This window comes from Suncus etruscus, chromosome 6 (assembly GCF_024139225.1).
Source record: "Suncus etruscus isolate mSunEtr1 chromosome 6, mSunEtr1.pri.cur, whole genome shotgun sequence".
Lineage (NCBI taxonomy): Eukaryota > Metazoa > Chordata > Mammalia > Eulipotyphla > Soricidae > Suncus > Suncus etruscus.
Genome location: NC_064853.1, coordinates 23,377,620 through 23,665,977, shown reverse-complemented (window position 1 = coordinate 23,665,977; position 288,358 = coordinate 23,377,620). Strand labels below are relative to the sequence as shown.

The window sequence follows — 288,358 nt, the reverse complement described above, 5'->3', positions numbered from 1 at the left end:
AGGAAAGGCTCAAATTGCTGAGAGCAGTTGGTTCCTGGCTGACAACACAAGAGAAATTAGGGAGGTGGACAGGTCCTCTGTTCTGGTACCCATGGCCTGGACTCTACCAGCCACTGTGGAGGCCAGAGCTAGGCCATACCTTGAACTTTGCTTGTGGACATCGTGAGTGACAGCACCCAAATGGAGCAACCCAAGGGTGGCCATATTTGGTCATATTTGCTCTGCTAGGGAAGAAACCATCTGTGCAGATACTTTAGCCCTGTGTATTATGTTATTGTTACTCCTACCATTATGATGCTTATGAGAAGGATTATGCATTTGGGGTCACAGCCAGGGATGTGGGTGGTTACTCATGGCTCAGTTCTTGGAGGTTGTTCTTAGGGGTTCTGGGGGACCATGGTGGTACTAGAGATTGAATCTGGATCTTCTATATGCAAAGTTCATGCTTAGGAAGTTGAACTCTCTGTCTCTCTGTCTCTCTCTCTCTCTCTGTCTCTCCCCTTATACCTTATTTATAAGTGAGGGGGTTCAGAGAGGTAGGACTACAACCTTCCTCAAAAAAATAAAGAGTCAAATAAAAATGAAAAACTTGCAAGTCTCTGAACATGGCAGTCACTCTATTCTTGTCTTTCTCCCAACCCGGGATGGACCTGGATTTGATTCCTAGCATCCCATATGGTCCCTCGAGCCTGAAATCGAGGAACAATTTCTGAGCACAGAGTCAGAAGTAACCCCTGAGTGCTGCTGGGTGTCGCCCAAAAAGAAAAAAGAAAGGACCTGGAGCAGGGGGGTTGAGGGTGGGTGGAAAGGAGATAAACAGCGGGTAGGAGTTTGCCTTGCACACAACCAGTTTCAATCTCTGCACTACACATGGTTCCCTGGGCTCTGCCAGGGTGATCCCTGAGCATAGAGCCAGGAATAAGTCCTGAGCACTTCTGGATGTGACCCTCTAAAAAAGTTCCTCATGGAGCCAGAGATTAAGGCCAGAGAAAGCTGATGCTCAGGGATGGCAGAGTTCTTCCAAGACAAGTTGTTTAAGAGACCTGACCCTGGGCAGATGACTCAGCTCCAAGTATCCTGGATCTGGGGCAGGGGAACCCGAGGCAGGGGACAGAGATATCCAGTTGGGTGCGGAATCTTTGGCCAGGGCTGAGAGGAATCTGGGCCCTCTCCTGGGCTTGCTGAAGCCTCAGCAAAAGACAAAAACAAAACCCAGGGCTCTAAGACAACACAACAGGCCATAAGCAACAGGTGCTGTGCATGCTGCAGTCCTTGTCCCTGCCAGGGCAATGCTTAGTACCATGAGACACACCAGGCACTACTGGGTGTGTCTCCCTATCCCACCCCCTAAAAAGACAAAAGACCAAGTCTCTGCTGTTGTGGAATCAGGGTCTGTCCCACCTACATATCATGTGACTTTCTGGTCAGTTTGGGTGTACCTAGAGCCCTGCTGGGCACTTGAGAAGGTCCAGGAAAGCCAGGACAGGCTCTGCGCTGCCCTCACAGTTCACTGGTGTGTGTGTGTGTGTGTGTGTGTGTGTGTGTGTGTGTGTGTGTGTCTTGGACATATGAAGTCCAGAGAGCCAGAGAATGCCAAATAAATACATAAAAGCCAATCTCAATAGCAGGGAGCTTTGCAAACATGCAAGGGAGTAACTTTTCCTCTGTAGGTCTCTGAGCTCAGCAGAAACATCTGGCTGGTGTCCTGTCTAAATGGCTTGCCTGGGTGCGATCAGCAAGGGCGGGACTGGAGGGCAGTTCCTGGGTGAGTCAGGAGCACTGTAGGGCAGGCGTTCTGTGGGTGGGGGGAAGCACCGCCCCGATCCCCTACACCTCAAGAGAGCCAAGAAGCAAGTGGAGCCTCCAGAGCAGGGGTCTTCAAACTATGGCCTGCGGGCCACATATTGTATTTATTCCCATTTTGTTTCTTCACTTCTAAATAAGATATATGCAGTGTGCATAGAAATATGTTCATAATTTTTGTTTTTACTATAATCTGGCCCTCCAACAGTCTGAAGGACAGTGAACTGGCCCCCTGTTTTAAAAGTTTGAGGACCCCTGCTCCAGAGACTCCCCAAGCAGCGCACAGGACCCTCCAGGAAGACGCCGATCCCGGGAGAGGCAGGGCAGGCTGCCCCCACGAACCCTAATCTGGGCGCAGGAGCCCCATTACCTTCTGCCAAGCCTTCTGCCAAGTAGCGAGGAATGACGGTGGGAGTCCTGATGATCCCGGGCTGGGCGCGACCGTTCGTGGCCTTCACCTAGCACCCTATTTGCGTTGCAGCTGCCGCCTGGCTGAACACCCAGGTTTGGAGTAAAGCCAGGCTCTGCCCTTTTCTGCAGCAGGTGGAAGGCGGCAGAAGCGGGCCCAGCTGTCGGGTTGGTGGTAAGCGGCAGGAGAGACTCTGGAATAAACCGGGGGAGCCTGACCTTAATTGAAGCTTCTGCTGGGACTCCGGACTGCCACCAGGGCCACCCCTAACGCCTGGGACCGCACCCCCGTCCGACGACCACCATGGCTCTATCTGCTCTGGGCTCTGTGCGCCTGACCCTGGTCTGACCATCCGCCCTCCATTCTTCCATGGCTGTGCCCAAGGTGCGTATCTCCTCTCAACGTCCCTCCCCTAACCAAGGTGGGGCACCCCGATCTTCTTAACTCTTACACGTCTCTGGAGGGTCTTGCTGAGTCTCAGTTTACCCCTTGGTTACATGGTATAAGAATCGTTGCTTGTTGAGATGATTGTCCTTACTTGCAGGGGGCATACCCGGCAGCCCTCAAAGGTGCTCTGGGGATCATCAGTGTGCTGGGAGTTTTACCCAGGATTGTGGCTGCCACACCTACTAAAACCACTGTGTTACCTTATGGATTATTTCCTGCATTTATTCTCTTCTTGTTGTTGTTTTGGGGTCACATCCAGCGGCGCTCAGGAGTTACTCCTGGAATAGTATGCAGCCGTCAGGAGAGATGAAGTTATAAAATTTTCCTATACATGGATATACATGGAATCTATTATGCTGAGTGAAATAAGTCAGAGAGAGAGAGAGAGAGAGAGAGAGAGAGAGAGAGAAAGAGAGAGAGAGAGAAAATAGTATCACTAACTCATCTACGGGTTTTAAGAAAAATAAAAGACATTGTTGTAATAATGCCCAGAGACAACAGCGATGAGGGCTAGAAGAACTGACTATGGCATGAGAGAGATGAGAGTTATTGATGGTGGGAATTTTGCACTGGTGAAGGGAGATTTTTTTTTTATAACTGAAACCCAACTACAATCATGTGTGTAATTATGGTGCTGAAAGATGAAAGAAAGAAAGAAAGAAAGAAAGAAAGAGAAAGAAAGAAAGAAAGAAAGAAAGAAAAGAGAGAAAGAAAGAAAAAGGAGGAAGAAAGGAGGAAGGAAGGAAGGGAGAAAGGAAGGAAGAAACAGAGAAAGGAAGAAAGAACCCCCATAGAATCTCTGGGAGCGGCCTTGGGCCCTCAGAGCACCCCTTGTGAGGCTGAAACTCAGAGTGATGGTTTTCAGCCTCTGGCCCTCAAACTGCTGCTGAGCAGCAGAATTTCCCATCAGTCTACCGAAAAGGGGTGCCTGCTGCTGGGTATGTCCTAGGCCGGTGTCCACAGGAGTCACAGGTGGGAATCACAGGTGGGAGTCACAGGTTTGAAGACGAAGGTGGGCGCTCACAGGTGAGAATCACAGATGTGGAGTCAAAGGTAGGAATCACAGGTGCAGAGTCTCAGGTGGGAGTAACAGGTGTGGAGGTTAGTTTTCTCACCAGGTACCTGCACTGAATGCTGAGGTGCCATCTGGCTGGAGTATTTTCTGTATAGCGAAGGCCAGGACGCACTTTGCTTAGGTACTTTTCCATCACCCTCTTTCACACCTGGGCATATCACCCTCTCCTAGTGGTGGGAGTGTCAGTTCCTTGTGGCAGGGGATGGGCCATGAGGTGGGGCTCCACAGACTTCTGGTAACCCCGGAAAAGTGCATGAATTAAGCACCAGAACATAAGGCCTCTGATGCCTGGATGGAGACCTCAGGGCGTCTGACTGGCCTTGGAGCATCCTTGACAGCTGCATGGCCTGTGATGTCTGCTGTGGGCTCCAGAGAGCTTGTCCCATCTTACAGAGGAGAGGATGGAGACAGGACTGAGAAAGCACCCATGCCCCCTCACACTCACTCTTTTCTCCTCCTTTTAGAGGTGCAACAGGGCGAACGTGGCCTCCACCCTTCAGTACTGCATGACGCTCAGCGGCGCCGTGATGCTCGTGGCCGGGACTCTTTGCTTCGCTTGGTGGAGTGAGGGGGATACCAGGGCCCAACTCAGGCTGCCATCCTCACCTGTAGGGGCCCCTGTGCCTGAGCCCTCCAGCTCCCTGTTCAGGTCTATCAGCTTCTGCTGCTGTGGGGTCGGTGGCCTGCTCTTGCTCAGTGGCCTGCTGTGGTCTGTGAAGGCCAGCCCCCAGGCGCCATCTCGCTGGGACCCGTACCACCTCTCCCGAGACCTGTACTACCTCACCGTGGAGAAAGAGAATGACAGGTGAGCTGGGCAGATTCGGGTGGGTGGGACCCCATCACAGACATTTGCTCAGAAAATTCTGAGAAGTAACCCCAGAAAACTTCCTTTTGGGAAGGTTGGGCCACATCCAGTGGCATTCAGGGCTTACTCCTGGCTCTGCGCTCAGAAATTGCCCCTGGGAGGCTTGGTGGATCCGATTGAATGCCAGGAATCAAACCCAGGTCAGTCCTGGGTCAGCTGCGTGCAAGGAAAATACTCTATCACTGTGTTATCACTCCAGCCCAGAACCTCTCTTTGGACCAAGCCTGGTCTCTGCCTCTAGAATTTGGAGGCTGCTGAATTAGTCTGCAGGCTCCCATAAAGGATGACTGACAAACCAGAGTCTGCAGAGCTGTAAGAGGAAGTGGACTTGGTCTTATGGAGACACAGGGACACCCAGGAAGACATCGTAGAGGAAATGGCAGCTAGACCCCATGTAGGAGACATTAGTGTAGGTTTGAAGCCCTGCTGGGACACTCCCCTATTTCTTTCTGACTGGGTAGTCAACATGCCACAGCCCCACTGAGTCTTAGCCTGAAATGAAATAGAATGGGAATGGTCAGAACCATAGTAGGGGCTGGAAAGATAGCGCCCAGCACACCACTGGGGTGGCCCAGGCAATCTCTGGAACAAACAACCGCGCAGCACCGCAGCCTGAGGCCCTCACAGTGACCGCAAGCCAAGACTCTCAGAAGGCTTCTGAGCACCACTTGGGAGACTGAAAGCTTTTTTGGGGGGACAGAGATTTGAACTACACCCAGCGGAGCTCAGGGCTAACTCATGGTGGGCTCAGGGGACCAAATGGACTGCCAGAGAGTGAACCCAGGGGCTGGAATGATAGCACAGCTGTAGGGAGTTAGCCTTGCATATGGCTGATCCAGGATGGACCTGGGTTAGATCCCTGGCATCCCTAGTCTGCCAGGAGCAATTTCTGAGTACAGAGCCAGGAGTAACCCCTGAGCACTGCTGGGTATGGTCTCAAAACAAACAAAACAAATCAAAACAAAATAGAGTGAGCCCAAGTCTGTTGTATGCAAGGCAAATGCCCTACCCACTGTGCTATCGCTCTGACCCTAAAGCTTTTTTTCTCAATGTGGCTGAGAGAGATGGACCAATGATTAAGGTGCTTTCTCCCACATAGTCAACCTAGGCTCAATTCTTGGCACCACATGTGGTCCCCTGAGCACTGTGATCCCCTGACCACTTGTGATCCCTGAGCTCAGAGCCAAGAGTAAGCCCTGAGCAGCTCCCGGTGCAAAATAAATAAATAAGAATCACAAGAGCAGGCATCTAGTATTTACTCACCTGCTAATAAGCCAGGTCCAGGTGCCTTTGCTCCATTCCCTAACTGGGTGGAAACGAGGAGTGGAAAGGATGTATGGAAGGGAGGTAATGTATTGAGGTGAAGCCTGTCCTGGGACCCCAACTCCTCCCATTAGACAGTACAGATGAACATCACAGGTTGCTGAATAGAAGAATATCACAGGTTATTTCTAGAGATGTGATTCCAAGGCCTCTTCTTCCTGGGGCAGGCCTGTGTGTGAGTAAGGGAAGGGCAGTTAGAAGGAAAAACAGCCAGGGTTTGGGGAAACCTCGCCAGCCCAGCTCCTCCCAGTCTCTTGGTGAGACACCTGTCATCTGAAGCCAAGCCCTGCCTGAGCCTGTGCCTGGAGTGTGTTATCTGTATACACACCTGTGTTGGCCCAACAGGGCCCATGGTTGTGACTGTGGCTGCCAGGTGTGTCTCTGGGCTTTGTGAATCTGCAGAACACACACAGCAGACCTGGAGACTCTTGTGGATTCCAGAACTGGGTAATGAAGGTGGAAGGGTAGGTGTAGGGAGCTGACATTTCCTTCTTCTGGACCCTTCTGACCCATTCCATACACTTGTGAGCTCACCCTCAAGCTTTCTGGGAAGACCACTCAGTCTTCCTGCCTCCCAATGTGTTGACCTTCTGGAGAAATTCAGGCAAAGGCCTCCATGGATGATGGCTTGAGTAGGTCCAATCCCATGCTGCTGCTTTTGAGCCCCCTTGCCTGTGTAAACTGAGCACCTACTGTGAGCTGGGCATGAAAGTTGATAGCAATCAAGACAACAACTGATGTTGTAGGAAGGGGGCTCTTGTTCTGAGTGTGAGCCCCTAGATGAGGGGTTGGCACAGGGGGCCTCTTTGGAGTTCCCCATCACCCCGTGAGCTCAGCAGAGAGCACGTGGGCCTGGCAGACATCTGCATGGATGGCCTGCACTTCCTTTGCCTTTGCTGTGCTGTGTCTCTGGGCTCCTGACCTGGGCTTTCATGAATCTTCTGGCAGCAGCTGGCTATGGCTGTGTTTCTCTTAGGAATGGCGAGCAAGGTGCGAGACCAGGAAGTGTGTCCCTGAGCTCATGCACAGCTTGGCTTTTGCTCCTTTGACTGTTACTATGCTTTTGTTTCTGATGCAGTCTCAGATCCTGCACTGGTCTGAGGATGAGCCCGTTTTACAGATGAGAAAACTGAGGTGTGCCTCAGAGTCTGGAAGGAAGGTGCTAGGAGGAGTTTGTTATCTTGGCTTTGCACAGAAGGAGAGCTGGGATTCTCTCTCTCTCTCTCTCTCTCTCTCTCTCTCTCTCTCTCTTTTTCTTTTCATTTTTGGGCCACACCCAGTGATGCTAAGGGATTACTCTTGCCTCTGTTCTCAGAAATTACTCCGGGTAGGCTTGGGGGACCATATGGGATTCCAGAGGTTAAACCTGGGTCAGCTGTGTGCAAAACAAATGCCCTACCTACTGTACTACCACTCGGCCCCCTGGATGGTCTCTTTTAAAAAATTGAGGGGTAACTCCCAGTGCAGTCCTATAGGTCACCCCTATGGTGCTCAGAGGGAATGTGCAGTGCTGGGCATCAACCCCAAACCCAGTTTCCTACATGCACAGCACACACTTGGTTCCTTGAAATATCATCATGGGCTTCCCCCACTTTTTTTTTCCTTTACTGGCAATTATTCCTGCCTTGGTGCTCTGGGCACCTCATGTAGTTCTGGGGATCAAAGTGGTACTCTGATTTACAAAGCTTGGGCTCCAGTTCTTTGACCTGCTTTCCCAGCTGTCCCCCACTAACATGACTAATTGTGTGATTAATCCATCATAGAAAGGGGAAGTCTAAGTACTGGGTGAATAGAAACTAGCTTTCCTGTTTCCTGATAAAGGGCGATGGGAGTTTGGCCTGAAGCCCAGGTCTGTCAACCCCACCAGGTTCCCAAGAGTGGGATGGACGTTGGATGGACACCCAGCAATGGTGGAACTTCCCGGGGACCCAGCAGAGACGTCCATGTAGAAGAGCCCTAAAGGAGCCTCCTGAGTCAGCCACTGTCTTTTAGAGCTCAGAGAAGGGGAGAGGGGTGCTGGCAGCAGGTGTGGCAAGGTTACCTGCCCTCTGAGCAAACTTCCGCTAAGCTGCTTCTCCTGGCTCTGGAGCTTGCCTACCAGCTGTCACCTGCTGCCTATGGGACTGATTCCTGATTGCTGACAGTGGGTGTCTGCAGAGGTGTGGCTGAGCAGAGGGCAGGGGAGCTTTCTCATCCCATGGCACTCAGCCTGAAGATTGACTTTCCCTTTGCAAATGGAAAGCAGGTGTGTGTGTGTGTGTGTGTGTGTGTGTGTGTGTGTGTGTGTGTATGTGTGTATGTGTGCGTGTGTGCGCGTGTACATAGCACCCCCTGAGAAGCAGCCCTTGGCCTGCCTATGTCACCTGCTAAGGCCAAGTCCTCCCTGGACTGGGTCCCCAAAGGGTGGTTTTCTGGAAGAATTTTGAGGAGCTCTAATCAGGCACTCAAATTTGTCCCTGGCTGACCCCTCTCATTAAGGCATGTTCTCAGGGGTTCGGGGGCAGGGGTGGGGGTCAGCTCAAGGCCCTTCTGACAGGCCTGTCCTGTGACTCTTCTGGCCCTTCAGCTAATTGTGAGTTGTACTGGCTTGAGGCTGATAGGATAAGTTACCCCACAGATGTGGGGATTCAAGTAAGGGGCGGTCATGGAGCTTCCTGGAGCCAAGTCAGTCTTTCCTCTGTCTCTGTCTTCTAGGTCCTTGGGTTTAGACAGACAGACAGACGACAGACAAACAGAGAACAGACTGACCCACTCTCTGAGGCTCTGAGCAGATGTTTACGGGCAAGAGACAGTCCTTCTGAGCCTAGGGGGTACCTGCCTGCAGCACCCTGTGGGCCAGTGTCCCTATACCTCATACTGCTGAGGTTAGGTGTCAGGCTCCACTTTGAGCACTTTTGAACCCCTCCCAGATGTCCCCTTCCTACCTGCTGAGGGTCTTCCACAGGTAAGGTAAGGGAGGCCACAGAGCCCTGAAGGGGACCACTTCATCCTGTGATCATGCTCTGCCCACACTCACACCCCATCCTCTGCTCCCAGCACCTTCAGAGTCAGCTTGCAGTGACCCCTGGGAACAGAAGCTATAACCCAAGGATGGGACAAGCACTGTCTTCTTGCAGTTGACCCCCAGGGCCCCGAGGGCTGAGGGCCAAGTTGTTTTTTATTTGCCTTGGGTGTTTGGATGTCAACTTAGCTTGAGGACCCCCATGGTGTCTCCCTCTCATACCTCTGCAGGCTGTTTCACAGTGGGAGGTGGATGCAGGACAGCACAGAGGCAGGTATAGTTCTCTGGGTAGGTGATGAGCCTACTGTCTCTGGAGGTATGTAAGCGAAAGTGAGCATCTGACAGACTCTATGGATTACTAAGGCATCCAGACAGGTTGAATGGATCTCTCAGCCCTGAGCCTACACATAAGGAATAGTGTGATCAGGGATTCTGCCCCAGGCCCACCTGGTACTGATTCCCCCAAACATCTGCCCTCTGCCCTGGATGCTCAATGTCAGTTCCTGCCTTGAAGAAGCAGAGATGGGGTGAAGTAAGGATGATATGAAGAGGGGGAGAGCCCTGGGATCTTGGGCAAGGAGGGTCCCCTTCATGCAAAGAGAGGGATGGTTAAGCAGGGACAGGTAAGGGCAAAAGTGACCCTCCCAGGGGATGGCCATGGGTACACGTGCATTGACTGTGTCTGAACCTCAATTGTGTTTCTGGGACATTGGGAGCCCTCAAGGTTTAGGCCAAGTCATGCAGCTTATTTGGAGGTAGGAAGCACTCCCAAGTGAGAAGCATCCCAATCATCCCAGCAATGCTCTAGGAGCATTGGCACCAGAGAGTGCCAACACAAATCCGGGTCAGGTGCCTTAACCATGACACTATTTCCTCTGGGCATAAATCCAACCCCTCTAGCTGGCCTGATCTAGCCCCTCTCACTCCACTAGGCATGCTGGGTGTTCACTCTGGCCCCTGCTGACAGTGTCTTTTCTCCCCTCCCTGTAGGATGCCAGAGCTGGACACCATCCCCACGTATGAGGAGGCTGTGCATTACCCACTGACTGAGGGGTCCCAAGTTTCACCCCTGTACCTCACGTCAGAAGCTCTGTTTGGGAACCAGCCCCCAAGCCCTCCACCTAGCTACCAGAGCACACTTGCTACAGAGGACATGGATGATGGGGTCCTCACTGCTGGCTGCTGCAGAGCACAGCAGGGGGCTTAGCGACCCCCAGCCTCAAGTAAGAAGCAAATGACAGACATATAGTGTCCAGTGCAGAGCTGGTGTTCAGGGCATGCTCAGCTGCTGTTGGCCACTGCAACAGGCTCCAGCCTCGATTTATAATAAGAGCATTTGGAGCAATGGGTGTGATTCTGCAGTGGGGGTTTCTCTCACATGTATGAGGTCCCAGGTTCTTGCAAAACAACAACAACAAAAATCATTGAAAAAATGAAGATATGAGACTGGAGTGAAAGTACAGCCTTACATTAGGTCAGCCCAGGTTCAATTCCCAGCATCCCATATGATTCCCTGAGCCCACCAGGAGTAGTTCCTGAGTTTAGAGCCAGAAGTAACTGCTGAACACTGCCAAGGTATGGCCAGAAAGCAAAAGAGAAAAAGAAGAATGAAAACATTTTATTATCTCCCATGATTCTGCAGGTGGCTGTCACCCCAGGTTGGTTGGGGCAGGGGATTTCAGTGTTACAGGTGTCTTGCCCTCTTCTTGGTGCTGGCAGAGGAGAAAACAGTGTCCACAGGCAAAACCAGAATTGGGGGTACACAGAAAAGAACCGAAGCCTGAACCCACTTCAGACCATCTTGTTTCAACCCCAGCCTATTCTAGCTGAAGGACTGACCTCAGACCACTGAACCAGTTTCTGCCTCAGTTTCCTCATCTAGAAAATGGGTATCAGTCACTGCCATGAGATTGTTCTGTCTCAGAGAACTGTGTTGGAGGAATTTACAAGCTTCAACAAGCTAATCATTTCATTGGTTAATACAAACAGTTCATCCTTCACCATATAAACAATTGTCCTCTATCTATTTGTACACAAATCACATCATTTCATAGAATAGATGTCTTAACTTATCTCTGACTAATCTGACTCAACTTTGTCAAGGAGGTCTTATCTGGTGGAACATACTGGACCCACCTAGTTTCTCTATCTCAACAGAACAGGTAGGGTCCTGACTTTTACAGGGTACATTCTACAGTTTTATCTCTGGGCTGACTCCCTCTGACTATGGGGAAAGGTGGAGTGGAAAAATACTGTAAGTATGCAGCAAAAGGGGCTTTACTGAGGGGCTTAGGACCACTTTGGTCCTAGGCCCAGCGGGCTTTGGTTCTAGATTATTCCCTTGTCTTAGGATCATAGAGAGAAATCATCCTTCCTGGTTCAAGGTTCTAAGGGGTTCTACCTTAAACCTGCAGCTTGTCATGGCTATACTTAGGCTCACAGCAAATCCAGGTTTACAACAATTAACTTCCTTAAGCAAGCAGAATACAGAAACCAAAGTAATGTTATCTCTAAGCAAAGGCACATCATATTCTAACATCAACATTTATGGTTGTTTCACCTCAGGTAATACTTATACCTCAGTAGAGGAGAAAAATCAGAAATCACAAACAAATCACATAAATCCAAGTTTAGGGGAGGGGAGGGATCCTGGGATGGCAGTTTGGACCACAAATCCTCCTTCCACAGTCTGGGTAAGAGTCTAAGTACAGTCCATAAACAAATCAGGTTTTGATTCTTGCCAGCCTTCCTGCAACCATTGCTGTTTGTGGTACATCCGGATGATATTCGTTTGTTCTGCTCTGGTTCCGGAAGTTAAGTCAGCTAAATATACTGAGTCCTTACAATTCTGCACTGTGAGGAGAGAAGATATTCTGTAACTTAAATAGCTGTTAGTCTGGGACTCTTTCCTGCTCTGAATCCAATAGAAATTCCACATACACCTGGTATTAACTTTTTTACCCTTAACATTTCTAGGAGAAGACACAATCTTCCCTTCTTGTCTTATTTCCCTAGCAGCCTTCCTGTTGCATATTTTTCTTAGAGATATCCCCACCTTGGGAGTGATTAAAAGGAAATGTGGTTGAAGGTCCATCTTCTGTAACTTCTTCAAGCTGGCAAGGGACTGTAGGCCTGACTTATAATAAGGAGTGAAATCTTATGTATGAGGCAATTGACAGGTGCCCTGGTCCTCTCTATCCTTGGTAAGACAGAGATCCCTCTGTAATAATAACACAGAAATTAGACAACAGAAATCAAAACACTATAGCATTATACCTGAACATTTTTGGCATCTGTGAGGTCACTCTGCCAGTTTTCCTCAGGATATGCTCCCTAGTGTTACAGATGTTACAGAGGAGACCCAGCATAATAACTGGGTTCAGTAACAGCAATAAACACATCTCTGAGTTACTTATCTTGCTGTTACTTCTCCTTACTTCTATTCAGGTTATATTTTCTCTGGTAGAGATTAATGATTGCTTTCAGTTCCTTCCACATCATTACCCAAGAGGAGTGAGCTCTAAGTTAAGCCCACTAGAATGCACTTAATTCAATCAGTTATAGAAAAAAATAGTTTCTCAACCAAGATGCCCTTCAACAGATGAATGGCTAAAGAAACTGTGGTATATATACACAATGGAATATTATGCAGCCATTAGGAGAGATGAAGTCATGAAATTTTCCTATACAATGATGCACATAGAATCTACTATGCTGAGTGCAATAAGTCAGACAGAGAGAGATAGACACAGAATAGTCTCACTCATCTATGGGTTTTAAGAAATATTAAGGACATAATTGTGATAATCCCCAGAGAAAATAGGGATGAGGACCAGAAGGACCTGCTCACAATATGAAGCTCACCACAAGGTGTATAGGTGCAGTTAGGGAAATAACTACACTAACATCTATCATGACAATCTTAATGAGTGAGAGAAGTAGAATGCCTGTCTCAAATACAGGCAAGGGGTGGAAAGGAGGGAGGGGGCATTGGTTGTGGGAATGTTGCACTGGTGAAGGAAATGCTTGAAGTGCTTAATGTCATTGGGAAAGAATGTTCTAGTTAACTGTGTGTGTGTGTGTGTGTGTGTGTGTGTTTGTGTGTGTGCCCTTGTTGAAATGAGGCCTAGCAATCTAGGGTTCTTCTGTTTTGTTCTCAGAGAATCTGACTATGTGGAGAGCCTGGCTATGCCCTGTTGATGTAATAGCAGTTGGGCTTGGTTATGCTCAGTGTATATGCCCCTGAACCTGTCCCCAGTCTCGCTGGCTATTACAAAAGAAACTTGGACAACTGGGAAGTGGTCCAGGGAAGTTACCAGAAAAGCCCAGCACTTTCCACAGGAGGCCAGAGATAAAGCTTTAGCGAGTTGCTGCCTGCTTTATATCTCCCCTTCCTTTTCTATTTTCTCTCGAACCTGGATCATAGGCCTTGCCTGGTTCCCTCTGGCCAGTAAATTTCTACCTATCTCCTTCTCTAAAACCCTGGGCAGTGGCAGACTTCATATTCCAAGCAGGAACAAAAAGGATACTTGGATTATTGTCCTGCCCCCATCTTTTTTATTCATTACTGAGAGGAAGGTGATGGATTCTGAATACCTGGGTAAGATCTAGGAATAACTTTGCTTTCCTGCAAAGAGCAAGGTTCACCCTCCTAGAGCTCTCCAGCCTCATTCCTAACTGGCAGAGGTGAATAGGGTAAAAGCAGATTCTCTTCTGGAGACTCCCTCCTCTCTCTTCCCCAACTTCACCTAAGTTCCCAGGAGGACCTCACTTCAAATCTACCCCTCCCAGGAAAAGAAAATAAAACTATTTCCTCATCCTTGGAGATTTTGTGACTTATTAAGTTCTTCTAAAGCAGGCTCAGAGTATCTTTTGCTTTTATATTGGGCCACAACCAGAGGTGTTCAGGGATTACTCCTCACTTTGCATTCATGATTCGGTCCCATCTGGCTTGAGGGTTCAAGTGACTCTTACCTCTTTGACATCTCTCTTGCCCCCAGACTCAGAGTAGAAGGTGCCATGGCAGGGCCCTAGTCTCCTCTGAACTTCAGAGCTGGCTATTCAGTAGTTTAGGGGAGAAAACAATCTTCTATAGGAAGAGTAATTGGGTGTCTTTAGGAATGAGAAATGCAGACGTTCTCAGAGTACCAATGAGAGATTGAATGTGTGGAATCAGGTCTTTTTCTGCAGATGTGAATGTTCATTCTTTTAGGCTCCTTCAGGTTCTCTCCTGATATACAGTAATCTTATAACCAAACTAAAAGCAGAAATTTGTGGGGATAAGTCATGCCTGAGGACCCTCCTGGGGCAGTTTTACTCAAAGAGAGAGAATGCTCTCAAACCAGTGCAAATCAGTGTCTTTAAAATCGAAACACGGGGGCCAGAACGATGCATAGCAGTAGGGCATTTGCCTTGCATGCAGACCTCAGGAACAGACTCGGGTCTGGTACCCAGCATCCTATATAGTTCCTGGAGTCTGCCATGAGCGATTTCTGAGTGCCTTGAGCAACCCCTGACTGCAACAGGGTTTGGCCTAAATAACAAACAAACAAAAAAATGGAAAATATTTTACATTTGATTCTATAAATCTATAGATAATGCCTAAACTCTCAATCATGCCCTTTCTTGCTAATTTAGTAGGAAAGAGAAAACCTTTTTACATGTTTGTCTCCATATTCTTTTGGTCAAACATGTTCCTGCTACAAAGACAAATACTTTGAACAGGAGAATAGCTTAGAGCATTTCAATGTACATTTCATTTTCTACTCCTAGAAATATTCATAGCAGTTTTTCAGGCATGTGTATTTTTTGAGCTCTGTGGACCCCAGTTATGACTATCTCAAGTAATCTTTATAGAAGTTTCAGAGACAGGACAAACATGTCACCTTTTTGTAGATGACACACCAATTTTAGATATTTTGTTTGGCTATCCTAACTTGCCTCACAGAATGTCAGTGTTAGATCTGAGTCCATGTTTCATTCCACAGGGAAGAGAGGAGAGGAACATCACTGCATTGAGGCATAGGAGTTCATTGCTAGCATGCTGGGTGCCCCTATTTAGGCAAGGACCCCTTATTGTGCTCTCAGGTTTCTTTGATTGGGTTACAGAGGTTTCAAACCATCACGGTTAACTCTTAAGTTGATTGACTTTTATCTAGCGTGTTTCCTTTGATGGTCTGGTGCTTGCTCTTTCCTCCGTCTGAACTGGACTTGGGGCAACTACAGATTGTGCAAGAGAATCACAGGAGACAGGGCCGAGGATATTGTGTGTGTGTGTGTGTGTGTGTGTGTTTGTGTGTGTATGTGTGTGTGTTTGCTCATGCGGGTGCACATGTGGATGGTGGCTCAGAAGCCAGAGGATACAGGCCTGGCTCCTAAACACACCCCAAAAAGAGTGCCCACAATCAAAGACACTGAAATATGAGATCAGACATGATAAATCAAGGACATGTAGACATGTGCCAGTGAGTGAGCAGCAATTCAACATGATTCTGAATCACTTACTGAAGTTCATGGTGCTCTGCAGAGAAGAGCTCAAGTCCACACACATGACCTTTAGACAAGCCAGGAAGTAGGTAAAGGGGCCAGGTAGAACATGGAAACATGCACAAATTTCCCAGGAACGAGGACCCTGTGGATAAATCCTGGTGTCTAGGCACCACCCAGAGTCTCATTGTACTTGGTCAGTTCTGTGTTGCCAAATTGAGGGTGAACCGTCCTATGGTAGGTTTGGTTCAATTATGCAAATATATTGGGCCGAGTGAGTCTAGAAACTGGCCGTGCCCACTTGGGTCACTGAGTTGACAGTGCTCTCCTGTGCTCCCTGTCCCCCTATTTGGATTCTCTTAACTCCCACCATTCTTCATTTCCAAGTCTTCACTATTTCTGTTCTTCAAAGTATTCCAAGATAACATATTAACACTTTACAAAAGCCAGTGATCACGGTTCCTCATAGCAGATTTCAAAATGGTCTCAGAAGAGCACATTCCTTCCTGCACTTGCCAGAGGCAACTAGAAGTTTGTGGGTGGGTGGTGGGAATGACCCCTGGATCAATGTTTGGGGCCAAGGCTGAAAAAGCTGCCTGGCTTCTGAAGGGTTCTGTCGATATCAGTTGAGTGACCCATTGTGTTGAGTACTGGCTGGTCCCAAGATGAACCTCTTACTCTCAAATCCCCAGCCACCCACATCAATCTTGGAACTTTCTGTAGCAACCCATCAGAACCCAGGGCCCCTAGAAATCACTAACTTCTGCATCTCCTCTCCTGGCTGCTCCTGGCCCTCCAGAACATTTTTGTTTTTGTTTTTGGCCATATCTAGCAGTGCTCAGGAGTAACTCCTTCTCCTGTGCTCAGAAATCATCCCTGAATGTCTCCAGGGAACATATGGGATTTCAGGAATCAAATCCAGTTTATCCTGGGTTGGCTGCCTATAAGGCCAATTCCCTACCACTGTGCTATTTCTCCAGGCCTTGCCCTTCCCACCTTGATGGAGACTAGGCTTGTTCCTGCCTTGTTCCTGACTTTGCAGCGAGACCTTGGACTGGTCTTCTCTCTCTCTCTCTCTCTCTCTCTCTCTCTCTCTCTCTCTCTCTCTCTCTCTCTCTCTCTCTCAAGTTCCCAGTGGAATTCACAGAAAATAAACTTGAGGATTTCTGGCAGTGAGAAGTGTATTGGGAAATCAGGGAGGTGGAGGAACTGAGGGAGGGGCATTGACAAAACTCCTCTTCTGCTGCTGACACTACAACCACTGCTGCTGACAGGTGTCTTTTGTGACAAGATAGCCTGATAGTGATGAGGCTCTGAGGTTTAGTGCCCACAGGGAGGCTCAGTGCTCATTTGCCTCTGGTCAACTGGGCCATTCAGATGGAGAATTTTTTCTTTAGTCTGAATGTCATTTTTTTTGCCTTGTATATTTACAATTTTACGACCTGGGTGACAGATGGAATCTCCCCCATTTTTTGTGCAGTGGTCAGTTTTTTTGCAATACTGCCCTTTATGATGAGGACGCCATCTAGACCACTATGTGAAGGGCCTAGAAACATCCAGAAGGTAAGACCATAGGGAACCCAAGTAAACATGATTTTTTCTTCTGTGCTGTTATTATGTGTACTTTTCTGAAGCAATTGAACACATTCCTGTAATGGGAGAAATGATGGTCTGCTATTCTCAGAAACAAATAAACCTTACATTTCTGAGGTCTAGCCAGGCTAGGCAAAGCAGGGGAAGGGTTAACTCAAAAATTTCTAGGGGATTTTTATAGAAGTAGGGTCCTTAGAATTTTCACAGAATGATCCCAAAAGTAGTTACCAGTAATAAAGAATAGAGAACTTAGAGTTGGGCGGTGTGTGGGGGAGGTCAGGCCCCTGACCCTGTTGATCCTGGGACCTTTCCCTGGCAAGAGTGACCCTTTGCAGACAATTGAGGTCACTGAGGAGAGTCTCTGAGCCGTTTCTTCTTGACAGAGCTAGGTAGTATACATGTGTCCCTGAGACACAGAGAGAGAAGGGATTTCTGCAGGGTCACTTCTAAAGACTTCCTGTGTTTCTTCTGTGGAAAGAACTAGAAGGGAAGAAAGCCAGAACTGCTTGGTGAATGAAGATCCATGTGGTTGTTCCCCAACACTGAGCATACCTAGCCACTCTAGACTGAGAGAAGTGAACAATCATTCCCAGTATGTTTTATTCTTCCCTTTCAGAGTTCAAGAAAGCCATGCCACTGGAGGAAGAGAAAACCCCAAGATGTAGTGAAAGGTGAGCTGCTGCCAGAGCCAGTTCCTAAGGGTGCCGCCTCCCCCTGCCTCTGGGTCTTGGCATCTGTTGCCAAGATCATCAGAGTCAGCGATAACCCTAAGGAAATACAGACCTTGGAAGGCTCCTGAGAGAAGGAACCTCAGTAATCCCTTACTGCCAGGCTCAGAAGCAGACTAAGAGAGGGCTGCCAAGGAGTTCCCAGGGTGGGTGTGGCTCAAGTGGAACAAAGACCTGGCTAAAGATATGGGACTTTCAATGAAAGTGGGAATTTGAGTGGGAGTTGATTAGTTTTGTTCTTATTCTCTAGGAGGTGCCCCCAATCCACTGGGCGGGGGGCTAGCTACAAATGTCTCAGGGACCATTTTTGTAGAAGGTGTTTTAAGTGACAGACACCCACACTGTCAACAAGCAGCAGGGACATGGCACTTAGATCTCTGAGTCAAGTCCCCCTTTATCGTCCCATGGAAGACACGGCAGGTTGTATTCTGGGAATTTCTTGGCACTTTTCTTCATCCATGACTCAGTGTCCTGATTTTGTAGCCTGCAGGTTTTGTCTGCGAGAACTGGATGAGATTGGGAACCTCCTAATAATTCTTAAAAGGTAATACATTTTCCTCTCCTCTATGTGTCCTTCCTGAGTTCAAGGGGGTCAAAAGATCCAAGGGATAAAGGCAGCCTAGGACTGTCCTGGAGAGAGGGTCTGGGAAGAGTGTGGCACAGCCTTGAGTGAGGCCATCAGGCCCATTGTGAAGTGGTGAAGTCAGTGGTGACCAAAGAAGGGTCCATAGGAGGCAGGGATCTGTACCCCCCAAACCCCCACCTAAGGGACCCAGATGGCCCTCACTGACACTGTTGCCTTCAATCTCCCACAGACTCTTAAGGGAACTAAGAAAACGTCAAAATATTCCTGGTCATGACCCATTCTGGTCCTATCAACACTCTCAAGAAGATTCACCCACAGTCATGTCTCCACCATCATCCTCTCCATCTCCTCCCAAGTTCCTAAAACCTCGGACCTCTACCTGCTACTCCAGCTCCACATTCTCAATTTCTGATTCTTTGCCTCTGAGCAGGTCCGAATTTTCTTTTCCCCAGCAATGCTTCTCACCACCACCACCACCACCACCATCATTATCCCCGTCAATGCCCAGCTGTGACTACCTAGAATGGGATTCCTACCCTCCCTCTTCCCCAGGATTCTCTGAAAGTAACACCTCCATTTCTAGCCTTGTCCGACGTGACTGTAACACCTGGCAATTGGCCACCATCGACCATGGCTCGTCTCAAAGCTCACATGTCTCTGTGCCGGCTTCCATCAGAATTCTTTCAGGCGTGGGGCAGGCAAACAATTCTGTGCCAACCATTTGTTGGTATCAGATGAGTAGCAAGACCCTGTTCTTCCAGTTTCCATCAGCTTCCAGTTATCGTTCGTCATCAAACTTCAAGTGCTGCAGAGAGCTCTGAACTCCACTTCCAAAAGGAGCACTGTGCTCTGCAATAGGGCACATATGGGAGGAGATAATCACCTTTCTGCAACCTTGCTGCAAATGAAGGATGCACCTATCACAAAGGCTCCTCCTTTTATTAGTGGCTTCTAAAGGACACAGGGCTTCTCCGTGACCCAATAAATCTCATGTTATCATGAGACACACTGGCCTCTGTCTCTGCTTTTCTGGGGATGGGAAGGATGAGCATTGACTCATGCCAAGTTTCTACCTGCATTGACTCAAAAGGCTTGAGATCAAGGAGAGAGGCTATTACCCCTTCCCTGGTCAAAACATTTCACTTGCTCCTAGCCCCTTCGTTAACAGTGCCCCTTCAAAAAGCAAGCTCCTATCAACTTTAACAAAATCTTAGAGCACCTGCAGTCACTGATTCAGTTGTCTTGTTAAAATTGATTATCTTTAGATTTTGCAGAGGCTGGAAATCCCAGTAGGTTCCATCAGTGAATCTTCATGAAAGTTGCGACATCTGCCTCCTATATTTTGAGCATGCCCCATAGCTGTAAAGTCCTTCTCCCCACTGTGGAAGGAGTTTATACAGGGATGGAGAGTCGAGATGCTGAGAATCATGTCTCCCTAGAAGAAAACATGGCTCTCTGAGGAATGGAACAAATTGTGACTACCATGTCTCTCTAAAATACATGTCACTAAGTGGGAGGGTAGAGGAGATAGCACATTGGATTGAGGGTGTCTATCCACGGTGCAGAAACCAAGCCAAAGTCTTCCTCACTCTTCTACAGATTTACAGACAGGGAGTTCTTAGTGTTCCAGTGTCTAGTGCACACCTCAGGCCTGCAGCCCATCCCTCTTCTTTATATCCAAAAAAGTCACTGACAACTACTCAGGAGGGCCAGAGTCTCAGAGAAAGGAGGCCTGGAGTAGCAAAGGTTGATGCCTTTCATTCATACCTTAACCAAGGCCACATGCTACTGAAATCTTCAGGTATGGCTCCCAGAAGAAAAATGGGGGAGTGGTCTGGAATCAGGGATTCCACTTTCCCTAAATTTCAGTTCCAGGAACCCAGAGTTCAGAAGCAGAAACAGCTTATCTATGGGTAACATTGGTCATGGTATATCTGAAAGACCCAATTGACTAGTCCTTCATACCACTGCGGCCATTTGCTAACAGCTCTCTTAATTTTCTGCAATTTCACAGAGTAATGGGGGATGGGATGCTTTCTATGGTCTCTTACTAATGTCACTCACACTCATTCACACACAAATATACATACTAAAACTATACATCTGTGAGTCATCATTGCCCTGTTTCTGGTTCCGTTCCAGGAATTGCTCAAAGTGCTTATTGTCATTGGGAAACAATGGTCTAGGTAACTCTCTCTCTCTCTCTCTTTCTCTCTCTCTCTCTCTCTCTCTCTCTCTCTCTCTCTCTCTCTCTCTCTCTCTCTCTCTCTCTCTCTCTGTTAGTGTTCCCTTGTGTGAAATGAGGCTAGCAATCTGAGTGAGGTTTCTGTGATTCCCCACATTCTAGGGTCCTTCTGTTCTTTCCCAGAGAATCTGATTCTGTGGAGAGCCTGGCTATGCTCTGTTGATGTAATGGCTGTTGGGTTTAGATATGCCTCACGAATATGCCATTGGACATGTCCCCTGTAATGCCGGCTATTAAAACAGAAACTTTGAAAACTGGGGGGGGGGGGGGTTGGCCCAGGGTGGTTATCAGAGCAGTTCAGGACTTGCCACAGGAGCCCAAAGATAAAGCAGCAGTGAGTTGCTCCCTGTTCTGTATTTACCCTTCATTGCCAGGGGTCTCAAACTCGAGGCCCGCAGGCTGTTTGCGGCCCTCCGTACAACATTTTGTGGCCCTGCCCTAGAGGAAACTTTTTTTGTTTTGTTTTGTTTTGTTTTAGTTGTTTGGGTCACACCCCCCAATGTTCAAGGCTTACTACTGACTTTGCACTCAAGGATCACCCTGACTTTGCCTCCTGCGGCCCCCAGGAAAATTGAGTTTGAGACCCTGATTTGAAACCTTGATTCTATAGGCCTTCCTTGGCTCCCTCTGGCCAGTGAATTTTTGTTTATCTCTCTCTCCAGTACCCTGGCAGTGGCAGACTTCAGATTCCAAGCAGATACAAAAAAGATACTTGTATCTCTCTCTCCCTCCCCATCTCTCTTTTTCCTCTCTCCCTCTCTCTTTCATTCTTTACTGAGAGGAAGTTGATGGAATCCAAATGCCTGGGTAAGGTCTTGTACTAACTTTGCTTTCCTGCAATGAGCAAGGTTCACCATCCTAGAGCTCTCCAGCCTCATCCCTAATTAGCAAAGGTGAATAGGGGGAAAGTCTCTTCTAGGGACTTCCTCTTCTCTCTTCCCCAACTTCTCCTAAGTTCCCAGGTAAACCCCCATCCCAACTCTATCCCTCCCACCTCAACATCATGGAAAGAAAACAAAAACATTTCCTCATCCCTGAGATTTTGTGACTGATTAAGTTCTTGTAAAGCAGGCTCGAGTATCTTTTGTTTTTGTGTTGGGGCCATAGCCAGGGGTGTTCAGGGATTACTCCTCACTTTGCACTCATGACCACTCCTGACAGGCTTGAGGAATCAAGTGACTTACTTGCTTTACTATCTTTCCCACGCAGACTCAGAGTAGAAGGTGCCATGGCAGGGCCCTAGTCTCCTCTGAGCTTCAGAGCTGGCTATTGAGTAGTTTAAGGGAAAAGCGACCTGGTTAAGAAAGGGGAGGGAGTGTGAGAACAATCTTCTATAGGAAGAGCAAGTGGGTTTCTTTAGGAATGAGAAATGCAGAGGCTCTCAGAGAACCAATGAGAGTTTCAAATGTGTTTAATCATGGCTGTTACGGCAGATATGAGTATTTGTAAAAAGACGCTCTTTGGGAGTTGGGTTGAGGTTTGTTATCCCAAAGTACCTAAAAGAGAAAGGGATTTCCTGTACCCCCTATCCAAGGAGTATAGAAGAAGATGGTACATTGACAACTCTCAGCAATAAGTAATCCACAGAGATTATTGAGGAAATAGCTGGCAGGGAAATTTATGCTTCAACTGTTCACCCACAAACCAGTTGCTCCAACAAACAGAACCAAAAGCCTAGAAGACAGCCCCAGCCCAGTTTTCTTGCCTTCAATTTATTGAAATCCAAATTCAAGCCCCTCCTCTAGGGAATGAAAAAATACAGTAACTGATGATATAAAAACAAATTAGAAATGGCGATTATTTCAAAGGCCTCAATTTACTTAATATTCCTCCCCCTCTTTGTTTTTGGGCCACACCTGGTGACACTCAGGGGTTACTCTTGACTATGTGCTCAGAAATCGCCTCTGGCTTGGGGCAAATGGGATGCTGGGGGATTGAACCGTGATCCTTCCTAGGTTAGCACATGCAAGGCAAATGGCCTACTGCCTGCGCCACTGCTCCAGCCCCAGTATATTTCCCCTTTTTAACTCTCTCTCTCTCTCTCTCTCTCTCTCTCTCTCTCTCTCTCTCTCTCTCTATATATATATATATATATATATATATATATATATATATATAAAATTAGCAATAGGCCCCAAAAACGACAAGGGAAAAATATCAAAAGAATAGCAATAATTTGCATAGGTGTATCAAAAAAAGAAAAATATAAAGAAAAAAACTTTAGGCATAATAACAGGGTATTCCTACCCTAAAACATGATTCAAGGAACCAACTACAAGCTCCAGAATAATTCATAATCCCCATTGTACATTATGTGAAGTTCTCATTAAGTCTTCCTTTGTAGACCAGACAAAGTCAGAGTTGTTTTTTTAAAATCTTTAAGCACCATGATTATAAGCATGATTGTAGTTTCAGAGATTGGGTTTCAGAGACACAGAGTGGCTAAATAGATTACATACTGAATCCAACCTTCCACTGAATACAAGAAACATACCTGAATAGTCAGACAAACATAGATTCAAAAACAAAGGCTAGAAGAAAATTATTCAAGCAAACAACATTCTTAAAAAAGCTGGAGTGGGGGGCCCGGAGAGATAGCACAGCGGCGTTTGCCTTGCAAGCAGCCGATCCAGGACCAAAGGTGGTTGGTTTGAATCCCGGTGTCCCATATGGTCCCCCGTGCCTGCCAGGAGCGATTTCTGAGCAGACAGCCAGGAGTAACCCCTGAGCATCGCCGGGTGTGGCCCAAAAACCAAAAAAAAAAAAAAAAAAAAAGATGGAGTGGGGGCCAGAGAGATAGCACAGCAGTAAGACATTTGCCTTAGACGCAGAACCCTGGCATCCCATATGGTCCCCTGAGCCTGCCAGAAGCGATTTCTGAGCATAGAGCCAGGAGTAACTCCTGAGCACTGCCGGGTATGACCCAAATACGAAACAACAACAAAACAAAACAAAAGCTGGAGTGGCCATACTAATATCAGATGACCCAAACTTTAGACTCAGAAAAGTTGTAAGGGACAAAGATGGATGTTTTGTACTAATCAAGGGATATATACAACAGGAAGAAATCATACGCACCCAATCTGCAAAATATTTAATACAATTGTTGACAAATCTGAAAGAATAGCAACACAATAATAGTAGGAGACCTCAACACTGTCCTGTCACCCCTTGATAGGTCAACCAGGCTGTAACCCAACAAGAATATGTTAGCTCTGAAAAGAGAAATGAAAGAAAGTAGACTAGTATATATATATATATATATATATACTAGTCTACTATATATATAGTATATATATAGTATATATAGTATATATATATATATACTAGTCTACTATATATATAGTATATATATAGTATATATAGTATATATATATATGCCACTCCATATACAGAAAACTGGATATACATTCTTCTCCAATGCACATGGGTCATTCTCCAGGATAGACATGCTGTCCCATAAAACATATCTTCATAATATCAAGAGGATAGAAATCATGCAGACTACATTCACTGATCAGAAGGCACTGAAATAGAAGTGAGCTAAAAAGGGACACAGAAGAAAACTTTAACACCTGGAAATTAAACAGCTTACTACTGAACAAGCAGTGGATCAGAGATGAAATCAAAGAGGAAATAAAAACATTCCTGGAGACAATGACAACGAAGACACAAATTATCAGAATTTATGGGATACAGCAAAAGCGGTACTGAGAGGAAAATTTATAGCTCTGCAAGCACATATCAGGTAGGAGGAAGGTGCCTACAAGAATAGCTTAATGACACAGCTTATAAAATTAGAAAATGATCAACCAATGGAATTAAAAATAGGTAGGCAGAAGGAAATAACAAAGCTTAGAGCAGAAATCAATAAAGTGGAAATCCAAAAACCATTCCAAAAGATCAATGAAAGCAAAAGTTGGTTCTTTGAAAAAATAAACAAGATTGATAAACCACTGGCAAAACTCACAAAGAAAGGGAGAGGGAGAAACTTGATAAATAGGATTAGAAATGAAAAGGGGAGAACACTAAAGATATTGCAGAGATTCAAAGGGTAATCAGAGACTACTTTGAGAACTCTATGCCATGAAACATGAGAACCTGAAAGAAATGGATAAATTCTTGGATTCGTATAACCTTCCAGGGTTGAATAAGGATAAGAGAGTATATTTAAACAGCCCCATACTATTAAGGAAATTAAAATGGTGATCAAAAATCATCCCCAAAACAAGCCCAGGCCAAGATGAGTTCTCTAATGAATTCTTTCAAACCTTTCAAGAGGAAATTCTACCAAACATTTTCAGGCTTTTTCATAAAATTGAAGAAACAGGGAACACTTCTTTTTTTTTAATTTTTAATTTTTAATTATGAGAACAAAGATGCAAAGAAAGAGGACAAGGTAAAGTTACAGTGGAAGGACAATCACCAATAAACAGAATTCTCAGAAGTCCCCTTGCTATCTTTTTTTTTTTTATTTTTATTGTGATCATAATGGGTTATATATTGTTCACAGTAGTATTTTAGGTACATAATAACATTGAATCAGGGGAATACCCATCACCAAATTTGTCCTCCCCCCATCCCAGTTCCCTTTCTGCAACCCATATACCCCACCATCACCCCCCGGGCTGCTAGAGTAGGTGGTCCCCTCTTTGCTAGCTTACTATTAGTGATCATATATCTGTTTGGTCTGGTACCCTCCCTTGTTTCCCTCTCTATTTAAGAGGCTGAGCTAGATAAATCGAGTTATGTGGTTTTGTTTGAAGGAAAGAAAAGCAATATAATGGGGTACAAAATAAGGAAAAGAAAAAACAAACAAACAAACAAAAACATCAAAAAAAGACAAACAAAAAAAAGAAGTCAAATATGCTGAAAATGGGCGGAAACCTTCTAGAGGCTTTCAACCTCAGTTTGAAAGAGGACATGAAAAAGGTAATTGAAACACCACAACAATACAGAAAGAAATATCAAATTAAATATCCAGTGAGCACTATAGCAATAAAGACAAACACCACACAATAGTCTCGGTTCTGAAATCAAATCATGCCAGAGGGCAAAAAGAAAAAAGATAAGATGAAATAAAATGAAATAAAATAAAATTGGAGATATCAACTTTAATATCTACACCAAAATAAAGACGTCAAAAAATCGATCAATCAATCAATCAATAAATGTGTGGAATGATGATTATTTTGTGTTTTTTTTTCTTTTTCCCCCTGCATAGGCACATTAAGTATTGGGGATATTATAGAGGAAATTCCCTTGGCCTAGGAGTTACAGGGTTTTCCACCCCTTAAGTATACTGTCATGGGGTTAACTGTAGACTCCTTGTATGTACTCTCCCCTCTGTGCATTTGTGGTGTATGGAAGATTTCTGCTTCATCTTGGATGGTAAAATCAGACCTCTCTCTATGTAGAGATCTTGGTGACTGTGCAGCTCAAGGAATGAAACAGGGAACACTTCTAAATAGTTTCTATGAAGCTAACATCACCTTGATACCAAAATCAGACAGAGATGCTACCAAAAAAGAACATTACAGACCAATATCCCTGATGACTACAGATGCAAAGATCCTCAACAAAATTCTGGCAAATAGAATTCAATGCCTTATCAAGAAGGTCATTCACCATAATCAAGTAGGTTTCATCCCAATAATGCAAGGGTGGTTTAACATCCATAAATCAATCAAAATAATACACCATATCAACAAAAATAAAAATCATAGGATCATATCAATAGATACAGAGAAAGCATTCAATATGGTCCAACACCCATTCTTGATAAAAACCCTCATCAAGATGGGAATGAAAGGAACTTTTTTCAATATAGTCAATGCCATCGACCATAAGCCAATGGCAAATATTATTCTCAATAGAGATAAACTAAAAGCATTTAGTTTAGACAAGGCTGCCCTCTCTCACCACTCCTATTTGACATATACTGGAAGTACTTACCCGAGGGAGAGGGCACAGGGAGAGCTGCGGTAGATCCTAGCTTCCCGTTATCTACCGAATCCTTTCTTGATCTGGAGACTAGCTCTAGCCGGCATGGGGTCTGGGGAGACTCCAGGTCGAAGGCCTTCTCCCTTGCTTGGAGGTGCTGGGAGCCTTGGTAGGCTCCCAGCCGTCCCTCTCCTGCCCCCCAGCCTCCAGGCCTTCCCTGGGAGCCAGCCCAGGTGGCCAGGAAAGGTGGGTCTAAATTGGGGGGTGCTGAGAGCTGCTCATTTTTACTAAGGCAGTCTCTGGCAATTTCTTACCAGTCTACATGTTCAAAACTGCGTGGGGGCACACAGTATATGTTAATGATATATCCTATACTTAAGTTATGTTTTGTGTATGTAGAATGTCCGTCTGGTATTCTGCCCTTTCGCACACCCCTGTAAAGCTCATTTTCACTCCTTAACTCTATCTCCCCCAAGCATCAGTACCCCCCATTTACCCTTTTTAACTTCAGTACTGCACAGTCCTAATCATACACCAAAGTGGTGCACTGGATTTAACAACCCCTATCTAGTTCAAAAGACATAAAATGGACACATATGGCTTTTGAATATTTTATGTCTATTTTCTTTGACAGCTATAACTCTTACTAAATATTCTCTTATACAGTGAAGATTTTCCCCACTTTTTATCTTTTCTTCTCTCTGTGAGCTATTCAATAAGAAATTTTGGGTGAACAAGTCCCTCAGTTTAATGCTTATTTTTAACCATGTCATGGGGATTTTTGGACTTGTTCTTGCAGCTCCCATATGGGCCTATAATGCCATGTGGCATTGTTCCTTGTTTGCATAGGCACATTAAAATGGGAAAATACTATACATACAAATAAGTTCTTATCTAATAGAAGTAGGAACACAGAAATCTTGTAGAGCAATGGATCCTTACACCCTGAACATTGACATAATGACCTGGCACAGGCCTCAGAAGAATGGGCATTCTCCATTCACCCCTGAACCAGGGAAGCTAACTGCGAAACATCCAAGGTCATTTATAACATCATCTGGAAGAAATCCTCTACCAGGGAAGACCCTACCACTGCTCTGACATTGACCTGCTCAAAAGAGACTTCCCTCAACACTAAGAAGACTTGACAACAATGACCTGCTTACAGGACAGGGCTCTCTACATTTCCCTTTTATTGTGAGGTGAAACTAGAGGACACTCTACACCATTCTGACTTCAATTTAGGATATGCAGATTCCAGGATCTTTACTACAGAAACATGATACCAACAACAGAGACTGTGAAAAATAAAAGTGTATTGGCACTACAGACAATGACTTGGATTGGACAAACTAGTTTGCCTGGAGCCTAGAGTTGGTCTTCTGCCAGGAAACTTCAGGGTAGGGTCTCCTTGTATTTAGGCCAAGTCCCTAGTCCATGTCCCTCTTATTTTGGTGGGCCTATGCAAACAATAACTGCAACTCTAACACCGTTTTTACGGTGCTCCGTTGACTCTAATCCTTAAAAACAACCCACTTAAACTTTTGAGGTTAACTTAAACTAATATGCATGTGCAAGGAAATGTAAGAAAATACTATGCCTTCTGGGGTTTGGCAGGCCTTCGCCATGCCAGAGGCCTTCTTACCAGGCCTAGGTGAGGGTGCGGGACTTGGGTGACCCCATCACTCCTCTACCGCCTTGCTCCAGATCTCCAGGGCTTTCCTGGGCCACATGCCTGGGAAAGTCACTGGTAATCTCTTACCAGTCTATATTTTCAAAACCATGTGCTGGCTAGTGCCCCCCACACATCAATATACATTAATAGTACTCACTACCATTGAATTATGTTTTTATGCATGCAGAATGTCCATTTTGTACTCTGCTCTTTCGCACACCTCTACAAAAATCATTTGTCTCTTCAACTCTCTCATCCCGTATCATCATTATGCCATGTTACCCTTTTTTTTTATTGTTGTATTAAACTGAAGGCTTTTATTCTGTTTTATTTTGTTTTGTTTGCTTTTGAGGTCAAGCAAGTTTGCTTAAATTCCAGATACAATACATACCGTAGATTAAATTTGCAATTTTTAACTAACACAATTTTACTCGTAATTATATTCACTATATAAAATGTTTGCTTTACCTACTCAATTTTTTTTTAATTTTTTAATATATATAATTTTTATTTTGATCATAGTGTCTTACATATTGTTGACAATAACATTATAGGTGCATATTTACATAAAATCAGGGGGGATTCCCATCACCAATTTGTCCTCCCTACACCTCCGTTTTTGTCCTACCTCCCATTTCCTCTTCCCTCACCCCCAGAGCGGCTAGAATATGTGTTCCCCTCTGTATCCAACCCACTACTTAGTAGCCTTGCCCCTGTTTGGTCTTGATGCCTCCCTTATCTCCCCCTCTAACTGTAGGCAGGACTAGCTAGTTCAAGTTGCATGATTTTGCCTGAAAAAGAGAAGATAAATAAACTGGGGTAAGAGTCTAATACTCCAAAGATGGATGGAATCCTTCTAGAGGCTTTCATCATCGATTTGGGAGATGAAGGAGAAAGAGAAGTTGAAACACTCCACCAGTACCAAAAAAAGAGTCAATTATCCAGTGGGGACTCCAGTTATATCGATAAGCACCACAAAAAAAACAGACAAAAAACAGAACAAAACAAAACAAAACAAACAACCAAAAACCAAACAAACAAACCAAAAACATGCCATGGTCTTGAAATAAGAAACATGGCATAGCACATAACGAAAGAAGAGAAAAGAAGAGAAAAAAAAATAAGAATAATTGGGGACCACGATTTCAGTAGTCACACCCAAACAGAGAAATCGACCAAAATAGATAGGTATATAAAAATAATAATAACAATCATAAATGAAGGGAAAAATATATATGAAATAACCAAAGTTTTGTGGTTTTTGTATTTTTGTTTTTTCCCCTCCTGCCCTGGCACAGTAAATATTGGGGTCATTCGGAAAGGAATTCACTTGGCCTAAGAAATATGGGGTTTCTCCGTCCTTGGAGTATACTGTCATGGGATCAGCTCTAGACTTTGCTCAGGATCATTTATTCTCCCGGTGGTGTTTTTTTGGTGTGTGGAAGACTTCTGCTCTGTCCAGGGTGATATAATCAGAGCTCTGTGTGTAGAGGTCTCAGTATCTGCACAGATCCTGAGGTGGGACTTATGATGAAGTCAGTCTTTGTGGTTCTAGAGGTTCTGTTGCCTCAGTGTCGTTTTAATCCATCTTCTGTGGTTGGTGATCTTGGTCTTTGCACTGAACCTAGGATGGCACCTAGGATAGCGTCTTTCTTTGTGCTTCCAGAAGCCCCATTCTGTTGCAGTTGTCTCTGTCAGACCTTTGGGACTAGGGATCATGATTATTGTGCAAGTCATAGTGCAAACCCTGAACTAGGGCTTTTATATTGGGCCCAAGGTGTATACTGTCTGGTCGTGGTTCTAGTAGCCAGTCATCTGTAAGTCACGATCTTGGCTTTTGGACCTACCAAAGGGTGCCGCGTCTTCTGGTTTTGTCTTGTCGTTAGCTGGTCAGGTATGCTAATCTGCTCTCAGGTCAAGTTGTTCGCATTTTCCTCATTGTCAGGATATCATGTTAGAGCTGGCCCTTGTTGTTGACCCCACAGTATTTAGGCTGGCTCAGATGGAGTTTGTTTCCTGTAGCTGTTGTGAAGAGCTGTGCCGATTCTATGTCTGGGATCCAGATTTCAAGGCTGGATGAATGGTATCTAATCACCTGAGGTCTAAGCTGATTCCACATGACATATTTTCAAGGTAGGAGATATCCCTGTATTGTAAACAACTATGAGTTCCTATCTCTAGTAGATAAGAGCTCTTTTTGTTTTATATATATATATATATATATATATATATATATATATATATATATATATATATGATTTCCCCTTTATTTAGTGTGTCTTTGCAGGGGGAAGTGGTGCTACATTATATTGTCGGTGTAGCTGGGGGTGGACAGAGGGGATAACAGACACAGGTCACATACCCAAAAATGATAAAAATAAAAATTAAAATTAAAAAAAAAAGAAAAGAAATAAATAAAAATGTATGTGCTCGCAAATGTATATGTAGGACCAAAAAATAAATAAATAAATTTAAGAAAAGGAAAAAAAATGAGTTAGCGAAGGTTTTAAAGGGCCAAAGTGGTGCAAAAGACTACCTTATATTTGGGGGAGAGCAGGTAACGAGGTGGTGTTTACAGGTCCTATGCCTATGTTGGAAGTACAGTTTTTCCCATTGTCTTTTGGGTTTTTCTTGTAATGTGTGGGTTCCCAGGCATCTTCCTATCACACCCCCTGACCTTCTTCAGGTTGGTAAAAATTTGCGGCAGGGAGGTCTTGGAAGAGTTCTTGCATTGGGGATACTTTTGGATCTAGGTCCAGATTCAGGTAACAGTCCACATTAGGCGGAGTTGATAGGGAGGGCCTCGTAGCATGAGTCCGCAGGGGAGTTGGCTGTCTTTTCTTGCCCGGGACGAGGTGTGGGTTTGACTGGGTGTCCCTTTTCTTGGGTGCTGGGTACTGGTTCGTTGGGGTAGGAGGTCGATCTTGTTGCCTAATCGATTAAGGACTGAGGGTGAAGTGTTTTAATATAGAGGGAGGTCTGGATGGGATTGAGGGGTGGAGGGATAGTTGGATTTCCAGAGGGGGGAAAGGTAAGGTGAATGGAAGGGGTAGGGAGGGAGAAAAGAGAAAAATACATTAGAAAGAAAGGGAGAAGAGAAAAGATAGAAAGTAAAGAAAAGAATAGAAGAGAAAAAAATCAAAAAGCAAGTGGTGAGAAGAGAGGAGAGAATAACAAGGGCATGCTAGTTTGCTTGAATGTGTTCAGTGAATAGAGCATGTAGTTTGAGTCTGTTCGTCGCTGTTACTGCTTCGGTGGTCTGACTGGTCACGTGCTTGAAACCCTAAAAGAAGGTAAATCTAGAGATAAAGTGTATGTTAAAGAGATTTCTCAAAAAAAAAAAAAAGAGTTTTCTTGGGGCCATCTCGTAGTGCAAACTAGGTATGGTATCTCGTGTGGTATCCCGAGCTGCCATCTTAGCTTGTCCGCCCTTTGTATCCAAGAACGCCTGTGGACAGAGAAGCTGAGAGGTTATTTTACATATAGTAAGATAGAGGCATTAATACATAGTGTTATGGGATGTTTCCATTGGAGTCAGTGGTTTGCCTTGGTATTCTTTACCTGTATTCCTGTATACGATCTCTACAGGATTATTATGAGCCATTGTTGTAGAAGGTTGATTACGTACCTGTTCTCTCTATGCTGCTGTTCTGGTGTTGCTGTTTTCTTTGTGGTATAATGTGTAGTCGAAAGTTTGTGTTGTTAGTTTTTCATGTGTTTTGGGCATTGTTCCCAGGTATATGTTGACTATTACAGTGTTTGGAGTTTCTATCCTGTTAGACCCTGTTATTTGATTGTTAAGTATTAGTTGTGATTAAGATGTATGTTCTATGTGCTTCAGAATAGTGCTACCATTCTGTGTTTATCTTTTGTCTTCTGACTTACTTCGTTTAACATAACATGATCTAGGTCCATCCACGTTGCTGCAAAATCTGTGATTGTATCGTTTCTGACTGCCATGTAATATTCCATTGTGTATAGATACCACATCTTAATGATCCATTCATCTGTTGTTGGACATCGCGGTTGGTTCCAAGATTTGGCTATTATACTGAGTGCTGCGATAAATAGTGGGGTGCACACGTATTTTGGAATGAATGTTCTTCCACCTTGGGGGTATATACCTAGAAGTGCAATTGCTGGGTCAAAAGGGAGCTCAATTCTGAGTTCTTTGAGCACTCTCCAGACTGTTCTCCATAGATGTTGGACTAGGGGGCATTCCCACCAGCAGTGGATGAGAGTTCCCTTCATACCACATCCCCGCCAACAAAGATTGTTCTCAGTATTTTTGATGTGAGCCATCCTCACTGGTGTAAGGTGGTATCTCATTGTTTTTTTTTTTTTTTTTTTTTTTTTGGTTTTTGGGCCACACCCGGTGACGCTCAGGGGTTACTCCTGGCTATGCGCTCAGAAGTCGCTCCTGGCTTGGGGGACCATATGGGACGCCGGGGGATCGAACCGCGGTCCGTCTCCTAGGCTAGCGCAGGTAAGGCAGGCACCTTACCTCGAGCGCCACCGCCCGGCCCCGGTATCTCATTGTTGTCTTGATTTGGATCTCTATGATGATGAGTGAAGGTGAGCATGTTTTCATGTGTTTGTTAGCCATCCTTCTGTCTTCCTCAGAGAAGTGTCTATTCATTTCTTCTCCCCATTTTTTATGGCTTTATTTGGTTTTGAGGGGCTCAGTTTTCTGAGTGCTTTGTAAGTTCTAGATATCAGCCCTTTATCTGATATGTCTAGTGAAAAGATTTTTCCCATTCTGTTAACTGTCTTCTTGCATAAAGTAAGGTTTCTTTTGCCATGCAGAAGCTTTTTAGTTTGATGTAGTCCCATTTGTTTATGTTTGCTGCTAAGGTTCTTGCCATTGGTGTTCCATTCTCGAAGACCTTTTTGATATATAGGTCTTCAAGTGTTCTCCCTATTTTATTCTCGATAAATTTTATAGATTCGGGTCTGATTTCAAGGTCTTTGATCCATTTTGAGTTGACTTTTGTATAAGGAGTGAGGTATGGGTTGATTTTCACTTTTGTACATGTGGTTTTCTGCAGGGTCCAGAAGCCCCCCAGGGGGGCCCGGCCAGCAGGAATTAGCTGGGGAAGCTTCTCAGACGACTGCACTCCTATTTTGCTGAGTGAAGGCACAACCACACCTGTAAGAAATCTGAGAGAGGTTAATAATAAAGACCCAAGGCAGCGTCTCACTGTTCAAGGGTACCTTTATTGGCTACAGTTCCTTCTTATATAGTGAAGGAGAAGGGGGCAGTACAAAGGTGATGTCAGTCATACTTTTGGCGCGAAGGCCCATACAAGGCAAGGATATATTTCAGGTTTCAAGGAACAAAGAAACTTAGGCATTCTCTAAATAAGGAAGTGGGCAGTGGGTCTAGGGGGGCTGGATGACCTTCAAGTTATGATGAACGTGCTGTTTCCATGGAAATTTCTAGTGACCTTCCAGCTGCATTCCTAATTGCTTAACTATCAGGAGGTGGTGCGAGATGTGCCTGCCTCAGTGATCTTGAACAGACAATGTAGCATACACTTATTGATAATAGCCTAGTTCACTCCGGAATGTGGTCTTAAGGAGTGAGGCCTAGTTTCTGATAACGGTACCAGGCAGCTTTTGCTCTCCTCCGGGCTAGAGCTAATTATATCTTGCAGCTGCATGCCTTTCTCTTTAGCTCAAAAAATTCACAGCAAGACTGCAAAATGGCTTTTAGGTGAAAAGCTGGGCTATGGCAGAAAGAACAGCAAAATGGCCTCAAACAAGTCAGTCCCCAACAGTTTTCCAGTTGTGCCAACACCATTTGTTGAATAGGCTTTCTTTGTTCCATTTCAGATTATTGCCTCTTTTATCAAATATTAGTTGGCTGTATATCTGGGGGTTTATGTCTGGGAATTCTGTTCTAACCCACTGGTCTGAGGTCCTGTCTCTGTTCCAGTACCATGCAGTTTTGATTACTATGGCTTTATAGTATAGTTTCAAGTTAGGTAAGGAGATACTACCCAGCTTCTTGTTTTTGAGTATGTGTTTGGCTATCCTGGCTCTTTTGTGGTTCCAGATGAATTTTGTGATTGATTGTTCTATTTCTTTAAAGAATTGTGTCTGGATTTGGATAGGGATTGCATTAAATCTATATAGAAGTTTGGGTAGGATAGTCATTTTGACTATGTTAATTCTACCTATCCATGAGCATGGGATGTTCTTCCATTTCTTTAGATCGTCTTCAATTTCTTTCTGAAGCGTTTTGAAGTTTCCCTGGTATAGGTCTTTCACTTCTCTTGTAAGGTTGATTCCTAGATACTTGATATTTTTTGATACTATCTTAAATGGAATTGTATTTTTAATCTCTCTCTCCTCATCTTCATTGTTTGTATATAGAAACGCAACTGTCTTTTGTGTATTGACTTTGTATCCAGCCACTTTGCTGTATTGGCTGATTGTTTCTAGGAGTTTTACTGTGGACTCTTTAGGGTTTTCGATGTATATCATCATATCGTCGGCAAATAGAAATAGCTTGTGTTCCTCTTTCCCTATTTGAATTCCTTTGATTCCCTTCTCTTGTCGGATTGCTATTGCTAGGACTTCTAAGGTTATATTGAATAAGAGTGGAGAGAGTGGACAGCCTTGTCTAGTTCCTGACCTTAGTGGGAATGCTTCTAGTTTCTCGCCATTAAGTATAATGTTGGCTGTAGGCTTTTCATATATAGCTGTAACTATCTTGAGGAAAGTTCCTTCTAACCCTATTTTGCTGAGTGTCTTTAACATGAAAGGATGTTGGATTTTGTCAAACGCCTTCTCTGCATCGATTGATATGATCAAGTGGTTTTTGTCTTTCATGTTGTTGATGTGATGTATCAGATTGATTGATTTGCGTATGTTGAACCAACCTTGCATTCCTGGTATGAATCCCACTTGGTCGTGATGTATGATCTTTTTGATGAAGTGTTGGATTAGGTTTGCTAAGATTTTGTTAAGTATCTTTGCATCTATGTTCATTAGTGAGATTGGTCTGTAGTTTTCTTTTTTGGTGGTGTCTTTGCCTTCTTTGGGAATGAGTGTGATATTAGCCTCATAAAAGGAGTTGGGGAGGATTCCTGTTTTTTCTATGGTTTGGAAAAGCCTATGGAAAAGTGGTAGTAAGTCTTCTTGAAATGTTTGATAGAATTCACCTGTAAATCCATCTGGGCCTGGGCTTTTGTTCTTAGGGAGTTTTTTAATTACATCTTCAATTTCCTCTGAGGTGATTGGTCTGTTTAGTCTTTCTAGATCCTCCTTTTTCAGTCTTGGAAGAGGGTGTTTGTCCAAAAATCTGTCGATTTCTACTGGGTTCTCTAACCTAGTTGAGTATAGTTGTTCATAATATGATCTCATGATGTGTTGTATTTCTTGGGGTTCTGTTGTAATCTCTCCCCTTTCATTTGTGATCCTACTGATTTGGGTGTTTTCCCTTTTTTTTTTTTTTGGTGAGTTTTGCCAATGGTTTGTCTATCCTGTTTATTTTTTCGAAAAACCAACTCCTGGTCTCATTGATTTTTTGTATTGTTTTCTTGGTTTCGATGTTGTTTATTTCTGCTCTGGTTTTTATTATTTCTTGCCTTCTGTTTGTGGTTGGATTTCTCTGTTGCTGTTGTTCCAGTTCTTTGAGGTGATCTTTTAAACTGTTGGTTTTGTTATTTTCCTGTTTCTTGACATAGGCCTGTATTGCTATGAGTTTCCCCCTAATTACTGCTTTTGCTGTGTCCCATAAATTTTGACATGTTGTCTCTTCATTGTCATTTGTCTCAAGGAATCTTTTTATTTCTTCCTTGAGTTGTTCTTTGATCCAGCTGTTGTTGAGCAGCATGTTGTTTAATCTCCAGGTATTAGTTTTTCTCCATTGCTTCTTCTTGACAACAATTTTAACCTCTGTTGCATAGTGATCTGAGAGGGTACTTCTTATAATCCTTACCTTTGTGGTTTTATATAGGTTGGCTTTGTATCCTAAGACATGGTCTATTCTGGAGAAGGTACCATGTGGGCTTGAGAAGAATGTGTATTCTGCTTTTTGGGGATGGAGGGCTCTATATAAGTCTATTAGCCCCAAATCTTCTAATTTTTCATTTAGAGCTCTTATTTCTTTGCTATTTTTCTGTTTGGTGGATCTGTCCAGTGGTGAAAGTGGAGTATTGAGGTCCCCTACTATTATCACATTTCCCTTCATGTGTTTCTCCAGGTTTACGAGCAGTTGCCTCACATATTTTGCTGACTCTAGATTAGGTGCATAGATATTGACCAGGGTTAGTGTTTCTTGATCCAATGTTCCCCTGATCAGTAAGTAGTGACCCTCTTTGTCTCTGATCACTTTCTTGAGGTTGAATGCAATTTGGTCTGATATAAGAATGGCTGTCCCTGCTCTTTTTTGTTTTCCATTGGCCTGAATAATTACTTTCCATCCTTTTATTCTAAGCCTATGCTTATCCTGTAGCTGTAGGTGTGTTTCTTGCAGACAGCAGAAGTCCGGTTTATTTTTCCTAATCCAGTTCTCTACTATGCGTCTTTTAATTGGAGAGTTTAGGCCATTAACATTTAGGGAGATTATTGAGAGAGAGAGGACTGTTGTGCCATTGTATTGTGTGGAGTGGTTGTTGTTACAATCGGGGGTTTGGATTGTGTAATTCATCTCTGAGTAAGTCGCTTAGGATCGGCTTGGTTTGCACAAATAGTTCAAGTTCGTTCGTGTTTGAGAATGTTTTTATTCTGCCCTCCCATATGAATGATAGTTTTGCTGGGTATTGGACCCTGGGTTGGAAATTTCTTTCATTCAGTCGTGTAAATATGTCATTCCACTGTCTTCTTGCTTGAATTATTTCAAATGGGAGATCCGGTTTGATTCTTATGTCCTTTCCTTTGTACTTGAGGTTTTTTTTCTCCCTTATTGCTTTCAGGAGTTCCTCTTTCTCTTTGTTTTTTGCCATTTGGATTATTATGTGTCTTGGTGTTGGCTTATTAGGGTCTATTTTATTAGGAACCCTCTTGACTTCCTGGATTTGTCCTGAAGTGTCTTTCCAGAGGCTGGGGAAGTTCTCTGTTATTATCTCCCTGACTACCTGTTCTTCCCCCTTCCCTATTTCCTCCCCTTCTGGTATACCCACAATTCTTAGATTGTTTCTTTTGTCTTTGTTCATTAGATATTGGATTTTTCCTTCCAGTGCTTTGCCTTTTATTTCTTTGTTGGTTTCTTGATCTTTTTTTGATTGTAGTTTTCCTTCGAGTTCTTCGATGTGCTTCTCCAACTCTGTGTTTCTGCTCGTAAGGCTTGTTACTTTGTCTTTTAAGTCCTTCACTTCTTTTTGTATGGTCTCTCTCATGTTCTTTGACATTTCTTCTTTAATTTGGCTGATTCGTTCTTCCATGGATTTCTTATATTCGGTAGCTAGGGTTTCTTTCATTACTGTTAGTAATTCCTGCATTTCCTTCCTCATTACCGGTTTTAAGTCTTCTTCCCCTGGATCTGTGTGATTTGGTGGACTTGGGAACTTGCTAGGATTTGTCATGGTGTCTCCAGTTATTAGGGATCTCCTTGATTTGCGCATGGTTCTTTGTATTTAATGGTGTGTTTTGGAGTGCTGTGGCTTCTATTTTCGGCCTGCTTGGTCCCCTTCCTGAAGGTGGTTCTAGAGGGGCCTGTTGGGTGAGCTTGTTGAACCTAGCTCTTTCTCCTCCCCTTTGCTGCCTAGGGGTCCACCTTCCCTGTGGGTCTTGTCCCTTTTCTGCTTTTTAGTTCTGTCAGCGGTGCAGTTCCGCTCCTGGCCACAATGGTTGCTGGCGCTGTTGAGCCTAGTTCTCTATCCCCCCTCCTCTCTCCGAGAGTCAATGGAGCTCCACCCCCTCCAAGCCTCGGTTGAACGAGTTCCTTCCGCCCAACCCAGAGCTCTCGTCCTTGGGGAGTCCCTGGTCCACTCAAGGGCCCTAGGGGATGGACTGTTCTAGGTCACCTGAGGGGCCAGACGGCTGGCCCTATCTCCCTGGTCTATTCGGGTTGTTCAAGTTGCCCTTCCAGGTGCCCACCCAGAGGAAGGGCTTCCCTCAAGCCACTCTCCTCAGCGCTTGTGGTTCCTGGGGAAGGGGCTTGGCCTGGCAGCCGCGGGGGACCGGGCCTTACCTGGCCGTTTCCGCGCCTCCCGGTTTCGCGGGGAAGGGGCTTGGCCTGGCAGCCGTGGAGGCATGGGCCTTATCTGGCCGTTTCCCTGCCTCCCGGTTTCGCAGGGAAGGGGCTTGGCCTGGCAGCCGCGGGGGAACGGGCCTTACCTGGCCGTTTCCGCGCCTCCCAGTTTTGCAGGGAAGGGGCTTGGCCTGGCAGCCGCGGGGGAACAGGCCTTATCTGGCCGTTTCCCTGCCTCCCGGTTTCGCGGGGAAGGGGCTCGGCCTGGCAGCCGCGGGGGACCGGGCCTTACCTGGCCGTTTCCGCGCCTCCCGGTTTCGCGGGGAAGGGGCTTGGCCTCCATGTTACCCTTTTTAACTTAGGTACTGTAGAGTCCTAAGTCACAGACCAAAGTGGTGCCCTGGATTTAACACCCCCAACCTATTCCAAAAGGTATAAAAAGGACATGTATATCTTTTCAACATTTTATGTGTGTTTTCTTTGATGGCTATAACTCTTGCTGAATATTTTCTTATGCAGTGATGATTACCCACCCTCCGTTTTTTTATCTTTTCTTCTCTTTGTGAACTCTTCAATAGGGGATTTGGTGAAAGAGTCCTTCAGTTTAATGCTTATGCTTGAACCAAGTCATGGGTATTGTTGGATGTGTTCTTATGCCCCCATATATGCTGATATGCCATGTGGCTTTATTTCTTGTTTGCATAGGCACATTAAATCGGGAAAATACTATACATACAAATAAGTTCTTATCTAATAGAGATGGGAACACACAAATCTTGTAGTGCAATGTGACTTTACACCCTGAACATTGACATAAAGACCTGGCACAGGCCTCAGAAGAATGGGCATTCTCCATCCACCCCTGATCTAGGGAAGACATCTACAAAACATCCAAGGTTGTCTATAATATCACCTGGAGGGAATCCTCTACCAGGGAAGACCCTACTGTTGCTCTGACATGGACCTACTCAAAAGAGACTTCCCTTAACACTGAGAAGACTTAACAACAACAATGACCTGCTTATGGGACAGGGCTTTTTGTATTGCCCCTTAATTGTGAGGTGAAACTAGAGGATGCTCCACACCAACCTGACTTCAATGTAGGATGTGCATATTCCAGGATCTTTAATACAGAAACCTGATGCCAACAATAGAGCCTGCGTGAAAAATAAAACTGTATTGGCACTACAGACAATGACTTGGATTGAATAAACTAGTTTGCCTGGAGCATAGAATTGGTCTTTTTTTTTTTGTTTGTTTGTTTTGGTTTTGGTTTTTGGGCCACACCTGTTTGACACTCAGGGGGTTACTCCTAGCTATGTGCTCAAAAATCGCCGCTGGCTTGGGGGGACCATATGGGACACCGGGAGATCAAACTGTGGTCCGTCCTACGTTAGCGCTTGCAAGGCAGACACCTTACCTCTAGCGCCACCTTCCCGGCCCCTAGAATTGGTCTTATGCCAGGAAACTTCAGGGGTAGGGTGTTCTTGTATTTAGACCAAGGCTTTTCCTTTCCAAGTCCCCCATATTTTGATGGGCCTATGCAAACAATATTTGCCACTCTAACACCGTTTTACTGTGCTCTTTTGACTCTAACCCAGGGGTCCTCAAACTTTTAAAACAGGGGGCCAGTTCACTGTCCTTCAGACTGTTGGAGGGCCAGATTATAGTAAAAACAAAAATTATGAACAAATTTCTATGCACACTGCATATATCTTATTTAGAAGTGAAGAAACAAAATGGGAATAAATACAATATGTGGCCTGCGGGACGTAGTTTGAAGACCCCTGCCTAACCCTTAAAAAAAACCTTAGGGGCCGGGAAGGTGGCACTAGAGGTAAGGTGTCTGCCTTGCAAGAGCTAGCGTAGGACGACCGCGGTTCGATCCCCCAGCGTCTCATATGGTCCCCCCAAGCCAGGAGCGATTTCTGAGCGAATAGCCAGGAGTAACCCCTGAGCGTCAAATGGGTGTGGCCCAAAAACCAAAAAAACAAAACAAAACAAAACCTTAAACTTTTGATGTTAACTTAAACTAATATACATGTGCATGAAAATATAAAAAATACTGTGCCTTCAATGTTTAAGGAGTCACATAAATCTCATGGCTTTAGATTGCTTTGTGTACTGCTAGGAAATGTTATAATGTACTACAATCGGGGGACTTGTGGACAAAGTAATTGTACATGGGTTCTGCCTTATTTTTCTTAATATTCTTTGACTATAAGCTCAATATTTAGGCGTCAGCAAGGTGATTTCTTTTGAGAACTCTGTTTATGGGCGATTGTCCTTCCACTGTAATTTTACCTTCTCCTCTTTGCATAATTGTTCTCATAATTAAAAATAAAAAATTAAAAAAATGTAAAAAAAAAGAAAGAAAATACTATGCCTTCAATGTTTAAGGAGTTACATAGTTTTATGGCCTTAGATTGCTTTGTGTACTGCTAAGAAATGTTATAATGTACTACAATCTGGGGACTTGAGGAACAAAGTAATTGTACATGGGTTCTATTTTATTTTTCTTAATGTTCTTTGGCTGAAAGTTCAAAATTAAGGTATCAGCAAGGGGTTTTCTTCTAAGAATTCTGTTTATGGGTGATTGTCCTTCCACTGTAACTTTACCTTTTCCTCTTTCTTTGCATCTTTGTTCTCATAATTAAAAATAAATTTATTTAAAAGAAAAGCCCCAAAGACTCTGCCATAAAGCTTCTAGAAACGATAGATTCATATAGCAAAGTGGCAGGCTACAAAAGTCAATGACCTTCTTATACACCAATAATGATAGAGATGAAATGGACATTTAAAAAAAAACAACCTCTTTGACATTAGTGTCACACAAACTCAAATATCTTGGAGTCAACTTAACTAAAGAGATGAAGGACCTATACAAATAAAACTTAAATGCCTGCTTCAAAAATTAAGAGAGGACAAAAGGAAATGGAGACACATACCCTGTTCATGGATGGCAGGATCAATTTCATTAAAATGGCAATACTTCTCAAAGCATTATACAGATTTAATGCAATCCCTCTAAAGCTACCATAACATTCTTCAAAGAAATGGATCAAACATTCCTGAAATTAATTTGGAACAATAAACATGAATAGCTAAAGCAATCCTTGGGAAAAGAAATATGGGAGGCATGACTATCCTCACTTTTAAACTGTATTAGAAAGCAATAGTTATCAAAACAGCATGATATTAAAATAAAGACAGATCCTCAGATCAGTGGAATAGATTTGAGTTTTCAGAGAATGTTCCCCAGGCATACAATAAACTTATATTTGATAAAAGTGCAAGAAATCCTAAATGGAGCAAGGAAAGCCCCTTCAACAAATGGTGTTGGCACAACTGGTTAGCCACTTTCAAAAAAGCGAAATCTAACCCCCATTTAACACCATGCACAAAGTTCAAATCCAAATGGATTAAAGACCTTGATATCAGGCCTGAAACCATAAGGTAAAACACTCCATGAAATTGAGACTAAGGAGGAAACAGCACTCTCCAAACAAGTGGAAGCAGAGATAAACAGATGGGATTATGTTAAATTGAGAAGCTTCCGCACCTCAAAGGAACTAGTACCTAGGATACAAAGCCATGCACATAATGGGAGAAACTATTCACCCAATACCCATCAGACAAGGGGCTAATATCAAAAATATACAAGGTACTGACAGAACTTAATAAGAAAAAAAACATATAGCCCCATCAAAAAATGGGGAGAAGAAATGAACAGACACTTTGTCAAAGAAGAACTACAAATGGCCAAAAGGCACATGAAAAAATGTTCCACACCACTAATCATCAGGGAGATGCAAATCAAAACAACAATGAAGTACCATCTCACACCACAGAGACTGGCATACATCACAAAGAACAAAAACAATTAGTGCTGGTGGGGATGTGGAGAGAAAGGAACTCTTATTTACTGCTGGTGGGAATGCTATCTCATCCAGCCTTTATGAAAAACAATATGGAGTTTGCTCAAGAAACTGGGAATTGAGCTCCCATATGATCCAGCTATACCACTCCTAAGGATATACCCTAAGAACACGAAATTACAATTCAAAAATCCCTTCCTCACACCTATATTCATTGCAGCACTATTTACAATAGCCAGACTCTGGAAACAACCAAGTTGTTCTTCAACAGATGAATGGCTAAAGAAACTGTGGTACATATACATAATGGAATATTATGCAGCCATCAGGAGAGATGAAGTCATGAAATTTTCCTGTATGTGAATGTCATGGAATCTACTATGCTGAGTGAAATAAGTCAGAGGGAGAGAGATAGACGCAGAATAGTCTCACTCACCTATGGGTTTTAAGAAAAATAAAAGACATGTTTGCAATAATTCTCAGAGACAAAATAAAGGAGGGCTGGAAGTTCCAGCTCACGACATGAAGCTCACCACATAGTGATGAATGCAACTGGAGAAATAACTACATTGAGAACTATCATTACAAAGTAAATAAATGAGGGAAGTAGAAATCTGTGTAGAGTACAGGTGGGGGTGGGGTGGGGAGGAGGGAGATTTGGGACATTGGTGCTGGGAATGTTGCACTGGTAAAGAGGGGTGTTTTTTTTTTTTTTTTTTTTTTTTTGGTTTTTGGATCACACCCGGTGGTGCTCAGGGGTTACTCCTGGCTGTCTGCTCAGAAATAGCTCCTGGCAGGCACAGGGGACCATATGGGACACCAGGATTCGAACCAACCACCTTTAGTCCTGGATCGGCTGCTTGCAAGGCAAACACCGCTGTGCTATCTCTCTGGGCCCAAGAGGGGTGTTCTTTACATGACTGAAACCCAACTACAATCATATTTGTAATCAAGGTGTTTAAATAAAGATATTAATAAAAAATGTTGAATAACACTGAAAAGTAGTCTACATTAAAAAGTATCGTTTCATCAGAACTATACATCCAGTTTCTATCCTGCAAATCAAGCTTAGATGAAATATATGAAGAGTATGAAACGTAAATTTGAATATACGAATATACCATAATATTATGACATGAATCAACATAAATAAATGTAGAAGTTCCTTTTTGAGAGATTCCTATAAAGAAAAAAATTATTATAGAAGTTACAAATAAATGATATCAAGGAAAACATGACAAAAATTTTCTAGAAGAATCTCTGGAATAAAATCTTTTCTTCAATCATATCTGTGGAAAAAGTCCACAGTATTAACAGTATTAGAGTATTAACAGAAACTACAAAGGAAGAGTAACAATTAGCTGAAAAAGAGTAAAATCATTAATTCTAAGTTTTTTGAAATGTAAAAATGAATGTAAGCTGCAGAAGATTTTTATTGAAGTATCAGAGACTCTCTTAATCTTCCTGTCATCAAAATTAATCCAATGTTGCCTTAAAGCATGTTTACAATATGATATACAATGGTCAAAATAAATTTCACCATAATGGTTTGAAATTGATGGTAGATTGTGTTTTTCAGTTCTGTCTTTAGACTCAGGGGTGAATTTTGATATATTGAAATCTTCTAAGAAAAATCCACGTAAGTTTTAAATTTTTTAATTGCTTTCCATCAAAAGTAAAGCGTTTCAAATGTATTATCAGCACTGGAGGTAATTTCCATATATATGTTATCTTCAAAAACATCCCTTTTAGTGTTGCAGAAGTTGCAATAAACTTTATAACCCTCTCTCAATTTTCTTCTTTTGAAAAACTCATTAAGACAGTCTGGTAGAGTGCATTTATCTTTCGCTATTACTGGTAGTGATAAATTAACAAAAATCTCATAAATCTCTGATTTTTTTGTGGCATGTGAGGCATTTCAATCTATATTTTAACTCTCCTTGAAAAAAATCATGAATGGCCCGGAGAGATAGCACAGAGGCATTTGCCTTGCAAGCAGCAGATCCAGGACCAAAAGTGGTTGGTTCGAATCCCGGTGTCCCATATGGTCCCCCGTGCCTGCCAAGAGCTATTTCTGAGCAGACAGCCAGGAGTAACCCCTGAGCACCGCCGGGTGTGGCCCCAAAACCAAAAAAAAAAAAAAAGAAAAGAAAAAGATCATGAATAACAAACTCATGAGAATGTCTGTGTTTTTGCCTGGATTGCTTAGAAATTTCATTGTCCAGGGGCTGGAGCAGTGTAGTAGTGGTAGGGTGTTTGTCTTGCATGCGGCATGGTTCGACTCCCCCCCCCACCCCCATGTCCCATATAATCCCCCAAGCCAGGAGCGATTTCTGAGCGCATAGCCTCGAGTAACCCTGAGAGTCACAGAGTGTGGCCCAAAAACAAAAACAAAAAATTTTGTGTTCATATGATGACCAGCATTTTCTGTCGCAGAATAATCTTTTTTTTATTAACTTTAATAAAACCATCCACCTATGAGAAACATCAATAATTTACGTGGATCTTGTTGATTATGTCCAGCAAACTGGTCATTAGTTGCCCAATAACTATTTTGAAGCTTTTGGGGTTAATATACCTGTGAGATCCATTTCCCATATTTTTGATGATCTTGCTAAATTCTTCTGCTAATTTACCTTTATGTCTCAAAAGGATTATTTCTGTTAATGTCTTTTTTATAATAATCTTTATAAAAATACAGAGTCATGTTTGGAATATTATATAGACATTGTGCTATTGAATTCAAGTAGCATGAGTTTCCCACATGTTGAAGTTAAAGCAAGTTCCTGACTTCCTTGTTGTGTCCTGGGGTGTATGGGCTGATCACCATTAACAGTCTCATTCAAGCTGTAAGATATGAGTTTATTTTATTTTATTTTATTTATTTATTGGTTTTTTTGGGCCACACCTGTTTGATGCTCAGGGGTTACTCCTGGCTAAGCGCTCAGAAATCGCCCCTGGCTTGGGGGGACCATATGGGACCCAGGGGATCGAACCGCGGTTCTTCCTTGGCTAGCACTTGCAAGGCAGACACCTTACCTCCAGCGCCACCTTGCCAGCCCTGAAATATGAGTCCTTAAGTCTTTGTTACCTGTTGTGGAGGTTTCTGCAGGTTCTGGAGGTTTGATACTATTGTTGGTCTCTTGAGTTATTTTACTGATCTAAAGGGGGTTTTGCAGTCATATGTGTCTGAGCCTTTTCACCTGTGATTGCCCTGTTTCTGACAAAGTGAAGTGGGACCCAGAATTTTTGACAGAGTTGTCATCTGTGAAAACATAAGCATATTCTTCCCCCCTAATGAGATGTCCAGCAATTCATTTATCATCACCTTAATCCAGACAGGGAAATGAATTGTTCCCTTTTCTGAATGTCCTCTTTAAAATGCCTTTCAGCTACAGTGTAAGGTTCTCCTTGTGGTAGATTCAGGTAGCTTATGTAAATAATGTCAAAGATAAAATGTCAATTGGTGGCAAGCCTCTTTTTCTATATTTTGGTAATTGAGTTTTTAAAGTTCTGAGTGTTCTTTCCATATGGCTTGTCCAGAATAGTTATGGGGTATTCCTCTTAAATGCTTAATGGAAAATTCCTTACAAAAGAATTCAAAAGTGTTGCTGCAGTAAAAAGGTACAAACTGATTTAGCCCTCTGTGACAATATGGGTATTGCCCATATAAAATGGGAATATGTATCCACCACAACATGAAATCAGGCCCACATGAGGCCTAATTATGGCTCTCTGATTCTTTGGTCCCTTGCACACCATAACTTGAATACAACAGACAGGACTTTAACAACCTGCCCGCTCCCTCTATGGGATTTCCTGGAGTGGCCAATTTTGTGACCAATTGTTTTGAGAGATTACGATAACATCTGCCCAGGTGTTCAATAAACTGCAAAAGTTTTTTTTCTTCTAATTGCAACGTTACCATTGGTTTTTTCCTTATTGAGTCTTGCAAGCAGAGCTATTAATGGATTTTGAAGGGCTCCCGATTGGTACTTCCAAAACCCCCGATTCTTTTTTTTTTTTTTTTTTTTTTATGATTTCCCTGGCATGCCATTTGGTAGAAGGAGAAATTGTGCAACCCCTCCCTCTTTCTTAAAAGTCCAAGTGTTCGGTATCATAATCAAAACAATTATTTCTCCCATTGAATCTGAATCAATTAAATCTGTAACAACCGTAATTCCCTTAATATTTAAACTTTCCTTTCCCAATATCAAACCTATTGTATTTGGGGGGTATAGGACCCATTATACCCATTTTTAACATAAAAGGGCATTGGCCTGGAGTAATAGCAATGTCTTCCTTACACAATATATCCAGAAGTTCGCTACCAGAGGTCCTTGGGTCAGATCTTTTACGGTACAGAATTTCCTTGCACTGATCTAGGAAGCATCACTGTTGGCAAAGAAAGTCCCTGATTTGACCGAGGGCCATGACAGCCCCCCCCTTCCAGTTTCTCTGTACTAGGTTTTGTGTCCCTGGGGAGCAGAATTTAAAAAGAATCAACAATTTCTCTTGAAGTGGCCTGGTCTTCCATATTGGAAAAAGTTTCTTTGCCATCTGAGGTTCTCATTTAGTTCCCTCCCTCCATAATTGCCATCATGATTCCTATAAGACATACAATTTCTCGCCCAGTGCCAGTCCCTCCCTGGGGAAAATCCCAGGCTTACTGAACTCATATTGCCTTCTCTGGAGAAAGGCAGTGGTACCAATCGTCAGAGCTATAGCCTGCACAGGGTTTGTGGAGGTAGGGGTTTGGTTTATATCTGTAAAAATTTTGGCAAATTTGGGGTTGAGCGCTGGGAGTGACTCCTAGATCAGTGCTTGGGTCAAGGTTGAGAAAACCGAATGACTTCTGAAGGGCTCTGTTGATATTTGTTGAGTGACTCACTGTGTTGAGCACTGATTGGTGCCAGGACTTCTATCCCATACTCTCCATCCCATCAGGCCCCTTGTGAAGTCATCAATTCAGTGAGCTCCAAACAAGGGTCCATAGAAGGCAAGCATTTGTACCCCCCAGCCCCAAACTAAGGGACCTAGATGTTTCTCACCGAGACTGTTGCCTCTAATCTCCCACAGAATCTTAAGGAAAGAGAAAAAACATAAAAGATGCCTGGTTATGACTTGCCCTGGTCATATCGAGACTCTGAAGATTTATCCACAGTCATCTCTCCATCATCATCCTCTCCTTCTCCTTCCACGTTCCTCCAACTTCTGACCTTTACCTGCTCCTCCAGCTCCACATTCTCCTCAATTTCTGATACTTCGCCTCTGAGCAGTTCCGGATCTTCTTTTCCTCAGCAATACTTCCCACTACCACCATCACCACCTTCGTCAACTCCCACCTTTGACTACCTAGAACCAGATCCCTACCCTCTCTCTATCCAACCTTCTCTGAACACAACCCCTCCGTTTCTAGCCTTGTTGGACAGGATTGTAACACCTGCAGGTTAGGGTTAGGCCACCATTGACCATGGCTCCTCTTCAGGCTCACGAGTCTCTGTGCCAGGTTCTGTTAAAGTCCTTTCGGGCGTGGGGCAGGCCAACAGTCCTGTGACAAATGTATGTTGGTATCAGATGTGTAGCAAGACCGTGATCCTCCAGTATCCACCAACTTCCCTGTCGCGGAAAAAACAGAATTCCTGCCTGTCACCAAATTTCAAGTGGTGCAGAGAGCCCATGTAACCCAACTTCCAAAAGATGTACTGAGCTCTGTAATTGCAAACTTTTGGAAGGAGAAAATCACCTTTCACAACCACAGCCTCCCACATAATTAAACGAAGAGAGGTTCATCCCACAAAGGCTCCTCATTCTTTTCCTTGGGGTTTCTGTAGGATACAGGACTTCTCCTTGACCCAATCAATCTCATGTTGTCATGAAACACTTTGGCCTATGTCTGTGCCTTACTGGGAATGGGAGGGATGAGCATTCACTTACACCAAGAGCCTACTTATATTGACTCGAAAGGATTTAGGTCACTTGCTCCTTGCTCTTTAATTAACAGTGCCCCTTCAGAAAGCAAGTGAGACAGTAACTACTGTCAACTGTAACAAAATCTAAGAGCACCTGCAATAGCCTATTCAGTTGTAAAGTTGATCAACTCTAGGTTTTGCAGAGGCTGAAAATCCCCTTAGGTTCCATCAGAAAATGTGCATGGGAGTTGCAACATCTTCCTCCTCTGTTTTGGGCAATGCATGCCTCATAGGCTGGATGGTCCTTCTCAATCCAAATCTATCACTAACACTCTGCTAGGCAAGTTAGGACGTCCAAAAATGAAAATGATGTTGGTGTGTCATGTACAAAGAAAGTGACGTGCTTGCCCTGTGTCTGGAACTTCGATTACTTGGGACCAAGGCCCAAGTGTTGGCGCAAGCTGTTATGCAGGTTATGTATAGGGAGGGAGAGGCAAGATGCTGAGAATCATGACGCCCTAGAAGAAAACATGGCTCTCTGAGAAATGGAACAGAAGTGTGAGTACTATGTCTTTCATGAGACACATGTTTCTAGGTGGGAGGGTAGAAGAGATACCAAATTGATTGTGGGTGCCTATCCATGGTGCAGAAACTAAGCCAAAATCTTCCAAACTCTCCTACAGATTTACAGGCAGGGAATTCTTAGTTTGTCAGTGTCTAGTGCACACCCCAAAATCTGCAGCCTTCCATTCTTTAAATCCAGAAAAGTCATTGACAACTACTCAGGAAAAGAGGCCTAGTGTAGCCAAGGTTGATGCCTTTCATGTGTACCTTCACCAAGGCCACATGCTACTGGGGTCCCCAGATATGGCTCCCAGAAGAAAAATGGAGGAGTGGTCTGGAACCAGGGATTCCATTTTCCTGAAATTTAAGTTCCAGGAACCAGGGTTCAGAAGCAGAAGCATCTTACCTATGAATAACATTGGTCATGAAGGATCTGAAGGACCCAATGGACTATTCCTTCCTACCACTGTGGCCATTTGCTAACAGCTCTCTTAATTTTTTCCAATATCACAGAGTACAGGGAGATGGGACTACTTTCTCTGATGACTTACAAATGTCCCTCCACCCATTCACACAAAAATACACAAACTAGTCATCAGTGAGTTGACATTCCTCAGGTCCTGATTCTTTTCTAGGAAGTACAAGTACTTAATATTTCTGGGATAGAATGTTCTAGCTGTGTGTGTGTGTGTGTGTGTGTGTGTGTGTGTGTGTGTGTGTGTCCATGCGCTCGCATGCTCCTTTCTGTGAAATGAGACCTAGCACTCTGACCTGAGGCTTCTGTGAGTCCCTACTGTCTAGGATGCTTCTAGACTTTCCCAGAATATCTGACTCGGTGGAGAACCTGGCTGTGCCCTGTTGAGATACTGGCAGTTGGACCTGGACATGCCCCATGGATTGACCCCTGGAACAAGTCCCCTGACACGTCTTTTATCAAAAGGGAAACTTGGACAGCTACGGGATGGTCCAGGGTAGTTACCAGTGCAGTGCAGGACTTTTCACAAAAGGTCAGAGATAAAGCATCTGTATGATGCTGCCTGCTCTGTATCTCCCCTTCCTTTTCAGTTCTCTCTGGAACCTGTATTTATAGGATTTTCCTAGCCTCCTCTGGCCAGTGAATTTCTATCTCTCTCTTATTCTTTAAAAACCGGGCAGTGGCAGACATCAGATTCTGAGCAGGAACAAGAATAATACTTGGATTATACTTCTATCTTCTCTCTCTCTCTCTTTCTCTCTCTCCCACTCTCTATTCTATTCTGAGAGGAAGGGGAAGGGGATGTTTACAAATACTTGGGTAAGGTCTAGGACTAACTTTGCTGTCTTGCAAAGAGCAAGGTTTACCATCCTAGAGCTTTCAAGCCTCATCTCTAATTGGCAGAGGTGAATAAGGCAAAAGCAGATTCTCTTCTGGAGACTTCCTACTCTCTCTTCCGCAAATTCACCTAAGCTCTGAGGACCCCACCTCAACTCTTCCCCTGCCACACCAACATCAGAAGAAGAAAACAAAAATATTTCCTCATCCTCTGAGATTTTGTGACTGATGTAAAGCATCAACATTTGACATCCATTTAAAGTAGGCTCAGAGTATCTTTTGCTTTAGGATTGGGGCCACTTTCAGGGGTGTTCAGGGATTACTCCTCACTTTGCACTCATGGTTCACTCCCACTGGCTTGAGGGCTCAAGTGGCTCTTATCTCTTTGACTATCTCTCTTGACCCCAGACTCAGAGTAGATGGTGCCAAGGCAGACCCTAGTCTCCTCTGAGCCTCAGAGGGGCTATTGAGCAGTTCAAGGGAAAGATGACTTGGCCAAATCAGAGGAAGGGGTTTGAGAACAATCATCTATAAGAAGAGCAAATGGGTTTCTTTATAAATGAGAAGTGGAGATATTCTCAGTGAGCCAATGAGAGGTTGGAATATGTGTAATCATGTCTGTTTCTGCAGACATGAGCATTCATTCTTTCAGGCTCATTCAGGTTCTTTCCTGGTACACAGTAATCTTATAACCAAACTAAAAGCAGAAATTTGTCATGCCTGAAGCCCACCTGGAATAGATTACTCACAGAGGGAGAATGCTACAAAACCACTGCAAATTATTGTTTTCCAAATGGAAAACAGGGACCAGATTCACAGTGTAGAGTACTTGCTTGCCTTGTATGCAGACTTCCTGTGATAGACCCAAGGTTGGATCCCAGCCTCTCATATGGTCCTTGTAGTCTGCCAGGAGCAATTTCTGAGCATAGAGACAGGAGCAACCATGAGCATTGCCTGGGGTGTCCTAAAATACAAACAAAACATTGGAAAAACGTTTTATATTTGAATCTATAAACAATACCCAAACCCTCAATCATGTCCTTCCTTCCTAATTTAGTAGGAAAGATAAAACCTTTTTACATGTTTATCTCCATATTCTATTTTCTGCTACAGAGACAGATACATACTTTGAACAGGAAAATAGCTTAGAGCACTTCAAAGTATATTTTATTGTATACCTGAAATATAACTATTATCAGGCATGTGTATTTTTTGTTTTATGGACCCCAATAATGACTATCCAAGTAATTTGTTGTTGTTGTTGTTGTTTGGTTCTTGGGCTACACCTGATGATGCTCAGGGGTTACTCCTGGGTATGCTCTCAGAAATCACTCCTGGCTTGGGGGACCATATGGGACACTGGGGATAGAACTGTGGTTCATCCTAGGCTAGCGTGTGCAAGGCAGACAACCTACAGCTTGCGCCAACACTTGGGCCTTGGTCCCAAGTAATCTTTAAAGAAGTTCCAGACACAGGGCAAGCATGTCACCTTCTTTGTACACCAACATCATTTTCATTTTTGGACGTCCTAACTTGCCTAGTAGAGTGTCAGTGATAGATTTGGATTGAGATCCTTCCCACAGAGGATGAGAGGAGGTGAACAACACTGCAATGAGGCATAAGATTCATTGCCAGCATACTAGGGTCGCCACTATTTAGTCCCGGACCACTGTTTAGTCCAGGACCTTTACTGAGCGTTCAGGTTTCTTTGATTGGCTTACAGAGGCTTCATTGCATCATAGTTAACCTTTGAGTTGATTGGCTCTTGTCTAGGTTGTTTTCTTTGATGGCCTGGTGCTTGCTCTTCCCTCTAACTGAGATTGGATTTGGGGCAACATCAGACTGTGTGAGAGTATCTCTGGAGACAGGGCAGGTACAGAGGTGTGTGTGTGTGTGTGTGTGTGTGTGTTTATGCACTAACACATGATGGTGGTGGCTCTGAAGCCAGAGGACCCACAGTCTGGCTCCTGGGCCACACCCCATAAACAATGCCCATACAGTCAGAAACACCAAGATCAGACACAATCCATCAAGGATGTGTAGACGTGTCAGTGAGTGAGCAGCAAACTCAGCATGATTCTGAGCCACATAATGAAGTTCATGATGCATACAAAGGGTCTGAGTATGAGCTCTGTAGAGAAGAGCCTATGACATAGGTCCACACACATGACTTCAGACAAGTGAGGAAATGGTTAGTGGAGTCAAGTGGAACATGGAACATGCACAAATGTTCCGGGATTGAGGACCCTGGTGTGTGCATTTTTTTGGGGGGGTTGGGTGGGGAGGGTCACACCCAGCAGTGCTCAGGGGTTACTCCTGGCTCTATGCTCAGAAATCGCTCCTGGCAGGCTTGGGGGACCATATGGAACACCGGGATTCAAACCACTGTCCTTCTGCATGCAACACAAACACCTTACCTCCATGCTCTCTCTCTGGCCCCAGTGTGTGCATTCTTATATTGAGGCTCCACCTAATGTCTTATTGTACATGGTCAGTTCTGGCTAGCCAAGGTGAGGGTAAACTGTCCCAGAGGTGGGAGTGATTCTATTATGCAAATATATTGGGTTGAAACAATAAAAAAGTTGTTGGCATCTATTGGACCACTGAGCTGCAGCGCCCATCTCTGAATCCCTAGCTCTCCCGTTCTTTATTCTCTTAACTCCCACCATGCTTCAATTTCAAATCTTCATTATTTCTGCCCTTCAAGGTTTTTCAAGTTAATAACTTAGTTACACTTTGCAAAAGCCAATGGTCAAGGGCCTGAGCTATATAGCACAGCAGTAGGGTGTTTGCCTTTCAAGCTGACAACCTGAACGGACTTGGGTTCTATCCCTGAATCCCATATGGTCCCCTGAGGCAGCCCAGAGCCATTTCTGTATGCAGAGCCAGTAGTAACTCCTAATCACTGCTGGGTGTGGCCCCCCCAAAAATAGCCCATAATCATATTGCTCATAGCAGATTTCAAAGTGGTCTCTTCAGAAGATCACATTCTTTTTTTTATAATTTTTATTGTAATATATTTTTTTATTGTCACCAACATGAATCTTTCACAGTAATATTTAAGGTACATAGTGACATTGAATCAGGGGCATTCCCACCATCAGTGTTGCCCTCCCTTCATCCCTGTTTCCAGCATCCCCTTCCTTTGCCCCCAACTGCTAGTATAACTGGTCCCTTCTGTGTATAGCTTGTTGAAGATTGTATCGATTTTGTCGTCGTTGACTTTGGATTTGGTGTTTAAGACTGATCATTTTTTATTTCTAGTCAATGTTCATATGACAGTTTGATTCTGGTACCATCCGTTGTATCTCCACAATTTATGAGGAAGAACAAGATGATTCAAAGTATGCGGTTCTGTTTGAAAAAAAGAAAAGAGAAAATGAAAAAAGAGAAAAACCAAAATCCCAAAAGCAAAACAAACAAACAAACAAAAAACACTCGGGAGGAGTTAATCTAGAGGTTATAAATGTCAATTTAAAATGAAGAAAGGGGAAAAAAGAAAAACATAACAAAAAAAAACCCCAAAATCCCACAAATACCAAAAACAAATAAACTAAAAAGAAACAAAAATCAAACCCAATACCAGCAACTACAAAAAAAGCACCACAGCAACAAATACAACCACCAAACAATAACCACGAGACTGAAAGGGAAAAAAAAGATAGAAAGAAAAGAAAACAGGAAGGAGGACTGGTGTGGCAAAGTTTTTCTTTGTTTTTGTTTTTTTCATAGGCACAGTAAATATCGAGGAAATTATAAAGGATATTCACTTGGCCTACAAGATACAGGTTTTCTCCACCCTTCAAGCATATTGTCATGGAAATAACTACAGGCTCAGTACATACTCCTTTACACACCCCAAGGAATTTTTTAAGGTGCCAGAAAACTTTCCGCTCAGTTGTGGCTGATAGAATCAGGCCTCTTCTTTCCTGCACTTCCCAGAAGCAACTCAAATTTGAGGTTAAAGGTTGGGTGTGACTCCTGAATTGGTCAAGGCTGAGAAAGTCACTTGGCTCCTGAAGGGCTCTGTTGCTATCTGTTGTTCCTTGCCCTCCTCAATTTTTGCTTGTTTTGGGGCCACACCTAGCAGTGCTCAGTGGTTACTTTTGGCTCTGTGCTCAGAAATCACCACTGAAAGTCTTAAGGGACCATAGGAATTCCAGGAATAGAACCAGGGTCAATCCCCGGTTGGCTATGCGTAAGGCAAACGCCCTACCACTGTGCTATCTCTCCAGCCCCTGCCCTTCCCACCTTGATAGAGAAGTAGCCTTGTTCCTGCTTCTTTCTGACTTTGCAGTGAGGCTTTTGTGGGAATCCTCTCCCTGAACTTATTTATCCCACCTTGCAGAAGCAAAGCAGCAGCAGCAGCAGCATTAAAGTGTGTCAGTCATCAAGGAAGCCTGGAGAAGCAGCTTGCAAGGGAGACAGAGGCAGTGAGAGCCAGAGAAGTAGCTGCTAGGAAAAAGCTTAGCATAGAACCATGTGAGGAAATGTACTTGGTGGTTAGGATGGTGAAATAAAGCTGGCTGACTGCTGGAACTTCATCTGACTGCTTTGTGAATCTCTCTGCTCTCATCATGCAACATTCAGACCGGCCAGGCCATAAGGGCTACAGGAGCCAAGTCTAGCCTACAAAGGTATCACCATCCTCCATCAACTCTAGGGCTTTTTAATATATATTAAAAACAACAACCTTGGACTGGGTTCTCCTCTCTCTCTCTCTCTCTCTCTCTCTCTCTCTCTCTCTCTCTCTCTCTCCTCTCCCCTCTCCCCTCTCCCCTCTCCCTCTCTCTCCCTCTCTCTCCCTCTCTCTCCCCCCCCCCCTCTCTCTCTCTCTCACTCACATCATTTTCCTATAAGGCCACAGGGACTTCTCTGCAATGAGGCAGAGAATTCACCCGACTCTATAAATTAAGTTTTCATACCTGCCAGTTGTCTTGCATTCACCACTGTCAGCTGGTACATTAGGATGATTTTCATTCTGCCCCAGTTCTTCAAGTTGCGTCAGCTGAATATGCAGGGGAAATATGCAGGTGTCCTTAGGATTCTGCACCATAGGGAGACAGATGATTTCTGTATTTTTTTTGTCCACATGGGAAAACATTTTGCTTTATTTTAGGTTTCTCAATATTTTATTCTAAACACTGTTAACCTTAGAACTTAATTCCCTGAAGAGAACCTACCATCTTTGGCCTTTTCTTGCTTTCCCTACTCCTGCAAAATATAAAGGAATTCTACTCTATCAGTCAGTACAGAGCAAGAAAACTTGTCAAATTGCTAAACTATTTCTGTGATCTTTTATATTGTCATCAACAGCACTGCAAAAACATCTGTCCATGTATAAAATTGTACACATTTGACAAATAAATAAATAGAGGTTTGGCACTTTAGAGAGAAGATAGGACTTGATAAGGCTGACCCAGTAAAAGAAATAGACTGAGTCTCCCGTTTCTAGTCCATAAATATTTTGACACACTTCAGCAAATGGAGGATGGCAAATGACTTTCTGTTCTCTACATAGATATCTTTCCATTACAAATGTGGCAATCATGATTACCTTCATTAAAATAAAATAGAAAATTGGTAAATGTTTAAGATTCACTGAGTACACTTAAAGGGGATTTCTATATTTCTTTTATATGTTTTTGTAGAAGCATTTCCTTAATATTTATAATTCTTAGTGTCTATTTCCATATGTAAAGGTAGCTTCCTCTATCCTTGCTGAGGGTCTTCTTTTTATTCATATCTTTATTTAGACACTTGATTACAAATATGATTGTAGTTGGGTTTCAGTCATGTAAAGAACACCTCCATTCATCAGTGCAACATTCCCATTACCAATGGCCCAAATCTCCCTCCTCCCCATCCCACCCCCACCTGTACTCTGGACAGGCTTTCTACTTCCCTCATTCACATTGTTATGTTAGTTCTCAGTGTAGTTATTTTTCTCTGCACTAACCACACTTTGTGGTGAGCTTCATGTCATGAGCTGGACATTCCAGCCCTCCTCTCTTTGTCTCTGAGGATTATTACAAAAATGTCTTATTTTTCTTAAAACCCATAGATGAGGGAGACTATTCACAAAGATTGGAATCAAGCAGTTCTGGTGGGTATGTGGAGAGAAAGGAACTCTTTGTCACTGCTGGTGGGAATGCCGTCTAGTCCAATCCTCATGGAAAGCGATATGGAGATTCCTCCAAAAACTGAAAATTGAGTTCCCATATGATCCAGCTTTACCACTCCTAGGGATATACCCTAGGAACACAAAAATACAATAGAAAAATCCCTTCCTCACACCTATATTTATTGCAGCACTATTTGCAATAGCCAGACTCTGGAAACAACCAAGATGTCCTTCAACAGATGAATGGCTAAAGAAACTGTGGTACATATACACAATGGAATATTATGCAGCTGTCAGGAGAGATGAAGTCATAAAATTTCCCTATACATGAAATGTACATGGAATCTATTATGCTGAGTGAAATAAATTAGAGGGAGAGAGACAGACACAGAATAGGTTCCTGTATATTAAATAACTGTTAGTACGGGTCTCTTTCCTGCTTTGGATCTAAGAGAACACCTGTTCCTGGTGTTCTTTTACAGTTAAATGTTCTACGAATTGCCATAGTCTTTTCTGCTTGTACTAACTCCCTGACAGTCTTCCTTTTGCATATTTTTCTTAGATATTTCACCACCTTAGGACCTTAAGAGTTATAAGGGAATGTGGTTGATGGTCCATATTCTGCAACTTCAAGCTGGCAAGGGACTGTAGTCCCAAGTTATATTAAGAAAGAGTGAATGAAGTCTCATGTAAGAGGCAATTGAGAGGTGATCTGGAGCAGTAAATGGTCCTCTCTATCCTTGGGAGAACAGAGCTCCCTCTGTAACTATGACACAGCAGTTAAACAACAGAAATTGGCCTCTATAGTCTGTCTCCCTGGTGAGCAGAGGACTAGCTCAGTACCAATTATTACTGGACCTTCTCCTTTTATTTAACCTCAACCCTTTACCCTCTGTTTCCCTAAAAAGAGGGCTCTACTCTTAAGTTGGAAAAGTATATTTCAAAGACTTAGAATTTGAATACGTTTTCTAATTTACTTCCATCATTGTTTTTTTTTTCCATCGCTTTTTTAAAACACCATGGTCCATGGTAGCAAAGTTGTTGTGATTGAGATGTATGAATTAGAATTAGTAAACCTTAACATAGAAGTTCCTTTGGGTGAAAATAGTGGAGCCATCATTTTCAACTTTGATGAACTACATCAGCTACCTGGGATACTGCAAGGAAAAAATGTATGATATGGGAAAGTTGGAGAAAGACAGAGGGCATTCTCAGGGAAAAGATTCCTGTGAATTAAAAAATGAAAGGTGAGGAAATTTGCTAATTTTACAGACATATGAAGTGGGTATACTGCAAGGAGGCATTACACATATACTAAAGATTCAAAAGTTCCCAGTGGAATTCACAGAAAATACATTTGAGAATTTCTGGAAGTGAGAAGTGTATTGGGAAGTCAGGGAGATGGAGGAGCTGAGGGAGGGGGCATTGACAAAACTCTTCCTCTCCTCCAACCACTGCTGCTGATAGGTGTCTTTTGTGACAAGATAACCTAGTAGTGATGAGGCTCTGAGGTTTAATGCCCAGAAGAGGACCTGCTCATTTGTCTCTGGTCAACTGTGCTGTAGAATCAAATAATTAATGATGGAGCTGGATGGCGATGGATGGTGAAGGATGGAGGCCTTTGTCCTTAGGCCCCGGCCATGTGGCTTCATCCCCCATCAACTGGCGGGTCTGGGGTCCAGGAAAGCGACGGGTATTAAACTCACTCACAGGCAGGCATCAGGAAGCATCAACTTTATTCATGCCCTATTCACCAACCACATGTGTGTGGCCTATCTTTTTTTTTTTTTTTTTTTTTGGGCCACACCCATTTGACGCTCAGGGGTTACTCCTGGCTATGCGCTCAGAAGTCACTCCTGGCTTGGGGGACCATATGGGACACCGGGGGATCGAACTGCGGTCCGTCCTAGGCTAGTGCTGGCAAGGCAGACACCTTACCTTTAGCGCCACCACCCGGCCCTATCTTATAATCTTTCAAGCATTGCTATTCTTAGCCCTGCATCTTAACTCCTTTCAGCCATCTTTCCTTTCACCTCCATGCTGTTCAAAGACCAAAAGGGCAAAGACCCTAATCCTCTGGGTCAAAGGCTTTATATAACCTTCCAAGACCACGTCCCGGAATGGGAGGGGTCTTGCAGGTAAGGTTACACCTAATATCTGGTTCCCAAGACCCCTCCCAGAAAAGGGCGGATCTCAGGTAAGTACACCTAAATCAAGGGTGGAGTTACATCTCCCCCTTCTCTGAAATATAAAGAACCTTTTGTAATCTTGACTCCACCTTTAGCCAAAGGTGGGTAATATTTTCATGCAGCAACGTAATAAAGTGAGAATTAACATACCAGCCCTTTTCAAAAACATAACATTTCTGCAAAATATACTATACACCTGTAACTTAAAATTTTCTTAATGCTTTTCTACCAAGCACTATTCCGGAACTTTCATGTTCCTATACTTTTAAACTATATTGGGGGAACTTTCTGTTCCTATTAACCTTCCCTACACACAAGTACTACAGCATAAATGCATAACATACATTTTAAAAATAGGCTAAGTACATTAAAATACACACAGTAAAACATTTTGCAATTGAAAATATTAGCTATGGAAAACAAAACAGTTAAATTATAAAGAAAATGACTTAATGAAGACAAAGATGCAGGCGGTTAGAAATCAGATCTTTAAATGGGCTAAACTGCTAATACTCCTTTTTTTTCTTTTTTAAACCACTAACTAAAACTTATCCCATCACCAACTATGAGTAAAATATATGACTACCGCTTAGTTCCTACACCTAAAACCGTAAGTCCAGATGCTGGTTTGTCCCACGCTGATCTTACCACGTGGCTTCTTTAAACTTTCTGCAGGCCGATTCACTCGCGCCATTTCACCTTTGTGATCTGGAGGGTGGATTCCAGGCTTGCCACTTTTCTGGAGCTGGAGCAGAGCTGAGTCGAGCCGAGCAGCAGGCTTTGCCGCTTCTGGGTTGAATTTTTTTGCCGCTTTTTTGCCACAGGGCCGGGAGTTCTTGGCTGATTGCAGGTGCCTTTTCTCCCCTCCGGGCGGCACTTTGCAACCAAGTTCTCGGCCACAGCTTTTTTGCAGAAACTAAGCCAAAGTCTTTCTTACTCTCCTACAGATGTTCAGGCAGGGAATTCATAATGTTCCAGTGTCTAGTGCACACCCTAGAATCTATAGCCCATGCCCGTTCTATAAATCCAGAAAAGTCACTGACAACTACTCAGGAAAGCCAGAGTCTCAGAGAAAGGAGGTCTGGTGAAGCCAAGGCTAATGCCTTTCATGTGTACCTCCACCAAATCCACATGCTTCTGGTATGGCTACCAGAAGAATAATGGGGGAGTAGTCTGAAATCAAGGATTTAATTTTTCCTAAATTCCAGATCCAGGAACCAGAGTTCAGAACCAGAAACTTCTTTCTTATGAAGAACATTGGTCATGAAGATTCTGGAGAACCCAACTGACTAGTCTTTCTACCACTGTGGCCATTTGCTAACAGGTCTCTTAATTTTCTCTAACATCACAGAGTACTGGAAGATGGGACTGCTTTCTTTCCTGACTTACTAATGTCCCTTCACCCCATTCACCCCAAAATACACAACTACTCATCAGTAAGTCGTCATCCCTGAAGTCCTGGTTCTTTTCTAGGAAGTACTTGAAGTGCTTAATATTTCTGGGATAGAATGTTCTAGGTGTGTGTGTGTGTGTGTGTGTGTGTGTGTGTGTGTCCATGCGCTCATATGCTCCTTTCTGTGAAATGAGACCTAGCACTCTGACCTGAGGCTTCTGTGAGTCCCTACTGTCTAGAATGCTTCTAGACTTTCCCAGAATATCTGACTTGGTGGATAACCTGGCTGTGCCCTGTTGAAATACTGGCAGTTGGACATGGACATGCCCCATGGACTGACCCCTGGAACAAGTCCCCTGACATGTCTTTCATCAAAAGGGAAACTTGGACAGCTGCAGGATGGCCCAGGGTAGTTAACAGTGCAGTGCAGGACTTTCCAGAAAAGGCCAGAGATAAAGCATCAGCAAGATGCTGCCTGCTTTGTATCTCCCCTTCCTTTTCAATTCTCTCTGGAACCTGCATCTATAGGACTTATTCAGCCTCCTCTGGCCAATGAATTTCTATCTCTCCCTCAGTTTCTTAAAAACTGGGCAGTGGCAGATTTCAGATTCTGAGCAGAAACAATACTGATACTTGTGTTATACTTCTATCTTCTCTATTTCTCTGTCTCTCTATCCCTCTCTCTCTCTCTCCTATTCTGAGTGAAAGGGGATGATTACAAATATGTGGGTAAGCTCTAGGATGAACTTGGCTTTCCTGCAAAGAGCAAGGTTCACCACCATTCTAGAGCTTTCAAACCTTATCCCTAATTAGCAGAGGTGAATAGGGCAAAAGCAGATTCTTTTGGAGACTCACTCCTCTCTCTTCCCCAAATTCACCTGTTACTATGAGGACCCCTCCTCAACTCTACCCCTGCCACACCAACATCAGAAGAAGAAAACTAAAACATTTTCTCAACCTCTGAGATTTTGTGACTGATGTAAAGCATCAAGAATTGATGTCCATTTAAAGCAGGCTAAGAGTATCTTTTGCTTTAATATTGGGGCCATATCCAGGGGTTTTCAGGGATTACTACTCACTTTGCACTCATGGTTCACTCCCGACTGGCTTGAGGGATCAAGTGGCTCTTACCTCTTTTATTATCTCTCTCATCCCCAGACTCAGTGTAAAAGGTGCCATGGTAGGGCCTAGTCTCCTCTGCTTCTCAGAGCTGGCTATTGAGCAGTTCAAGGGAAAGGCGACCTGGCCAAGTCAGAGGAGGGGGTTTGAGAACAATCGACTATAGGAAGAGCAAATGGGTTTCTTTAGAAATTAGAAGAGCAGATATTCTCAGTGAACCAAACAGAAGTTTGAATGTGCTTAATCATACCTGTTTTTGCAGACATGAGTATTCATTGTTTCAGGCTCCTTCAGGTTCTATCCTGTACACAGTCATCTCATAACCAAACTAAAAGCAGGTATTTGTGGAATAGGTTCATGCCTGAAGCCCACCTGGAGTAGATATACTCACAGAGGGAGAATGCAAATCAACTGCAAATCAGTGCCTTCCAAATGCAAAACAGGGACCAGAGCAATGCACAGTGGTAGGGCATTTGCCTTGCATTCAGACTTCCTGTGATAGACCTTAGTTTGGTCCCCAAACTTAGCATCCCATTTGGTCCCCAGAGTCTGCCAGGAGCGATTTCTGAACATAGAGCCAGGAGCACCTCCTGAGCACTGCCTGAGTGGCCCAAAATACAAACAAAAATGGAAAAACATTATATATTTGAATCTATAAACAATATCCAAACCCTCAATTATGTCCTTGCTGTTGTCTAATGAAAGTGCCACTGGTTTCTTAGATATATCACGCAATAATAATAAAATGAGGCCTCTAGCTCTGTGTCCAGTCCCTCTCAGCCCACCAACCGTTCCACCGCCCTCCAGCCAACCTGTCAACTGCCCTAACCGACCCCAGCTCCGAGCTCCGCCCATTTTTTATTTATCTCTCAACAGCGCCCCTCCAGGTCGCAGGTGGAGCAACAGGCAGACCTTTCATCTCTAACATTCATTCCCCCTTCTTTCTACAGCGACAATAACCTCAAGTAACACAACATCAATTCCTAAAAGCAAAAATTGAAATGGAGGACATTCATTACAATAGTCAAAAGAAGGTCAGTATCAAATATAAATTCAAAGGATTACAATCATAAGAAAAATACTAAAGGTGAACACTAATTTTAGAAGGTATTGTTAAATGACACTTCAGTAGGGACATGTGCCTACGAATCCTGGCACTAGATCTTCTAGCAAATGACCCTCTATTGTCCATGGAAGACATGGCAGGTTGTGTTCTGGGAATTCCCTGGCCCGTTGTCTATCACTCAATCTACTAATTTTTGTAGCATGAAGGTTATATATGCAGAAAATAGATGAGAGGGGCCCGGAGAGATAGCACAGCGGTGTTTGCCTTGCAAGCAGCCGATCTAGGACCAAAGGTGGTTGGTTAGAATCCCGGTGTCCCATATGGTCCCCCGTGCCTGCCAGGAGCTATTTCTGAGCAGACAGGAGTAACCAGGAGTAACCCCTGAGCAATGCTGGGTGTGGCCCAAAAACAAAAAAACAAAACAAAAAAAAATAGATGAGAGGAGGAACCTACTCCTTCAAAGGTAATAAATCCTCCTCTCATCTATATATCCTTTCAGAGTTTAAGGGGTCAAAAGATGCAAGGAACCTAGGCAGCCTAGGACTGTTCTGGAGAAAGAGGGTATAGGGAGAATATGGCACTGCCTTGAATGAGGCCATCAGACCCATTGTGAAGTGATCAAGTCAGTGCGGGCCCAAAAAAGGGTTTATAGAGGCCGGGATCTGTATCACTCGCCCCAAACTAAGAAACATAGATGTCTCTTATTGAGACTGTTGCCTCTAATCTCCCATAGAATCTTAAAGAAAGAGAAAAATCAAAAGATGCCTGGTTCATGACTTGCCCTGGTCATATCGAGACTCTGAAGATTCATTCACAGTCATCTCTCCATCATCATCCTCTCTTTCTCTTTTCATGTTCCTCCAACTTCTGACCTCGACTGCTCCTTCAGCTTCACATTCTCCTCAATTTCTGATACTTTGCCTCTGAGCACTTCCGGATCTTCTTTTCCCCAGCAATGCTTCTCACCGCCACCATCACCACCTCCGTCAACTCCCACATTTGAGTTCCTAGAACCGGATCCTTATCCTCCTTCTACTCCAGCCTTCTCTGGAGTTTCTAGCCTTGTCGGACAGGACTGTAACACCTGCCAATTGGCCACCATTGACTATGGCTCCTCTTCAGGCTCATGAGTCTCTGTGCCAGGTTCCGTTAAAATCCTTTCAGGTGTGGGGCAGACCAACAGTCTTGTGACAACTGTTCATTGGCATCAGAGAAGTAGCAAGACCGTGATTCTCCAGTATCCACCAACTTTCCAGTCGAGGAAAAAGCAGAGTTCCTGTCTGTCACCAGACTTCAAGTGGTGCAGAGAGCCCCTGAACCCCAACTTCCAAAAGATTTACTGAGCTGCAATTGCAAACTTTTGGGAGGAGGTAATCACCTCTCACAACCACAGCCTAATGCATCATCGAATTGCATCAAATTAAGAGATTTACATCTCACTATGGCTCCTCATTCTTTTCCTTGGAGCTTCTGTAGGACACAGGACTTCTCCTTGACCCAATAAATCTTATGTTGTCATGAGACACACTGGCCTCTGTCTTTGCCTTTCTGGGAATGGGAAGGATGAGCTTTCACTCATGCCAAGGGCCTGCCTGCATTGACTACAAAGACTTGATATCAAGGAGAGATTCTTACCCCTTCCCTGGTCAAAACGTTTCACTTGCTCCTTGCCTCTTAATTACCAGTGCCACTTTAGAAAGCAAGGAAGACAGTAGCTCCTGCCAACTCTAACAACATCTAAGAGCACTGCTGTAACCGATTCAGTTTTCTTGTAAAATTGATCAACCCTAGGTATAGCAGAGGCTGAAAATCCCCTTAGGTTCCATCAGAGAACATCTGCCTCCTCTGTTTTGGGCAATGCATGCCCTATAGGCTGGATGGTCCTTCTCCTCACAATGGGAAGGAGGTTATTTAGGGAGGCAGAGAAAAGATGCTGAGAATCATGACTCCCCAGAAGAAAACATGGCTCTCTGAGATATGGAACAGTAGTGTGACTACCATGTCTCTCACGAGACGTATGTTACTAGGGGTGAGGGTAGAACAGATGGCAAAGTAAATTCAGGGTGCCTATCCATAGTGCAGAAACTAAGCCAAAATCATCCTCTCTCTCCTACAGATTTACAGACGGAATTCTTGGGATTCCAGTGTCTAGTGCACACCCCAGAATCTGCAGCCCATCTCTATTCTTTAAATCCAGAAAAGTCACTGACAAATAAATATGCAGGAGGGCCAGAGTCTCAGAGAAAAGAGGCCAGGTGTAGCCAAGGTTGATGCCTTCCATGTGTACCTTCACCAAAGCCACATGCTACTGGGGTCCCCAGGCATGCACTTTCAGAAGAAAAATGGGGAGGTGGTCTGGAACCATGGATTATATTTTCCATAAATCCCAGTTCCAGTGATCAAAGTTCAGAAACAAAAGCAGCTCACCTATGAAGAACATTGGTCATGAAGGATCTGAAGGATCTAATTGACTAGTCCTTCCTACCACTACTGCCATTTGCTAACAGCTCTCTTCATTTTCTTGAACATCAAAGAATACTGGGAGATGGGACTACTTTCTCTAGTGACTTAATGTTCCTCCACCAATTCACACAAAAACACACAAACTAGTCATCAGTGAATCGTCATTCTTCAGGTTCTGATTCTTTTCTAGGAAATACTTGAAGTGCTTAATATCACTGGAAAAAATGTCCTAGGTAACTGTGTGTGTGTTTGAGTGTGTGTGTGCGCACGCACTTCAGCCCTTCTGTGAAAAGAGACCTAGCAATCTAACCTGTGACTTTTGTGAGTTTCTACTGTCCAGGATGCTTCTAGTCTTTCCCAAAATATCTGACTCAGTGGAGAACCTGGTTGTGCCTGTTGATATGCTGGAAGTTGGACTTGGACATGATCCATGGAGTTACCCCTTGAACAAGTCCACTGATGTGTCTTTTATCAAAAGGGAACTTGGATAGCTGTGGGATGGCCCAGGTTAATTACCAGTGAAGTACAAGACTTTCCACAAAAGGCCATATATAATACATCAGCAAGATGCTGCCTGCTTTATATCTCCCCTCCCTTTTCTATTCTCTATGGAACCTGTATCTATAGGACTTACCCAGCCTCCTCTGGCCAGGGAATTTCTATCTCCCTCTTACTTCATACTTCAGATCCTGAGCAGGAACAATAATTCTTGGATTATACTTCTATCTTCACACACTCTCTCTCCCTCCCTCTCTCTATTCTGTTCTGAGAGGAAGGGGATATTTACAGATATTTGGGTAAGTAAAGTCTAGGACTAACTTGCTTTCCTGAAAAGACCTAGTTGCACCCTCCTAGAGTTTTCAAGCCTCATCTCTAATTGGCAGAGGTGAATAGGGCAAAAGCAGACTCTCTTCTGGAGAGTCCCTCCTCTCTCTTCCTCATATTCATCTGTTACTATGAGAACTCCTCCCCAACTTTACCCCTGCCATACCAACATCGAAGAAAACAAAAACATTTCCTCATCCTCTGAGATTTTGTGACTGATGTAAAGCATGAAGAATTAATGTCCATTTAAAGCAGGCTCAGAGTATCTTTTTCTCTAGTATTGGGGCCACATCCAGGGGTGTTCAGGGATTACTCCTCACTTTGCACTCATGGTTCACTCCCGACTGGCTTGAGGGCTCAAGTGGCTCTTACCTCTTTTACTATCTCTCTCATCTCCATACTCAGTGTAAAAGGTGCTATGGCAGGGCCCTAGTCTCCTCTGAGCCTCAAAGCTGGCTATTGAGTTCAAGGGAAAGGTGTCCTGACCAAGTCAAAGGAGGGGTTTTGAGAAAATCGTCTATATGAAGAGCAAGTGGATTTCTTTAGAAATGAGAAGAGCAGATATTCTCAGTGAACCAATAAGAGGGTTGAATGTGTTAATAATTATGTCTGTTCCTGCAGACATGAGCATTCCTTCTTTCAGGCTCCTTCAAGGTTCTCTCCTGGTACACAGTCATCTCATAACAAACTAAAAGAAGATATTTGTGGGTAAGTCATGCCTGAAGCCCACCTGGAGTAGATCTGCTCGCAGAGGGAGAATTCTACAAAACCACTGCAAATCATTGTCTTCCAAATGCAAAACAGGGACCAAAGCAATGCACAGTGGTAGGGCGTTTGCCTTGCATTCAGACTTCCTGTAATAGACCTGAGTTTGGTCCCCAAACTTAGCATCCCATATGGTTCCCGAAGTCTTCCAGGAGCTATTTTTGAGCATAGTGCCAGGAGCACCCCTTGAGCACTGCCTGGGTGGCCCAAAATACAAACAAAAATGGAAAAATATTTTATATTTGAATCTATAAACAACACGCAAACCCTCAACCATGTCCTTTCTGTTGTCTGATGAAAGTGCCACTGGCTTCTTAGATATATCACGCAATAATAATAAAATGAGGCCACCAGCTCTGTGTCCACTAACCGCTCCACCACCCCTCCAGCCAGCCAGCCAGTCAACTGCCCTAACGACCCCAGCTCCAAGCTCCGCCCACTATTTCTCTCTCAACAGCGCCCCTACAGGTGTAGAAAAGCAGACCTTTCATCTCTAACATTCATTCCCCCTTCTTTCTACAGCAACAATAACCTCAAGTAACACATCAATTCCTAAAAGTAAAAATTGAAATGGAGAACAACATTCATTACAATAGTCAAAAGAAGGTCAGTATCAAAATATAAATTCAAAGGATTACAGTCATAAGAAAAATACTAAAGGTGAATTTTCTACAGAGTCCAATGCCAATCTGTAACAATGCGGTGTCTGAAACTCTGAAAAGTCCTACCAAAAACACTTGAGGAGTCTGGAAAAGCGGGTTGCAGCTTGGTACAGGAGACAGAACTCCAAAATCCAAGGATTTCTTCCTCAAGCCTAAACCATGAGGCTTGGAGTTGTGAGTGAAGGAGATGATTTGCACAAAGGAAGGAATTCCTAAAAATTGAATGTTAAGGACTAGGGGGAGAGAGGGAAGAAATAGCCGGCAGACTGTTTAGATGAATAATTTCAAATTAACAGAATATTTGTTTTCAAAAGTAGTGCAGAGCAGATCTGAAAGAGAATTTCATGTACAATACAAACATGAAAAACACTATTGAACGGTTATTATACTAGTCAATCATAGTATAGAAGCACTGTGAAGGAATTCCACCTAAAAAGTATCATTATGCCAAAATTAATGTATTCACATCCATCTTGAAACCTATATTGAGGAAAATAAAGCAGATAAATTAGAATAAAAGAATGAAAGTCGTTAAATGAATATACCTAAATAAATCATTACATAACAACATTAATATGATGAGAAATTTTTCTTTCAGGTGAACTTAAGTAACAAATTGTAAAATTTTATGATTAACTGTGATGTAGAGCAATAATAAAATTAAGACATAAATTCACCATACAAGCAACTAAAATAATTTCCAATCCTTCTCAGTGATCATAACTGTGAAAAGAACCAGAGAGCATTAATAGCAACTGAAAAGGAAGTGAAATGATTATCTGGCATTCATTGTAGATTTGGGAAAAGTATAAAACAGGATTATGCTGCTATGGATTTTACCAATGTATTAGGGACTTTTTTGATCTTCTTGTCATCAAAATTGACCCAGTGTTGTCTTGCAGCAATTTTACAGTATGATGTACAGTGTCCATCCATAGTGAACTTTATTTACCATAAAGGTTTGATACTGATGATAAATTGTATTTCTCAATCTTGCTTTTAATCTCTGGAGTGAATTCTACTACATTAAGGTCTTCTAAAGGAAAATCCACCTAAGTGTGTAGTTTTATAATTTGTTTGCCATTAAAAGCAAAACATTTTAAATGTATTATTAGTACTGGTGGCAGTTTCCATATATATGTTTTTTTTTTTTTTTAAATTTCCTTCTAGAGTTGCAGTTATTTCAATGAACTTTGTTGTTGTCTCTTAACTCTTCTTCCTTGAAAAATTCAAAGAAGCATTCCTGTAATGTCCATTTATCTGTAGACGTGACAGCCAGGGACAAATGAACAAATATCTCATAAGCGTCAGACTTTTGGTGACATGTGAGGCACTGAGGTAGAGATTTGAACTGTCCTTGAAAGAGATCATAAATAATAGACTCATGAGCCTTTTGGTGTTCTTGCCCAGATTGTTCCTAATTTTCATTGTTCATAAAGTGTTTAGCTTTATCTGTCATCAAATTGTCATTAAGCAAATCCTGGTGTAGGCCCTCTATGAGAAACATCAATAGTTCGTGTGGATCCTGCTGATTGTATCCAGCAAACTGGTCATTAAGTAAGCCAATTGTTAATTTGAAGCTAATAATAGATATATATTTAATAGAATATATATTGATGATATCCTCTAGGCTCACTGATGAGAGATAATGAAGAGTGGGCGGAGCTCGGGGCTCTGGGTCGGTTGGGGCAGTTGACTGGCAGGCTGGAGGGAGGGGGTAGAGGGTGATAGGCGGAGAGGGACTGGACACCTAGCTGGTGGCCCCCTTTTTTTTTTATTATTGCTAGCTATATCTAAGAAACCAGTAGCTTGCTTTAAGACTTTCCTAGGACAACAGCAGTCCTTACTTGCTTATTTAGTAGGAAAGATAAAACCTTTTTACACATTTATCTCTGTATTCTATTTTTCCTGCTACAGGGACAGAGAAATATTTTGAACAGGAGAATAGCTTAGAGCACTTTAATGTACATTTTATTGTATATTCCTAGATATGTTTGTAACTATTACTCAGGCATGCATATTTTTAGTGCTTTGTGGACCCCAGTAATGACTATCCCAAGTAATCTTTGGTTGTAGTTGTTTTGGTTTTTGGGCTACACCTTGTGATTCTCTGGGGTTACTTCTGGCTATGCACTCAGAAATTGCTCCTGGCTTGGGGGACCATATGGGACGCCGGGTATTGAACTATAATCCACCCTAGGCTAGCATGTGCAAGGCAGATGTCCTACAGCTTGCGTTACCATTCGTGCCCGGGTTCTAAGTAATCTTTATGGAATTTCCAGACACAGGGTAAATATATTACCTTCTTTGTAGATGACACACTAATTTACCTTTAATGTCTCATTGGATTTTTCCTGTTAATATCTTTTTTTATAATGATCTTGATAAAAAATATTGAGTCAAGTCTGCAATATCATACAGGCATTGCAATGCTGTGTTCATGTAGCAAGAATTTCCCATATTTTGGAGCCCAGATAAGACAGATTCCTGTCTTTTCTTTTGTATCCTGGAATATAAGGGATCATCACTATTTTCAGTCTCACTCAAGTTATGGGGTCTGAATGTTAAATCCTTGTTACCTGTCGAGTAGGCATCAGCAATGTTACTGTTGTCAGAGTCTTGAGTATTTTGTATTTGATCTGAAGGGGAATTTATAGGCCCAGCCATCTGAACCTGAGTATTTGTGCTAACCTGGTTTCTGACAAGGCGTAATAGGACCCAACATTTCTTGGGAGGATTGTCATCTGTACAAATGCAGACATAATCTCTGTCTCTCAGGAGAAGATATCCAGCTATCCATTTTCACCCTTTTTTTTTTTTTTTTTTTTTTTTTTTAGAAATAACCTTTTATCAGTGCACAGAGATAGGCGCTGTCAGTCCTTGGGGGAGGGTGTTTTAGAGGGTGATGGGATGTCTTGGGTCATGGCTTCCACATACCAGGTGGGCAGGAACACATGGGGTGCACCTCGATATTCAGACACTGTGACTGGACCTCCGGGCTCCCATGAGAAGAGGTAGACGAGCCTGGGATCATCCTCGACCACTGTGTCTGGGCAAAAGTAAGGAAGGCAGTACAGAAGTTCATGCACACGGAGGGGTTCCAGCCATCACGGTCATTCCTGACGTATTCAAACATCTGCATGGTAGGAAAGGTCTTGAGGGAACAGATAAGCCCCTCTGGGTTTCGGAAGCCAGCAACAACATTTGGGACTCCAGGGGGAAGGATTGAGCCCACCACTTTAGGAGCTTGTGCCTATAGAAGTTCCTCCATTGGCCAAGGCTGTGCATCTCCTTGGAGGTCTTGAGCTCCACATAGCAGGTAGGGGGTTGTGAGGAGGGGGCCCGGGGATCTGTGCAGTCAACTTCTCCAGAGAAGAGCAGAGGGTGGCTTCCCAGGCAGCTGCGGAACACTGAGCAGAAGGCCACGTTGGTGTTCACCTCCCCCGTGGGGTCTGGACAGCTGTCTGGTTTGTCTGAACACATGTACTGCTCAAACTTGTATCCCATGTATTTAAGCTCACGGAGATGGGCAGGTTGGGAATGTCTCTGAGCCCGAGCGGCTGGGGTTTCCACCTCACTCAGGTATAGTGTCCCCTGGAACCGGGAGGCTGCTAGCTGCCAGCCCTCCTGCAGCTCATATGGAGTGGTCAACAGTTTTGTCAGGTGCCCTCGCCAAGTCACGGTGGCTCCTGCCAGCCAGCCTGGACCCCCCTCCAGCTGTCCGCGGTGATCCAGGAGCCATTGTAGCAGGTGGTCCAGCCGCTCTTGGATCTCCTCATCCCGAGGCTGGTATCTATCAGGGTATCCATCTCTGAGGTCAAAGTTAGGGCCTTGACTGTTGGTGGGGGGTGGGCAGTAGTAGCGCAAAGCTCGAGCATCTCCATGATACTGGCGCTGGGCATCCAGAGAGAAGCAGGCCAGTTCAGAGGGCCGCCGGTAGAAAGGGAAGGGCCCAGAGTAGAGGGCAGGGTTTGTGGGTAGCGAGGTTGCTTTGTGGAGGTGTTTGTTCCGAGTCTCAGCAACATCTATCTCTAACGTCTCTGTTTTTCTCTTGGACCCTCTGGGCTCCATGAGGTCCTTCGCCTTTGGCGCTAGGATGTCACGCACGACCTGCGGGCTAGGAGAGGCTTGTGAAGGGATGCAAGACAATTTTCGGTCGATCGCGCAATCCATTTTCACCCTTCTTAATCCAAATATGTGTATGAATCGTTTCTTGTCTCTGAATATCTTCTATAAAATGTCTTTCCCTGCTGTGTAACTTTCCCCTTGGAGTAAATTTAAGTAATTTAGTGTGCTAAGAGTACATGATAACAAATCAGTTGGTGATAAACTTCTTTTTTCTATTATTTTGTAACTGAGTTTTTAAGGTTCTGTGAGTTCTTTCCACATGGTCTATCCGCAATTATGAGGAATCCCCATTCAGATGTTTTCTCTGCCATTCTTTGCAAAAGAATTCAAAAGGTTTGCTGATATAGGTGGGTCCATTATCAGCTTTTATAGACTATGGAATACTCATCACAGAAAAACACTGTAAATAGTGTAAAAGAAAACTACAAACAGCCTTAGACTTTTGAGAAGACATAGGGATTGCCCATATAAATTGAGAATAAGTATCCACCACAACATGGAGATAAGGTTTTCTTGAAAATAAATCTGTTTGAGTTACATCCATTTGCCAAAGTTCGTTAGTTCGTAAACCTCTTGGGTTTGCGCCTGCTATGTGAGTTTTCTTTGTTAATAGTGCACAAATGTAACTGTTCCTATAATGTCTCTGGCTTGTCTCCCTGGTATTTGGTAACTCACATGTAAACGGTGTGCATTTGTATGTAGGGCTGAATGTTCTTCTAAGGGTGATTTAAATATAGGCATTGCTAACAAGTCAGCAGTTTTATTTCCTTGAGCCATCAGTCCTTTCATATATAACAATACCTGTAACTTAAATAGCTATTAGTATGGGGTTCTTTTTGGCTCTGGATCTAAGAGAAATGCCCCCTGTTTCTGGTGTTAATTCTTTTACCCTTAAATGATCTAGGAAAAGCCATAATCTTCTCTCTCATCCTGTTTCCCTCGCAGCTTTCATTTTTCATATTTTCCTTAGAGATTTCGCCACCTTAGGACCTTAGGAGTTATTATAAGGGACTGTGATTGAAGGACCATCTTCTTTAACTTTTTCAAGCTGGCAAGGAACTGAGTCCCGAATTATAATAAGAAGGAGTGAAATTTCATGTAGGAGGCAATTGACAGGTGATCTGGAGCAGTAAATGATCCTCTCTATCCTTGGGAGAACAGAGCTCCTTCTGTAACTATGAGACAGCAGTTAAAAAACAGAAATTAACCTCTATAGTCTCCCTGGTGAGTAGAAGACTTGCCCAGTACCAATTATTACTGAATCTGCACCTTTCATTTAACCTCAACCCTTTCCACCGCATTTCCTTAAAAGAGGGCTCTACTCTTAAGTTGGAAAAGTCTATTTCTAATACTTAAAAGTTTGATTTCTTTTCTAATTGACTTCCCCCAATTTTTAAACACCATATTATCAAAGTTGTCTGTGGTTGAGATGTATAAATTAGAATTATAAACCTTAACATAGAAGTCCCTTTGGGGCCTGGAGAGATAGCACAGCGGCATTTGCCTTGCAAGCAGCTGATCCAGGACCAAAGGTGGTTGGTTCGAATCCCGGTGTCCCATATGGCCCCCGTGCCTGCCAGGAGCTATTTCTGAGCAGACAGCAGGAGTAACCCCTGAGCAATGCCGGGTGTGGCCCAAAAACCAAAAAAAAAAAAAAAAAAAGAAGTCCCTTTGGGTGGAAACAGTGGAGCCAGCATTTTTCAACTTTGAAAAATACAGAGCTACATATACATAAATAATTAAAACATATTTTGTAATAAAAATCCACATAAGCATATGATGATCCTACATCAGCTACCTGGAATACTGCAAGGAAAATTGATATGGGAAAGTTGAAGAAAGACATAGGACATTTTGAGGGAAAAGACTCCTGTGAATTTAAAATGAAAAGAAAAGTGAGGACATTTGCTAATTTTACAAACATATGAAGTGAGTATATTGCAAGTAGGCAGTACACATATTCAGGAGATTCAAAAGTTCACAGTGGAATTCACATAAAATAAACGAGGATTTCTGGCCGTGAGAAGTGGTATTGAGAAGCCAGGGAGGTGGAGGAGTTGAGGGTGGAGCATTGACAAAACTTCTCCTACAACCACTGCTGCTGACAGGTGTCTTTTGTGACAAGATGACCTGATAGTGGTTTAGTGCCCACACCAAGCCCAGTGCTCATTTGCCTCTGGGCAACTGTGCCATTCAGCTGGAGTATTTTCTCTTTAGTCTGAATGGCATTTATTTTGCTTTGTATATTTGCAATTTCACTTCATGGGTGACTGATGAAATCTTTCTGATCATTTGTGCAGTGGCCGGTTTCTTTGCTCTCCTGCTCTTTATGCAGAGGAAGCCATCTAGACCACCACCTGACAGGCCTAGAAACATCCAGAAGGTAAGATCATAGGGAACTCTAGATAAGATGATCTTTTCTTTTCTGCTGTTATCATGTCTGCTTTTCTGCAGCAACTGAAGACAATTCTGCAATAGGAGAAATGATGGTCTGCTGCTCTCAGGAACAAATAAATCTTATAGTTCTGAGGACTAGCAAGGCTAGGTAAAGCAAGGGGTAGGTTACTTGAGATTTTTTAAGGAGATTTAGAAAAATAGGGCCCTTAGAATCTTCAGGGAGTGATGCCAAATGTAGTTTCCAGTAATAAAGAATAGATAACATAGAGTTAGGAGGTGTGTGGGATGCCAGGCCCTGATCCTGGTGATTCTGGGAACTTCCCCTGCAAGTGTGTGACCCTTTGTAGTCAACAGAGATCACTTAAGAGAGTCTCTGAGCAGATTTTTCTCTGGCAGAGCTATGTAGCCAAAGCCTGAATATACGTATGTCCCTGAGCCACAGAGAGGGAAGGGATTTCTGGAGGGTGACTTCTAGAGGCTTCCTGTGTTTCTTCTGTGGAAAGGACTAGGAAGGAAGAAAGCTAGAACTACTTGGTGAACCAAGACTCATGTGGATATTCCCCCACACTGAGCATACATAGCCACTCTAGACTAAGAGAAGTGAACAATCATTCCCAGCATTTGTTTTATTCTGCCCTTTCAGCATTTAAGAAAATCCTGCCACTGGAGGAAGAGAAAAATCCAAGAAATAATGAAAGATGAGCTGCTGCCAGAGCCAGTACCTAGTGGTGTCTCTTCCCCTCGGCTTTGGGTCTTCTCATCTGTTGCCAAGGTCATCAGAGTCAGTGACATCCCTCATGAAACAAAGACCTTGGAATGCTCCTGAGAGAAGGAACCTCAGTAATTCCTTATTTCCAGGCTCAGAAGCAGGCTAAGAGATGGCTGGCAAGGAGTTCCTGGGGGTGGGTGTGACTCAAGTGGACCAAGGACCTGCTAAATATATGGGACTTTCAATGAAAGTGGGAATTTGGGTGGGAGTTGATTAGGTTTGTTCATATTTCTTGAGGAGGTGGCCCAATCCACTGACCCCAGTTCCCTAGCGACCAAGATCTCCGGGAACACTATTTGAGAAGTAGTTGTTAAGTGAAAGATACCCACACTGAACAAGTAGCAGGGACATGTGCCTCAGAATACTGGTACTTGATCTCCCAGTCAATCACCCTTTATTGTTCATGGAGGACATGGCAGGTTGGGATCTGGGAATTTCCTGCTGTAGATGTGCTGCGTCTCAGCAATTCTCGTGGGTCATAGTCCTTTCACAGGAGGAAAACGGGTAACACGAGTGGCCAAATATGAAATATGAAATAAATGAAACCATACAGAGAATGTGGGGTCAACAAGTTTCTGGCAGGAGTGCAACAAGTTTAATTTTTTGAGCAGGGGAATTTATAGGGGTAAAATTAGCCACAGCTGAAAAATAATTGTAATCACAAAGCCTAGTATAACAGTAACAATACCTAAACTATGGGTGTGACTAAAAATTCTAAGCTACAAGAGAGAAGGTCACAACTCAAGGTAACTCCTTGCAAGCTTACTTTAAATGCAAAATTTAAAGGATTAGGAGGAAGTAGGAAATATCTAGAAACTTGATCTTTCTAGGCTGGACTCTATAGTTTGAGGTTAAGTGAAGGGAGGAACCAAATCCCCAAGAAAGAGCTTTCCTATTTCTAAAGGAGGGTCAAGATCTGCATTCTGGTTATGCCCTTGATTTCCAGAAACTGCAGTTGCAAAGAGAAAAATTGCCTTTGCTTTTAGGGCTGGCTATATCCAGAAAAAGGGGTACTCAAATAAACTTTGGTGCTGGAATTTCTGAGCCAAATGATTTGATAGAGGCTATAATTTTGCCTGATGTGTACAAAGGAGAGATAGTCAAATACTGGCTGAAAATGTAATGCCAGGTGTCTCTTTGGAAATTCCTCAACCATCCACGCAGGGGGAAAAGGCATCCACAGCGGGCCTTTCGAGGAACCCCATGGGGGTTAAATTAGTTCTACCCACCAGGAGAATCTGAGGATACATCTGGTGGGCTGAGCCCCCCTAAAAGCTTAGGTATGCCCTGGCAATTTCCTGGCCCTTTTCTTCATCCATGACTCAGTCTCCTGATTTTGTAACTAGCAGGTTATGTCTGTGGGAACTATATGAGATGAGGAACATACTCCTAATTCTTCAAAGGTAATAAATCCTCTTCTCCTTTATGTGTCCTTTCAGAGTTTAAGAGGTCAAAAGATCCAAGGGACCTAGACATCCTAGGACTGTTCTGGATAGAGGGTATGGGGAGAGTGTAGCACAGCCTTGAATGAGGCCATTGGGCCAATTGTGAAGGGATCAATTCAGTGCGCTAAAACAAGGGTACATAGGAGCAGGGATCTGTATAGCCAGGCCCCAAAGTAAGGGACCCAGATGGCTGTTAACAACACTGTTGCCTTTAATCTCGAAACGTATCTTAAGGAAAGAAAAAATAAAAAGATGCCTGGTCATGACTCACCCTGGTCATATAGAGACTCTGAAGATGATTCATCCACAGACATATCTCCATCATCATCTCCTCCTCCTTCCATGTTCCTCCAACTTTTGATCTCGACCAGCTCCTCCAGCACCACATTCTCCTCAATTTTTGATACTTCACCTCTGAGCAGTTCCGGATCTTCTTTTCCCCAGCAATGCTCTCACCACCATCATCACCACCTCCGTCAACTCCCACATTTGAGTTCCTAGAAGCGGATCCTTACCCTCCTTCTACTCCAGCCTTCTCTGAACACCACCACCCGCCCCCTGTTTCTAGCCTTGTCGGACAGGACTGTAACACCTGCCAATTGGCCACCATGGATGGTGGCTCCTATCCAGCTCAGGGGTCTCTGTGCCAGGTTCTGTTAAAAGTCCTTTCAGGTGTGGGGCAGGCCAACATTCCTGTGACAACTGTTTGTTGGTATCAGATGAGTAGCATTTTTCTCTGTCGAGGAAAAAGCAGAGTTCCTGTCTGTCACCAAACTTCAAGTTGAGCATAGAGCCCTTGAAACCTAACTTCCAAAAGATGTACTGAGTTCTGAAATTGCAAACTTCTGGGAGGAGATAGTCACCTTTCACAACCACAGCCTACCACATCATCAAAGTGCATCAAATGAAAAGATGTGTATCTCACAAAGGCTACTCATTCTTTTCTTTGTGACTTCTGTAGGACAGAGGAATTCTCCTTGACCCAATAAATCTCATGTTTTCATGAGATACACTGGCCTCTGTCTCTGCCTTTCTGGGGATGGTAAGGATGAGCATTTATTCATGCCAAGTGCCTGCTTGCATTGTCTCGGCAGGCTTGAGGTCAAGGAGAGAGGTTCTTATCCCTTCTCTGGTCAAAACGTTTCACTTGCTCCTTGCCCCTTACTTAATAGTACCCCTTCAGAAAGCAAGCAAGACAGTAGCTCGTCAACTGTAACAAAATCTAAGAGCACCTGCAGTAGCCGATTCAGTTATCTTGTAAAATAGAGCAACTCTAGATTTTGCAGTGGCTAAAAAGCCCCTTAGGTTCCAACAGAGAAGTTGCATGGAAGTTGCAACAACTGCCTCCTCTGTTTTGGGCAATGCATGCCCCATTGGCTGGAAGGATCTTCTCCCCACAGTGGAAAAGAGGTTATACATTGAGGGAGAGTCAAGATGCTGAGAATCATGACTCTCCAGAAGAACACATGGCTCTCTGAGAAATGCAATAGAATAGAATAGACTACCATGTCTCTCATGCATGTTACTAGGGGCAAGGGTAGAACAGATGGCAAAGTAGATTCAGGGTGCCTATCCATAGTTCAGAAACTAAGCCAAAATCATTCTCACACTCCTACAGATTTACAGACAGGGAATTCTTGGTGTTCCAGTATCTAGTGCACACCCCAGAATCCGCAGCCCATCCTCATTCTTTAAACCCAGAAATGTCAATGACAACTACTCAGGAGAGACAGCATTTCAGAGAAAGTAGACCTGGAATAACAGGTTGAATGCCTTTCATGTGTACCTTCAACAAGGACACATGCTACTGGGATCACCAGGTATGGCTCCCAGAAGAAAAATGGGGGTGGTGGTGGTCTGGAATCAGGGATTCCATTTTCCCAAAATTCCAGATCCAGGAATCAGAGTTCAGAAACAGAGGCATCTTACCTATGAATAATATTGGTCATGAAGAATCTGAAGGGCCCAACTGACTAGCCCTTCCTACCAATGTGGCCATTTGCTAACAGTTGTCTTAATTTCTCCAGCATCACAGAGTACTGGAAGATGGGACAACTTTCTCTGGTGACTTACAAATGTCCCTCTATCCATTCACACAAAAATACACAAACTAGTCATCAGTGAGTCATCATTCCTCAAGTTCTGGTTCTTTTCTAGGAAGTACTTGAAGTGCTTAATATCACAGGGAAAGAATGTTCTAGGGGTGTGTGTGTGTGTGTGTGTGTGTGTGCCCTTCTGTGAAATGAGACCTAGTAATTCGACCTGAGGCTTCTGTGAATCCCTACTGTCTAGGATGCTTCTATTCTTTCCCAGAATATTTGACTTGGTGGAGAACCTGGCTATGCCCTGTTGAAATACTGGCAGTTGGTCTTGGGCATGTCCCATAGACTTACCCCTTGAACAAGTCCCCTGACATGTCTTTTACCAAAAGGGAAACTTGGACAGCTGCTGGATGGCCCAGGTTAATTACCAGTGCAGCACAGAACTTTCTAGAAAAGGCCAGAGATAAAGTATCAGCAAGAAGCTGCCTACTCTGTATCTACCCTTCCTTTTCTATTCTCTCTTGAAATTGTATCTATAGGATTTACCCAGCCTCCTCTGGCCAGTTAATTTCTCTCTCTCTCTCTCTCTCTCTCTCTCTCTCTCTCTCTCTCTCTCTCTCTCTCTCTCTCTCTCTCTCTCTCTCTCTCATTTTCTTAAAACTGGGCAGTGGCAGAGCTCAGATTCCGAGGAAGAACAAGAATAATAATTGGATTATACTTCTGTCTTATCTTTCTCTTTCTCTGTCTCTCTATGTCTCTGTCTCTCTGTCTGTCTGTCTGTCTGTCTCTCTCATTCTCTCACTCTCATGCTCTTTTCTATTCTGAGTGGAAGGGTGTTGTGTATGTAAGTAAACATTTTATGGGATTATTATGTTACTGACCCTACCTTGATCGGTGATTGTGCCCTACCCTAGGGTGTGACCTGGCATTCTGCCCCCACCCTGGGGTGGTACCTGATTCTGCTTCCACCATTGGGTGGTATCTGATCCCACCATTGTGTGATACCTGATTCTGGGGGATAAAAACAAGGGTATGTGAAAGGTGAGGGGCTTTTTTGCTGGAACTGAGGCTGAGACTTTGGACTTCAGTCTTGTCCACCGAATAAAGCTAATATTTCCACAAGCCGGACTGTCTGCAAGCTGTTTACCCGCCGTTTCACCTCAGAACCATCAGCTGGACAGGGTGGCAGACTCATGCTCCGAGCTGGAGGGGAAAGACCTCATCTCCATCCCTCCATCAGTCAACCTCTTCAGGGGCTGACTTGCAACAGAAGGGGATGATTACAAATACTTGGGTAATTTCTAGGACTAATTTTGCTTTCTTGCAAAGAGCAAGTTTCACCATCCTAGAGCTCTTAAACCTCATTCCTAATTGGCAGAGGTGAATAGTGCAAAAGCAGTTTCTTTTCTGGACACTCCCTCCTCTCTATTCCCCAAATTCATCTAAGTTAGTATGAAGACCCTACCCCAACTCTACCCCTGCCACACCAACACCAGAAGAAGTAAACAAAAAACAATTCCTCATCCTCTGAGATCTTATGACTGATGTAAAGCATCAAGATTTGATATCCATTTAAAGTAGGCTCAGAGTATCTTTTGTTTTAGTATTGAGGCCACTTTCAGGGGTTTTCAGGGATTACTCCTCACTTTGCACTCATGGTTCATTCCCTACTGGCTTGAGGGCTCAAGTGGCTTTAGCTCTTTGACTATCTCTCTTGCCCCCAGACTCAAAGTAGAAGTTGCCATGGTAGGGCCTAGTCTCCTCTGAGCCTCAGAGCTGGCTATTGAGCAGTTCAAGGGAAAGGCGACCTGGCCAAGTCAGAGGAGGGGGTTTGAGAACAATCTTCTACAGGATCAGCAAGTGGGTTTCTTTAGGAATAAGAAGAGCAGATATTCTCATTGAACCAATGGGAGGTTTGAATGTGTGGAATCATGTCTGTTCCTACAGACATGTGTATTCATTCTTTCAGGCTCCTTCAGGTTCTCTCATAGTAGAAAGTAAAATCATAACCAAACTAAAAGCATAAATTTGTGGGTTAAGTCATGCCTGAATCCCACCTAGGCAGATCTCCTTGCAGAGGGAGAATGCTACAAAATGACTACAAATCATTGTCTTCCAAGTGGAAAACATGGACCAGAGCAATACACAGTGATAGGGTGTTTGCCTTGCATGCAGACTTCCCGTGAGAGATCAGTTTGGTTTCTAGTATCCCATATGGTCCCTGGAATCTGCCAGGAGCAATTTCTGAGCATATAGCCAGGAACAACCCAGAGCACTGCCTGGTATGACCAAAATACAAATAAAAATGGAAAAACATATCATATTTGAATCTATAAACAATACCCAAACCCTCAATCATATCCTTACTTGCTAATTTAGTAGGAATTATAAAACCTTTTTACATGTTTATCTCCTTATTTTTTTGTTCCTGCTACAGATACAGAGAAATACTTTGAACAGGAGAATAGCTTAGAACACTTCAATGCACATTTTATTGTGTACTGCTAAATATGTTTATAACTATTATTCAGGCATGGGTATTTTTTGTGCTTTGTGGACCCCAGTAATGACTATCCCAAGCAATCTTTTATTGTCGTTGTTGTTTGGTTTTTGGGCTACACCTGGTGATGCTTATGGTTTACTCCTGGCTATTCAGTCAGAAATCGCTCCTGACTTGGGGGACCATATGGGATGTCAACTGCAGTCTGTCCTACTCTACTGTGTGCAAAGCAGATGCCCTACAGCTTGCACTACTGCTCACGCTCCGGTCTCAAGTAATCTTTATAGAAGTTCCAGACACAGGGCAAACATGTCACCTTCTTTGTAGATGACACACCAACTTTAGTTTCTTGTTTGTCCTAACTTCCTAGCAGAGTGTGAGTGATTGAGATCCATCCCACAGGGAAGAGAGATGAACATCACTCCAATAAAGCATAGGATTCATTGCCAGCATACTGGGGTCGCCACTGTTAAGGCAAGGACCCCTTACTGAGCTTTCAGGTTCCTTTGAGTTCATTGGCTTTTATCTAGGGTGTTTCCTTTCATGGCCTGGTGCTTGCTCTTCCCTCTGTCTGGGATTGGACTTGGGGCAACTTCAGACTCTGTGAGAGAATCTTGGGAGACAAGACAAATGGGTGTGTGTGTTTGTGTGTGTGTGTGTGTGTGTGTGTGTGTTTATGCATGAACACATGAAGAGAGGGAGTTCTGAAGCCAGAAGACCCATGGCCTGGCTTCTGGGCCACACCCCAAAAAGAGTACCCACACAGTCAGAGACACGGAGATCAGACACAATCCATCAAGGACGTGTAGACTTGTGTCAATGAGTGAGCAGCAGATTCAGCGTGATTCTGAGCCACTTACTGAAGTTCCAGGTGCATACTAAGAATCTGAGTGTGAGCTCTGCAGAGAAGAACCTGTGTCCACACACATGACTTCAGACAAGTGAGGAAGTGGTTAATGGAGTCAGGTGGAACAAGAGTATGCACAAATTTTCCAGGATTGAGGACCCTGGTGGGTGCTTCCTGGTGTCAAGGCTCCACCCAGAGACTCATTGTATTTTGTCAGTTCTGGCTTGCCAAGCTGAGGTTGAACTGTTCCAGAGGTGAGAATTATGTAAATATATTGGGTTGAAACAATAAAAAGTTGGTGGCACCCACTTGCACCACTGAGCTGGCAGTGCCCATCTCTTACTCCCTGGCTTCCCCTTCGTTTATTCTCTTAACTCCCACCATGCTTCAATTCCAAATATTCATTTTCTGCCCTTCAAGCTGTTCCAAGTTAATAACATATTAACACTTTGCAAAAGTCAAATGATCAAGTTGCTCAAAGCAGATTTCAAAGTGATCTCTTCAGAAGATTACATTCTTTCCTGAACTTCCCAGAGGCAATTAGAAGTTTGGGGGTGGGGAGCGAGTCTCGGGCCCCTCTGTCTGTTGCTCTGTTGCGGGTCTGTGCATGGAGAGCACGGGGCTGCGCTGGGGTGCACTCCTGGGCACTTGGCTCCCCGCCTTTGAGTCAGCAAACTCCGCTGCCCTCCTGCGCGCGGTGCCGCCAGCCCAGCGCTGAGCCTGGAGCCCGCAACCGCAGCTTCATCTTGTCCTGTGCTGAAGATGTTTCCAGAAGAACAAAAAAAGAAGAGTTCGTAAGCATCTGGGTTCGAGATCTGAGGATTCAAAAGGAGGACTACTGGCATTCTTACATTGTCTATAAAATATGCATCCATACCAACAGCACGTGTTTCACAATGAAAACATCCTATGTACAACTTCCAGAACTTCCATCTAAAAACCTGTTTTTCAACACAAATCATCGCCAACATGTAGACTAGTGTCGACAGGGTTTGGAAGACTTTCTCAAAAAGGTCCTCCAGAATGCACTTCTGCTGTCAGACAGCAGCCTTCACCTCTTCCTGCAGAGCCACCTAAACTCAGAGGACATCAAGGCAGACAAAGTACTCAGTAGAAGAAGCCATTCACAAGTTGGCTCTGATGAATAGACGTTTCCCTGAAGAAGACGAAGAAGGGAAAAAAAGAAAATGATGTAGATCATGACTCAGTTCACACGGATGTAAAAACAACACAGCTCCACAGAAATCCTGAAAAAGAATCCTAATGTTATCCCTTAGGAATAGTAAAATTACGTCCAGTCATAGAGGAGCAAGCTTGCAGCTAAAGCTATTCATACCTAAAGCTCACCGTCGTGATATTGAGCGTTCCAATTTGTAAAAACCTTGTGCTGTTTATTAGTGGCTTTGTTTGTTCGTTTGTTTTGGTGGTGGTTGTTACTTTTTTGGTTAAGCTTCTGTGAAAAAAAAAAAAAGCTAAAAACCTGTGAATGCAATACTATTCCCGATAAAAGAACATTATTGATAAAATAAGATTCTGCTTGGATTAGAAACATTTGCTGTGTTGGAAAAAGAAAATGGAGATAGCTTAATTGAATTGTAAAAGAGAGGAAAATCAGGAGCATTTCAAATTTAGCTCCAGCATTCCTCCTTGTATCAGTGAGCAGTATTATTGTCAACATAGCCTGTATGATCTTAACCACCATGAAGACTGGCAGCCTAGACCAGCCCGCCTTTCAGAAACGAGGCTGGTATTTTGTGGGTACTTCCCCTATGCTGGGAAAATATGATTTTTGGGCTTCTGGAGTCTGTTAAGAAGGTTTAACCTTTCCCATTATCTCTTCATGCTCAGTTGGAAAATGTACCTTTATGACTCAGGCATGTTCAAAGGATGTATACATCTTAGGAAACACACACACACACACACACACACACACACACACACACACACACACTCACTTACACACACACACAGATACTCCTAAGAATTTTGCTCGTATTTGTAGTATATAATGTCGGAAATACATTTTCATTGTCCAAAATCAGCTTAGACACGTGGCTCCTGGAAACAAAGCATTTGTTTTCATTATCAGCTGATCATTAGAATTATGGATCAATGATTTATTTTCTGACCTTGTGCAGTTATCACCAGTGATGTTGAGTATCAGTGCTGGTTACTTGTTTACTTGTGTTAAAAGTAGGATGCTATAATAATAATTCAATTTTACCAAAAGATTTTAAAAGGCTATTAACTTAATAACTTCAGACTTATTTATTTTGTAAAAGCCTTTTCTCTTTTCTGCCTGAAAATTGGTATAACTTTCATAGAATTTTTTGTGAGTGGCTCAAAGACTTAAAGAAATGTCTTAGAGAAATTATTTTGTACTTCAGATTTCAGTTTGAGGCAGCATTTTTTGGAGATAATTATCCATTTTCCTTCCTATGATATGAATCAAAGTACCTCTGAAACAAGAGGTAATTTTGCATATCTGAGATAACTTGTTGCTTTTAATTAAATGTTACCTCTTTTTTTTTTCGGGCCACACCCGTTAGATGCTCAGGGGTTACTCCTGGCTACGCGCTCAGAAATTGCCCTTGGCTTGGGGGGACCATATGGGACGCCGGGGGATCGAACCGTGATCCTTTGCTTGGCTAGCACTTGCAAGGCAGACACCTTACCTCTAGTGCCACCTCGCCGGCCCCAAATGTTACCTCTTTTAACTGAGAGTTTAAATGTTACTCTAGTGTTTAAAAGTCTTTGGACTGCTTATAACTAAGAATAAAAAAAAAAATTAAATTTAGGTTTAGAATTAGTTTCTTAATTTCTCCTGGTATTTTTGTTTGGTCTAAGCCATTATTAAAACTTCTGTTGGGGCCGGGAAGGTGGCGCTAGAGGTAAGGTGTCTGCCTTACAAGCGCTAGCCAAGGAATGGACCACGGTTCGATCTCCCGGCGTCCCATATGGTCCCCCCAAGCCAGGGGCGATTTCTGAGCACATTGCCAGGAGTAACCCCTGAGCGTCAAACGGGTGTGGCCCAAAAACCAAAAAAAAAAAAAAAACAGAAAAAAAAATATAAAGGTCTTTGTTTGGGGCCGGGCGGTGGCGCTAGAGGTAAGGTGCCTGCCTTGCCTGCGCTAGCCTTGGATGGACCGAGGTTCGATCCGCCGGTGTCCCATATGGTCCCCCAAGCCAGGAGCGACTTCTGAGCACATAGCCAGGAGTAACCCCTGAGCATCACCGGGTGTGGCCCAAAAACCAAAAACAAAAACAAAAACAACAAAAAAAACAAACTTCTGTAAATATTTTGATTTCATATATCTTGGATCCTTTGAATTTATCATCTGGGAGTTATGATTGTAATAAGGGAAGGAGTTAGCAGTTTCTTTTGATCTTCCCAACGTGTCAAGTTTGCCATCCTGTCATTGAAGGACCATGCCCTGTATCTGAAGTCATCCTTTTTTCTGTGCCATTGCAATTTTGAAAACCATGTTGTGCCACCAATTGTCATGCTATTCTTTGATGGTGTAATGTAGCTAGCAAAATTGATGTTGAGTAGTGCCTAAATTTTCATAAACGTCACTATATGATCATTTTCACATTAAACAGAAAAAATTGAGGAAAAAAAAAAGAAATTTGGGGGTGGGAGGTGGGAGTGATTCCTGGATCAGTGCCTGGGACAAGGCTGAGAAAGTCACCTGGCCTCTGGAGGGCTCTGTTGACATCTGTTGAGTGACCCATTACTGGTTGGTTCTACCCCCCCATTCCCTCAGTCACCCACATCAATCTTGGAACTTTCTGGAATGGCCCATTAGAAGCTAGAGCACCTAACACTCACTCCCTTGTCTACCTCCTCCCCTGGCTGCCCTTTGCCCTTCCCACCTTGATGGCGAAGTAGGCTTAAATCCTGCCTTGTCTCTGACTTTGCAGTGAGACCTACAGGTGGTCACACACAGGCACACAGACACCACACACACACACACACACACACACACACACACACGCACATGTATGCTCACACCATTTTCCTATAAATCCACAGGGACGTTTTTACAGTGAGGCAGGAAATTTACCAGACTCTATAATGCCTAAAGGGTTTCTGGGATCCCCAGCTTCTCCAATCCCTTTTCTGAGGCATTACCAGGCAGGTGCATTATTGAGGTGCAGGTGTGACTCAGAGGCATCCCTTTTGCCTACAGGAGCAGAGACAGGAGAAAAGCTTTCTGCTACTCTGCTCTCATGTGGGGCCCAACCAAAGCCCTTGCACTCCCATGGGGCAATGACTTTCTCTAAATCCCCAGGTCCCCAGATGTGGCAGGATCCCTGCTACCTTGGTGGTCTTGCTGTAAACTGGGGACCCTCAGAGCCCAGGAAGCTGGTCTGCCCTCAAACTCAGTGTGTTTCCTAATCTCTTCTCCTGAACCCCAATCTTGTGTAGACCTCAAAGCTGGCCTGGTCTTCCTTTTTTGGAGCCTTCTTCTCTTATGCTCTGGGGTAACTGCCGACTCCACCCCCAGAATTCTCAGCTTCACATCAGATGGAAATTCCCAGTCAAAATTCTTTTTGCTCTCCAATCCCTAACTATTTTTTTTTTTTTTGGTCACACCTGGCAGTGTTTGGTGCTTACTCCTGGTTCTGTGCTTAAATGCTTGGGGGACTCTGTGGGATGCTGGGGATCGAACACAGGCAAGTAAGTGGCTTCCCTGCTATACCAGGTCTACAGCTGAAGAATCTGTAGTTTCTTCCTAAGAATCTTCCTGACTTTTTCTCCCCAGATTCCTGCGACCAAACCCCCATTCTACCCCACTCCCTAACACTGTCCAAATTCATTGCAGAGCTGAGTAATTGTCATCTGTTACCCCATCCCCCATTCTTCCTGTAACCTTACCTGCTAATAAGACCTGCCCTTTTCTGGAAGGGGTCTTTGGTAGGTAACAGAAGGTTTGGCCTGAAGGGCAGTGGGAAATTTTAGAGGATTTGGAGGATGGATTGAGAGAGAAGCAAAAGGAGGAGAGATGACTGAGAGACAAGGTACAATGCAGGGCTGAATAGGGATCCAGCGTAAAAGGTTATGATAGCCACACACACATGTTGGCCAGGGCCTGAATAAAGTTGATGTGTCCTGGAACCTGACTGCCTGTGAGTTTTCTCCCCGCCGCTATCCTGAACCTGCAGACCACTGACTGAAGGGGGTTGCAGACACGTGGTCCGGGCTGGAGGAGAAAGGCCCCTCTTTCCATCCACCTCCATCCAGCCCAATCCAAGGGCTATTTTATGCAACAGTCATCCAATCATATGTGAGACTGAGGAAGTGGCTCAGCAGTAGAGCACTTGCTGCTTGGTCCCATCCTCTGCACCCCTGAAAAAAACCCAAAATAAAATAAATTAAAACCAGGCCCTTGTTTGTCCCCTGCAACATCCCCCAGAGCAGCCACTTTCCGTCATCCAGAACCTTGGGTCCATGTCTTTGGTTGTATCTGTCAGTGCCTGGACCGGTTTGTGAGCAGATGCTGGTCCGTAGCTCTGGAAAGACTTTAGAAGCTGCTTCTGAGGTGAATCTGGCCCTGAATTATATCTGACTCCTTAGTCCACCCAAGGCATTAGCTGTCTCTCCCAGATCTCAGCGCACCTTCTGCTCCCATCAAGGATGCAAGGACATTGCTCTCAGCCCCTGAGATACTATCATGAGCACTGCAGTGCCCCCAAAGCTTGAAGTAAGTGTGTGTGTGTGTGTGTGTGTGTGTGTGTGTGTGTGTACAGACAAGAAAGCGGCTAAATCACATGTGGAAGTAGAGGAAGAGAGACTAGAGAGGAAAAAATACTGCCTGGGGACAGCTGTGGTGATGATGTGTGGCTGAACTGGTCTTTGCAAGAGAAATTATGAAGGAAGGCAAGAGAGGGAGGAATGGTAGCAGGCACAAAGGCCCTGGGGTGCCCATGCCCATGGATTCAACATGGAGCAAGGCTGGCTGGAGAGAAATCAGGACTGGAGGGCCGAGAATTGAGGGGAGAGACACATGACCCAGGCCTGGTGGAACATTTTGTTCTTTGCCTTTTAATCTGGTTAGAAAGAGTCACTCCAGGGTTTCAAGCAGAGGAGTGATGGCATAAGAGCTGGCATTTAGGATGGAAAGAGACTTCAGGGGACAAGGGTAGAAGCAGAGACAGAGGTTTTGGGGGTTCAGACAAGGGTGATGAGCTTGGTAAAGGTGATGGGACTGAATGCTCACATCCCTGAGGCAGGTGTAGGTGTGAGAGATGAGGAGGAAGTGGGGGATGATGGTGGTGGGCAGAAATCCAGATAGAGAGACCTGGCTCTGCAGTCTGGGGACAGGGGAGCAGCATGCAACCAGGGACAGCTGTGTCCACAGCACTGAGTCTCTGCTCACCTCTCCCTGTGCTTTTGACTGAGGTAAATCCAACTCCCATCCAGACTCCTTCCCTGAACCTGTCCCTTCACTATATCCCACCCTCAACCGACATCCCTGTGCCCACCAGCAGTTGTGCCTGCCTCAGAGCCTTTACCACACCGAGCCTCCAAAAGCTAGGCACAGGCAGTCATGCTCACATTCAAGTCCACGCAGGCCCACACAGCTCAGTGTCCTGCAGATGGTAGAGACTGGGGACCAAGTTGGGATTCGTTTGCAAAGTTTCCATGAGCCTCCGTTTTTGCATTTATCCCATATATTTTATCCCATATATATTATCCCATATATTTTATCCCATATATATTATCCCATATATTTTATTCCATACATATTATTTCATATATTTTTATCCCATATATATTATCCCATAGGTGTGATCTATTTCTTGCTGCCCTTCATTGGGAGCCTGGGTTTCCTCTGGCAGAAAATTCATGTTAGCACGCCCTCTGCTGGAAGACAGACTTCTTTTTTTTTTTATCTTTTTATTTTATTTTATTTTTTTTTATTGTAAGAATTTATTCAGGAGACAAAATTGATTAACATAATGAGGTAAGCTAACATAACATAATATAGTGACATAACATAACATATAATATAATTGATATAATAATAATACATGTAAGTCAAAGAAAGGTTCTGATTAAAAACATATTTTTTTCTATAATGGCTTACATATCTTTCACAGTAGTATTTTAGATTCATATTAACATTGAGTCAGGGGAATACCCTTCACCAACTATGTCCTCCCCCCATTCCAGTTCCCTTTCTACAACTCATATACCCCACCATCACCCCCCGGGCTGCTAGAGTAGGTGGTCCCCTCTTTGTCTGGCTTACTATTAGTGATCTCATATCTGTTTGGTCCTGGAACCCTCGTTTCCCCTTCTATTTAAGAGGCAGAGCTAGAAAAATCGAGGTATGTGGTTTTGTTTGAAGGCAAGAAAAGCAATAGAATGGGGTACAAAATAAGAGGAAATAAAAAAGAAGTCAAAAGTCAAATACGCTGAAAATGGGCTGAGTCTCTCTAGAGGCTTCCAACCTCAGTTTGAGAGAGGATATGAAAAAGGTAATTGAAATGCCACAACAATACAGAAAAAATTATCAAATTAAATAACCGGTGAGCACTACAGCAATAAAGATAGGCACCACACAATAGTCTCGGTTCTGAAATCAACTCATGCTCGAATGCAAAAAGAAAGAGAAAGACAAGACAAAATAAAATAAAATAATATTGGAGACATCAACCGTAATCTCCACACCAAAATAAAGACGTCAAAAAATCGATCAATCGATAAATAAACATGTGGAAAAATGATTGTTTTGTGCTTTTTTTTCCCCCCTCCTTTTTTTTTTATCCCCCTGCATAGGCACAGTAACTATTGGGGTTATTGTAGAGGGAATTCCCTTGATCTAGGAGACACAGGGTTTCTCCACCCCTGAAGAATACTGTCATGGGATTAACTCTAGACTCCTTGCATGATCATTTACTCTCCCCTTGTTGCTTTCGTAGTGTGCGGAAGACTTCTGCTTTGTCTTGGATGGTAAAATCAGTCCTCTGTTTCTAGAGGTCTTTGTGGCTGTGCAGCTCCGCACTTGGCTGCGGAGGAAGGAGAGGGCTGGAGGCCGCCAAGGGAGCACGGAGCAGGGAGCAGGGTGATAGGAACTTCCAGGATGCCCGAATGCGCTCCCATTAAACCTCACCATTAGAGCAATTTCATGGCACCGTCTAGTCCCAGAGCTTCTGATTTTTATCCCTTCTCCATCTATTTTTTGTTGTCTGAGAGAAGAGGGAAAGGGAAGCTGGGTCCTACACAGGGAAGAGGGAGCAGAGCTCAGCCTGTTCTCCACTTGGGTCCACCTCTGGTGCTCCTGAGTTCCATCTTCCCTGCCCCTCTGCAGAGCTGAACACCTGTTCCATAGCCACTAGAGGACGCCACAATCCCTGCAGGGCCAAGAGACTGGAGTGAGGGAGTACAAGTCAGATGAAGGGAGCATTATCTAGCAGGCCAGACTTGGGTCCTTTGGGCCTCTCTCCTTTTCTGGAACATTCATCCTTTTCCTGTGTTTTCCCCGCAGGATCCTGACCTGCTAATAAACAGATTTCAAAGTGTCTCCCCCTCACTCCTCACCGCTTAAATATCAAACACTCTGGTGGGAACTTAAGATTTTTTTCTTTTATTTAAGAACTGTGATTTACAAAGTTATAGATCCGTTTTAGACCAATCCCACCACCAGCATCAATTTCCCTCCATCAGTGACCCCACGTTCTTCCATCCCCACTCCAGCATGCCACCTTGACAGGCATGTTTTAAAGTTTCCATTTCCAGTATTGCTGACTCTGGTCTGGATAAGACTATGCTGCTCCCCTACATTACTGAAGCCCCCCAGGCCCTCTTGACCTCATCTTGTCCTTTCTCTCATTGATTTCTTTTCTTTTCTTTCCTTTTGCTTTTGTTTTTGGGTCATACTTGGTGGCACTCAAGGGGTTACTCCTGGCTCTATACTCAGAACTCACTCCTGGCAGGCAGGGAAGATCATATGGGATGCCGGTTTCGAACCAAAGTTGGTCCTGGGTTGGTCACTTGCAAGGCAAACGCCTTACCACTGTGTTATCTCTCAGGCCCCTCTCCCATTGATTTCTTTCCTTCTCTGTCCTTCTCCTTCCTGTTCTCTGGGGTAGGATCTAGGCACATCTCTTTAGGACACTGCCTTCCCTCGGCCACTTGTTCTCTGCCACACAGGTAAGTGAGATTGTCCTGCTGGTTCTTTTGCTCACTTCCCAAGTCACGGTGTCCTCTGGTTTCATCCAGGTGGCTGCTAATTCCGGGATTTCACCTGGTGGTAACTTTGCTTTTTGTTTGTTTTGGTTTGGGGGCACACCCAGCATTGCTCAGGGCTGACTCCTGGCTCTACTCTCAGGAATCACTCCTGGAAGCAAGGGGGACCATATATATGGAGATAGTCCCCCAAGCATATGGGGGTCAAACCCAGGTTGGCCATATGCAAGGCAAATGTCCTACCTGCTGTACAAATCACTCCTGACTCTGGTGCAAACTTTAAAACTTCAAACTTTTGAGTGCAGAGCAGAGCTGCTGACCCAAATTTATGGGACCAAATTTGGATGTCATAGACACTCTCAGCTCTCACCTGGACCTCTTAACAACCTCTCCCTGGAGGGGACCCCCTAAGCTCTCTTTTGGGGCTCCATTCAAAGACTCTCCTTTTCCTAGAGCCCTGAGAGAAATCTTATTCTCCCCATCAGCTTGTCCTCAGGACAGAAATCCCATGAGCTGCTGCTCTCGGTGTAAGACATCTAGGAGGCCGTGGGGGGGGGGGGGGGTGGAGGGCTGAGTCTTCAAGCGTACAGCCCTGGGTCCCATCTCCAATGCTGCCATATACAATCTCTTCCCAAATACACTGCAGTTGGATGTGTGTGAGGCCCACATTCAAAGGGGAGCCAGCAGATCTCCAAGAGGCTGAATCAAGCTGGGATGGTGGCTCAAAGCCCAGCGGGCCCCTATGTCACCATTGTGACTTGTAAGGGGGGGGGGGGGTGTCTAGAGATCCCTGCCTCTCAGAGCTCATACCTGTAAGGGTTCGAGCAGTGCCAAGCTCGCAGCTGTAATTTGCTTCCTCAGCCCTGAATGGGTGATGACCTTGAGAGTCTAGAATTCTTCAGAATTTCAAACTGCCTGCCCGAACCCTGGAATTCTGCAGCCACATTCCGACGTCTCTAGCAGCAGCTTCTCCCCAGCTTTCCTGGAGCTGGCAGGTGTGGGGCCTCCTGTCCATGTAGCTCAGCCCCCACAGGCAAATGAGCTGATGTCAAAACCTTAGCCGTGGCCTCCCTCTCTTCATCCCTCCCTCCCTCCCTCACACTCTGGAGGAGCCAGAGGGAAGGTGAGAGGCGGTGAAGGTGGAGTGAGGTGGGGCCCAGGACCAGTGGAGCTGAACTGCAGTGCCCACAGGGGAACCTGTGTGCCAGGGACTCCTTCCAGGGAGTCCCGGATCCAGTCATCCCAGGCGCCGACCTCTGCCTGTCTCCCCAGACTTACCTGGTGTGAGCCGGTGCAGGCGGGTGCTGGGGAAGGCCATGGCCGATGAGAAGACTTTCCGCATCGGCTTCATCGTGCTGGGCTTCTTCCTGCTGGCCCTCGGCACCTTTCTGATGAGCCACGATCGGCCTCAGGTCTATGGCACCTTCTACGCCATGGGCAGTGTGATGGTCATCGGGGGTGTCGTCTGGAGCATGTGCCAGTGCTACCCCAAGGTAGGTGTGAGGGCAGGTTGGCTCTGAGAGCTTCAAGCAGCGGTTCCCCACTCTGTGCTTGTTTGCCTTTCAGCCCTGCTTGTCTTCTCTTTGCCTCCTGATTCATCTATCCATCCCACCATGGCTTTTATTGCTCTATCCATCTCTCCATCTCATCTTTCCAGCCCTCCTCCTATCTACCTTTCTCTCCCTCTATTCATTCCTCCATCTAGTCATCTCAGGATCCATCTACCCATCTATTCTTCCATCTACCCATTATTCCATTCTCCTATCCCTTAATCTATCCATTCTTTATCCTACCATCTGCCATCCCTCCATTTTTCTATCTTCTATTCTATTAGCTGTCCTTTTCTCTATTTATTTATCCCTCCATCTATTCATCTTTTACCCCTCCATCCCTCTATCCATCCATCACTCCTTCCATCCCTCCCTCTACCCATCCTTCCTCTATCCATCCCTCCATACCTTCTTTATTCATCCCCCTAATCATCCTCCCCACCCCTCCACCCCCATCTTTCCACTCCTTTGTTCTTCCAATGATTTATCCCACCACCAATCATCCCTCTCATTCTCTATCCATCTGTCCACCACCCCCAGCTTTCCATTTTTTGATCCTGTCCTCCATTCCACCATCTGCCAATGTTCCATTTCATCTCTCGCTCTCCATCCACTCTGCCCCATTCCTTCTATCATGAGTTGACCAGAACCTTCTGGGCTTTCAACCCTGGACTGGGCCATAGTGGAAGACACAACAAAGCGAGTTTCTGAGCCATTTGCCTGAAGCCACAGTCCCTGAGTGCTGCCACCCATTGGCACACCCACCCTCTGGTGCTCTGGCACCTTCCACTCCAGTGTCTGGTGGGGAGCCCAAGACTCAGAGGGGGTGTCACAGCCTCCAGTGTAGAGCTGAGGATCACAGGCCAAATATGTGTCTCCTAAAACCTCATCTCTCTGTAGGGGGCTCCCTGGACCCCAGGCTGGTGAGAGCTAAGCAGGACTGAGTTTTTCTGGGCTGCTTTTGAACAGAAAGCATGTGGCTTCAGTCCTAGGTTCTAGTTCCAGCTCTGGCAGGAATGCTCTTTTTGTCCTCTGAGCCTTTGTCCCAGCCTCTGTTTCTTTCATTTGCAAAATGGGGATCTATACCCTGGTTTCTCCTTGTTATGTCAAGATCAGCATGGGAATGGACATGGGGTGCTTTGTAAGCTGCAAAGGGGCAAGGAAGCCACCCTGATTGCCACTGATTCTTTTATGGCCTGTCCATATCAGGGCTGGTCATTTTTCAGTGCCCAGAGAGGGTGAGGAACTTTTTTTAAAGTTACACAGCTGGTCAGAGGCAGAAGAGGAGCATAGATTCCAATGTGATCTGTGCCTGGGAGACTTTCTGGGGCCCTCTTTCTCTGAGCCTCAGTTTCTTCATTTGCACAAAGTACAGGTGGAAGAGGGGGTCAGAAAGAGCAGGAGATCCAATAACATCGATGCAGCCCCCTTTGCCCCCACACCTGGGATCCCTCACTTGCTTGAGGGACCATGAAGCAGCTCTTAGGGGCCAGGGCCCTGCCCCCAATTTCCAGTCCTGGCCCCTCAGCTGACTCTCCCAAGCTGTCATGAATCTTGACAGCCTGGCGGTCCCAGCTGGTTCACAGCTACTTCCCAGCAGTTTACAGTCAACTTGCCTCTGTGTCTGCAGTGCCTGGAGCAGAGGTTGGGGGAGAAGTCACTGGCTCTACCTCTACTCAGAACAACTAGGGGACACTGGGGTATGTGGGCAGGGTCCTTCCTGTCTGCCACCCTTTTTCCAGGGGAGCCTGCAGTCAGGGGACAGAGGGTGCAGTGTGGGGTGCGGGGAGGGGAGGGAGCCATAGCATTAATGAGTAACTGTTGAGAGAGCCCAGCAGTCAGGTGCTGGAAGCCTCGGCCTCCCTCACCCCCACTTCTGTGACCTTGGCAGGGGGAGCCTCACCCGCCTCTGTGTGTTCAGCTGAAGGGGAGGAACCAAGGGGTCTTGCCAGAGGGGTCAGGGACCTGAGTGAAGGCTCAGGCTGGGCTCTGGGTGGGGGATCTGGTGGGAGGAGGGGCTGGGCTGATTGTGTGTTTCAGGAACACAGAGTTAGAGGCACATGACAGGGACAGACCCCCCAAATCTCATCAGGTCCCGCTGCTTCCGTGGACTTTTGTGGCAATACCAGTACTTAGGAATCCCGATATCGGGGCATGACAAGTGGGAATCTTTTAGAAAGAGCTCATTGAGATCAGAGTCATGATGCCCACACACCCAGAGGGAGGCAGCACTAGTGTCTGATATTCTTTGAAGGGCCGGGGACTCAGCCAGACATGAAGCAAGATTTGGAGCTAGGAGTTTTCTGGTAGTAAAGATATGGAAGAACAGAGTGAATAAAGCCAGGAGGTGAAAGAGTGAGGCAGAGGTGAGGTAGAATTGGTGGAATTACTGGTGTTCTGAGGGGGAAGGAACAGGGCAGTGGGGCCTGCCGGGAGACTCCTTGTCCCTGGCCCAGGACATTGCTGGGCCTGAGACTGCAGGAAGGGTCTGTCCCAGTTCATGGAATGTAGAGATTCCCAGGCAATCACTCCCAATTTCTGAAATAGACTTGGTCAGGTTGGGGCCACCTTAGGCTCAGTCTTGTGGGAAGCTGTCAGAGAGGCCGACCTAGCACTGAGAAGAGCAGGGAATGGAGAAGGGGAGGATGGTCAGGGAAAGTAGCCCTGGGGTGCCCATTGGCCCCATTCCACTGGATCCAGAATCAAGCCCTTGGGTGGATGATAAATCTGCCATCCCTGGGACCTCCTCAACTCTGTTCCTGCATTTAGGAACATCCCAACCTTCTGTGCCACAGCCAACTTGCAGAGAACTAGAGAAAGTCCTCAGATCCTGAAGTCATTTTTTTTTTTTTGCAAGGGGGGGGGGTGTCATACCCTGCATCGCTCAGGGGTTATTCCTGGCTCTATGCTCAGAAATCATTCCTAGCAGGCTCGGGGGACCATATGGGATGCAAGAATTCATGCAAGGCAAACACCCTACCTTCATGCTATCTCTCCGACCCCAGATCCTGAAGTGTTAATAGGTTCATGATCCCTCCTTGCCTCCTTCCTTCCTGTTCCCCTCTCTTCTAAGGAATCATGTCCTAAGACGCTCCGTTCTTTCCTTCTGGCCTTTCACCACAGATGCTGATGTTGAAATGGATAGAGATGATACTGATAGTTGATACTGATGGTTGATGCTAATGGTTGATACTAATGGCAATACTCATAGTTGGTCCATATTGATGGTTGATACTGATGGTGATACTGATGATGGTGGCCGTGAAGGGTCATGGTGATTGATGATATTGATGGTGATGATACTGAGGGCACTATAGATGGTGAGGGTGAGATTATAGGATTATATTGGTGATGGTGATCAATTTGATGATATTGATGGTGAAGATGCTGAGAGTGATATAGATCAGTGTTTTTCAGCCTTTTTGTGCAAAGGCACACTTTTTTCATAAAAAGAAATCATGGGGCACACCACCATTAGACAGTGTTCAAAAAGGAGGGCTGGAGAGATAGCATGGAGGTAAAGCATTTGCCTTGCATGCAGAAGGTTGGTGGCTCAAATCCCGGCATCCCATATGGTCCCCCGAGCCTGCCAGGAGCGATTTCTGAGCGTAGAGCCAGGAGGAACCCCTGAGTGCTGCCGGGTGTGACCCCCCCAAAAAAGGTAAAAAAATGTTATTGATTATTGATTATATTTAAAGTAATTCTCTTGAATAGGAATCAAATACACACAAAGAAATTATTTTATAATTACTTTATTATGAAATAATAAAGTACTTTATAATTGTTCATATTTCTGTTTACTTACTCAGTGTGCAGTGTGAAACCTGGGCCTGTTTGGCTGAACACAAAGCTGATATTCTGGCAGGAATCGAAGAAAGACACACACGTAGCTCTTCGTCAACAGCTCTATCTCTATTTTAGTTTTTATAGCAATCAGGCTTAGCCGCATATTACGAATGAAATTGGAATTTTTTCCATGGCACACCAGACAATATCTCACGGCACACTAGTGTGCCGTGGCACCAGTGGTTGAAAAACGCTGTTAGGTGATGTGGATAATATTATTGGTGATTAATATGATAATAGGGATGGTGTGGTGAATATGATGGAGGTAATGGGGGGAAAGATGCTGACAAAAATGCTGCTGGTGAGAATGGTGGGGAGGAGGTCTTTGGACTAAGTTAGACAGAGGAGAAGTTGAGAACTGTGAAACAAGGTCTGTATGTGAAGGCATTTATGGTGGTGGTTAGTTCTTCCTAGATATCAGGGGTGTTTAGCCTTCACAGGAGGCCCAAGTCGACTAGAACTGAGGTACAGATGATCCCCAGGGGGAAGGTGGACACAGGAAGAATGCAATAGGATCTTGTCAAGCTTGTCTCTCACGGGGCCGGAGAGATAGCATAGAGGTAGGGCGTTTGTCTTGCACACAGCCGACCCAGGTCAGACGGTGGTTCGAATTTTGGCATCCCATATGGTCCCCTGCACCTGCCATGAGCGATTCCTGAGTGCAGAGTCAGGAGTAACCCCTGAGCACCGCCGGGTGTGACCTCTGCAAAAAAACAAAAAATAAAACAAAACAAGTTTGACTTTCACATCTGGCTTGGCGAGCTGCTTCGCCTCATTGGTGCTCAGAACCACCAGTGCCATATTAAGGATTTAGAAGAGCTGGGGATCAAACTCAGGGCCACACACACACACACACACACACACACACACACACACACACACACACACACACACACACACACCAGACATGAACTCCAACCTTTAGTGCTTTCTCCCTATTCTGGATCTGCTTCCTGTCTCTGGTAAAAGCTATTCCCTATGATCACATTAGCCAGGGGTGTCAGATGGTCTTTTCTTCTTTTTATAAAAAAAAACTTTTAAATTGTTTCTGGGTCACACTTGGTGGTGCTCAGGGCTTACTCCTGACTCTGAACCCAGGGATTGCTCTTAAGGGGATTGGGGAAACCATATGGGATGCTAGAGAGTAAACCCAGGTCAATCACAGGTTGCCCTCTGTAGTCTGGGGCTGGGTTTTGAGATGCAGGTGGGGTTCATTTGCTGCTCTAGGGGTGCAACTCCCTAGGTCTGTGCAGGCATCTGCAGGGTAGCCTCTTTTGCCCTGTAGGTCGCCTTCATACCAGCTGATTCTGATTTCCAAGGTGCCTTGGCTCCAAAGGCACTGGGTCTCCTGGAGAACGGGCTTGGGGAGATGAAGAGGTGAGTGCTGGGGTCCTGAGAGTGGGGGAGGTAAACCTCACAGGCCTAGAGGGGCTGTGTCTGACCCAGCACCAAACTTGCCTCCCTACTTCACCCCTACACACACTCAGCTTTGGACTCGGTTTTTCCTGTTTCCCCACTGAGTAAACTGAGGCCCAGTGACATCCCATCTCAGCCTCATGGGCAGGGCTCACATAACCTCTGTACTGGGGTTCCTTTTGCTTCTTGCTTCTCAGGGCGCTGAGAGTGGCCAGCCCCTGCACAGAAGCTCTATGCTCGTTGGAACTCAGGAACCATCCTTGGTCATGAGCCGGTTACAGTCGTGACCCCCAAAGCCTTTTCTCTGAACAGAGGCTCGAAGCAGCTGGGCCTGGAGCCAGCCCTTGGTACAAGCTGTTCAGAGATTCCTGTTTTCTTCCTTCCTTCCCTAGCCCCCAAGCTCCCTATGTGCGGCTGTGGGAAGATGCCGCCTATGACCAGAGTCTGCCTGACTTCAGCCACATGCAGATGAAGCTTGGGAGCTATCGTGAGACCCCCCAGGCCCTGCTGGATCCCAAGGGGGGAGCTGATGGAGAAGGTCCTCAGGATGCCCAGGCCCCAAGGGAGGGCAATGTGGTGGTGCACAGAGGCCTAGAGGAAGAGCAGGGAGAGAGCACCCCAACACAGAGTCAGCCCTGGTGAGTGTGCCCATCAGGAGTGGGGGCAGCCTGGAGTGCAGAGGGGGCAGAAGCAACATGTGAGTGTGAAGTGGGCAGAGGGTAGAAGGGGGCCTTGTGAGCTGCAGGGCTGGGCTTTAGTCCCAGCTGCTCTGTCCATCTATCTCTGACCCTCCTGAATCTCATTTTCCCCATAAGCGAGGAATCACTCCCTCTGCCCACAAGGGTGGTCCTGAGGATAGGGGTGGGTGAGCAAGCATCTCAGCACCCATAGACTGTGCCCTCTACGTGCCGGACATCAGCATCCATAAATGGGGCACCTGATTTCAAGCCCAGATGGTGCCTGATGTACTTTGTGGTCACCCCAAAGCATGGTCCCCCACTGCCCTGACTCCTCCCTGAGTCCCACCTCCTGTGGGGCCAGCCCCATAGCCCAGAGGGGCTGGTGAGGTGACAAGGACCCCAGTGACCTTGAGTGATTGGGGTGGACTGGCTGGGACATAGGGGATGAAGTCTATTCTGGATGCTGTCAGCCTGGGACACCCATTGAGGAGCAGGAAACTAAGATCCAGCCAAGTTGACTCAGTCCTACTTTCACCTTCAGCCCCCCAGGTCAACCAGAGGGTCTTGCGCCCTTGGCTTCCCTCCAAGATGACCTGGATGTGGGGACCAGCGAAGACAGCACCCCCAGTTCATCTCCACCAGGAGAATTGGAGCCTCAGGTCACCCCTGCTGACCCCTGGGCCTGCAGGTGCCCACTGCACCCCTTCCACGACTTTGCCCTGATCGATGCCCCCGGGGTGGAGGATGCACCAGCAGAAGGGCAGTGTCGGGGAGCAGCCTTGCCTGGCTCGTGGCCACGACCCCACGGGGTGAAGGAGGAGCCGCAGCAGGAGGAGCCGGAGCAGGAGGAGGAGGACCTGTACTATGGGCTTCCCGACGGTCCTGGGGACCTGGGCACGGAGCTGGACATGGATCCTGATGCCCAGGGCTGACACACAGCTGTGCTGTGCCCATGAGGTTGGGCCTCCTTGTTCCTCCTGCAGATGGGAGCATCTGCACGTTCCCAGACTGAGACTGAAAGCTGCAAGGCAGGTCTGTTCCCGGCTCTGCTCTCGCCAGCACTGATTTCCATTTTTTTTATTTTGGGTGGAGGCAGAAGCAAGGGGGCTTGGAGCCACACCGGCGGTGCTCAGGGATACTCCTGTCTCTGCACTCAGGGATCAGCTCTGCTGGGGCTCAGGGGAATCTTTGGGGTGCAGGGGATTGAATCCAAATCCAGGTCAGCCATGTGTAAGGCTGTACTCAGACTCCAGCCCAGGCGTGATTTTCTCTGGTCCAGATGTGAAGGTCGGATTCCATCTGTGCCCAAGGTCAGCTCCAGCCTGGCCCTAGTTACCATTACTGTGTCTTCTAGAGCTGACTTCTGGCGACCTCCTTCCCCTCCCCTGTCCCTGGGTCTCTTAGTTTCTTCTTAGGCAGTAGGGGCTGTTCTGCCCTTATTGAGATTTAACTGCAACCTTATTCCTTGGTCCCTCAGCCCTCCTCTCCCTCACCCCCAAGTCTCTTCTCCCCTGCACTGCCTTTCCTTCTATTCTTGTCCATCCATGAAAGCCCTCTCTGGGGTGACACTGCCCTCCCATCTGTCTCTCTGTCTGTGTTTGTCTGTCTATCCTGTTTCTTGCCCAGCCTGGAGTCCCTCTTGGAGTTGGGGGTTCCCAAGGATTTACAGCCACTTTGGCAGATGGTGTCTCCTGTCCCATACTTCCCAACTTTGATACTCTCTGTCCTTCCTTTCAGACCAGGACCCTTGGCCCTACAAGCATCTCATCTCAATGGTCCCCTGTCCTGGCTTCATACAACTTGACTCAGGTGGTGCTTGCGATGTGCCAGACACCTGGGGAGCCTGCCATACTCCTGAGCTTCTCTCTGTGCATTAGAAACAGGGAGTAGGGTGGAAACAGGTACAGGCAGAGAACTCTGAAGTTACCCCACCAGAGACGTCAAGGTGACAGCTGTAGGGACGCTGTGCTCAGGCTGCCTGCTGTTACTTCCTCCCTTGATGCTGATCCCTGCCACACCCCTTGGTGCCCCACCCCAAGTGGCAGAGCCTCTTGGAACACCAGTTCCATGGAGCCCAAGCTCAGCCCCTGGGATGCGTGAAAGGGGTCACCCTGACCTGGTGGGGTGGGGTTGGAGTCTCAGCCGATGCAAAAGTACCCAGCCCTTCTTTGTGTCCCTGATGTCCCGACATGCCCCCATCACCCCTGTATGCAGCGGCCCCTTGCAAGGGGGAGGCCTGCAGAGGAGCAGTGAGGGAAGAGCATAGAGTCTGTGTGAGCCACTACAGGCCTCGGGATGATGAGGTTTGTTTGTGTGAGACAGCTAGGTGTATGCACTCCATGTCAGGACTGCAAGGCATCCCTGTCTTAGCAGAAGACCTCCGGCTGCCAGGCTCCTCTGGGAGCTGGGTTGAGGGGTGTTTGTTCTGGCTCCCTTCTGGGGGATGGCTTCTGCCTCTGCCATACTAAGGTGCTTATTTGGGGAGCATCCTGGGGGGGTCCAAGGCTCTGCTCACTTCCCCTGTGACCCTGCTTATGTGTAGGAGGTGGGTGCTGAACCTCATCTTTGATTTGCAGGGTTCGGAGTGGGGTGTTGGATGCGTGGAACCTGCTAAGGACCCGCAGGCCGAGCTGCCTGGTGCCCCCTCCACTTCACAGCAGTGGATGACCACTGAAGTGGAAGGAAAAAGCCCTGAGAGTGAGGGACTCTTACAGTTGTGACAGGACTCCAGAGGTTGGGGTTCTGCTGGCTTAGGGATCTCCCCAGAAGACAGGCTCTGGTGCAGGGACCATGGACATGGTCCAAGCGGGGCCCATTTCTCGCCTCTCAGGTGACTGGCAGAGATGAGCTGGTCCCCAGCCTGACCGCCTCTGTCCTCTGTCTGAGACCACAGCCCATGCAGCGGGGCCCATGCTGACTCCTTGCTGCCGATCCCACTCAGTCACTTGTGGGGCTCTGTGAGGTCCCTTCTGGGTCAACTGGAGATAGTAGGGAGCAGGTGTGCAGAAGTTTTCTCCAGGAAGAAGGGGCTGCAGCCTCCTCAAGGTTTGGGGAGCAAGGGTGCCTTTCCTTTGGCTCTCATTGTTCTAGCCAAGACTAGGCCGCCAACTGGTTCTGAACCACCCAGAGCCCTGGCTTGGGCCCCCTGCATCTCCTTTATGAACTGAATTCCCTGGGGTTCCCCCTGCTTGGTTGGTCACTGTGGGAGCCTGCAGTCTCCCAGCCTGGGGGTCTGCAGACTCAGCCTGGGCCACCCCAGGATTCTGGCTCTAGCCCCAGGCTCCAGAGGGGGGTACCCATCAGTAGTCCTGCACACCCACCTGGCAAGGTGGCAGGATTCTGGAAGTTTCCACTCTCAGGAGGCTCAGCCTGCTGAGCTAGTCCCTGCTTTGAGGGGGAGGAGAGTAGCCTCTGGTCACAATCCTGGGCTCTTGGACCATTTGCTATGACCATAGGCATGTCACGGCTTCCCTGGACGCTGTCTCCTTACTCTGGATGACTAGATTCCACTAATAGCCTCTGTTCTGTGCCAGGTGCCCCATGCCCTGGGGACACTGAGCTGCCAACCATAGGATGCTGGATGCAGCACCTTGCTGTGTGACTTGGGCAAGTCACCACCCCTCTCTGAGTCCTAGACTCCCACTGCTCAGCATGGAGAATGAAGCCTGCATCTCTGGCTGCAGTGTAGGAGAAGCACTAGACTGGTGGCATGTGGGAGGAGTGCCAAGCTCTGCCCCTGCCTTCCCTCTCTGACTTTAGTTTTTGCCCTTGAACGGGGGGTATGAGCCCTACTGTAGACAGGACAAAGGGTGCAGGGAGTTCACGGGGTGCAGATACCTGAGGAGCCCACAGCAGGGGGAGAGGGCAGGTCAGGCCCACATGGAGTGCCAGCTGCAGGCCAGGATGGGAGAGTGCTGAGCAGGGAATACTGTAGGGCACATTGAGAGTTTCACTAGGGGAGAATGAGGTGGGCGGCAGCTTGGACATAGGTTGAGAGCCCCGGGCCATACCCCCAGGTCAAGGCTGGAAGCTAGAGACAGGAACATGTAAGGAACTGAGGCTGAGACAGGCTGTGAATACCAGCCTGGTTCACAGAGAAACCTCCGTTGGTTGGCTGGCAAGGACAATGCCAGTTTCCATGGCAGGAAGACTCTAAGAGTCCCAGAGATGAGCGATGCCAGCCAGTGGAGGGGGACCCAAACCAGACAGATCAGGGAAGAAGTTCCCACGAGGAAGAGTTGAGCCACCCCAGGAATGCTCAGAGGCACACACAGTACAAGCGACCTGTGTCCTCCACAACAGAGGCAGCATTTTGTGAAGACCAAGATTGCAGGTGGTGTTGACAGAATGTAGAGGAAGGGGCAGATGGAGGGGGGCAGAAATAGCACCAGCCTCTGTGGGGGCCGATCTGATAAAGCGAGAGAAGAGGTCCAAGGGCAAGGTGAGCCTTGGATGGTGGGGCTCTCCTGGAGAAAGAGCAGCCTCCATCGTGGTGGTTCCATGAAAAAGAAAGATGAGGGGATCAGCAGAAGGGGATGGAAACAGCCTCGCAGCTCTACTCAGGGATGGTGCGACTCTTGAAGGGTGTGAAGAGACAAAATCAAAACACATGCTGGGCCTTACCCCTGTCCCTCGGGCCTGGACCTCAGTCCAGCTCTTCTCAGGGGTAGCAGAGATGCCAGTCAAGATTCCCCACTTAGAAGTATTGGTGTCTCTGGGAGAGTTGGGAATGATGTGGTGTACAAGGACTAAACCCAGGGCTCAGCAAGCAACACAGGCTCCAGCCTTTCAAGTCTTCTTCCGCCATATTTGTGCATTTCTGTGATCACTTCCCGTGATTCCAGGAGAGCTGTTCTCTGAAAGGCTCTTCACCGCATGTTCTGTCATTGTTGGTCCTCAGTCTCATTCAGCTCCTGCAGCCCTGAGGGCTCTCCAGTGATACCCTTAGACTTGTTTATCTCTTTTCTATATATTTTCAACTGTAGGACAGAGCATATGACAGAGATCCTTAAAAGTGTTGTCAGTGTCCAATTCAGTGAATCAGGGTCTCTCTGCAGAGGAAGCATCACTAGGAATCCAGGAAAGTTCTTATCTTCCCAAACTCAAACTCTCCACCTTAGAACTAGAACCACCTCCACCTCCCCCATCTTCCAGCAACCACCCTTCTATGAACTTCCTTTAAAACAACAAAACCTCCCACCTATTCTTTGGACCATATATTCCTTGACGTGGGAAGATGTTCAAGACAGTTCAAGACTGGAGCGATGGTACAATGAGGAGAGCACTTGGCTTTCACAAAGCTGACCTGGGTTCCATCCCTGGCATCTCATGTGGTGCATTTAGCTCTGCCAAGTATGATTCCTGAATGCAGAGCCAGGAGTAATCCCTGAGCACTGCTGGGTGTGGCCCAAAACCAATTATATAAAAAATTAGGGTTAAGATATGATACATTATGTAGCAGAAAGCAGTCAATGTTGTTACTGCCCTCCCATCTTAATTTTGTTTGGAGGTTTCACATCCCAATTCCCAGTGGTCACTTGCGACCATCTTATTCTTTTTTTAAAAAAATACTTCTAAAAATTAAATCATAATATACACAGCTACAAAGTTGTTCAAGATTCAGTTTCAGTCATACAACGTCCAACACCAATATTGTATTCTTCAACAAAAGTTCTGGTCAGTGAAGCCTGAAAAGTTGTTGGGGGTCACTTCTGCAAAAAAAAAAGTTTGCTTTCTTAATGATCAAGGCAGGCACGATTAACTTTGCTAACATTGAATACAGATGCAGCAGCTGGTGCCGCAGCAGCTATTTTACCACCATAAGGGAAACGATTAAATCACAGAGACTGTGGGCTTGTGGTTGGTGAGCCAAAGTCAGAAACCCCCATCTTCTATGGAAAACACTGTGCACTTGCTTTAACTCCTGTGGAAATGACTGTACTTATTGCTGAACTTCCAGCAGAAAAGAATATGATTCCTTATATCTCAGTGTGCATGGAGAATGTCAACAATTAAAATGATTATCTTTAATGGGATTCTCTTTCATTGAAAGTTTATAAATATCAGTGTGAAAATAACTTATGTTCAGTTGTTTCACAAAGGGCTAGAAGGGGCCCAGATTCGGTCCCTTACATGGATCCTACAAGCACGGTTGGGGAGAGACTTCCATGTAACCTCGGGGCACTGCTGAGGGTGGCTCCCAAATGAATTAACAAACTGCTGGGTTTCCAGGAAGTTCTCATACCTCCTGAGGATACCCACAGTGTGTGCTGGGGAACATTCCAACACCGAGAGGGCAGCTACACCAGCCCATGAAGCGTTCAACCAGACAGAGCGTGAATCCAGATTTTGGAGGGGACTGGACAGGTGTTGAGGTCACTGGGGAGCCTGCAATAGAGGCCTCGTGTTGGAGGAGAGGCCAGGCAGGCAGGGGTCAGTGTCTCTGGATGCTGATTTGTGCCCTCCTGTACCTCTTGCCATCCCCACCATCTTCATTTCTCCTGATGGACTTGGAGGCCAGACTCTGGTTGCTGACCCCAGGGATGTGTCTTATCTAGCCATACAGGCAGGCTGCCCACAGTATGGAGGAGGCCCCAGGGAAGGGGGTGCTGGGCTGAGGGTCACAGGCAGGGCTTAGGTGGGGCTCAGGTGAGGCTCAGGCGAGGCCCCACCTGGACTGTCCACAAACACAGGCTCAGACCCAGCAGGCTGTTATCTTTTCCCTCAACAAACCAGGGATTATCTTCTGAAAGTGACTCTGGGGAGATCGAGGAGGCTCATGGGACTGGAACCAGGAGCACTGGCACAGGTTCTATTGGGGCTGGGAGGACACAGTCCATCAGGGTGCCTGTGCACATCTCACCATTGGGGACATAGCTGAGCTGGAGCCCGAGTCCTCCATTCCTGGTCATTCCCTGTCCTCTCACTAGTCCCCTCTCATGTCCCCTTGTCCAGTCCTATTGTCCCTTCCTGGGGGACAGGCCAGATGGAGCAGCCATGCCAGCCTCTCTTGCTCTACACCAGGGATAGGACAATGGTGCCAGCTGCCAAGCCTGTCCCAGTTCTCCCCATACACTGGGTGTGGGGTTGTTAAAGTATTGGGGTATCAGGGGTTGTTGGCTATTAGTGTGTTGGAGTGTCAGGGTGTCCGGGTGCCTATTCATCTCACCCCTTTCCCTGGGATGTACGGTTGACCTTCCCTGCCTGGGTTTTTGTTGTTGGTTTCATTGTTTGGTTTCTGGATCACCCCTGCTGTGTTCAGGACTTCCTGGGGGGTGTCCATGGGTCTTTTTGAGGTGGCAGGGATTAGGCCTAGGTGAGCCACTGCTTGACAATTGCTTTAGGGCTGTCCTATCTCTCTGGCCCCAGAGTTTCCCTTTCTGGGGAGGGAGAGCAAGATCTGAAACCTTATCCCTTGTGGGGTCTACCTAGGCCTCAGTTTCCCAACCCTACATAGGACCACCAGCTTCACCTGCCTCTTCTGGGGCTGATGTGTATGCCCATGCAATCATGTGTGTGTGTCCACGTTTGTGTGTGTGTGTGTGTGTATGTGTGTGTGTGTGTGTGTCTGTGTGTGTCTGTGTACATGCACAGGGAGGGTTAACCTGACCATCACCTTCTGGACTCCTAGCTTTACCTGCAGCTGCCTTGCCTGTACCACTAATGTCCTCACCCCTGATGCCAACCCACAGGGGATGGAAAGGTTTTGTCCTGGGGGCGAGGGCTCTGGAACTTTCCCCCTGGCCCCAGGGCATGGCTGCTTCCCTTTCATCCTTGACTTGGGGACCCTGGATGCAGCCCTGGGGATGTTTGGTTCCACATCACCAATGAGTGACACAGTTGGGTATTTGTGTGTAGGAGGGACTGTCACCTGCCCCCTCACAGCCTTGTCTCTGCCCCTCCCTCCACACCTGGCTAATGTGCTGAGTCCCTTTGTGCATGTGATGAAACTAAAAAATACTTTTCAAACCTTTTCTTTCCTCTGGTCTCATCTCCCTTGCTGAACCACTCCACTGAAAATGGGAAAGGGATCACACCTGTGTTTTAGGGGGCAGCGCCAGAATCAGAAGTGTAGTTTAGGTGCAGGACCTATCCTGGCCTGCCTGTTCTGGAAGGTAGCTGCAGGATATGTAAATTATCAAATGAAGGAGGCATTTCCAGAAGGAATATATGGTTAGGTCAGTCCCCCAATAGCTGGGAAACAGTTGGGCCATGTGGACCACTTTGGGGACTCAAACTGTGCTTCCCTGCTTTGGGCTGCCTCTGAAGCCCTCAGCAAAGAAGCTGCAACAACGAAGGTGGAAGGCAGGTGCATGGGGAATGTTGGGGAAATTCTCTATGTGTGAGAAACCAAGAAGATAGTGCTGTGTGTTGGGAGAACACACAGCAGAGCCTGTGCTGAAAACACTGGGCCTGAACAAAGACCCTTGTCTTGTGTATAGAGCATTTGATGGGGGCATCTTCCTGCCACTGGGGATGGAACAGAAGCACTGATTCCCAAGCACATAATTTGCAAAGCAGGGTTGGAGCCAAATAAAGGGCACTTGGCACATTATGAGGACGTACAGGTTACCAGCCGCACAGCCAGAGTCAGGTCATCCACACAGCCCTAATGTAGCCTTGGTTATGTCAGAGTGCCCAGTTTCGGCTGCCCCTGGCAGTTCCTGCTCTGAGTTAGCCTGTGTGAAATGTGACAGGTCTGTTTCACTTATCCCCATGGTCTCTAGTGATCCCCATCACTGGAGGAAGAGGCACTTCTCCTGGGGCTCTTTGGCACCCAGTTCTGATGCAAGGGTGCCTCGGTCATTCCTAGAGAAAACAATTGAGGGTTGAGCAGGCTGAGGGCCAGTGTCATTCCCAGGGGTCCTCGGGGGGTCCATATGTGGTACCAAGGATTAAACATGGGGTTGACCCCATGCCAACTGACCATGCCAGGCCAGTGCCCTGCCCACTACACTGTCCTTCTGACCTGACCACACTCTTTAAAGGGCCACCCCAAGGCTGCCCCCTTTCTGGACACTGTCTTTCCCCTCACCCTCATTTGCTGGGAACAAGGCTGGGATTGGGGTCATCTATCCGGTTCTTGAATAAGCTCAAGAGCTGAACAGGACCCACGCTGGGAAACTACGGGGAGGGGTAGACATGTGTATATGACCAGAGGCCAGCAGACTTGGGTGGACAGATAGGCCTATGAGAGGGGAAGAGTTTGTTTCTAGGCGGGACTGTAATGGCATAGACTCCCCTTCACATAGATCCCCCTTTCAGGTCTGTGGAAGTCAGAGTAGAAAGAGATGGGCGTTCTGGGGGTGTGAGGACCCATTGGAGTGCTGGGGAAGGCCACACCCCACCTGGAGGATTGGATAGCATAGGCAAAGGCTCCTGGAGGGAGTAAGCCTGGAGAAGACCTCGTGGGGTAGGGGAAGCATTTCAGGAGCTCAGGTGGGGACCCTCTATTGCTTAGAACCTCCCAGTAGGTACACACACACACACACACACACACACACACACACACACACACACACACACACACACACACACACACACACATCCCACCACCACCAGTATGGTTTCTCCTTGGGAAATGTTAAAAAAAAAAAAAAAGGCTGGACAGTACAAGTACTTGCATGAAGTCAGCCATGGTTTGATCCCTGGAGCCCTGTATGGTTCCCTGAGCACTGAGCCAGGAGTAAACCCTGAATACTGCTAGGTGTGCTCCAAAAACAAAAGAGGAAGAAAGGAAGGAAGGAAGAATGAATGGAAGTGAGGAAGAAAGGAAGAAAAGAAGGAAGGGAGCAAAAAAGGAGGAAGGAAGGGAGGACAAAAGGAAGGATGGAAGTGAGGAAGGAAGGGAGGAAGAAAGGAAGGAAGAAAGGATTTAAGTGAGAAAGGAGGAAGGAAAGAAAAGAAGAAAGTATTTAAGTGAGAAAGGGAGGAAGAAAGGAAAGAAGGAAGGGAGAAAGAAAAGAAGGAAAGATGGAGGTGAGAAAGGAAGTGAGGAAGGAAAAAAGGAAGGAAGGATGGAAGTGAGGAAAGAAGAAAGAAAGGAAGGAAAGGAAAAAAAGGGAGGAAGGGAGGAAGAAAGGAAGGAAGGAAAAAAAGAAGAAAGGAGGGGCTGGAGAGATAGCATGGAGGTTAGGGCATTTGACTTGTATGCAGAAGGACGGTGGTTCAAATCCCGGCATCCCATATGGTCCTCCGAGCCTGCCAGGAGCGATTTCTGAGGTAGAGCCAGGAGTAACCCCTGAGCGCTGCTGGGTGTGACCCAAAAACAAAAACAATAAAAACAATAAAAACAAAAAAACAAAAAGAAAGAAAGAAAGAGAGAGAAAGAAAGGAAGGAAGAAAGGAAGGAAGGAAGGAAGGAAGGAAGGAAGAAAGAAAGAAAGAAAGAAAGAAAGAAAGAAAGAAAGAAAGAAAGAAAGAAAGAAAGAAAGAAAGAAAGAAAAGAAGAAAGGATAAAAGTAAGGAAGAAAGGGAGAAAAAGGAAGGAAGAAAAGTTTGTAAGGGAGGAAGGAAAGATGAAAGTGAGGTAGGAAGAAAGGGAGGCAGGAAGGGAGGAAGAATGGAAGTGAGGAAGGAAGAGATAGGATAGAGGAAGGAAGGAAAGAAGGGAGGAAGGGAGAAAGAATTAGCCTCTTTTTTGGTTTGTTTTTTGTTTGTTTGGGGAGCCACACCTGGCGGCGCTCAGGGGTTACTCCTGGCTCTGTACTCAGAAATCCCTTCTGGCTTAGGGGACCATATGGGATACCAGGGGATCCAACCCCTGTCAGTCCTGGGTCAACCGCGTGTAAGGCAAGCACTCTACCGCTGTGCCCCACAATTAGCCTCTTGTCCTGGTGTCCCATCACTGCTGACTACTTGTCACCTATCTAGCAAGAGCACAAATCCCAGCTGCCTCCCCAGGAAGCCCGCCTGGGTCCAGGCCCATCCACCATCTCCTTCCCAGGTGGCTTGTCTCTTGCACCACCTCTCCTCACCGAGGCCTAGGCTCTCTGCCCGCCTCCCAGTGGGTCCAGGGAACAGGCAGGCCTGAATCTTCCTGGGCAAATTCAGGCTGACGCCCCACGCAGGGTTCTGCCTCCCAGATACGCTGCTGCCTGGCGCCCTCTGTTGGGTCATCTGGGCAGAGCCTCGGCTCTGCAGCTTCTGGGAATTAGTTCTGGAGAATTTCTGGGCGAGTGTCCTCCCCAGCCCTCACCCCTGCCCAACCCCTCATTCTCCAGTTTCTCCCTCTCTTTGCCTGAAACCCTGATCCAGCAACCTTCTGCCCTCCTTCCCTCCGCCTTCTTCTCCCTTTTCCGAGGCCACGTGGAGAGTGGAAAAGAACCCCCTATTCTTCAGCAAACACCCCCCAATGCCTTCAGAGACTCAGAGCTCCAGAGTTGAAGCTGCCAGGACCCCATGCTGGAGCCTTAACGCCTGGCTTAAGGTGAGAGCTCAGCTGTGCTCCCCAAATTTTCTCACCCCCCTGTCCTTCCTCTGATCACCTCCCTCTCCTTTCCCAGCCCATTCCCAAGTCTCCCGCAAACACACTCTCCTGCCTTTCCACCTTGGCTTTTGCTCTCTGAGCTCCCAGGGACCCACAGCTGAGTCTTCCCCGCCTTTTCTCCTTCCACTCCCCTGCCCCTTGCTATGACTCAGGGCAACACCCGTCATCTTATAAGCACTGATGCTCAATGGGCAGTTCTGAGGCTTCTAGCTGCCACTTACCCCATCTACTTCCCACCTGCAGGGGCCCTGCCCCAGCTGAGGTGTTTCCCATCTATTGCTTAAGATGCATTCCAGGGCCTTCTATGTGCAAAGATGATGCTCTATCACTGAGCCACTTTTCAGGCCCCTCTACTTGTTTAGTTTTTATTTGGTGGGGGTCAGGGGTTCAGGAAAAGGGACAGAGGAGCCAGCTGAGGATATGTGGATATTGGCCAAAGGAGGCCAAGTAAGAGGCAGAAGTGGCCCTCAGCCATGTGGCAGATAAGGATGTGGTATAGTCTCTGTGGTGTGAACCGTGTCTGTGGGCCCAGATCTATCCAGACTCACTGAGAACTGGCCTCTGGCTAAGTAGTGGAGGACTCTCACAGCAGGGCTGCTGTCTGGGCCAAGATCTCACCTAGCACCAGCTCGGACTGATGTTCTGAGACTAATGATGGTCTTTAGCTCTTGGCTGCTGGACTGGCAGAGGGAACTTCAACATCTTGTGATAGGGTTTGAGGGATGTGCTGGATGTCCCGCTGGTCTGCCTTGTGGCCCTGGGCATAGTTCACATAAGCTGGGCCCATGGAAGCTACAGGCTCTGTGAGTGACCTGGAGACCTTGGAAATTGTTTATTATTTCTTTATCTCAATGATAGTGGACAGGCTTGGGCTGAGGAAGATGAATTTCCCTGCAGTGGCCGGTGAATGGGGCTGGAAAGTATTTCTGACTGAAGACCCATTTGTAGAGTGCACTAGAGTAGATAGAAGGAGATTTTTAATTAAACATTTTGTTTTTGTTTTTTGAACTACATCTGACTCTGTGCTCAAAACTCACTCCTGGCAAGCTCGGGGACCATATGGGATGCCGGGGATTGAGTCTGGGTCAGCCACATACATGGCAAATGCCCCACTCGCTATGCTATAGCTCCGACCCCTGATTTTTTTTTGGGGGGGGGGCACACCTGGCAATGCTCAGGGGTTACTCCTGGCTCCGCACTCAGAAACCGCTGAGGATTAAACCTCGGTTGGCTGTATGGAAAGTAAGTACTCTACCCACTTTATTATTGTTCAGGCCTGAGTGAAAGAGTTTGTAAGGGGCTTCTAGATGACATGTCATGACAGCTGAGGGAAACAGGGATCCTCTCCTTCCTTTGGGAGGAATTGGCCCCACACTTTATGGGGTGCATGGTTCTCACTGACAGGAATGCTTCCCTGATCTCTGGCCAATACTTGTGTAATTTCTTGGTACTTCCCAGTACCCCATCCTGCAGGGAGAGCTAAGCACAGCCTAGCAGTGTGTGTGTGTGTGTGTGTGTGTGTGTGTGTGTGTGTGTGTGTGTGTGTAATCAGTTCCTGTCCTACCGAGGGCGGATAAGGAGGTTGAAGCTGTGAGACCCTGCACCTTCTTTTGAGATCTTGCTTTTCGTTTTTGGATGTGTGTGTGTGTGTGTGTGTGTGTGTGTGTGTGTGTGTGTGTGTGATCAGTCCCTGTCCTACCGAGGGCAGATAAGGAGGTTGAAGCTGTGAGACCCTGCACCTTCTTTTGAGAGCTTGCTTTTCGTTTTTGGATCCCAAACAGTGCTCGGGGCCTCTCCTGGTAATATTTGGTTAGGCCAGTTGGTTCAGTACTCAGCCCAGCGATATGGAGTTGGTCGTACCAATTTTGCTGGGCCTTCAGAGTTACATCTGGACACGCTTGGGAACACGTGGCTTTGGGATCTGGATCCAGTCTGTGCTCCAACCCTTCTAAACATTTCCTTGGCCTCCAAGGTCTTGCTCTTTCTCTAGAAGAATCTCCACGTGCACTCCCAGATCCCCATTAGGACTCACCTCCTGGAAGTCAGATCATGCCCATTCCTGAAGCAGAGGTTGGTGGAGCAATCTTGGGAGTCCATGTGTGGCCTGTGTGCACTGATGGGCCTGCAGAGCCTATGCTTCAGTTCGGTGGCATCATGAGGCCCAGGCCCCCATGCACTTTCCCAACTGCAGCCACCCCACATTAGGGGAAGAAACGAAGTGTCCCAGTGCTTGCAGTCAGTGTTGAGGCTGTGGGTGCATATTTGGCTCCTGCAAAATTCCCCAAATTTCTGTGTCTTTTCAGACACCTCTGGAACTGTCCTTTCTTTAGAAGAGACATGCCCAGATGGTGCCCGATAGTACTGTCCATTGCCTCCCCTCCGTGAACTGGGTTTTGTAGCACCAGCTCAGGCACCGTGTTTACAATAGCACCAAGCTGCAGCAGAACCACCTGAGGGAGCACTAAGGACAGAGCAGGCCCCTAAACTCACTCTTGGGCAAAAGGTATTGGCCGTGCCACTTGTCAGGTTGAGGGTTGGGGGTGGTGTGGTATTGCATCCCTCCTCTGCTTTGCCTACATGCAGGCCTTTGATTTGGCCCTGCAAAAGGGCCTGTTTTGCTGGCTTATCAAAGAACACTGCATTCTCTAAATTGAGTATATAACATGAGGTTTGTAGAATTTTGGGGGAACCACACCCAGCAGTACTCAGGAGTTATTCTCAACTTTGTTCTTAGAAGTGATCCCTGCCAGTGATAGAGGAACCCTATATGTGGTTCAGGGGATTGAACCAGGGTTTGCTGCAAGCAAAGTAAGTGCCTAATCCTGTTTTTTTTTTTTTTTTTTTTTTTTTTTGAGACACACCTGATAGTTACTCATAGGCAGTGCTGAGATTTGAACTATTGCTAAGGTTGCAGCTGCATGGTAGGAAAGTGCCTCTTTCATATTCTCTGGTCCCATATGGTGACCCTCAAAGACTGTCATGGACAAGGCAGATAGATGCTCAAGGGATTGGAAAACATGAAAACATGCGGAGGCCGTGTTCAATAACTGGTGCCCCAAACTAAAATAAAACTCATGCTTCTTGTCTGAATGTGGTGCCCCGGGTGCTGTGGCTGAAGGCCCAGCTGTGACCCTATGGAGTCTGCTCAGCACTGTGTCTGGGAAGGCTGCTGTGGACCCAGGAAGGTTGCTATGTTTGGGAGGGATGTAATGTGTCCTGCAGTTTCCAGGCCCTCAAGCACTTAGGGATCATCCTAAAAGCTTGTCCCCTCAGAGCTTCAGGCACTGTCCCCTTTGGACACCCAATGACCTTTGTTCCTGCCAGTATCTGGGCTGTGTGTGCACGCAGTAGCAAAATGGACATCAGCCTTAGAAGTGAAGTCAGCAGCACCACTCAGGGAGCCACCCAGAAACTAGTCTGCATGTGTCCACAGGGATCTATGGGCCCTTGATGCTAGAAAACGCATGTGGGAATCTAGCTAGGGCACTTTGACTGCTGTACCAGGCTGGACAACTGTGCCCACATGGCAGTCAAGGGCCAGTTTGTCAACTGTCAGTTGGTGGCCTGCCCGACAGGTTGACAAGTAGGGTACTGAGATGGAGGCAGGGGTGTCTAACAGGTGGCATCAGCTGCCAGAGCAAGCAGTGCTGACACTGGGGACCCCAAAGTGAGCAGGCCACTTCTTACTTGCCCCACAGAAGCAGAGAATCATCTCATGCCGGCGCCCCGCATGTTCTGATGCCTGGGTAAGAATATGGGGGAGACTGCATTTTTGAAAAATTTATTTTATATCCTTAGAAGCTAAGATCTCTGCCAACACATTGACAGAGTCTGGAGCTAAGGTTTCCCCTAGATTTTGTTCCTTTCTTTCCAAACAAGGCTGTGTCCACAGAGGTAGCAGAGGGGAGTATCTGGTGACCACACACACATATCTCAGTGCTGGGAAATGGGATGGGGTGGATAGGGAGGAATGAGAACAAGGAGTTGGGGTCCCGGTGCTCTGGGTCCTGCTGTGATTGGTCCGAGCTGCCGGCAACTGTGTGTGAACTCCCAGGAAGTCAGGGCCTGGCACAGCCATTTCCTTTCCCAGTACGCAGACTTGGCTGTTCTAGAAGGCCCATGGAGGTGGCTTTGAGTGGCACACCAGTACTATTAGTCACGAGATTTCTACTCAATTTTAAAAGATTTATAAAAACATCTTCACCCCAAAAATTGGCAGTAGAAGAAACAACTCTTGCAAGGCCCATTGTTATTGCACTTGGACTGCAACGAAAGTCATCAGTCATCAGCAGGTTCACAGGCTGCGGTGGCAGAAAATCCAGTGGTTCCCAGCAAAGGAAAGTGATGCTCGCCGCAGTGATGAAGGAAGCAAAGTTACTCAGAGCATCAGGCAGAGCTGGCAGCACCGGGTGCTCCTGCTGTGGCTTGCCCCGAGGACTGCAGGGACCAGGGGTTTGAGGGAAGGTCCGTTTCCACAGGAAATAAGGGGGCTCGAGGTGGCCGTCTCACACCGGAATGGGGGCTCCTGAGTGTGCAATCGCCAGTGATGATCACCTCCTGTCTCATCACCAGCACACATGATCCTGCCGTGAAGATGGGAGTGGGGGCACTGGGCAGACAAGGGGTGTCCGTGTATGCAAGACTGGTTTCAAGTATCACATTCCAAACCACAGGAATAAGAGCCATATACAATGGGCCAATAGTTTTTGAGGGATACAAGTATTGGAAGGAGTCCCAGATGGAGTCCATCTGTGGGTGTAGAGGGGGGCGGGCATGGAACAAACACAGCTGGAGAAGGGGCACCTTGTCATGTGCCCGCATAAAATGCAAAAGCAACCAAAAAGGCACTTGGGAGCCGGCCATGCCTCTCAGGCACCATGTCTGACAGCGGTGGCCTGGCACTCCCTAAGGCTTCCTTAGCTCTGTGCAAGGTGGATGGAACGTCAGGCCAAGCACGCAGCTACAGCAAAACAGGGCTGACAGACATAGGGCAACTCAACATGAAACATATGGAATACATGCACTATGTTGGCACGTGCCCACCCCTGCACCCAAGGTCTGGCATCTACCCTGAGGAGTGTATTACGGGGGAAAACAGAAGGAATAAATGGATTGTGTGGTTCAACTGCTTTCTAGAACTTTCTGGGAGAATAAATCTTGCCCCTAACTTTTTGGTATTACCTAGTTACGTAAAGAGAAAGCCAGCCTTGGATTCCTTCTGTGTTAAAGTCACCAGAAAACTCACAGCAGTGACTCCCAATCACTGAAATTCATACGAGATTTGCCACATTGAAGACTGTTGAAATTATGTTCCAAGTAAAGATAAATGATTGCAGATCACAGGCTTTAAGACTACAGTTTATTCAATATGTCTCCAAGCATTAAAAGATGATTTGATGAAGGTCAAACTTAGTGAAGTGGTTTCTTAAAGTGCTTTTATTTTGTTGTTCTATAAAATGTGTTGGGAGCAACTTCGTTTCTTTAGGAACTGACGTCCAAGAATGCACCCCTGAACTCTGAAGAACACAGTGGCTTCGTTTTTTTTCTTTTAAATGGCTCTTTTCAGTCTTATATAATATCAGAAAAATACCTAAAAAGAGCTCAGTAATTTCCCACTGATCTGGTTAACATTCACCCAGATCCAAGTTTGTGCCCAGGCTTTTCACCTAGACCCTCTGAGATTCTATACAAAGGGAGGACATATTAAATACAAAGGTCTGCATAAACGAAATCCTTTGACTACTATTTTACCAATGAAAAGGAGTTTGACCAACGAATCTTTACATCATCTGAAGTCTGATATTCTTAGGCAATGTTACAGAAATATTAAAAATTTCCCCACATATCGAAAAGGCAGCTTGTTTTTTTTCTTTTTTTCCTTTTTTTTTTTTTAAATATAAAACAAAGGGATTTCTTTTGTAGCATCAGAGAAATGCAAACAGCTTTACCCTAACTCTTGTAGGTTCATGACAAGTCCTGCCACCAACTTTCCTCCCTAAAACCTCCACGGAAATGTGATCATGTCAGGATTGTGTCCCGCAACAGCGGGCCCCAGGCCAGAGTTCCGCTGCCCAGTGTGCCTAGCTCGCAGAGCCCACACACACACCCCAACCCCTGAAAGCAACCCCTGGCTCTTGGGCTCTCACGGGCCAAGTCTGCAGAGTTGGCTGTGTGATGCGTGGTGGGCGTGAGGAGAGAATTTCCAACAGGGTGCAGGGCGCTCGAGACTGTGACACCGATCCCCCCTCAGGGGTGATTGGTTTGTTTCTAGGGGTCCACGGTCGTCCAGGTCAGCATCCTCCAACTCGCCCGATCATCATGGGGGATTCGGAGCCCTCGCCTGAGGATGAGAGGGGAAAGAGAATACTGGCAGTGAGCTCCCTAGGAGACGTTCTCTCAGCTCCACTGACAGCACTCTCAGAGACAGACCTTCACGAGGAGCTTGGGGCTGACGCTGCCCGAAAAATTCCTCATCATGGGAGGACTCACCAACAGTCACCTGCTCCAGTGCCCACCCTGTAGGGACCACTCCTGGGCTGAATGTGCCATGGCAGAGGACACCAGCTCTGCTTAGCACTAAGCCTAATTCTCTGCCCTGGCTGCTCCCCTCCGGCTGAGCCTGGACTGAGCTGGGTGGATATGGGATGGAGGGACGAACAGGGCAAGTCTGAGGAGGGGTTGAGAACAGCACGGCAGAGTGGCAGAAGGGCCTGTTTCCAGGCTGTAGCAGGGCAGGGCTGCAGAGAACTTGCCTGTACCTGAAGGTGGAGAGATTGGGGGGGGGGGGGAATAGAAGGCTGTTGAAGTCTTGATGGCCAGAGGAGAAGCAAAAAGAGGGGTTGGGGGAGGCCTGTCCTACACTGATGCAGATCATCAGGGAACTTGTGATGGTGGGGCCTTGGGCATGCTCATGTGGCACAGAGCAGGCAATACTCAGAGGTGCAGGGGTAGAGGTGTGCCACTGAGCTGTGGGCCTGGGACGACAGCCATCTCCAAGGAGGAGTGAGACTCTCAGAGTGAGGCTATCTCTTCCTGGGTACATGCCCGGGTGGTACCCACCTGCTGTAAATGCCTCTCCCCATTCTCGTTGGCAGGGCTGCTCTCGGACCCGTTGCTGCTTCCTGACTGCTCCTTCTCATTCAGCAAAGCAGTGGCATATGCCAGCGTGTCCTGCAGGGGATTAGAACACAGGAAAGGTGAGGGGGCACAGTGGAAACACACTTTGCACTTAGCGGGAGAACTGGGGAGTCTGAGTGCAGCAGGGGGACCCTCTGCAGGACTTTCCTTCCAGTAAAGAATCTGCAAATGACACCAATGTGCTAGCTGCTCCCCTACCGAAAAAAGTAAAGTTTCTCTTGCCATCTTCTCTACCTTCATTCTAAGGACTCATCAGAGAAGTCCTTCTCTGGTGCTGAGAAGCTCACAAGCCAAAGTCAACATGTACCTGAGCAGAAATGGTTCGCTGAAATGTTTTTCCAGTTGATGTTTCGTTCGAGATGTTACTCTGGGGTGTCCAATAGTGTTCTGACATCTGAAATGAAAGGTCACACATGCCACTGCAAGTCCCCAATTCCTCCTATAAGTCTCTGAACAGCCTGAATTTCCCCAGATCTATCTGATAAAGATAAAAAGAGATGTCACTTTCCTTTCCTTTTTTAAACTTTATTGATTGATTAGATTCATTGGTTTCTAGGCCACACCAACCGGCGCCAGGGGTTATTCCTGGTTCTGCAATCAGAAATCGCCTCTGGCATGCTGGGGAACCATATGGGATGCCAGGAATCGAACCGGGTTCTTCCTGGGTCTGCCGCATGCAAGGCAAATGTTCTACCGCTGTGCTCTCTCCAGTCCCCTGCTACTTTCCTTTTTTTTTTTTTTTTTGGTTTTGGGCCACACCTGGCAATGCTCAGGGGTTACTCCTGGCTGTCTGCTCAGAAATAGCTCCTGGCATGGGGGACCATATGGGACAACAGGATTCGAACCAACCACCTTAGGTCCTGGATCGGCTGCTTGCAAGGCAAATGCCGCTGTGCTATTTCTCCAGGCCTGCTACTTTCCTTTTCAACAGCTCATAGAATCCCATTTCTTAGCACTGAGGACCCCTTCCTTTTTACCAGTATGTAAACACAGATGTTAAGACACAGTTTCAACATACAAAATTAGGAATCAACTGTATTTAATTATATATAAAGTCCCCAATTACTCTAAAGCTCAATATCTGAATACATGAATAAACATTCACATTTGGATGAAACTGTGCAGTTAGCAATGTCAAAGTGAGCAAAATTCGAGATTCATACCTTCTTCTGCAGCCACATGAACAGCCCAGCTCCAGTGATGGGAATTCTCCTTGAAGTATTTCTTAGCAGCAGGACACCTGGGTTTGGAAGGGAGGTTGAAGGGGCCACGCACTTCTCTGTAAGCCTGAAAGTATCTTTCTATTTTGAAAATACACAGCGCTACTTGGATAAAAATTCAATTGTCCTGAGTTACTGTGGACAGGGAATAATTCATTCACCTTAGACTTCAAAAGATAATAACAAATTAATCTATGGTGAAAAAGAACCTCCTCTGCTTTCCTTTCTGTGCCTATTTTCTGAACCAGAAAGTTGTGCTCTGTGTTGAGAGGCTGTGCTGGTGATGACACTGGCCCTGACGTGTCTAACATGGTGTGTGGAAGCTGGGAATGCTGGGCACCATGGCTCAGCTGGCATCATGCACACACCCATGGCACCACCATCCATAGGCGAATACTTCTGCTGCCAACATCAAGCACAGCACAGTTCGTGGACACCTGAGGCAGGAGGATGCCCATCATCACACGTATCTTCCGGAAAACTCAGGCTACGTGGGAATATGGACTTTGACTGATACTATGTTGAGGACTCTCAAATCAAATAGAACACACCCGGGCGTGCTCAGGGAAGATTCTTGACTCTGTGCTCTAGATCACCCCCTGGTTGTGTTCAGAGGAGTACATACAGTACCGGAGATCACAGTGGGGTCAGCCACTTTGCAAGGTTGGTGCCTTACCCTCTGTGATCTCTCTCTCTCTGGCCCAGATTGCTCATTTCTACTTCAGTGCAGGGTAAAGGATGGAAAACCTGACACCCAAGAATCAGAAAAACTTGAAGCACAATAAAGCCAAGCCAAATAAGAAGGCTTGGTGCCAGAGCTGGTGATGGCAGCGCCGTCTGCTCAGCACCCTGAATTAGCAGCCAGGCATGCTGACCTGCCCTTGTACACGCAGAGGACAGGAAGAACCAAACCATTAAGGTGTCCTTCAACATTCACCCCTTTGCTTCCTGAGGCCCAGGGAAGTGGCTCTGAGGCAGAGCACTTGGCATCATGTGTAAGGCCTGGAGTTCTATGTCTGGTGCCACATCGCTCGCTAAGCAATACTGAGAGAATCTTCTAGAGAAGAGCGGGGAACAGTCCCTAAGCACCCTGGGGAGTCACTGCTGAGTAGGGGCAGTTTCTGTTAGAAAAATGAAAAAAGTTCTAGAGACATGGTGTGATGAGTATGTGGCCGTGGGGATGCAGCCTCTCCCTGAGCTGGAATCCTGAAAACAGTGAATAGTATGTGTCATGTATTTTCCTAGAATTTTTCCATTATAGTCAGTGAGGCTACCTTAAGGAAAACAGCTGCAAATGAAGGTGTGTGTGCTCCTGGGGTATTCATCTGCCTCCACCCCTTCCTTTCTGTGCAGAGCCTTCTAGTTCAGCATTTCCCATTGAATTCTTTGGTTCTGGGACCACACAAAGTGGTGTTCAGGGACTACTCCCACCTTGGGGCTCAGGGTTGTTCCTGGCAGAGGCTTGTGGGATTTAACCGAGGCCTCCCACATGTGAACCTTGTGTTCAGCCCTTTCAGCCATCTCTTAAGCCCAGATGGCCCAATCTATGACTATTTCCAGTCCTGCTGGTCTCTTATGACCGTGTGACTAGGCTCCTGCAACAGCCAAGTAAGAAAGCCCTGAGCCAGTCTAAACTCTGAAACAGGTGGATTTTCTCCATCATATCTGACATGTAAGTCAAACACTGTTCCCCTTCCCTTTTTTCTAAAGTCAAAACTTACTTTTGAGCAAGAGTTACAAGAAATTTGACACACTGGTAGCAGCGGCTGCTGTCCACATGATTGCTGTGATGCATCAGAGCTGTGGAGATAAGTGGGAGCGTTAAATTGGATGTGCTCATTGGGAAGAGCTCAGAGGACTGATAGCTCTCCTGTGTTTGCTCTGGCTCTCTCTCCAAGCTCTGACATTTTTCATCTTTTTATTATACTTTTGTTTTGCATAATTACCAAGCAAAGATGAAACTGAGAAGTAGTAGCTCTTTGGTTACAAAAATATACAAATGAGTTGGCTGAGCAGGTTAACAAGCTCACCAAAGCAAGACTGCGCTGACTCAGTAGGATCCTCCAGATTCTAATGGGAAAAACCAGCTGAATCATGTCCAAGACTTGCATACGGTGGTGAAAATTCAGCTTTTGGAACTGAGAGCTTTCGCACTAAAACGTGCACAGGCTGAGTGGAGAACAGTGTCACAGAACGCCTGAAACATGTCTGGCCTATAGAGGAAGCTGACACCCTGATACAGCTCTGTGAACCCCCTCACTGACCTAAATCCAGAGTCTGAGGGAGATGGGTCAGGCTGGGAGAGACCTGTGGAGTTTCCCGCAAGTAACTCCTGACTTGGGCCGGGCTGCATACTTGCCTAGTAATCCATTTTCTGTCTCAAACACAAATTTGACTCGCTCAACTTGAATGGGATCTTCAATGACCTGTGAGAGGAAAGAAATGAAGTTAAAGAGACAAACTAAAGCCCAAATCCTGGATTATATAGGTTGGTACCTTTAAAAAAAACCATATCCAGGAGATAATTTAGTTCCTGATGAACTAACAATTATGCTGGCAATGTCACATATGTCAAATATGTACATGATCTCTGAGCTCTGCTGGGTGTCGTCTGAAAACCAAAGAAAAAGAAAAGCCTGGAGAGGTGGGTAGGAAGCTCATCTTGCATGAGGCCAACTGGCCCTCAGTGGTACCAAAAGCGGGTGTGGCATATTACCCTCTGCCAGAAACAATAACGTAGACAAGACTGTGTAAAAGTTTTGCTACAATACAGGCCATGGGCTGAGGTGAAGGTGCCCTGCTACACAGGCAGGATCTGTCTTCCTCTCTGGGCATTCCTAGCTCCTGGCACTAATGTGAGCACAGTGCAGGGAGAGCTATGGGTCTGATGCCATGTCATTCTTGGATTACTGTCGCACTCCATCATCAATTTCCAATTCCCATCTTGGTGCTTCTTAGTCTGCTCTTCAAAATAATGCTAGGGACTCTCAGACATAAATCAGGAAGCTGTCCATTCCCCTGCTTAAAATCATTCATGGTGTTGTCTCAGAGGTCATGTTCAGTGAGGCCAAAAGGAGGAACCTGAGCCAAGTGCTTATTGGCAAGGAATTGGGCACTACAAGGCAGCAATGCCATAAGGACTCTGCAACCTCATCAAAGGGCTTTGGAGCTACCACTGCAGGGACAGGGCCTGCAGGAAGTGAGACAAATAAGGTCAGAGGCTGGAATGCAGAAATTAAGCATATAAAGATTCGGGCCAACCAGACAGTCACGTGGGCAGAAAGCACCCTCAGGCCTCCACATGAACCCAATAGGCCGACAGAGAAATCTGCACACCTCTTCGGCAGCGCTGAAGGTCCTGCTTGAGCCACTTCTCCAGACCTGAGTTCGGCTGCCATTACAGCTGGTCAAGACACAATCCATTGAGTGTACCAGGAGCTCGGTTGGCAGAGGGTGAGGGCTCTGGGCCAGTGGCCTGGTTGGGACCCTAGCTTTGTTGTTTACTGCAGAGAAACCTTGGCCTCAACAGTTCACTGTGCTAATTCCCAGGTTCCAATGAAACTGTTTTCTACTGGTGTGAACTTCATTCAATTGCCATTTTCCATGCCTCCAATATCAGGGTGTATCCTTCAGTCTATTCATTTTTGTTCCCTGGCTGCCTTCTTTTGACAGACCCCAGTGCTAGTCCACGGCATCTCTTTTCTGCATATACTTGTGCCAGCTGTACACCTCTGAGACTCTCAGAAAGGTCTGTGCTCAGGGGAGGCCCCTCTCCACAACGGAGGCCTGTTACTTTGCCTGGCTTTCTGCCGACTGCTTGTGTCCAGACACACGTGTGACTTCCAGGGAGAGTCACTGTGGCACACTTTTACATCAGTGAGGCATCAAAGAATGATCTGAGGAGGGGACTCAGTGCAAATCAGACGAAAGGAAGATAAAAGGACACAGAAAACAAGGGCTATAAACACACACATGCTCAAGTGACCTCCAGCGTTCATGACTTACCAGTATCTCATGGAGGAGCTGGAATGTGTTCTTTAACTCATGGGGTGGAGCAGTTTCTAACTGGTTCTGAAACATTTTTAAAAAGAGAAAAACATTCCAGTGACTCCAGTTGAAAGCACACAGGGAGAGGCCACCAATAATGCTCAGTTCAGCCCAAGTCATGCTACTATCTGGCTGACCTTGGGCAAGTCAATGGCTCACCCCAAACCTCACTCAATTTGGGAAGTGGGAAAAACTAGAAGTCCTTGTAAGTTGGCCTTCCAGCTGCAACACTTAATACCTGACTCTAAAATTAGGAGCTAGGGGAGAATTCTGGGTCACTAAATAACAGCCGCACATTTCTTTTCTGTTTTAGTTCTACACACCCCTACTGCCTCTCAGAATATTCTGGTTAGGTATGAGAATGTCCGAAGTAAACAGGCTATGAATGTGGTATTAGACAAGGGAGCTTATCTAATAGAACGGGCTGTCAGGAACCTGGGTGAAGAGAACCAGGCTCATCCGATGCTTCTAAGGTACACTGGGCACTAAGCAAGCACCTCACATGTCACTGAATCCATGGTCTGGGAGTTCAATGGTGCTTTTTCCCTCTGTGTGAAGAAAATGGCTGGTGGTGGATGAATCAGTGAAAGGTAGAGAATGAAAGGACATCACCTCTCACAGAGGTTTCTATGGAAGGGTCAAGGGCACCCTTCTCCATAGGTACTTCTCACTGAACCTTCATTACTGTGACCTGTGAACATGATTGCTATTACCACCAGGGTGCAGGCAACAGAGTGTTGCCAAATTTCTATGAGAAAATGTGAATGAATATGTCAGTTCATGGGTAGAGGCCTGGAGAGGCTCACACCAAAGTACTACCAAACAACCTGTCTCTGTGGTGTTGATGTATTTAAGGGAATTAATTAGTCCATGTACCTTGGGGAGGAGCCGCAGGGGTGTGACACGGGATAGAGAGTGGTGGATAGAGTCGACTTGATTTGCATCTTAGTTTTTTGAATATCATATATTATTTGTGTAACTTGAAATGAAAATAAAACATATATGTAGGCTTAAAGATATTCCTAGCAAGGCCCAGAAAGGCAGTAGCTGGCAAGGCTGAGGCCTATGCCTGGGGCCAGGCTGTTGCATCAGTTGCCCACTCTGTCCTTTACTAGTTCCTGAATCTGCTCCTGCCACGGGTGGGTCCACCTTGAGCTTTCTCCTAAGGTTCTGAGACAGCACTTCCAAAGCAGCCTTATGATTTCCCAGACTCCAGCTCCTGGAGCTTCCCCTGCAAAGTCCCTCTTGCCCTTCCTTTCCTTGACAGGCTTTGGGCCAGGACCCACAAATTCTCCTGCAGAGCCTGCTTGTGGGCCACCTTTAGCTCACTGTTCTGGCTGTGCTCTTTCACTCACTCACTCACTCACTCACTCACTCACTCACTCACTCACTCACTCACTCACTCACTCCCTGCCTCCTCAAGCTTCCTCTTACCACAGGCCTCACTTTCAAATGTACAAAGAATATTTGTGCCCCAAATGTATCTAATAATTAGCTCAAAGGATGGATGAAGAACGGGTGAGTTAGGTGTGAGATATGGTGCCTGTGCTTGGTACATAGTGATCGTGATGACGGCACTGGCCAATTTCAACATCAACTACATTACTGTTTCCCAGGAAAACACTCTGAAACCAGAAAGCCATTTTGTTGTTTGTTTGGTATTTTGGGGGCCACACCTGGAGTTGCTCAGGGGTGTTACTCCTGGCTCTGAGCTCAGAAATTACTCCTGGCAGGGTTGGGGACCATATGGGATACTGGAGATCGAATCTGGGTAGGCCATGTTCAAGGCAAATGTCCAACTCGCTGTGCTATCACTCCAGCCCCAGAAATCCATTTGCTACTGTTAATAATAAAGATGACTCATCAGAGAGTGAACCTAACCTAGGGGTGAGTGAGGGGGGAGGAAGACAAGGGTGGTAGTGTGAGGTGTGTGTCAGAGATGACTCCAGGGGCTCTGCTCTTCAAGTGGGAGCCTTGGATTTCCTCCTCAGCACCACAAAGTCCTTAGTATCAGGTACAAAATGACCCTCCCCACATAGAACCCCAAGCAAATACAGACAACTAGTAAAAGAAGGGCAGACAAGATGTGGTAACAAAGGAGATAAAAGAGCACACTCACAGACAGGGGAAAATACTAGGAATAATGTCTAACGAGGGAAAGAAACAGAATTAACAATTTAACATGAAATATCAATTATGCAAAAAATGTGAATAGGAAACAAAAGGGAAACAAACATAAGAGAAAGTTTAGGATGATTATACACTAAGGGGGATTTGGAGGTGTTAATTTACCGAAGGTGAGTTCAGACAAGGGCAAATGGGAAGGTTCTCATCACAAACAAGGACGCAGAGGGGTACCTTGATGAAGTGCAGCATGGTGAAGGAGAAGTGCTCGTTGCAGAAGCAGCTGTACACCACCATCTCCATGAGTGCCAGCAACGAGCCCGGCAGCTCACGAAGTGCAAACATGACCTGGGGAGGAGAGGACAGGTCTGTATTCTTGAGGCATATTCACAGGCAAGCAAGGCTTCTGGTTCTAACGAGAAAGATCAGTTTCCCAAAGCAGGCAAGGCTGCCCCAACCCACCCCTTCCCAGGGGTTCTGGCACAGTGGTCGGAGGCCAAAGTATTTGCCTCTGTGCCCTTTCTGCTCATTTTCTTAAAGATCTCAAGAGGAGCGCTAAGTGATTTTTGTTCTGAAAAGGGGGTAGCTGGTCAAAGAAGTTTGGGAACCTCTATTCAAGATCAGACACTGACTTGAAACCATCAGGGGTAACCCTGGGCAGGTTTCAGGGGTGTCAGTCTGTCTGATGAAATGTGCACCTTTCCTTCAAAGAGGGAGTTTCAGCAGAATTTCAAAGTGACTGCCCCCCCCCAATTAAAATTCTTACCTATGACATTTTTTTAAAAAAATAAAACTTTAACCGAAAAGAAAAGTCAGAGATATGGTGCACAGCACAACTGAGGTAATATAAATTCCAGTAAGATGCAGTGTTTGCTGGGGCTGGAGAGAGCAGTTCAGGGTTTGAGGCACTTACTTGCCTAGTTGCTAGCAGCTGACCATGGCACCACATGGGTCCCCAAGCACCACCGGGAATGACCCCCTGAGCAGAAAAACTGGGAATGACTCCCTGAGCAGAAAGCCAGCAAGCAGCCCTTGAATGCTGCTGGGGGCAGCCCCCAATAAAGACATATTGTTTGTAGATGCATATTTACAGAAATCAGTTACTACAGAAGGGTGGAGAGACAATTCTCAAAGGGGGAGGGGATCAGGGGACTTCTTGGGCCAAAAAGCATAGCCACAGTAGCAGGCTGAGAGCAGCCCACCTACAGTCCTGAGGAGCAAGGGGCATGTGTGCTTCAGAACTGTGAGATTCCAGAACCGAGGAAACATACAAGTGATCCGGAACCAGAACCTCTGGTAACAAACTTTAACAGTCACAATGGTGAGTGCTTTGGAGGCGAGGAGCCAAGATGGAGCCAGAGGTCCAATTCTTGGTCAGAGAGAAGTAAACCATCTCTTTCACTGATTAACATACACCCAGGAAAAGTTAATTGTAAGGAATCATTTCTTCTCTTAACAAAATTCTGATGTAACTCGTCAGTTACATGCAAAAAATATAATAACCAAAGGCCTTTTTCCTCAAGCAGCAAACATTGACCGTGACAGATAACAGCTTCAAAAGAACACGTACATACCTCTAACAGGTAAGGCTTCCCTTCAGACAAGAACAACAAAGCTTCTACTTCCTCATGGAGGGGCAGCAGGGGGCTCGAGGGAGCAATGCTAATAGGTGGCCGTTGTTTAAAGACACCAGGAGCTTTAGGAGACCAAGAAGTAAAACCCACTTACCAGATGTTCCTTCAAGAAACACATCTCTACCCGTCTACCCATTACAATAATGCAATCTCTCAAGAGTCACACCCAGATGCTGAGCACTTGACTGCCCCTCTCCTGGGGCTGAGGGGAAGCCAGGTGAACAGATGGGAACAAAAGTTTACCTACTTCTTTCAGTGTCTGAGCTGTTTGTGCAAGTGTTAAATTTCTAGGTTCCTAGTGTTCTTAACCTAAGACCATCTTTCCAATGATGAGAATTACAAGCAGCATACAAAAACCACCACCAACAAAAAATCCCCCCAAAACAAAACAACATGTCTAAAATTCCTCTAAAGAAAAACACAGGACAAGACTCTTTGTTTCTCAAAATGGATCTCAAAGAAAGGTCATGCCACAGCCTGCCCACATGCAAGGGTACCAGGCACGCAAGAGCTCAGTCAAGTTTCCCTGATAAACTTCCCTGGACGAGGGAAATGCTTTGTGAGGAGTCAACATGGAGAAAGCAAACTACTTCCCAACTACTCGCCAGTTCCCAGCTCCCCCAGAGCCGTCCACAGAGTCATAAACATCTTCAGACAGGGAACTATGCTGAGACTTTTCTAGATCCTGTCTTTAGACCATCTTGCCTGTAAAGTTGGGAGAGAGAGGGCTCAAAAATCCTTCCCAGCCCTAAGGGTTCAAGGTCTGCACTTGACACGGCTGTTGTGTCCACATGCCAGCTGCGAGGTGAAGAGGCACTAGACCTTTCTGTGGAGCCTTCTGGGTTCCTCATCAGCATGAGGGATGCCACTCCCAGACTGGTTGAGGGGCTTCCGGATGGCAAAGCAGAGCACTGTGGAAAGGCACCAGAAGCCCAGGGAAGTGGGGTGCTTTGTGACCAGCTCTGCTGTGTGAATACTGTTTTTGCAGAGGTGGCTGTGGCAATGCCCAGATCAGTGAGAAAGCGAGGGCACAAGTTTGAGCACTGAGCCAAGAATAGGTAGTGCTACCAACTATACCTTTGTTCACATAATAAAGATCAAGGACACTTCACATCTGGATTCCCTTTACACTAATAAATTCTTTGAACTCTTACTTACTCATCCATACTATATCTACAGGTTGATTTTGGATGGACCCCACTCTGAGGGGTCAGAACAAGTGGCCTATTAAGTTCATACAGCTAAGACTAACCAATCTGGCTACTTCCTAACAATTATGAGCTCTGAGTTAGTGTTTAAATCTGATGTGTTTTTAATGCTTATATCTTATGCCCCTTACCATCCCCCCATATCATGATTAGTTTTTTCCTGTGAAACAAGGTGAAGATTAACATGAATAAAACAAGATAAAAGTGTATATGAATATAATTCTATATATGTGAATTTTTGGATGGAGTAATTCAATGTGTAATGTGTATTCAGGATTTGATGTCCAAGTTTTCTACTTTTTAATTACATTGAAACTTCAATACACATTTCACTGTGAACTTGTCCATTTCATCTTGCTTTGCAATTCTCATCATTTGTTTACACGCATAAAAATGGATTACTTTTTCATACTTGAGGTGTACTTGTGAGCAGTGTGTTTCTTTTAATTTTTTTTTTGTTTTTGTTTTTTGGGTCACACTCAGCGGCACTCAGGGTTACTCCTGGCTCTGCACTCAGAAATTGCTCCAGGCAGGTTCGGAGGACCATACAGGATGCGGGGATTCCAATCACCATCCATTCTGGATAGGCTGCTTGCAAGGCAAACTCATTACCGCTGTGCTATCTCTCCGGCTCCTGTTTCTTCTATTTTTACTGAAAACTACCACCGAATAATATATAAGCTTCAAGTTCTGTCTCCATAGAGTTATTATAAACACCCTTTATATATCTCTTTATTTTGTTTTTGGGCCACACCTGGTGGCACTTAAGAGGTTATTCATTGCTCTGCACTCAGGAATTATTCCTGGCAGGCTTGGGGGACCATATGGGATGCCAAGGATTAAACCCAGGTTGCCATGGCCAAAGGCAAATGCCCTAACCACTGTGCAATTGCTCAGCCCCACCTTTTATCTCTTGGGATTGTTTCGTTTTTGGGCCATGCTCAGGGGTTACTCCTGGCTATGTGCTCAGAAATTGCTCCTGGCTTGGGAGACCATATGGGTTGCTGAGAGATTGAACCAAGGCCTGTCCTAGGCTAGCGTGTGCAAGGCACCATGACTCTGCCCCCCTTGGGGGGGGGGGGGCTGTTTTATCTTTTTTATCTCTGGTCTCCAGGCACACAGTAAGAACCAGGCCCAATTCTGTTACTGAAAGCCTGTACCCTTCACCCTTCATTCATTGTGTGTGTGTCTGTGTGTGTGACACATTCCTCACATTAGCGAGATTGTATGCTACTTGATTTCCTCTTGACTTATTTCACTTGGCAGATGCCCTTTGGCATATGGAAGAACAAGGAATCTACAATCTGACAGACCTCTGAGTAGTTTCTCCATCTTGGCTGAAAAATGCTGCAGTGAACACGGGGATGCAAGCAGTTCTGTGAGCTAGTGTTTTCATCTGTTTCTGATAAACACCCCTCAGTGAAACTTGCTGGATTATAGAGTGTCTCTGTATTTTCCATTCTGAGAAAGATATACACTATTTTCCATAGCAGCTGTATCAAATGACGTGTGGATTCTAGTCTTTCTGACCAGAGCATACTAGCAAGTGTGAGCTTCAACAGGAAGGAGAACCACCATTCTAAGGGTTTCTCCAATATTAGAACAGGCAAACGAGACCCAAGTGATTCTAAGCACCAGCAACGCACTCCCATGCACTACCCAAGGGGGCAGGGGGTGTACTCTCTCCACTGTTTTAACAGTGAGGATAGTCTGAGCTTACCCACGTTCCTTTGGGAAGAGACATCTGAGAGCAAAACGAGCAAAGCCACCGTGTTGTGAAGATTCCCAAACTCGCGTGCCTGTGCTGAGCTCCAGCGACGGATCTGCGGATAGAGATGAAGGGCTTGTTTGTGACTTTAAACACAAGAGGGAGAGCGAGGGAAGGATGGACCAAGTCCGCATGACTGAGCCAGGTTTTACAGCAAAGGAGATTATGAAGTCTGAGGCTAGCTGAGGAGAATATTTCTCTGAGGCGCACCAACTCAACGTCTACAAGTCTGTGGATATATTCAGCAGGATCTGGGGGCTTTTACTCCAGGGCAGTTACCCTAGAAAACTGCCCATCCTTTAGTCAATGGGACAACTGTGAGGTGGGAGACAGGCCCTGTCAGCTGCTCAGTTCTGAGTGCTTGTGGGCAGGTCAAGTCATTCTTCCCTGTGACCCTGACTGACATCTTTGGTTAATGCAGAAACAACATTACGTGTTCTGTCTCCTCCAGTGGTAAGGATCACAGACCACATGATATATCAAAAGGGAACATAACTGGAGCTGGAGTGATAGCACAGAGGGTAGGGCGTTTGCTTTGCATGCTTCCAACTAAGGTTTGATCCCTGGTGTCCTATATAGGCCCTGGAGCTTGCCAGGAGTAGCTCCCGAGTGCTGCTGAGAAAGGGCAAATAAAAAAAAAAAAGTGAACATGACTTTATGGCTACATTTTCCTGAAGAGTGAACAAAATTTTACTATGTATTTATTTGGGTCTCCCAAATAGTACTTAGGACTGTACTACTGGCAATCTTGGCCAACCAGTCTCGCAGGTCAATGCCCAAGGATACGGTGCTGCCCAGGTCCTGCAATATATACCAGGGTGCATGGAACCACAACGGCAATGCTAAGGAGGCGAGGCGATACTGGGGGTTATAGCCAGCTAGGAACACGCTACAACAGGCAGTCTGACCCCTTTATCAACTCTGGGTCCCGATCAATGATTGAAGTCAGTAGATTTAATGCCAGCGTCTAATGAGTGTTGGGATAGAAGAGCAAGAAGTGGAAACCAGGCACTAATCTCCACATGGCATACAGATGATGAACTACTGTGGCACAGTGAAGCTGCCGTGTCTGCCTCACAGAACGAGCTTAACTTCCTTCTGCAATGTGCCATCAACCAGGAAGGAGATCTGAGTCCTGCACTGAAGAGGCTGAAGCTGTGTCAGACAATGGGGCGAACACTGAACTTGAGCAGCTGTGCAGGCACCAGACAGGTACACACACTATGAATAACTGAAGTCACTACCACAGGTCCATGTTTTAAATCTATCAAAAGATATACAGCAGATAGGAAAGACACAAATCTAGGAACTTCATACCAGAGTCATTAATAGGCTAAAAAATTCTACTGGCGAGGAGTACAGTGGGTTGTGCACGTGTGTGCGGCTGACCTGGGTTTAACCCCTGGCGCTCCATATGCAAAGCCAAGAATAAATAAACCCTGAACACACTACGTGAGAGTTTGCAAGTGTGGCCCCGAAACAAAACAGAAACACTCCAAAATGACCAGAGTGCATGATTTACACACAGGTGGCCCAGATTCAAGCCTTTGGCACCGATTGTTCTCCAAGCGACTGCTGAGTGCTACCCGACCCATCAAGAAAGCAGGGAGATGCCCTTCAGCACATGGGGTGTCGAGCCCATCACCCCCCCCCCCCCCACAAAAGATGCTCCATTCTTACTACAGAATCCAACCTCCCCTTTCCTTTTATGTGTATCCTCCCTGCAGTGCAACTGTTTGTTGTACAGCCACGTTTCTGGTTCTTGGTTTTGTTCCCAGTATTCCACTAACAATTGCCTCCATGAACAGTCTCACTTCTCAGATCCTGGAGAGTGAGCAGGGAAGAGGAGCTCAAAGTCACAAATGCCCCATCAACATCGACCTTTCCTCTAAAAGACACTGGTATGCCTGCATGGGCTGGGGCTCTAGTTAGCCATCTGCTGGAATCATTAAATTCCTGTGAGGAAGCTGTTAGAAAGAACTGGGACAACAATGCTGTGTCAAGTCCACAGAGAACCAGCATCAAAGTTTTATAAAAACAAAAATACTGGGAGCAAGAGAGATGGCCCAGAGAGCTGGAGCACAGACTTGCATGCGAAAGGCTGTGGTTTGATCCTTGGCAGCACACAGCCTCCCCAAATAGAGGGCAGGGAGGAGGGGCTGTGGCTACTGACACCATCGAAGAGAGGGGGGGAGAGAAGAAAAGAAAAAGAGAAAGAGAGAGAGAGAGAGAAAAAGAGAGAGAGAGAGAGAGAGAGAGAGAAAGAGAGAGGAGAGAGAGAGAGAGGAGAGAGAGAGGAGAGAGAGCGCAGCCACAAGTATGTGTACCTGGTTGTCTGCCGCGTGGTGCCCAGGAGGAAGCTGATCAAGTGCCGCCAAGGCTGAATGCCTCAGCAGCAGGTCTTGCAGCCCGGATACCTTGCTGTCACAAACAGTGAGAAAAGGCACATTTCATTCCCGCCCTCACAAGCATTTTGCCTAGTTGGCTGAGAACAGGATCAGCTACACAGAGACAGGTTTCGTTTAAAATGGAATGTAGAAAACCCGAGTTTTACAAGACTCACTGGTGCACGGAAGTGAGTAACAGTGTGATCAGCCAGCGAGGTCTGAGCACAGAGCCCTCATGCACAGTGAGTTAAGACAAACCCTCATCCATGAATTCTCTTGGGCCACATAGCACACAAGTTAAGATCCTTTAAGAAGTATTGAGAAAAGTGTACCTTCTGGGTCCTTAGGACCAGTTTGAAGTTTTCTCCTATAAAACCTCCTTTAGATTGGGCTGGAGCAATAATACAATGGGTGGGACACTTGTATGTGGATTACCTGGATTTTGATCCCCAGCACCCCTCATGGTCTCCTAGGCCCTGCCAGGAGTGATCCCTGAACACACAGCCAGGAGTAAGCCCTGGCTACAGCTGAGTGCGGCTCTCCCAACCAAATCAAACAAAAATTTCCTTTGCACTATGAACCTGCAGTATTAGAAAATATTAGAAGAAATTTACCTTTTGTACAAAAGTGTTGAACAGGAAAAAGTACTGAGCACAGTTTTTACAATTTTCTGAACATCTTTGTCCAACAGAGCAAGAAGTACCTCCAGTAATTGATGAAGGCTTTTTAACTGGCATAAAGAAAGAGGAAATTACATAAAGAAAAGGAACAGAACACTGACATCTGTAACAGGATTATTTGAAGTATAGTACCGTAGTAACAAAAGGAAAAAAAAAAATCTGATACAATTCAGTCTCTGATTCAGATGAATTTATGCTTTGGAGAGCAAAAAAGAATTATCAGTTTGTCCTCAGGATACTGCAGATACAATGGGAAGAAAAGTCTCAACTTGTTTCTTCACTTTTCAGAGGCTACTACCAATTGGGCCCATTTACTCCAGTGTCAATTTCCCTCAGTCTTAAAAATGGGTGTTCGTGGGGCGTGGGGCTGGAGGCGACATGTCGGGCACCCCTCCCTCCACTCTGCTACTTCTTCACATAATCACAGATGCAAAGAATAGGAACACAGACACAGGCCAGAGGGGCTAGAGACCAAGCCATGGAGCAAATGAGAGCGAACAGCCTGGACAGATGACACGGAATACCAACTCGACTGGGAACTTACTTGGAAGGCCCGCTGACGCCTCATGGAAAGCTTTGAAAAACAGTTTTATTTGTTTAGAAGCCATTTTGGTTATCACATTGCTTCTTTCTTTCCCTCCCACCCAGACTGTCTGTGGACAAATCCCTAGAATCTGATCTGTCACCCTGAAGACCAGCCTTAAGACCGGGCTTCCTACCTTTTGTCAGCTTATTTTCTTTGAAAAAGGTGTCCAGACTTTTGAAATATTCCCATCCATTCTGTCACACCCAAACAAAGATAGAGATCTCAGCACTTTTTTTTAGCACTTGACATTAGAAAGTGGGTGAGGGGAAGTAGACATGAAGTACATGGAATTTGTGGAGGCACATGGCTTGATGCTATGTGTTCTGCCACTCCCTTCCTGCACCTGCAAGATGGGGTAGGATGGGTGGGCCTTATCCCATCACAGGGAGGATATACTAACTCTACTGTTTCCTTTGCTAGGGTATGACAAGATCCTTAAGTGAAATCTTTAGGGAACTTGCAACAAGGAAACTTTGGGATTGCTCTGAGCAGCTTCCACTGGCTTGTTTTACGGTCTCTGCACACAGGTAGAGATTTTGCTTGGAAAACTGATTCTATCACTGAAGTTGATGCAAAAACCACTGCCTTAGAGTAAGCCTCCACTTCCTTCTGATTCTTGGGGACTAGACAGCCTTCTTCTAGATCCTTCCTAACAGGGTACACTAGACCTCCCTGTTCATTTGTGGGCCAAGCCTGTTCCAATTGCCGTATGTGGGGTCAGGCATGGTAGGGAGATCTAGTGGTTGGTAGGCAAGGCATCCACCTAAACTGACATCATCTTCCTTAATGACTGTGCTGGGAGTTGCAAAGCCAATACCTGATTCTGAATCAGCAATTTCTAGAATTTTCATTTTCTTCACTGAGACACAACTGCCTCCAGCCAAAGTTTATAAGGAGCCAATATGTTCTGAAAATAGTATTTTTCAAAGTTTTCCATGTTGTGTCAGCTGTTTGAAACAGCAAACTGGGGAAGTAATGGTTGTATTCTGGGACTTATTAATAGATTCAATGATTAGACTTAGAATCGAATGCCATTTCTTTCCTAAGGCTTCAAATCTTTGGGGAACCAGGCCCAAGGATGGTAATAAGTATCGTGGTTTTAGCATCTGAGGAATGGGTACTTGAAAATCATACTGCAGAAAATAACAGAAGAGAAAAATTCAGAGCAGGAACAAAGACCAGGGGTATGATGGAGACCCAAGAAGAAAATGGCTTTGCCCACGCCTGGGAGGAAGAGGCACTGCCTGGTTGGGTGCAGGTAGGTGGGTCCCATGAGCCAAAAGAGACAGCTAGGGGTGGGGGACGGGACCCCAAATATCTGGAGGGTTCACCTAGCATTTCCAGACTCATGGTAGTCCAATTCAGAAAGCCGAGATGCACAATCCTGAGAGAAGACTCATAAGAGAATTCTCCAGGGATCTGGAAGCAGACGCAAACCCATCTCAGCTCCTTGCTACTCAAGTTTCTAGACCACCCAGGTGGAAAGACCAGAATGGTCCTTTCCTGACATTTGTGAGGAAATCAGTTCGTAGACGGTAGGTTTTTAAGTAGGACAAGTACTAATCTTCCTCTTAGGCTTCCCTTAAATATGTGCAGTTTAAAAAACAACATGGTAACATACAAAATGTAAGGGAAATAATTGTAAAAATAGTGAGACGGACCTTCTCCTGATAAAACAAGGCACTGTCGAGGGTTTTCTCCAGAATCGTAGCCACGGCGACTCGGACTTCCCTCACGCTGCACTCCAGCAAGAAAATCCTACAATGAAGGAAAAACTGGGTGTGGTGTTTAGATCTGAATCCTGAGAACTAAGCTCCCTGCTGTGGCAGGAATCCTCTGTCCTGGTCTGCTGAGAATTCTGGCTGTGCTTCTCAGGGGCAGGACATGGTCACTGCAAGACCACCCTAGCATGAAAAGCACCTTCCACCCATGCAAAGAGGAGCATAAGAGGGTACAAAGGAGCTGTGAGGTACCTTTTGTGCCCCGGACACCCCTGCCATTTCTTAAAACTGGACACATGATGAAGTTCTGGGTACCCCAAGCCTCCACCCAATACTTCACTTACATTCCTGTTCTCTCATCCCTATTCCCCACTCGCAATGCACGGCCCTCCCAGAAGCAATTGGGGCCAATCAAGTTTTTCCCTTTCTTCCTTCCCTCTTTCCTGCCAAAGATGATAATAAGGGTGATGAGTTATGCAGTGCCAAGTACTTTGAGAATTTTATTTGCATCATGTTACAGATATCTGATCTAAAGCTATCATTCCCAGAGTAGCATGAGCCATGAGGGCACACTTCAGTGTGGCAGAGGGCATGGTCCAGTAAACCATCTGCTCTCTGGAGCTGGGTGGCAGGCACCACCAGGCAAAGAAGTGACCCCCAGGTTTGCACACAGGTTTGTAGCTTCTATTCAACACATTATAGAAGTCCAGTCACCAAGAACAGAAAACCTCATCAGCTGCTAATACCACCATTCCCATAACCTGTCACCCGGTCTTATGGATTCCTGTGGGTGGAGTGCTTGTATTTCTTCCCCCCCCACCCCCGGTCTCCATAGGGCCCAAAACGCCAGGCTCTCTTCCCAATGGGAGAAGAGGGCAGGGCTCTCAGTACAGTACTTTTGGTCCTTCTACGCAATGAGTCAACAAGTCCTATCTTGCTTAAGGGGCACCACACTGATAGGCGCAGTTTCAAACCCACCCAGATTCTAAATTCTGATGTTAAGAAAGTTAGAAGGATAGCCAGCACTGCTGTTTAGCTCTGGGGGTGTGCTGGGACTCAGAACTCTTTTGGCAATGATCTATTGGGGGTGCTTAACACATATATCAGTTATCAGGAAAATGTAAACAAATCTAAAATTTGCGGAGTCCCCTCAGTCCAAGGACTAGGGCCCAACCCCTCACTTTGCAAATGACCTGCTGGACAAAGAGGGTAAGGTAGAACAATCAAGGATACAAAGTATCTTAGTAGGCACAGAAACAAAAAGAAAGTGTGAAGCTGTTGGATATCCAATTTCAAACTGGACATTCTTGAGGCCCAAGGGTTTCAGTGTGTGGACTGGTCTCAGTTGATGTAGAAGATGCCTGTCAAGCTATTCAGAAATGGCCTGTGAGCGATGTGGAGGAACTGGTGAACAGTCCAAGGTAGGCACAGAACAGACCCTGCCACTGCCCATCTGCTATGGGGTTCAGAATTCCCACCATGAAAAATGGTGGAGGGAGGGAGCGTGTCCTTGGTGTAAGTAACAAGAGTCTCTTTAGACCCATCTACAAGGGATATTCACATTGATTTTTTACAATTTAAGCTATATTTAAAATTTGTCCTTCCAAAATACATCAGTACAAGGTACCAGGGGTTAAGCTTGGCAGAAAAATGCACACCTTAGTGGGGCCATGGGTCCGAGCACCGAGACCACAGAAGAACAAGAACGTTTCCACTCAGGGCTAATGTAAGATAGTACAATTTCTTACCTTACAGTCACTAAGAGGCCATTACAAAATATATTCTAGTTCTAACAACAACCCAAGTTATGATCAAAGTTCCAACTAAATGCAAAGAAGTAAAAGAATATTATCCAAAAATATGAAATGACATCAACTGACAGTGATGAGTAGCAAAGTCATCTCAAGAATGAGACAAAATGCCAATACTTCCACATTAGACAGAACTGAGACCAGCTAATCCACTGCAATTTTTGACCGGCAGGAATATCAATGAACTAAAACCAAAGAAGTTACAAAGCTTCTCTTGGATATAATCAAATGAACTAAACCCTCACCAAGTTCCTTGCAAACAGAGGATGAGTGTGACATTAACATAATAACTAATATTTAACTTAGGTGTCCTTTTGCGGGGAAGTCTGCTTTGGAATTAAGCTGGACCAATAGCTAAGAGGGCACATCTAGAGCAAACTCAGAAAGGACAGATAGTAACTGTTCATTGGTTGTCTTTTTATAATGATGTGGGTGGATCCTGTATTCACATTGAGTGCACACTATCTGCGAAGCTCTCTCTGTACAATAGGGAACCCAGGAGGCACAGCTTTGGCCTCCAGAGATCGGGGGGTCGGGGAAGCAGAGGGCCACCATGAAGATAGGGTGCGTGAACCTGAACCTGATCCTATCACTGAGTAATCCCTAACACTGCCATTTGACCTTCAGAGCACCATAACCAAAGAGGCAACCCCCACGAGCATCACCAAGTGTGCGCAATCCCTGTGAGCACTGTAAGGGGATACGGGCAGCCCCAGCCACCTCGGGGAGTCAGGCACTGGCTGAGTTCCCTTAGGAAAATCAACATCCCCATGGGTGAGAGAAGTTAGTGAGGAATAAAAATTAAGATGAAAACATTTTGAATTTTTATCAATCTCCCCAAATAAATTATAGGCATCTTTGTAAATATACAAATATAAGCAATAAACTTTTAGATTAGAAAACAAAACAGTATCTCAGCCAGCACCCACAAAGGCAGACAACACTTATCACTGTGCAGTGGTCTCAGACTGTCCAGCTCTTCCCCTTCTTACCAAGGCCCAGCTTCTGAGGAGAAGGAACTGGTGACTGAAACCCTTGGGAGCCTGAGCCCCAGCAAGGAGCTCGGGGCTGCTTGCACGCAATTTCTTGGCTGTTAGCACATATTGAACGCTTGTTCCAGTTTAGTGCAACAGTTGATTTAAAGTGGACTCCAGTTAGAAAACTAATTTCAAGTAGAAACAAAGGGCGATATAGAATTTCAGTTCCTCATCACACAACTTTCTTTCCTTGAAAAGATCTTGAAACTTACTTGATCAATTCTCGTCCTTCAGAACTAATAAAATATTCAACCAGCCACTGACAAGCATCAAAACTTTTGGACAGCAATGCTTCAATGGTAGCGATCCACTCTTCAGTGTCAACCCTTCAGAAACAAAGGCAGTAAGGTGAGGAGGACGAACCCAGTGTACCCCATAGAGTCTAAGGCTGCCAGGTTTGTACTGGGGAGGCTAAGTGACCTCAGGACTCTTGACCACCAGGGACGCTGCTGGCCAGTGCTTTGTGTTTTTGGTCCTTGTGATCTGAATTAATTGTGTCTCCCTCCCCTGAATTAATAGAATGCACAAGTAGTTTAAATCTTAAAACTTTTATCTTCTGGGGCCAGAGAGATAGCATGGAGGTAGCGCATTTGCCTTGTATTCAGAAGGATGGTGGTTCGAATCCCGGCATCCCATATGGTCCCCAGAGCATGCCAGGAGCGATTTCTGAGCATAGAGCCAGGAGTAATCCCTAAGCGCTGATGGGTGTGATCCAAAATCCAACCCCCTCCAAAAAAAAAAAAAAAATCAACACAGGGGCTAGAAAGATAGCATGGAGGCAAGGCCTTGCATGCAGAAGGACGGTGGTTCAAATCCTGGCATTCCATATGGTCCCCCAAGCCTGCCAGGAGCAATTTCTGAGCATAGAGCCAAAAGTAACCCCTGAGCACTGCCGGGTGTGACCCAAAAACTAAAAACAAACAAACAAACAAAAAAAAAAACAAAAAAAAATCTTTTATCTTCTGCATTTTCTTAAAAAAGAGCTGTGGCTTTTTCAGAGGGGGGGGGGAAGCCTGACCTGAAACATTATTTTTCTTCATTAACTGATGTTTACAAAATGTACCTTTTTAGAATAGGTTAGCAAATCAACACTTTCACACTTTTCTCCTATAGCCACTAACATCCTATTTTATTGGATAAAGTATTTTGGAGACCTGAGAGCTTAGTGATCAGCGATAATATATTTTACACACATTTGAACTAGCATCTATTTTTGGTTTCTAGGCTGTGCTCAGGGTTATTCCTAGCTCTGCATCCAGGAATTACTACTGGATTTTTTTTTTCTTTTGGTTTTTGGGTCACACCCGGCAGCGCTCAGGGGTTACTCCTGGCTCTACGTTCAGAAATCGCTCCTGGTAGGCTCGGGGGTCCATATGGGATGCCGGGATTTGAACCACCGACCTTCTTCATGCAAGGCAAATGCCCTACCTCCATGCTATCTCTCCAGCCCCACTCCTGAATGGTTTGAGGACCTTATGGGATGCTGTGGATTGAACCTGGGTCAGCCTCATACAAAGCACATGCCCTATCCACTATTGCTTCAATCCTAAGAACCAGAATTCTATCCCTGGCATTATATGTTGCACTCTCCAACCTCTCACTTTTCAGCACCACCCAGTGTGGCTTTGAAAGCCTCCAGCACTGTCAGGTCTGAGCAGCACCACATGGCCAGGGTTCAGAATTGTTGTATCATGAGAGGTTCCTCAGGTGCCCTTGAGCACTGCCTGAGAGGCCACCATACACATACAGGGTATGACAGCTATGTTAGTCATGATCTCACACTACCCTGCCACTCCTACACCTCCAAATGATAGATGCAAGCAAAAAGAAAAACTGGGTTGGAGAGATAGCACAGTGAGTAGGGCATTTGCCTTGCAAGTCACCAACTCAGGGTTGATCCCGGTATCCCATACAGTCCTCGAGCCTGCCAGGATTGATTTCTGAGCATAAAGCCAGGAGTAACCCGAGTGCCCGGATAGGACCCAAAAAGGCAACATAAAACAAAACAAAAAAAAGTAAAACATATGCATAATTTGAGCACTTTCACAAATAAAAAATTTCCTTAGTTAATCCAATGCTCAGCAGTAATAGCATTTTGTCTCTTTGAGTAAAGATAGATTTGATTATTATGCATACAAATTAAGTTGTCACTGATTTGTTTTCTTCTCAGGTTTCCTGTCTGCAAACCCCCCCAACTCTCAGGTCGTGGAGAGAGAGTACAGGGAATAAGGTGCTTGCCTTTCATGCAGCCAACCTGGGCTTGATCCCCAGAACTGGATATCTGAGCACCTCCGGAGTGATCTCTGATCACAGAGTCAGGGGTAAGCCTGAGTAAGCCAGGTGTGGCCCATCAACCCCTCCCCACCGCCAAAATAAAACCCCCAACTCTCTGATGAGGGAAGTCAGTGAAAGAGAAAAAGAGAAAGGAAGGATAAAGTAGCAAACTGGTCTCCTGATAAATCATTCTTCTTGCAGTTTCTTTCTTCAGGTTCACACACAAGCCAGCATGCTGCCCTTAGCGATCCACTCAGAACCTGCAACTTAGCTGGCAGCTAGCAGGTTCTGAGGAGAAAGACCATCTTTGAGGAGGGCTGGAGAGAGTACAGCAGGTAAGGCACTGCTTTGCAGGGGCAAACTGTGGTTCAATTCCCAACATTCCATATGATTTGCCAAGCATTGTCGTCCAGTGTGGCAAAACACAGACCCATCATGGGGAACATGGCAGTCAGTGTTTGCAGGCGCAGTGGGGCATATGCTCTCTTGGTCACACCTTTGTGACATCCCACTATCAAACCAAATTCCCTTTTCTGGCACTCAGAAAGCAAAATAAGAGCAAGCTAGGTCTCAGCTCAAACAGTTACTTCAGGTCCAGGTGCAACATTTTTTTCCCTCATTTCTGAGGAAAGTGTGCTCCAAGACTCGATTCAGATATTCTCAGTTCCCTAGAACAATTCCTGTTATTCTATATATTTTCCTCTCTCCTCTGAGAATTCTAACGTCTTCAATACTTTCCCGATTCTCCTATCTGTGTAAGATTTTGCTCAATTTCCAAAGACATGGCTTTTGTACCCTGCCTCAGAGCACAAATACCTTTTTATTCCCCCAAAGAGGCATCTTTTTTTTAATGTATTCTTGGGGGTCACACACACTTGGCAGTGTACAGGAATCTTTCCTGGAGGGGCTCAGGGATCAAACCCAGGCCAGCTGAGTGCAAGGGAAGCACCCTATCTGCTGTTGTGGTGCTGGTTTTATCTTTCTTACTAGATTAGAAATCCCATAAAGATAATAAATCCTAACTTAATGAGATATTTCAGTATTTGCCTTTACACTGTTTTGAAAAGTTGGAATTTCCAAGCTTATTATAACTGAATTAACCAGCGCCTTTTTGTTGCAACGGATGATTTTTTTTTTTTTTTTTTTTGGTTTTTAGGCCACACCCGGTAACACTCAGGGGTTACTCCTGGCTATGCGCTCAGAAGTCGCTCCTGGCTTGGGGGACCATATGGGACACCGGGGGATCGAACCGTGGTCCGTCCAAGGCTAGCGCAGGCAAGGCAGGCACCTTACCTCTTGCGCCACCTCCCGGCCCCGGATGACTTATTTTTAATGTTTTACTTCTTACCTGAGTTTTTTCTTTGTCCGGAGGTAAGTTTGAAACAGGAACTGAATGGCAAGCTGCAAGCTCACCTTGGCCATGCCAGGGTAATACGGGTGCTTTAGTTTTGTCTGGGGGAGAGGGAGCAAAGAGAGACTCTTTGAATGACACACAATAAACACCAGAAGAAACAACTAGCTGGATCATCATAGGAAATATTCCATTTAATTTAAAGACTCAGTTTTTCATAAAGCCCCTTCAGAAACTGCCCTCAGACTAGAGTTCTAAGAGGTACCTACACCATGAAGGCTTCTCCCCTTTTTGTGAAAAGAAAGGAAGGATTTGAAAATTAACTTTTAGTCTCATAAAATCTGATTATGAGCTAGAAGAAAAAGGTACTTCCACAAAATCTAATTTCTGATTTCATGGTTAATATCAAAACTTAAGGCTACTTAACCTCAAGTGATTCGAGACACTTTATTATTTATTTATTTAAACATACTAGGTGGTGCTAACAACTTACTCCTACTCTGTGCTCAGGGATTGAACCCAGGCCAGCTGACCTTGTGCAACGTAAAATCATTCCTCCCCATTATCCTCTCTCTAGAGTCCATCCGAGACGCTTTAGAAACTCAGATGCACTGAGAGCCAAAATGTGAAACCACAACTCATTCACAACCCCCAACCCAGATGCTGCCTGACTTCAGCATCAACTGGGAAGCGACAGGGCAGGGCTGTCTGATGTCAATCATGAATGTGGACATCTGGGGCCAGGAGGAGGCTTCTAGAGTGTCACTAAAAGTTATTCATCTGTGGTCTTTATTTCCCCACGCACGACTGATCAGTACTTACAGCATTCAGTGATGCTAATGACAAAACAAAACTGAAATAATCACTACTGTATACATCTCTGTTCTTCATGAACTTGAGGTTTTCATCTCTCACCATCTGCAAAAGAAGATCACCAAATGTTTTCAGGAAATGAAAGATATTAAATATGTGGAAATTTTTCTGGTAACATATTAGATAAGGTGAAAAGAATCTGTCAGGGATTTGAGCCAAATACAATGGTGCCCAGGAACACCAGGGATCAAACTGGGGTCTGCCACATGCAAGGCAAACACCTTAACCTGTTCTATACAACTCTCTAAATGTATTTTATATTAGGTATCACTGATGATAAAGACCCTCTATCAAAGTTTGAATTAAAAAGAAGAGAGATAGTAAATCTTTCAAATTTAAGCTGGCTGTGGGCTAGGAAGATGGCTCGAAAGGTGGGAGCACATGTCTAGATGGCAAAGCCCCCTCAGCAACCACTGGGTGCAGGCCTGATGGCCATGGGGACGTACTCTTTCCTCTCTCTCTCTCTCTCTCTCTTTTTTTTTTGGTTTTTGGGCCACACCTGGTAACGCTCAGGGGTTACTCCTGGCTATGCGCTCATAAGTTGCTCCTGGCTTGGGGGACCATATGGGACACCGGGGGATCGAACCGCGGTCCGTTCAAGGCTAGCGCAGGCAAGGCAGGCACCTTACCCCTAGCGCCACCGCCTGGCCCCATCTTCCCTCTCTTAATGAAAGTCTCCAGCCTCAAATTTTTTGGTTTTGGTCACAATGCTTTTGTACTTCGCATACAAAGTCAAAACTGGGCAGTTAATGAATTTAAATCCTAGCTCTGATACTGATGAATCATTTCTCTTTTGTGAGCCTCAGTTTTTCCACCTGAAAAGGGGGAATAAAACCCACAGCCATGCTAAAGAAATGGCTCATCAGGTTGAGCACCTGCTTTTACATGCAAGAGTTCTGGGATCCATTCCTGGCACTGCTAGGTGTGGCCCTACGATAAAACAAAAAAATCCCTGCTACTCCACAGAAGTATTTTAGGACTTGTTGCAGTGGTCCTCAAACTATGACCCGTGGGCCACATATTGTATTTATATCTGTTTTGTTTCTTCATTGCAAAATAAGATATATGCAGTGTGCATAAGAATTCGTTCATAAGTTTTGTTTTTACTATAGTCAGACCCTCCAATGGTCTGAGGGACAGTGAACTGGCCCCCTGTTTAAAAAGTTTGAGGACCCCTGGTTAAAGCATAGACCATGTAATACATATTCAGTAATTAATAATCATCACTGTTATACTGTTTTACACAAAGTTATGAAGCTTAACTTATTTTTCTTCAGATCCATAAATCAACATGTTTCTGCATTGCTCACTCCCCTTTTAGGGCTCTCCTGTGGCCACCCAGTCAGCATAGTATGGTCAATGGTCAGGAGCCAGGTGGGTCAGAGGACACAGCGTGAAGTGTGTCTCCACCCACCGAAAGTTTGCAGGATGCCTCTAGCCCTTCCCAAGAGCCTGATGCTGATCTGGTTCTTGCTCCCCTCAGACTCTTTCTTTGGTTCTTACCTGGTATATTCGGACAGGCATTTTTTCAACGAAGAGGCCTTTCTTCTCTCCCTTCTTAACCAGTTTGGTGAGGATAGAGAGTCGGTCACTGTTAGGCCTATGGGGTCGTGGAGACGACTGAGGGGAAATTTCTGGAGATGATGGTGCTGACCTAAGAGACATGACCAGAAACCTGTCTGTTTGCGGCACCTTTTGTCTCAATGGCTGTGCCACCCTCACGACTCCAGAAATGAGGCTTTGACATGTGACAGTGATTCTTCTGGTTTTCATATTTGGCATAGAAAAACAAACAAACAAAAAACAAAAAAACAACCACCCAACAAACCCTGCATGGCTCAGAAAGATGCTGGGAAGAGTAAAATTGTGGTTGGCATGTGAGAGACACAGGTTTCAGGCCAGGAACTCAAGGTCCTCCCCTCATACTGTTTGAGCAACCCCAATCTTTGCTGGGTGTGGCTCCCAAGAGCACCCAAGTAAACAAAACCAAGTCTTCCTGGTGAATGCTGGTGCAGATTTGTGCTTGGGATATAACCCTATCCAAGAAATTCTAGGACTAGAGATAACATGCAACCCGGAATAAAATCCCTTATACGCATGTTTCTAAACACTGTTTCTGCTAAGAAAGCAACATGTCTGGTGTGAAAAAAAAGGACTGAAGGAACATTATAGAACTTCTCTCTAGCTACAGATCACTTTAAGTCAGACAAAATAATACAGGAAAAGAGCCCAAAATGCATTTACAAACCACAGCAACCCACATGGATGAGCACTCACAGTGAAAGATCCTCGGCTTCCTGCCGCACTACGCTGACCCGACTTTTCTTTGGTAACACGGGGGAGTTTTGATCAGACACCCTTTGGTAGAAGAGCATGTAGGCATTCCAGTATCTCCGGCGAACATCAGTATAGGGGTTGGCTTTACAACAAGACATGGAGAAAGAAGTGTTGGTCAGTAAGGGTGGTTTCACTTGCCTTAATAGCCTAAAAAAAGTATCAAAATGATACTGGCTCAAGTGTTGAACATGGACATAGTATGTGTGAGCCTGAATTGAGTCCCTGATCCACGGGACATGCTCTCTCCCTGCAATAATGATGGGTAAGGCTCCAGGTACTATCACAGCATGAGCAGATCTTGGTGGGAATGGACCCAGGACTCTGAGCACTGCATGGATAATGATCCTCAGTACTATTGTATTGTTGGATAGGAACTGAACAATCCTGCCCGGATAGTTGAACAGCAGGTCCCCCAACATACGTAACACATAATAAAACAATGTAAAAATTTAAAAAAAGCATTAAGTTTTGTGACACAGGACAGGGTTATAACTGATCCCACTAACAATTTCTGTGTATAATAGGTAAAACTATAGTCAGAAGATAAAGATTACATCCATGAGATGCAAGAAATCTTGGTACGGTATCAAATGAAAACCCAAAGCTTCTCACACATCTCCCACTGAAGTTGTAGGAAAGTACTGGAACATTTTTTGACAAGTAACACAGACCTGTGCTTTCGGGCTACCAAAGTCTACGTATATAGCTTCAAAATATAGGTGCTAGAGATATATTCTGTAATTAACCATACATCTTTATAGCTGAAAAAAATGTCAAAGTTTTAATAAGCTACTTCTTTGAAATGAGTTTTAAGGTTGAAGTTTGCATACTAATTTCTCTTTGACATTATTTCTTCCTTCTAAAAAGTCAGTCATCTCTAGACTGTTGTACAGAATTATTTGCCAATTTTTAAAAAAATCTAATTTTTTCTATTGTTATGGTTTAGTGCGCTGAGGTTCTAAAACCTGAGCCATATTCTAAGCCCCTTAAATAGTTAGGGGGTGGAAAAAGTGAAGGAGGCCCTCAGTGATTAAGGTGTTTGCAAGTTTAAGGCTGGGAATTTCTTTTTTGCAGGAGGAGCATGCCCAGTGTTGCTGTGCGGTAGAGCATGAGACTCTTAATCTCAGGGTCGTGGGTTCGAGCCCCACGTTGGGCGCCAAAATGCGGGGTCCTGAAGCCCCCCAGGGGGGCCCGGCCAGCAGGAATTAGCTGGGAAGGCTTCACAGACAACCGCACTCCTATTTTGCTGGGTAGAAGAACAACCACACCTGTAAAAATCTGAGAGAGGTTAATAATAAAGACCCAAGGCAGCGTCTCACTACTCAAAGGCAACTTTATTTGACTACAGCTCCTTCTTATATAGTGAAGGAGAAGGGGGCAGTACAAAGGTGATGTCAGTCATACTTTTGGCGCGAAGGCCCATACAAGGCAAGGATATATTTCAGGTTTCAAGGAACAAAGAAAGTAAAGCATTCTCCAAATAAGGAAATGGGCAGTGGGCTAGGAGGCAGGATTACCTGCAAGTCATGATGAACGTGCTGTTTCCATGGAAATTTCTAGTGACCTTCTAGCTACATTCCTAATTGCTTAACTATCAGGAGGTGGTGCAAGATGTGCTTGCCTCAGTGATCTTGAACAGACAATGTAGCATACACTTATTGATAATAGCCTAGTTCACTCCGGAATGTGGTCTTAAGGAGTGAGGCCTAGTTTCTGATAACGGTACCGGACAGTGTTGCTCTCCTCCGGGCTAGAGTTAATTATATCCTGCAGCTGCACATTCCTTTCTCTTTAGCTCAAAAACTCACAGCAAGACTGCATGTAGCCTTTAGGTAAAAGGCTGGACTATGGCAGAAAGAACAGCAAAATGGCCTCAAACAAGTCACAGTCCCCAACATTGCTGTGTCCAGGGATCATTCCTGGCAGGGCAAAGGGACCATATGTGATGATGGGGATAGAAATTGGGTCAGCTGCATACAAAGCCAGCACATTCCCCACTGTACTATCTCTCTTGGCATGAAGCTAAGAGTTTAATCCCTGGTATACCACAGACAAATCTGATAGCTCTATTTTGTGCCAGCTGTGATGTTCAGCTATGCCACAGCCAGGGGTATCAGACTTTCACCATAGGTTGTGACACCAGAGAGTACAATAACCAAAATACTTGAGTAACACAATGGGAGCGCCTGACCCCATGAGCAGGTGTGCAAGCAAGCTGGCAACCTGATGTATACCTCAGTGAGCACCATGGGGTGTGCAGGCAGCACAGCTATGTGTTATCGATGTCGCGGACTGCAGTATCAGAGCTGAGGGGGGATGAGGAAGACAAAACCCTGTATCCCCTGTAAGCAGCCTGAACATAGTCACCAATTAGTTTTCATGGATCTAGCTAGAGTAGCGAACAGAATCAAGACATCTTTTTCCCCCGTTCTAGAAGAAACCACTCCTTAGTCCAAATATTAACATTCTGCAGTTTTGCAATGTGGATCAGTGATAAACTTCCATGGATGTCAATCAAAATAATTAAGGGTCCGGAGTGGTGGCGCAAGTGATAGGGCGTCTGCCTTGCCTGTGCTAACCTAGTATGGACCCCAATGTCCCATATGGTTCCCCAAACCAGGAGCGATTTCTGAGCGCATAGCCAGGAGTAACTCCTGAGCATCACTGGGTGTGGCCCCAAAACAAAACAAAATAAAACTTAAAATATATATATGCTTCTGGGAACTACCCAGTTGTGTTCAGAGCCTCCTAGCAGCTCAGTGCTTGGGAGACCCATGTGGTGCTGGGAATCAAAGCAAACACTCAGCCCACTGAGCTATCTCTGCACCCTCTAAAGACATCCCTATCATTTCCAAGTCATGCTGTACCTAGGAAGTTTTCCAGATTTTCTTAACCTCCTAATATCTGGAGAAACCTGCAAACAATGACTCACAGAGGCTGCCACACCTGGAGACATGGGCAGATTTCACCAACAGGAAAATACAGACAATGGGTTAGAGGTTTGTGCAGGAGTCTTCTTCCAAGCACGAGAGTCGGGGAAGCTGTTTCCCAGCCCCCTGCCCTTCCAGAATGAAAGGGGTGTGGATGGGATAAATGGGCTGAGGATGGGGCTCTACCGATTGTGACTTTAAGTTAAGAATAGTGTTATCAGCAGAAAACTGAAGTAGAGAAGCAAAGGGAATGGAAAGTATCCATAGGAATACTCACTTTGATCATAAACTTTTGGTCTATATTCTCCTCCAAAGCATTCATATTCCAGTGTCTCATCATTGAGGTCATATTCTTCTATAACGGTGTCATTAAATTTATACCATTTTCCCTTCCCACATCCCCTAGAGCACAGAGAAAAAGTAAATGTTATAATGTTAAAAAAAACCCCAAACAAACGAACAACCACAGGTCCAGCATTGATCTCTACCAACTTACGAAAAAAGCAGGGAATTACCATCTGATAAAAGCTAGAAAATTTAGTCACAGCCATTTGTTTCAAAGCAACAGGTCAAACCACAAGGGTCTAAGAAGCCACAAACCCCGGATGAAATGAGCATCTCTGGAGTGTGCTGCCCAGTGGTTGAGAAGCCAGGGATGGGGTACAATGGCGATGTGGAGGGCAGCAGAGTGAGGAGTACGGGTATGTGCAGGCCTCTTACCGCCTGTCCTTGATGAAGGAGTAGTAGTGGCCGGCGTGTGCCTGTCCACTGTGCACAATAACGCCCACAAGCTCGTAGTTTTCTGTGAGGGCGACTTTCTTCCGTGGGGATCCACCACATCCTTGGTCCAAATTTCGTCCATTTTCACCAACCTCTGAGGATGAATCTTGGCGAGCCATTCCCGAAACGGTGTAAGGCTCCATATTTAGCATCCAGGGAAACTATTTTAAAGCAAAATTGTCATATTAATACTGACTAGTAAGCAATACTCAATGGTGTCAAGACACAACTAAGGGAGTTGGATGGTGTCTTCCCTACTTAGGCTAAGTACAAGCCTGGGAATGGCCCATAGGCCGGAAAAGACCAAGGGGTCTCCAGTGTGAGCATTATGAGTGTTTTATTTATGGAGGCTCTGGAGAAACAAGGGCTATTGTTTCTCAATTTGTCTAATGTATTTACATCAGGGACTGTGTATTCCTCAGATACTAAAGCTGAAAATATAAGAGACAGTGAAAGAGGGGAGGAAATCATGGCTATAAGAAATCCATGGAAAAATAAAGTTACCCTTATTTGCTCATCGTATTTGATGGAGCGTCCACTCTCCCAGTCAAATCCAAATCTCATCAGGTGAATCACCAAGACACTAGGTAAAGACTTAATACAGGTCCTTTTCACTGTTATTCTCTATGGGAAAACAACACCTAATTACCTCCATGGAGCAAATAAAGAAGCACAGTCATTAATACAAAGGTCAGAGTTTCAACAGACCAGTTCCACCATTTGGACAAGTGCTGGCATCATGGCTGAAACAGGAGCTTGCCAGTGATCTGACCAAGCAACCTGAATGCCAAGTACATGGATAATAAGCTTTCTTGCTTTCCAAAAGAGTCAGTGAATACCTTTTCTTTACACTTTTCACAGTAATATGCATTACTTCCTTCTAGAACTTCTCCTCTAACAAACTGGTCCAGCGAGATCTCCAAACTCTGACAAGATGTGACTCCTAGATTGAGAGCCATGAATGCTTCCTCACGCTCATACCTGATTAGGAAATATGAGAAAAACCAGGATCAACAATGAAGTGAAAAACCTTGGTATGGGGACCGGAGCAAAAGCAAGCGGTAGGGCATTTGCCTTGCATGAGGCTGACCCAGGATGGACCTGGGTTCGATCGATCCCTGGCATATGGACCCCCAAGAGTAACCCGAGTGTCACTGGGTGTGGCCCAAAAACCAAAATGAAAAAAACCAACCCCCCCCCCCCAAACAAAAAACCCTGATATGACCACGGTTCCTGAGCTGGAGCACAGAACTATACTTGGAACACACCTCTTCCCTTGTCCTGGAACAGTCCAGCGCTCAAGAAAAACACCAAGTTATACAAGTTCAGTTGCTTCAAGTTTTAACAAAGAATTTTTATAAATGGAAACCAAAGAACATGATCCAACAAACATACAGACATGTCCATGAGTCTCAACAAATATAAGATTCAGCGCACAGCAAAAGCATCACTCAAAAACAAAAGCATCACTTAAAAAATGAAAGTGGGGTCCGGGCGGTGGTGCTAAAGGTAAGGTGCCTGCCTTGCCTGCGCTAGCCTTGGACGGACCGCGGTTCGATCCCCCGGCATCCCATATGGTCCCCCAAGCCAGGAGCAACTTCTGAGCACATAGCCAGGAGTAACCCCTGTGCATTACCGGGTGTGGCCCAAAAACCAAAAAAAAAAAAAAAAAAAAAAAAAAAATGAAAGTGGTCATTTCCTTTGTCCACTGACGTTGTCACTGACCTGTGAGGACAGTCTTTACAAATCTTCTGATCAGAATAGATTCCCTGAAAAGTATTCTTAAAAATCTGCTCTCTCCCCATTTTCTGTGGAAATAAAAAGTCAAAATATTAATGGATGACCTCAGAACTTGTAAGTTATAGAGCCAGAATTTTATTTGCAGGAACCTAAGCTAAAGCACAGATTTCACTTTCGCCACCCAAATATCTTGGTAGTTCCAGACACTGAACTATCACCCAGTGGCTGAAATTCTCTTGGGAGGTTTATCGAGATGGAGAGTCTGTTCAGAACCTTGGCTGTGGGTTGTCCTTCTGCCCTTCAGCCCCAGGGGTAGGCCAGGAATGCTACCCCAGGAATGATTTTCTACCCAAGCCACCAGCTGCCACGTTAGCAGATTCTCCACAAACCCTCATCCTCTTCTGTTCCTTATAAAAGAGAGCTGTCGGGGCCCGGAAGGTGGCGCTAAAGGTAAGGTGTCTGCCTTGCAAGCACTAGCATAGGACGAACCGAGGTTCGATCCCCCAGCGTCCCACATGTTCCCCCCAAGCCAGGGGCGATTTCTGAGCACTTAGCCAGGTATAACCCCTGAGTGTCAAACGATTGTGGCCCAAAAACCAAAAAAAAAAAGAGAGCTGTCAAGTGTTCCTACAGCTGAGAGGTGCGGCAAAGGTAGGCACGATGGTTGGTGTCTATATCTCAAATATAACCTAGCTCAGCAGTCTGATCATGGAGACTCCACTTGGTGGAGGCAGAAAGATCTGTGTTTCAACAGCATCCCCTAACTTTCACTCTGCTCTGCGCCCAACAGAGAGCTTAGTGTGAGGCTGTGTTGAGAGGGCAGGCGGTGCCCAGAGGACAGGCCAATGATCATGCTAATCACTAAAAAATGACCAAGTTTACACTTGTAGCAAGGGTTCAATGAATTAAGGGAAAAAGGACTTTGTGATTTTAGTGATCTGTGTGTTTGTACATCAAACCTGGAAGCCAGGAAGGACAGTTGGGACAGTGCAGATTTCTGGCTCAACAGTGCCATTGCAATCCTGCAGCCTGTATGTGAGCACAGATGCTGCCTTCGTTACCTTAAGATACTCGTCCATCTGATCAATGAGACTTGTGAAGAACTCATAGGCATCCTGCTGCTCTCGCACGTAAAGTTCTTTGTTCCACATCTTAAAAATCTATTCAATAATGAGTGAATATGTTGTTAAAAGCAGCAATTAAAAAAAATAAAAACAGGAGACACCTAAGTACTAAAACCTTTAAAAATGCCAAATTCACTCTTAGAAGCAGGAGCTTTTGCTGTAATGTGATTAGCTTGGCTCAGCCACTCCTTTCCCCTGGCTGTACAAGTAAGTATTACATGAGGACTAAAGCTATGGAACACAGAGTTTTTTTTCTTTCAAAAAAACCACCAAGACCCAGAGCAATAGCACACCCGGTAGGGTGTTGGCTTTGCATGTGGCTGGCCAAGGTTTGATCCCTTGCATCCAATATGGCCATATGACCCCCAAGATGGCCAGGAGTGATTTTTGAGTGCAGAGCTAGGAGTAAACCCTGAACATTGTTGGGTGTGGCCCCAAAACCAAAACCAAAAAAACCCCAATCTCCTTCCCCCGCAAAAAAACTCAAAACCCATGGGGGAAGACAAGTTAATCCCATGAAACTCAATAGTAAAGAAATGGTTTGTTTTTGTTTTGGACACAGTGGTGCTCAGAGTTGTTCCTGACTCTGCTCAGGGATCATTCCTGGTGGGGATCAGGGAGCCATATGGGGTCCCAGGGATCAGATCAGGATAGGCTTTGTGCAAAGTCAGCTAGCACATTACCCACACTGTACAATATTTTGGGTCTCTAGGATAAATCAGTGTTAAAATTTTTAAAATAAATCATTAAAATAAATAATCAGTCACCTTATTTATTAAAATAATTAATTCTAACAATTAAAATCATTCATTAAATAATTATTCAAAACATTTATTAATTTACTTCGATAGTGAATTAGCATCGATTTAGAGGAATGATTTTCATAAATATTTCAAAGAGTTTGGCACAAGAATCATGATAAATATTCAAATTAGGATAAGTGGGCCAAAAGCAACAGAGTCTTGAGAAATGACCTACAGAACTGAGCCAAGGGTGGGCATAGGGATAATGGTGGAGTGTGGTATTAGAACACTTGTATGCCTAAAACTCTGCTGATTACCATAAAAAACTGCAGTCACCCTCCACAGATCTAATGTCTACATCTAAAGAGTTACTGGGTAGAGTACCTTCCAAAAGTTCTCAGGTACGTAATACTGCAGCTTGCTTTCCATCAGATGTCCAAAGAGAGACTGCACTTGATAAAACACACTGTCATCTGGATTGTCTGTGTCGTCATCTACTGAAAGTAATGACTAAAGAAAATGAAATAAGTCAGGAGTCATTCATTACCTGCCTTACAGAAAAGCTTGACCGAAGCACCTACATTTGATTTTTAGAAAGCTACATATATTAGGACATGGTCTCAATTCTGTGTGTTCAATGATTTAATATGCTTTAATTAAGATAATATTAATTAACATACTTTAATACATCCTAAATTTAGAACAAATCATCTCTTTGCTATAGAAAAAAACTGAATACAATAACATAGTAATAACAGTATCTCTATAAGAAGTTAAGTATATGACAATGAATATGCTGGCAACTACCGGCCACTGTCACAAAATACTATTATATTACTATAAAATGATAAAATGATTATAACCTAAATCCTAAAAATGTTCCAAAAAAGAAACTCATTATGTCACATTCATCTGTAAAGAGGCAGCATATTACCACAGCAGATTCGGAAAAATGTGCCAGTAGGGACAATATGTTGATAGAGATTTCAGAAATCCCCAACAGGGTCCCAGATATGGCAAGGCTGGGGAGCACAAACCTTGGCACCATACACATTAACAAAAGAAGAAATGCTGAATCAAATCTAATTCCTGTGAGTCTAAAGTGCAACAGAGAAAAACAGATTGATTTTCAGGTAACTTCTACATCATCACAGAAGAGGAAAGAGAGGAGCTTACCTCCGGGAGACCAGGCTGCATGTACAGCTGCTGGAAGACAGCATTCATGTAACACGTAGCACCACCATTCCTCAGCCCCACAAACCCTGAGCTGGATCTACTGTCCACGGGGGGAAGGTACTAGAAGAGAAGAGCAGAAATGGCAGAGTGAGGTTTCTCTGCCTCTAGTATATTTCCATGAAGCTGGATAAGATATTTGAGAGGATGAGCGGAGCAAAACTTACATTCATGAAGTGTGTCTGCTGCGCTGGTCTAAATGGAAAACACTACCATTCTCAGGGTTAGAGGGATAGTGCTTGCCTTGTATATGGCCAAATGGGGTTCAATTCTGGTATCCTCAATAATCCCCTGAATCACCCACCAGGAGTGATTCCTGAGTACAGAGTCAGGAGTAAACCTCAGAGGGTTTACAGCTGGGTGTCTCAAAACCAGCCAATCAACCAAACCCCTCCCCCCCCCCCCTAAGCCCCACTAATATTCTCAATTAAAAATATTTAGATTGCGGAGGCCAGAGAGACAGCTCAGCAGGTAGGGTGTTTGCCTTGCATGTGGCCTACTTGGGTTCATTCCCTAGAATTCCATATGGTTCCCTGCACCTGCCTGGAGTAACTCCTAAGAGCTGCTGGGTATGAACTATCCCTCTACCCAAAAAAAACCTAGATTGTTTATTTACACATTTATATATATTACAAAATGCCCAGCATAAACACAAACACATGTTTATGTTAAGCCATTACATAGTCATGTATCTCATTCTTTGGTTATCATTCAACACAAACTAAATGCCTACTTGGTGCTAGGCACTGGGATAGGTATGGAGACAACAGAATTGAACCTGGCCCTTTATGTCTAGGAGTGTATCATCTAGGAGGGAGTAAGGTATCAATCAAGTAAACTGATGAATATATTTATAAGCTGGCATTTAATATTCTAAAATAATAAATTTCTATGAAGTATTTGTATTTGGGCCAACTGGACAAAGGAAGGCTTCTATTAATCCCTCCTCTTTTTCTTTTGGGCCACCTGGCATTCAGAGGCCACTCCTGGTGGTTCTCAAGGCACCATAGACAATGCTGAGATCTATCCAGGTCACCCAGGTACAAGGCAAGTACCCTAACAGCTGTACAATCTCTTCAACTTCTCCCTTCCTTTTTGAGACAATGACTGATCTTCTGTTAGAATTCTTCTAACAAACATACAATCAAACAGGTAAATAGCATTACATACTACTCAAACATGTTTTCTGTGAGAATATAGAAAGGTGTGCTATAAGAAAAAATTATAATTAATAAAAGCTAATATTATACAAAGAAATATTTTCTTCATTATGATGGTGTGCTCTCTAAGCACAGAAAATAGTTACTGCATAGAATAAACATTATAGATTAAATGTTTTGGAATCCAAGGTCTCTAGTTTTTTTTTTTTTTTGTGGTTTTTGGGTCACACCCGGCAGTGCTCAGGGGTTATTTCTGGCTCCATGCTCAGAAATTGCTCCTGGCAGGCACAGAGGACCATATGGGGCGCCGGGATTCGAACTGATGACCTCCTGCATGAAAGGCAAACGCCTTACCTCCATGCTATCTCTCCGGCCCCGCAAGGTCTCTAGTTTATGGATCACATTTCACTTTGGAGCTACTTCAAGATAGTTTGTACAGAGGGAAAGGTGCTTGCCTTGCATGAGGCTGAGCTTGGTTCGATCCCAGGTACCACATATGGTTCCTTGGAAACTGCTAGGAGTGCCCCTGAGTGCAGAGTCAGGTAAGCCGAGCTCTGCTGGTGAGACCCAAAAACTGAAAGAGAAGAAAAAAATTTATTTCTTCTGCAGAATAATTGTCCCACCAAAAAATGCCTCTTATATAGAGGCAGGCAGGTGGGAGGGAGGGAAACACGGGCATTAGTGGAGATGTAGACACTGGTGAAGGGATTGGTGGAATATGAATAACTTTGTGATTTACTGTGGCTTAATAAAAAAAATTAAAAGTTTATTCTTTGAAGAAAAATTCTATTCTAAGGATGTCGCTTCTGGTGGTGAAGTGCTTATCAATAGTGCATTCAGGACATTTAGCTATCTACAACCTGTCACCTGGCATTGAAACTGTCTGCTTATAGGTCTGTCTCTCCATTCTAGGATGCCTTCCCTGATAGCTGGGACCACACCTTTGCCTTTGAGCTCCAGAGGTCTAACATTCTCACCCAGTCTTTGCTAGAGTTAAGTTGAGCACAGGCTGAACCAGGACAGTATTCATGTGTTTGTAGCTCTAGTATGGCACTGGGAAGAGCAGTTACTCAAAAACAAAGATGGAAATGTTATTTTTCATTAGATATAATTAAAGAAATTGAAAAGATTTCTTTTTAAATTTCATTTTGATATTTGGAGCCACACCCAGTGATGCTTAGGGCCTACTCTCATGGCTTGGTGCTGGAGGGTTATTTCCAGCAGTGCTAGGACCACAAGTGGTGCTGGGGCACTGAACCTGGGGCCTCGTATACAAAGCATGCACTCCAGCTTTTTGAACTCTCTCAGGCCCCCCAATATTTCCTCTTTAACATGTTACAGGGTATCATTCCATTGTACACACAAATCAATGTGAATATTTTGTTATAAAGATAATGCAACCAATTTTAAGACAAGACGTTTAAGAGATCATGTTAAATAAGTACACAGAAGTCTATAGCACACGTACATCAAACTCCTTGGTAAGAGCAGGGTCAGGCTGATGGTGCATAGAAAGCAGTTCTTTTGTGATAATTTGCAGGTTGGAAGGGGAGCTATCAGCCAACATCACAAGAACTTCATAGGCTGCCAATCGGCTATTCACTGTACTGCACCTGAAAACAAAACACACAAGTCAAGGTCACCTGTGTGTGATCTACTTCAAATACTCCTTAAGCTAAGTCAATAATTAACATGAAAGTACTAGAGCTACAATTCCACAAAAACGGTTAAGGCAGGTCTGAAGTAGAATTCTAGCAACTGAATGGCAAGTATTGACAGAACTCAGAAAGATGAGCTTTGAATACAGGGGAAATGAACATGCGTATGAGATACATATAATCTTGGCCTTAGAATACTCTGGAAACCTAAGTATCTAAATGGGAAAAATTAAAAAGGCATTAATCACAGCAGATGTCCATAAGAAACACCTTTTTTTTTTTTTTGGCCACACCCAACTCAGGGTTTATTCTTGGCTCTGTGCTCAGAGATCACTGGAAGACTTGCGGGATCATATGAGATGGCAGGGATTGAACTTGTGTGTGTGTGTGTGTGTGTGTGTGTGTGTGTGTGTGTGTGTGCGCGCGTAAGGTAAATGCTTTGCCCATCATACTGTCTCTCTGGCCTCATCCATAAACATTTTACATGTGCCTGCAGATTAAATAATGTTCAAGGTAACTGAGTTTCTGTCTTGCAAAAAAAAATGGCACAGAGGTACCTAAAAAAATAAGAGAGAGAGAAGAAAAATGTATGCCCCAGAAACAAAAAGGGGAGAGGGCATCGGAGAGGGTGAGAGGAAATCTGGGGACACTGGTGGCAGGAAATGTGCACTGTTGAAGTTATGACTAACTCAGTTATGAACAACTTTGTAACCATGGTATTTAAATATAAAAAATATCGGTACACTCACACTTAATATAAATAAAGTGGCACAGAGATACACAGCGTTCTGTAGGAAACGTGAAGCTTCCTGTGCTGCCTCACCCTGCAGAAGAGGTCTATGAGGGTTGGGTAGGGGGACGGACGGACAATGATTTGTTCTGGTCTCTGTCTGAGCCAGCCTTCTGAAATCGCAGGCAAGGAACCACAGAAGACAGGACATTAAAGGGAGTGTCTACAGAACTGTGGTCTTCGACCTTTCTACACCTAAACACCAGCACTGGTCTCAGACTGTTGGCTGAAACTCACTGGTGTAGGAACTACGCTCAGGAGGGGAGTGGGGCCTTGCTGATCAGTACTTTGTCTCCAAGGAAATTGGCCTGACCTTGCCTGACAAGGATACATTAAGAAGAACCATCATGGACATGGCATACACAGGCCACATGGAAGTTAGGGATAAAGTCATTTACTTCTGAGGAGCTTCTGTGTGTGCTTTAATTCCTCTCTGACTTTAAGGATTAGGTGGGAAAGGCTGTATTTTGGTTTAGGTTATGCTATTTTGGTTTAGGAATACTATTCAGAACATTGAAAGTGGATGAAACAAAATGTTTCCATTTCTATTCAAGGCACAATATATAATTGTTAACAAAAAATTCCTGTTGATATAAGTATTATATCCTTTTTTAAAGGAACCATAAACAAAAATTTGAAGAAAATTGCTCGAGGTCTTCTCTGCTCACTGACACTGGGAACACAGCAGTGTTGCCGCTGCTTTAATAAGATTTCCCTGAAGCTAGAACCAAAACTTCCAAGACTGAGGCAGGAAGTCCCAGACTGAGTGACTTCTTTGAAAGAGATACTGCTAGCAAAGGCTCTCTACACAGAAAAAGTCATATGCAATAAAAATCCCATAAAGTATTTTATTTAATTTTTTTGGTTTTTGAGCCATACCCGGTGATGCTCGGGGGTTACTCCTGGCTATGCGCTCAGAAGTCGCTCCTGGTTTGGGGGACCATATGGGACACCGGAGGATCGAACCTCGGTCCATCCAAGCTAGCACAGGCAAGGCAGACACTTTACCTCTAGCGCCATTAAGGCTGTCCCCATCTCAATAAATAAAGAAACATATGGAATATATAAACATGTACCACAAAGCTGAGAATTAATTCCAGAGCCTCAAACATACTGGGCATATGCTGCTGAATTATATATCCTTGATACTTTATAGGATTAAATTTATTTTCAAATTACATATGAACACCCCAGTCTTATCAGTTTTACTAAGCTAGAAAAAAACAGAATTAGGCAAAAGATGGCTCTTTTTCAGTTTCTCTCCCTCTCTTCCTCGTGTGTGTGTGTGTGTGTGTGTGTGTGTTTGTGTGTGTTTCTGTATGTGTGTGGAGCACAGCAAGCGGTGCTCCTATCTCTGTGCTCAGCAATTGCACCTGGCAGGCACAGGAGTTCATATAGGATGGTGGGGTGTAGAACCTGTGTCGGCCACATACAAAGCCCTACCTGCTGTACTACTGCTCCAGCCCTATCTTTACCCAAACTAGAGCCTCACTTATACAAGGAAGTGCTCTACCATAAATCACATCCTTAGGAAAAAACACTAAAGTAAGGCCAATATTACAAAGAGATCTTGGAAATTTCTACCTAATCTAAAACAGAACTTGATTCTGCAGTTACCACTCCAGTGGTCAGAGTGATAGTACAAATAAACTTTGAATAGTAATTTTTACTTGGTGTTAAATTTTGCAAGCCAGTTATTCAGGACAATGCAAAATTCTCTGTGGTTTAATGACACAGAAAATACATTGTTGAGGGCCAGAGTGATAGTACAGCGGAGAGGGCATTTGCCTTTTACGAGGTTGTTTCAGGTTCATTCCCTGGCATCTGAGAATTGCCAGATATGACCCAAAACCAAAAAAAGAATAAAAGGTAGTTTCCTTTCCTTGGATGTGGCGAACCCTGGTTCTATTTCCAGTATCACATATGGTCCCCACCAAGCACCACCAAGAACAGTCCCTGAGCATTCCTGGATGTTGCCCAAAACAAAATAACACAATTATTATCACTAGTAGTTTTAGTTATCAGGACACAGTAAACCTACAGGTTTCATGCACTAAAGCCCCTACATAATTCTCTTAGAAAAAAAAAAAAACACTTTTAAGAGATTTAGATAGAACCTATTTACTTTTGCCTAGGATATAATCTGTGGCTGGAGATAGTACAGGGGTCAAGGTACTTGACTTGTGTCCAGTTGACTTGTTTGATCTTCAGCATTTCATATTGTCAGAAGTGGTCCCTGAGCACAGAGACTAAACCCTAAGTCCTGTCATGTGACCCAAAAACTTTCCCTGCAAAACCATAACAATGCTTAGGACATCCCTCTCACAAATTCAATTTCCTTGGAATATGTTACAACTTATATTAGCCACATTAATATTCTTCCAGTCTGATTATAACAAATGTACCAACACAATTGGCTTAGCACTTACTGTATGCCAGGCAAGTTTTATGCCATGCTACTTTATGCTCATTTCTTAATAGAGTGGATAATATCTTACAAGCTACATATACCCACAAGGTGGAAGACAAACTGCAAGTTAAGAAAATCTTTTGTGGAGACTAAAGTTTCAAATTAGGATTTTTACCAAAACTGAACACAACGTGCATTTTCCATACTTTGGATGAAAGTCCTGTTGGCTGATGGCGGCACTGCCAGCTGGAGAATGACTATTTAAAATGATTCTAGAAGCTCGGAAAAGGAAGTCATCTAACAATGGTTTAATGAGTGATGAACCTGGAACAGAGCAGAACATTCACGTTGAGGATAAATATACAGTTAGACTCAAAGACCCTGTCTTGAATGTTTATGTCAATGCTTCAGGCATCTGGCTATGTCTGATGCTTTAACTCTGTGCCTCACTCTAGGGCAAAAATCACAGGGATGGGCAAGACAGAAATGGAATATAAAAATACTATAAAAAATACAGTTCCTCATTCCCAGGATCCAAGCCTCTACCAGAGAAGACCTACCACTGCTTTGGCATTGACTGACTCCAAAGAGTACTCCCAACACCCAGGTGACTCAGCAACAGTCTGCTGAAACTAGAGGATACTCCACATCAGCCTGACATCAACAAAAGAAATGCACAGAATCCAAAGTCTTTAAATATAAAAGTCTGATACCAACTATAGCTAAAGTGTGAAAAAGTTTCACCGGGACCTTGAGAATGACTGGAGTTGGATAGACTGGTATGCCTGGAACCCAGAATCTGTCTTTTGCCAATAAACTTCTGGGGTGAGGCCTTTTTGTAATCAGGTCAAGGATTTTTTTCCCATTTTTTCCATTTTTCTGGACCTATGCAAACATTGGCGATTGCCACTATCACACCTTTACTATACTTTTTTACTCTTATCCTTTAAGGAAAAAAATACAACTTACTGAACTTAAAAACAAATTACTGTAGTAGAAGAATGCCTGTCTCGAAAACAGGCAGGGGATGGGAAGGGGGGAGAGGTAATGTTGCACTGGTAAAGGGGGGTGTTCTGGTTATGACTGTAACCCAAATATGATCATTTACTTAAATAAAAATATATTTAATAAAAAATAAATTAATTAATTAAAAATATATAGTTCTTGCCTTTTTGAACTTATAACTAAAGGTCCAATTTTCACTTGAGAAATACAAGTGCCAAGAATACCACATGACAGGATCATTTCAGCAAATAATTCTTTCTCTGGGCATTGTAGAGAATTGCTTTATTCAGGGAAAAAACTAAATAAATTATAGGACTAGAAAGTACAAGGGCAAGTTGCTTGCCTTGCACAGGGTCAACCCAGGTTTGATTTCCAGTGTCCCTTATGGTACCCTGAGTACCACCAGAAGTCGTTGTTGTGCAGAGCCAGGAGCATTGTTTCTGAGCATTGCTCGGTGTGGTCTCCAAACAAAACAAAAAAATGAATTATGTTGAACTTGCTGAAATATATGTAAATTTCAAACTTATAAAAATACAGCGAAAGGGGCCGGGCGGTGGTGCTAAAGGCAAGGTGCCTGCCTTGCCAGCGCTAGCCTTGGACGGACAGCGGTTCAATCCCCCGGTGTCCCATATGGTCCCCCAAGCCAGGAGCAACTTCTGAGCGCATAGCCAGGAGTAACCCCTGAGCGTTACCGGGTGTGGCCCCCCCCCCAAAAAAAAATACAGCGAAAAGTATGTATTTCCACTTTCCTATTAAAACTCATTTATGTGCCTTATTTCTGTTCAAAATCACTTTTTCTATCTTCAGCTGACAAAAATTTTTTTATAAAGCTTAGTCTGTAATAAAAATAATGTTTTAATCTTATTTTCTAAATCCATTAATACTAATTATATGATGAAACTGTGCACACTACCTTATTTCATGTAACCCACCATTTGGGGGTAGACCTGGGACATATCTCCCCAGAAATGACAGATATATAGAAGGTACATCAAAACCATGATACCCAAACTATAATAAAAATTATATAAAAAGAAAAATAGAATACAATAGAATACATACTATTAGAATACATCTTAAAGTTCATAAAGGCAAAACACAGAAAAATATACTTTGAATAGTAATTTTTACTTGGTGTTAAATTTTGCAAGCCAGTTATTCAGGACACTGCAAAATCCTCTGTGGTTTAATGACACAGAAAATACATTGTTGAGGGACGGAGTGATAGTACAGCGGACAGGGCATCTGCCTTGTACGGGGTTATTTCAGGTTCATTCCCTGGCATCTGATAACTGCCGGGTATGACCCAAAACCAAAAAGAGATTAAAAGGAAAATACATCTTCAATTTGTTAGACATGAAATTCCAGAGAGCCTCCTACTGTCTGCAGAATCTACTTCATATGGAACAGAGAACACTGATCTTGCTTTTCTGAACCCACATGATACTGAGGCAATAACTGAGAGCTGAGATTCTGCAAGGAGATAAAACAGTAATTACCCAGCATTTCCTTTTCAGCCCCGCAGAGAGAAAGTAGGGTCTTAATGAGCCGTAAGTGTCCCGCCAGCAAGATGTTGTCTGCTTCACTGGTCTCACATTCTGCTGTGCGATTAGGTTCAAAGTTATCCAGCCAAGTAATTTCATCTTCAAGCATGGTAGCTGGGCTAATTCTTAACTGCTCCATTTCAGAAGCTAAGGGAGGGGTAAAAAATAAGAAAAAGAAAACATAGAATATGTCAAAAAAAGAAGGATCTCCTTTCACGGAATTCAAATCTGAATGAGAGTAAGTCAAGCTCTACTCTTTTACCTTAGAGCACAAAAGTTGCAGAGGCCGAAGCCTACGGAAGCATGTGCATCTGGCCTTCCTTTCCCCACCATCTGAACCCCAAACCACCTGTTCCAAAAATGAAGTGAAAGGAACGGAGGGGTACAGGAGTGCAGGTTCCCAGTATAGTAGCTGGAGCCCAGCTTTCTGACAGAAGATCTACTCTGCAGAACCCCTTAGTCCACTTTCCCCTGCAAAGAGTGGCAACACAGAATTGTGCAGAAACAGCTGGGAGAGGTGAGGCAGGCAAGGGACACTGCAGGGGCAGTGAGAACTGAACTGATGCCATCCAGGCTCCTGCTTCTACCTCCCATTCACAGTGCTCTGACTTCTGAATTGATCAAATCCAGCCAACACTAACACTTCAGAGTTAAGTAAAGGACCCTCCCCAAAATACTCCCCTAAATACAAGGCCCCTGGGGAGCTCATTTATTGCCCCTAGTGGACAGGGAGACCAGCAAGAGTGACTTGCTCATGCATTCTGGAGTTGTGTGAAGTTGAGTGTCTGGTAATCTGAGTCCACACCACAGTGCTCCTGCTTTTCCTGTCATCCACTATTCTACATTAACAGTCCTATGCCCAAGTCCAAACATATACTTATATCTCAGACTCCATCACCGTTAGTTTCACTGCAATGCTCACGACAGGCATCATGTCCCTCAGTTTGTGGGAGATAGATATTTCAGGAACCAATAAAGGCATTGTTCTGAGATTTGCTACTGAGGCTCATTAGTCACTGTGTTCTCAGGTGCCCATTACATGGAAGAGCCTCCTCTGAAATGTCTTTAGATCAGTGCTGGGAAGACAATATTCTGTTTCCTCTGGGGTACTGAGAACAGCAGAATATTTCCTTTTTCCCTTTGTTCTCCACAAACCTCACAACAAACTCTGTGTGGGCCTTTATAGCCTGCACATATGCAAGGTGGTTTTTAGTTTAAAACCTCCTGGCCTTGACATTCTTTTCTGATTAACAGTCTTGCTGATCCTGGTTTTTTTTTTTTTTTTTTTTTTTTTTAAATTTCTTATAAGTTAAAGTAAGTTCTTTGTGTAAAGAGTGGAGAAATGAACAAATCTTTATTTAAATCTAAAACTACACAGAACATTCCAATCTGGGGCCCGGAGAATTATGCACAGCGGCGTTTGCCTTGCAAGCAGCCGATCCAAGGACCAAAGGTGGTTGGTTCGAATCCTGGTGTCCCATATGGTCCCCCGTGCCTGCCAGGAGCTATTTCTGAGCAGACAGCCAGGAGTAACCCATGAGCACCGCCGGGTGTGACCCAAAAACCAAAAAAAAAAAAAAAAAAAAAAAAAAAGAACATTCCAATCTGCATTTGCTTTAAGAGTACATACAAATGATTAAAATTAAACATACTGACAATAGAATTTCTAACAATATTTCAAATACCCAATGCTAAACATCTGATTTCTATCATTACTGCTTCTATGCCATCAACATAATTTCTTTTTTTTCTTTCCTTTTTGGGTCACATTTAGCAATATTCAGGGGTTGCTCCTGGCCTTACTCAGAAATTACTACTGGTGGCGCTCGGGACCATATTGAATGCCGGAGATTGAACTCAGGTTAGCCATGTACAAAGTACAAAGAACCCACCCTATCTTTTGTACTATCTCTCTAGCCCCAACTAGCAAAATAAGTCTGAGATTCTAGAAAGTTTAATCACAATTAAAATATGAGCTCTGATAATTTCTCCTAGTTAGAAGGAGAAGCGATCCCTAATGCATGGGCTTACATGCTATTTCAAGAAAATAAATTTTAAGTTCAAATAATACAATTTCACTTACATAGAAGATTCATTTATATTTCATTTAATTTACATTCAGTTTAGAAATGTCCATCAGGCTTTATCCAGATGGCTTTCTCTCTGTCCCTTCTCCCAATATATATCAAAGTAAGGTAGGTACTTACTTGTTAGGTCATCTAATAATTGGCACCTCAGATCAAAATATTCCATACACTGAGATAACAGTCTAAAAAGACAAATAAGTTTGTTATTAAAAACAGGCTGATTTAAAATACAAAGCATTTTCTTGTAAGAATACTTCCACAAGGGCCCAGAGAGATAGCACAGCGGCGTTTGCCTTGCAAGCAGTGATCCAGGAGCAAAGGTGGTTGGTTCGAATCCTGGTGTCCCATATGGTCCCCCGTGCCTGCCAGGAGTTATTTCTGAGCAGACAACCAAGAGTAACCTCTGAACATCGCCGGGTGTGGTCCAAAAACAAAACAAAACAAAACAAACAAAAAACAAAAAAACAAACAAAAAAAACACCACACACACACACACACACACACACACACAAAAACAAGAATACTTCCACAAACCAAATGAGCAAAAAGAGAAATTTTTTCTAAACAAAGTTTTTTGTTTCGGCCACAACTGGCTGTGCTCAGGGCTTATTCCTGGCTCTGCATTCAGGGATCAGTTCTGGTGATGCTCCAAGAACCATATGGAGTATCAGGGATTGAAAACAGATTGGCAATGTAAGCATCCTGACAATGCAATATATCTCCAGCCCCCAAATTACTACTTCTATATTCATACAAGTTCAACATTTTATCAGGAAGGATATTAATGGTTTCAGTAAACTGATAAAGTAAAGGAAAAGTTGGGTGACCTGAAACTTACTAAATCTATGCATTTTATGATGAAGTATAAATAGCCTCATAATACACTGATTTGATATTATTTGTTCAAGTATATTTGTACAAGTTTAAGTATATTTGTTCAAATCTGTACATCTGTTCAAGTTTGCTCATTCATTTAAGTACAATCTAATGCTCTGTGCCTAGAACTTTTATGCAACAGTGAACAAAGAACAAAGGAGAGAGCAATAGGCAAACAAAATTCACAAGTGCCATTACTGTTAAGAAAACAGGGCCAGGGCTGTGGCTTAAATAGCAGAGTTGAAACCATAGAATCAACCTCAGCACTATACTGCCAAACCCCTCACTTATCTCTACCCCCTGCACATTGTACTGGGTAGGATAGTATCATTATAGTATCACTGAGTAGGACAGTATCACACTGTATTAGGTATGACAGTGGCCTGGGCATCCTCTTTCCTACCCATAGCACTACTGAGTCTGACCTCTGCAATGCCTGTCAGTGCTTAGGGGTTCCCAGCAGAGCTGAAGATGATGCACGTAGTGCTAAGGGTCAAGCCTGTGTCTCCTCACGCATGCTTTATATGCAGAGCCCCCACACTGAATGGTCCCCTGAACACCAGCAGGAATGACCATGAAGTATGTAAAGCATGTGCTCAGCCCATTTAGCTACCTCTACGGGTTACTTAGTGACTTATTAAAGGATATGAGTATCAGTTTAAGGTGATGAAAAAATTTTGGGATAGGCAAATTTTTGGTGTGTAACAATCTGAATTAACTTAATATGTACACTGTACAGCTGGAAATAGAGAAAAATCTTTATCGAAATTTCACCACTATTAAAAAAATATCGTACATACCTTTGATTGACTCCCCTCATGATACTGGTTGGGGACCAGAGAGGCAGCTGGGCTGTGAGAATCACACCTAGGAGAAACTGATTTGGCTTCTGCACATCTGGATGAGCTGAAGTGTCTGTCTGACTAAGAGTATACAGCTGATCGCAGGCAACACGGCGAATCTGCAATGACATTAGCAGGAGTAAAGGATGAACATCCTCCAAGAGCTACATGATTTTCCTCCAGAGTCCACTCCTGAATGGGTACCAGCATCTCAAGCATTAATGACCAAGTCGCCAGTCAAGCAAATAGGGCCAAGTTCAAACAAAGAAGCAAAGTGAGTTCTGAGAAATTGATTTCCCAAATCTATTCTACTATACTATTCTAATCAACAGGAATAAGCTTTAAGGTAACTGACAATAAAGAGATACTCTTTCAGGCATTTCAAAGCTAAAGTTTTCAGCAATATGGAAGAAAATCAGAACAAGACTATTGAATCTAGTGCCTGGCTTGAAGCTGTTGTTCTTGTCTTTGGCCATGTTGATGCTAACAGACACCAGCTGCCTTAGTCAGCAACAGGTGTAAACACAGAATGTAGTAATTGAACAAACTTGAATAGGACCCCAGTTTCGTAAGTTTTGGTCGACTATGGCAAAAGTATAAGGAAAAGTGGGCAGACTGTTCTATGGTCACTTGGCTTTCAAAGCAGTTTGGGATCCCTTTGCCCGGATCCTGAGAAGACTGTCATTCCTCCTAAACACCTCCCATGACCAGGTATCCCAAGGACCCAGATGGAGTAGGAGCATAGGTGCTTCTATAAGAACATAAACATTCCTTACCTCAGCACTGGGTGAGCCAAGTAGAATATCAATGATGAAGTCAGCCACGCAGGGCAAGTTATAGAAAGATGCTAATGATAAAAGAACTGAAGTTAGGACGAGTATTTTTCAAATTTCAAAAATTCTAATTTTTAAATAAATTTTTAATTGAATCACTATAATATATCGTTACAAAGTTGTTCAAGATTGAGCTTTAGTCATACAATATATAACACCCATCTCTTTATCAGTGCACATTTTCCACCACCAATGTTCTAGTTTCCCTCCAACCCCTCTACCATTCTCCATCCCCACCTGCCTCTATGGCACTGCCCCCCCCTTTCTCTCTCCCCATTTTAGTCACTGTGGTATGGAATATTATTCCTAAAGGGGTATCTTCTATGGTACTTTACTTCCTTTCAGCACCTAGTTCTTATCTGATTTTCTAAGCTGGACTATAGTATAAATGTATTTAGCCTTCCTTTCATGGTACAGAAATAGTCTCAATATAGACAGCTGCCCACAGTCTGGGATCTCTTTAAGGTATTTTGGAATTGGACATTACATGGTTGATCTTACATTGACCTTACATATAGAAATATCAACAATGGTATCTCTATATCCCTACACAGTATAAGGCCTCTCGTATACCATTTCCAGAAGAAATAAATCCTAGCTTAAAAACCACCTCTTTAGGGCCCGGAGAGATAGCACAGCGGCATTTGCCTTGCAAGCAGCTGACCCAGGACCAAAGGTGGTTGGTTCGAATCCCAGTGTCCCATATGGTCCCCCGTGCCTGCCAGGAGCTATTTCTGAGCAGACAGCCAGGAGTAACCCCTGAGCAATGCCGGGTGTGTCCCAAAAACCAAAAAAACAAAACAAAACAAAACAAAAAAAACAACTACCTCTTTGTTAACTATACAATGTGCCTTAAAATAAACCTTATAGAGGATAAGAAAGCATAGAGCAAGTTTTAAGTTTTTCCATCCTAAGTTTGGAAAAAGTAAGTTTTTCCATATTTAAAAATATCTGTACATGAATTAAAAAAATCTTGCTTAAGAGTATGTTATATGTTCAAAAGCTGTTTATAATGATACCTGTCATAAAATCAACTGTAGAAAGCATTCCTACTCAAATAATTTTTGTTCGATCAATGTCTAAATATTTCAAAATGTTTATATTGTATGATTTGTCTGGATTCTCAAAAAAATATGTGAAGATCACCCATTCTACATAACTGGCAGTCTGAATCAGTAATAACTGGGGAGAGTGGGGCTCTCTGATATGTTGGAATGATCTGAGAAATGGGAGCTGCTAAGACTTAGTTTTGACCAATTTATTTATTCTGGTCCAACTGCACACTAACCAGTGCTAGGGCAGAGAGAAGTCAGGAGGTATCAAGCAGACAGAAGGTTTTGGAGTCTACAACCTTGTTGGGGGTGAGAAGGTTGACAGCACACATGACCTAGTCTACCTGGTAAATGAGGCAGGCAGTAATGGGGCAAAGGGAGGGCTGTGATTCCTTTAAAAAGGTGGTTTAATCTGCTCTAAAGGTGATGTTAAGCAGAGACTTAAGAGGACAGAGCAAGAAACAGCCTATGACTAGACTCTGTGTGTGTTTTAGATGAGAGAGAGAGAGAGAGGAGAGAGAGGAGAAAGAGGAGAGAGAGGAGAGAGGAGAAGAGAGGAGGAGGGAGAGGGAGAGAGGGAGAGGGGGGAGAGAGGGAGAGAGAGGGAGAGAGAGGGAGAGATAGGGAGAGAGAGGTAGAGAGAGCGAGTGAATGCGCGGGGGAGAGAGAGAGAGAGAGAGAGAGAGAGAGAGAGAGAGAGAGAGAGAGAGAGAGAGAGAAAGAAAACAGGGCCAAGGCAGGACAAGCCCACAGTATGGGAGGTGGGGAGAGTAGGATGCTGAGATACTATAGCTGAGATACTATAGCACAATGCGGAAGCTAGAATAGATGAAGGCATGAGGTGCCAAGGCAATGGGCTGTGTGGGCCCTGAAAACCTCTAGAAAGGTCTGATTCCCTCAGTGTGGACTGAGAAGCCATGAATATCCAATGTAACTTAGCTTCCACTCTGGCTACTGTACGGAGGGTAGACTGCAAGGGAAAAGGCAGGGGGAGCAGTGAGGGTGTCCTGCTGTACTTCTGGGCAGAGATGGTGGCTGCTCTAAGGCAAGGATGGTGAAAACAGAACCAAGGGCAGAAACTAAGAGTCAGAAGGAGGCATAAGCAGGGTGTGAAAATGAATCAAGAACACCAGGGCTTGGTCCAGAGAAGCTGCATGATGCTACCATTACTTAAGTTGGGCAATCTTGGGTGACGTGAACCAGATCAGCAAAGTTCTAGACAGTTTGAGGTGTCTGTTTCACATACAGTCACAGATCCTGATCTAGATGTTCTGATCAGCAAACATGAGCTGAAGGCTTGAGAAGAGTCTGAGTGTGGCCAGAGAAAAAATGAGGATGATGGATAGAGCTATAGGCTGTTCTAAAGTTAGGACGATGACTCAGGAGCTGTAACTGGCCTATTCCAATTAAACAAATAGAACAAATCTGAATTTCATAGTTTTTAACAGCAGAATCATTATCAGTTAAGAAGTTGATACAGAATTCTAATTTGGGAACTGATGAACTAGTAAACTGGTGTTGTCTTAATTCCCAAGCAGGATATTAAGCTCCTGCAGGCAGATATACCGCCCTGTGGGAACTTGTTTAAAACATGCTCAACAATGTTTGTTCAGAATTGAACTATCCTTGAGTGGCTCAGCAGTTTTCATACTGATGCCACATGCCAACTTTTCTTAATTTCATTTCTATTAGTATGACCAATGTGTGAAAAACAACAGGGTAATTTTCTGCATTTCCATTCCCCGAAAGGATCATGGGCAAGCCTCTGGCATACCGAGCTGCTGGCTCCGGAGCTGAAGGCAGGTGACGAGCAGGGACAGTGCTTCCCCTGCGATGAGCGAGTCTTTGGTTGACACGGACTGCTGGCGCACACAGATGCCTGCGTGCAGCGCCACTGGGTCGCCTTCACTCCCAGAGCTGCAGGTGCTTCCTGAAAACAGGCAGGAAGAATTCACTGTGCATCTTATCATGTACAAACACTGATTTCCAAACCCTCTTCCTCCAATTTTTTTTGGGTTTTGGGCCATACTCAGTGTTACTCAAGGCTTACTCCTGGCTCTATGCTCAAGAATAACTCCAGGTGGGGAGGGGTGAGGGACCACACTGGGTGTTGAAGATTGAACTCTCAGGTTGGCAGCGTTCAAGGCAAGAGCCCTACCCCCTGTATTATCACTCCAGCCCTAAATGGCTTAATTCTTAAATATAATATGATACACAGAGAGCATTGTGCACAAATCTTCAGCACAGAACTTGATGAGTTTATAATCAAATTCAAAAGGAAGAGTCTTCGGGCCGGAGAGATAGCATGGAGGTAAGGCGTTTGCCTTTCATGCAGAAGGTTGGTGGTTTGAATCCCGGCATCCCATATGGTCCCCCGAGCCTGCCAGGGGTGATTTCTGGGTGTAGAGCCAGGAGTAACTCCTGAGCACTGCCGGGTGTGACCCAAAAACCAAAAGGAAGAGTCTTTGTGACTCACAGATATCTCTTCATAGATGATTGTTAGAACTCTCTTGTCCAAGGTTCTAATTACTTGCCCTTTTAAATCATTACCTGAACTGCTGAGTCTGTTTCGAATTCCAGCAGGAAACAGAGAATTGCTTTCTTTAATTGGCTGGCTACTCCCAACAAGATCCAGTCGTCCAGCGGCTGCAGCCCATGACAATCTCATGAAGCAAGCCACAGTGGCAGTGAAATCACTTACTTCCATAGTCTAGAGAATCAGAGAAAAGAGTGGTAGCAAAAAAGTGAGACTGAACACATTCCCCTAACTTCTAGAACTTTCTTACTGGTCTCAGTTTTGTGATAATCTTTTACCCTCCAAGGTTAGCCAGAAAAACTGTCTTTTTTCATGCTGTTATAGTGTTCACAGACTTTCAATATTCTGTTACTTCTAAATCAGGGACGAGGGGACAGAGAGAGTACAGCAGATAGGACACTTGCTTTGCACAAGGCAAATCCAAGGTCAATCCCCAAGATTACATATGGTACACCAAGTTCCAGGAAGAGTGACTTTGAGTATAGAGTTAGGACTAAGCCCTGACCACTGTGACCCAAAAAGCCAAAAATCCTACAAAAACTACTACTATCTTCATGCTTCTGATTTTTGTTCTGGGGCCACATCCAGCAGCTCTGGGGACTGAAATTAGGTTCTCCTGCATGCTGTGCACTCAGTCTGTTAAACCATCTCTCCAGCCCCAAGCTAGCTTTTAATTTTCTGTTTCAATTTTATTATTCTCTACCCAGTTTTACAAACTTCCTGTTTCCCTATGTGAGCTACAATGTGCAGCCCCTATAAGTTCAACCTGGGTTTGTCTAACTTGGTTCAAAAGTTCCCTTTAAGTGAAACACTGTTTCCCTTCAAGTCCTCATACTTAGTATGTAATGGGTGCCTTTAACACTGCTAGCGGTTTGTTCTTCAAAGGCTTTGCTCGAATGCCACCTACATACAGTCATTCATGACAGCCACAGGTAAAGTAATTCTGCTTCAGAATATTGTGCAAGTGGGCATTATAGTAGTGTCTGCACTAGTGATCTCTCCTGCTCACCAGAAGTGCTGTGCTGGCAATACTCCTGTCAGATTTTTGATGGCAGTTGGGAGGATGCATTCAGTGCAGCTCAATAGTGCTCAATAGGACCATACCCAATAGAGTTGGAGGCTGTGAAATGCTTGGGATCAATCCTAGAAACCCTTAAATGTATAGGGCATGTATATGCTCCCATCACTTCAATGACATCTGTTCTCAAAAAAAGGGCACCTAAATGTCCGCAGCCAGTGCTTCCGCATGGGAGACAGTCAGCCCCTGCCACACTCGCAGGCTGCGTACCTGGATGGCCACTCGCGCAGCCGGGATGATCTCCTCCACACGGATGGAAGACCTGTCTGACACCGAGAGCTGCCGGTAGGAGGACTTCTCTGGGGTGCCACATAGGGACATCTGTCTGCTTGACTGACGGCTGACGTTCCGGAAGGGGCGGGAGGAAAGGGCTTCAATGCCATCTTTGGTGAGGTCTTCATCTAGCAACGTGGGCATTGTTTGGCCAACTAGTAAAAACCTTCAAAAGGAAAGAATACACTAGAACCATTCCAGTTCATTTCACAGTTATTTTCAATGAGACTGGAGAGAAAAATAGAAGTCAAGTATTGCTGGTGAGACTGAGGTAAGACATTCACCTACCGTGCAAGTTGCAGGCAGATGGAATATACACCCTGCCGGGTCTCATAGTCCACTTCAGAGGGGATGGAATCTCTTTGCATGACATTCACAACCAAACTGCAAAGGAGAGAATACAAGATGCTGAAAATTTCTACTTCTCCTGACACATAGAAGTTTTCTCTGTCAGTAATCTAATTGTTTTAAATGTCACCAATTGTAAGACCCCTACATACATATAAGAGCCACTGATGATTGCTTTTATACCTACAGCCTTTCTAGATCACTGGAAATCAAATAAAAAGGCTAGTCAAAAAGGTCAGACAGTCCAAACAGTTTGCAGGAATTGGATTAGTAAGTTCACTGATCAACTGCTATCTTGGACCTCATAGGCTTATAATTAAAAAATGTACTAAAATTGCTATGCTCAATATTAATTTGTTTTCTATATCTACTGCAAACTCTATTTTTTTTTATTTTTTATTTTTTTTGGTTTTTGGGCCACACCCGGCGGTGCCCAGGGGTACTCCTGGCTGTCTGCTCAGAAATAGCTCCTGGCAGGCACGGGGGACCATATGGGACACCGGGATTCGAACCAACCACCTTTGGTCCTGGATCGGCTGCTTGCAAGGCAAACACCGCTGAGCTATCTCTCCAGGCCCTACTGCAAACTTTATTAACATAAAAACTTCCTAACTGCTTTCTGGCTGGTTCTCCTCCAAGCTTCACCTCCGGCGGGTCTTTCTGAGTGGTCACCCACTAAGAGACACTGCCCAAGAGTGAATGAACACTACACCCTCTCCACCCCCTTCCTGGTCTGATCCATAACATGTCTCAGCACCAGACACGCTTTCCTTGATTTCTTGGTTTACTGGTGGTCTCCCATCTTAGGCTTCTTAAAGACTCCTCCAATCAGAGACTATTCTCCACTTCACCCAAACCATCTGCCTCACATGTAACCAGACTCATTTCTCTTGATTTCTTTCATCTTTTTCCATGACTAAAAGATTCAGCACCCACCCACACCCCAGCTAGAAAAAAATCATAGGGTCATTTTATGAATGTCCACGTCAGATCAATTTTACACCACAGAAACCCACAATGCCATTCTACAAGTGCCCTCTCTGTGGAAGCAGTCACCTCTTCCTGAAACTGCTATCTAACTCCCTGTGGTTCTCCCGCCTTTAGGTGCTTCTGCTTCTATTCCCTCTCCCCCTCCACTAAAGCCAGAAATTTAAGATAATTCTGGGCAAAAAACCTGTTTCTTCAATATTGATAAGGTTCACTGGGATCAAAGTGATAGTACAGCAGGGAAGGCATTTATCCTGCACACAGTCAACCTAGGTTTGATCCTTGCCATCCCATATGGTCCCAAGTCTACCAGGAATGGTCCCTGAATGCAGAGCCAGGAGTAACCTTGTAAAACTGGTGGGTGTGATCCAGAAACAAAACAAACAAAAAAAGATGCACAATATTCTGCTGAAATTCCTTTGACTTTTCTTGTTTATCCCCTTTAACCTTGGCTTGAGCCTCATGCCCATATCTACCTGCATTCACTAATCCCTATCCTTCCTTGGGAATTGGGGGGCTTGTCTTCTCTTATTTACTGAGAAAAAAATGAATCATTAAATGCTACTTTCTGGGCAGCAGTTCCTAAGCAATTGCTGCAAGCAAATTTACCCATTTCCTTTCCTATGAACAAAGCATTTGCCACCCTCCCAATTCAGCATGCTGGAGGATGGAGAAAAGTACAGTGAATAAGGTACTTAGTGCCTTGCATACAGCCAACCCCAATTTGATCCCCAACACCATATATGGTTTTCCAAGCACTATCAGGACTGATCCCTGAATACCACTGGGTATGGCACAAAGATCCCACTGCCCAAAAAAACACACTTCAACTTTGCCACATACATTTTAGTAACAGTGCTTGCTAGTCACAAAAGCGAGATCATTCTTTAGCTATCTCAGATTCCCTGGCACTAGTGCCTTGCAAATACAGGATACTAGTAATCAAAGTCACTTTCTCACAGCACTCAAACTAATGGAGGGATTCACATACACAGAAGGACCTCCTCCTCCTCCTCCTCTTGGGGTGAAGAGGGAGCTGCTCAACTTATAAAATACAAAAAAATGAACAAAAACATATGGAAATTCTTACCTCAAACCACCTGCTTTGAGAAAGTTCTCACAGAAGGACTTTGCACAGTTTCTTGCCATGTCATCATCAGCTGTTGGCATGAGTTTGGAGCTCAGAACCTTGGAAAGAGACAAACACAATTAATTTCAGCACGGATTACATTTTTATTGAGTAAAACTGTCTGACCATTGGGGTCTGAATCTCTTTAAATGTTGCATGTTAATCCCTTTCCATATTAGGAGATTGATGTTTCACAATGAAACAACACCATTTAAAAAAGAGTGTGTGTGTGTGTAGGGGCCAGAGCGATAGCGCAGCAGTAGGGTGTTGGCCTTGCACATGGCTGATCCAGGATGGACCTCGGTTTGATCCCGTGTGTGTGTGTGTGTGTGTGTGTGTGTGTGTGTGTATGGACCTCGGTTTGATCCCGTGTGTGTGTGTGTGTGTGTGTGTGTGTGTGTGTGTGTGTGTGTGTGTGTGTGTAGGGGCCAGAGCGATAGCGCAGCAGTAGGGTGTTTGCCTTGCACGTGGCTGATCCAGGATGGACCTCAGTTCAATCCCCAGTGTCCTACCCCTCAGGTGATTTCTGAGTGCAAAGCCAGGAGTAACCCCTGAGCATCACTAGGTGTTTCCGTTCTTGTTTCTCTGTGGCAGGTACTGAACTCAGGACCTTTTGCTTAAATATAATGTTCCAACTATACTAGGTCTAAAAAGTTATGATATATCTGATAATAAAGAAACACACACAAAAAAAATTTCTGGTTCATAAAGAACCAGTGAATGATAACACTTTTGCTAAACACTTACCTGTAAACTCATCTGCTTGCTAGATTTTATCAAGACAATGAATGAATTGCAAAGCTGTAACATTTTCCCACTTCTGTTAACCCAGCACTCAACAGAGAGTCATTAAACTACTTAATGACACCGGCAAAAAAACAAAAACAAAAACAAAAACAAAAAAAAAATTAATTTGAAGTTTGGCAACATGCATTAGATTTTTAATTCACTTGTTAAATTGAATTACTTTATTTTTACCATCGTTAATAAAATTTAAAATGTAAATATTTCCAGGATGATTAAGTTGAATATACTTAAGAAACATAAGTATTGTATGTGACAATACATGAGAGATCTTTTCTACTTTTTCCTGATAGTTAACATTTTCTTTCTTGACTATTTATCTAAATTTTACATTTTATGATTCTATGTAAAATAAAAGAATATTTCAGAACCTTAAATTAGTCAGGAGCTAAAATGTATAATCTTTCAAAGAATATGTATGCTTGCATAATATAACATATTGCCAAATATTATGTTTAAATGGTTTAAAGAACTGGAGGGATCTTGTACTGAAAAGTGAGGTATCAAAGTAATTTTTTTGGAAAAATAAAGTTAGTTAAAGCATAGTGAAAAAAAAAAAAGATCTTACTAAGATATTGTTAATAAAAATAAATGTTTAGTTATATGAGGTAAACATTTTATCTATATTATAATGAGGTTTTAGTTGTGATATGAATGCTCATTGTTAGGTATATTTCAAGGTATGTTTCTGATCACATTAAACATTAAACATGCAGAATAAAAAAAATAAATAAATAAAGTTTATATTCAAACTCATTTCAGAAGACACATTATGAGATATAGACTTTTTATTTTTGTTTTCTGTTTGTGTGTTTGTTCTGCACTAGGACTACCCTGTCAGTGCTTAGGAGACACCATATGGAGACAAGGGTCTAACCGGGGTTTATTTAGCAGGCCTTGCATGCACTCTAGCCCTTGAGCTTTCCTCCTAGCCCCACCATTTGTTTTAGAAGTTATTCTGCAGGTCTAAAATAAACAAAGATGTGATTAAGAAAATATATTGTGGGGGCCATTGAGGTGGCGCTAGAGGTAAGGTATCTGCCTTGCAAGCGCTAGCCAAGGAAGTACCGCGGTTCAATCCCCCGGTGTCCCATATGGTCCCCCAAGCCAGGGGCAATTTCTGAGTGCTTAGCCAGGATTAACCCCTGAGCATCAAACGGGACAGGTGTGGCCCAAAAAAAAAACAAAAACAAAAACAAACAAACAAAAAAATATATATTGTGCAAAACCCAAAATATTTCAATAAGTAACAAATAAGTAACAAGTACTATATACTTATTATATAAGTATAAAAATAAATAAGTCAATAAGTAAATAAATCAGTAAAATGTACTAGTTTTCCTTAAAAATTAATTTTTAACAGACTATCCAATAATAATAGACAGCTGCTTCTTTATTCCTGATATCTGATTCTGAAAACCCAAACATGGTAGATAGATACAGGACTTACTTCTAAGTTGTAGAGCACTCTGAAAGTGGACATTCCTGGAGCAAAAGAGCGAAACAGACTTTCTAAGATGGAACTAGCACTGGGCTGGTGCTGTTGCTTGGAAGCCAGGGAAGGTGATTTTGAAGACTGAGAACTTGTTTCAGACAGCAATGTTTTCTAAAAGAACAACAAAAAAAATGTAAGTCTCAAAAGCACAGAGAAACTTAACCTATACACATCCTAACACTAATGAAATTTCTTTCAACTAACCATATAAAACTACAATGCTGAAATTAACAGGGCATCAAATCCACGATGAGCCCCTGTCAGAACTAAAGAGGGCCTCTCTAATCTTCCAAGAATTCCTTTGAGAATGTAATTTAACCTCTGAGCACCGCCGGGTGTGGCCCAAAAGCCAAAAAAAAAAAAAAAAAAAAAAAGAGAGAGAACGTAATTTAAGCAACACTTTCAAGGACATCACCATTTACGTTCTATAAGTCTGTACTTTCAAATACTGATGATGAAATATTGAAGGATTGAGAAAGTATAGCTTTGAAAATTTAAAAACTAGTACTAGTGATATATTTTATTACAGTTTTTTCTAATATTAATATGGAAATCATACATGTTTTTGAGCTGATCTAAATTAAAATATAAAATAACTTACTAGTTATAACAATTTTATCTTTAATTTATTCTAAGAATATAAAAAAGATTATACATAGAACTATATCAATATATATATCTTAAATTCTAGGATGCTTTGGGGTTTTTCTGGAGAGGCCACTCCTGGCAGTGCTTGGTGAACCTATGAGGTCCTGACGATGACCCCGGGATTCGTTCGTTGCATGCAAGGTAAGTGCTTAACCCAGGAACCAATAAATATCAAATATTCAATATCCCAAGAATTACACAAAATGAACTTTACATAGCAAATGAAAAAATTCAAATGTAATTCATACATGGAAGCAACTCCAACATATGCAACCATCATATTCAGAAAGGTATCGTAATTAAGGCCAGAACGATAATACAGAAGGCAGGGCATTTGTTTTATACAAGGCTGACCCTGAATTTGATCCTCAGCATCCCATATGGTTCCCCGAGCACCACCAGGAGCAATTCCTGAAATGCAGAGCCAGGAGTGACTTTTGAGCATCTCTAGGTGTGGCCAAAATGAAAACCAAATAACAAGAAAGCTTTATCAGGGAAAAAGGTACTCAGGGGATCAGAACTGAAACCCAAATAGCTAGTGCTGTTGCTTGGAAGCCAGGGAAGGGGATTTTAAAGACTGAGAACTTATTTTAGACACCAATGTTTTTTAAAAGAACAATAAAAAAACAAACAAACAAACAAAAAAAAACAACAAAAAAATGTAGGTCTCAACCTGCACCTTTCTGAACTAAACTTTCTAACTCCAAACAACAGAGTTGATGCCATTAAATGTTACTCTAGCCTAAAAATTTGAATCCACTGGCAACTATTTAGAGAAACTGAAATACAATTGAAGGTGTGATTTCTATTTATGGAAAAAAGTATTGTTCAGAAAAAAAAGTGTTATGGGCAAAAGGCTAACAGAAAGCCTCCATGAATTATATACTATGTCTTCATTAAAGCACACACTATGAAATTTCTGTGTTTGTTAACTTAGTCTCAGGTGCACCTACCTTTCTTCCAAGTGAATCAAGTTGATCCAGAGCTTCCTGAATGGCCGGGTCAGTGGGTATCAAGAGCAAAAGCTTCCGAACTCGCAGAGTTATTCTGAAATTTTGCAAAGTAAAAATTACACAAGCCACAGAATAGTAAGGGATATAAAGTAGTTAGCTGGTTCCCTAATGATAAAGGTGCTCTTGCAAGATTCACCCCTAGTTCCACATACCTGGGTTCTTCTAGGTTGGCAAGCTGGTAGAGCATGTCGAAGACATTACACACAAGTGCCATCACCACCCCAGGGAGTGATTTCTCCTAGGTAAAAGGCAAATGAGATATACAATTTCATTGGACAGTGTTCCCTTTTTTTGTTTTGTTTTGTTTTTTGTTTCTTGGGCCACACCCGGTGTTGCTCAGGGGTTACTCCTGGCTGTCTGCTCAGAAATAGCTCCTGGCAGGCACGGGGGACCATATGGGACACCGGGATTCGAACCAACCACCTTTGGTCCTGGATCGGCTGCTTGCAAGGCAAACACCACTGTGCTATCTCTCCGGGCCCCAGTGTTCCCTTTTTTTAATGAAAAGTAGCAACAGTAACAGCAAAGCTGTGGGCAGAGCCACACCGGTAGAGGGAGGGACTGCTGCTGCACTCCCCAGTGCTGTGGCCTGGCCCTCCTGGCCCCTGGGGGCTTGAGGGCAGGGTCAGTAGCATAAAGACAGGGTAGAACGAGCTGAAAGAAGAACAAAGGGCCTCTAGCAGGAAAGACCAATTTTCCTTGGGAGCCAGTGAGTCGAGATGCTCATACACAGTAAACTCGTCACCTGCACCCCATCAAAAATGGGGAGAAAAATGAACAGACACTTTGTAAAAGAAGAAATGCAAATGGCCAAAAGGCACATGAAAAGATGCTCCACATCACTAATCATCAGGGAGATGAGAATCAAAACAACTATGAGGTACCATCTCACGCCACTGAGACTGGCACACATCACAAAGAAGAAAAACAAGCAGTGCTGGCGGGGATGTGGAGAGAAAGGAATTCTTATCCACTGCTGGTGGGAATGCCGTCTAGCCCAACCTTTATGGGAAAGCGATATGGAGATTCCTCCAAAAACTGGAAATTGAGCTTCCATATGATCCAGCTATACCACTCCTAGGAATATACCCTCGGAACACAAAAATACAATACAAAAATCCCTTCCTTACACCTATAATCATTGCAGCACTATTTACCATAGCAAGACTCTGGAAACAACCAAGATGCCCTTCAACAGATGAATGGCTAAAGAAACTGTGGTACATGTACACAATGGAATATTATGTAGCCATCAGGAGAGATGAAGTCATAAAATTTTCCTGTACATGGATGTACATGAAATCTATTAAGCTGAGTGAAATAAGTCAAAGAGAGAGAGAAAGACGCAGAATGGTCTCACTCATCTATGGGTTTTAAGAAAAATGAAAGATATTCTGCAATAATTTTCAGAGACAAAAGAGATGAGGGCTGGAAGATGCAGCTCATGACATGAAGCTCATCACAAAGAGTGATGAGTGTTGTTAGAGAAATAACTACATTGAGAACTATCCTAAAAATGTGAATGAATGAGGGAAGTAGAAAGCCTGTCTTGAGTACAGGTGTGGGTGGGATGGGGAGGAGGGAGATTTGGGACATTGGTGGTGGGAATCTTGTACTGGTGAACGGGGCGTTCTTTACATGACTGAAATCATACAACTAAAATCATATTTATAATCATGGTGTTTAAATAAAGATTAAAAAAACTTGTCACCTGCATTTGGGTTTATGTTCAAACATGACACAAAGGTGAGATTCAGCTGGGATTAGAGTACGATTTTTGGTCATGAAACATAAGAAACCAGACCTTGCTATAGAATATATTTACATATGGGGTGATATTTTAACATGTTCAGGATAAACATGAGATAGTCAAAAAATGGCTAAACTGTGTTGCTTTTGCTGCTACTTAAAAGTCATAATTCCAATAGAGTGGAAGTTATTTTTTTCATATATTTTTGTGGACTTTTTTTTTAAAGACCACAACCGGTGATGTTTGGGGCTTACTCCTGGCTCTGCTGGCTCAGGGGAATATATGGGGAGCAGGGGATGGAAGCCAGATCAGACATGTGCAAGTCAAATACCCTACTCTCTATACCAGGGGCCCTCAAACTTTTTAAACAGGGGGCCAGTTCACTGTCCCTCAGACCATTAGAGGGTCTAACTAAAGTAAAAACAAAACTTATGAACGAATTCTTATGCACACTGCATATATCTTATTTTGCAATGAAGAAACAAAACAGATACAAATACAATATATGGCCCGCGGGCCATAGTTTGAGGACCACTGCTCTATACTATCCCTCCAGCCCCACGGTCTTTTTTTTTTTTTTTTTTTTAATTCTTGCCATATGTTAAGTCTAAATAAATATACAAAGATCTTACATTTTGAAATAATTAAAATATATATTCAGGAAAAATAATCCCTCAATCATTTAAATATTGTTATAGGAGGTCTTATGTTAGATATTTTAAGACTATAGAGGCTTAAAGAAAAGAGAAGTCCTTTAAAATATTACTTTCTTTTTTATAAGAGCCCTCCTATTGGAATTGGGGGCAGGGGAGGGTTGCAGATGGCTATTCCAGTTAATGTAGATGTGGCAGTTCGGGGGGGCTCAGGCTCAGCAATCCAGTTTTGTTCAAGACCCGCTGATCTTGGAGGCACCAGGGCTGTCCAGGTGCCATGTAGAGCTGGAGACTGAATTAGAGGTTTGGGCATGAGGCATGAACATTATTAATCCAGCCCAAGAGTACAAAAGTATCAATAGTTTTGTACCTGGAAAGTAAAATTTAGTTCTTGACCCAGAGAATGTTCGAAATAAATCGATCAATGGCTCCCTGGACTCATTTAGAAAACACTGATGGAACATCTATTGTGCTCTAAGCACACTGATTTTATATACGGGGGGTACAACAGTGAACAAAACAGGCAGTAGTCTATTCTCAGAGAGTTCCCATTTTACTAAGAAGGGAAGTGTTGTGGCCGGAGAGATAGCACAGCCTTGCAAACAGCCAATCCAGGACCTAAGGTGGTTGGTTCGAATCCCGGTGTCCCATATGGTCCCCCGTGCCTGCCAGGAGCTACTTCTGAGCAGACAGCCAGGAGTGACCCCTGAGCACTGCCGGGTGTGGCCCAAAAACCAAAAAAAAAAAAAAAAAAAAAAAAAAAAGAAGGGAAGTGTTGAACTATATTAATCACAAGAGAAAAAAAAATAAAGGGAGAAAGGGAAATAAGAAGTACAGGGTAGGAAAGGGGTTGAAAATTTAAGACAAGTTTGCCAACAAAGGCTTACCAAGAAGACAAAACTGAGTATAAGCTGGAGAAAGTGATAGAGAACCAGCTGGACATGGGGGAAGAACACTGCTGGGTTCGGGCAGAGCACAGGCATAAGTTACCTACTATGCTGGAGGCAGCTGAGTACTGGGAGGAAGGTTAGAGACAATGCTAGAGAAAAGCAGGGCCTATGTGAGTAGCTGGAAGCCTGGGGGCAAAGGGGGCTCTCCATTATAGCCTCTGGTTCTGTGAGATGGGAGCAAGGGGGTATGCAACACAGTCTGCCTACTTTGAAAAGGACCCTGGGCTGCAGGGAGCGAGAGAGAAACTGCACCAGTATCAGGCAGGAGCAGAAGCCCAGGGAGAAATGTTTTCTACTAAAACATTCCAGAGGAGAATGGCAGCTACTGGGCTGCTGTGGGGGCTACAGAGCAGAGAAGTGAGACTCTGGGAGGAGGTCAAAAGAAAGCCAGGGACTTGCTGACGGTTATGGGTAGTTAAGAAAGGAAGCTCCAGAAATGTAGTATGAGAATCTAGAAGAGGGGAAGGAGTTATCTGAAGATGGGAAAGTTTATGATATGAAGAGGTCTCAGGTAAGAAGGTGGTAGAAAGGGCTATCAAGGTCTGCTTTAGACCCTGGTGTCTGTTTCACATTTAATTTTGATTAAGCAGCTGAATCTATGTACTTGGACTTGAAACTAAGATAAAATTTGGGGCATTATCAACATTCACCTAATAGACAAAGCTTTACAGCTGGGCAAGACACCAAGGGGAAAGAGCACTGACAGAGAAGAAGTGAAAGGACAGAGTCAAAGAAGGCTCTGGTGGAACCGAGGAGTAAAAGAGGCCCAGGAGAATGGAGCAGTCTGAGAGATGTTAGGAGAAAGGAGCAAGCAGTATTTCCAGGGGAAGGATTCAGGGCACTAAGTCTGTTATGGTGTCAAGGTGTCAGCAATGAGAGATGGAGAGAGGGTAAAGGTAGGAGATTGGGGTGGTGACAGATGACCTTGGCAAAAGCCTGACTCTCCAAAAGGGGTCAAGAGATGACAGTAAAGACAAGTCTGACAAAGCTTTGTGATCTGGGAAGGAAAGAACAAAGGGACTGAGGGTGAGGTTGGGGTTAGGGCTTTCCACCCTCTTCAGATGAAGAAAAAACAGCATGGCTGACTGTAATTGGGACTAATCAATGAAGAGAGGGAATCAGCATGTGGTGCCCAGGCAGAATGGCTCAGGGATCTGGAAGGTTTGGGGGTTCCGAAGGACAAACGATCCCTCATGTCCCAGGTGAAGCCTGATATTTCTCAGGGACAAGAGTTCGAAAGAGTCAGAATATGTCTGAGACAAAAGGACAAATTCAGAGGGGCGGAGAGCAAAATGGAAATGATCTTCCAGCTCCTGTGTGTTCAGCTGGACTTGGCCATCCTGTACCTGCTCCATGGCATATGACGAGCTAAAGACCCCACTGCTACTGCTGCTGGAGCTGGTGGAAGAATCTGCTGAGCTCCCGGATGGGGTCCCGCTGCCTGAAGTCTTCACTGTAAGGACTTGCTCATCAGAGAAACCCAGTTGGTGGAGCAGCTTTTGATCTTTGTTCACTGTCAGCTGCAAAAAGCAATTTCTGTTACTGAGGAGGAAAGGACTATTTTTTAAGTAAAAATGCCATACACTATGGAAGTGGACCTACCAGACTATCATTGGTGAATATCTGTATGTTCTCCACAGGGGAGTAGAGCTGTTTGGCAATCTTCCACCGGACACTCCCAATGGTCTCGTTACTGTGAGCCTAGAAAATAAAAGCAAACCACGATGTCAGGAAACAGTGTTCACTCAGACAACTGTCAGCAAGAGTCTAATGTACCATGTCCTGGACTATTTTAGAAGCTCCCAACACAGCACAGAGCCCAGAAAACAATCCCAGGGCTGGTGAGACTTTTTTCCCAGCTTTAATTAAAGTTTATCCCAACTCCAAAGTTCTGCCACCACACCTGAAGGCAAACTCAAGTCCTCTCCATAGACATACCATAGACTCTTTTTTTTGCTTTCCTCATTTTTTTGGCCCACACCCAGTGACACTCAGGGGTTACTACTGGCTGTGCGCTCAGAAATAGCTCCTGGCTTGGGGGACCATATGGGATGCCAGGGGATCGAATCATGGTCCGTCCTGGGTCAATTGCATGCAAGGCAAACACGCTACCGCTGCACCACCACTCGGGCCCCAGTCTCTTTTCCTTTCTTACGTGCTCTGGTCTACAGACCAGCCACCTAGTCTGTCACCAAACAGGCCAACTCCTAGCTTAACTCTGTCCCCACTGTGGATGTCATGTTCCACAGAAAGTCTCTGTCATTTGAGTCTTTATTCATATGACACCACCAGAGAGTCCTTCCCTATACATTTTTATCTATTGCTTATTTGGGGTGGGACACACACACACACACACACACACACACACACACACACACACACACACACACACACACACACACACACACACACACACACACACACCAGTGCTTAGGGCTTACACCTGGCTCTATATTCAGGGATCACTTTTAGTGGGACATGGGGACCATCTAATCTGTGTCTCTGACCATCTTTATCTAAAACCATATTTAATACCCATCACCATCTGCCAATTTACCCCATGTCATTCTTATTTTATTAAATTAAAAAAAAATGTTTTGCTTATTTCCTTTTAGGGCCATACCTAGCAATGCTCAGGGGTGACTCTTGGTCCTGTATTCAGAAACTATTTCTGGTGGCACTCAGTGGACCACATGGATGCTGGGGATTGAACCTGAGTTGGCAAGGCAAGCATTTTACCTGCTGTACTTATTCCTTTATTTTTTGTTTGGGACACACCCGTTGGCATGCAGGGGTTATTCCTGGCAAGCTTGGTAGACCATATGGGATGTCGGGGATCAAACCTAGGTTGGCCATGTACAAGGCAAATCCCGCCCCCTCTTGTACTTTATTTTTTGTAACATTTATCACCACAGACTACATATTTACTTAACTGCTTATGTTTCACCAATTTCCATTCATTTCAAAATTAACTAATATATTTTAAATGTTTGCATTATTATTACAAAATGGCTTCTTAAAACAGCCACTCAAAAACAGCTATCTCAATCAGTAATATTCTTAAAAGATAGCTCTGTTATGCTACAGAGCTCACATAAACCTACCTCTACAGTGAAGGTATCTTTGGTAGACTCGTAAGTAACATTAAGAGTTAAAAGATGTCCATGAAATGAGGCACCATGAGGTAGAATAGTTCGTGGAACAGAGTAAAAATCCTTGAAAAGAACATGTCCAAAAAAAAAAAAAAAAAGTCAGACATGTCAGATAACAGCAACATATTGAGACACCTCAAACATGTCCTCCTAGCTAGCATGGGGGTCTCCGATGAGCTGGGGTGGTGTTCGGGAGAGGCTCACCTCGATAGTGATCACATAGCGTTCTGCCAGCAGCAGCAGTCTCTCAATGATCACAAGCTTGGTGGATCTATGGAATGAAAAACAAGGTTTTTAACGGAGTTAAAGTGAACTGCTGACTGGAGCCCAATTGAAGTCTGTTTCACCAAAATCACAAACCAGTTAGCATTCACTGGTCAAAGACAAAAATCTAATTCCCTTTTGTCTCAGGGGAAGGTGGTGCACCCAGGACACAGCTGTGAGCACAGATGGAATAAGGGAGGAGCAGCTGGCCCTGTCTACTTCTTTTCCCCTTTCTCCTTTTAAACAATTTTTCCATAAATAGAGAACTTGGACCCTAGGCATATTTGGCTGTCAATTCTCCAAGAAAGAACAATCAGTGAGTTGACTCTCATCATCTTACAACTAAAATGTGCCATATAATTCTGTTATAAATAGATGGAATCCGACAGAGTTCTGAATTCCCTAAAAATTAGAAGATAATGCATCCCAGGGAGTGTACTATCAATGAGAGGTGCTTTGTATTTCAATTGAACTAAGAATGAGGAGGTGGGAGGAATAATCCTTCATCTGTTTTAAGTAAACGTTTCCAAAACCTACAATGTGCAATGTAAGATGTCACTGATGTGGGCTAACCAGTTATGAAAAACTCACAAAAGTGTTGGAGTTGCACCAATCTGAAGTTTCTACATATTCACTTATTCTCCTTTGAAAACACTAAAACGTGTTTAACTGGATATTCATTCAGAGCTTTAACATTTTTATAACAATATTATATGGAAATAAAGTTGGCATTAAAAATTACTTCAAGTGCTATAGAGATAATATAGGGCACACTACTTGCCTTGAATACAGTCAATTATAACTAGATCCTGGCACCACATATGGTACTCCAAGCACTACGGGTCACTAACAGAGCCAGGAACAGTCCCTGAGCACAGCCAGGTGTCACTTAAATTGGCCATCCTACCCTCTCCCCAAATTTCACCCCCCCCCCGGAAATAAAAGAAACATTTTAACTGATTTCATTTAGATGTACAATTTTAATCCATTATCTTCTACTTCAGTTTTGCTTATGCAGTTGATGCTCCTGATCTGAGTATTTCAAGGGAAATACTATGTGTATTCAATAAATATGACAAATTTACTCTTATCCATATATATACTTTTAATACTGTTATTCTATCCTAAGAACAGGTCAGTTACGTTATAAGGAATAAAGTAAAGTATAAGGAATAAAGTAAAAAAAAAAAAAAAACTAAACAGACTTAGCCCCCAGCAAGAGGCATGGGGCCAGAGCAATATTTGGATGGTAAAGACCAGAAAAATCTCCCAAAGGGACAGATTTGTGGCTGTATGCTGGGGACTACACACTTACCCAGGATATAAAATAAATGAAGAAATCATTTTGCAATCCCCATTAGGGAAAAAAGAAGCCAAGTAAGGCAGAGACCCCATCTGGCAACGAGGCCAGCCAGCAGTTTCATGTGGGCTGTGTGTGTATGTGGTACTGCTCAGGTTCTATGGGCCTGGGATTTATTTGTCACCCTGGCAGAGCTTGAGGGTCTCCTGGGCAGCTCCAGTGGTACTTGAGGAACCATAAGCGGTACGAGAGACTGAACTAGGGCAGGCCACATACAAGGCAAGCATCTTAATCCATGAATTAGCTACCCAGCCCCACAAATTTTTATTTATTTATTTTTGATTTTTTGTGCCACACCCAGCATCGCTCAGGGGTTACTCCTGGCCCTGCAATTAGAAATCACTCCTGGTAGGCTTGGAGGACCTATATGGAATGCTGGGGATGGAACCCAGGTCAACTGTGTATAAGACAAATGTCCTATCTGCTGTGCTATCGTTCCAACCCCATTTTTATTTTTTGGCCACACCTGTTTGATGTTCAGGGGTTACTCCTGGCTAAGCGCTCAGAAATTGCCCCTGGCTTGGGGGGACCATACGGGACACCAGGGGATTGAACAGTGGTCCTTCCTTGGCTAGCGCTTGCAAGGCAGACACCTGACCTCTAGCGCCACCTCGCCGCCCCCCCAACCCCATTTTTAAAGGATGTGAGAGTGGAAAGAGAAATCTGATGTGACAGAAAGCTTTCTCTTGTCCACAATTATGTTCAAGATTGGCTCCTTTTGGTCAAAATAAGTCAAAGCAAGACTACAGTAGGTAGGGCTCTTGTCTTGCACTGTGCTATCACTTTGGCCCCAGCCCACCAATTATTTTTCGATCAAAAAATCTACAAAACAATTGTTTTAAATTATAGTTAACATGAGGATAAACTGCCAAATACTTTTAAAACTAGAGCTTATGTGCTACATGAGCATCTGGGGTCACTTCTCTGACCACTCACCTATATGGAGACTGTACTGAGGTCGCCACCGTGGGCATAGCTGTTGCAGTGAGCATCTTGGTTGCTCTGGTCACGGCATGCGTCAGTGTAGGGCCACCGAGGGCTGAGCTGGCTGCCTACAAGATAATCAGTTTGGGTCATGATTTCTTTTTTTTTTTTTTTTGGTTTTTGGGCCACACCCGGGGTTGCTCAGGGGTTACTCCTGGCTATCTGCTCAGAAATAGCTCCTGGCAGGCACGGGGGACCATATGGGACACCGGGAATCGAACCAACCACCTTTGGTCCTCGATCGGCTGCTTGCAAGGCAAACACCGCTGTGCTATCTCTCCGGGCCCCGGGTCATGATTTCTTGTGGTGGAAATCTGTGTGAGTGTCCTGACCACGGCTCATTACAGACCTACACTGAGGTGGGAATAGATGAAGCTGTGGCAATGAAAAAGGTCTCCATACAGGTTCAAATGCTCCTGGGGAGAAGACAACCATTCCACATAGTGTCTTTTGTAGAAGTTATTGGATTGAGCGTTTTTGAGGGAATGGCTTGAGGCCCCATTATAGATTCTAGCACATAATACCAGAAGGTCTAAAACAGTGACATTTGGGGGTGGCAGGCATTTTATGCTTTTGAAAGACTTGTTACTATATATTAAACTTAAAACAAGCACAAATTAATAGAAACACAAGCTTTTCCTGCCTGAAACAACACACTGGAAATAAAGTCTGGGGAGCACGTATGAATCATATGAAGGGTCCTGATTCTAACAGAGGAAGACAACCATCGTGGTCTACTTGTGTAGTTTCCTTTTCCTTCTGTGGCCGTTTGAGAAGCACTAATGACAGTAAGCAAGTGAAACAGGAGAGGATGGGAAACGATCCAGTTCATGTATAAAAGAACTAGTGCCTGTCCCCTTCCCACAAAAAAACCTATCAGAATTGTGGGGTGTGCAGATAACCTAGCGGACAGAGGAGGGAAAGAGACAATGGGAGAAGAGTTACACAGGAGCATGTCTGTGGGTGGCACTGGTGCAAGTGTCTGTGGTTCAGTCCACAAAGTTTTCAGTGGAGCCCAACCATACAACAGCAATGCTATATACGCAGCCTCAAATTGTACAATAATAAAAATATGAAAAAAAATTATTTTAAAATAGATATTGTGCTACTCACTTCTAATCTTGTGTAGCAATCAGCAATGAATTTCTTATGTAATGATACAGAATCCTACAAGAGGGATAAAAATTAAAGTCAGTTGGTCATTCAGCTGGACTCATTACTGAGAACAAACATTAAAATAAATAACTTGGTGCATGTGAACTTGACAATAAAAATATTATATGATTTCCCACTTCACTATTTCTTTTCTTAGATACCCACCTTTTTCAACCTAGGATTCAAATTAATGTAACTATAGTTTATGATTAATTGAATAGCTTCATTAGCAATTTCTTCATCAGGTGATTCCATGGCTATTTTCCAAATGAAATCCATACCGATCAATTCCAGCTTTTCTACGTACTGTTCAAAAGGAAAGGGAAATTAAAGAATTTAGTCCAAAAGGTTGTTTGCAAGCAAATATTATATACAATAAATTAATATTGAGCTTGTCATTTTCCATCTGGCTTATATAATTCTAAAATGCATTATTAAATCAATTTAAATAAAATCAATTTAAAAAAAAATCTAAAAAAAAATCATCCAAAAACAAAGTTCCACAATTCTGTATAGTATTTTCTGAACACCATACTTTTTCGGGAAAAGTTATATGCTAATTAAATCATAAATAAATGCCAACTTAATACTATTATAGTAGTTATTTAATGTACAATAAGAGTGATTATGCATTTTTTGGAGGTTGTGTGCAGAGGCTACTCCCAGTACGAGTGCTAGGGTTATTCTCAGTGTGCTTAGGGGACCTTGCAGTGCAAGGGATGATCAGAGCTGGCTCCTGCATGTGCTCCAGACCTCAACATCAATTATTCAGTCCTCAATAAAATTATCTGACTTCAAAAACTTAAATTACATAGTACAATATGGTGAAATACAAATCACAGAACTGTCATTATGTCATAAGGCCTATCTCTTGAATTCAATATGAATAAGGTTGCCCAATTCAAGCTGTAAAACTAAGTACTGTACAAATGTGGCACTTTAACCAACAAGCAGGCAATGGGGACCCTGGGCAGCAGAAATGGGAACCAGAAGCCATTGAAAGGTTTTCCCTCCAGAGATGCAGGAAGCCAGGCTGTACATCTGCCCAGCTCTGATGCTGAGGCTACAACTACCAGAATTGGCACTAACTACTAGATGTTTTCTCAAGAGAGAGTTAACTCAAGCTAGAAGGGGTCACTGCTCCTGGAGACTCAATCTGGTCTTTCTCAAAGATCTATTAGAAATAGCAGATTAAAGGTGGTGTGATAGTATACAGAAGGCAGGGCCTTTGCCTAGCACAAGGCCGACCCAAGTTCAATCCCAAGAATCTCATATGGTCCCTTAAGCCCACAGACAGTTATTCCTGAGTTCAGAGGCAGGAGTAACCTCTGAGCACCCCTGGATGTGGCCAAAAAACCTCAAACAAACAAAAAAGGATTCAGTGCTTACTGAACCTAGAAATATTATTACCCATAAAGAACATTCAAATGAAACCTCAAAGTGTTACTTTTTGCCCTTTTTTTTTTTTGGCAGGGGGCACTCACACTGTGCTCAGGGGGTACTCCCAGTTCTGCATTCAGAAATCAACCTGGCAGGCTTAAAGGACCATGGTGGGGTGTATGCAAAGCAAGTGTCCTACTCATAGTACTATTCGTCTAGCCCAGTGGTCCTCAAACTTTTTAAACAGGGGGCCAGTTCACTATTCCTCAGACAGTTGGAGGGCTGAACTATAGTAAAAACAAAAATTACTAACAAATTCCTATGCACACTGCATATAACTTACTTTAAAGTGAAGAAACAAAACAGGAACAAATACATTATGTGGCCCATGGGCCGTAGTTTGAGGATCACTGCTGCAGCCCCTAGTCTTTCTTTTTAAAGATGCCTAAAAACACATAAAAACCAGCTGCATACATCTATCTTACAGATCTGTATTTTCTTGTTGCAGTCTGTTCTGAATCCTTTATTCCAAATTTTCCTGTTGTGATTCTAGAATAAAGGTAGTTGCTGTCCTAGGTACATATGACCTTCTGGATCTGAAAGCTGGAGGTTTAGATTCACTACCCTACTCTGAATTCACAGTCACAGTCAACTGGTGGACAGCCAGACAGAAAGAAGAGTTTTGCATGGTCTTCTCTGAGAGAAGCTGTGGAAAGTGCAGAAGGTGGCAGGCAAGGTAAGGCTCATTCTGTTTTGGTTTTTGCTTTGTTTTGCTCATGCTGCCAGGGAAAGAATCCTGGGGTTCACATATGCAGGGCAGGCCCTCTAGCATTGAGTCACACACTGCTCTAAGGAGATGCTCAGTCTTTTAAAAAAAGTTTTCTTTCAATGACAACACATTTTCCTGTTGTTTTTCAGACTGTCTGCAATTTAAAAATAATGTACTTACCAACTGAGCTCCTTGTCTTTTTAAACGGTGATCACAGAGGTTCACGTTTTCAAAAAAAGTCTTAAATAAGTTAAAACCTGAAATTATAGAATGTCAGATAAATTCATGCAAACTAACAAATAATCAACAAAAGCCTTTAAGTGTTTTACGAGCCAAAACTATAAAATTCTTAAGACAAAACAAAGCTCAATTTTTCAAGACTTCGTATATGAAGCCCAAAGCACAAACCACCAGAAAGAAAACTGATAATTAAACTTTAACAAAATTCAAGACTTTTGTGCTTCAAAGGAGTCTAAAGAATATGAAGACAAGTCATAAAATGGGGCAAAGCATTTGCAAAATATATGCTTGATAAGGAGCTAGTATAGAAAATAGGGGGAATTCTTACAACCCAACAATTAAAAAACAAAATATATAAAGACATTTCTTCAAAGAGTATACATAAGAGAGCAATTTTATACCCAAGATGATTCAAGCTTTTGTCAAAATAAAAAATTGCACTTGAGTGTTTTTAGGAGCATTGTGACAATTGCCAAAAGTGGTAATCCCCCCAAATGTTCATCAGTTAAAGAATGCATAAACGCAATATGATCAAGTCCTACAATGGAACTACACTCAGTCACAGGACTTTCGAAATGAAGCACTGATCGTGTCACAACTTAGGTGAACTTTAAAGTTATTATAATAATAAAAGCTGTCAGACATTAAAAGGTCATATCCTGGGCTGGCTGGAGAGATAGTATAGCAGGTAGGGTGTGTGCCTTGCACGAGGCCAACTTCGCTTTGATCCTAAGCAACCCATGTGGTTCTCCAAAGTAGCACCAGGAATAATTCCTCAGTGCAGAACCAGGTCTAACCTTTGAGCACTACTGGAAATAGTTGGAGAAAAAAAAAAGAGAGAGAGAGAGAAAGAGAAAAAGGAAGAGGAAGAGGAAGGGAACAAAAGAAAAGAAAAGAAAGCTACATCCTGATTTGATTTTCATGAAACAGTATAAACCAGTAGCAGAACCTTTGCTTTTTTATTTAATATTACATATGATTCTCTATATATGAAATTCACATTAAGCTAATCCAGGGAGACAGAAACAGGGAAGTAATTGGAGGGTAATGAGGAGTTAACTGCTAAAGGGCAGAGGGTTTCTTTTTGGAGCGATGATAATGTTCTGGGTTAACAAAATAGTTGTGAATACACTAAAAACTAGTTTTTAAGAAATTAGTTTTATAGTATATGAATTACATCTCAAAATAAAATCTTCTAAAAAAGCAAAATGAAACAATTAAAAAAAGGTATTTCTTTTTTTTCTGTTTGTTTTTACCTTAGCTGATTCCATTTTACTTTATTGAGTGTATATAGACTTATGTGCATGTGTGGTGCTGAGGATCAAATCCAGAGTATCTCATAGGCAAAGCAAATGCTCTATAACTAAGCTATGTTCTGGCACCAATAAATCTTCTTTTGTATTAGTTAGCTTTATTGAAGACACTTGGCTATCAAGACATAATTTCAATACTCATAAAAGTTAAAAAAGAAAAATCTACCTAGGGGCCGGAGCAATAGTATAACTGTTTGGGTGGTTGTCTTACACATGGCAAACCTTGGTTTGATTCTTGGGATCCTGTATGATTCCCTGAGCCTATCAGAAGTAATTTCTGTGTGAAGAGCCAGGAGTAAGACCTAAAATTCTGCCAGGTATGGCCCCAAAACAAAAACAAGCAAATCTACTTAAGTATATAAACACACATATAGATGTGCCCTAGAATCCACAAGGAAATCTCTGGAAGGATATGCCAAACTGGCTGGTTATTCCTGAGAAGTAGAAAGGAAAAGCAGAAATAAAATTTCTTAAAGAATCAAAACAGAGATATTTAGATTTTGCTCCTACCATTCATCGTGATTTCATATGACTCCAATTTAAGAATTTTCTCCTTGAAAAGCTGCTGCTGAACATCACTCTCGAGATCATGTTGCCCTTTTGTAAACCATTCAAAACACATCTGTGGGGAAAGACAAGTATTAACCATTACCAAATCCACTTCAAATCAAATGCAGAAATTACTGTTAATTTTTCCAAAACTGTATTGCCAAACTCCCCAAATTGAAATGCTTGGAACACCGGAAATAAACAAAGCAGTGACCATTGCTCTTTTCCCCAGATAAGGAAAATTTCCATCTAGATTTTCTACTAACATTAGTAATGAGCCCTACTGGGTGCCATCAGCCAGCCCTGGGATACGTTTCATGCCTCCCACATCTAACGAAAGCAATTTAAACTCATCTTTGGACTGAGATCAGAGCAATGTTTCACTCTCAGTGAAACTCAAAGCACGGATTGTGCTGGTTTCACCTATTTACAGCTGCTCAAACTGTGTCTAGGCGTTTTGTTTGTTTGTTTGTTTGTTTTTTGTTTTGCTGAAATTCAAAGTTTTCTGTTGATAACTCAAAATTAGTTCCACAGCAGGAAAAACAAGCTAAATGATATACCTGGAATTCTCTAGCAGCATTGACTTGGCAGAAGTGGCATTTTATCAAAAATGTTACCAAACATCTCACGCATTTGTCCTTTTTACATAAAGACACCACACACATTTTTTATACCTCAGCTGCTAGTTCATATTAGTATTAATGATTTTAGAAAATTAAGTTTTTAGAATTGAAACACCATGTAACACTGATATGTACACTCTAAGAATTTGAGTTGCACTTCTCTTTATAGACATCATAATAAGTTGAGTAATATTTTTTTACACTCACATACACATTTTGAGTGCCATTCTCTTTATCTACAGTTGCTATCTTACCTCTCTATCTAATTCACAAACATCCTGACCAGTCACAAGACATTCCCAAATTTCCTTGGCACGATTCCAACCCAGATATAAGGTAGCTTCTTGCAAAAAAAATGCCAGAAATTTCAGATGGGCTTCTAAATACTGGAAAAAAAATGCTTATTAGTTAATTCTAGAAATTAATATTTAATAAACAAGATTTAAATAAAACCTTAAAACTAACAAAATGGGTATGCCTAATTCTTTGTTATATAATTTGAAGAAAAATATTAATGTGAGAAATGTTTTTAAGATGAAAGCACAATGTAGCAAAAACAATATATTTATTACAAATTTAGTTGATTTCCACAATATCAAAGTAAAATACAATAAACTTAAAACAGGTGAGTTAAGAGAATTTTATAGTTTTTTTTTTTTTTTTAGAAACGTTACAAGTGAATCAAGTTATAGAGGAAAAAGCTATTACTCACAGAGATAATTATTTTGGATTAGAGCATTCATTTACTTTATCACAGGTGTGATCAGTTGGGTGATTTACTGAAAGATTTATCCCAAAAGGACAACTTTCTAAAGTTTCATTTACAGCAACTTACAACCAATACATAAAACGGTCCCATCGTTACTGATACATCTCATGCTACCTGGTCAGGATCACATACCACAAGTATTAGTTTACAGGTCAAAGTGCAAAAAGACCAAACGGCTGCTGTGAATGAATGAATGAATGAATGAATGAATGAATGAATGAATGAACAGAGGCAGTGTCAGATACCTCCCGATAGGTGTATCGGCCATCCACCAGTGTGGAGCCAGTGAGGCCTCCAGGTCCAGCCACAGCTGCTGCAAGCCGATGACAGGCGATCAAACTTCCTGTCACCAATTTCACGATTTCAAAGTTTTTCTTCAAGTCTTGAATAATGCTCTTGGCAAAAAAAAAAAAAAAAAGAAAGAAAGAAAAAGTAAGGAAAATGACATGAGAATCTGCAGGGTCTTGGTCAGTTTAACACAAGCTCTTTTTCTGTTTTGTCAGTTTCTATAGAGAAGAAATAAATTGAACCAAGCCACAAAGGACATTCATCAGGAAACCAACCTCTCTGTCAAAACTTTTCCTTCTAAAAGATACACAGACACTCTTATTTAAAAGAAGTCTTTCAAAAGAATTTACTTTTCTTATACATTAAAGTCTTTTTGCTTGTTTTTTTTTCCTTTTTTGGGTGGACCATATCCACCTATGCTCAAGGCTTACTCCTGGCTCTGCACTCAAGAGGCACAAGGCAGGTGCTTGCAAGGAAGTACTTTACCCACTATACTATCTACCTGGCCTAAGGAAAATCTTCTTTCTGCAATATAAAAAAATACATATAAACTGATTCAATAACTATAAAATGTAATAGTGACTGTAAAGCCCAATAACTTTATTCTTATTACATAATGATCAAAGATACTATACTCTTACCTTGTCCTGTTTTTGGTAGGTTTGCTTTATGAATGAGCGGGTGATTTCATGGAGCTGACGCAAAGCTGGTACCACCCATACAAACTGGGGATTGTTCAGTTGAGATGACTAGAGTTGAAAAGAAGATGCATTAATTAAATTTAGAAGTAAATGACTAACTGAATTAACTATAAAATATTTCCAAGTCAATCAGGCTTTATTGTTACACATTTTATTCTTGTTCTCTTCACACTGCTCATTTATAGTTTATCTGCATGCATTCTTAATTGTCTCCAACTTCTTTATTCTGCATGCAATTTCCTAAGGCCAAGAACTGCAAACAGGAGTGGATGTGAAGTGACAGTCAATGTATAAGGGGTGCATTAGCAAAAAACAGACAAGGAATTAGCAACTTCAGAGGAGAGATTTAAGAAGTGCAGACTGCTAGAACTAGTATAATAAAATTAACCGATGGCAAAAGCTTTACTTGAAAGTTACTGAACCATCTATTAAGTAAAATGGTATAAAACGTAACTGTCATTTTTTTTCTTTAGTTTTTAGACAGCACCCAGAAGTGTTCAGGGTTTCTTAGCCGGATTTGGAGATAATGTAGTGTATTGGGAATCTAACCCAGGTTAGATACAAGCACCCTACCTGCTGTACTATTATATCCTGATTAAAACAATTTTATAAGATAATTTCATATTAGTAATTATTATAGTATATTAATTTATACTTAATATTTTAGACACTTTCAAATATTTTACTAGATATGACATTCCAGATAACATACATATCTGAAAAGTCGTGTGATATTCTTTTTTTCTGTTTGTTTTTTTTGGCCACACCCAGTGACGCTCAGGGGTTACTCCTGGCTATGCATTCAGAAATCGCTCCTGGCTTAGGGGATCATATGGGATGCCGGGGGATTGATTTGCGGTCTGTCCTAGGCTAGCACGTGCAAGGCAGACGCCTTATGGCTTGCACCACTGCTCTGATGTGATGGTCTTTTTTTAAAAAATAACCACATTTTAATAAGTAGAATCTTCTGCACTGTGGCTTTTCACTGACAAATCTCTAAGAACATTAATACTATTAATCATATGATGTCTCTAAAACACTGAGTACAGGTAAAAGTCCCTAGCATTTACTGACAAAGAGTGAATTCAATTACTAGTATTATTATTATTATTCTGGTTTTTGAGCTATCCCCAGGAGTAGGTACTTTGGTGTCACTCCTGGTGGTGTGGTGGGGACCACGTGGTTCCAGAAATACCTTGGATTTCCAACATGCTCTGTCACATCACTGGTTGAATTTTATTATTTTAAATCTTTCTTCCTTAGGTTCTTCTGTAAGATGATGACTCATACTGAATAGAATTGCATATATTTTTGTGTGTATGTGTCTTAGAAATATCTGTGTGTGTTCATGGGGGGGGGGGTCAAGTAGAAATATCTGTGTATGACTTTTAAAAGTGTGGGGGGGCAGGGGTGTCTGCCTTGCTCTTCAGACATACCCAGTGATGTTTAGGGGACCATCTGGTGCTGAGGACTGAAGCTGGATTTCTTGCACCACTGCCTTTTGAATTATCTCCCCAGCTCAGAAAAATACTTACTTTTATTTTAATTTTTTAAAAAGCACCACTGAATATGTAAACGTAAGAATTATTGCCAAAAATAATGCAAATTTTCCTAGAAATTAGTCAATCAACCAGCAAATACCATTATTTCCTAGATTCTAAGATATAGATTTTATAAATTTTAACATTTCTGAAATTGATACTTCTCCTAATAGGTTCAAAGGAAGGTACTGACCCCTGGGCATAGGAGTAAGTAAGGGCATGACATCACTGTCCTTCCCTGAGTATGCACAACTTAGTTTTCTATAAAAGGTTGGTCCTAATAAATCTACCTGTCATTTTTGTTACTCTTTTAGATAATACCCAGAAAGAATGGCTGTTTTATTCAACTTCAGATAACTGACTTGTTACCTCACACTATCAAAAAATAAAAATCACAGTAGGATCCAACACTGACTAGCCTGCAGGTCTTTCGATGTGTGCATCAACTAAAAGAAAGAAAAACTGCCATTGCTCTCAGACAAACTTGGTGTGAGAGACCTTATACCCTGGGAAGAGCAACACCACTCAGCATTAAGTGTTTCTCTGCCAAAGCCGCACCTCAATAAGAGAAGCTGTTTAACACAACCCAATTAAGGGGGGAAAGCACTGAGTTACCAAAAAAGGGGGAAAGCATACAAGACCCATGTATACAATCTTGAAGATTTCAGAGAAGTCAAAAGCACCACTACATGTGATGAAAAGCAGTGTGCAAGCTCCAATCTACTGACTGGTCTAAGGAGGCTGAGAATCAAATGTGACTGTGAATTTCAACAAATGAAGGGTGCAAGTCAAATGCATACTCAGTTTTACTTCATCATAATCTTAGCAAATCTGGTTCACAGGCTGAAATCTCTGGCATCTTAGAATCAGAGAAATAAGGTACACATTAAAGGCCAAATACCTAAAAATTAGCTAGAGTATTTCTGCTAAAAAAAAAGTTGCAAAATGATAAAGAACAAAAAGCTCTATGGTTTAATCCAAACTGCTATCTCCCAAAATGATTAGGATATAAAAATGAAGCCTTTGCAAATAATCAGATATATTGAAAGTAGCATTGTGACTGAGTAAACCAATTAAGGGTTAGAATTTTTTACTTAACACTGAAAATCATTTTTTAATGGAGTTCTGTAACACAAAAAAATCATGTAACAGTGGAATGTTAAAAGTAAATTTTAACAGGAAAGGTATTTCTTTACCATATTTATATGAAATTGCTAAATTAGAAGGAAGAATTAAAGTAGTCTCCTCTTAAGAAAGGGGCAAGGCTATGCTAAACAAGTAAAACAAAAATGGGGCTTAAAATACAGCAGAGGAGTCAGAAGAGGAAATTAATGTTTGGTCCAAATTAGACTCAGCTTTAGATGAAGCCTCAGAAGTCAACTGCTTTACCTGTTGACCTGTTAACATATGTCTACATTCTCCTATTCATATTTACTCAATGACTAGTCCCCTGGTATTTTCAGTGATGAGGAATCAGGAGGAAGCATGTTCTATTTCAGATCGTTTCCACAGAAGGCTCATTGATTATCATATTTAAACATGCCTTCCTAGAACTTCTTAAAAGACTTTTGCAAAAAGTCAGCTGATTCTAACTTTTCTGCAACAATATCTGAACAAAGCTTTCAACTGCTTTCTTGAGTTCTTGAACAGCCCACTCCTGCCTGTTTCTTCAGACCTAGTCATTTACCTAGAATGAAAGTAAAACTGTTTGTGTGGGAGGACTCTTTTAAGTAGCATTTCCTCCTGCGCTCAGTACACCACTGTGAAACTGTCCCACAGGCATCCTGTTCGTTCTACCTTCACTGACATGTTGGCACGTCAGAACTCTGGGCTATGGGTAGGCAGGGGCCTGAAGGTCCTCATGGGAAGGGGGAGCAAGAGAAGGAAGCACACTTCGAGAAAGGCTGTCAGGCACCCAACCAGGTGCTCAGAGTCTTCAGGAACGAACACCTCTGACAGAAAATGATTTCTGCTGGTTTAGCAATTTGAGAGTGGTGTGAGTACACTCACAATTTTTAATTAAATTGGGGAAAAATAAGTGAAATAAGAGGGAAAGCACTAGGGGCAGACAGTGGAAGGTATCAAAGAAGCGAGGGGAAGAGGACTCAGGGAGCCAGCCCGGGGTTTCCTGGCAGAATCCACAGAAATCAAGTTATGAAGGGTCAGAATTTCTGAACACAACAGTGGGACTCGGGAGTTTGAAGAGTGTCAAAAGCAGAGGGAAGGGAATCAGTTGGGGAATAGAGGTAGCTGGGGTGGGAGGGGTGTAAGAGTGGGTGATCATGTCTTACCCTTTGCTTAGTTTCTGTGTAGCCTGGCAGGGAGACATAATCCCCAGTCAGCCCACCTTGCTGCCTGGCAGGAAAGGGCATAGCACAAAAAACACCTTTAGTGGCAGTATAAGATTCACCCCCCTGCCTGGCCAGGGGGCTCTGCTCTTCCCACTGCCCCCCTTCAGCCACGGCACTTTAAGACACAGTATCTGTGATATCACTGGGTCAACTGAAAAGGCTGTTGACAAATACAACTGTAGGAGTCTGTGAAAGAGGGGCACATCCAGGTACTTTTACTGGGAGCAATGGGAAATGTGAAAAGGAAAATAATTTACTCTTTTGAGTCTTACAGAATTGCTCTAAAACTTTCCCTGGTATTTTTGGGTCTTGTTATTAAAACAAGAGACAGGAGTAAAGTGACTGCATAGAGAAACAAGGATGCAGCACTGCTGGAGAAGCTAAGTGACACACAGCCGTCACAGGAAGGAGCAGAGGTCAGGAAGGGGTTTCTGATTTTGAAAACCACTTCCTGGTAAGGAAGGAAAAGTCCTTTGACCTTCAGATCCATGAAGAAATATGTTACCAGGAAGAAAAAACCTAATTTTTGTTTGTTTTTGGGCCACACCTGGCTCTGAGCTCAGGAGTCACTTCAGGGGACCATATGAGATGTCAGGGATCAAACCTGGGTTGGACACATGCAAAGCAAGTGGCTTATCTGCTGTGCTATTGCTCCCACCCCAAGACTATTTTTCTATAGGTAGACCCTTCTCCTACTACAATAGAGGGATCTAGACTATTTTTTAACTTTAGATGAGTTTTAATCAAAAAGACAGAGGCTGCTAGATAATAAAAAAAAAACCTGATTTGAGAGAAATGGGAAAATTGAAATGATATCCCAGCACAAAGAGAACAACACTGTTAAAGGAAGGATTCCTCATGATTGTAGCTTTCCTGACTCATTGCAAATGACTTTTACAATCTGAATCTGGATTATACTTAGAAAATTCACTTGATCGAATGTCATTATCAGGAATAGAAAGCACAAATTTCTTTCCTGTTCCCAGCTAAAGCTGAGCTGATGGAGTTTGACTGAACGAATAAAGGCCTACTGAGTTACTGAAGCCTCTAACAATGGTGACTGACCACCTCTGACTGGTTGTGCAGAGATCACTCTTGAGAGAAATGCTGAATACAGTGAAAGCCAAGAAACAGGTTTCACTGATAAAATGACCAGGCCCCTGCCACTCAATGAAATCTCTGCTCAGCTCAGCAAAAAAAATGAACTCTCTCCCTGCTGGCCTGGACACTGGGTCTGGTCAACCGAGGGCCCACACAGGCAGGTGGGAAGGCAAGTATCACTCTGGTGAGGCTGTGGGAACCATAGAAGCTGGTTTGAGAGGAACTGTTTTAACTGAGGCTCCCTGAGGGGTGATTTCTAGGTTCAAAAACATGACAGCTCCAGACATTGCTGCTTCTCAGTGTGACAGCTCCTGCAGGCAGTGCCAGCTGAGATCAGAGTCCTGAATCAGTTGGAAAGAGGCAAGGTTAGGCCACCAGCTCTGCCTTAGTGGACAGGGTCCCAGCTAGCAGGAACCTCCAACCCCCACACTTTCTCCTCACTTAAATTCTGTGAATGTTCTGCCATATCTCCCTCCAGAACCCATTACACTTCTTTTTTTCTTTTTTTTGTTTATACTTCTAAAGTTGTTTTATACTTTGTTTTTTTTTTTGTTTTGTTTTGTTTTGTTTTTGGGTCACACCTGACGGCGCTCAGGGGTTCCTCCTGGCTTTACGCTCAGAAATCGCTCCTGGCAGGCTCGGGGGACCATCTGGGATGCCGGAATTCAAATTACCATCCTGCATGCAAGGCAAATGCCTTACCTCCATGCTATCTCTCCTGCCCCGTTTTATATTTTGGGTTTAATTTAAAATAGACAAACTAAATTTCATGTTGGAACCTTCAACTTTAGGAGCATGTGACCTGAACGTGACCCTGAATTCGCTTTCCCTGAGTCGGTGACTCCAAGATTTAAGATGAATAGCTCAGAGGTGAACATTTAAACAGCAATTTTTGATCTAAAATACTCAGAAAAACACTGAAATACACTGTTATCTTAAACGTATGATATTAACTTATTAAAAGGAATGAATAAGTGAGTGTTCCTTTTATCTAGTTCCAACTGCATATGCTTACCTTGAATCCATCCTTCTTGTTTTTGTCCAGACCCGACCATTCTCCAGGCTGAAAATTCATTTTAAGAGAAATGTAAATAACCAAGTTAAAAAAAAAAAAAAAAGACAGTCCCTCCGATTCTCAGTGTTGGACTCTTAAGACAGGACACGGAGTTTAATATAGGGCAGGCAACGCTACTTGGCTCCTATCCTCAGACTATCCCCCTGACAGCATCAGGAGACGTGGAGGAAACCGACCCTTTTGATATCTTCAATGCACTTGATGATGTAGGTCCTCTTGATGGCCTCCTTCACTGCATAGGCATCACTCAGGATGGTCAGGTGCTCTTCCAACGCTTGCTGGATGAGGCTGCTGGGCAGGGTAGGGAGGTGGGCCAGCTCCCAGAGCACATCTAACACCTGCAGGGAGAGAAGCCTCTGAGGAGCCAGCCACTAGCAAGGAGATCCAGGAGCCAGAAAAATCCATTCGAGTCTCCTACCTTTCCAGAAGTGGTCTCAAAACGAGCCTCCCGGCCTATTCGTCCAATCAGGCTGAGGAGCTTCTGTCGCACTCGGTCACTCTCAGTCTCCCAGCTCTACAGAACAGAAATACGGGGATACACAGAGCTTCTTTATGATCCCCCTGTTTACCATAATGGGAAGTCATGCAAGGACGTAAAGTTCACATTGCAAAATTTAAGCACTGCTAATTTAGAGGGGGAGACCTCAAAGGGAGTTTATTTTAGAAAAACATAAAAGGGTGTGGTCTGAACATGTACCTTTTGAATGAGAACAAATAGATGATTAAGTTGATCAGCATTAAATTTCACGGCTGCTGCGGCAATGATAGTATGTATATTCTCGATCACAGTAGATGATTGTCCCGACTAGGAGAGAACACATCGAGAAAGACCTTGGGACTTGGAAACAATCCAAGTCTTCCATCAGCCAATTTGCAAAAGCCAAATGCAAACAGACCAAAGCTTGCCTGATTCCAGTCACTGCAAAGCTGTAGCTGCAAGTTTCCCTGGGGCCATAGAGGGCAACATAAAGGGAGGTGAGAGTCAAGTTCTCGGGTCAACATACTCATTTCAAAGAACAAGACAATCTCATTTGGTTTAAAAACAATTCAAACAAACTGATTTTATTACAGAAAACAAAATTTTGAGATTTTGTAAATGACCAAGAGAATCTCATCTGACAGTACAGTCTGGCTCATTTGTTATTCTGTACATATTTTTATGCCGTTAATACTAATTAATGTTAATGACATTATTAGCCCATGGGCAGTAAATCTCTGCTGCAGAGATGTAGCCCTGGGCCTAACCTATTGTTGGGAAATTTATTTTCTAAACTTAATTGGGCTCTGTTACAACTTGCTTTTTATCATAAGAGACTTGAAAGGCTAGGAGGACATTTTTAGATGTAGATCTACAGAATTTGCTCAGGATCTAAAATTCACATTCACTGAGTGTAGTAAGAATACATGTCCCCCCACTCCTATACATATGTCTCTAATCTTCAACTGTAAATTCAAAATTTATCAAACAAAATTATATTAGGGTATAACTAAGGTCAAGACTCAAGAAGAAGGCTAGGGTGATAATATAGCATGTAGAGCACCTGCGTTGCATGCAGCCAAGCCGGGTTCAAATTCCTGGATCCCATATGATTCCAAGTCCACCAGGAATAATTCCTGAGCTCAGAGTCAGGAGTCCTGAGAACTGTCAGGTGTGGCCCAAAAATCAAAAGACTCTAGTCTAGAAGAACATTATAAACCTGGAACTTGTTTTTCAGTCCTGCACTAAAACTCTCTTTATTCTGCAGTGCTAGACTAAGAGTACAAAATTTCAAATCCTCTACCAGCTATCTTCCTGGAATGATGTGTCAATGAGAGGCGTTGCTGGGAGAGAAAGCAAGGAAGAATAATTATTCTTGTTTATGCTCAAAGGGCAGATAAACAGGGCATGGAGGGGTTTGCGATGGAGGTGGCATTCTGCTGGGTAGTTCCAGTGCTTGCAGCAATAGAATTGCGCATTGCAGCTTCCTTGTTGAAGACTTAGCACTCCTTCTTTTGCTCCTCCACCTTATAAACAGTACTGTAGGACAATCCCCTGTCTGAAATACTTATAAATCTCTATGTCTTAACTACATTCTATGTAATAAAGTCCAGTCTCCGAAAGACAGACACATGCCATATGATCCCACTTTAATGAGTTAACTAAAATAGTCAAACCCATGAACCAAGAGTGGGAAGGTATGACAGGAGGTGGGATATAGGAAAAGTAGAATTACTAAACAATGAACATGCAGTTCAGAGAGAATAGCAGGCTCTAGAGCCTCCCTGAATCACTGTGCTAATACACTCAAGTTATGGTCACGGAGTTGTTCAGTTTAGATCTTAAATGCTCTGACGGCAATAAAATTTTAAAAACTGACAAAAGAGCTATATACCAGACAGCCAACCTCTTCTGACACAAACTACCATAGAGCCTTCAGTATCTTTAGTTTTTAGTGTCTGAGAAATCAGACTGAACTAAATCAATAGTTGAAGATGTCTCCTATGGAGACATAGTGGAAGAACAGTGGAATTCTTTTTAATCTACATACTTTTCTCCTGGTGGTACTATATACTGCTCTGCCTGGTTTGGGTTCAGGAGTTGCTTCCAGTAGTGCTCTGAGGACTATATGGGGCAGAGGATTCAAACTCAGGCCTCCTGCATACAAAGCACTTTCAGTTTTCTCACTGGCCCTAACATATACACTCTTACAAGAAACCCTGAACTGTAAAACAGATTAGAGTAGGGGCTGTAGGATCGATTATACAGGGGTTAGGATGTTCAATTTGCATGCAGCCAACCCTGGTGTGATCCCCAGCACAATACCACAAATGGTCCCAAGAGCCCTATTAAGAATGATTCCTGAACACAGAGCCAACAGTAAGCCCTCAACATTGATGGGTGTGGCCTGGAAATATATAAACAAACAAAATGAATAATGAGAAGTCAGAGTAGAGCTCTCTGTCAATGTAATGCTGAACCTTTAGCTTCTCCGCTCCTATAAATAAAAAAAAGTCAGAAATAAAGCAAAAATAATTCTGATTAGCTTACCTGTATCTTCCAAATTTTCGTGAGCTCATCTAAGGACAATTTGCTGCCCAAAAGTTCAATGATTCCCTTTATACGATCACAGTATTGTGCCTGGTCTATGTTGCCTAATAGAAAAAAACATCAGAGAAAAAGACAAATGCAGTGAACACAACTGAGTCTCTAAATACGGTTCTATTAAGTCAAATCAAGACTACCTTACAAGCAGATTATTTAAAGGCTAATATGATCAAAGCAACAATTTCAAACCTTTTATACAAAAATGTATTCTTTATAATTTTTAAGTGTTGGTTGTTTTTTATTTTAAAGCAACTTACCTTCCAATGCAATCGACAGAACTGAGTTTTCAACTAGCCAATCTAACAATCTGTCTGTATCTATAGCATTCTTCACAGATTTGGATAAAGTGCTATCTTCTATTAGTTTGGTTACCTAAAAGACAGGATGACGATGATGATATTAATGCAAACGTGCCTGCTCAAATCAAAACAAGTATGCCTGAGTGTGTGCTTTCTATGACTTTTGACAGTTTTGTGATGTGGTCTGATAATCACCATAGGCCAGTTACTTAGAGTTAATAGACTTGTGAGCCGAGGCCTGATCCCTAGGCCTGATCTCACACCTGCCCTCCCTAGGCCACTTGCTGACCAGTGCTGGGACTTCCTCCAAATCCTCTCCTTGGGCTCTGGAAAAGGTACTTTCTTCCCCTCTCCTTGTGCTGGCAGCTGGTCATGAGAACAAGGACACAGGCTCAGAAAAGGAGAGACCAGGCTTGAACAGAATCCTGGCAGCAGCAGTCAGGTCATAAGTTCAAACTCTTCCTGCTGCTGAAATACATCCTTGCCCTGACACAATGTGGCTGGTCAGTCATTCACTCATAGGCAAGGCCCAGCCTTTTCTCACCAAATGCCTCCTGTAGCCTGTGATCATTCATAATGAGTTTATTTTATTGGCAGTAACAGAATTTAAATTTAAAAATACATAAAAAATAGAGGCAAAATTAATAAAATATATAAAACTTTATTTTCTTGTAACTGAATTGTATTGGCCCCACTCACCACAACCAACTATACAATTTATATGGATTGCAATAAAGCTTAGAATGAAAAGATAAAATTTTTTGTAATTTTGTTTGACCTTGGCTGGAGAGGTAGTACAGTGGGGGAAATGCTTGCATTGTATGCAGCTGACCTGGGTTCAATCTCTGGCATCCCAGATGGTGCCCAAAGCACCACCAGGAGTAATTCCTGAGTGCAGAGTCAGAAGTCCTGAGCACTCTTGGGTGTGATCAAAACCAAAGAAAAATTAAACAAAGAATTACATAATTTTGCTTGGCGTATCACCATTGTACTCATTTTGGTTTTGTACAAATATCAGTTAGAGGATCACTTAAAATAAATCCCCATCCTAATTATGAAAGAAAAGTAAAAACCCTAAAAAAAAAAAAAAAAACTTTAAATGTAAAAACCATTTTACAAAACCTATAATGGGGCCGGATCCACAGCACAGTAGGTAGGGCATTTGCCTTGCACATGGACACCAGGGTTCAATCCCCAGCATCTTATATGGTCCCCTAGGCCTTCCAGGAATAATTTCTGAGTGCAGAGCCAGGAGTAACCTGAGCACTGTCAGCTGTGGCTCAAAACAAAAACAAAGAAAATAACAAATCAAAAAACCCTATAAGGGACCACCCATAGCACCCACCCAGATTCTATCCCTAGCGTCTCATATGGGCCCCCGACCTATCAGAAGTCACCTCAGAGGCAAGAGTTAACTCCTGAGCACCACTGGGTATGCCCTCTCCCCCGAAATGACTTTAAAAAAATCATATACAAGTCAAATTTTATTCATATATAAAATATAAATTGATAAATTATAATTGCATTGGGAGCATATTATAAGAAATCTCACCAAAATATCCAGTATTGCAAAAGAAATTGCAAACACCTAACACATATAAGAAAGTTCATTTAAAGAAAGATCAAATACAAACACAGACCACTTTATAAGTAATTGCTTGCTTTCTTTGTGTGTGTGTGTGTGTGTGTGTGTGTGTGTGTGTGTGTGTGTGTGTGTGTGTGTGTAAGAAATGACCCTTCTTTCTTTTCCAATTGAGTCATATTAACAACCACAGTGCTGGCCCACGACCCTCAGTGTCAGTTCGGTGCCTGTGAGGAGTAAGAGCACGCTTGCCTCTTTGAGGGAGTTCATTTTAGCACTGAAGTGCGGGGACTTGAGCATGCGCAGGAGGATGTCCAGGCGAAGATCGTCCACCACTGTCACCAGGTCCGGCTGGAAGCGCATGCATAGTAACTTGATGGCAGACAAGAGTTCAGGGATGCTAACCAATCTCTTTTTATTGAAAAACACACACATACACAAAGAAAGAAAAAAAAAACAATCAAACATTCCGATCCCATCTCTTTCAGCATACAGAGGAACACAGGCCATTTGCAAGAACAAACACTATTAGGTGTCTGATACTCAATGATTATAGTAACTACATTCCAGTTTTAAACAATAATTAGCAAAAGATGAAGCAAACGAAAGGTAAGGATCCTGTGAGAAATTCAAGGCAAATAAATGATGTTACATCTAAATGTTACAGTGACTTTAAATAACTGCATAAGCTCTGAGTATGTTGAATTGTTTCAACGGCTTCTGAAGGCTATACCAATGGCAATACCATCCAAATTAGCATGTAAAATTTTGGGTGTTATCACTTGCTGAGAATCCCACAGATTGACAAAACTCACAGCAGCCACTAGTGCTTCTGAGCAAGTGGCTTTATTTAACTTGCCGTGTGCTGTCTGTGATAATTTAGACAGCAACTGTGTATTGCATTTTGCTCTATGTCTGAGCACTGCTTCTACAGACCAGCAGGTGCTGTAGTCTGCAGTTACCTTGTCTTTGAGGTCCTTTTCCTCCACGCTCCGCACATCCTGGATGGTAGTGAGGATGACAGGATCTAACATAGGCTACAGAAATAAAGCACCAGAATTAACAAGGACACATAGATCTCCTCCAAGACTAGAATAGGAGGCAAGTCTTCACCCCTTACTTTTCAAGGAGGCGATGTACGGCAAAAGGTGCACCATTAACTGGACTTATGTCTTCCTTCACCTGCAGGGCTGATACCTTTACCTTAGACCCCACCTCAGCTTCTTTAGTATCTACCACGTGGCTGTAATTAGGTTTGTTGAGGCCTCACGGAGTGGAGCTCAAGGATCACTCCTGAGTTGGCATGGGGACCATATGAGGTCCTGGAGATCAAATCTGAGTTGATTGCAAGCGAGCACCCTACCTGCTGTACTCTCTCTTTAGCCCCACATATTTTGCATCAAATGTCTTAAAAAAATGAATGCAAGCACAGAGCATCGAAAGTCTATGCTATCAAATGCACTGCTTTTACTTGCTGAAATGCCTGAGCCTAAAGAGTTACATAACACAGGATGTGTTTGCATCAGGGCAACAAAGATATAATTATGAATATGTGAAGAGTAGTAAAATATTAGCCAGAGCTGAATGATCACTTCTGCCTAATTCAAATAATCATTGAAATTTAACTGGTGATGAGAGAAGGTCATATCTTGGTTGTCAAAGTCAAAAGGCATTAGCAACAAATGAAAGTAATATCATTCTGTTTATTGATGCTTATGTCAACTGCAAAGAACCACGGGCCGTCAGGACCAGTCCTGCTCAATGTGTTGATTTATGATCTGCAGGGAGGCATGAGATCAAACAATATATGCTGAGAAGCTGTTACATAGCAGTAAAGGATTAGTGAGACATGAGCCTAGTGGACTGTGCCCTTGGGAACTAATGTAATGCAGAGTGGCCTGAATCTTACAATTGGGTAGGGCTATGTGTCACTTATTTCATGGGTGGGGAATTGAAAATTGCACACTATTAATGTATATTACACTTGGTAAAATAACATACTAAAAAGGTAAGTGGCCTTAGATGAAAGCATCTGCATATACATAAGTCACTAATCATTTTTTATTGGGGTCCCTCCCAGCAGGGCTTATCAGCCTAAGACCAATATTGAGGTGTTTGGGCCAGTGGTGCACAGGAACCATCCTTGATGGTTCTCAGGGGACCGCATGGGTGCTCTGGCACTTTGGCTACACCCGTGGCCCTTTAATTAGTTCTCATCATCTTGGTAACATGTTTTCTAGAACAGCTAACCTGAAAAATGAGTGGTTCCCCTGGGTTAGGTCAGCTCTACCCATGATGAAGGCTATTTTGACATCTGAGATGACTTTCTGCAGTGTTGCTCAATGGCCCCATCTTACCTGCACCACAGAGGAATTGAGGTACTCGGCACACACACCTAAGGGCTGCACCAGTGCTGAGACTGCCTGAAAAAGATAGGAAGGGTGAGAGAAAACACAGGATCTTCAGTGTCCTTTCAATATCAAATGCCATGTATATATTAGGAAAATTTAAAGTGATCTGATGAAAGTCACAAATGAAGGAATTCAGATACTTTATTCTTAGGTCAGAAAAAGATAGAATTCAATTTCTTTAAAATTTTGTATACTGGGGGGTTGGAGCACAGATGGTAGGTATATTTGCCTTGCACACGGCCAACTCGAGTTCAATCCCAGGCATCCCAAATGGTCCCCTGGGCTTGCTGGGAGTCATTTCTGAGTGTAGAGCAAGAAGTAACCCCTGAGTCAAGCCGGAATGATGTGGCCCAAAAATTAAAAAACAAAAAAACATAAAACAAAAATTTACATACTGGGATGGAGAGGTAGTATAATGGTTAGGGCACTCGCCTTGCCCACAACTGAATTAGGTTTAATCTCTGACATCTCACATGGTTCACCAAGCACTGCCAGAGTAATTCCTTAGCACAGAGTCAGAAGTTAACCCTGAGCATCACTGGTGTGGCCCAAAAGCCAAAAGCCAAAAGCCAAAAAAAAAGTATAGAAATGTATTATAATTTAAATCAGAATAGGCTAATGAAACTTCTTTGGAAAATTGGATGAAATAATTCCAATTATCAGTTTTTACTGTAGAATAGAATTTTTATTCAAAATAATTGGAAATGTACTTTTAACAACAAATGCAGTTAAGATTTCTATTTAAAAAAGGCATAAAATTTGACTGAAAAGCATTTTTAAATATAATCCCTAATAAATGAAAAGATAGCATGTTACTGAATGGAATGGATTAGTAGTATTGTCAAAATATCAGGTCTCCATACATTAACCTATAAACGGAACCAATCCCAAACATTGGGAATTTCAGCAGCAGAATGAAAGTTACCTGTTTTTTGAAGGAGAAAAAAAAAAAAAAATGGAAGCAGTCAAGAAAAGTTTAAGAGAGACTGATCAAGTTTAAGAGACTGGGCAGAACCAGCACTATCAGTAATGAGAATCATGGTACAGTGGCAGAGAAATGGGTCACAGAAGGAACAAATAAAAGCATAACAGAAGAGGTACACCTAGGAGATTGTGTGCAGCGCCAATGATAGAAGCGGGGTTAGCTGCATACAAGGCAAATGCATTACCCTTGTATTATCTCTCTGGCCCCAGAAAGTAGTTTTAAATGGAAAGATTAACTAGAGAAGGGAATAAAGTAAGCATAGTTACAAATACATTTTTTTAAAATTTAAAGATTATTATCTTACTACAAAGTTAAATTTTTTTTTCTTTTGAGAAAATGCAACTGACATGAGAAGACAATATTGGGGGATGGGCGTGGGCTCTGTATACAGTCCTATGAATCTCCACAGTATGAAAGGCTTAGTGAAACAATCTTAAACTACTAGATCACTGCCTAGGAATTTATTTGGGAAATAAATTCAGATTTAACTAAGTCATAAGACACAGATACCTGTCACATAACACAAATGATTTTAAAGAGCAAAATAATTTCATGCACATTACAAATGAAGTAAAATATACCACAAACAAAGATAAATTGGTGAAGTTAAAAAGTTAAATCCAGGGGCCGGAGCGATAGCACAGCAGTAAGGCGTTTGCCTTGCACATGGCCAACACAGGACAGACCCCGGTTCGAATCCCGACATCCCATATGGTCCCCTGAGCCTGCCAGGACCGATTTCAGAGCACACAGCCAAAATAACCCCTGAGCGCCACCGCCCAAAAACCAAAACCAAACCAGAACAAAACAAACAAACAAAAATAGTTAAATACGGGAGGCCGGAGAGATAGCACAGCCATAGGGCATTTGCCTTGCATGCAGCAGATCTAGAAGGGACCTGGTTGGATTCCTGGCATCCCATATGGTCCCCCAATCTACCAGGAGCAATTCTGAGCACAGAGCCAAAAGTAACTCCTGAGCACCACTGGGTATAACCCAAAGATCAATCGATCAATCAATCAATCAATCAAGTTTAAAAAAGAAGTTAAAAAAGGGGGGGGGGGGCGTGGAGAGATAGCATGGAGGTAAGGTGTTTGCCTTGCATGCAGAAGGTCAGTGATTCGAATCCTGGCATCCCATATGGTCCCCTGAGCCTGCCAGGGGTGATTTGTGAGCATAGAACCAGGAGTACCCCTGAGCGCTGCTGAGTGTGACCCTAAACCTAAATAGATAGATAGATAGATAGATAGATAGATAGATAGATAGATAGATAGATAGATAGATAGATAGATAGATAGATAGAAGTTAAATCCCCTTCACTGAAACTGTTTAAAATAAGGAGTCAACTTTTTTTAGTTATGGAAACCAAGAAAGTTGCTTCTTTTTTAAAAATCTTTTTGGGTCATACCCAAAAATGCTCAGGAGTTACTCTTTGCTCTGTGCTCAGGAATTATTCCTGGCAGGGCTCAGTGTGACCATATGGTATGTTGGAGGTTAGACCTGGGTCATCCTCATGCAAGGCTCTACCTATTCTACTATCGTTCTGGCCCCCAACTTTAAAATTTAATGTCCTTGGGTTACGTGCCACTCAATAATTTCCACTTGAGGTACAGAAGTAGTTGGTTTAACTTACCCCAAGTTCTATATCTTCTGAATGCAGCTTGGCCTGGATTGCAGCAAATCCACCTAATTCTCCAAACTAAAAGGATAACAGGTAGACATTAATTTGAAAATAGTACAAGGGGTAACACTTGCACTAGCATTATGGGGGTAAAGGGAGGACAACACTGGTGGTGGGAATGCCCCTCACTTATTGTCACTATGTGCCTCAAATATTACTGTGAGAGAATTGTAATTCACTTCGACCACAATAAAAATTTAAAATAGTATACATTAATAATGAAGCAAGGAGATAAAACTACCATTCCACCCTATCGGTGTTCTCTAACACACAAGATAGGCCAGTGCTCCCAGGATCCACTGTAGGAGATGAACTCTGGTCCAGAGCTAAAATAGCATATTCAGGAATGTGGCAAAAACATCAAGCCAGCCTCCTTAGGAAGTCATTTCTGATCCCCTGCTGTCATTTACTTTAACTATCAAACACTAAGAGGATTGTATATATTAATAAAAATTGATTACCTTATTTACCAAATCCACAACCCATCCATGAGGCTCCTATTAAAAAAAACACACCAGAAAAATTAGATGGTAAACCAAAAACTTCCTGATTCATTTTTAGAGCATTTCTTCTATCTTAAATTAAAAGTTAAGAGAAAAAGAAAATCAAAATTTAAAAATATTTTGAAGAAAAATTTAAAAGCCTTATCTTTTTTTATTACTTTTTTTTGTTTTGTTTTGGTTTTGGTTTTTGGGTCACACCTGGTGACACTCAGGGGTTACTCCTGGCTATGTGCTCAGAAATCAGAAAACAACCCTGGCTTGGGGGACCATATGGGACACCAGGGGATCGAACCACGGCCCGTCCTAGGTTAGCGCGGACAAGGCAAACGCCTTACTGCTTTCGCCACTGCATCGGCCCCTTTTTATTACATTTTTACGAAAATTTTTAAAATTTTTTCTGAATTACAGAGCTATTCATGATTGGGTTTTAGGCATACAATATTCAAATATCCATCCATTTTTTTCCATCAGTGTTCACTTCTCTCCAGTCTCCCCATTTTCCCTCCCGCCACCCCCCCCCCCCATGACAGGCAGTTTTTCCTTTATCTTTTTTCCTTGTAGGTATCATGATTTGGAATAATGCTACTGTTAGTGTATTATACATCTCCCTTTACCTCCTGTCAGCACTCATTCCTCATGCAATGACAGGGTCCCTCTGTCACTGCCCCAGTGGTATGAATGATTCATTTACCTCACCTATCTATCCTCCTGCCCCCAGGGTGGGCAAGATTCCCAAGGGTCCAATTTTCCTGCTCTTTATTTCTACTGTCTTTGGGCATCAGTGATTCTCCTACTATGGTTCTCTGAATCCCCCATATGAGTGAGTGAGATCATTTTGTGTCTGTCCCTCTCCCTCTGACTCCATTCACTCAGCCTGATACTCTTTTCCGATCTGTCCACGTATCAGTGCTTTGCAGCACTATTTGTAACAGCCAGAATCTGGAAACAACCCAAGTGCCCAAGAACAGATGCGTGAATAAAGCAACTGTGGTATATAATACAATAAATCTATTTGGTTTTAAGAAAAGATGAAGTTAGGCAATTTTAAAGCTTTCTTAACGTGAATCTTTAATATTACTTTGTATAATTTTAGAAGCCCATTTGTCTGTAATTTAATGGAAATGCCATATGAGCACTTACATTTAGGGGATAATGAAATTAGTTATTTTATTTACTGAGTTATCACAGGTTCCTCTAGTTTTAAAATAGCTATTTTTAGTTGCAGAGTCCCTCTATCAGTGAGAAATCAGTTTGCTGTTTAAAACCGCTAAATCAGGAGCAATTTCTGAGCGCATAGCCAGGTGTAACCCCTGAGCGTAACCGGGTATGGCCCCAAAACCAAAAATAAATAAATACCTCCCCCAAAGATCTCTAAGTTACAGATAACCAATTATTTTCTATTCTAAAAAAAAAAAAAAAAAAAAAAAGAGTCCTTTAAATTTCTTCTCTTTTTTTTTTTTTTTTTTTTGGGAGGGTGGAGCTATCTGGTAGTGCTCATGGATTACTCCTTGCTCTGCACCCAGGAATCTCTCCTGGTGGTGTTCAGGGAACCATACGGGATGCTATGGATCGAACCTGGGGCCAGTGCAAGGCAAATGCTCTACCTGTTATCTTATCACTCTGGCCCCATGATTCTCGTAATTTCTAATTACAACTTAGAATTAATAATTTAATCACCAGGAAGCTGAAACAATAGTACAGTAGGTAGGTTGGTTGTTTTGCATGTGGCTGACCTGAGTTTGAGCCCCAGGACCTATATGGTCCCCCAAGCCCCTCAGGAGTGATCAATCTCTGAGCACAGTCAGAAATAAGTGCTAGGCACAGCCAGGTGTAGCCCAAAACAAAACAATACAAAGTAATATATCAAGAATAAAGACATTTTTTATTTTAAAAATATTTAATTTTTAATAAAGTAAAGACATTCAAGTTTCAGTCTAGATGTACCACGAATTTGAGCCTTTGGGCCAGCTTTTCTTTTCTTGTTGTTGCTGTATTTTTTTTTTTTTTTTTTTTGGTGGGGAATCACACCTGGCATTGCTCAGGGGTTACTCCTGACTCTATATTCAGAACTCTCTCCTGACAGGCTCAAGGGACCATATGGGATGCTGGGATTCGAACCACCTTCCTTCTGCATACAAGGCTAACACCTTACCTCCACGCTATCTCTCTGCCCTGGGCCAGCTTTTCTTTATCCTCTTTCCCTTCATTCCTAGGCACTCACTGTCTTCAGCCACATATGCAATGGGGAGTCAAAGAGCATTACTACCTGATTTCCTGAGGCTGGGATCCTAGCAGGGCCAATGAATGAGTAATCAACATGCACCATGCACCGGAGCTAGTGCCAAGTCCCCTGACAACTCTCAAAGAGAAGCAGAGAATGAGTAGTCTTGTTGAATGGAATTGGGATGACACACTCACCCATCCCAGAAAAGGAAAATGCCCTTCCTGGAGAAGACATAGAAGAAGTAAAGGTGTTTCCCAGCTCAGCCTGGCAAGCTGGGGTGAACCTCCACTGAAATTGTCAGTGGGGCTGTGCAGAAGGTGGAAGAAAGCCAGAGTACCACTGCGTGGTGACCTTCTGCAGCTCTGTGGGGAAAAGAGCATGAGGATATGATTAACAAGCAGAGGTACCAGTCAGACTAGGGCACAATGGTCTGGAACAGCAAGGGAGCAGAAGGGATAAGAAAAGTCAACTGTGATGAAATAAGGCTGAGACTGAGTTTGTGTTTGGGAAATAAAAACAAGGAAGAAACTGTGACTACTTCTGATTCTGGCTGGGACCTCTGGGGAATGCTACGCAAGTTAGGTAGGTGTTAGGTATACAGTGTGAAGTGGCACTGAGGCAGCCAGGAATCAGCAAAAAGGCTTGGAGAAGAGCTCTGGACCAGAGACTAAACTGGAGAGTCAGGAGCTTAATGACAGCACAGAAATCTATGACATAAAGGGCTTTTCAAGAAAAGTCCAGAAAATAGAGAAAGGTCCTGAGTCAAAGCTAGGTAGAGGGGAAAGAAGCAAGAACAAAGAAGCAGGAAAGCAAGTCATGTAGTAAGCTGGTAGAAACTATTCAGTGATGAGTGTATGGGTGTGACCTCTACCATGAACGGGTTCAGGGTGCAAAATGGCACCGAATCAGTAAGGGGCAGGTGAATTGCCCCAAAGATGGCAATGAAAAAGCACCTAAAATGTGCTACAAGAGGGCCAGAGCGATAGTGCAGCAGTAGGGTATTTGTCTTGCATGCGGCTGATCCAGGACAGACCTCGGTTCGATCTCCGGCGTCCCATATGATCCCCCAAGCCAGAAGCGATTTCTGAGCACACAGCCAGGAGTCAACTGAGTCACCAGGTTTGGCCCAAAAACAAACAAACAAAAACAAAGTGCCACCTTAAATTAATGACCATAAGCAGCTATTTCTGCAGACCCTTTCCTGAGCAGAAGGCCTGTGTTCTAAGTGCACCTAGGAGCTGGCATTCACTCTACAAGCAGAGGAGCGAGAGCGTGAGTGAATTCAGAGCCTTCTGTGCCTGAAAAGAGAAGCAGGACAAAGCCAAGGCGGGTGGTGTGGGAGCTAAAGCTGCTAGAGATGTCAACACTAAGAAAGCCTTACTATGGTTTGCACTGCACTGTGGGGACGGGAGGGAGAACTCTCCCAATGCAGGAAGCACACACCTGCTTTCATATGATGCTACCTGCCAGCTCCCCACTGATTCTCTAGCCCCAAATACCTTAACCTAAAGCCTATTCTAAAAGTGCACCCCACATCATGGTGCTCCCAGGAAAGCTGGATTTACTTTTTGGAGGCAAGAAGTTTCAACTCAGGCCTCAAAACACTTCCTCGGGTCATGAAAATAGCTTATGGGCTGGAACATATGCTTGTTCTGAGAAAGGACCTGAGTCTGATCTCTGGCACAGATGGTTCACATTTCCTGCCCGAGCACTATCACATGAGTACTGAGCAATAGGCCCACAGCACAGCATTTAGCATCACCAGAAGTGTATCTCTTAACACCATTTCCCTCAGCATCGCCTGCACCCTGGCTGTTGTCCCTACTAAAAAAAATTCTCCTAGATTAAATTCGAAGAAACATTTGCTCATAGAGAAGCAAATGTAATCAAGTGCTTATATACAAATTAGTTAAAGCCGAATTCTACCTACAGAGAAAAGACACAAAATACAAATTAGCATTCAACAAAGAGGAGACTGAAATAGGTGTCAAGGACATGAATGATAAAAGGGACTGAAGCAGAATCAAAGAGAAAAATACCAGTGGAATGTATTCAAATGAAAAGACAGTACCTGAAATTAAAAACTGAATGAAGAAGTTAAATAGCGTATTTCCAACAAAGGGGAAAATGGCTGAACTTAACCTTGAATATGAAAATATGAAAAGTAATGATCACAAGAAAAAAACATGGAACTAAGAAAGAAACTAAGGGGCACAGAGGACAGAATGGGATCATGGGTGCAAGCATAGTGCCAGGAGAAGACAGAAAAGGGGAAGAGCTAGCACTATTTTAAAAAGCTTTTCCAGAACTAGAGTGATAGTACAGCAGGGAGGGCACTTGCCTTGCCCTTGGGCAAACAGGTTCAATTCCCTGCATCCCATATGATTTCCCCAGTCATCCAGGAGTAATTCCTAAGTGCAGAGCCAGGAGTAACCCCTGAACTTTGCCTGTTTAACCCCACTGCAGAAAAAAAGAAAAGCTCTTTCTAGAAATGGCATATGTTATTAACTCTCAGATTCAGAAGTCCATGACACCCCTCTGGTCCAAATAAAAGTATTTCTGGGGCATGCGGCTGGATAAAGCTCAGTGGAAGAGTACGTGCTTCACATATGAGAGACTCAGGGTTTGATTCTTGACACCAGAAAGAAAGATAAATAAATTCCTCGGTGAGCGGTTGCAAAGTTCAAATGCCAAATATCAAAGAGAAAGAAAGTATCTTTAAAAAATAAATAAATAAATAAATAAATAAAGGCACTTTGGGGGAAAGATTTATAAAGGAACAACTTGTTCCAACAATCAGAATCAATCTCGGTAATCAAAGCCAAAAGACAATAAATTACCTTTGATATTCTAGAAAAAAATTTTAAATTCAGACTAGAATTTTTAAGTCAAGGAAAATATTATTCAAAGAACAGGAAGTAAGTTTGGCCCATGAAAAACAAAGACAGTTATTAAATGTCTACTAAGGAGCAATTTCTATAGATTGTACCTCAGGAAGACGAAAATTAACTGCAGTGGAAAGTCTGAGATATTGAAGGAAAGGTATACAAAGGGGCAGGGTATAAACACTGCAAAGTTCATCCATAGTTCAAGGTGGTGATGATGATGAGGAGGAAGATGGCATCTACTAAAAGGGGGAAACAGGACAGGAAAGAAGTAGGACAATACCTAATAAAGTCATGTGGAGGTTGGTACATAAAACATTCCACTGTCCTTAAATGCTGCTCCAAAGGTAAACACGATGAAACCTAAGTTTTATTTAGCTAGTAAGTCTGCATTTTAGGGTAACCACTAAAAACTTGGGAGGGAAGCACATCAAATATTTCAGCTGGTATGGCTGTGAAGGAGATATGCCAGAGACGTGTCAGCAAAGACAGAATGGGTTTCTTTTCATTGGGGGAGAGGGGGTTTCCACATCTGCTTGTGCCCAGGGCTTAAATCCTGGCTCTTTACTTGCGGATCACTTCTGGGGGTTCAGGAGACCAAATACAGTGCTGGGCTCCACAAACCAGAGTTGGCCTAGTGCAAAGAGAGCATCCTACTGTATATCGGCTATATTAATGCTCCAGCTCCACGCAGATGGAAAATATTATGTGCTCAGAATGTGGCTCACAATGAGAGCATTTGCCTTGCCCCTGGGTTTGTTGCCTGGCACATGGGGGGGGGGGGCAGGTGGGAGCAGACAAGATGGAAATATTAAATCAGACCATATACAGTGCAAATGATTCAATAAAGAGGAAAAGGTAGAGAATTCCAAAGAACAGAAAACCTAGGAAATGAAGTGCTTAAGAAGGTAAGGGTATGCAGAAGAGGCACAATTATGGGGAGGGGGAGGGCAAGGGCTAGAGGGGAAGAGGAAGAGGGAGATGGAGAGGAAAGAGGAAAGAGGAAAGAGGGAAGAGGGAAGAGGGAGAGAGAACACTCTTTTCTGGGGATGAGAAGCCTGAACCTTTATAATTTTAGCTGAGGCATATTTAAACTGAGGGGCACAGAACATATGCTGAGTCCTTCCCTAGTAACACTGTTGAGGTTTTTATTTTTGTTTTAAACATACATCTGTCATTTAATCCTCTCAACAAAAGTATAACTTTAACTGGAAGGTGGGACTCTGTCCAAAAATGCAGAGCAACTGCCTGGTTCTTTCTCAATCTCAGCCTGGAACTTGTGCAAATACTTAACACTGGAGCACCTCTCCTCACCTACGAAGTGGGTAAAACAAGCACCTTATCTGTCAAAGTGCTGCAGCAATTTAATTCTTGTCTATACTGTTTTTTTTTTTTTTTTGGGGGGGGGGGGGAGTGGCACATCTATCGGTGCTCAGGGCTCACTTCTGGTTCTGAGCTCAGGAATCACTCCTGGCAGGGCGCAGGGGACCATATAGGATGCCCAGGATCAAACCCAGGTCAGCCATGTGCAAGGCAAGTGCCCTACCCACTGTGCTAGTGCATCCTCCTTTCTAATCATCTCTTACTTCCTCTGAGCAATGCCCGAGTCTCCCGATGCTGTTAATGACTCCCTGCTCTGGGTTCATGCAACAGCACATATAATATTAGTTATAGCTTCTGCTTATTACCTCACATTTTTTTGTTTTCATATTTTCTCCACAATGCTATACATTAAAATATCATATCTTATCACTCTCAATATCAAAGACAGAAATGTTTATACTCCCGCCTCTAGGGAGAAGTAAAAGGGAGAATAATGCCAGATATGTAAATGTTTACTAAATTATTACTGAACTAAATTTTCAATCTGCTAACGTGACTTTTTTCAATTGTGTCTCAAAAACCAAACAGTTAAAGCTTGCATAAATTTTTGTCCCCATAGGCTGTTTGGTTTCTCAAATGAAAGCCATACAGTCTTCTATTGCCCCAACCCCTGAGCTGAAATTTGCATTACAGCTGAAAATTGCATCAAAGGTAGAAGGCAGGGCATAACACTAAGCAGCAAATTACTAGGAGAGGAGTAGGGGGGGTGGGGAGTCGAGGCCTTAGGGAGAAAATAAGATCGGAAGAAGGCCATGATCAGAAAGAGGTTGACGAAGCGACAGGACTGTGGGAAGGATGCTTGCCTACCAGGAAGTGATCCCCAGCACCACATATGGTCCCCTAAACTCTGCCAGGAGTATTCCCAAGTACAGAGCCAGGAGTAAACCCTGAGTTTCACTTAGTGAGTGACTCAAAATTCAAAACAAACAAACAAACATGATTGAGAATCACTTGTTTAAAATATGTACTCCATATGGGTATAATATTTTTGGCACACTATTAGCTTTCAGATATAAAAATATTGGTCTACACCTCATTAAACAAGCTTCAATAGTTATGGAATTTAACATAAAATTATACACAGCACTGCTTATTTTTCCTAAGTAAAACCAGTTATTTCCAATGTTCCAATCTCTCCAACTAGTTTGAGACTGAGGTTACAAAATATTTAGTAAATAGGAGGCACTGTGATAAATTCTCATTCCACAAAATACCATTTCCAATCTACAAAATTCTTCTACATGTTGGTTAACCACCATGGAAAACACGCAGTATCTAAACAAAAATTAAGCAATTTTATAAGCCACAGGGAATAACGTGTTATTTTTTCATGATTATTAATCCTTAATATTGTTATTTTTATATCACAGAAAACCTTCAATACATTTTACTGTAAATAAAAAAGCATGAAACAAAACTATATTTACCTTTTGGAAAGTAGACACAGGTGAAACAGCAAACAAATTTCCCTCTCCAAATACTTCTGCCCAATTCCTTTGGGACACTTTCATTCTGTTTTTAAAGTGGTATTCATTGTCAGGATTGAAAGCCTGTATTCAAAGAGAACAGAGAAACATTATTATTATCTATTTCTATAGAAACACATATTAGCATTAAAAAGGAGATAAAAATAAAAGAATACTTGGACTCCTTTACTAAGGAAATCTTTCAAGTAGCCTGACAAAGCACACCTGCAGAGAGGCAGAGGAAGGCTCTGTCCTGCTCCTCATGGGCTTGGAGGAAAGAGAAACACAGGATAGCAGGTAGAGTCAAGGCACAAGGTACCACCAGTGTTCCAAATGCACCAGGGGCTGCCACAGGCATGGCTGGGTAATGGGGCAGAAAGAGTCAAGTTGGAAGGGAACACCCTCCAACTACCCTTCAAAATGAAGCTGCTGCCTTGAGTTGGGAAAGTTCAAAACAAAAGTTCAGAATCCAGCTCAGAACAAACTCTATGAGAAGAATTCATGATGTGAATAATCAGGGAGAAAGACACAAGAAAAAACTTACCCATCTCATGCCTCGACAAAGAACTACAACCAACATGCCTGCTGACCCATGCTTGGTGGCCCCTCTCGCCCCCATCAAACTATGGACTGTTGCATGATACCAGAATCAGTTTCAGCAAAACCCCTAGTTCAAGGACAATACAGAGTTCCATAATGCCACAAAACATGTCTCAAACTCAACTATCACCTGTTGTCTTCAAATACCTTTCTTTTCTTTGTTTTTTTTTTTTCTTCTTTTTAAACACAGGTTTATTTATCTGTTCTATTTTAATGTATACATATTTTTGCTATCCTTACCATTTTTGGTGCTGCTTGGTACTAAAGCCTTGCCTGGGATAAAATGGCAGACCAAAAACGGACCACAGAAATTGTGAGTATAACCAGTCATCCTTACCCAGAATAGCACCAGCAATCCAATGTGAAGCCATACGTTTTTGAATGGGCACAATAAGGGGAAACCATAGACACAGAAATAAGATCTTATCTTCTAGGGATAAGACCTCACACTTTTTATAACACTAGAGTGCCTCCCATCCTGGACATGTGTCATGTGGATACAACCCAGTCTCCAGGAGATTGGACAATGTCAGTTCAACTCCAAACTCCAGATCCCAGATGTAGAACTGATACTGCTCTGGGCAACAACTCCAGAACCAACTCCATTAAGCGAATTATATCACAGCTCTGGCACTAACTTGTACCAGTTACGATATGACAATGAGGAAATGACAACTTGACCCAAGACCATGTTGTCTTATCACCTCACCTAACACTGGATGGAAGTCAGAAGATGTACTGTCTTTTGAATAGCGAAAAATAAGAGCACCATATACAGAAAACTGACTTTGACAGCTGCGACTGGGCAGAACTATCCTTGGGACCGATAAGGAATATCCTGCCCTAGACTGTAGACCAGAACTCTTATTTAAAAAAAAAAAAAAAAAAAAAAAAAGATTTCTTATTGCAGAGGCCCAACTTGGACAACAGAGACTGAGCAGAACCCTTAGATCCATAATATCCCATACTTCGGCTTGGGGACTGAATGAAAACAGGGAGCATCTGTTACAGAAGACTGTACACAACAATGGTGGAACAGAACCTTTAGAACCGTAAAGACTCTAACCTAAACCCTGTCCTAGGACCTGTACAAATGCCAAGACCGCTGGATACAGTGGCCTCATTGTCTCACCCACAACTGAGAGGAAAGTTTCCTGGCACCACATACAAAGCCCTTGGGATGAGGTAATGAACATCTATGGAGCCAGGGGTTGATTCCATGATGGTATGTTTCAAGGATGGAGAAACCCTGAATCTCCTAGGCCATGAGAATTCCCATTCTCCCCCAATGCTTACTGTGCCTATACCAAAAAAAAAAAAAAAAAAGTGGAGGGAACGCCAAACCCTACCACTGCAGCACCCCTTCTTTTTCTTGTTCTGTTTTGATTTGTTAGTTTTTGACTTTATTTTCCTTCTTTCCTCCACTTTTCTCTTCCCTTTTCACTCCTTGGTTATTATTTGGTGATTTTTTTTTTCTTTTCTCATTAGCCAGGTGAATTATTTTCCTTCTTTTTCTCTTTCTTTTATTGGTAGTTGCAGCCATTTTTTTTTCTCCTTTTTTTTTTCTCTTTCTTTTTTCTTCTTATCCTTTTTATTGCAAAGGACAACAGAATAAACAATCTACAACAAGCTATAAAGTGGAGACCAGTTGCACTAGTATTCTGGGGGGAAAGGGTAGAGAGATATGAGATGCATGCTGGAAACGGGGGTGGAGGGAGGACAGCACTGGGGGGGGGAGTGCCCCTCATTCGTTGTCACTATGTATCATAAATAATGCTGTGAAAAATTAAAAAAAAAGAAAAAAGAAAGAAAAAACTTCAATCGTTCTAAGATAGCTGAGAAATGATGAAGTCAGGGATTTCCAAGTGTTTGGCCCACGTTCAATCCTTGGCATATGGTTCCCCAACTCCTGCCAGCAGGAGTGACCACTGAGCACAAAGCCAGGATGACTAAGCCCTGAGCACCTCCAGACATGGCTCCGCCCCTCCTCAAAACAGCCAAAACAATGCAAAATAAAAAAAGATTAAGTATTTAAAGGTATACAAAATATAAATACCAAAATGTATATACAAAAAGTATATAAAATGGCCGCTCTGTTTTTAAAATAAAAAGTAAGGAGGGGCCGGAGCAGTGGCGCAGGGCATAAGCCACCTGCCTGTGCACACTAGCCTATGAAGGACTGTGGTTCTATCCCCAGGCGTCCCATATGGTCCCCTAAACCAGGGGCAATTTCTGAGCACATAGCCAGGAGTAACCGCTGATCATCACCAGGTGTGGCCCAAAAAAACAAAAAAAAGTCATGAGTCTTCCGAACCAAGTTCATAACGGTAATGCTACAATCATCGTGATTATTAATGACAAGTCACTCTAATGATAGGACACACCGAATAGATATTTTAGCCAAATCACAATGCTACAGAATACTTGATGTTAAAGATATTATTACCATTGTAAGCACCCCCAGCAGGCCAATTGGAATGGGGTCTTGTTTTATTCTCTCTGCTACAAGTTCTATTAACAGCATCAACATATTGTAGATTCCTTCATGAATCTCAGTCCCCCACTTGTGAACAGCACTTGATGTCAGGAGCTACAAAACAAAGGGCAGTGTGGAGTTTCACATTAGAAGAAAAGAAATTCTAGGTTCTTAGTTCAATCTTAAGAATTGAAAGACTGTTACCATAATACGTATTTTCATGCAGATTCTTAACATAACACACCTATATTCATCGACTACAGTCAATACTTTTATTTTGGAATTGTGAATGACTACCTGACATGAAGCCTTTTATTTGAAAGAAATAAAAAGGTTTTGCTCCTTTATTTACCATTATCACTAGGAGAAGTCAAGCGGTACAGAACAAGTGAAGTTATGAGATCACTGCTGGCTCTACTTTTGGGGGCTGGGTGGCTCTGAAAATAATTTGAGTTCTCAGGACACCAGCCAAGTTCTCATCTTTGAATAAGCACTTTCCTCTATAATCAGTAGAAAGATCTAAGAAAGATCAAATGATCTAAACTAATGGGAAAGGTCTAACTAGTCTTGAAAAGATCCAACAAATGTAAAAGTATCTTAAAAACAGGCCACTGCTTTTGAAATATCAGCTCTTGCTTTCATTGACATTTCTGAAATCTAGAGAATAGATATTATTTATGGACACAAATAAATGAGTTTTTTCTACTTTTTCTTAATTTCTAAAACCTGGTGACAACAAATAGGACTCTACATGGAAATAATTCACCGATTTATTCTGCTTGCATAAAGTAACATTCAATATTAAGTAAAAATTATAAGCAAATCTAAAATGGCATTAAGGGTGAAGGCACCATGACGTTGCAACCTGCAGCATGTTTTTATGTTCAGATAGCATCTTCAATTCATTGAGGGAGAGTAGAAGAGAATTGGATCAAACCAAACGGTAAAGTGCAAGAGGGGTAAGCGAGTTAAGCCTGGGCTTCATCCCCAATGTAAGGAACAAAACACAAACTGAACAAAGACATATGAATGAATCTAAAGTCATTCTCACATGAGTTCCCTGATTCAGAGTTTTCTAGTCTGTGGGGAAGTCCAGTTCAGGAATATTAGCCAGTACAAAAAAATGAAAGATTAAAGGATTTCACTTAAGGAAAAAAAAAGGCAAATTGGATATTTCTGTAAACTTCCCATCACAGGAAGACTACTGTGTAATACAAATTTCATCTTGGCCACACTAAAATCCCTTAACAACTGTAGCCTAAAAAATCTACTGAGTTTTCAGTCAAAGGTGAAGGTTCATAAAATTGTGTTGTGCTTGCATTTCAATAAAAAAAAAAAAAAAAAAAAAAAACTGAGCTTAAACGATGAAGAAGCCCTTTTTAATTGCTAAAGCCACAGTGAAAGAGGGACAGAGCAATAATATAATGGGTAGGGTGCTTGCCTAGCACATGGTCGGTCAACTTAGGTTGGGTCCCCAGCACGCCATCTGGTCTCCTGAACCCTGCAAAGAGTGAGCCCTGAGCCCAGAGCAGAAAGATCTGAACTCAGCTGGGTGTAGTCAAAGGGGAGGAGTGGGAGTGATGACACCAAAACCCGCAAAGATATTTTAATGTACATTTTAAAATAAACAATATTAAATAATATAATGGAGGAGGGGGTCTTTGTGTCCATAAATCAGCCAACCACTTAATGTGCTGTTATGAGGATTTGAGACAACAGAGACTAAACTATTCTTAGAAGCAGAGTGATATATTCCAAATAGTAGCTGTTGCTGAAATGATGTGACCAGGGCTCTCTGGGGATGAATGAAGGTCATCATCAAAAGGTCTTTTCCCTCCACTAGCTCAGTTCCTTTCCAGGACTCTAATTAATCATGTGTTTCCTGTCTCTGTAAATTTATGCATAATGTATATATGTTACGGCATGCTAGATTATGAAATTTTGCCCAATTTTTTTTTGGTTTTTGGGTCACACCCAGTGATGCTCAGGGGTTACTCCTGGCTATGCGCTCAGAAATCGCTCCTAGCTCAGGGGACCATATGGGACACCGGGGATAGAATCCAGGTCCTTCATGGGTCAGCCACGTGCAAGGCAAACGTCCTATCGTTGTGCTATAGCTCCGGCCATTTTTAAAAACTATTGTAATATATAACAACTCTAATAAAAATAAGATTGAATATAAAGTTCAATATAAAATTACAATTTGGTTGATAGTCATTCCAAGTAAAGATAACTCTTGATTCCATATAATTCTTGCCCAAGTGGCAATTAAAAAAACAAACAAACAAACAAACAAACAAAAAAACACCTCTTTTTTTTTGGAAAAAAAAAAAGTTAACAACCTTTGTTTCTAAAATTTCTTTTGTTTTTTAAGCTTGAACCAAGGGAGACTCCACCTATGTAGATGGCAGATGGAACAATAACTAGCAAATGAACCATTTACTGGTTGGGTTATTAAAAAAACACAAATTTTATCCATTTGCAGTTCTCAAGTTCCATCTTGCACATGGAACCAGAGCAGATATAAAAACCTAAAAGCACAAGATATCAGGGAATCATTCAACCTCATTCAAGTAGGAGTGACAAAGTCTATGACATCCTCACTGCTTTTGTGGGCAATTATGCCAAGTTAGTCCACTTTTAAAACTAAAGTCTTGTTATCCCCTATTCTCACAGGTGGAAAAATTACCTTCTAAAAGATGTGAGCAACATAGAAGTGTGTCTCACCAGTCCTAACAAGCCACCATACATGCAATACACTATGTCATAAGAACAAGTCATTTGGTCCAATTTTCTACTTCTCTCTCGGCAGAATTACAGGTAGTAGATGGTTTATGTTTTGGTAAACTATTCCTGTATTTAGTAAGGGTAGCTTTTAGGATAGTTAAGTCTTAACCTATTCTTTGACAATTTAAGAGAAGAAAATGGGATAGTCAGCCAAAAATTGTGCTAACAAATGTGAAAAGTAAACCATCTGTAAACCACAGATTCAAAGCTTTCTCATATTAAAGGATTCCTCAGTTGGACAGGATTTAAAAACTGGTTTTATAAGTGAAAACCTAAAACAAAGAGCCTGTTCACCTCCTCCCCCAAGAAAACCCCAAACAGACTAGCAAAATTTTCTTACCTTTTTAAATGCTTCGGGCATACACCTATCCATAAATCTTTTACAATTCTCGTCAGACTCAGAAAGACCTTAGTGAAATAAATGAAAGGGGACTGTTTAGATTTTAGATAAGCAAAATCCTTTCTGTCCCAAATTCTTATTCATATATATATATATATAAAACATTGTTTACTACAGAAACCTTGATTCTTAATAAGGATTATTAAAAACAGATTACATTCTGGTAAAGGAACAGACTGAGAAATATGTTAACTTTTTAACAGTACATTATACTAATATTATGAATATATTTCATAGTAAAGTAAATGCCATTCATAAGTGAGATAGACAAACTGATGTTTCCCTGCCTGAATGATTTCGAAGGATCTGTTTAAGCAGATAATAAAATGGCAAAAACAAGGACTTGCCAGTCTTCACTGTTTTCCTAAACATCTCTAAGAGAAACCCAAATAGTTTGGTTTGGGATCACACCCAGCAGTGCTCAGGGGACCATTTGGGGTGCTGGGAATTGAACTCGGGGCAGACACGCACTAGGCAAGTGCTTAACTGCTGGACTATCTCCCCAACCAATAAACACTTTAAATGAATGCCAAAATCACTGTTTTTCTGCAAGAACAATGAGTTCTGTGTAACAACATGTACCTGGTAAATAGTCAAGGCTAGACATCTGCTGTGTAAAGTGACAGATTGTGGGTGACACCCAAAGCTGGACATCAAAACCCCTGGAAGGGCAGGCTCCCAGCTTCTCTTTTCAGCACCCCTAGGCTGGGACAGCACCATGCTCCTTAGAGACTCTGAGAAGCCAGTCAGAAAGGTAAAGAGCCTATGGGGTTCTCCCAAACACCCCTTGTAGTGGAAAGCTATTTATCATTTGCCTCTTAGTTTAATACTCAAAAATCTAGAATATCACCAAGTACTTAAGAAGCCTAAATAAAACATCTGCCAAGCACTATTTTCTTCTCTCAAGAGAAAAAAATATAGTGAGTTAAGTCGTCCAAAGTGCTCCAAGTTTCCGTGGGAAAGATTACTTTCAATTTCCACCAGACCTTTCTGTAATCCATTAAAGATTGTTGACCCTGCACTGGAGTGAGATGAAGGCAGCTCACTTCCCTCAATGCTCTTCCACAGGAGCTGCACAAAGGCACTGAGGGGCATACAGATGAAAGGCAGACAGCAAAGCGAATAAGCTCCCCTTGAGAGCGAGCTGGGAACACGTACCGAGTCTTGCCAGGTAGGTGGAGGCCAGCAGGCATTTGCCAAGTGACTCTTCTCGCTTATATGGGATGGACCAATGGTCTGTCAGGACACGGCTTTCCAGCTCATATAAGTTCGTGGTGGGGAACTCGATTCCCTCTCCTGAGCAGTTTCCATTTTCATCATTCTTCTGACAAGAAGGATTGGGGTGAAAAAAAAAAAAGCACTGAATTAGTAGCTATTCTTATATTCACTGAGCACAGCAGATGCTTCACCAAGAGTAGCCATGAACCCCAAGTCTCAATTCCCATTTCTTTTTCCTGATGGCATCTCTCACCCCACCATGGCAAACACTGGCCCCTCTCTTCGTCATGGCATGCCCCCATTCTCACTGAAGGCGATCTCATCTCTTCTACAAAACACCTAACTGGCCGCACCACAGAAGAGAGGAAATTTCTTTTCCCTTCTCGGCCCCAACTCCTGGCCATAAATGCATCTATAAGTCCTTTGAACCCCCTGCTGTGGCCCTTTCTGCCAGTCTCCACAACCCAAACTCCTCCACAGCCACCCCTGCTTCTAAACTATACTTGCAACCCTGAACTTCTCTGCTCACAAATTAATTTTAATTTGTTAGTAACTCATCTTTGCACACTAGAACAAGCACCACGAAGGCCTAAATCTTGTATGCTTTGGTCACCCCTTTATATCCAGAACCTAGAACCCAGATTTTTAATACATGTTATTAAATGGACCAAGTACTCCTGCAAATAAGATTTCAACTAGCACTGGAATCACCCAACTCCCTACCAGTTCTAAGAGGGCTAATTTTTACAACAGCAAAACTAAACCCCTTCCTTTAAGCTGCCTCCATTCTATAACCTTACCTAGTTTCTTAACAATTTAAATCAGCTTACAACTCACCCTATAACTTTACCACTGTAAAATAAAATCACTGCAGTAAATTAAAAGAGTATGTGAGAGAAAGAGAGAGAGAGACAGAGAGAGAGAGAGAGAGAGAGAGAGAGAGAGAGAGAGAGAGAGAAAGAAAGAGAGAGAGAGAGAGCAGAGCCTAAGAAAAAATAGCACCATGGACTAAATCAAAGCTCCTAGATCATCTTCTTACCTTCTCTAGCCTTGATTCCTTCCTTGGCCATAGTCATGGTCTGTAGTTACCATTTACACAATTTCTACCTGTGGAATATGCCAGAGGTTGATGGGAACCATCCCTTCTCTCAGCACCTGCCTTGTATGTCTATCTATGATCATGCGTTCAAACCCCAGTGTCTCATGTATCTAAATGTAGCTAGCTCTGGCAGCCTAGCTGCCCATGATCCCACAGTTACTACAATGGTCAAGTCGTCTGAGCACAACAAAATAGATGTGCAGGCATCACTGCCAGAAGTGAGAATGTCTGCTGGGCAGGTAAGAGCACCATAACTTCTCTGTCTCAATTTCCAGAGCAGTCCCAGTGAACTCAGGCACAGGCACCACAACACAGGGTAGTCAAACCCCTGAAAGCCCCACAGATCCAGCCCTACTGAGGTGAGGAGGGGAATAATGATCCAGAACCCCATGAGCAAGATGACAGTTAATTCCACAGAAGTAGCATCTGAAAGAACGCAACACATTTTGGGTCCATGGCTACGATGGGATTAAGGTAAAACAAAAACAAAGATGATGTGGAAAACTGAGAATGGAGTAGACAATGGGCACTGAGATGGGGCAGTGCTGTTAAGAGACTGGGTTTAGGGCTGGAGTGATGATACAGCAAGTAGGGGGTTTGTCTTATGCATAACAGACCCGGATTCAATCCTAAACAGCCCAGATGGCTCCCTGAGCACCTCCAAGAATAAAGAATAATTCCTGAGTAGAGAGGCAGGAATAAACCTGAGCACAGCCAGGTGTGACCCCCAAATGAAAAAAAAAATGAGAGAGACAGAGAAAGAGAAACAGAGAATGAGAGAAAGAGACAGAGAGAGATAGACAGAGAGTGAGAGAGAAAAAGAAGGTTTATGGTGGAAGGGAAGAGTCAGTGTTTACTTTTAACCATTTTTGTTTGATTTTAAAAGTTGTAAAAGTAGGGCCTGGAGAGATAGCACAGTGGTGTTTGCCTTGCAAGCAGCCGATTCAGGACCAAAGGTGGTTGGTTCGAATCCCGGTGTCCCATATGGTCCCCTGTGCCTGCCAGGAGCTATTTCTGAGCAGACAGCCAGGAGTAACCCCTGAGCAATGCCGGGTATGGGCCAAAAACAAAACAAAACAAAAAGTTGTAAAAGTAGACTTCATATATTTAGCTCACAAACTCTATGCATAAACCAGTGTTACTTAACGGAAGATAAGGTAAACCCACAGTAAAGATTTTTGGACAGTCTCATAGTTGTACACAAGCTAAAAGAATCAACGTATCAGCTTAGGATCAAAGCTGAATCAAGTCATACAAAACCAATGTTCAGTTGGAAACTGAGGAGATGTCAGTACTGCAGAGAAGTAGTCATTAATCCCTACAGAAGTATCAGTGAGAGGCTACAGTTCCGTTCAGCTACAGCTGTGAAGAGGAAGACCCTGTGCCCTGTACATACAGGGGAGGCCAGTGACTTCTCTCACGCTCCACCGGCAAGGGCCGCATAAGAGTCACCAAGCTCACCTGCAGCCTGCTTTCTGCCTCCAGAACTGTGAGGGAGAAATATCTGTGTTAAAAGGCAAAAAATACCAAAAATCAGAATTGGGGCCAGAGGAATCACAGGACAGTTGCCCTGCATACAGCTGAGCCCAGTTCAGAACCACTGAGATCATCACTAGTCATCCCAGAGCAGAGCACAAAATACTCCTGACAGAAGGAACACATTTGAGCCACATCTAGTGATGTTCAGGATTACTTCTGTCTCTGTGCTTGGGGCCATATGAAGTGCCAGGGGTTGAATGTGGATTGACTATGTGTTAGGCAAGTGCCTTACCCACTGCATACTCTATGTCCTGAGTCAGGCATTTTTGTTGCATTTTACTTTTTGGCTTCAAGATAGCCCAAAACCAATCCAATTAAAGCAATGCTAATCTCTTGGTTTTGACAGATTATTAAAATAATAGACCAGCATGTCACCCACAGAAGTCTATCCACTAGTTTAGGAGACACTCTGAATCTTCAAGGATATAGTGGCATCTGCTCTGGGCCAGTTAGTAGGGGAAAACGGACAGAAAACTGGACATTTGGGGCGGAGATATAGCATGGAGGTAAAGCGTTTGCCTTGCATGCAGAAGGTCCGTGGTTCAAATCCTGGCATCCCATATGGTTCCCTGAGCCTACCAGGAGCGATCTGTGAGCATAGAACCAGGAGTAACCCCTGAGCGCTGCCGGGTGTGACCCCCCCCAAACCCCCCCCCCAAAAAAAAAGAAAACTGGACATTTTATTTTATTTTATGGCATCACTCCTTGTGGCTCAGGGGACTATCTGGGATGCTGAGGATCAAATTTGGGCCAGCTCTGTGCAAGTCAAACATCCTACTGGCTGCACTATCTCTCCAGCCCCCAAATTGGAAATTTAAATATCTGTCTTCAAGATAAAACTAAGCAAAAAGGTCAAAAGGCAAATGAATAAGCAGAACTACACTTAAAGAACATTTAATAACTATAGAAATATATATTACATATGCAATATATAACATAATATATAATATGTATATTCTTCTCACACACACAAAACACGCTCCAGGATAGTGTATAAAATAAATTTCATAAATGTGAAATCATAAAATCATACCAAGTATATGCTCTGACCACAATGGAATATAATTAGAAATCCAAAAGCAGAAGAAACAAGGAACCCAAGAATAGATGAAAATTAAATATATCACCACCGTGTCAAAAATCACACAAAAATAGAAAATGAATAAAATGGGAAATACAGCATAATTTATGATATGCAGATATATCATGAGAAAGTTTTTTTTTAAAGAAAGATCTCACGTCTATAACTAACTAGCTACTCTAGAAAAAAGGAAAAAAACAAACTAAACCCAAAGACAGCAGAAGGAATAAAATTATAAGACTAAAGAAGAGAAAAATCAAACAAATCTATATAAAAAAAGCATATAGGGCTGAGCAATAAAATGGTACAGTGAATAGGGCATCTGCCTTGCACACAGCCTACTCAGGTTTGATCTTTGGCATACCGTATGGTTCCCCAACAACCATCATGAGTAATTCCTGAGCACAGAGCCGTGAGTAACCCTGAGTAACCCCTGAGCATTGCCAGGTATAGGACCCAAAAAAAAAACTATATGAGAAACTAATGGAGCACAAAGTATTCTGAAAAGACCAATAATAAGGTCCAATCAAAAAGGAAAAAAAAAGGATTTCAACTTCTAAAATCAGGAAAGAAAGTATCCCACTACTTAAGAAGGAAAATAAAAAGAATACTGCTGACAATGACAAGACAATAAATCAGATAACTGGAAATGGCCACACTTCTACAAATAAGTATTATCTGTGTTCACTCAAAAACAAGAATCTATAGATTTATAAAAGGTAAAGAGAATTCTATATAATCAAAAGCCTCACATAAAGCAAAAAATCAGAACTAAATGGTAGTACTGATGAATACTACCAGACTTTTAAAAAATTAGCATCAATCCTTCTCGTTCTTCAAAATAAAACAGAAAAGCAGAAAACATGTGCCAACTTATTTACAAAGCCAGCAGAACTCTGCTATTAAAAGCACACAAAGACACTTCACTTACACTAGGACTGCTATTATCAATGGCAAAAAAAATAATAAATGTTGGCAAGGATGTAGGGAAACTGAAACTTTGTGCACTGCTGCGGGGACGTATAATGATGCAGTCACGGCAAAAAGCGGGGTGACTGTTCCTCAAAATCACTAACCAGAAGTGCCACATGATTCAGAATTTCCAACAAAAGAACCAAAGGCAAGAATCAAAAAGATTATTTGTCCACACTGTTATACACAATATTCCCATGCTTTTACTATTCAAGAAAGAGTGTTAAGGTGGAAACTATGCCACTCTCAATGAATAAAAGGATGAAAGAACAGATAAAATGTAGGACATAGCGAGAACATTATTCGGTTCCCAGGGAAGGAAATTCTGATATATCCTACAAAGATGAATAAACTTTGCAGACACTATACATGAAGAGCCTAAAGGTGGAAACTCTCACTGTCAGTGAATAAAAGAATTAAAGACAGATAAAATGTGGATGGAGAGAGAACATTGCACAGCTTCAGGGAAGGAAATTCTGACATACGCTTCCATATGAATGAACTTTGAAGATACTATGTACTCATTAAAGCAAAGGAGTCATAGAAGGACAAATATTGCAGGGTTGGGCCGAGAATGTGACTCAATGGCAGAGCACATGCCTTTAGCTAAGGTCTCAAACTCAGGGCCCACAGGCTGTTTGTGGCCCTCCATATAACATTTTGTGGCCCTGCCCTAGAGGAATCTTTTTTTGTTTTGTTTTTAGTTGTTTGGGTCACACCCCCAATGTTCAAGGCTTACTACTGACTTTGCACTCAAGGATCACCCTGACTTTGCCTCCTGCGGCCCCAGGTAAATTGAGTTTGAGATCCCTGGCGGGCAAGAGGGACTAGGAAATGATTTGATTCTAACTGCCTCAGAATTGCACACTAAATAATGTTTAATTTGGAAGGGCCAGAAAGATAGTACAAGAGTTACCGTGTGTGCCTTGCATGTAGTTTGATCCCTGAGACCACAGTGGATCCTGAGCATCTTTGGGGTGGCTACATTATCCCCAGTGCAGCAGGGCACAAAAAGCACTGCATCTTTAGGTCCTTACCACCTGACCTAGAACCGTGATGAAAGGCCCTGAGCCCCTGAGCACCACTTGGAAGCAGCTCCCCTAAAAGGCCAATTTTGCTAATTAGGATTAAAAAATGAATAAAGATATCACACATAAACAACAACAACAACAAAAAAACCACTAACCACTGTAAAATCACCCTCACGTGCTGCATATCCAACCCCAGGTAAATAATCTGAATCAGGGTTGCACAAGAAATAATCCAAAGAAGGCTGAGGGTGAAACACTTGTAGTCTGGCGGTCTTCTACCTAGTGTGGAGGCCAAACTGCCCGCCACAACTGTAGTTTTTATTGAGTACAGGGACCACCCCTGGGTGAGGCAGTAAGCCCAACCCACCCAGGTTTACAAGTAAGAAACAATCTCTCCTTTGGGTAAAATAAGGTGTAACCCAATTCTTTGTTCAAAAAATTGTGGGGTACATAAGCCATATTCTATTGTTCTCTGCTAGAGACAGAAACCCCAGATTAAAATCTACAAAAGTGTTTATTTTGCATAGGCACAGTAAAAGTTGCTGTAATAGCATCAAAGTTTAAACTGTATACATCATTCTCAAAACAATCAGCTTCTTCCATATCTTTGTCTTATACATTTCATAACACTTTTTCAGTCTTCTCTGAACAAGAACATTAGAATCTTTCTGCATATATACTTAATTCAAAAATTCTTAAATATTTTTACACTGTAAAACAAGTCTAGAACGTCTGATTTCCTATCCATAAACTTCTCTAAACAAAATCATAAGAACATTTCTGCAGATATAGATATACAGTTTGAAAATAAGTTTGCTAAAACATTCTTTTTTTGTTTGTTTGTTTGTTTGTTTTGTTCTTTTTGGGGGGCCACCCCTGGTGACTCTCAGGGGTTACTCCTGGCTATGCGCTCAGAAATCACTCCTGGTTTGGGGAGACCATATGGGATGCCGGGGAATCAAACCGCGGTCTGCCCTAGGTCAGCTGCTTGCAAGGCAAATGTCCTACCACTGCACCACCACTATGGCCCCAAGTTTGCTAAACCATTCTTATAATGAACACTGTTAATAACAGTCTATAGTATCCATGGTTCTTTTCCATCTACATCCATGAACAAAGAGATTAGAACATTTTTGCAGACATAATTTGAGAATAAATTGCTACATAGTGTACACAAACTTCATAGCAATTGGGAAAATTCACTAGGATAGCTGAGAACTTTTAAAACTATAACAACATTATACATTTCCCCAGAATTGTGCAAACTAATATTAAAGCACTAAAGTTGAATACAAAATGTTCTGTTTTCAGTGGGGCATAAAACAAAACAATAAGACACCTTATTTTACCCAAAAATAGACCACCAGCTCCATGAATACTGACCCTTAACTGAACAAGCAAGTAAACTGAATTTAGCAATAGTATTATATATCATGACCAAATATGAATTTTTCACACATGCAAGGTTGGTTTAACATAAAAATCTATCAAAGCAATATCCAGTAGCAGAGTGAAGCAGATTAATATATCTGTCTACGGATATAAGATATCTATTATTTCAACAGATTGAGAAAACTATTTCTAAAACCCAAGTTATAGATGTTAACCCCCCCCCACACACACACATTCTCAACACAATTAAAGACATCCACAAACACTATGTAGTGTACATTATACTTAATTGCAAAAAACTGAATGCGTTTCTCTAAAATCAGGAACTGGACAAAGACATCTGGTCTTCACAGCTTCCCTTCAACAATGCACAAGTGTCCAATCAGGGTAACTCAGCAAAATAAGAGGTAGCATTTATTAAGACCGAAAAGAATCAAGTCCAAGTATTTCTACTTACTAATAACCCTGTACATAGACATTTTGGGAAACCAGCAAATATACTGGAACTCATGAGTTTAGCAAGGTCATAGAATGCAGTCAATATGTAAAAATCAAGTGTTTATAAGCACTATCTATAAGCCATCATAAGATAAGAAAATAATTTCATTTATGATAACATTTTAAAAGGCACAAAACTTGATACTGAAAATTAAGACATTACTGAAAGAAAATTTTAAATTCTTAAATAATGTAAGTATCACTGAGTCAGAGAAATAGTACAGGAATTAAAGCACTTGCCGAACATACAGTGAAGCTCAGTTTGATCCCTGGCACCATGGTCCTAAGTATCACCAGAAATGACTCCTGAGTAGAGTCAGCAGTACCCTAGAGCATTGCTGAGTATGGCCCAAACATCTTTTAAAAACACTCCTGTTAAGGGGCCAGAGACATAGTACAGTGGGTAAGGCACTTGTCTTAAAAGCAGCTGACCCAGATTCAATTCCTGGCACCCCATATGGTTCCCCAAGCCCACCAAGAGTGACACCCTGAACACAAAACCAGAAATAAGCCCCAAGCATGGCCAGCAATGTCCCATTTTTCGAGCAGGAGCCCTTTGATCTCCAATACTGGTACCCTCAGCCCCGGAAACACCCACCCAACCCCAACTGAGCCAGGAGCTGCCCCAGAGTACCACCTGGTGTAGGCCTCAAATCAAACATATCTGTGTATATATAATTTTAGTTTTATGACAAACTCCCCTAAACCATTTAAAAAGCACCTGTTTACTGAGACATCCCCAGTTCTCTGAACTAATTTTTAACAAATGTTTAAAACAACAGATCCAGACATGGAAATTAGATCTGTTGTTGCCAAGAGAAAGGGGAGAAAGAAAAGGCAAATACTTGTGGTTACCAGGTTTCTTAATGAGGCAATGAAAATATTCCAAAGGGTGATTAGTTGTAAAATTATATAACTATGCCATTAAGAGGGCAAACTGTGAGGAATAAGAATTGTATCTCAGGGGCCGGAGAGATAGCACAGCAGCGTTTGCCTTGCAAGCAGCCCACCCAGGACCTAAGGTGGTTGGTTCAAATCCCGGCGTCCCATATGGTCCCCTGTGCCCACCAGGACCTATTTCTGAGCAGATAGCCAGGAGTACACCCTGAGCACCGCCTGGCATGGCCCAAAAACAAACAAAAAAATCGTATCTCAATAAAAGTCCTATTCTTAAAAGTTGATTAACAAAAATGAATACAGTGATTAAAATCACTATCATATCAAAAAAATGTAAGTTGTACCAGGTGATCTTCCGTAGCAGTAATCTCTATTTGAGTGAAATAAAAGAAAAATTTATGGGGGGAGGAGAGAGAGAGAGAGAGAGAGAGAGAGAGAGAGAGAGAGAGAGATTTGAGAACACAGGCTTCTGCAACTCTTCTAACTTGGAAACCTTTTTCAATCTGAGAAATGCAATCTGGGTTACCACTAACAGAAACATCTTAGATGGTTATAAGGTTGATTTTGAACTCATTTGGGGGCTGTTGTGGATACAGAAACCTTCAAATGTAGCTAGATTTTCCCAGTCCCCCACATTTAATTGTTGACAACATATGTATTCCCAACTTCCAGTCTAAGAAGCAAGGACAGACAAGATACAGATAGATGTCTGTCGAGAGAGATTTAAATATGATCTTTCTTTATTATGTTATGGGGTCACACCCAGTGGTAATCAGGGCTTACCCCTGGCTTGTGCTGAGATCATGCCTGATGGTGCTAGGGCGTGAGGAGGGTTGTATGTGATGTATGGGGTCAGAGGTGAGCCACATGCAAGGCAAACACCTAAATCATTACGGTGCCTTACCCCTGTATAAAATCTGTATAAAATTGGGTCTCAAGAACTGACAGAAGATCCCACACTACCTCCTAGTCCCATTCTTGGAGAAGCACAATATGGCACACACACAAGATTAGCACATGATGTAGCCAAGTGCTACAATTGAGAAGAATGTTACCAATAAACACAGAGACAGGCAATTGCTAGAGAGGAAGAGACAGTGGCAGGAGCCCGTATTTAAGTTGGTTTAATCTTTGAGTCATCATTTTGAGTAGAGTCTGTTCTTGGCAGAAATAACAAATTGAGCAAGAGAACACATGCAAAAACAATTTAGAGCTGTCCTATTGCAAAACAACTCCCAACAAACTTACGGCATTGAGCTTTTAATAAGAACTCTGGAGTGTAATATACTATTTCCCCATTAGGAGCCAAATGTACAGGGAACCCAAGTAACCATTAATAATCACTGATTCTAATCTGAGTAAAACCTCACTATGTTCCGAACCAAGTGTTTAGCACTGGGGACAGAGATAAAAGACACAATTCCTATCATTAAAGGACAGGACAACGTGAACACAGAGAAACAGGGACTCAAGATACAGTTTGTAGGTGCTGTACTCCCCTACACAATGGACATGAAAATGTACATAGCAACAGAAAGTGAGGTAAATTATTTTGGGCAGAGGGTTACAGAGCATATATTATTCCAGCATTACTCTATGGTGCATGTGTGCAAGCACATTACTTTTTGGGGGCCACATCCGGCTGTACTCAGGGCTTATTCCTGATCATGGATTACTCTTGGCCAGGCTTAGGGGTCCATATGGGATTAAAAGGGATCAAACCTGGGTTGTCACATGCAAGGGAAATACTCTACCCACTGTACAATTTCTCTAACCCCTTATAAAAGGGCTGGAAAGATAGTACAGATAGCACTCTATTAAGTAATAACAACTCAGTGTTTTCAGCTTTCAAGCACTACAGGCAATATCCAACAATTTATTATGAAAACCCATCTATTTCACTTAGAATCTGAGTACTTAATTTTTCAAATGGCTATAATATTTAAGAAGTCAACATTTGTTAGAAATGCCCACATTGAGTTTATTTCTAAAGATATTACAGTGTAGTAGTTACTGGTTGTCCTCTGAAAATCTCTACTTTGGAGCCAGAAAGTATAAGAGTCAGGCACTTGCCTAGCAAGCAGCTATCACTGGTTTGATCTCTGGCACTACATATGGTCTCCTGAGCACCATGAAGAGTGATCCCTGAGTAGACAGAAAAGTAAGCTGAGTACTCAGGTATGCCTTCCCTTGCCCCTGTGCTATGATTGCACAATAGAAATCCTAGTCACCGCTTTCTCCCACAGCTAACATGACAAACTCCTCAAGAGAGGAGGAGAGGAGAGCCCCAGAGAAAGGAAGAGGGATGGGAATATTTCCGCCAGGAAAGGAGAGAAGGAAGAGAAACAGAATCCAACTTGATGGGTTAGACCTCCCCCTCCCTGAAAAACAACAAACAAAAAACCACCTGACAGAAAAAAGAGCACATCACCAAAAAGAGAAAACAGACGAGGTTCCGGAGCTGCCTTGCTTCCTGTTGGGTGCTGCAGGAAGGGTTAACTCAACTCCAGGTCATCACACACAGAATCCAAAGGCAGCTGGAGGTGAGGTGAGTGGGCCCAGAGAAGCTCCTCGCAGGCCACCCTCCACTGAGGCTGACTCTTGCATGGCAGGCTCTCCCATCTACAAGGTGGTGTGAGGAGTGGGAGGTTGCTGCTAATCTGAGAGCGAGAAAGGCTGAGTTCATCAGGTGAGGACTGCAGAGCCTGGCTGAGAGGACAGGCGAGGCAGAGTCTACCACATGGCAGCAGACTCAGCTTGGAGTCCCAGGACACTGTGATTGGAGTTCCCTACATTGCATGACTGACAGGACTCCCTGCAGCAATGCTCCTCTGTCGCCAAGTCGTCAGAAGCTGCAAGTGTGTGCTCATGGCTTGCCTGGCGCTCCCTGGAGCTCAGCTCTCTGCCCTTATCTCGTCAGCTCCAGCTGCTGTCTCAGTTCATCCCACCTCACTATACCTGCACCTACCTCCTCAACGCCTCTTCTCTCACACATGGGAAAGTCTGAAAGTGGAGGTGTTACAAGAGAAGAGTGAGGCTGCAGGGGGCTGGACATGACGCTCAAGTTCTCAAGCAAAGCCTGGGAGGCACCACTGTGAACCATTCCTGGCCAGAACAGGGTCATCATCTCAGTCCTCCTCCCCTTTCGCCAGACGGAGACCACAATCTCCCAGCCTCCATCCTCCTGATGCCACTGTACTGGGGCCAGGATCTGGCAGAACTCAGGAAGGAACGAGAGGTCGCAGGACGGCACAGCCACCAGGTTGTCCAGCTGCACTGAACATGTCCAGCACAGAGACATGAGCCATGGAGCTGGGAGAGAGTCTGTCTGCAGATAGCCAGAACCTCAGCACAGGGCTAGGTGGTGCAGGCAGGTGGGCAAGGGATCTCACAAACAATTCTGGAACATCCTTTTCACCTGAAAAGTGTCTAATAAGCACTGGTTCCTGTGCACCAGATCTAAGAAAAATTACAAATGAGTTAATAATAATGACTATAGGATTGGCCAATAATTAGTTTTGATGGATACCCAAGTTAGGCTATTTCCTAAGTATGTAATCTTGGTTTTTTTGGGGGGCAGGGGGTTGGGGCCACACCTGGTGGTGCTCAGGGGTCACTCCTGACTCTGAGCTCAGAAATCAATCCTGGCAGGCTCAGGGGACCATATGGGATGCCTGGAATCGAACCTGTGGCTGCATGCAAGGCAAACACCCTATCGCTGTGCTATCTCTCCGGCCCCTGAGTATGTACTCTTCTGTATCCTTGGAACTAAAAAACAAAATATAGGCAAGGCTCTGTAGCTCCAATCATATTTGACAGTGTCATAACATGCTAGGAAACAAAATAGTTGTGATTATGTCTTTATCTGCTCAGTAGTAGTTTGGGACCAGGCTACCGTTTACTGGCATGAAAGAATAACTGAGTGTCTTTCATAGTTAGAAATTAAAATTTTCAAGGGGGCGGTGAATGGTGCTATTGTAGAGTATGAATCTATGCCCAGATGAGCAAAGATCTTTAAATTTAATGTGTAGAATAGTTTGACATTTTTCTGCATACCTTTCAAATTTACAATGAAATATATACTATGTCACCACCCATATCCAGAAACTTGCCGGTTTGAAAAAATGCAAGTAGATAGATGATTCATCTGCATGAGTGCTTGTATTTAGTATAATAAGAGATAGTACTCAAGACAACATAATTTATTTAACCCCTGTGATTCAGAGATGGATCTATGCGGATGTGAAATTCCTTCTGTTATTCTGAACCTGAGACAATTTTTTCCAAAATACTGGATAAAGAAGAGATAGTGGACAAAGGCAGACCATTTCCAGAGTAACAGAGCCATCCTCATCAGGCTCAGTTCCCTCCATGAACTGCAGTTCAGAAATACTGTACTTAAGTCAACATGAGACTTTACAAAAGACCTTGCAAAAGACAGGCCATCGAATAATTTCCATAGAGGACACTTGCTATTGTTCTATTTTATTATCACTGGCTTTGCTTTTTGTTTGTTTGCAGTACAGGTAAACATTCTGCCACTAAATTATACTCTGTCCCTTGTCATTATTTACTATTACTCTCTTATTGTGCCTGACTCGTAAGTTAAATTTTATCATAGGTTAGTATGAGAAAATAAAAAAAGCACATTGTATCAGATTTTGTATTATCCAATTTCAACTCTCTACCAAGCACAGAAAATTGTATGAAAAGGAGCCTGGGACGAGAGCATAGCAAAAAGAAAGTTCTTTCTCCTTCTCCTTGACATCAAATACTGAATTGTATTAATCGGTTTACAGGTTTGTCTCTCCCTTAGACTATTACTTAATAAGGGGTTGTATCTAATCTCTTCATTCTACTTCTAAATTTTTATCTGATACCTAAATCCTACCTAAATCGCTCCAGAAAGATCCCAGAGTTTCTGCCTAAATGCTTCGAGTGACCAGAACTTAAGGTGCTATTGAGGCCACTTTTCCCCTTTTAAAAGATAAAAGTTCAACTGAAATACTGATCCATGTCTCCATGTAACTGACTAATTCTTACCTGACCACAACCATGGAAGACAGATTATTTTCGGCTGCCTTTCCTTTACTCACTTTGCTTACAGCTACGAAGAAATACAGGCTAAAGACAGTCTATATCTCAAACATATAAACCAAAGTAAAGTGCTTTATGATGATCTGGATTGCTCTTAAAAGATTATTTTGCACGAATTTTTACTCGTAGGAATCAAAACGCCTCTGAAGGCACTTTTGTGTTCTTCTCTCTTATAGAGATTCTCAGTGTTCCTTTTAGACAAGTGTTCTAACTCACTTTAATCCCTCAGTAGCTATTAAATGTTTCATTCGGCTTAACAACAAGAATCGAAGCAAAGAAGTGGGATGTGAAAGCAAGAGAATGAAAGGGAAAGGCAAGGAGCTGTGGTGTGTAGGGGGAGAGAACAAGACTTACTGAGCACAGAGAGCACAGACGCTCCCCCTTCCCACCCCAACCTCCACTCCTGCCCCCCCCCCTCCAATGTTGCACTGCTGCAATTTCACACTGGGGAATCCTTTGTGGAGGAGCTGCCCTGTGCAATAGGGGATGTGCACAGCATCTCTTTACCCACTAGGTGACTGCAGGGCCTCTCCAGCTGTGAAACCAGACAGTGCCAGAGGTGGAGAACAGATTAGCTAAAGGGCCATAATTCTATAAAAGGTCAGAAAGGACAGAAACCTGAAAGTATTCTGTCATTAAGGGGGAGCAAATTATGTACCCAAATATGTAATATTGGTTTAGTTTTCTTTACCTATAAGAAAATAATTTAAAAAATTCCTTGTATATTTTAAGTGATTCAATTATGAACTAGTTTAAGGACACAACAAATCACTAGATTGCTTAAAAAAAAAAAAAAAAAAAAGGATCCAGACCAGAGAGATAAGAGAGGAGAGCGGTAAGATACTTGACTTTGCACACATCTAACCCGGTACAATCACTGGTACCAATGCTTTCTCCTGAGCATTCCTAGTAATGACTCTTTGAGCAAAGAGCCAGAAGTAGGTTATGAGCATATCCCAGTATGAATCCACTCTGTAAAAGACTGTGCTTCTTAAACATGTATATCTTTCTCTTCCCTCACATTTCTCTTTTATTTAAAAAAAAAATTTTTTTTTTTTTTGGTTTTGGGGTCATATTCGGCAGCGCTCAGGTGTTACTCTTGGCTCTACGCTCAGAAATCGCTCCTGGAAGGCTCAGGGGACCATGTGGGTTGATGGAATTCAAACCACTGTCCTTCTGCATGCAAGGCAAACGCCCTACCTCCATATCTCTTCGGCCCCTGAGTTCCTTTTTTTTTTGGTTTTTGGGCCACACCTGGTGACGCTCAGTGGTTACTCCTGGCTATGGGCTCAGAAGTTGCTCCTGGCTTGGGGGATCATATGGGATGCCAGGGGATCGAACCGTGGTCAGTCCAAGGCTAGCGCAGGCAGGGCAGGCACCTTACCTCTAGCACCACCGCCCGCCCCCCCCCCCCGAGTTCCTTTTAATAAAACTATTTTGTTTCACTATATAAAAGTAATTTTCAAGTATCAAAAGGCTACTGTAGAATCTATCGTAAAGGGACATAATCAAATGTAATGAAACCTTTTCTGATTATTTTTGTTTCTAACTGACTCTTTTCGGTGCATATGGGCAAAGTAAATATGAACTAAACAGAAAATTATTACTGTTGAATTCCTTTGGTGAGATGATGACACTGCAGGACTGGAGGGGAATGTCTCTGTTCTTTGGAAATGTATATGGAATTAATAAGGAGTCCGAGCCTGGAGTGATAGCTCCGGAGGTAGGGCCTTCCACGCATCTAACCCCAGTCCAACCCCAGGCATCTCATATCTCTTAGGGTCTCCTGTGAGCAGAGCCAGGAATAAATCTGGAACACCACTGGGTATGGCTCAAAAACCAGAAAGGAAAAAAAAGACGAAGAAGAGTCAAATGCAATATCTACAGCTTAACTTTCACAGGGAGAAAAAAAGTACATGAGTATGTATGTTATTTGAGACAGGAGATATAAAGCAAAAAATGACAAAACATTTACAAATGTTGAATCAAGGTAAAGAACATGCAAAAGTGTTGGCTGTACTATTCTTTCAACTGCTGTGTAGGTGGGAAATTGCTCAAGATAAAGACTTGAGAAAAAGACATCTAGTATACAAATCAAATCACACTCACTGTGATGTGTACTCACTAGATGTATACCTGTTCCTAATACAACTTTATAATACTTAAGAATACTTGAGTAAATAATCCTGCCCAATGCTCCCAGCTCAGACAGAATCGGAGGAGACAGCCCAAGGCAAGCTATTTAGGAAAGTAGCCCAGGGTGTCCTCATGTGGGACTGGCTATCCGCCTCTTGGAACCACTACCTCAGGTCTCCACCTCCTTCAGAGCAGGGCTTGTGTGTTTTAGCAAATAGGGCTGGGGCAGTGCCAAGGGCAGTCAAGAATTATTTGTTCAGTGTTGAACAAATGTTCCCACACTACTGTTTCTGACCTTTTTAAATAATGGGGGTGTGTGGGAGAAGATATGAAAAGTGTCTCAGTAGTTTTGATTCAAAATAAACTGAGTATGATTAGGAGTAACATCATCAATCATTATTATAGTGAAAAGTGGGAAAAACAAAAGAAAATAGGACAGTCTGAAATCAACAAAAATCCACTGCAATTCAGTTTCCTGTATTCTTTGTTTTGGATTTTCCTTCTCAGTTAGATCACATCTAGCAGTGTCTGGTGACCATGCAGTGTCAGGGACTGAACCTAGGCCTCCTGCAATACATGTGTCCCAGCTCCACTTTGCTGCTTTATTTTATACTGTTTTCACTTTCCTCTTCAGAAATGACAATCTCTACAAAGAAACTCTTTACTAATACTGAGCTCAACTAACACTACAGAAAAGCTGACTGACAAACAGTACCAGTGAAAGCTAACTAAAACAAGTGTATTTTGGCAAACATTATGTTCCTTTCTTCAATGTGTTTTTTTCTTTGAGATAAAGAAAAAATGGCTAACTTCATCATCTGAAGCAAAGGGAGTAGGACGGAAGATCTACGTTCACAGTGAATGCAGGTGACCTAAATGGTGTTTATTAGAAAGACATCAGCAAATGGTTCAAAAAAAAAATTCTGGGCTTAGAACAATAGCACAGTGGCCGGCCATTTGTCTTTAATTGTAGCCGACCTGGGTTTGATCCCTGGCATCCCACATGGTCACCCGAACCTACTAGGAGTGATTTCTGAGTACAGAGCCAAGAGTAACCCTTGAGCACCACCGGTGTGGTCCAAAAACAACAACAACAAAAGTCTTCTCTACAAACTGTAAAGTAGGTGAGTGCCATGATAGAAATAAGACTACTAAAATTTCTATTTCCTGGAAGCCATATGCTGGGTTATTTTAGGCCAGATTGAACTTTAACAGACTGATCCATGGCATGAAGGAAAAAGTCTTTCCAAATGGAAATGGGAAATACAATCTCATGAGCTGCAATTCAGTCTGGATGAAGAATCAATAAATGATTCAAATACAATAGAACCCGTGTTAGGCCAGAGTAAAAGTTTGCAATTCAAAATTTTAAAAGTAGCTTTTTTTTTAAACAAGTAGGAGCCATTCAGCAAGTGGTAGTTACAGTAATGCACAATTCTCACATCATGCACAAAAGCCAATTCAAAGTATATCAGAACCTGAATCCATAAATTACATATATGGAGGAAAGCACAGATAGGGAATCCTTCATAACACTGAACCTAGAGGCATCTTCAAAGACTTAATGTAATGCCTCTGGCCAGCAAATGACACTGGGGAGATCAAGCTCTAGCACCAAACTGTCAGTTACACTTAGCTGTGCTTGTGGTCAGGTTTGCATCTGGAATCTCATGGGACTGGCTAACAGAAATTGGAGGACATATCTCTGCCAACCCAGAACTTGTGGTGAACTCACTCTTCAGAAAAAAGATCAAGTGCAGAATCAAATTAATGTCACAAAAAATTATGCAATAGATTTTTTTGGGTCACACCCAACAATGCTCAGGAGTTACTCCTGGTTCTTCCCTCACTCAAGAATCACTCCTGGTTGGGATGCCCTGACCCACTGGACTTTAGCTCAGACCTTGGTGTGATAGGTTAATGCTCATGGATTATGACAAAAGAAGGGGAAAGAGGGACAAGAAAGATATGCCAGGCAAGAGACCAAGAAAAGGAGGCAACGAGTGAGAAATCGTTGGCTAGTTTAAGGCTGAATTTTCAAGGTATCCTTAAGAGTTCATCAATATACACATGCTTTATTTTTTAAGCTCATTAAAATAAATCATCTAAGACAGGGGTCTCAAACTTGCGGCCCACGAGCCGCAAATGGCCCTCCGTACAACATGTTGTGGCCCTGCCCTAGAGGAATCTTTTTTTGTTTTGTTTTGTTTTAGTTGTTTGGGTCACACCCCCCAATGTTCAAGGCTCACCCCGACTTTGCCTCCTGCGGCCACAGGTAAATTGAGTTTGAGACCCCTGATCTAAGACAAATGTTGTTTTTAGCCTATTAACACTTTCCCAAGCAATCTATCAAAATATTTCACTTCAAACCTACAAATGTCTATATACCACAAACCAGCTGATGTGTGTGGCAAGCACTGTATTTGGTACATACAGCCCACTCTCCCCGCAAAATACAGTCCTGGTACAGTTCAGTCTGTCAGCAACAAGGGATCTGATTAGGATGACGTGCAGCAGTGGACAGACCAGGCAGAGCTTGCTAGAACTCCACAGGCACACAGGACGCCAAAGAAACAGGCATGCAGAACCTTACAAGTCATCATTTTCTGCTCAACAGTCCCCTCCTCAATCTTGACAACCTTTTAGAAAATTACTCATAACTGCTGACATTTAAAGACGATGAGTGAGAAAGCAAGATACATTAGAGATAAATACCTCTTGAGGGTGAAAAAAAATGAATCCAATGTCCATTTTGACCCTTCAAGTCCAAATTTGTAAGCGAGGAAATGGCGGTGATTAGCACAGACATTTACAGGAAGGATATATTAAAGATGACCTGCAGTGAAGGACTTCCTAATATCAGACAAGGGAGTGGCTAAAAATACACCCCTTTTTTGGAAGAAGAGGGGGAGAGAAAGGCCTTACAAGCAGGGGCTGTTGTAAGGGGCTCTTTCCAGTAGAGCTAAAAGCTCTGGCATTGGAAGTCCTGGTACTCCAGTGCCTAGAATAGGCCCAGCCAGCAGTTGGGTTGTGTTGGGTGGTATCCGTGAGACCATGTGGACTTGAGACCAAGTCTAGCCACTTGAGCTCTCTCTGGCTCCTACAAAATATACCTAGAGAGCCTGGAGCAATAGCACAGTGGTAGGGTGTTTGCCTTGCATGGTGCAGACCCAGGACAGAACTGGGTTGGAGCCCTGGCATCCCATATGGTCCCCCGAGCCTACCAGAAGCGATTTCTGAGTGCAGAGCCAGGAGGAACCTGAGTGCCGCTGGGTGGGCCCAAAACATCATTATTGACAATAATGCTATTTTGCTCCCATTTTTTAAAAAATAATATCTTTATTTAAACACCATGATTACAAACATGATCATAGTTGGGTTTCAGCCATAAAAAGAACACTCCCCTTCACCAGTGCAACATTCCCACACCAATACCCCCATCTCCCTCCTTCCCTACCACCCCCGCCTATATTCAAGATAGGCTTTCTAATTCCCCCTCTTGTTGACATTGTTATGATAGTTCTCAGTGTAGTTATTTCTCTAACTGCACTCACCATTCTGAGGTGCTCCCATATTATGATAACAATGACCTTAGTAGGCTCAGCTTCTTAAGCTGTGGATCACGACCTTAAACTGAATGTGGGGGTTGAAACTTTTTTTTTTTTTTGGTAAGAAGTGATTTTTTTTTTCCCTTGGTCTTTGGGTCACACCTGGCAGCACTCAGGGATTACTCCTGGCTCTATGCTCAGAAATCGCTCCTGGCAGGCTTGGGGGACCATATGGGATGTCGGGATTTGAACCACCGACCTTCTGCATGCAAGGCAAATGCTTTACCTCCATGCTATCTCTCCGGCAAAGGGGTTGAAAATTTTTTAAATCAATTTATATCCGGGAGCTGGAGAGAGAGTACAGTGGGGTAAGGTGCTTGCTTTGCACTCATTCAACCAGGTTAGATATTGGGGACCCCATATATGGTGCTCTGAGCCCACTGGGAGTGATTCCTGAGCACAAAGACCTAAGCACAGCCCGAAGCACAAAACCAAAATAAGTAAAACTAAATATGTAATCTCTAGCACCAAAATACTCGATTTATAAATCCATTTTCTGTGTGTGTGTGTGTGTGTGTGTGTAAAATTTCTTTAGACAGAAAGGGGTAACAAGTGAAAAAGTTTAAAAAGTCCTGACTTAAGGCAACTATGCACTGATTCTGATCATTGATCCTCCTTAGAAATGTCTGACAGGAAGTCAGAGCTGTGGCTCAGAGCTAGAGCACCTGCCTGGCACATGCCAGATTCAGATTCAAGTCCTGGCAGTGCATCTCCCTAGCAAACACCCCCACCCCACCCTACCCTACCCCACCAAGCACCACCTGACCTAAACACTGCACTGACATGATCAGACCTGCACCATCAGGCTGAATGTATTTGGAAAGGACCTGGAGCCCCCAGCCAAGCACTGCTAGAAATGCCTTCCCAAATGCTCGAGGTCCATTTCCTGCAATGATTTATCCTCCAACCATAAAAAACTCAAATGAAGGAAATGCAAGCAAGCAGTTCTTGCTCTCCATTTCTCCAGACATCAATATACCTATACATATAACACCTCTTATATCTCAACTATTATTTTTTTCTAGCATGTTGAGTAGTGGTTACTCAATGACAATTAGGTACTTGCTGAAAACAAGTATGAAAACACCTTGTTATCAGTGAACCCGTTCCTACTACCATAACTCACCAAACTACTTAAAATTAAAGCAGACGTCATAGAAAGGAAATCTCACAAAATAAAAGCTAGTAACATTTTCTAAAAAGTATTAACTCTAGGGGCCAGAGTGATAGCAAAGTGGTAGGGTGTTTGCATTGCACTCGGCTACTAAGGACGGACCTGGATTCGATCCCTAGTGTCCCATATGGTCCCCCAAGCCAGAAGTGATTTCAGAGTGCATAGCCAGGAGTAACCCCTGAACGTCACTCGGTGTGGCTCAAAACAAACAAATATCAAAGTATTAACTCTAGCAAACACAGTCCCCTCTACATAAAACTGACCACCACTACCACAACAAAAAGAATAGGGCTGGGGAAAAAGTTCAAAGGATTAGAGACAGTCCCTAAGTTCAGTCCCAGGCTCTGTATACACCCTCCCAGCACTGCCATGTGTGGCCCTGGTGGTTCCAAATAATAGGGCCTATTCACCTAACTGGCAGGCAAAGTATGCCAGGGGTGGCCACAGTCCCAGGCACTGCAAAGGAGACTCTCCCATGAAAAGTATTAATGATAGCCCTGGCAGAATTTTCATTTACAGAATTACTATTTCAACTATTACATGTATTTCTAAAACCAATAGCCTCCTAGTTTCCAAAGATATCTATACATATATATATGATCAACCATCATGAGATTTTTAGTCTAAAGTATGACCACTTTTTATAGCAAATTCTTTTCTAAGAAAAACTTTCATTCTCAAGGCCAGAGTGATAGCACAGTGTTAGGGTATTTGCTTTGCATGCAGCCAACCCAGGACAGACCTGGGTTCGAGCTCATATGGTCCCTGAGCCTGCCAGTAGTGATTTCTGAGCACAAAGCCAGTAGTAACCCCTAAGAGCTGCTGAGTGGTCCAAAAAAACAAAAACAAAAGCAAGGGCCAGAGAGGGGGCACAAGTGGTAGGGCATTTGCCTTGCACAGGCTAACCTAGAACTGACCTTAGTTCAATCCCCCAGTGTCCCATATAGTCCCCCAAGCCAGGAGCGATGTCTGAGTACATAACCAGGAGTAACCCTTGAGCGTCACTGGTTGTGGCCCAAAAAGGGGGAAAAAAAAAAACTTTTATTCTTTGAAACTGATGTTTAATTGAAATAATTAAATTAACACCATTTAAAAAATGAGAAAATCACCAACCTATTAATATTAAACATACCGCAAGCAAAGAAGCACACATTCTGTACATTCCATGGCACTAAGGAATTGTCACTTGGGAAAAAGTATCACTTGGTTTCCTGGTAGTGGGCACCACTATAGATAAAATAACATCACAGAAAATTCTTAAGGCACTGTTTAAATGCTTTTGATAGATGTAAGCACCTTTCTATTCAACCCACAATTCACCGAAGTCACTAATTTCTTCATTCAAACATTACAATTTATTAGGCACAGAGCACAAGGGAGCCAGCCACCCGATCGATAGAGCAGAGGAAGGATTGTGGGGTAATGGGTTCAACACTATTCCCGGGACTTCCTCAGTGTTTGGCACAAACTGAACCATAAAAGCCACCTCAGCGAATGACTAGTTAGCACATAGTTTCGCACTATCAGTAGTTTTGTTGCTCTGATGTTCTGCATTTAATGTCTGTTTTGAGGTGGGTTTTTTTTTTTTTGGGGGGGGGAGTTGTTTTGGGGTCACACATGGCTGTGCTCATCAAGGCTCACTTCTGCTGGGCTGAGGTGCTGGGGATCAGAAATGCAAAATGAGGTACCTGATAGTACAGTGGGGAAATCACTTGTCTTGCACATGTCCAAACTAGCTTCAATCACTTACACCCCACATGGTCCCTAAGGCTTCAGGAATGTGGGGCCGGAGTGGTGGCACAGAGGTAGGATGTTTGCCTTGCACGCAGCTGACCTAGGTTGGACTGTGGTTCGATTCCCCAGTTTCCCATATGGTCCCCCAAACCAGGAGCAATTTCTGACTGCATAGCTAGGAGTAACTCCTGAGAGTTGCTGGGTGTGGCCTAAAACACACCCTCCAAAAAAAGGAATGATCCCTGGGCATAGAGCTAGGAGTGAGCTCCAAGCACAGGCTGCTGTGACCTCACTCCTACACACACACACACACACACACACACACACACACACACACACACACACACGCACACACACACACACAAGCACACACGCACGTACGCGCAAACACTGAACTACAGGAAATAAAGCACACACACATATATGCACACTGACCTAAAGAAAATAAAAAATTTCCTTAAAAATTTTCAAATAGTCGGAGCTGGCAAGATAGCATGGAGGTAAGGCGTTTGCCTTGCATGCAGAAGGATGGTGGTTCAAATCCTGGAGTCCCATATGGTCCCCTGAGCCTGCCAGGAGCGATTTCTGAGTGTAGAGCCAGGAGTAACCCTTGAGCGCTGCTGGGTGTGACCCAAAAACCAAAATAAATAAATAAATAACACCGAAATGCTGCCAGGTGTGGCACAAAACCAAACCAAACAAACAAAATGCCATTTAAGGGTTCAGTAAAAGTAATAATGAGAAAGGGATGTAAACAAGACAGGCCATAATACAAAGACCCAAGAGACATGCATGGTTAGAAAAGACAGGCTAGATATACAGTAAACATAAGGAATCTCAATTAAATGATAAGTGATAGGCGGAAGTGCCATTTGCGGTCTCAAAAATAAGTTTTCTTTTATTGTGCTAGCTCTTGTTGGAACAAGAAAGTCTATACCTGTATGTTCCATTGCCCTGTCTAAAGTTAATCTTTAGGACAAGGACATTCTACTTCACTCACACATAATATGCAGTGTCAAACAGAAGGAAGGACAGGAGCAGAAGAGGGGAGAAGGGAGGAAGGAGGCAACTGGTATTGGAAGGCAGCTTTCTAACTGCTGGATGATGTGACTCAGAAACATAAAAGCAAAATGGCTATTAAATACTGTGCCCAAACTCACCACAGAGATTATCAACAATAAACAGCAATGAGGCCTACTTAGGTACTTAACCAAAAAGTTTTTAATCAATTATGATGAAAAGCATTTTAGAAAGTGAATAATAAAAAATTCCCAATCAAGAGAAAAACATAACCCAAAAGAAACTGAAACTCCCAAAAAGGAAGGTGCAGGGAAAAAAACATTTCCTGGCGAGAAGGAAACCCGCTTCTGGGCAGCCCTCTACGAGTAGCCTGGCATCCTGGCATTGGACAGAAGGTGCCAGCGTGAACCTGCTTGGCCCACTGAGGGTGACCTCCCCAAGCTCCCAACTTGCTTTTCTCTGTCACTTTCGTTCTTCTTCCTCTATCACTTCCTCTCTTGTTAAAACGAAAACCTTGCTTTATATATACATATAGATATAGATATAGATATATAGATATAGATATAGTTATATATAAAGCACATTCCTAAACTTGCTTAAACAAAGCATTCTAGAACCAAGTCTTCAGTGAGTTGTTTCCAACAGGGAGATGAGGCCCTTAAAATTCTTTCCTCTCTCCCCACAGGAATAAAGGAATCAGCTGGAGCTGGGGCTGCCTTTCAGGCTTCCCTGTCCTCTCAACACTGACAGCAGCTTTCTGTGGCTTCTCACCATCCACAGATGTATGCCCATTAACAAAACCCTCTCACTGGCCACTGAGAAGAGGAAACCTAACATTAAAACTGAGGACTCACATTCAGGTACTAATATAATCTAAAATTACTAATGATGAATTTTGAAAGTCAAAACACAATTGCATTCAACAACTCAATGTTTAAACATTAAATGTATTTTGAAATGGCTCAATCTTAAGTGTATAAAAAAATAACTTCCTGGAAAATCGAACACCAGAGACGAAAAATAGCATTTACATTTTTCTAAAGTGAAAATCTTTCATTTTCACATTCGTAACTCAAACACAAACATTCTATTTGTGTGCAGAAGCAAAAAATAAATGCACAGGGCATACTAAATGTCTGCTATTTGAATTGCATTAAAATTGAAATACTATTCTCAATTTGTTAGAACATTATAAACCACTGCATTTCTAAGTGCTGTAATTGGTTTCAAGTTTTAAGCCAACCACATATAAAGCTGAATAATATATAATAAATGGGATAAATGAATGTAATATAATATATAATGTAATATAACAGCATATAAAACTATCACTACTGCTTTCTCTGACGTCTCTATAATGACATACTCACTGACACACCTAGGCACTCCCTCAGCTCCTGAGGGCCCAATGGAGGCCCCAGGGCTCCATCTGAGCACCACAGGTCTTCTGAAAACTACAGGGAGTGACCCTGAGGCCACCAAAAGTCAAGCTCACGGTCTTGAACATTCCAGGCATACAACTTGAGCCTCCCTGATCCTATGATTCTTATTTTTATATACTTTATAGGTAGGATAGGAGGACCAGCTGTGCGGCTTTTAAAATAAATGAATAAATAAAATGCAGTGACATCTGACAATATATCTCCAGAAGAAAATAGTAACAGGGACCATTAAAATTGGAACAAGGGGCTGCAGAAACAGTACAGCAGGGAGGGTGCTTGACTTGCACATGGCCAGCCTGGGTCTGATTCCCTGAGCCTGCCAGGAGTAATTCCTAAACACAGAACCAGGAATAACCTTTGAACATTGGCAGGTGTGGCCCAAGAGTAAAAAAACATGCACCAAAAAGACAGGACAAGAGCCAGGGATGTATGTAGCTCAGTGATAGAGTACTTGCCTTGCGTGAGGTTCTTGATTCCATTCTTCAAACCACAATCTTTTTTAAAAAAGGAACACAACAGGATGGAGCAAAGAGTACAGCTGCCGGGGTGTTTGCCTTGCACATGACCTACTGGGGTTCAGTGTCCAGCATCCCATAGCATCTCCTAAGCACTGCTAGGAGTAACTACCCGGGCTGAAGCAGGAGTAACCACTGCATTGTCAGGTATGGCCCCAAAACAAAACCAAGTTTTATAAAACAAGTTTATAATATTGGTTAAATCACAGTAATAAATGTTACTTGAGGGGCCGGGTAGGTGGCGCTGGAGGTAAGGTGTCTGCCTTGCAAGCGCTAGCCAAGGAAGGACCGCGGTTCGATCCCCCGGCGTCCCATATGGTCCCCCCAAGCCAGGGGCGATTTCTGAGTGCATAGCCAGGAGTAACCCCTGAGCGTCAAACGGGTGTGGCCCAAAAACCAAAAAAAAAAAAAAAAAAAGTATAAATGTTACTTGAAAGAGTAATTATTATAAAACTAAATAGCTAGGAAAGGTATCTGAAATATCCTTGATCCCATCCCCCAAAGTCCTCCTTTATATTTTCTAAAAGCAAAGAGACCGAAGAGAACCAGCTACACTTTACTACCCTTTAGGTTTTATTTTGATTGATTGACTGGGTTTTTGGGCCACACCCGGTGGCACTCAGGTTACTCCTGGCTCTGAGCTCAGAAATCATCACTGGCAGGCTGGGGGAACCATATGGAATGCCAGGAATCGAAGAGGTCCATCTCAGGTCAGCCACGTGCAAGGCAAATGTCCTACTGATGTGCTATCACTATGGCCCCAGCTTTAGGTTTTAAACAACACTCAGAACAGTGCCTGGCTGGTGGCTGCGGAGCCCTGAGCACAGTCCCGAAGGCTGAGACCAATGCTCCCAGCTCTCTAGTAGGCATAAACCAGGCATGTTCTCAGTGTCAGGCAGGGGTGTTTATATTAACCATTTAAGGAACAGTGGTGAACACTGAGGTGGAGTGTCAAACATCTGGATAAGTTATTTAGAGCAGCTGTGAGATCTCACTCTCTTTAATAATAGAACAGACTCACTGGCCACAGAAAGGTTTTAAAGTGATGCTATTCAAAAATCAAAATGGAATAATGTCCCAAAGTTCCTTCCAGAGCCAGAACCAAGAATTACACATGTATGCACTCTACATCCGGCGTTCTAGCAACAGCCAAGCAATATCTGACCTGAACTGGCTGTTAAAAGGATTGCTTTTTGCAGTGTTAGGTGTGCTGCTAGATCACTGAGTCTTATTTTGCATTCTCTTGGCTCTACTAACCAGCCATTAACTGTTTTTATTTTTCAAATCTCATCACAAACCCTAATAAGCACAGGAGCCCAAGTTACCAAACTGATTTCCCTAGCCAGCTCCATGACCTTGGGAAGTTACCTCTGGTGAAACCAGAGAGGCCTGGCCTTGAGATCCACTAGTGTGAACACTCAGCTCTGGTCCAAGCCCAGAGCACGGAAAGCAGCAGCACCTTGCACTGAGTGAGAGAGAGGATCGTGCCTGCCCCCAAATGGCAAACAGAAAATTAAACATCAAGACTTTTTTTTTCTTCTCTGACAGTTAGGTTTTCTTCTCTATCTTCTCAAACGTTTTCAAGATACTGAAACTGAAATTTTATTATGCAACAGAGTCCATTTTCATCATCTTTAAGAAATAACAGTTAAATTACAAAAGAGCTAATGAACTTCACCTGGCCCATGCCATGCCCAGTCATCTCTTTCCCCTGCTCCTGCATCTGGCCCTTCTTCCCCCTGAAAGGCAGGCAGCTGGCTGTGAGGAAGGGCATCAGGCTTGCAATGAGGCCTGAATTCTAGTCCCATCTCTTCCATAACTGATGCTGTGGGGACATGCCACTTCCCCCACTGCCAATGCAAGGCCACATTTAAAATAAGAAGGCAGAACTAATTAATTCCTAAAGTTTTCTAGACTAGATATGTTCGCCTTTTCTTTCCTTTGGCATATTATTCAATTCCAGGGGTAACTCCTGCTGCCCTGGCTCACTGGCTGCCAACATCACTCCCTAGCTTGTACAGGAGCCGGAGGATGTGCTGTGTGTCTTCCCTCGTCATCTTTGCCCTTTGTATTTGAAAATGAATTCACACCTGAGTTCCTTCATTTGAAATGAAATAAAACCCTGAGTCTCCCACAGTGAAAAGCACTCTGACTGCAGGTTCAAATTCTTCCCAAATACCTCAAACTGGGGTGTCCCTAAAGATCTCCAGGAGCACAAAATAAGTGGTAGAAAGGCACCTAATACATTGCCTGACACTAAAGGTGCTCATTACCGTCAGCATCTTTCCCTAGATCGCAAGACCAAAAGTCCGTTTCCCACCCCTCGGTAAGCTGCACAGAGGTCACACAAGATCTAAAAAGCTACAGACGCAAAAACCGGGTTAAAAATCCCCATCAGGATCCAGTATACTAAGAAAGCATTTGCTTGCATTTCTGCCTAGCTGCATCCTTCAGCAAAGCAGCCTGGGTCACCAGCCTCTCTCCAGTTCTCATCAGTATTTACAACGCCAAATCCACAGGTCAGGGGGAGTTGGAAATCTGGCACTGTTCAAGAGGATAGATAGCTTCTCTGGATTTTACCTGGAAGCAAACTCTATCTGTTGAGCACGACAAGAAGTCGCCCCAAGTCTTTATTTATAGACAGTATCGGTTATATTCAAAGTATTGGTGAGAGAGATAACACAGGGTTGGAGGCGCCTGCCTTGCAAGCATCCTATCCAGGTTCAGTGCTGGGCACCGCATAGACTGCCTTAAGCAAAGATACATGAGTAAGCTCTGCAGCATTGTAGGAACTGGGGCCCCTCTTCAAAAAAGCAGGTCCACCACATACTACAATTAAATTTGATTTTCAAATTTAAATTTGAAATTAAAAGGTGTGACAAGAGGAAAAATGTATAAAAACATGCTCACAAATGAGGATACAGAGACAGCTTTGCGGAGTTCGGGAGGAGCTACGCTAAGCCTTAAAGAAAAAAAAAGGCAGGGTTTTCTTCTGGATTTCGAAAGTGGGTCAAAATTGGCAAGAACAAGAAGAGGAGTGATGGGGACTTACAAAGAGAAGCTCATTTCTTAGTGCTTTAAGTTACTTAATAGTATGGGAATTGATTCCCAGATGAGGAACAACCGTCTTTATTTCTGTACAATGGCCACTGAGACAGCTGAATAACTGGGGAACCCCATCAAGTGTGCACATGCAATCTTGTGAGAAAACCTTTCCCCAAGGTATTTCAGCTTGAGCAACCCTTGCAAAAGCATTAAATGAATGGGCTCTCCCTGTTGTTTAGAAGAAACTCTTTCAGGAGGCTAAGGAGCCTCAAGAAGAACACTTCCCCCTCCCCAACTATCTGAAAACATAAACCCACTCCTGAGAGCTAGTACTGGTGACAGGCAGCTCAAGGTGGCCATGGCAATACACTCTCCAGGGACTCTACCTCAAAGTCCTGCCCTGAGCTGCCATTTTTCTGCAAAGCAATTATGTTCACCAGCACTGTTGCCTCTGGTGGATTTTTCCTAATTGCAATTAAAAGTCTGTTTTCTTCCCTGTCTTCCCCACTCTCACCCCAATCTAAACATGGCCAACGCTCTCCACCCAGGCTGCCTATCTCTGATCTAAGTCCTGGGCCTGCCTACATACATGCCCCTCTCTTCTAGCCACTCCCCAGGATCTCCACCCTGTGTGCCTCAACCCTCTCTGCCTGGCACCCATGGGAGGAGGACTCCAGTCCCCTTTCCCTGCCCTAGGGAGAGAAGAGGAAGGGTGTCCTCTAAATTTCTGACCAGTATCCCCTCGACCTCTACCCACACTTGATCTATGGTCATTTCTACCCTTCACCGTTCCACAACACACCTGGACTCCCAACTCCAGACCTCCTCCTCTTCCTCCTCCTCCTCCGCCTCCTCTTTCTCCTCCTCCTCGCCAGTCCCTCCCCCGCACATGTCATTCCAGGCTCCTACCAGGTCCTTCAGCAACGTTTCCTTTGAGCCAGGCAGGCCCTACCTAGTGCCTCTTCCCTGATCTTGGGGGGATCCCCAAACCCTCCAGCATGGCATGCCATGCCACGCTATGCTTACTTCCTTCAAACCTGGGGTCACACGCGTCCTGGAACCTGGGGTCTCCTCCAGCATGCCATGCCATGATGCCATGCTTCCTTTCCTTCAAACACGGGGTCACAGCCATCTCTGCTGGGATGCCCACCAGGTACCCCCACAAACCCTTAACTGCGTCCGAGAGGTCTCTACCTTCACCACACCACCACCTCCACTCCTCCACCTGGAGTTGGGGACCAACCAGCCCTGGACTCGGGGTCACAGCCAATCTCTGCTGGGTACCCCAGAAACCTTTAAATTGTGTCTTGAGAGGTCTCCACCGTCACCACCACCACCTCCTCCTCCTCCTCCACCTAAAATTGGGGGCCTTCCCCCCGGGTCCCTAAACACCCCCAAGGGCTCCCCCCTTCCGTGCCTTGAGCCGGTCGCCCCCTCGCACAGCCAGGGTTCCTTTTTCTCTCTCCCCTTGTGTCGTATAAGGGGGGGGTCCCCCCTAAAGAGAACCCTCGGCGGGAGGGGCGTGTCCCCTCACTCGGGCTCACCTCGGCGTCCACCACCTCGTGGTAGGCGGGCGGGGGGTCGAAGCCGCCGCCACCTCCGCCGCCTCCTCCACCTCCGCCGCCGCCGCTCCCGCCGCGGGACGAGCCCGAGCCCCCGCCCCCGCCGCCGCCGCCGTCGCCCCCGCCGTCGCCCCGGGGCCCCCCGCCGGGCCCCCCGCCGCTGTCCATGGGCTCGTAGCCGCCGTAGTCCAGGCCGGGCCGCTCGTTGGTGAGCAGCGCCACGGCCTCGTTGATGTCGTTCTTGGCCAGGCGCAGCGCCTTGCGGATGGTGGCCGGGTCCGAGAAGCCCATGCACAGCAGCGTGGTCATGTGCTGCTCCTCCTCCGACTCCATGGCGGCCGGGCCTCCCTCAGGCGGGCCGCGCGGCGCGCGGAGGCGGCGGCGGCTTTGGCGGCGGCGGCTTCGGGGCCTGACGGGGCCCCCGCGAGGCGCTGCAGCCGCGTCCGCAGCCGCCGGGCCAGGGCGGGTGAGCGGGTGGGCGGGTGGGTGGGGACCGAGCCGAAGCTGAGCCGAAGGGGCGCTGCTGAGGCGTCTCAGGCGCGACGGCGGCGGCCGCCCGGGCCGGGCCTGCGCGCCGCCATGTTGGCCTCCTCCTCGCCGCGCCTCGCCTCGCCTCGCCTCGCCTCCGCCGCCTCTCGCCGCGCCCGGAAGCGGCGCCCGTGGCCGCCGCGAGGGTTTTTTTAATATTCAAATGAAGCGGCTGTGGGCGGGGCTTCGCCGCGGAGGGAGAGAGGAGTTTTTTTTAGTATTTAAATGAAGGGGGTGGGCGGGGCTTCGCCTCGGAGGGACCGAGGGTTTTTTTAATATTCAAATGACGGGGCGGGCGGGATTTCGCCGCGGAGGGACAGAGGGGTTTTTAGTATCTAAATGAAGGGGCTGGGCGGGGCTTCGCCTCGGAGGGAGCGAGGGTTTTTTAATATTCAAATGATGGGACGGGCGGGGCTTCGCCGCGGTGGGAGCGAGGGTTTTTTAATATTTAAATGAAGCGGAGGTGGGCTGGGCTTCGCCGCGGAGGGAGAGAGGGTTTTTTTTTAGTATTTAAATGAAGGAGGTGGGCGGGGCTTCGCCGTTGAGGGGAGCGGCGTCTCGCGGGCGCGCGCGCTGCCGGCCCGCCCTCAGGCGAGGAAGGAGAAGAGGGAGCGAGGGCGGGGCCTGAGGCGCGGCGTCGCCACCCGCCGCCCGCCCGCCCGCTGCTCCCGCAACAGGTTCCCTCGGGAGCGCAGAGGAGAGGAGCGGAGCGGGAGAGAAGGGTGCCGGTGCTTGCAGCTCGCTTCTGCCACACGCACCGGGTCCATCCCACACGGAATATTATTATTCAGAACTCGCGGGGCTCTGGAATCCATGCAGGCCACACAACGCTGCCTGCAATGCACCCCCAGTGCAGCAGCGCCTGGTCCCCAACCTGACAGGAACCGACCGAGCCCTGTGTGAAAAATGCATCCCCTCACTCGCTCTCTGGAAACCGGTGCAAAGGAATTCCCAAGCCCTCCTGGCATTTCCCTTTCCAGATTCCTGACCCTCATGCTGAACCCTCTCCCCAGTCACTAAAATTCCCCCAAAGTTTTAAGTATGTTTTCTGATCATTCGTGCTCTCTAAAAATCCCACACCCCAGCCATGTCCATCTCCTGGGCTGCAGGCCCGGTTGACCCCTTTTAAAACACCCTTCTGCTCCTTCCCAGCGCTGATCCATTCACCCACATTCTCCAACATCTTTTTGGGCTCAGGATTCTACTCTTTTTTTTTTCCTCTCTCCTCTATGCAAAGGACCTCTCCTCACTTCACTATACTTTTTAGCAGTCATCACTCCCTTTCAAGATTTGCTCTTTAGCTTGAATACTCAGGGGCCTCTGATGAAATTTTTTAGTTGAGGAGAGGATTGTGAGACCCCACTTTTTGGGTTTCTACTCCTAATTCTCTGCCCAGGGATGACTGGCAAACCTCAAGGGCCCACACTCAGGGCCAGCCTTCAGACAAAGGGTTGGGCCTGTGCAAGGCAAGCACCATAACTTATCCCCTGAAATATTTCTCCTTAGGCCTGTTCACTCCACTTGCTATATACACTCCATCACTCCCCAGGTCCACCCTCCACCACTCCCCTGGTCCCCATCAAGCCCCTTCCTTTCATCTTTCTGGTTAGGGTTAGGGTTAGGTTTTTTCCTCAAGCCCTTTCAGTATCCAACCCCCTTAGAGACACACACTTGCTAACAGTTTCTCCCCTAATCTCCTCACTGGTTTCTTTCTGAAATCCACTAACTATTCATGGTGTTCATTAAACCCCTCCTACTGTCACTCATCACTCAACTAAATTTCCACTCATCCTAAATCATCACAGCCCATTAAACTCTTGGTACCTAGTCTCGTTAACTAAGTTTATAAACGGCAATTTGACTTACAGGGTAAATTTTATCACTGTTCAGTTTTAAATGAAGGGACTACTTTTGTTGTCCTGATTAAAGGTTAAAGACTAAGCCCAACATTCAGTCTCTCAATTTGCAAATATAGACAAATCCTTCTTTCTTATATTTCTCAACAACAACAACAACAACAACAACAACAACAACAAGAGTCTACTAAAGAAGAACATCTATAATTAGAATGGGTCACAAAGAACATATTAATGTTTTATTAACCATTATCAACGTCTAAGTGTTCCATGGTGTTGAACATACCTGCTGGTTGGGGTGTGTAGCTTATAGCAGGTAAATCCTTGCCTGTGTGAGGCCTTGGATTCAATCCACAGCATGCAAAACAATCAATCAATCGATACTTCTAGTGGCATATAAACAACAAGAGAAACCTAAATGAATACCAGCAGCCTGTCACAGAGTATGTGCCAAGGTGATGAATGATTTTACAAATATGTATTTAACATTTATCAGAAGCCAGGTAGCATTGCTGGCACCACTGGTAATACAGCAAAGAGTGACGGCATTGAGTATTGCCTGGTGTTTGAAGAGTAAATTCAGGGCCCCAGTTAAGAAATGAGTTACAAAAGAAAAGGAAAAAGTGTTTGCCACTGAGATTTGAACTAGAGGTCACCAAATAGAGCAGACTATTTCAGACAGTGCATAGAAAGAGTCATCGACTGCAGCAGGTTTAGAAAACACAGCCAGAGGAAGCTGTCTGAGCCCGAGAAGAGGAAGTAGAAAAGGAAGCAGAGAAAAACAAAGTCTGTGATAAAAACTGGAAAGGAGCCACAGAAGGCTACAAAAAACAAGGAAGGCCATTTTTGAACCGGATTCTAGAGGCACTGAAAAGCCAGGCAGAGTGTCATCTGAGGATGCAAGTAATATAATCACACTTTTTTGCATGTAAGAGAGCACTTCAGAATGTTGGATTGGGCAAGCAGAAAGGACTTGTGGTATAAATATTCATATTTCATCACTTATAATTTTATTTTTTGAAGTAAAATCTAGAAAATGCTTTTTAAAAAGACATTTAAAAATTTTTAAGCTGTTCAGTTTGCATTTATCCTTTTCTAGAAGCTTCTAGAAGAAAAAGGAATTTTAAAAAATTTAGTGAAGGGGCCGGAGAAATAGCACAAAAGGGCTTTTGCCTTGCATGCAGAAGGACAGTGGTTTGAGTCCCGGCGTCCCATATGGTCCCCCAAGCCTGCTAGGGGCAATTTCTGAGCGTAGAGCCAGGAGTAGCCCCTGAGCCCTGCAGGGTGTGACCCAAAAACCAAAAAAAAAAAAAAATGTAGTAAAGATACTGTCTGTTGTTGTTGATTTTTGGGGCCATATCCAGCAGGGCACAGGGTTTACTGCTCCATGCTCGGTGCTCAGGGATCATTCCTGGTGGGGCTAGGGGTGTTTTATGGATTGCCAGGAATTGAACCCTGGTAGGCCATGCCCTACTTGCTGTACTTGGTTGCTCTATAAGGCATCCACCCTATGCTACGGCCCCAAGGGTCTTAAAGATAAGGTATGTAGGGTAGGGACTAGGGAGATAGCACAGGGTTAATGTACTTGCCATGCACACAGCCAACTCTGGTTTGATCTCTGGCACTGCATATGGTTCTTCTCCCCTAGAACCACCAAGAGTTATCCCTGAACACTCACAGGTATGGCTCAAAAACTCAAACCCCCTTCCCCAAAGATATGAGCATGTCTAATATTAATAAGTATATTTAAAACTATTTATTATCTCTGTGTTGTTTTTTTTTTACTTTGGGATTGTGAAAAACCCACATACTTATAGAACTCTTTGAAGGCAAACAAACAAACAGAGACCATAATAGGTGCTTTGATGAAAAAATATCAGAAAGAGGCAAATTCCTTGAACTTTGCTCTAGTAAATAACTAGGAACTCTGGAAAGGTTCACAGAGAAAATGATGTTTAATATATGACAGGAGGTAGAAAAGCCAGGAAATGGAATGTGAGATGAGAAAGTGAGTTCCAAAGAACAGGAACCTCAGGTTCAAAGACCCTAAGAGCCCTTGAGAAGATCAGCAAGCAGACGAATTAAATGGCAGGGGAGGAGTTAGAACTGAGTAGAGAGTTCAAAGAAGTAACCATGAGAAGGAAATTTAAAAAGATAGATACCAGTTCTCTCTGCTGGACACTAACCCTGACATGAGGACTTTGAATTTTAATTTTATATCCAGGGTACTCTTACAGTAGAGGAGAAAGATGACTAGGTTACCTATATTTTAGAAAGATTAACCTAACTGCAGTGAGAATGATCTAGATGGGAAGAGAAAAAAAATCTGCTGATCGCAGTTGGGAGTCTAGTGGAGTCTAGTTGTCAGAGTAAACTTGGAAAGAAAGAGTTGGGCTTGCCTTTCCCATCTAATCTACAATCTGTCTTTGTTTGTCCTTGGTTTCAGCAGTTTTATCATGGTTTGTCTAGGGGATGGTTTTCCTTGTATTTTTCTGTAGTGGAATGTGTAAAGATTCTTGAATATGTGGGTTGTAGTCCTTCACTAGCATAGGCATAAATCTTTCTGTTTTACATTTTTAGAACATTTACCATACAACAATGTTTAATTTCAGTCTTAAAAAGGATAGCCACTACATAAGTTTGATAGCTCGTAAAAGCTTATAAGCAAGTTGCGTAGTTAAAAGGGACAATTAAGTCTTAGGGACTATTTTCTTATTCCTAGTATTTTCTGATTCCTAGTATTTTGCGAATAAGAAAGGATAAAATGATTACAAAGAGGTAATCAATCACTCGGTGTATCAATATTCGAATATAGTGCTTCCACCAAAACACATTCATGGATTCCACCCAAGATTTGGGAAATCCTAAGACAAAGGTTTCTCATGTTTATGTCAATGTCTCCTGTCCAGAGTGGGAAGCCATCTACAACTTTTCAACACTATTGGTTCTCTCACTTCTTTCTGGTTTTATGTTTGACTACAATATTCAGTAACTCAGAAATGAAATAAGATAGTCTGGGATCACTATAGGATTGTGTTTGCTTCCTGAATCAATAAATACTATGCAAAATAATGAAACCTGGCTGCCTTTTCTCTCCTCTGCGCTTCCATACCTGAGAACAATCTGCTGGGTTACCTAACTCAGAGGTTCTCTCTTCAAATTTGGTCCAGCAAAGGAGATTTAATTAGCATTATTATAACCCTTGTTCATTTTCAGAGGAGTTTGTCTTGAGTGGGGAGCTTCTAGGGATTGTAGGGTTTGGAGGTTAACTAGGTTAGGGATAGCTATTAGTGTTTTTGGAGGAAATGGTTCCTCAAGCAAGAGTCTACCACCACCCTCCCCCCAAAAAAGGAGGTTTCTAAAATGTTCACAGTTCCTTCTTTTTCTCAAAAAGTGACATTTATTCCAAGGAAATAACCATTCTTTAGTGAGAGGTGTCATAAATATTTGTTGAAAGAATGAGGAAGACATTTCTCCAAATTCAAGAGATTCCCAAAACAAACTATCAGCTAACTAAAGTATGTGCCCATCTATGGGGCCTCCAATCGAGGCAATCATGCATTTTTATATTACAACAAAACTCACACATAAAGGAAAATTTATATCATCAGTCAGGTATATCAAGTAATATCCTGAGGCTAGAAAGGGATGGTATGATGAGCCAGAAGATCTAAGACTCAAAGGAGTGACGCAAAGCCTTATGTAAACCAAAAGAGTTAATGACTACTAAACTGCTCTGCAAAAAAGAACTAGAAAGTTTTCTATAAAATACAAACAAATGCTACTAGGAGGTATTCAGATACTAAGAACATAAAATCACAGAAAGGAAAAGAGTAATAATGGAATCTCATATTATGAACTCAAGGCTCACTAGCTCTGAATTGAAAAGGGGAATAGACTCATAATTTCAAAGGTTGCATTGTAATCTTAGAAGATATAAACAAGAAGTGGCAAATGGAATCTCACAAATATATAAATGGTAGATTTAAGGAGAGAAAACAAAAGAAGGCCAAAGAAGCAATGATGGACTCCACACATAAACCAAACCCATTTTTAAAAATTGGCCATCAAGTCCTTAAATCAATAATCTTACTTCATGTCAATGTCCTGAACTCAGTAATCAAAAAGCACAGAGTGACTTGATAGGTTCAGAAAAATAGATTCCATCTTAAATTACTTATAAGAGACACACTGGCACTAGCATGCTAAATACAGGTTCACTGCAAAAGGTTGGGAAAATAGTTGTACAATTTATATGTAACATAATAAAAAAGTTGGATGGACATACTTAAATAAGACAAAAATAGTCTTCAAATTTAAAAGGCTCTGAGGGGCAAAGAACATCAAAGAATGACCAAGGGATTTATGCATAAAGAAGATTTAACTCTAATAACATATATGTACCAAATGAAAAAGCATTAAAATGTTTAAAGCAACTGCTAACAGATCTGAGAAAAGCTATTGAGATCAGCACAATAGATTGTAACACCCTCCTTTCACCATCTTTCGACAGATTAAATTCAGATACACACCACCAATTAACAATGAAACACTAGTCTTAATGGAAGAAATTGGACATTCTTCTTCAGTGCCCATGAGTTGTCCAAGAGAGACAACATGCCTGGACACTAAACAAGGCCCTAAACAGGGGTCCTCAAACTTTTTAAACAGGGGGCCAGTTCACTGTCCCTCAGGCCATTGGAGGGTCTGACTATAGTAGAAACAAAAATTATGAACTAATTCTTATGCACACTGCATATATCTTATTTTGCAATGAAGAAACAAAACAGATACAAATACAATATGTGGCCCGCGGGCCATAGTTTGAGGACCACTGCAAGATTGAGATGATAGAATATCAAGTATCTTCTCAAACCACAGCATTTTGAAGGTGAAAATAAACCAAAACTGAGAAAAATCAAAACTTTGAAAACTAACAACATACCATTCATTGAACAACCAGTGAACCAAAGAGAAAATTGAAGAAGAAACTGAAAGTTTCCTAAAATCAAGCAAAAATGAAGACAAGAACTACCAAAACATGTGGGACATAGCAAAAAACTGTTCTATGAGGAAAGTTAATAGTAATACAGATAAATGTGGAAACAAGAAATGATACATATAAATAAATTAACTTCATATATTAAGAAACTATAAAAAGAATATAGAAAAATCCCAAAGCACACAGCAAAAGGGAAACAAGAATGAGCGGAAATCTACAGTATAGTATTGCCACTATATCTCCTCACCATAATTTGACTAACTTTTTCCCAAGCCTATTTTGTTTAGTAGTAGCTACTAATATAGTTCTATATAGGAAAGGAGGACAATAATAAAAAAAAAACCCACTGAAATTTCTATTGAGGTGTGCTTAAATTTTTCATCTGCCATTCTAATGGCAAGAGCAGAGGATGTTAGTATTACTCCATTTTTTTTTTTGCTTTTTATGACATCTCCTGCAAAAATTGTGTTTTCACTAATTGTATTGACTTTTCAGTGTCAAATGTTTTTAATATTCATACTGCTAAAACAACCAGCCTATGTTATGGCTCTTGTAAAATTAGATAATTATTGGTATGATAACTCAGCCATCATGACTTTAAAAAAGAATAAATGCATTAGCCAGACTCAAGAGGTTGTATCAACCTTAATTTTAAAGATTACAGCCTTGATCACCATCTTTACATCTCTGGCTGTATTCACCACAGCTCTAGTTCAGGAAGTACATAGCGCCACTCATATAAATGACCTCTCTAGAAATGTTTTTCTTGCCCTGATTGGACAGGAATTAATTGACCAAAAGTTAGAAAAACAAAGGTCAATGCCCTGGAGGATACTTGTTGTTTTAATATATAAATTAAAGAGTCCTAATATTGGTGTGGGGATGGTGAGGCTTTTCTCTGCTAGGCCCAGCTCCACAGCCAACTATGGCCTGGCAAGTCTGTAGGTTGCATGGTGACAGCAGAAAAATTCACGATGCAGTCAGAAAAAGTTCCAGAAGTCAGCATCTTTATTTCACAATCCTAACATGGCTTCTATGCTAGCTTTTTTCAAGAAGCCACTTCTCTGCTCCTTCTCTGGCTCTCTCTGCCTCTGTCTCCCTTTCAGCTGCTTCTCTGGGCTTCCTTGCTAACTGATTCCCTTTGCTGATGCTAGTGCTGCTGCTTCTTTGCTGATGCTCAACTGCTGATGCTGAATTGCTGATGCTGAATCCTTTGCTGACTCTAACTGACCTTCTTATTTCTCTCTCCCCACATTCAGCCTCCTCTACCCACCCATTTTAGGTGTGGGCAGTTCTGATCATTCAGATAGGATAAATAAGAAGTTGGGGGAGGGGATACCCACAGATATGTCATCTGGCTGGGAAATGAAATCCAGAACATTAACACCCAAATGTCCACGAGATCGCATTATGATTATGAATTTCTCTGTGTCACTCCTTATCCCTACAATCAGTCACAACCATGGGATAAGGTGAAAACCCAGTTACTGGGAGTATGGCGTCATAATGCTCTGTCTTTAGATATAAAACAGCTTCAACAGGACATAACAGTTATCAGTACATCACACTTAGATACAACTGATATTGATCAATTAGCTGAAAAAATGTGGACAAATTGACAGCATTTGAAATCCCGTCTATTGACTGCATTGGCTAGTTATGGCCAGGATTGCATTGCTGGTTATAATTCTTGGTGCTGTTGGTTTTTCCACTTCTTATCAGATTGATTTTCTCAACAGCTTGGGAGCTTAAAATTGAGATTGCAACTATTCTTTTAGAAAATAAAAAGAGAAAAGGGAAGTATTGCCGCTATAATTTAAGGAAAGTTAAAAACAGAAGGCCCACTGGACTCCCCCAGTGCGGATGGCTGATAAAAGACCTCAAAGAAAGATCGCTTCCTTGAAAAGTGAGGGTGGTATTTTTCAAGCTTAGTAATAGTTGCAAACAATAGTTGCAAACATTTATTTGACCTAATAAGAATCTCCCTGCTGCTGTGCTAAGTATGTTTATAGTTGAGTATTTACCTCTAGATGACAAAATTAGTACATATAAATATGGCCTTAATTAAATATCACTTTACCTTGGAAAATCAGCATCAAGAGAAACATAAAAGAAATGCTTAAAAAAAAACCAGGTGGGGGGAGGTGGCTGGAGAGATAGCATGGAGGTAAGGCGTTTGTCTTTCATGCAGAAGGTCGGTGGTTCGATTCTGGACATCCCATATGGTCCCCTGAGCCCACCAGGAGCGATTTCTGAGCGTAGAGCCAGGAGTAACCCTGGGCAATGCTGGGTGTGACCCAAAATTCAAAAAAAAAAAAAAGTAATGCTCAAAGTAAAGTTATTTTTAAAAGGTGTTCTGTATTTTTTGTTTGTTTGTTTGTTTGTTTTTGTTGTTGACGTTACTCCTGGCTCTGCACTCAGAAATCACCCCTGGCAGGCTCGGGGGAACCATATGGGATGTTGGGATTCAAATCGGGTCCATCCTGTGTTGGCCATGTGCAAGGCAAACACCTTACCGCTGTGCTATTGCTCTAGCTCCAAGATGTTCTTTTTTTTTTGTTTTGGTTTTTGTTTTGGTTTTTGAGTCACACCCAGCAGTGCTCAGGGGTTACTCCTGGCTATCTGCTCAGAAATCGCTCCTGGCAGGCTCGGGTGACCATATAGGATGCCAGGATTCAAACCACCGTCTTTCTGCATGCAAGGCAAACACCCTATTTCCATGCTATCTCTCGGACCCTGATGTTCTGTATTTTTAAACAGTCTGCTCACTCAAATGAAAAGACCTTTTCATAGGAATAGCTGGCAAACTTGCTAATCTTTTATATCAGAATTGACACTCAGGGTCCAGCCTACGAGTAAAAAACTTGAAGATATTAAAATTTTCCCTTGGATACCAGAGAAGCTTCTGGCTCAACTTCCCTCTGTCTTTTACTTGAAGGTTATCATTCAGAAGATTCGTAACCCACACTAATGGCCTGTGAATTGTCTGTTGTGAAGAAACTTATAGATCAAGCACTATATACTGATAAGCTTGTTGTGAAAATGCAATTTTTTTAACCTTGCAGGAAAGCAGATATAAGCAATCTCTCAGACATAAAATTCATGTTTAAATACATCCCTGTAGCATTCAGTAAACACAGACACAATTATGATTCACCACAACAACTGAGTGTGTCTTCATCCTTCACTGAACACTGCACCCACTTTCCTGGGGAGCCAGAGAACTCCCTGAAGTGCCCAGACAAAAAGGCCATGGCAGTATAGGAACAACATCTCCGATGCCCATAAGATCAATGAAACCAAGGTAAGATTAGGACCAAACAGAGATCGCAATGGCTTTGAAAACATACCATACACGAAGAAGGCTAAGTTTTATCCAAAAACACTTTGCCTACTGTACTATCTCTCTGGCCTCCAAAATTTTATAATTTTAAGAAATTTTGTGGTATGTTGATGTATGGCAGTTGGACTTGGACATACCCCTTGGATAACCGCACTATAATTATATTGAACCTGGACATGCCCATTGGACATGTCTCTGTCATGCCCCCTGTCATGTTAGTATAAAAGGGAAAACTTGGGGGTGGGCAGGATAGTAACCAGAGCAATGCCTGCCAGTCCTCAGGAGGCTGAATATAGAGATGCTGCCTGTTCTCTCTGTCTGTCTGTCTGTCTGTCTGTCTGTCTGTCTGTCTGTCTGTCTGTCTGTCTCTGTCTCTCTGCCTGTCTCTATGTCTCTGTTTCTGTCTCTCTCTGTCTCTCTGTCTCTCTGTCTCTCTCTCTCACACACACACACACACACACACATGCACGCACGCACGCACGCACGCGCATACACACACACACACACACACACACACACACACACACGCACGCACACGGGGCCTCCCCCAGCCATATCTGGCTGTGAATTTCTCTCTCTCTTCCTCTCTCTCAACACCACCCTGGGTGGCAGCAGCAGGCCTCAGGCTCCAAGAGGAATAAAAAAGTGTACTTAGTTTCTACTTCTCTCTCTCTCAGTCCTGGATGGGCAGTCACTACAAGTTGGCATCCCAGAGTGTGCACAAGGCCCCACTAGCAGCCCCTGTGTGCCTTACAGCACCAGGCCCTGGCAGTCTTGGGTCCTTGCAGCCAAGTAGCAGCCAAACAGCAGGTGGACTTGAGTAGTAACTTGGACTTACTGTAATAACCTGCAGAAACCTGGCAACTTTGCAGATAACCATGGTAAATTTTATCATGATGGGACTAGAAATATAATACAGTTATTCTGTCAGTGGAATAGCATTCAGAGTCCAGATAACAACTCAGATGGATAGACAGTTGATTTGCAACAAGGGAGCTAGGTGAATTGTGCATAGCAAAAAAACTTCTTTAACAAATAGTTCTTGGGAAACTGGTTATCACACCACACAAAAACATTTATTCAGAACTGGATTAAAGCCCTTAATATTAGAATTTTGATTCAAAACGTACATTAAAAAAACAGACAGGACTGTGATACTGATTTTAAAGGCAGTTTAAATGATTTAATGCCATTTTCAAAGAAAATAAATAAATAAATGGACTACATCAAAAAGTTCCTGGACTCAAGAAATAGTATAGGGCTAAGGTCACTGTGTGTCATGTGGCTGACTGAGTTGACTCCTTGGCAATGTGTGCGATCCCCTAGCACCATCTGGAGTAATCCCTAGCACAAGGCCAAGAGTAGGCCTTGAACATACCCTAGTGTGGCCCAAATCAAAGCAGAAATAAAACAAACTAAAAAGTTTCTTCACACTTAAGGAATAGTTAAAATAAGAGGTAAAATAAAAAAAAGAAGAAATCCCCCAAATTCTCCTAAAAGAAAAAAAAAGGAGAAATAGAGGGGGTGGGGTGATGTCTGGGAGGGAAACTAAGAAACTTGGTGGTAGAAAACAAACATTGGTGAAAGAAGGAATTGTTATAACATTGTATGATTCAAACTCAACCCTTAACAACTTAAAATGTTCTATCTCACAATGATTCAATAAAAATTAAAATAAATAAATATAAACTATTATAAAGCCAGTGCATAAAATAACAGTACAGCAGATAAGGCATTTGCCTTACATGTGGCCAAGGTAGGTTCAACCCTTATTCCCATACTGTGAGTAGCACCAGGCATGATCTCTGATCGCAGAGTCAGGAGTAACCCATTAGCATCACTGGATGTAGGCAGCAATTGGGGTGTATGTGCAGCTGCTGATGCTTCACCAGGGTGGGGGACTTTACCTCATCCTCTTCTTGAGATGCCACAGAGATATCAGCTGTGAGGCTGATGTGTACATAAATTTTCCTGGTTTGGTTTGCATCTCTTTTGGAGTTAAAAGACTCTATGGAACTGGCTGATGGTGGTGACTGTGGGTCATGGGTTTATTCACTAACTCATTCACTCATTCATTCATTTATATTTTACTTTGGGTCACACCTAGTAATTCTCAGGGGTTACTCCTTACTCTGCATTCAGGAATTACCCCTGGTAGTGCTTGGGATAATATGAGAAGCCAGAGGTTGAAGCCAGGTTGGCCATGCATAAAGCAAGCACACTACTTGCTATACTATCTCTTTAATGATGGTTTTGACCTTAGATAAGTTGAGATTTATGTAGAAGACTTCCCAAATCACATATCACATGCATCCAACTGGAAATAAAACATTTGAGCCAGTATTATAAGAAAGACACTAGGGCACTTAAATGAAAAGGCAAGATTTTTTACAATAAAGATAAAGATAAAACCACCCCAAATTTCTCAGATGACCTAGTTCTTGGCCTTCAATTTGACATACTTACCTACACTCTGTAGCAGCTGCATAAAGGAAAGCTTGATCTCTCAGAATACCTTAAGCACATTTGCCCATGCTTATCTCACTGCTGATTTTCATTGCTTTGCTCATGGAAAGCTGGTTCTATAGTCCAATCTTGCACATCACTATTTATTTAGTTAGTGTTTGTTTGTTTTGTTACATTGGCTGTGCTCAGGAGTCACTCCTGGTGGTGCTTGGGAAACCTTATGCAGTTTAAGGAAGCAAATCAGTCTCCAGGCAAATGCCTTAAACACTGTATTCTCACTCCAGCCCCACTTACTGCTTTTATTTTGCTGCTCTCTCTCTCTCGCTCTCTCTCTCTCTCTCTCTCTCTCTCTCTCTCTCTCTCTCTCTCTCTCTCTCTCTCTCTCTCTCTCTCTCCCTCAATTCAGATTTTAGCGAATTCACAGTTTCCAGTAAATTATCTCCTCCAGAAGCTCAGACCCTCAGAGCCCTCCAGCTCAGGCTGACCTTTGAGTCAGCCAGAAGATTTATTCAGTTCCTTTTAATTACATCAGCCAGTTATGCATCTCTAAAGCCATTTATTTTCCTTCGTGTTCTTTTTCTTTCCTTCTTCCTCCTATTTTGATTTTTGGGCAACACCCAACTGTGCTCAGGGAAGCACACAGGAAATCACTTCAGGCAGGACTTGGTAAACTATATGAAATTTGGGGGACTGAACCCACGCTCTCTGCTTGCAAGGCAAGTAAGTGCCTTACTCCTATAGTATTTATCAAGCCTGAAAGCCACAATTTTTTTCTTAGAATTATTATTAGAATAATAATGTCATCATTGGTACACTCTGATTGAAAAAAATCAGATAAAAGAATGTTTTTATACTGGGCCAGAGAGATAATACAGCAGGTAGGGTGCTTGCCTCACAGGTGACAACCTGGGTTTAATCCTCAGCATCCTATATGGTCCACTGAGCAATGCCAGGAATAATTTCTGAGTGCAGAGCTAGAAACAACCTCTGAGCACTATCCAGTATGGCCCCAAAACAAACAAAACAACAACAAAAAAATTTCCCCCTTTGACAGCTGTGTTGAAACTCAGTTGTTGAAAACAGAAAGCTAGAACTCCCTTCTCTTTAGCAGAAGAAACCTAGGACTTGAGGTTTTTAGTTCCTCTGAAACTAGGAGTGCCTGGCTCTGAGGTTTCAACTTCATTCCAACATGATTTAGAAGTCTGTCTCATGCTCCGTCGGTTGACTCACCAGGCTGGATTAATTTTCCAGGGTGTTGGGCTAATTATAGGCTAGTGAAGCTAATGGACTAAAGCAAAATGGCAACAAGTGAAGAAGTACAGAGTGCTCTGGGTTCCACTTGGATACAGAGCTATTTATAACTTCACAATTGTATGGTTACTATTAATTAGTAAGGATGGGAGTGACCCTTAATTTCCAAAGGCGTTCCGCCATCATTTTCTCCTTAATCTTTCTCATCCATTAGCACGTTAGTTTTATAGGAAGGGCAAAACTGATGAATTGCTTGCCTGGAGTCATGTCTGTGGTAAAGTCCAAATTATACTTTAAATGTTACGAATAATAATAAAAATTATATACTTGTGAGGTTCTCTGTAGTTTGCAAAGGATTTTCTTTTTATTTGTTTTTAAATAAATATTTAAAATGTATTTAAGTATTTTAATATATTTATTTTCAAATAAAGCTTTAAAAATGCATTTGATTTTGGGGTCACACCTGGCTGTGCTGAGGACTTCCTCCTGGCTCTCTGCTCAAGGATCACTCTTTAAAAAATTAAATTAATATATACATAAATTGTATATAATAAATTATAAATAAACTAAATATTAATAGAAATAAAATGTTTGGTTCTTTTTGGGCCACATCCAGCAGCACTCAGAGGTTACTCCTGGCTTTGTGCTTAGGAATCACTCCTGATGGGCTCAGCAGATAATATGGGATGCTGGGGATTGAACCTGAGTTCGTCCTGAATCAGCTGCGTGCAAGGCAAATGCCCTACTACTGTGCTATCACTCCAGCCCCTAAAAATAAAATTATTTTTAATTGAATCAGCATGAGATATGCAGTTACAAAGTTGTTGACAGTTGAGTTTCAGTCATACAATGTTCCAATACCCATCCTCAGAGGTCAGTCTTGGCAGTACTCAGGGACTCATATGCAGTATTAAGAACTGAATCAGGATAGGTGCAAGGCAAGCATCCTACCCACTCTCTCCTACCTGTCTCCATCCTCAGGATTTTTATTTTTGTTAATTTATTTACACTTCCTAAGTCTTCCTACGTTTCTTGATGGTTAGCTGAAGAAGTCAGGGAGAAGAGAGTTCACCTCCCAACTGTCTTGGTGAGATCTGAAATGAATAAGAAAATGAAACATGCCACCAAATTTAGTACTCCAGGCCCTATATGATCTTTGCTGCCCAGTATTTCCTTCTGGTACTACACTTGATCTTAGCCAAAAGGCCAAGAAGCGATAGTAGCTCCTTCTGGTAGATTTATCTCTAGGCCTTTGAAATTCTGTAGAGCAAACATTTAGTCACATTATCCTTTTTGTTTTATGAAGGTTCTTATACGGTTCCATCCCAAACCCAAACTGAGGAACTCGTAAGACCTAGTGTCATGAAATTCTCAAGTGAATAAAACTCAAGTGATGCAGAAGCTGTTTTTTAGAAAGCAATAAAATCTCTCCAAAGTGAAGCTAACTCTAATGTTCCTGGAACCTTCAAAGTCAGGCACCATTTCTGTTGGTTTCCTGACCCAGAAGTCTTAGCCCATTAGATCTACTTAGATTTTCCAGGACCTTTATTATTCCACAAAGGGACAACTGCACAGTTGGGCAGACTAGTTAAGAAGACCATTAAGCCTAATATCATCTTCAGAGGCTCTGAAAATTAAGTGACATTTCAAACCTCATAATTTCAAACCCCACAATTATCAAAATGCGGTTGAAAACCTTCCAGGCTCTAGTAGGAAAGAAACTGGATGCAATGTTTGTCACAGCATCACTTTGGCCCCAGAGTGAGCATCCTCACTCAGAGATGCTTCTTGCCCCAGTCATATTCCTAGGATCAGATGGGAATTCAAGTGAAAATTAGTACATTGGAGACTCTGAGAAGTACTTTGATAAAATAATTGTGTTTAACTATTTCTCGGATTAGTTTTTTTTTAAACTCAAAGAATACCTAGAAACCACCTTTGTAGTTAGGATTCTTGAGTACACACAGAGGGACAAATAACTGGTATGTGTTGGAATCAGGTAGAGTCTAGCAGAGAGAAAACATACTGCTCAGTTCTTCACTACTTGTTATTTTGTCTTCACATTGTAAGCATAGCATTATTACGCCTACCTACATGTGGGTTCATGAATTGGTTGTATATGACAGCTTGAACTCAATTTTTTCTTTATTTTTAATTTTTAAAATAATTTTTATTTTGACCAAAGTGGATAACAAATCTTTCACAGTAATATTGTAGGTACATAGTGGCATTGAATCAGGGGCATTCCCACCACCAATGTTGTCTCCCTTCCACCTTTGTTCCCAGCATGCCTCCCATATCTCCCTCCTTTGCCCCCAGGATACTAGTATAAGTGATCCTTCTGTGTCTAGCTTGTTGTAGATTGGGTATTGATTTTGTTGTTGTTGGCTTTGAATTTGGTGTTTAAGTCTGATCATTTTTTATTTTTACTCAACGTTCATATGACTATTTGGTCTTGGTATCATCTATTATTTCCCCCTCAATTTATGAGGCAGAACAAGATGATTCAAGTTATGTGGTTCTGTTTGAAGGAAAAAAACAAAACAGACAAACAAGAAAACAAACAAACAAACTACAATGACAAAAAAATCAAACAAAAAACCTAAAAAGTATCACAGTAATACAGACAATAACCAAACAAAAACCACAATCCCAAAATAAAAACAAAACAAAACAAAAAATAAAAAAACAAACAGTAACAAATCTGTGCTTCTTCTTTTTCTTCTTTTTTCCATAGGCACAGTAAATATTAGGGAGATTAGAAAGGGAATTCCCTTGGCCTAAGAGATACAGGGTTTCTCCACCCTTGAAGCATACTGTCATGGGAATACTGTCATGTACAGGCTCTGTACATGCACTTTTACTCTCCCCTAAGATTTTTTGTGGTGTCTGGAAACTTTCCCCTCAGTTGTGGATGATAAAAATCAGGCCTCTGTAACTAGAGATCTTGGTATTTGCACAGGTCATAGGATGGAGAGTAGGGTAGAGTCTTTCTTTACGATTCTAGAAGTTCTGTTCCATCACTGTTGCTTTAATCAGTCTTTAATCAGTTGGTGGTCTTGGTTTTTGCACCCACCCTAGGACAAAGCCTAGGATAGAGTCTTTCATTATGTTTCCAGACATTTGCTCAGTTGCAATTGTCTCAGTCAGAACTCTGGAATTAGAGATCTTGGTTGTTGTACAGATCGTAGGCCAAAACCTAGGCTAGGGTCTTTCTTATTGGTCCCAAGATAAGTTCTGCCCAGTCATGGTTGTCACAGTCAGTCTTCTGTAGTTAACAATCTTGGCTTTTGTACAGATCAAAGGATGTCCTGTCTTCTAATTTCATCTTATCATTAGGTGATTTCATCTTATCATTAAATGTTAGATCAAGTTGTTGCCATTTTCTCATTGTCAGGATGTCATATCAAAACTGGCACATGTTGGCATGTTGGTGTCAGAGCAGTATTAAGAATGTCCCAGAGGGAGTTTGGTTTCTGGAGCTGTTGTGGAGGACTGTGTTGATTCTATGTCAGGGTTAGACAGTTGTCTAATCACATGAAGTCTAAGTTGGGGCCATATGACATATGTAGCTTGAACTTAAATTTAAAGTCACAGAGAAGCTCAGAACACTTAAATCTTTGTCTCCTACCTGGACATTTTTTGTCTCATCTATTTAATCTTTTTATGGACAGAGAGCATCACAGAATAGAGACATGGCAGATGCATGTTCTGACCACTCAGGAATAATTTTTCTCCCATCCACATCATTTAGGAGGCTTCTAGAGAGAGTTTATTTGTTATTGGGACTCATGTGCCACTCTGTGTCTGAAAAAAAAAAAGGGAATTTATATTGTGATTGGTCTAGATAGAGTGATGGAAAGAAAAGATACATCTTCAAAAGTCAATAATGGAATTCATCAATCTGAGTAGCCTGTATCTTCTCCCATAGCTAGCAAGTGATACATGGAGGTATTTGAATTCAGCTAGGTCCATCTGACTCCAAAATCTCTTTATGTAGATACTTATTTTCCTTGTATAGTGTATTATTTTAGTAAGAAACACTCTCTACTATTTTTGGTTTGGTTTTGGGTTCCCGGGGTCCAGGGGATTGAACCTAGCCTCTCACATATGAAGCAGGCATCCAACCGATTGAGCTATTTCACTGGTCCATTATTGCTAATCTTACAAAGGAAAATGTAGTCTAGTAAGGAAGTTGTGTATCTCTATAGTCACAGTGGTGACAAGTACAAGTGACAGGCATATTTAGAAGGTGACAGATGACATCCTGATTATTTTGTAATCTCCAGTGCCAAGGATTCCAATTCTTCTGTTATTAGAGGTGCTCTTAAGAGCTGATGAACTTTGCATTTGAACCCCCTAATTTTTAAAAATTAATTTATTTAAAGAAAATGCATTACATAGGGTGGGGTTCTTTCATCCCTCGTAGGAGAGAACCCTGACGGGTCAGTTAGGAACTGTTGGCAGGCGGAATAAAGTTTAAACTTTAAAAAAAAAAGAAAATGCATTACATAGTTGACATAACTGATAATACATTTTTAGGAAGATCAAAAGCAACATGTCTTTTTAAAAAAATAGAAAATTGAAAGAAAAACTAAAGAAATGGAAGAGAAAGGAAAGAATATTTTTGAAGATTATTTACTCACAATGGATTCATTGAAGCACCAGCAGAAAAGTTAGTAAGCTCTTCTTTTATTTTTTAAAAAAAGGATAAGAGTTAAAAAAAATACAGTAATAATGGTGTGAGAGTGGCAATTGTTGTTGTTTGTATAGGCCCAGCAAAATACGGGTAAAATGGAAAAAAAAAAAAGCCTTGTGCTAAATACAAAGAAACCTTATTCCTGAAGTTTTCTGGCATAATGAACCCCCCTAATTTTTGCATGCATTATGGGGCATACATTTATGAAGTACCCAGGCCATGCATTCCTAGAAACTCATTGTGTGTGTGTATGTGTGTGTGTGTGTGTGTGTGTGTGTGTGTGTGTGTGTGTGTGTGTGTGTGCGGTGAGAAACTGGTAGGCTGCACCCAGTGATAATTAGGACTTACTACTGTTCCTGTACTCAGGGATCATTACTGGTGGAACTCAAGGGACAATATGGGGTGCCTTGGATCAAACCTAGGTTGACTTTATTTAAGGCAAGAGATCTAACCCTCTGTACTCTTTCCAGCCCTTAATCCTCATTCTCCAAGATATTTAAGACTTTTAGCTAAGAAAAACTGCTTTGGTGCTGCAGAGTTAGTACAGCATTAACCTCTGCTCTGGTCTTCCAATGATAGCAAGGAATGGTCCCTAAATACTGCCAGGTATTGGGAACCTCCTAACCCCCCAGAAAGATAAATACTGCTTTGAAAGTTACTTATCGGAACCCAAAAGGTCCAGCCTTGCTGTAGAACAATGGCATTGCACACAATAAAACTAATTAAACCTCAGATGTGATTCTGTGTTTGCAAGGACCCAAGAAGCCCATATCAGAGCCAGGCATAGTGAGGAAGGACTCAGGAAATGGTATGTTCCTTGAAGCAAACTTTGGGCTACACTGATAAATGAATATTTAAATAGGACTATCACTAGCCATTGAAAAACTATTCTTAGACATTACCACTGCCATTTTTAGTACAAGTAACTAACAGCCTTCTAGTTTGCCCTCATTCTAAAGAAAAGGAACAAAGAAAAGGATGCGAAAAAAATTACTGATGAAGGCATAATTGAAGAATATTTGTAACTGAACTGAACAAAGTAACCCTGGATGTTCTTGTCTAGTGCCCTTTATCTTTCTCTCACATACTAGAACATACAGAGGAATGAATGTGTATAGAAAGTATTGTTCACATAGGTGAAGGGATGGGTGTTGGCCATTGCATAACTGAAACTCAGCCATAACAACTTTGTAACTGTATCTCACATTGAGTCAAAATAGAAAAAGAATATTAATATTATGCATTTACTGAAGTGGGAACATTCACCCCACTTTGTGGTAGCTTGTTTCCTCTGCCAGACTATAAACTCTATGAAACAGGACCTAGCTCTGCCTAGTAATTTACTCTATTCTATAGGCATAGAACCTTACCCAGAGTACATCCCCCATATATAATCTCTCCTCTGAAAGACTGAAAAGAATTCCACTGTTCAAGACAAAAGTAACACTTTACTGTTTATATTCAGTCTGATGTGACTTCTGTCCCCCTGCCTTTCTCTCTCAGCTTCCCAATTCTGCCTGAAGCTGGTAAGCCTCTGTCACCACATAGAGACAAGGCCCTGGATCTCCTGATTTCTGGATAACAGCCAAGCACTCTCCTCTGCTTCCTTCCTCACTCTCACTCTCCCAGAGGAGTCCAGGAAAACAAAAATAGTCTGGTCTGCCTAACAGAACCAGACCTCACCACTCAAAGGACCATTTACTCCTCTATATAAATGGAATCTAGGACCAAGTCCCAAAAGAGAATTTTGGAGAGGGACCCCCCACAAGCAGTGCTCAAAGAGTCCATAGGCCATTCCTAGTAACCACTGATCAATCAAGCCAATGAATTCAATGCTAATTGCCTTCCTCTCTTCTCACCCTTCACCTCCAGCTGTTCTAGACCAGTAGTGCCAGGGACTAGAATGTCCATTCTGGTTAAACCCATGGAGTTTGATGGGGGTGGACCATCTGGTGCCCAGGAGCCAACTGGGAGACTTGCACATGCACCCCTCCCCCAACACTAATTCCAAGTATTTATTTATTTATTTATTTATTTATTTTGTTTTTGAATTACAACAAGTGGTACTCAGAGCTTACTCCTGAATCTGTGCTCAGGGATCATCACTCTGGGAAGTACTCAGGGGAATGAACCTGAGTGTGTTGCATGCAAAGCAAGCACCTTACTCATTGTACTACTCTTGGCTCTAGTACAATGATATTTTTTTCCTTAGTCTCCTTAAAATCCAAAGCCAACTATAATTGAAGCAAAAGTGGACCAGGCTGTTTGTCAATCAAACCAAATGTACTTCATCTGCTTGGCAGAAGGTAGAATGGATGCTATGTCTGTCAGTAGACATTTGCAGTCTAATTTAGCCAAAGGAAATGTCTGTGATGTTCTTTAAATTTACAGAATGTAGAAAGTGTTCAAACCTTGTAAATTTGCACCAAGATGAGTTTTTAAAGGTTCACATGATTGTAGCTCTGTGAAATCTTCCTTTAAAACATAATGTGTGACTAGCCATGATAAATTATACATTTTTTGTAAATGCCATCTCTCATAGTATTGTTGTGAGAGTTAAAGAGCTTGAAGTGTAAAAAGCAACCCCAACACCATACTTGGCTTATCAGTTGCCTTTCCAGTTCTTAGGGTAATGGAAGCTAGAACAGCTGTAATTCTATGTTAAAGCCAGAGAGATAGTAGAGTGGATAGGGCACTTGCCTTGCATGCAGTCAATACATGTTTGATCCTGGTCCCTTACATAGTCCCCTGAGCACTGCCACTATAAAATCCTGAGCACCTCAGGGTTTGGCCCCAAAATCAAAATAAATAAAAATCTATTTATTAAATTAATTTTGTTGTTGTTTTGTTTTTGGACCACATCCAGTGATGTTCAGGGGTTACTCCTGGCTATGTGCTCAGAAATTGCTCCTGTCTTGGGGGACCATATGGGATACCAGGGGATGGAACCTCAGTCCGTCCTAAGTCAGCCACTTGCAAGGCAAACACCACCGCTTTGGCCCCTATTTATTAAATTTATAAAAATCTAATGAAAATAAAAAATTCCTATCTCTCTAGGCAGAATTGCTACATTACTGCTTAAATAAATAATAGCTTTTACTTTGACAAAACACCAAGTCAAATGGCAATGAATGGGGGCCAGCGAGGTGACGCTAGAGGTAAGGTGTCTGCCTTGCAAGCGCTAGTCAAGGATTAGGACCGTGGTTCGATCCCCCGGCGTCCCATATGGTTCCCCCAAGCCAGGGGCAATTTCTGAGCTCTTAGCAGGAGTAACCCCTGAGCATCAAATGGGTGTGGCCCGAAAAACAAACAAACAAAAAATGGCAATGAATGTGGTTACTGTGGTTTTAGTCTAGGATTTCATTAAAATCAAAAAATTCTTTTGGCCATTACCTCCTAGAGACTGCCTCATAGTTTTAAAAATGTGTGCTGCAGTTTTAGATGTCTTATTGTTATCTGAGACAGGAAGGAAGGATAGATAAGAGACCCATCTCTTTCTTCTATTAGTTTAAGTAAAAGTCTTTCCCAGGGGCTGGAGCAATAGCTAAATGGGTAGGGCATTTTCCTTGCATGTGACCAACCTAGGTTTGATTTCTGGCATCCCATATGGTCCCCAAGCCTGAGTCTATTAGGAGTGATTTATGAGCTCAAAGCCAGGTAATCCCTGAGCACCTCCGAATATGCCTCCCTACCAAAATGTCTTTTTCAGATCACCATCTCTTGGCTGTCCCTTGAAGTTCCATGTTTCATTGGCCACTCCATTTTGCAGAAAGTTGAGAAGATAAGAGCTTAGGAATGTTCACTCAGCCTTCATCGAACAGACAAGGGAGAGAAGTGAGCATAAACAGGCCTTTAGCTAACTGCTTTGATGTAATGCTACATTGGAAACTTTTAGTATGAACCTCAGATACTCAGTGGAACTGGGGTGGGATTTGAAGGTTAACAAGATTCAACTTCCCTCTCTCTTTTGCCTATGTAAGTACCCAAGTTAGCATTATAGAATCCCACTGGGACACTTATACATCTATGAAGCTGCAGAAAGGGAGCTGGACCTATCTGCAACCATTTCATGTGAATCACATTTTAAGAAAGTTGTCACTATTCAAATGAAATTTTATGAACTCATAAATAATGTTTAAAATGGGTATAAATACTCAAAACCTGTCACTTCCTAATTTGTTATATATACTAGCTATTCCCTTGAGGTTATTTCAGTCTGCTGTTTCTATATTTACATTCATTTATTTTGAGTTTGAGAGCCACACTTCGTAATGCTAGAGGTTACTTCTGGCTCTGTGTTTGAGGGTTCACTCCTGGTAATACTTAGGGGACCATACAATTCTGGGAACTGAACTCTGGTCTCCTGACTGCAAAGTGTACACTCAGTCCTTTGAGCACCGGCCATGCATGGTATTTAAAATACAATGTGTCAGGGCCCTAAGTACTGAGCTCAGCATAGCCCCAAACACCACCAAGTCTAACCTTCTCTTCAGAACACAACTAAAATATTTCTTCTCATTTTGTGACAGCACATTGGTAGTGTTAAATTTGTCATAACGGGAGGAGAATTGACACCATAGAAATTGGCAAATGCTACAAAGCTAGCTGGGTATGTTGTTTTCTTTTCTTTTTTTTTTTTTGAGTTAGTTGTGAAATATAACCAGTCTACCACTATGTAGAATCTCCAAAAAATTAATAATATGGAAGAGGATGGAAGTACATGTACATTTGGAACACCAGGTAGCAAGAACTGTCAAACAATTTTCAGAACCCTGGCAGAGATAACACAGACAAGATAATTGACCCAATCATGCAAGAATGCATTTTATAGGCTGGGTTCTTTTGGTTGGGATACAAAATGAAGTATAATTTCTTTTGTTTCCAATACCAACATTACCAAATAATGCTGTTCTTGATGTCCACCATCACCACTAATGAACACCCATTGTATATCTTATAAGGTTTAGAATTTGAGTTTTAACACCATTACCAATTATGGTTTCTATTCTTAAGAAACTAATGATTGAGCTAGAATAGTCTCAGAAAAAAAAAGCAATGAGAGTGATTTATCTATTTCTATATGTAGAGAGAAAGCTTGCTTCATGTTGACAATCTACTAGACTTTAAGTTTCTGAAGGGAAGTAACTGCATTCCTGCTGTGTATAGCTAGTTCTCTGCATATACACAGTGTCTGACTAGATTTAATGTTTGTTGATCACTGAAAAAAATGAAATAAATGAGCAGCATCTATAAGATCTATAGGAGGTAAGAGGGTGGAATGCTAAGTTTATGATTGGAATGGGACTCAGATAAGATTTTGGAGTAAGAATAGTGTATAAAGCAATACATGGCACATTCAAAACTAGGACTTGTATTTCTGCCATAGAATGTATATTCCCTTTTGCTGGATTTGGAGAGAATTCAATGGAGTTGTTGAGATAAGGTCACCAGATAATTACAGTCAATTGAGCCATGCTGGCACATAGACCCAAAGCAATTAGGCAATTTGCACAGATTAGAACAAGAAATCTTAAAATTGACATGAAACTACACACAAACACACACTCCTGAAGAGCTAAAGCCCTCTTGAGGAAAAAAAGGACAAAACTGAAAGCATTACATTTCCAGATTTTAATTTATGTTAAAAAGCTTTAAATCCAAAAGCAATATGATACTAATATAAAACCACATAGATAGATCAACAGAAAGGACTCCGGAGTTCAGAAAATAACCATACATATAAGATCAATTATTTTATGAGAAAGGGGTTGGAACATATGAGGAAAGGACACCTGGACACATGGGGAAAATGGAACATGATCTGATACCACAGATGAAAATGAACTTTAAAGGGGTTCAGTGAGTTAGTTAAGGTGCTTGTCTGGCATGCTGACCTCCCCAGTTTGATCCCTGGAACCAAGTGGTTCCCTGAACACTACTGGGAACAACCCCTAAACACAGAGCTGAAAATATCTACTCCCTGGCTTTCTCCAGCCATCCAAGTGTGATTCAACACCCCATCCCAAACACACATACCAAATTAACTCAGAATGGGTCAGCAACATGAATATAAGATCTGAAATCAGAAAATTTCTAGCCAGAAAGCCAAAGTCAAAAAATAAACCAGCTTCCCACCAAAAAACAACAGTAAACTCTTTGACATTGATCTTGGCAATGATGTTAGATCTGACATCACAATCAAAGGCAAGTTTGTGATACCACAAACAAAAGCAAGCTAAAGAAGTTCAATTACATCAAACTAAATAGATTCTCCCAGTGAAGGAAAACATTGACAAGTTTAAAGGCAGCTTACTGAATGGGAGGAAGTATTTGACTAACCATATCTCTAAGAGGTTACTATTGAAATATATAAATCTAATGAATTTCTACAACTCATTGGCCTAAAACAAAGACAACACCTTGGGCAAGAGAGATAGCAGGACCAGTGGATAGCACTTGCCTATGAAGTGCTGATCTCCTTGATCCCTGGCATTCCATACTGTTCCCTGAGCTCACCCAGGGGTGATCCTTGAATGCAGAGCCAAGTGTAAGCCTTGATCTGGGTGTGCGCTAAAATCCAACACTTCCCCAAAAAACCTACCCACCCAGCACCACCCCACAAAACCAAAACCATAAAAAAAGCCTAACAACCAAAACAATAGCAACAAAAAAAAAAAAATAACAAAACAAAACCCAATATCAAAACCAAAATCACCAAAACCCTAAAACAAGCAGAGGGTCTGAATAGGCCTGTTTTCCTCAGTGATATACAGATGACAACAGGAGCATAAAAAGATGATCAGCATCATTAATCAAGGAAGAAATGCCAATCTGAAGCACAGTGAGGGGATGTGGAGATAGCTTACAGGACTAAAACTCATGACTGGCATGTGTTGGGCTCTGGGTTTGATCTCTGACACTATGTGGTAATGTCCTGTTGATCTTCAGAACCACTGGGGTGCCACTTCAAACAAAAACAAACCAACACAAACTACAATAAGCTACATCATGTCCTACCTATGATTAGAAAGATAGAAAACAAGTTTTATGAGGACATGAAGGCAAAGGAAGACTGTTGGTGAGATATAAATTGGCGCAGCCTCTAAGGAAAACAACACGAAAGTTCCTTCAAAAATGACAAATAGACTCCTAGTGTGATCTAGCAATTCTGTTTCTATTATGTGAAGAAAATGAAGATCCTAAGTGGAGAAGGCCTCTGCACCTCTATGCTCATCCCAGCAGCATTTATGAGAACTAAGACATAAAACAAGTTTGCCACTGAATGTGGGAGCCGGGAGTAGGCCAGGGAATCACCATTAATACAATAATATAAGGATGGAGTTACTCTGAAAGAGGACTGAGTGCTGAGAGGAGGAGAAGGAAAGCATAGATTTAGGTTGGAGGATGGGAGAGAAACTGGTAAAGGGAAGTGAACACTGTTGATGTCATAATGTTGGAACACTATAAACCTGAAACTCAATCATAAATAATATTGTAACTTTATAGTTCCTGGTGATTCAGTTAAAAAATAAAAGCACTTAAAATTAGGAACCAACAATACAGTGAGTAGAGAGTTTGCCTTGCATGTGGATAACCTGGATTTGAGCCCCTGCCCATATGGTCTCCTGAGCTAGCCAGGAATAATTCCTGAGTGTAGAGTCAGGAGTAACAACACCTAAGAAGCACCAAATGTGACCGAAAAAATAGATAGATAGGTAGATAAAATGATATAAAAGTACCCACATGTATGCCAGAAGATGACAGACAAACCAAAGATGAGTTATAAAGATAATATGTTAATTTGTTGTCAAAAAGGAGGAGGCATTGCCATTTGTGACACACGTGAATGAATGGATAGACCAAGACAATGTGGAGGGCATTATGCTAAATGAAACAAGTTAGATAGGAAAACAAATACCATCTGAATACGCTACTGGTGGAATCTAAAAACAGAACAAAACAAAGTGCCTGCCAAAATGAACTCAGATATATAGAAGAGAGATTGGTGATTGCTAAAGGTTGGGGGAAATGGGTGTTTGGGGTCAAAAGGTACATATGTCTTATTAAAAAGAAGTCTTTGGAATGCTACATCCAGCCAGATGACTACTACTAATAAACCAGTACTATATATTTGAAGTTGCTAAGAAAGTAGATCTTAAAAATTCTCATTACAAGAACAAAAATGTATTCATGTATAGTGTTGATTGCTATGTATGTGGTAACTAGACACTTATATTTGTATCTCAGTAGGCTAAGGTCTGCATGTGGGAGGTCGAAAATGAGTCTCTGACAGAATATGTTTCACTGAGCACTGCTGGTAGTGACTCCAGACCACAGAGTTGAGATTGTTCTCCAAGCACTGCTAGGAGTTGTTTACAAACAAAATAAAATAAAATAATTATATTACACATATGAAACTAACAAAATGTTATATGTAAGTGATATCTCAAAGATATTAAGATCACCTGAGAAAATGTATATTCTTTTTTTTTATTTTATTTTTTATTTTTGGGTCACACCCGGCAGTGCTTAGGGGTTACTTCTGGTTCTATGCTCAGAAATCGCCTCTGGCAGGCACGGGGGACCATATGGGATGCTGGGATTTGAACCACCGTCCTTCTGCATGAAAGGATGAAAGGCAAACGCCTTATCTCCATGCTATCTCTCAGAAAATGTATATTCTAAATTAACATTATATTTGAAGATGAAAGAAATGCTTCTTTTTAGGAAAAGGGAAGGGAAGTCTATGCTCATTACTCTTTTCAATATAGTTCTGGAAATTCTGGCTAGTACAACAAGGAAAGAACAAAACAAAACAAAACAAAAAAAAAAACAGATGGTAAAAGGAGAAAAAAGTTCTTATATACAGACAATATGATTGTCTATGTAGGCAGTTCCAAGGATTCAACCAAAACCAACCAAACAAAAAATTGGAACAAATTAAAAACTTTCATTCCTTCTACCTGGATCCCTGGAATAGTTGCTTCAGCAAGGTAGAAGGTTATAAGATAAAAAAAAATTCTGCAGAAAAGCAAAAACTGTGTAAAAATTGAAATTAAAAACACAATAATAAGCAAAATGGCAGGCTACAAAATTAAGACGCAAAAATCAGTGACCTTCTTGTACACCAATAATGATAGAAAAGAAATGAACATTAAAAAAAACAAACCCTGGGGCCGGGCGGTGGCGCTAAAGGTAAGGTGCCTGCCTTGCCTGCGCTAGCCTTGGACAGACCGCGGTTCGATCCCCCGGTGTCCCATATGGTCCCCCAAGCCAGGAGCGACTTCTGAGCGCATAGCCAGGAGTAACCCCTGAGCGTTACCGGGTGTGGCCCAAAAACAAAAAACAAAAAACAAACAAACAAAAAAAAAAAAACCATTCACATTAGTGAACTCAAATATCTTGGAGTCAACTTAACTAAAGAGGTGAAGGACTTTACAAGGAAAAACTACAGGGGCGCGGGCACAAGAAAAGAAAAAAAAAACTACAAAACCCTGCTTCAAGAAATAAAAGAGGACACAAGGAAATGGAAACACATACCCTGCTCATGGATTGGGAGGCTTAACATAATTAAAATGGCAATACTCCTCAAAGCAGTATATAGATTTAATGAAATCTCTCTAAGGACATGACTTTCTTCAAAAAAGTAGTTCAAACACTCCTGAAATTCATTTGGAACAATAAACACCCACAAATAGCTAGAGCAGCCCTTGGGAAAAGGAATATGGGAGGCATCACTTTCCCCAACTTTAAATTGTATTACAAAGCTTTAGTCATTAAAACAGCATGATATTGAAATAAAGACAGACCCTCAGATCATTGGAATAGACATGAGAATTAGAGAATGTTCCCCAGATATACAATCAATTAATCTGTGATAAATGGGCAAGAAATGTAAAATGGAGCAAGGAAAGCCTCTTCAAAAAGTGGTGCTGGGACAACTGCTCAGCCATTTACAAAAAAGTGAACTCAGACCTCCATCTAACACCATGCACAGAGGTAAAATCCAAATGGATTAAAGAACTTGATATCAGACCCAATAATACAAGGAATACAACACGTAGGTAAAACACTCCACGACATTGAGACTAAAGGCATCTTCAAGGAGGAAACAGCACTCTCCAAACAAGTGGATGTGGAGATAAACTGATGGTACTATATCAAGCTGAGGAGCTTCTGCACCTCAAAGGAAATAGTGCCTATGATACAAAAGCCACCCACATAATGGGAGCAACTATTCATCCAATACCCATCAGATAAGGGGCTAATATCAAAGATATACAAGGTACTGATAGAACTTAACAACAAGTAAACATCTAACCCCATCAAAAAATGGGAAGAAAAAATGAATAGACAATTTCTCAAAGAAGAAATACAAATGACCAAAAGGCACATGAAAAAATGCTCCACATCACTAAGGGAGATGCAAATCAAAACAACTATGAGGTACCATCTCATGCCACAGAGACCGACACACATCAAAAAGAACAAGAACAATTAGGGCTGGAGGGGATGTGGAGAGATTCACTGCTGATGGGAATGCTGCTGTCTAGTCCAGCCTTTATAGAAAACAATATGAAGATTCCTCAAAAAAACTAGAAATTGAGCTCCCATATTATCCAGCTACACAAAAACACAAAACAAAAAAGCCTTCCTCACACCTATATTCATTGCAGCACTATTTACAATAGCCAGAATCTGGAAACAACCAAGATGCCCTTCAACAGATGAGTGGCTAAAAAAAAAAAACTATGGTGTATATACACAATGGAATATTATGCAGATGTCAGGAGAGATGAAGTCATACAATTTTCCTATATATGGATAATATGGAAACCATTATGCTGAGTGAAGTAACTCAGAAGGAGAGAGATAGACACAGAATAGTCTCACTCATCTATTGTGTTTTAAGAAAAACAAAAGACATTATTGTAAACAAACAAACAAACAAAACAAAACATGACAATACCCAGTGAAGGGTTGAGTGTTATGTACACTAGTATTACTGAAACTCAATCATGAACAACATTGTAACTTTGCATCTCATGGTGTTTTAATACATTAAGAAGATACAGGGCCCGGAGAGATAGCACAGCGGCGTTTGCCTTGCAAGCAGCCGATTCAGGACCAATGGTGGTTGGTTCGAATCCTGGTGTCCCATATGGTCTCCCGTGCCTGCCAGGAGCTATTTCTGAGCAGACAGCCAGAAGTAACCCCTGAGCACCGCCAGGTGTGGCCCAAAAACCAAAAAAAAAAAAAAAAAAAAAAAAAAAAGAAGATACAATATCACTAGAATAGTTACAGAAAATAAAAAATTTAGATATATATCTGACAAAATGTAAATAATATCGATATATTAAACATTCAGATAGGGGCCAGAGCAATGGTGCAAGCGGTAAGGCATCTATCTGCCTTGCCTGCGCTAGACTAGGACAGACTGTGGTTCAATCCGCCAGTGTCCTATGTTGTCCCCCAAGCCAGGAGCGATTTTTGAGTGCATAGCCAGGAGCAACCCCTGAGCATCACTGGGTGTGGCCCAAAAAACAAATACAAAAATAAAATAAATAAAATAAAAATTCAGATAAAAGGGCCGAAGAGATAGCATAGCTGTAGGGCATTTGCCTTGCATGCAGCTGATCCAGGACAGATGGTGGTTTGAATCCCAGCATCCCATATTGTACCTTGTGCCTGCCAGGGGCGATTTCTGAGCACAGAGCCAGAAGTAACCCCTGAGTGCTGCCAGGTGTGACCCAAAAACAAACAAACAAAACAAAAAAGTTAAATAAAAATTAAAGAGCCAAGTTCATTTCTTGAAAGATAACATGATGATATCAATTCTTCTCAAACTGATTTATCAGTTTAATTCCTATCAAACTCTTAGCAACAATTTTAATAGGTTAGATAAACTTATGTTACAACTTATTTATTAAGCAAAGGACCTAAAAGTCAAAATAAGTTTGAATAGAAAGTGTGATGTGGAAAGAATCATTCCACTGGCTGTTATTTACCCTGTAGCTACAGTAACCAGACTAGTGTGATGCCAGGGAACAGAAACACACAAAAATCAATGCAAGAAGGTAGAAACAGACCCACTCAGATATGCCCAGGAGAATTCAAAGCAGTCAGAGCAATTTGGTAGAGGGAAGGTAACATTTAATAGTAGACTAAAGCCATTTGACACTACTAGCAAGAACTCCCTAAAAACAAACTGAGAAACTTGACCAAATTCTCCCAGAATTAATTCCAAAAAAGGCCCAAAAGGGGCTGTAAGAACTGTTCAAGGAAGGTTAAGGTGCTTGCTTTGCCTATGGTAACACTAGTTTGATCCCTGGCAACACATGGTATCCTGAGTTTGGGTGGGAGAGATCCCCAAGCACAAAGTCAGGAATAGTCTTTGGGTGAGGCCCCAAACTCCTTCACATTCCCCCAAAATAAGGAATGAAAAACAACTTAAAAATTTAAATATAGGGCTGGGGAGACAGCTCAAAGGGCTGGAGCACATGCTCTGCATTCAGTAGGCCTGGGGTTAATTCTTAACAGTATTTGCTTCTCCAAGAATGCCACGTATGACCTGTGAGTCCTACTAGTATGACCTAAAATAAAAACTTTGATGTAAAAATAAACCTACAAAACTTTTCTCTAAAACATAGAAAATCTGCAAGGACCTAATATAAAGAGATTTTATAATGTTTTAAATTTTTTTTAATATAATTTTTATTTTGATCATAGTGTCTTACATATTGTTGACAATAACATTTTAGGTACATATTTACATAAAATCAGGGGGGATTCCCATCACCAAATTGTCCTCCCTACACCTCCATTTTTGTCCTACCTCCCATTTCCTCTTCCCTCACCCCCAGGGCGGCTAGAATATGTGGTCCCCTCTGTATCCAAAATTTTTTTAAATTTAAAAATTAAAATTTGAGAAAGGGAAACAGGGATAACTTGGACTTTATCAAACACTTCTCTGTAAAGACTGTAAAGACAAGATAAAAAAAAAGAAGCAAAGATGGCAGAACATATGTACAGGTGATATAGCTTCTATAAAAAATCACTCAAAATTCAACAGTAAAACAATGAGATTGCAAAATAGACCAACTCTATATAAAATACGTACATTTCTACAAATTACATGTATTAAAATAAAGATGATATTTTTTAAATTTATTTTTAATTTATTTTTGGGCCACACCAGGTGATGCTCAGGGGTTACTTCTGGCTATGCGCTCAGAAATTGCTCCTGGCTTGGGGGACCATATGGGACGCTGGGGATTGAAAGATGACTTTTAGTCAGATATGAAAAGATGTTTAACATTATTAACTATTACTGAAATGCAAATTAAAATCACAAGGGGCCAGAAATATAGTACAGTGGGTATGGTTCTTGCCTTGCATGAGGCTACCCTAGGGTTCACTCCTAGAGTAGGTGACCAGGACCATATAGGTCCCTGAGTACTGTAGGAGTGATCCCTGAGTACAGAGATAGGAGTAAGCTTGCCAGTATGAAAAGGAGTAAGGTTGTTCACACTGTTGTATGTGACCCTCCAAAACACCAACAACTCACCTCCTCCACTGCTATTAAGTTAGCAGACAGGCTAAAATTAATAGATTAGCTATAATACTAAATGTGGGTTATTATACAGAAAAGTATTTGGCAGTGGTGGGTGGTGCAGTAATTTTTTACATCAATACCATAATACTAACGCCATTATAATCCTGTTACCTAAGCTATAATAAAAACAATTTCTGAAAAGCTAAAGAAAAGCTAGGCCACTAATCATATCTTGCTGGTGGGAATATAAAATGGCACAGTCACTTCAAAAATCAGTATTTAAAATAAAAAATGTTCATAGCATACTGTGCAACAATAGCCTATTTTTCAGAGCAATGAAAACTTAGTCCTGTAAAAACTTGCACAAGCTATTCATAATAACCCATGTTGGGACTAGCCTTCAGTGGGTGATAACCAGACCTAGGAACACTAATCTCTAATGAAAAACAAACAAGGAATTAGATGTATCTCAAGGGAACTATATTGAATGAAGAAAAAGTAAATTTCAGAAGGTGACACTGTATGATCCCATTACATGATATTGTAAAGATGCTGCAATTATCAGGACTGGAGAGATAGTGTTGTAGACAGAGTGTGACTTGCACCCAGCCAACCTGGGTTAAATTTCCTGCATCTATATGGTCCTTGAGC

The 288,358-nt window shown here is 43.3% G+C and overlaps 4 protein-coding genes and 2 pseudogenes across 4 annotated transcripts; 3 read left to right on the top strand and 3 right to left on the bottom strand.

The window, feature by feature from the left end:
• The first annotated feature begins 2,581 nt into the window (after nt 1–2,581).
• On the top strand, nt 2,582–10,130 carry TMEM61 (transmembrane protein 61). The gene is made up of 3 exons (XM_049775468.1): nt 2,582–2,596; nt 4,199–4,539; nt 9,914–10,130. Exons 1-3 carry the CDS (start codon nt 2,582–2,584, stop codon nt 10,128–10,130), a joined length of 573 nt encoding a protein of 190 aa, XP_049631425.1.
• A 59,304-nt stretch (nt 10,131–69,434) lies between these two features.
• On the bottom strand, nt 69,435–70,665 carry LOC126011159 (decapping and exoribonuclease protein-like). Its single transcript, XM_049774881.1, is given in 3 exon segments — nt 69,435–69,641; nt 69,644–69,811; nt 69,814–70,665. Coding segments are annotated over 3 exon segments (1,194 nt in total). The 5' UTR covers nt 70,664–70,665; the 3' UTR covers nt 69,435–69,465.
• A 10,817-nt stretch (nt 70,666–81,482) lies between these two features.
• On the top strand, nt 81,483–81,911 carry LOC126011653 (sorting nexin-10-like; annotated as a pseudogene).
• A 9,324-nt stretch (nt 81,912–91,235) lies between these two features.
• BSND (barttin CLCNK type accessory subunit beta) lies at nt 91,236–98,343 on the top strand. The gene is made up of 4 exons (XM_049775467.1): nt 91,236–91,412; nt 96,601–96,692; nt 97,118–97,369; nt 97,953–98,343. The coding sequence occupies exons 1-4, from the start codon at nt 91,236–91,238 to the stop codon at nt 98,341–98,343; spliced, it is 912 nt and encodes a 303-aa protein (XP_049631424.1).
• A 16,846-nt stretch (nt 98,344–115,189) lies between these two features.
• USP24 (ubiquitin specific peptidase 24) lies at nt 115,190–255,342 on the bottom strand. The gene is given in 72 exon segments (XM_049775466.1): nt 115,190–115,234; nt 115,959–116,069; nt 116,344–116,430; nt 117,200–117,217; nt 117,219–117,276; nt 118,978–119,056; nt 119,616–119,682; nt 121,262–121,327; nt 123,662–123,775; nt 125,002–125,123; nt 127,990–128,100; nt 130,372–130,411; nt 130,413–130,439; nt 130,441–130,458; nt 131,039–131,097; nt 131,100–131,154; nt 133,352–133,448; nt 136,472–136,585; nt 139,882–139,985; nt 140,707–140,802; nt 142,261–142,411; nt 143,035–143,176; nt 146,302–146,426; nt 146,745–146,965; nt 147,309–147,428; nt 147,644–147,785; nt 148,530–148,612; nt 149,606–149,704; nt 150,796–150,921; nt 151,588–151,707; nt 154,273–154,417; nt 157,869–157,986; nt 160,167–160,358; nt 162,419–162,480; nt 163,975–164,135; nt 164,793–164,863; nt 167,676–167,831; nt 168,452–168,611; nt 169,726–169,954; nt 170,077–170,172; nt 172,214–172,311; nt 174,507–174,662; nt 176,153–176,246; nt 176,365–176,450; nt 180,912–181,085; nt 181,168–181,266; nt 182,670–182,780; nt 182,922–182,988; nt 185,278–185,393; nt 186,439–186,492; nt 186,646–186,786; nt 188,810–188,886; nt 190,693–190,804; nt 191,609–191,740; nt 192,369–192,518; nt 193,053–193,160; nt 199,121–199,168; nt 199,357–199,518; nt 199,599–199,694; nt 199,878–199,985; nt 202,209–202,312; nt 202,523–202,637; nt 204,399–204,557; nt 205,109–205,183; nt 206,504–206,569; nt 209,176–209,241; nt 209,685–209,720; nt 217,646–217,768; nt 220,731–220,874; nt 223,888–223,955; nt 225,106–225,271; nt 254,990–255,342. Coding segments are annotated over 72 exon segments (7,869 nt in total). The 5' UTR covers nt 255,341–255,342.
• Nucleotides 255,343–270,514: 15,172 nt separating this feature from the next.
• On the bottom strand, nt 270,515–270,671 carry LOC126012783 (uncharacterized; annotated as a pseudogene).
• Nucleotides 270,672–288,358: the final 17,687 nt, after the last annotated feature.

What these genes read in the sequence shown, in the direction of transcription:
- BSND (XM_049775467.1), top strand. Translation starts at nt 91,236, where the DNA reads ATGGCCGATGAGAAGACTTTCCGCATCGGCTTCATCGTGCTGGGCTTC. An exon ending in GGGCTTGGGGAGATGAAGAG is followed by an intron (nt 96,693 to 97,117) that starts GTGAGTGCTGGG and finishes TCTTCCTTCCTT; the next exon opens with CCCTAGCCCCCAAGCTCCCT. An exon ending in CCAACACAGAGTCAGCCCTG is followed by an intron (nt 97,370 to 97,952) that starts GTGAGTGTGCCC and finishes TTTCACCTTCAG; the next exon opens with CCCCCCAGGTCAACCAGAGG.
- TMEM61 (XM_049775468.1), top strand. An exon ending in GTGGAGAAAGAGAATGACAG is followed by an intron (nt 4,540 to 9,913) that starts GTGAGCTGGGCA and finishes CCCTCCCTGTAG; the next exon opens with GATGCCAGAGCTGGACACCA.